Source organism: Giraffa tippelskirchi, chromosome 12 (assembly GCF_054371585.1).
Source record: "Giraffa tippelskirchi isolate mGirTip1 chromosome 12, T2T-mGirTip1v1.2.pri, whole genome shotgun sequence".
Lineage (NCBI taxonomy): Eukaryota > Metazoa > Chordata > Mammalia > Artiodactyla > Giraffidae > Giraffa > Giraffa tippelskirchi.
The window spans coordinates 33,068,906-33,352,925 of NC_137286.1; the positions used below are offsets into that span (position 1 = coordinate 33,068,906).

General features: G+C 50.6%; 5 protein-coding genes and 1 long non-coding RNA gene across 12 annotated transcripts; 4 read left to right on the forward strand and 2 right to left on the reverse strand.

Annotated features, from left to right (window-relative positions):
* The first annotated feature begins 2,667 nt into the window (after positions 1-2,667).
* On the forward strand, positions 2,668-6,975 carry ISLR2 (immunoglobulin superfamily containing leucine rich repeat 2). The gene has a single exon (XM_081548854.1). The coding sequence runs from the start codon at positions 3,282-3,284 to the stop codon at positions 5,529-5,531; it is 2,250 nt and encodes a 749-aa protein (XP_081404980.1). The 5' UTR covers positions 2,668-3,281; the 3' UTR covers positions 5,532-6,975.
* A 2,239-nt stretch (positions 6,976-9,214) lies between these two features.
* Positions 9,215-30,962, forward strand: LOC145529121 (uncharacterized). The gene is made up of 5 exons (XR_014070937.1): positions 9,215-9,651; positions 9,895-10,126; positions 22,084-22,154; positions 29,021-29,154; positions 30,646-30,962. It is a non-coding gene; the product is annotated as an uncharacterized LOC145529121 (long non-coding RNA).
* A 12,833-nt stretch (positions 30,963-43,795) lies between these two features.
* ISLR (immunoglobulin superfamily containing leucine rich repeat) lies at positions 43,796-46,914 on the forward strand. 2 transcript variants are annotated; one of them, XM_081551490.1, is made up of 2 exons: positions 43,796-44,071; positions 44,894-46,914. In XM_081551490.1, exon 2 carries the CDS (start codon positions 44,895-44,897, stop codon positions 46,179-46,181), a length of 1,287 nt encoding a protein of 428 aa, XP_081407616.1. In that variant the 5' UTR covers positions 43,796-44,071; position 44,894; the 3' UTR covers positions 46,182-46,914. The 2 variants fall into 2 exon arrangements, with proteins under 2 accessions (XP_081407616.1, XP_081407617.1); XM_081551491.1 differs by lacking the exon at positions 43,796-44,071 and adding an exon at positions 44,565-44,692.
* A 1,931-nt stretch (positions 46,915-48,845) lies between these two features.
* On the reverse strand, positions 48,846-72,549 carry STRA6 (signaling receptor and transporter of retinol STRA6). Of its 4 annotated transcripts, none has more exons than XM_081551494.1 (19): positions 72,534-72,549; positions 71,728-71,860; positions 66,627-66,693; positions 66,241-66,326; positions 64,898-65,037; positions 64,274-64,297; positions 63,917-64,083; positions 62,456-62,578; positions 60,008-60,075; positions 59,752-59,828; positions 59,419-59,480; positions 58,354-58,516; positions 54,495-54,570; positions 53,113-53,246; positions 51,766-51,883; positions 51,576-51,677; positions 50,757-50,920; positions 50,353-50,502; positions 48,846-49,696 (listed from the first exon to the last, which is right to left on the reverse strand). In XM_081551494.1, exons 2-19 carry the CDS (start codon positions 71,841-71,843, stop codon positions 49,527-49,529), a joined length of 2,007 nt encoding a protein of 668 aa, XP_081407620.1. In that variant the 5' UTR covers positions 71,844-71,860; positions 72,534-72,549; the 3' UTR covers positions 48,846-49,526. The 4 variants fall into 4 exon arrangements, with proteins under 4 accessions (XP_081407620.1, XP_081407618.1, XP_081407621.1 ...); XM_081551492.1 differs by lacking the exon at positions 72,534-72,549 and adding an exon at positions 72,160-72,309; XM_081551495.1 differs by lacking the exon at positions 72,534-72,549 and having other exon boundaries at positions 64,898-65,010; positions 71,728-71,872.
* A 29,583-nt stretch (positions 72,550-102,132) lies between these two features.
* Positions 102,133-209,547, forward strand: CCDC33 (coiled-coil domain containing 33). The gene is given in 23 exon segments (XM_081547261.1): positions 102,133-110,759; positions 117,101-117,259; positions 118,030-118,138; positions 119,544-119,616; positions 127,109-127,233; positions 132,649-132,783; positions 137,170-137,279; positions 138,910-139,198; positions 141,260-141,393; positions 148,260-148,389; positions 149,235-149,364; positions 150,014-150,029; positions 150,586-150,618; positions 150,621-150,657; positions 164,071-164,267; positions 202,331-202,496; positions 202,730-202,818; positions 203,015-203,146; positions 203,242-203,332; positions 204,347-204,513; positions 205,955-206,041; positions 208,058-208,192; positions 209,047-209,547. Coding segments are annotated over 23 exon segments (2,712 nt in total). The 5' UTR covers positions 102,133-110,684; the 3' UTR covers positions 209,140-209,547.
* A 1,270-nt stretch (positions 209,548-210,817) lies between these two features.
* Positions 210,818-225,474, reverse strand: CYP11A1 (cytochrome P450 family 11 subfamily A member 1). 3 transcript variants are annotated; one of them, XM_081549424.1, is made up of 9 exons: positions 225,393-225,474; positions 220,922-221,077; positions 219,024-219,223; positions 217,798-218,001; positions 216,751-216,908; positions 212,706-212,872; positions 212,346-212,424; positions 211,683-211,880; positions 210,818-211,215 (listed from the first exon to the last, which is right to left on the reverse strand). In XM_081549424.1, exons 2-9 carry the CDS (start codon positions 220,936-220,938, stop codon positions 211,084-211,086), a joined length of 1,155 nt encoding a protein of 384 aa, XP_081405550.1. In that variant the 5' UTR covers positions 220,939-221,077; positions 225,393-225,474; the 3' UTR covers positions 210,818-211,083. The 3 variants fall into 3 exon arrangements, with proteins under 3 accessions (XP_081405550.1, XP_081405548.1, XP_081405549.1); XM_081549422.1 differs by lacking the exon at positions 225,393-225,474 and adding an exon at positions 224,403-224,722; XM_081549423.1 differs by lacking the exons at positions 220,922-221,077; positions 225,393-225,474 and adding an exon at positions 224,403-224,722.
* Positions 225,475-284,020: the final 58,546 nt, after the last annotated feature.

Consider the following 284,020-nt stretch of genomic DNA (forward strand, 5'->3'; position numbering starts at 1 on the left):
CGGAAAAACCGAGGAAGGAACGGGGCTCTGCATGTTCACCGGAGCCTGCACCCCCTTTCCGATTCTGGTCAGCAACTCTGTCTCCAGGGCTGTCATGGACACTGTGGGGGTACAGCAGTCGAGTTCTATACAAATGCCTGGACATCCCTGCGCCTCCACTTTCTTGTCGCTAGAAGAAATGTCGGAGTTTCGCCAGAGACAGGAACAGCAAATATTCGAGTCTGCTGAGGCCGACTGTTGTGTGAGGGTGTGAGACAGTAGGGCGGTATCGGGGCTGCGGAGGCTTTCAGGGATAGTGTGTGTGTGGGGGGGTGCTGATGGTGTGTTTGCTGGTTAGACTGTGAAGACGTTGGTGGGGGCGGAGGAGGAGAGAGATGCTCAAGCCTTACATCCCCAACCCACAGTGCTCAAAAGGAGCAGACGTTTTGTAACCGTGCCTCTCCATCCCGCCGTCTGCTGCAGCCTCGGAGCCCCAAGAGCAAGACCTGAGGGCGAGGCGCTTGGGTGCGCTTGGGCGGGCTTCCTGGGAGCGCAGGCTTGTACCCACGCGCCCTGCCCCACTGGGCGATACGCACAGGCCCGTGCGCTGGGCGGTGGGCTTCAAGCGCTGGGTTAGCCACAAAAGACAAGACGTACGCAGTCCGGCTGAGGAGGCTGGGCTGGGGTGGTGGTGGGCTGGGGAGGGGAGCGTTGCTTCTCCGCGCGCCCAGCAGGGCGGTGCGTTCTAGTCTCCGGGTTGGGCTGTTGGGGGTGGGGTGGGGGCGGGGAAGACAGGGGCTTGTAGCTGCCCGGATCCAGGCAAAAATAGCAGGGAGGGTGAGGCGCTCTGCTAACACTATCAATTATGCATCGTGTTGAACGTGGCTTCGGGGAGGAGGCGGCTAGCAGCGAGGGTGCGGGAAGGAAGGGTCCGCGCGAGCCGGGCGGCGCGCAGCTCAGCCAGTCCCGGGCGAGGTCTGTCGGCACCACCGCCTGCCTTTGCAGAAAGAGTTTTAAGGCAAAGACACGCCTCCCCCACTTCAGGCGTGCGCTTTTCCTTCCCCCAATTCCTCAAAGATGGTTTGTCTCACGTGTTGCGGGGCGTAAAAGAGGCTCGCATTCAATTAGCAGCAAAGCTAACGGGCCCTGGCGGGACCCGGGCGTGAGGGTGAGTGCGCATGAATGTGTGTGCGTGCAGGAGGAGGGGAATGGTGAGTGTCACGGGTGTGAACACTCACCGGCGAGTGAAAATGTGTGTGAACATAGCGAGAGCTCAACACATTGGCGCGATTATTACATGATGATGGGTAATTCTAATATTGAAGAGCAACTGTATGGACGGTGTGAGGGTCTGTCTGTGTCTGTGCCAACATGTTTGAGCGGGGGGAAGGGGCTGTATAATTAAGAATAGTGATAATGTCTGCAGATGTGTAGATGTAGGGGGAACCTGGGTTATGGGAGTGTGGTGAACTGGAAAGAGCGAAGTCTAGGGCGGTGGGCGTGGGGGCGCCTCTTTGTGACCAGGGGAAGAATCTCTACGGCTTTAACAAATGTAGATGATGCGGGAGGTGGGAGAGACTGCGCAAAGCCCCGCAGCCTGCGAGGACTCTTCAATCTGCAGCCGGTGAGAGGTAGGGGGAGACAGATGAGAAAGAGAAAACTGAAGTGGGACCTCAGGGCCAGGGGAATCCACAACGTACCTGTCCCTTTCTCTGCCTCTCTACCATCTTCCCCCACAGTCGCAGCAACAGATGTGGGAAGCGCCTTTGGGCTGTCGTCCTGGCTCCGCGACATCAAGCCTGGAGAGGGGGTTGCAACCCGAGGGCAGCGCACGGAGAGTTGGAGAGCAGCCGGTAAGCCTCGGAGACCACTGCACAACCCTGACCCAGGAAGGGGTAGATTCCGTCCAGGGTGCCAGACCCTGCTGGCTCTCGCAAGCGGAGACGGGGGAGCAGAGGGGAGGGGCCTTCCCTTGGGAACAAGAGGGAGTGGGGATGCCGGTTCTAAAGACCCGAGTGTGGGAGGGGCTCTGCCAACCTGTCTGGAGCCCTAAGTGGGAGCCGGGATTCTGTTTGTAGGTCCGTTTGTTGTGACTGGGGATAAGAATCTTTTTTTTGGGGGGGGGGCATCGTCAGGCATCTGGGCTGCAGAAGAGAGGCCAAATCTTGAACCTTCTACTTGATTAGCTAGTGACAGCTGCCTTGACCCCATTGGCCAGGGACACCCCCTCCCACCATGGGAGGTCCCGAGGGGGGAGTGAGAATCTTTAGTGACGTCCCTCCATTGCTCTTGGTCCCAGCTTGGAGAAGGAAGGTTGACCAAGCAGCCCTGATGGTTTTCCCTTCCCTGGAGTTGCAGCCCCCGGGGAAGGCAGCTTTGATTGCAGCGAGAGAGGGGCCTGGCGAGTCTGCTTCCCGGTCCCCGTCCCAGTCTTCTTGCCACCTGCAGCAAGTTCACACCTTTTGCTGAGCCTGGGATTTTAGTCTCAGAGGGCTGTGTACAGGCGCACGTGCCCGCCTGTGTCCCGGTATGTGGGTTGGGCCATGTGAGGACTTGTGCCCTGATGTCTGTCAGTTCCAACAATGAACAGGAAAGCGCCTTGCCCAGTGCTGGAGAACGCTGTACAAATGCTGTGTTCAGTTGAGAGAACAATGAGGTCTCCAGAGTATACGGTGCCTGTGTTTGGGTGTCTTTGTGTTTGTCTGTCTATGAAATGTGTTGGGACCCCCGAAACCCCTAAACAGAAGTCCCGGTTTGATGGCAGGTGCCTGGAATTGTGTTGTATTGTCCAGCATCTGTATGGGCGTGTGTGGGCGAGTTCTGTGTGGTGGGACAAAGAGTTCAAAGGAGGACAGACGGTCACGGACAAAAATAGCCTATGTATCCCTTTCACTGAGTTAAACCCAGAAGGGTCAAGGATCAATGCAAAGCTCAGGGCAGACCTGGTAGCGGCCCAGCCTGTGGGGAGAGGTAGAGAGAAAAGGGTGAGGTAGGAGGCTGCTAGAAAAGGAAGTCCTGAGAGGGAGCACGCATTGAATCCCGAGACTTCCTGAGCTCCAACTCGTACCTAACAGAGACTCTGGGCCCAGAGCAGAAAGTTACCAGAGCCCTGGGATCTGCCCTAGACAGGTTTACAGGAGGCAGAGCTTGGCAGGGGAGGGAAGCTGGAGCTCGGTGAGTCACATTCTCCCCCTACCCCTCCCCGTCCTACGCCTCCTCCCTCCCTCTCCCATACCTACCCTTCTCCCCCCACCCCACGCCTACCACCCCCTCACCCCCAATTTCCACCTGCAGGAGCAGCGATGGTGCCCTTGAGGGCCCTGTGTCTGGCTTGGGCTCTGCTAGGAGCGGCCGCAGCGTGCCCAGAGCCGTGCGCCTGCGTGGACAAGTACGCGCACCAGTTCGCAGACTGCGCCTACAAGGAGCTGCGCGAGGTGCCAGAAGGACTGCCGGCCAACGTGACCACGCTCAGTCTGTCGGCGAACAAGATCACCGTACTGCGGCGCGGAGCTTTTGCCGACGTCACGCAGGTTACCTCGCTGTGGCTGGCGCACAATGAGGTGCGCACGGTGGAACCCGGCTCGCTGGCCGTGCTGAGCCAGCTCAAGAACCTCGACCTGAGCCACAACCTCATATCCAGCTTCCCATGGAGCGACCTGCGTAACCTGAGCGCGCTACAGCTGCTCAAGATGAACCACAACCGCCTGGGCTCGTTGCCCCGGGACGCACTCGGTGCGCTGCCTGACCTGCGCTCCCTGCGCATCAACAACAACCGGCTTCGCACACTGGCTCCTGGCACCTTCGACGCGCTAAGCGCGCTGTCGCATCTGCAACTCTACCACAACCCCTTCCACTGCAGTTGCAGTCTTGTGTGGCTGCAGGCCTGGGCCGCGAGCACCCGGGTCTCCTTACCGGAGCCCGACTCCATCGCGTGCGCCTCGCCTCCTGCGCTGCAGGGCGTGCCGGTGCACCGCCTGCCCGCCCTGTCCTGTGTACCTCCCAGTGTGCATCTGAGTATCGAGCCGCCGCCCGAGGCGCCGGGCAGCTCCCTGCCCTCAGGCCTGACGCTCATGGTACACTGCGTCGCCGAAGGACACCCCACGCCCCGCCTGCAATGGCAACTTCAGATCCCGGGTGGCACCGTAGTGCTAGCCCCGCTGGTCCTGAGCGGCGAGGACGGCGGAGACGGGGCGGAAGACCGGGAGGAGGAAGGAGATGGGGACGGGCCCACGCAGACAGAGGCCCCAACCCCGACTCCAGCACACGCCTGGCCGGCTCCCCCAGCCACCCCGCGCTTCCTGGCCCTCACCAATGGCTCCTTGTTGGTGCCCTTCCTGAGTGCCAAGGAAGCAGGCGTCTACACCTGCCGTGCCCACAACGAGCTGGGTGCCAACTCCACTTCGGTACGCGTGGCAGTGGCAGCTGCCGGCCCCCCAAAGCACGCTCCTGGCGCAGGGGGAGACCCTGATGGGCAGGCTCCAACCTCTGAGCGTAAGTCCACAGCCAAAACCCGGGGCAACAGCGTCCTAACGTCCAAGCCCGAAGGCAAAATCAAAGGCCAAGGTGTGGGCGGGGTTAGCGTCCTCAGGGATTCAGAGATGGGGCCGGAGCAGGAGGAGGTGGAGGAGGAGGCAGGTGAGGGTGAAGAGGCGGAAGACCAGGTCCCCGCTGACCCGATGGAGGAGCAGCGCTGTGGCCACGGGGACCCTTCGCGGTACGTGTCCAACCACGCCTTCAACCAGAGCGCCGAGCTCAAGCCTCACGTTTTCGAGCTGGGCGTCATCGCGCTGGACGTGGCGGAGCGGGAGGCGAGGGTGCAGCTGACGCCCTTGGCTGCTCGCTGGGGCCCGGGGCCCGGGGGCTCTGCGGGAGGGCGACCCGGGCGGCGGCCACTGCGCCTGCTCTATCTGTGCCCGGCGGGGGGCGGCGCAGCAGTGCAGTGGTCGCGTGTCGAGGAGGGCGTCAACGCCTACTGGTTCCGTGGCCTGCGGCCCGGCACCAACTACTCCGTGTGCCTGGCGCTGGCAGGCGAGGCCTGCCACGTGCAAGTGGTGTTCGCCACCAAGAAAGAGCTGCCCTCGCTGCTGGTGATCGTGGCGGTGAGCGTGTTCCTCCTGGTGCTGGCTACCGTGCCCCTGCTGGGCGCCGCCTGCTGCCATCTGCTGGCCAAACACCCGGGCAAGCCCTACCGCCTTATCCTGAGGCCGCAGGCCCCCGACCCCATGGAGAAGCGCATCGCCGCCGACTTCGACCCGCGCGCCTCCTACCTCGAGTCCGAGAAAAGCTACCCGGCGGGTGGCGAGGCGGGCGGCGAGGACCCAGAAGAGGCCCCCGGGGAGGGCCTCGACGAAGACGCGGAACAGGGGGACCCCAGTGGGGACCTGCAGAGAGAGGAGAGCCTGGCGGCTTGCTCGCTGGTGGAATCCCAGTCCAAGGCCAACCAAGAGGAGTTCGAGGCGGGCTCCGAGTACAGTGACCGGCTGCCCCTGGGAGCCGAAGCGGTCGACATCGCTCAGGAGATTAACGGCAACTACAGGCAGACAGCGGGCTGACCCCGCAGCCTACCTGGCAGCCCATCCCCGTCCCCGACCTCGGGTATCTGGGAGCAGAGGCGTAGGGCTGTTAGGATTTATACCCCAACCCCACCTTCACTTACCCCACCCTCTTACCCTGACTACTGGGGGCGTCCAGTGGGGAGTGGGACGATTTCACCAGTCCCACCCACGACGGTCGTTGTCCCTGTGGGCTGAATTCCCCTCCATGCAAGCACAGTTCCCCGGCTCCCCCCTCCCTGTTTGAGACACTATCCGCTGACCGTGAGGCGAACTCCAAGCCTCTCCATTCCCACTCCAATTATCTGCGCAATCCCGCCCCGGAGCCCACGCCACTGTGGGCTCGGAAGCCGAAGGAAATGGAAGAAGACATTGGAAATATCTGGTGGTCATGCTGTGGCTCGCGGTCAGCCAGGGACCCCCAGCAGACGCCCTTGGCGTGGAGCGCTATGGCGTCCCGCCTCAATCCCCTACTCTGCCCTTTCCCGGGCTGCGCATCCCAGAAGCCAGGATTCGGCGGCAATCCCCAGTTTCTAGTTTCAAAGCCCCCTCCTGACTGGGAACCAAACGCTTCTGTACTTTCATCGCTTCTCCGCTTCGGACCGGCTGGAGCCCAGCCGGGTGCCTGGGGCGCATTTCAGCGCTGCACTCCGATTTTCGTATTTTCGTTGTGTTCCAAGACAGCGACTCTCCGGGTCTGGTGCTAACACTCCCTTTTTTGCCTCTGAGGAAAACTGGGTGTGTGTATGTGTGTGTCTTGGGGTGGGGGAAATCCGTCTACTTTCGCCCTCTCGCCTAACTTAAAGTGCCGGAGAACCAGGCACCCCTTTTCCGCGGAGGGTGCGGCCTTGGTCCCGGGCCAATTTCGTTGTGGGGGACTTGGGGTTTCCGGAGACTCGACAGCTCCCCTTCCGCTGCTACTCGCGGCCTGGACCTCAGCTTGAGAAGGGCCGGGGGCCCAGGAAGCCTGCTCTGGCCTCCTGGATCAGGTCTCCTGTGAGGGGCTAGTGCTCCGGTTCGCACAAAGCCTGCGCGTGACTGTGCCGCGGGGTCCGGATGGAGAAAAGCCACGGGCGCTCGCGCCTCCCCGCCCCGCCCCTCCTTCTGCGAGAATAGGTTTGCCCCGCTGTAGTCCTAGACGAGCGTGCTCTGTAGGAGAAAAGTCTGTGTCCCGTAAAAGTGTGTCAAGTGTAGTGTTGGGAGGAGGGAGGGAGGGAGGGCGGGGAGAGGGGACGCGGCGCGGCGACTCGGGCGGTGGTCTTTTTTCGTTCTTCTTGCAGAAAAGCCTAGGGGTTGGGGTGGGGGGTTGGGGGCATCGGGGACCAGACCTGTCGGTGAAGCGCAGCACAAGTGCGGCCTCGGGGCGGAATAGCCCCCTGGAGCCCGCGCCCTTTTCTAAAGGCGTCTGTATGATGTAAACAGTCAATAAAACAATCGATTTGGACTGGGCTTGGTGACTCTTTGTCGGAGCGGGGACAGAGAGGGGGGATGCAAGAGGAAACTGCAGAAGGAAGGAACCCCTGAGATCCTCCCTTTGGGATCCTTTGTTGAGATTTTTTGCTTGACTGCTTTGTCATTTTTTCCAGGTGTTTATATCGCGGTGCCTGCTCTGGGCGCCTCCAACTCCGGGATGGAGCAGGGAGACCAAGTGGGATGGGGGAGGCTGCAAGTGAGTGGGGAAGGTTAGCAGGGAGGGAGGGGTGGTTTTCTGCAGACTGAACTCTTGGGGAGCTCCGGAGTGTGTGTGTGAGTGTGAGAGCATGCACAGTCCTCCCTGGTTTGACCCTGTCGCTATAATGGGCTGTGGCTCTGTGTGTGAGGACTGCCTAGTTTCTGTGTCCCAGCACCAGCCTGGGTTCCATGAGGAGGTAGAGGGGCAAGACTTGTGCACAAAACATGGCACAAGTCACACAAAGGACAGAGCAGGCAAATGATGGAGAGCAGCAAAGGGGGAAAACTGCAAAGAACAAGCTAGAACCTTTACCCCAGGAGCTGTGTGTGTGTGTGTGTGTGTGTGTGTTGGTGGTGGCAGTGATGATGCTCAGTGAAGTGATGCATGGACACATCTCATGGTAGGGCATGTGATGCTGGTGTGGGCTGAGGTACCTACCCTCAGGATTGGAAGCACACTGATTTTAGTCCTAGAAATGGGGCTTCTTGGGTGGGAAACAGGGAGAGAAGAGGGATGAAAAGTGATGCTCCTGTCCAGCTTACAGTGCTGGGATTGGGCTGGTGTTTCAGCTGAATCTCCTCCCACCTCCCCAGGCATTGGGGGTGGGGGTCACAGGGTTAGGAAGTGGGGTGGAAGAAGAAAGGAACAGAAAAGAGTGGGGCAAGTGAAGAGTCCATCCCTATGTTCCCTACTTCTAGCTTCCAGTCTGTTTCATCCCTCACCCTCTCTGTGGGTATCAGGTCTTCCTAACTGGATCAGGCCGGTCTGGAGAACAGGCCCAGGTCCAGACATCCAGCATCCTGTCCCAGCTGGGACCCTACCGGGGCCAGAGCCCAGTTTCCCTTCCCAAGCCAGCAAAGCTGTCTCTAAGAAAGATTCCCCTCTAGGGGCCACAGCCCCAAGCCCCGCCACTGTAGCCCACACCACTGTCAGGGACATAGCTCAGAAGTATAATCTTTTAGGAAGAGGGCTGCTTTGTTCTACCTGCAAATGCTTTGGGGCAGGGGGCAGGGACTAGCACGATTTCTATGATTGGTTCATGAATCCAACCACACGGTTACATTTGGACACAGGCCCGGCTGGTGAATGCTTATCGATGTCAGTCCCACACAATCCTCTCATCGTGGGTGGGCAGGGTCAGAGGGCGAAGGGCTCCTTCTTGCCCCTCTGTTCTAAGGACTGAGAACACTCCTGGAGACCTCCTAAGATCCTGTGTGCCCCTAAGAGATTGTGCAGAGTTGCTGAGAGTTCTGCCCTTCTTTGTCCCCAGCCAAGCTTCCTGATGAACACACACTACTCAGGTGGGCCTCATGCCCCCTGGGTGAGGCCAGGCCCAAAGGCTTGGGCCACAGGACAGGAATGGGTGGGTGCTGTGACACTCTGTCCACCACCCATTGAGACACCAGCCTCTCAGGAACTCCGCACTTTCTGTCCGAGTGTTTGGCTCATGCATAGAAGGGTCCCCAGCCTCCAGCCTTCCTTCCTGTCTCCTTTTATGTTTTGTTCTTTCATTTTCTTCCCCTTTCTCCTCTGTTTTTGTTTTGTTTTGTTTCTTTCCTGCCTCTCCCCTTTTTCTTCCACAAGGAATGTCATAAAATCCCAGGATGGGAAGGGATCCTGAAGACTTATTAATTTAACTACCCCCTCTGAGATTCGATTCTTTTCTACACTGTCTCTATCAGGTAGCTGTGCAACCTCAGTCTATATGGGAACTCACTGTTCACTCCCTCTCGCTGAGGAACCGGCTGTTGAGCAGTTTAAAATGTCTGTCCTCTGCACTTCCAGCCCCCAGGCCTGACACTGCTGGAGCACGTGTTCTGTGAGAACCTACAGAGGTGTGAAGGTGACAGCCTGCCTCCATCCCTCGCTTCAGGGCTTCACATCTTCTCATGCAAAGCACATTTGTGAGCCTCTACTGTATGCTTTGGGTGCCGTGCTAGCTAGCTAGCTCCAGTGCATTTTGTCATAAAGCTTGTTTGGGTGGGAGTGGTGTGTAATGGGTTGAAGAGACAGACAGAGACAGAGAGTCTAAGTGTGTATGAGGGGACCTGGAAAATGGTCAGAGAATGCAGGATGACAGCAGTAGCCTTGGAACTCGGAGCAATTTATCAGGAGCAGTAATTCTTTGAGCTACAGAAACCAGATGCCCAGGATGTGGCCTTGAATCAGATCGGAAAACTGTCTGCAGAAAGGTGATTTGAAAGGAGTGCTCCCCTCCCCACCACCAGCGTCTCCTAAAGATCAGCTGGAATGAGAACCATCTTGAAGATCATTAGAGAAAGTCCATTAATACAAAAGGACAAAAGGAGACAGGGCTTCTTTGAGGAAGCAGCAGCTGGTACAGGGTCCTTGGCTTCCTGATCTCCTGTCTGGAATGCAACCCCCACCACCCCCATGACACCTGAATAACATCCACAACTAAAGCTAACATCTCTGAAGATTACCTGAGTTAGTAAATGTTTCAATTGCTATTCCCTGGTGGTGATGCTAACTTTGGATTTCCTCCTGGGGTATCAGGGTGATGCATTTTGGTACATAAAGGAAAGGGGATGGATGGCATCTTGCTATGGCTGCCTTGCCCCAGATTTTTTTTTTTTTTTTAAACATAAGTTCTCTAAACTCTACTTTCTTTTTTGAGGATTTCTCTGAACGAGTATTTTTTTTCTTATTGTTTTTTTATTTAACTGTCAGGTCTTAGTCATGGCGAAGGGCTTAGTTGCTCCGTGGCACATGGGATCTTAGTTCCTGCCCAGGAATCAAACCCACATGCCCTGCACTGCACTTCACAGGGAAAGAGGGGCCTTCTGTCTGCACAAAAGAAGGCATCATCTACAAAGAAAGAACCATGACTGCAAGAGCATGAGCAAAAGAAACTGGGGGACCATGTCCTACTAGGGATTATATGCGTTTCTCTGCTGAAAAGGTAAGCTCAGATACTGGGATATAAGAAAGGCCCCAGGTAGAGGCCATAAATTGCCAAGTTTGACCTAACAAATACCTTTACCTTGTAAATCTCCAACATAAAGATAATGACAAGAGCAATTCTGGAAAATTGAGGATGGAGCAACCAGACCCACTTCAGTTGTAATGTGTCAATTAATTGATTGCATTTGCAACACACCCACCCACGCATATGTGCTCAATGACAAGCTTTTGCCTTAGGACTCAACAGAGAATAACATTACATTGAAAATGAAAGATCTGCTGTGACTGGCATACAAAAGAGATTGAATTATAAAATGTCTTACAATATTAGCATTTATTTCAAAATATGGCCAGTGTTCCTAATGAGACTTGATATGAATTAAAAAAAAAAAAAAGCCATCCAAAGACCCCATGATGGGTAGACTTGTTGGTTTAAATTAGTTGGAAAGATTTTGTATCATCTGTTGGTTGAATAAGCAATTTAGGTAATTTGAAGATGTTATGATTTTTTAAATTGTGCTAATTGCATGTGCTTTGTCTGGACATGTGAATGTAAGTTCAATAATTAAGTTCAAGTCCACATGGAATAAGGAGAATAAAAGTGTTTATATTTTTATCAACTGTTTTCCGCTTAAACGTTTCCCCTTGTGTATTAGGAGTTAATTTGGTTTTGGCAAATTAGACGCATTTTCTCTTAGCAACACTCTAGCAAACTGGTCCTTAAATTGAGTCTAAAAGCCATTCAAGGCATCCAACCATTTGTGAGAAAAACTGCCACAATCATAGAGATCAGAGAGAAACTTCATAAGAATTGATCAGTGCTGAAATGGAGAAAAGAATGGGAATGGAGAAATGCTTTGTAATAAAAGTGGACTATCATGTATTAAAACTGGCTGAAAACACTACTGGTCACCAAACATTAATAAAAATATTAATAATACCAATACTAGCTAAGATTTATTGAACTACCATATTTAAGGCACATGTTATAGAACTTGTAAGGATTATTTTATTAATCCTTACAATAACCCTGTGAGATGATATTATTTCCATTTATAGGCAGAGACCAAAGCGCAGAGAGGGTTAGTCATTTGCTGAAGGTCACACAGCTGTTACAATTATAAAGATAAGCATGATTTAATACATATGGTTATAGCCACTTTGGAACAAATCTTTGACAGTATTCTAAAGGTAAAGATACAAAGACCTTATGATACAGCAATTTCACTCTCAGGAAAACACCCAATAGAAATGAATGCTTATGTCCATCAAAAGACAAACGAGTCTTTTGGTAGACATAAGCACAAGGATGTTCATACTGGCTTTATTTGTAATATCCCCAAATTAGAAATAACCCAAATGTTCACCAATGGAGAATGGGGGAGTGCTGGGACTGTGGTATATTCATACAATGGAACGCCACACAACCACGAAAAAGAACAAAGCTACAATTACACACAACAGCATGGACGTCATAAGGTTGAGTGAAAGAAGAATACGTAATGTGTGATTTAATTTACCTGAAGTTCAAACATGGGTCAAACTAATTTTTGGTGAAAGAAGTCAGAATAGTGTTGAAAGGCACTGACTAGGATTGGGAGCGATCAAACGAGTATTCTGAATTGTGAGAAAGTGTTTCCTATCTGGATCCGGGTGGTGGTTTTCTTTTTCTTTATTTTGGCCGCTCCATGAGGCTTGTGGGATCTTAGTTCCCTGACCAGGGATCAAACCTGGGCCCTCAGCAGTGAGAGCCTGGAGTCCTAATCACTGGACTGTTCGGGAGTTCCCCTGGGGTGGTTTCATATCTGGAGATAGGCGGTAGTTTCATGGGTCTGTGCATATGTCAAAATCCATCAAGCTATCAACTCGAAATTTGTGCACTTTATTGTATTTGTTATATTCTGATTTTTAAAAATGGAAAAATAACCCTTGGAAACAAAGCAACAAAATAATATGTACTCATTATATTAGGACTGCCCTGACCAATGCAGCAGCCACTAGCCACATGTGGTTATTTAGATTTAATTCTAATTAATTAAAATGAAATGAAAAATTCAGTCCTCCATCGAATTTCAGAGTTCCTAACCACATTTCAAGTGCCCAATAGCCGCACATGGCTAGTGATTTCTGTATATCAGGTAGCAGAGAGAAAGAACATTTCCATCCTCATGGAAAGTTCTGTTGGTAGTGTTTCAACAGAAAATTGAAAAATGCTGAAATATATAGAAACTTCCCTGGTGATCCAGTGGTTAAGAATCAGCCTTGCAATTCAGGGGACGCAGGTTTGATCCCTAGTCAGAGAACTAAGATCCCACACACCGCAGGGCAGCTAAGCCCCTGCGCCACAACTATTGAGCCCATACACCTCACCAAAGGGAAAGATCCCATGTGCTGCAATGGAGACCTGAGACAGCCAAATAAATAAATATTTTTTAAAAGTATATAGAAAAATAATAGTATTCATAGTACCGCATCCAACAAAAACCATAGTTAACATTTTATATTCCTTCCAGGCTTGCTCTAAAAGAAGTTTTTATGAAACTTACATGAAACTTTTTGAAATTACATGAGTGATGTATGAATGCATTCTCATCCTAAAATAAATGCTGATTAACTGAAACTTCCCTTCACCACTAGCTGCAATCCCAGAGTTCTTTCCAGTGATAACCACTCTTATTGGGGTAGCGTGTAGCTTTTCACACCCTTTTTGCATGCTCTTGTAAACATGTATATATCTGTATGGGCGCTAGTGTTAAAGAACCCGCCTGCCAATGCAGGAGGCATGAGACTCAAGTTCCATCTCTGGGTTAGGAAGATCCCCTGGAGGAAGGCACGGCAACCCACTCCAGTATACTGGCCTGAAGAACCCCATGGACAGAGGAGCCTTGTGGGCTATAGTCCACGGGGTCGCAAAGAGTCAGACACAACTGAAGCAGCCTAGCAGGCACACATGCTTGTATCTGTATGGAAATATAAGCAGTGTCATTAACACCACCACAGCTCAAGGAGCTTCCATCTGGTTCACTTCAGTCTCTCCCAGTGCATGTAAAGGGTGTTATCTCCACCATCCACACCCCACCAGGGGTCAAGGGCTCCACTCCCCTTCATCTTGAGCTACTGTGATCCTGAGGTTTCGTAAGAACAAATGTCGTGAGGGCAAGTCAGACAGGGGCCCAAGCACAGTCTCAGCCCAGAGGTGCTTCTCCTATTGCATGCTCCCAGGACAAAGAGCTGACAATAAATCAGGCAGAGTGTTACTCCATGCTGACTAGCCTGTGGCCCAGGGCCAGCCTGATTAATGGTAGTGCTTGCTAGGGTAAAGCCTGGGAGGTCTGCAGGCAGGACTCTGCTCCCACTGGGGGGCCTCACACAAAGGTCTTTTGCTACTCTCACACCACGATGGAGCATGGAACTCTTTTGTGAGGCTGCCCAGGACTGCATTAGTATCAACATAATAATTTTCTCTCCGAGCAGCACTGCAAGGAATGTGGCACAGGCTCCCTCTGACTCAGACCAATGCAACTCTCGGTGTTTACCTTTTGGGTTCTGTTCTAAATTCATTAAATTTTCTTGATTTTAATATATGCATCTATAGCTATTAATGTCCCCCTAAGTGACACTTTAACATCTCCCAAGTTTTGATAGAGAGTGTTTGCATTATCACTTAGTTTTAAATGTTTTATTTCCATGAGATTTGTTCTTTGACTAGTGAATTATTTAGACATATACTTTTAAATTTCCAAATGTATGCATTTTCCCCTGCCACTTTTGTGTTTAATACTAATAGTTGTATTCAAAGAATAAGGACTGTACAATGTTGGTTATTTGATTATTAAAACTTGCTCTGAGGAATAGTATGTAATAAATTCAGGTAAATGTTTATATATATTTAAAAGAATATTTGTTATTGAATTGTTGGGTTCATGTTTATATGATATGTTCATTAGATCAGTTTGTCAATTATTTACATCTTCTATTTCCTCACCAATTTTTTGGTCGGCTTGTTCTATTAATTTCTGAGAAAGATGTATTAAAATCTCCTATGATTGTGGATTTATCCATTTTTCCTTGTATTTTGCCTATTTTGTATTGTGTATTTTTGAGGCAATGTCATAAGATTCATTCTTTTTCAGTTAGATTTTTATCAAAGTATAACATACATACAGAAAAATATTTTCACAAACAGAAATCATGTATACCATCATTCACATCAACAAAAAGAAAATTATCAGCATCCACAGCCTCCCCGTACTGTCTTCCAGTCACTCCCCTGCCCCCACTATCCTAACTTGTAACATCATAGACTAGTTTTGCCTCTATGTACAGTATGTCTCTGAGAGTGATTCATCCATGTCGTTGCATATAGTTTATTCATTCTCACAGTTGTATAGTGTTCCAGCATGTAAATATACCACAATTCATTTATTCATACTACTGCTGATGGATTTTTATGCTGTTTCCAGCATGGGACTATTAGAAATAATCCTGTTTTATACATTCCTGTATATGTCTTTGGGGAATTGATACATTTTTGTAAGAGCAGAATTGCAAGACAATACAGTATGCATACACAGCATTGGTAGATACCTCCAAACAGGTTTTCAATATGTACCAATTCACACTTGCACCAGCAATGAGTCTTCATCAGCACTCAGCACTGTCTGCTTTGGTTTTAGACATTCTGTTAGGTATGTAGCAGCATTGCACTGTGGTTATAATTGGCATTTCGCTCATAAGACGAACGTTGTTCTTTACTGTCCGTTTGGATATATATATGTACTTGGCTTCACTGAGTTAGTTGCAGCACATGAACTCTTAGTTGCAGCGTATAGGATCTGATAATACCCTGACCATGGATAGAAGTGGAGTCCCCTGCATTGGGAGCATGGAGTCTTAGACACTGAACCACTGGGGAAGTCCTGGATATCCTCTTAAGTAAAATGTCTTTTACTTATTCTTCTATTGGGTTGTCCAGCCTTTTCTTTCTGATTCCTAGAGTTTTTAATATATTCTGGGTAGGACGCCTCTATATTTAAAATGTCCTCTCCCTGTTTATGGCTTCTATTTCCATTCTTTGTATGTGGGGAGGGGGTAGATGGGTGGGTGGTGGGGTGGATGGGTGGGTCTGTGTTTTAATGAAAAGTTGTTGTTAATTTTTGTTGTTCCTATTTAGTTGCTAAGTCGTGTCTGACTCTATTGCAACCCCATGTACTGTAGCCTGTCAGGCTCCTCTGTCCATGGGATTTCCCAGGCAAGAATACTGGAGTGGGTTGCCATTTTACCATTTCTTTCTCCAGGCGATCTTCCCAACCCAGGGACTGAACCCACATTTCGCCTGCTTGGCAGGCGAATTCTTTACCAATTCTTAATTTTCATGTATTCCAGTTTATTGGTTTTTTTCTATATGGTTAGAACTTTTTTGGACCATGTTTAAGAAATCTTCGCCTATCCCAAGGTAAAATATTCTTTTATGTTTTCTTCTAAAAGCATTTTTTTTTTTTTTGCCTTTTATATTTAGATTTACAAGCCATCTGGAAGTTATTTTTGTGTATGGAGTAAGGTGAGGTCAAGATTCTTGTTTTTCTAGGTGGATAACCAGGTGATCGCACATCTTTTATTGAAAAGATGTTCTTCCCCCCACCCCAGCCCCCAGCTTAAGGCTTTGGCACCTTTATTATTGGTTAGGAGACCATATATGTGTGCATTCTTTTTTCTCTGGACTCTCTGATCCTACTTTGGTCATCATATCTCTTTTTGTGTCTCTTCTATGACCTTCTTCTACTTTTAAGGATCTTTGTGATCATGTTGAGTCCACTCAGATAATCCAGGATAATCTCCTCATTTTAAATCAGCTGATTAACTATTTTAATTCCATGTGCAACCTTAATTCCCCTTGCCACCAAACCTGAAATACTCAGAGGCTGTAGGGATTAGGGTATGTACATCTTTGTTGTTGTTCAGTCGCTAAGTCATGTCCAACTCTTTGCAACCCCATGAACTGCGGCATGCCAAGCTTCCCTATCCCTCACCATCTCCCAGAGTTTGCTCAAACTCATGTCTTTTCCAGCTTCAGGGTCTTTTCCAATGGGTCAGCTCTTTGCATCAGGTGGCCAAAGCATTGGAGCTTCTGCTTCAGCAACTGTCCTTCCAATGAGTATATCTTTGGAGGTCCATTATTCTTCCTGCTGGAATGAGTGATTCAGTTTTTCTGCATCTTCACAAACATTTGGTGTTTTCACTATTTTTTATTTTAGTCATTCTGGTATGTGTGTGGTGATACCTCATTGTGTGGTTTTAATTTGTAGTTCCCTAGTGGGGAATGATGTTGAATATGTTTTCATGTGTTTACACATCCTTCTCAGCGAAATGTCTGTTTGTCTTTTGCCGATTTCCTAATTAGATTGTTTGGAATTTTTTGCTATGGAATTTTGAAAGTTCTTTGTATATTCCAGATACTAGTCCTCTGTTGGATATGTGGTTTGCAAGTATTTTCTCCCACACTGTAGTTTTTCTTATTGCTCTCTTAAGAGTTTTTCATATAGCAAATATTTTTTTTAATTCAGATGAGGTCAAATTTAGCAATCTTTCCTTTTATGAATTGTAATTTTACTGTCAAGTTGAAGAACTCTGCCAAACCCTAGATCCTGAAGGTTTTCTTGTATATTTTTCCCCAAAGTTTACAGTTATAGGTTTTATATTTATATCTATGATCTGTTTTAAGTTAATTTTTGTATAAAGTGTAAGGTTTGTTCCATTGATCTATATTTCTATCTTTGTGCCAGTACCATACTGTCTTGATGACTGTGGCTTTGTAGTAGAGCCTGAAGTCAGGCAGGTTGATTCCTCCAGTTCCATTCTTCTTCCTCAAGATTGCTTTGGCTATTCGAGGTTTCTTATATTTCCATACAAATTGTGAGATGATTTGTTCTAGTTCTGTGAAAAATACCATTGGTAGCTTGATAGGGATTGCATTGAATCTATAGATTGCTTTGGGTAGCATACTCATTTTCACTATATTAATTCTTCCAATCCATGAACACGGTATATTTCTCCATCTGTTTGTGTCCTCTTTGATTTCTTTCATCAGTGTTTTATAGTTTTCTATATATAAGTCTTTTGTTTCTTTAGGTAGATATATTCCTAAGTATTTTATTCTTTTTGTTGCAATGGTGAATGGTATTGTTTCCTTAATTTCTCTTTCTGTTTTCTCATTATTGGAGTATAGGAATGCAAGGGATTTCTGTGTGTTAATTTTATATCCTGCAACTTTACTATATTCATTGATTAACTCTAGTAATTTTCTAGTAGAGTCTTTAGGGTTTTCTATGTAGAGGATCATGTCATCTGCAAACAGTGAGAGTTTTACTTCTTCTTTTCCTATCTGTATTCCTTTTATTTCTTTTTCAGCTCTGATTGCTGTGGCCAAAACTTCCAAAACTATGTTGAATAGTAGTGGTGAAAGTGGGCATCCTTGCCTTGTTCCTGACTTTAGGGGAAATGCTTTCAATTCTTCACCATTGAGGATAATGTTTGCTGTGGGTTTGTCATATATAGCTTTTATTATGTTGAGGTATGTTCCTTCTATTCCTGCTTTCTGGAGGGTTTTTATCATAAATGGATGCTGAATTTTGTCAAAGGCTTTTTCTGCATCTATTGAGATAACCATATGGTTTTTTTCTTTCAATTTGTTAATGTGATGTATTACATTGATTGATTTGCGGATGTTAAAAAAACCTTGCATTCCTGGGATAAAGCCCACTTGGTCATGATGTATGATCTTTTTAATATGATGTTGGATTCTGTTTGCTAGAATTTTATTAAGGATTTTTGCATCTGTGTTCATCAGTGATATTGGCCTGTAGTTTTCCTTTTTTGTGACATCTTTGTCTGGTTTTGGAATTAGGGTGGTGGTGGCCTCATAGAATGAGTTTGGGAGTTTACCATCTTCTGCAATTTTCTGGAAGAGTTTGAGTAGGATAGGTGTTAGCTCTTCTCTAAATTTTTGGTAGAATTCTGCTGTGAAGCCGTCTGGTCCTGGGCTTTTGTTTGCTGGAAGATTTCTGATTACAGTTTCGATTTCCGTGCTTGTGATGGGTCTGTTAAGATCTTCTATTTCTTCCTGGTTCAGTTTTGGAAAGTTATACTTTTCTAAGAATTTGTCCATTTCTTCCAAGTTGTCCATTTTATTGGCATATAGCTGTTGGTAGTAGTCTCTTATGATCCTCTTTAACTTGAGAGTTTTCCTAAGTGCACTTTAAATTTCTCAATTTTTGTTTTGTGGTTGTTGTTGCTGTTGTTTTTTTTGGCTATTTTTTTTTAAACCCTAATTTTATTATATGTGGTTTGTGAAGGTATCATGTATGCTTTACTATTTGAACTTGATTGATTTCTTTTGTGGCCTAAGAAAGTTTAGTTTAGGAAGAACACTTACTGTGTTCTTGAAGAAAATATGTACTTTCCAATTATTCGGTAAAATATTTTAGGAAATTTTTCCATCTAGCTACTTAATTATTATCAAACCATCGATATCCTTACTTATTTGCTATCTGTTCTCATCTGTTGAAAGATGTGTTAAAAATCTCCCACTTTGATTGTAGATTTTTCTCATTATACTTCTGTCAAAGCTGTGTTAGTAGATGCATACATGTTTATGCCCATTGTATCTTCCTGATGGACTATACCATCTATTAATATGAAATAGTCTCCCTTTTTTAATGTGGGTTGCTTTGAATTTTATTTTTTTCTGATGTTAATATTGCAACTCCTACTTTACAAAAAAGTGTACACCTAGGACTTCTCTGGTGGTCCAGTGGTTAAGAATCCTTCTGCAAATGGGGACACGGGTTTAATCTCTGGTCTGAGAAGATTCCTCATGCCTCAGGGCAACTACAGCTTGCAGGCCACAACTACTGAGCCCAAGTGCTGTAACTACCGAAGCCTGAACGCCTAGAGCCTGTGCTCTACAGCAAGAGAAGCCACTGCGATGAGACGCCTGCCCACCGCAACTAGAGAATAGTTCCCACTGCCACAGCTGAGAGAGCCCGCATGCAGCCATGAAGATCCAATGCAGCCAAAAATAAATAAATAAGTAATTGTAATAAAAAATAATCCAAATGTATGCACCTAATGTATGTTTTTCTATTATTAAAATTAATTTTCAATGAAATAATTCTCTAAGGCTTATGATGAAAAATAGTCTTGATTTCAATTCTCTAAGGCAAACACTTTCAATTTTTTCAGCTACTTCTTCCAATGTTTCCCACTGTATTAAAAAAATACTTTTGTGTTATTTCTTTCAATTTTGTGTATTACCTATTGACTTTCTATGGAAGTTGAAGAATTAGCTCTCTCACATACCCTCTCTCAACCTCCTCTCTCTTCCGATATGATTAAATTATCATTTTTGCTAAAATCAACATTCAGTGTTTACATTATGGTAATTACCCAGACGTTATTCACAGCTGTTACCTGTAACTAATTATGCTTCTATTTCTTTTCTTGTAGAACCTTTTGTTCTCTCTGGAACTGATAATTACCTTGGTTGTTTGGGTTTTTTTATTTGTTTTGTCTGTTTCCATTACTTTGCCAACGCAGGAGACACAGAAGAACTCCGGTTTTATCCCTCGGTCAGGAAGATCCCCTGGAGGAGGATATAGCACTCCAATATTCTTGCCTGGAAGATTCCATGGACAGAGGAGCCTGGCAGACTACAGTCCAAGGGGTAGCATAGTCAGACATGTCTTAGCAACTGAGGACATCCTAAAACTTACTGCAGAAATATACATTTTCTCTCAGTATGTCCTTAAAAGTGAGTTACTTGGTCAGTTTCTTCTGTTTCCTTGGAGATGTTCCCCTGAAGCCCTCCTTCCTTCTGCTCCCATCCAGGCCAGGCTGCTTGCTCACTAGGCCTGCTGCACAGTTGCCATCCAGCGACTTCCCTGTGCCATCATCCTCAAGTTTGCCCTGTCTGATGTTGGACTGCCCCTTTCCTGGGTCTTTTTCTTCTTGGTATATTCCCTCTTTTTGATGGAGCACCTTCTCTAGAGAAGTAGGAGAGGATCTTGGTTTCATGGGGCCTAAGATATATAATTATACAAGATTAAATATGACAGAAAATACTTAGTGTGAGAAAAGAAACCACAACAATTTGCATTTTTTGAAAATGGTAACAAATACCACAAACAACACAAAATCCAGGAAATTAGTCCAACATTAAACTGTATGATATACTTCTGTAACAGTTTTCCTCCTGATATTTTGGTTGTGCCTCTGAAGCCTTCTGTATTAGTTGAGGCTCAATCAGAAACCAATCTCACTAGAAGGAAAAATTTCTATCTATCCATCTATCATCTATTCATCTATCCATCTATGTATCTTTTAACTATCTATCCATACACCTATCATTTATCTATCCATGTATGTGTCTTATCTCTATCTATCTATAGATCTGTTAGAGGGCTTTGGCTTTGCATATCATGGGAGCTGGTTAAGCAGACTGTATAAGGCTGTTGCCTTTGCATCTTCAGCTGGAGCCTGATGTCTGCAGGGCAGGGAGGGTGAAAAGGAAGCTGGATGTAAACTTCCATCGGTTTATGGGAGATAGCATGGACAAGCTGGCATCCCAGAGCATAAACTGGGACCCGCAAGGACTGACTGGAACTGTCTCCAACCTTGATGGTGTGGATGTCCTAGGGGAAAAGCTGGTAACCTAAAAACACAGCTAAAAACAGAGCTGACCCAGGAGTTGGAGAAGCTGAAGAGGCTCTAGGGGAAGGGGGTGCAGTTGCCTGCCCGGCTGCTGCCGCAGACCAAGGAGGTGAGCCAACTGGAAAGAAGCAGTATGTGTGAGCTACAAAGTAGCAGCTGCTTCTCTCCAGCTCTCTAAGCATCCCTCCAAAGTGTCCCTTGTGGCCACCCCAAATGGAGGCATACAAGAAAGGGAGTTCTGGGAAACAGTTCAGCCCAGCCAAGTCAACTCCAAAGGCACCAGTGCTTCTTAGTGGTAATGATTTTGTAACATTTTATATTCTCCACTGAAAAAATAAAAAGGTAATACAGACTTAATCATATAGTCAAAGCTATGGTTTTTCCAGTAGCCATGTATGGGCCATAAAGAAGGCTGAGCGCCAAAGAATTGATGCTTTCGGATTGTGGTGCTGGAGAAGATTCTTGAGAGTCCCTTGGACTGCAAGTAGACCAAATCAGTCAATCCTAAAGGAAATCAACCCTGAATATTCATTAGAAGGGCTTTTGCTGAAGCTGAAGCTCCAATACTTTGGCCACCTAATGTGAAAAGCCAATTCATTGGAAAAGACCCTGATGCTGGGAAAGATTGAGGACAAGAGGAGAAGGGGACAGCAGAGGATGAGGTGGTTGGATGGCATCACTGTCTCAATAGACATGAATTTCAGCAAACTCTGGGAGACAGTGGAGAACAGAGGAGCCTGGTGTGCTGCAATCCATAAGGTCACAGAGTCGGACAGTGACTTAGCAACTGAACAATAACAACAGTCTTAACTGTAGCATGTTCAATCAAAATTTATTTCTAGTATTTCTAGCTGAGATTCATAAAACATGCGACCTCACACAGTTGGACCTGAGATTTATAACATGATTATAGTTCTATGTCCCACAGACATGGACTGAAAAATTCCATTTCGTGTGGTTCTCACTCAAAAAGAAAAAAAAATGTACCCTTATATTTAATCAATAATTTGGCTGGGTATGGAATTATAAGTTTGAGATTATTTTCCCTTAGTATTTGGAAGTTATTGGTCTATTTTGCAATACTGGATATATTCCTGATAGGATTCACCATTGGCATTGACCAAACTTCAGTGAGAACTGAGCTCTTTCCTTGTAATTTTGTACATCTGATGATGGGAGAAATTTCCTACAGACTAACTTTTGGTTCCATGCATCTCAAACCTTGTTTTTTCTCTTCTGCCCACCTAGGTAATTGCCAGATGCCACAGAATATATTATGATTCAATATTTGGCCTTGCACCTTCCAGTCAGAGTGCCAGGTAAGTCAGTGCCAGATATGTCAGTGGGTGATGGAAGTATTCCCAAACATGATTTTTCTTTATTAATTTTTATTGGAGTACAATTGCTTTACAATGTTGTATTAGTTTCTGCTGCATAGCAAAATGAATCAGCTATACATATACATATACCCCCTCTTTTTTGGATTTCCTTCCCATTTAGGTCACCACAGAGCACTGAGTAAAGTTCTCTGTACTATACAGTAGATTATCTATTTTATACATAGTGTCAATAATATATACATGTCAATATCAATCTCCCAGTTCTTCCCACCACCAAACACCATTTTTACAATTAGATGTGAGTAATCACAACTGCTTAAGAAAGTGACTGAAAACCACATAAAAATATATAGGTCACTGTGAAAGGTTGCTGCTGCAAGCTGTGTGTTATGCCGGGATTCGTGACGTCCAGAGGAGAGGATTTCAATTTGGGATTAGAGACCAGGCTTGATTACTCGGAGATTTTTGTGTAGCAAAGTTTTATTAATGTATAATGGAGATAGGGAAAGCTTCTGACATAGACATCAGAAGGGGACAGAAAGAGTGCCCCCTTGCTAGTTTTTAGCAAGGTGTTTTATGTCTGTTGCTGCTGCTGCTGCTAAGTCGCTTTAGTCGTGTCCAACTCTATGCGACCACATAGACGGCAGCTCACCAGGCTCCGCCGTCCCTAGGATTCTCCAGGCAAGAATACTGGAGTGGGTTGTCATTTCCTTCTCCAGTGCATGTTATGTCTGTTAGAAAGCTATTAATCAGATAAGAGAGACACCTCAAGATTGAGGGAATTTCACCAGGTCCCTCTCCCACAATATGCACTTTTGAGATAGGATGGCGTGAGGTGTGTCATACCCGGCCATAAAACAACTGACAGGAATCCTGGTTTGTTGAGCCATTATCAGACCAAGGTTTGGGAAAAGAAAAAAAATGAGTCTTAGGTGGAACCGTTTTGAAGAAAGGCAGATTCCGAAGCAAATACATAGTTTCATTAATATAGCTGAAGAAAAACATTTCCGTAAGAAAAACGCATTGTTTAGCTCAAGGCAGAACCAAGTGTCCTCAACACAGAATTAAAGAAGCCTCTTTTAATTTTGTGTAGAGAAGGAAGAAAACACCTGCCACTTGCAGTTTATTTCCTCCTGCTGCTTGGGGACCTCTGGCCTTCCAGCCTGTTACCCTGTCAACTGAACCCAAACTAAATGTACCCCCAGCTCAATACATTCTTAATCTGATCCCAGATATCCCTGCAGTCACCGCTAACACTGGCCAGCAGCATGTTCTGGACTTGTGACCACTTTGATGGATAGAATGTGGCAGAAGTAACTATGGTTTCTGAGATTGAGTCTTCAGAAGCCATGAAGCTCCCTCTTTTGCTCCTTTGGAACCACCCAGTCATCATGCTGTGACAAAGTCCCAGCCAATCTCCTGCAGGATGAGAGGCCGCATAGAAGAGAGTCCAGGAACCCCGCCAAAGCCATTACCAACGACCACGCACGGACTGCGGACATCCCGGTTTCTTCAGCCTTAGTCAAGCTGTCCAGTGACATCAGCCACATCAGTGATCCCAGGCCAAGACCAGCAGAACTGCCCAGATGGCCAACCCACAAGATTGTGAGAAACATTCTTGTCATTAACCACTGTTTTGGAGCGGTTTGTCATGGAGCAGTAGATAGCCTAATACATGTTAATCACACAATCACATATAACTAGATTTTTAAAAACCCAGTTTGAATGCCTTTCTTTTCATTGATAATTGCTCATAATTTATTGTACTTAGTGATATGTTCAGGTATGCATGCGTGCTAAGTCGCTTCAGTTGTGTCCAACTCTTTGTGACCCTATGGACTATAGACCACCAGGCACCTCTGTCCATGGGATTCTCCATGCAATAATAATGGAGTGGATTGCTGTACCCTCCTCCAGGGGATCTTACTGACCCAGGGATCGAATCTGTGTCTCTTATGTCTCCTGCTTTGGCAGGCGGGTTCTTTACCACTAGGGCCACCTGGGAAGCCCAATATGTTCATATCTGTTCCTAGCCCCTTACTTTGAGTTTTCTCCCTACCATGCTTTTCTTTTTTTTTTTTTTTTTTGCTTTTCCCCCCCTTCCCATGTCTTGCCTTTTGTTAGTTTGGTCACGTTTTATTTATTGTATTTTTCTTCTCACGATTTAAAAGTTACAAATTCTATTTCCATTCTTCTGGCTTTTGTATCCACGAGACAGAAGAATATATGTGAACCTGTTTCTTCATTTTTCTGTGGCTGGAGGGTGTGCTTTGGGGGTAATTAGGTTTAATTTTACCCATTGGAAGGGAAGCTACTGCTTGTGGTCTAGAAAAATATAAAATATAAAGCAATCAAAATCACAACAGGATAGGAGCCCTATGAGCCTCTGTGTGTGTGGGGGTGTGAGTGGATGGTTATTGGAAAATGGCAGGAGTGCAGCTCGTCAGCTCTGGTCTTGCACTTATCAGCCGCCTACCTGGCACTTATTGAAAGTGTCTGCAGATGGACCAAGCATCCACAGTGGCCCCTTGCTAGCCCTCTGCTTTACCTTGACCACATTTTAGGCAGGCTTCTCTTTGCATTCCAGGCCCCTGATCCCTGCTTTCCCCCAAGCCTGTGCAAGCACAGAAACATTGTGATATGCTCCCCTCCCCCATTCGCCTCTCCTGGGAATTGCCAGACCACAGCGGAACACTTTTCCTGCCAAACCTCACTGGTATTTCCCCTTGCATTTCAGCTTTCCCTCCAAAGATTCTGCTTATCGCTTCTTGGCTCTCCTCTACCCTATAAACCAAAATCCCTTTTCTGTTTGATTTTAAGATGTTTGCAGCTTTCTGAGATGAATGTTCTCCCTATTGCAATAGTTTTTCTAATTAGAGTCTCTAAGTCTCTTACCTAAGTCTAGATTTGTGTTTACATGGAAAGACATAATTATCATTTGCTGAACTAAAAACCTGGATAACATCAGAAACCTGGAAGGTAAACTCTCTACAGGGAGTGGGACTAGCCCCTTATTTTTCTTTCCATGAACTTAGACTTCTCTTGAAACATTATCAGCATTGAGTAGGTGTTTCCTGAATGAATGAATGAACAAATGAACAGTTGCTGAACTCAGGAGATGGAGGAAGAGATTGGGACACCTGGCACCTTGTCCCTCTTTGCCCTAGAAGTTAAGTTCTCCTTGTTCAAATCTATAGCTACTAGAGATTCTGGAAATACATCTTCTACCTCAGAAATATGTGTAATCAAAGTGAGAAATTTTGAGTTACTTAAAAAAACTACATTGTTTAGAAGCAGATCTCCTTACTCCTGCAGGAGGCAGTGACTGGGTGACAATGGTGGAGTCACATGGTTAATGAGGACAGTCTCACATGAAGCAAAAACAATAGCTGGAGATGCAAACATTCTTGCCACTTACTGAGTTCTCTGTCTCCTTTGCCTTGCTTTCTCCACTTTTACCTTCTCTAACTTCTTGCAGCTAGATACATATGTTAACAGCAGCAGCTCAGCCCTCCCTAGAGACTGAGGCAGGAAATTGGTCTGTTAGTCTCAGCGGCTCTTGACAAAGCCCAGTCGGCTAAAATCTGTCAACCCTTCCCCCAAAGCTGTTGCTAAGGCGAGTCCCCACCCCCTGGCGGCTTTGTCAGGCCTTGTTTATCTTTTCATCACTCTTGACCGGCTCTGGACTATTTCTGGATCCCATATCTGGGATCTCCCAGACAAATCCCACATCTCTGCCAGCTCCCTGGTGTCTGAGATTCTGAGAGGTGTGGAAAAACATTGTCTAACTGAACCAGCATTCCACTGTGGCAAAAAAGTAGATTTGTCCAAAGCAATTCGAGCACACATGAATGTCCTTAGTCACCAAACATCCCCAATCACTGGTTTTCCCCACGGTGAGCTTTTGCCAACACATACCCATCTCTATGCATTTTTATGCCCTGATATTAATTTCGATGGACTTTTCTCTCCCCTTTACTTAAAAAAGTCACTTAAATCCATTTTTAGTTGATTATTCCTTCTCTGAGCTGTTTCTAGAACAGCTGGAAACAACATAATTATTAATGACAAGCGATACTCCCCCTCACCTGGTGTGGGGTCCCTGTGATTGCAGGCTGGGGGTTACCTTTCTCCTCTCATTGGCCTCACTTGCAGCTAACCTATAGTCTGGTGGCCCAGCCTCTTTCCAACCAGCTGACCTCTGCCTGGTCCACCTGATCTGACAGAGCATCTTCCTATTCCCCATGGGAGGATGGGAGAGGAGCAACTGAATGGAGCAGAAAGAGGCCTGCCCACGGGTAACTGATGACAAAGGTGTAACTGGGGACTTCCTTGGTGGTCCAGTGGTTAAAACTCTGCATTTCTACTGCAGGGGTCATTGGTTTGATCCCTAGTTGGGGAACTAAGATCCCACATGCTACACCGAGCGGCCAAAAAATAAGTAAATAAATAAATCTTTTTTTAGAAGGTGCAACTGATCTATGCACCAAACATGTTCCCTCTTCCACAATGTGGGCTGCATCCCTGTAGCTGCATCTGCTCACTCTCCCTACTCACCTCCCCAGTGCAGAGCACTGAGGATACTGTGTTAGTGAAACCCTCCCCTTGCTCACATTGTATTGGTAGAACACTCCTCCACATCGCTCAGTCACGTATAAGGCCCAGAAGCAGTTACACCAATTAGAGCATCACCTCCTACCTTTCCCGCTACACAGTTGACTAGCTGTGCATCAATCTGGAAAAGTCATCCTGAAACCTCACTCTAGTGTGGGGAGGTGACACATTCTTGCTTTGTTCCAAGAGATGCTCTTTTGAGGTCTCTGTAATGGAGGGGAGTACCTCCCTGGCCAAGCACAGCAGCCTGGCTGGGGAAGGGAAGGATCTGTTCACAAGTCTGGGATGCGACGGTTACTTCTAAATCAATCAAGAGTTTTCATCTCCCCAAAGATACCAGTGCTCAAATGAACGTGGCAGCTGCTGAATTAGACTGGGTACATCACTTATGATAGTGCTGTTTTCTCGATTGTCTTGTGAAACTAAGTTACATTTCCTGATTCAGAGGTTGTGACGAAAATGTTCTTTGGGGAAACAAAAGGGGGAAATTTTGTTTAACAGATGTGTTGGCGCTTTGCGGGGCAGAGCAGATTCTGTGGGCTGTTTCAACATGCACACGTTCAGTAACACATCAAGCAATGTGCTGAACATGGTAACCCAAACAGGTTCTCCTGAGGTCTGGGGTATTTTGAGTTGAAAGATGGAGTTTTAAATTGTTTTCCTGATTTCTTTGGAGATCTTAGTGAAATCACAGATTATATGAAACAAAAGATTGTTATCTTGTCTAAATGCTAACTTCGCTCGTCTGTCAGCATATTGGCAAACAGTGCAGAAGTAAATGTTGAAAAATTCCATTTAGTCTATGAACTTCTCACCAAAGAGAAATTTTTAAATCTTACCAGGCTAAATGTCCTGTACACCTTTTACATAACACTGCTAAAAAGAGGTTTGATTTGCTTACCTAGGATATTGAGATTTTCATAATGAAAGTTTAGGTCACTTTTCCATTTCCTGAAAGCATGAAGAAGCACTCAATGAGATTTTTAATCTATAGAAGCAGAAGATAGCCTCCTTAGGCATACGCTTACAAGACGTCTTATGGAATAGACGTTAAAATATTGACCTACTATAAAATAACACTTTCCAAGTGTGGAACCAGAAGAGTGTCCTTCTCTAACTTAGAAATACACCGAGAGGGAATTCCTGGTGGCTTAGTGGTTAGGATTCTAGACTTCCACTGCCGTGGACCAGGTTCAGTCCCTGGTCATGGAACTGAGATCCTGAAAGCTGTGCAGCATGCCCTTGACCACCACCCCTCCTCAAATATACTGAGGATGAGAGTGGAGAAAGGGGTTACTGTGAAATGGAAACCTATATGCCATTTCTCCAAAATTGTCTGATGATCTTTGAAGATGTTGCAGAAAAGGATGAACGGAGTGCCCCTGACTAGTTCCATTCAGGTGCAGATTGGACAGAAACTCATCCAATGAAAAAAACAACTCATTTCTTGGAAGTGAGACTGCTCTGGAATTCAAAAAATTATCATCAGTAAAGGACAGCCAAGTTGAACAGGACTTTCAAAGAATTCTTTTGCCGTCACTCATTTGAAATCCAAATTCAGTTTCACAAGTTCAAATGACCTTTGTGCTTTAGAACCACTTTTCCTGAGAAAAGAGGTTTAACTTGTGATGAAATTCGATATGCTTCAAGATGTTTTAAAATGATGGACATTTAAGGTTTCCTTGGTGGTCCAGTGGTTAAGAATCCACCTTCCAATGCAGGGGATGTGGGTTCAATCTCTGGCAGGGGAACTAAGATCCCACATGCTATATGGTAACTAGAGAAAAGCCCACATGCCACAACCAAAAACCCCTCATGCTGCACCTAAGACCAGACACAGATAAACAAATCAGATTAGTAAGTATCTAAATAAAATAAAATAAAGTGATGGATGTTTTAGACATGGAGAACATATGGGATGAATTTATAGACACAAAGGACTGACAAACAGCTGGTCTCCCAAAATGAGCTTGTAGGTACAAAGAGAAAGGGCATTTCTGAGAGGTGGAAATTAATTTCTACAAGTTCAAATTTCTGCTGATGCAAATAAGTAAAATCCTAAGTATTCCAGGCTCACATACTTTTCTTGAGAGGCTACCTAGCACAGTGCTGTCACACTGAGCCGACACTAGGACTCTGTAGTGCAGGCTTGAGAAGAGCAGAACTGCAGGTCAAAGCATTTAACTTTTTAAACTCTATTTGTCTCTATTCCATTTCACCACTACATAAAGGAAAAGAAGGCTGTCATAAAGGCTGCAGGCAATTCAGAGAGGTGTCATTGGTAAAAGAAGCTGAAAGAGTAAAAATATGCTACCATATCATGGGACAAAGGAAAAACATCTTTGTTACTTTTTATTAAATACAGGTAATATCTATTTTTCTCAACTGATACTATTATATTTATAGAGTATTCCTTTTAGAAGTCTTACATGTATGTATCTTAAGAATATATAATTAACCTATAAAATTTAAATATCCAATAGAGTTTAAAAAGATAAACTGCTATGTCAGAGGATAGAAAGAGTACAAAAATATTTTTATAGTTTTTCTCACATTTACTACATGCCTAGTTCTACTATTAATGACCACCATTGCTACTATTGTTTAAATGATAGCTTTTGTGTAACAGAAAGTAAACAATATAGAATAATACATAATTTCAAATAAACATCTATTTTTATATTTGTATAGCAAAATTTAAAAAGTAATAGCTCATATGTGTATAATTATTTATTACATAGGATATTATTATAAACTTATTTTTTGGTCTGGTATGGCACAGCTGTCTTGGACTGTCTTTCTGAAAAGTTGGTCATCCTGTTTGTCATTCAGCATAATGGTTCTGAGATTCATCCATGTCATGTGTATCAGTTATTCAATGTTTTTTATTGCTAGGAAGTATTCCATATTATGGATATATGCCTGTTGTTTCTTTTAATTCACTCACTAGCTGATATTGTTTCAGTATTGGGTGACTATAAATAGTGCTATTTTAAACATATGCATGCAGGTTTTCATATGAACGTGTACTTTTTATTTTTATCGAGTACCTCCCTAAGAGTAGAATTGACAGGTTGTACACTAAATATCTCTTGTATTGTTTCCCAAAGTGGCTGTGCCATTTTGCATTCCCCAGCCATGTACAAGCTGCTCCGCATCCCAGCAAGCACCTGATTATTTTAGCGTTCTTTAAAAAACATTCCTTTTCAGCCGTTCTAATAGGTGAATAGTGCTGTTTCACTGCTTTAACATTTCACAGCAGTCATTCTGATGGACGTGCACAACTGCCTTGAATGGAACTGAGACAAAAAGAAAACATAAAGAAAAGAAGTCCCTCAGTGAAATTGGAGAATGGGACAGGTGTGGGGAGGACCCTGGGGAATGTACGTGACTTTGGGTAAAGAATCAGCTTGTGGTGGGGGAGGAACAGGAAGGGGGATCAGCTAGACTCTCCTCTCCCCTAGAAGCTCACACCGGCAACCCTAAAAGTTCTCAAAAGGAAAGAAGGAATGAGGGAGAGGGCAAGAACTCTTGCTCAGAGAGTTCACTCTCAGGGGACTTTCATAAACTTTATGAAGGCAGCCTGCTGTCCATCTCATCCCATGCCCTCTGTCCCCAGAAACTGCCCATCACAGGAGCCCAGGGGATGCTGCGGAGTGGATGAATGAGGGTCTCTAGGCCACTGAAGCTGCTCCCTCCACCATACTTTGGGAGCCTCGCTCAGAAGCAGTGACTGCTCTCTCTGCCAGCCCAGGGAAAGCCCCTTTGCTCACCCTGTCAGCAGAAACACACTGACTGAAACCACCCACCCTGGCCAAGCACCATAGTAACCATTTGTGTGAGTTATTTTACACAGGAGGTCCTGGTAAGGAACATGGAACTAACAAGCCACCACCAACTGGCAGAGTTTGGGAAAGGTCAAAGGGAGACACCACGCATCCTACCACCTCCCAGAATCCTTCTCACTGGAATCCATCTTGGCTGAGCAATGTGTGTGCCACCAGGAAGAATCCTGAGTCAGGATGACTGGCCAAAGACAACCCAGAAACTAATCCTATCACCATAAAACCTGAGACTGAGAGCCATGAGGCAGAGCACTTCTCTGGGGTTCCCCTACCCTTCTGTTCTCTGCCCGGGCGCCCCTCCCCAATAAAGTCTCTTGCTTTGTCAACACATGTGTCTCTGCAGACAATTCATTTCCGAGTGTTAGACAAGAACCCACTCTCGGGCCTTGGAAGGGGTCCCCCTTCCTGCAACAACCCCAGGCCCAGGCCCAACTTGTTTCCATCTGGTCATTTCCTCGCTGCTCTCACCCCTGCCCACTCCACTGCTCCCCTCTTCCTACTGCTTCTCCTCTGGGTGACTGACACAACCTCCTGACAACTCTCCCTGCACCCCAGCCCCCTTCTCTCACGCCTTGCTAATCTATCTCCTCTCCACTAGATGCCGAATTCACAAATCCCAGCTCTTGTCCTGTAGTTCTCACATCCAAGCATCTTCACCGGCTCCTAGGTGTCCACATGAGAAAAGTCAATGGGCTGTTGGGGCCTGGCTCCCTTCCTCACACTGGCCCTCTGGTGGCTGGGATTTTGGTCAAATTCCACCTTCACGTCTCTTATCCTCCTCTTTCCTGATGAAGCCACAATTGATCCAGAATGTCAGGCCCCTTGAGAACCGGAGAGAGTTTGCACTCTGGTTCCCTTATTTCCTAAGCAAGGGGACATTGATGAATTTCTTAACCTGAGCCTCAGTGTTCCCTTCTCTGTGTTTAGTCACTCAGTTGTGTCCAACTCTTCGTGACCCCATGGACTGTAGCTCACCAGTCTCCTCTATCCATGGAGATTCTCCAGGCAAGAATACTGGAGTGGGTTGCCATGCCCTCCTCCAGGAGATCTTCCTATCCCATAGATCAAACCCAGGTCTCCTGCATTGCTGGTGGATTCTTTACCATCTGAGCCACCAGGAAAGCCTAAGAATACGAGAGTGGGTAGTCTATCCCTTCTCTAGGGAATCTTCCTGACCCAGGAATTGAACCGTGGTCTCCTGCATTGCAGGCAGATTCTTTACCAGCTGAGCTACCAAGGAAGACCTCCCTTCTCTAGAATGGGTAATAAAAATGCCTATGTTTTGTGTGGTTTTAAGGAGATAGTTTGTATGAAAGGTCTGGCACATGGTATTTAAAGAATGGTAGGTACAATTTTTGGTAATTCCTGCCTCAAGTAAGAAAGAAAAAAAGGCTAAAAATGTAACAGGAGGGAAAAGGACAGGGCACATCTTTTGAAAGAATAACATATCCCAAGACAACATAAATTGATTAGAATCAAATGGGACCAAGATGGCAGACAAGACTAGACCTTGATCCTCAGTCAGCAAGCTAAATGACACACCCAGAGGCGCCATGACATTTCCAAGGCACTATCAAAAGACCAAGGAGTGGGCAGTGGCCCAATTCCTGAAAACCTTCACCCATTCTCCAAAATAGACGGAATAATGCATATGAAATTACCAGGCCTATAAAAACTAACCACACCACATTTGGCGGCCGCACTCACTCTCTGCTATGGCCCACACTTTGTCTGTGCTCCTCTCTAAATCTGAATAAATCCACTTCTTACCTATCACTTTGTCTCTCACGAATTCTTTCTGCAATGAGACATCAAGAACCTGAGCTGCATTAAGTCCTAAAACCAGCTACCATGGGATTCGGCTGGGTTCAAGTCCCAACCTGAGGTAAACGGTTTCAAAAACAGGGGTATAATTAATTTTTTCAAATCCCCTTCCAGCCCCAAACTGGAAGATTCTTCTCTAAAATTCATCAGAGGAACCTCCTGGAAGAGACAGGGTTTCAAGGGTGGGTGCTGCTGTTGATGCTGAGCAGGGCCCTGTGTGCTCCTGGGCATGGAGGCTTTTTTGTTGTTTTTCTCCATTTCTTATGGGTAAGACTCCAGCTTCCAAGAACTTCTCTCAGTTCCAAAGGTTAGAACAGCTGCCAGTCAAAGGAGGAACAGCAAAGAAACCACCTGAGGCAGCATTAAAGGACCAGAGACTCATCAAGATGAGGAGACTGGCTAGACCACCTAAGATCCCAAACACACCCTGCCCTTGTCAGCATTCCCACCCCTTTGAAACTTTGTGAAAGACGGTTACTGCCTTGATTCTTACTGCATACTCCTGCCTGACTATATGCTGCTGCTGCTGCTAAGTCGCTTCAGTCGTGTCCGACTCGGTGCGACCCCATAGACGACAGCACCCCAGGCTCCGCCGTCCCTGGGATTCTCCAGGCAAGAACGCTGGAGTGGGTTGCCATTTCCTTCTCCAGTGCATGAAAGGGAAAGTGAAGTCACTCAGTCGTGTCCGACTCTTCGCAACCCCATGTACTGCAGCCTACCAGGCTCCTCCATCCATGGGATTTTCCAGGCAAGAGTACTGGAGTGGGGTGCCGTTGCCTTCTCCGGCCTGACTATATAACTTCTCTCTACTCTCTGGGGACATGGGGTATAGTTCTTCTGGCATTGGCCTACTGTGTTCCCCCTTTGCCTGGCAAAGTAAAAAAGCCACTCTTTCCTTCTCCTCCATAACTCTGTCTCCTTATTTCTGTTTGGCATTGGTTCACAAAGAGCCAAGATTTTGGCAGCACTGCCTCTGAGTTCAGTGTCCCCACCCTGGCCTTTGGGGTATCCCCTAGTGGTTCATACACCCTAAAGAGGAGTAGGTCAGTCAATGTGCCCTCCCAACCCCTCTCTGCCCTCTTCCCACCAACAACCAGCCCTCCTTCTTGGGACAGAGGTCTCAAGTGTCCAATAGGAAGCGGTAAGGAGAAGAGCCAGAGAAGATCTCTCATTCTTTGGGATGGGCTGTTGGGTTTTTCCTCATGTGGGAGCCTCATGTAGCGGCAAGATAAACCAACAGACTGGAAGCTTCCTGAGGGCAGTCACTGAACTGGGGCTGGGCACAGGGCTCCAGAAACCACTAATAGTGTTTGGAGTTCTTCTAAGAAGGATACCCTCAAAATTCTCCAAAGTGATGGGCCTCTTTGGAGTAAAAAGTTCCCCAGAATTGATGGTGTTATAGAGGGAACATTATGATGGAGTATCAGGGAGGAGCTTGGGGCTTCTAAAGGGGTCTTTTGATTAGATGCCCTCTCAGTTCAGTTCAGTTGCTCAGTCATGTCCGACTTTTGCGACCCCATGGACTGCAGCACTCTAGGCTTCCCTGTCCATTACCAACTCCCAGAGCTTGCTCAAACTCATGTCCATCAAGTCAGTGGTGCCCTCTCAAGCCTGGCCTCATTCTGGGCTCTATAACTGAACAAGGCATCAGGGTTTCAAAGGGCTTCCAGCTGCTTGAAAAGCAAAAATAAATAGAAGCAGCTCGTATGTCAATAAAGCAAGTCATTAAAGAAAGTAGGGGCTTTTAATACGAGGCAATGTCAGCACAAGGAGACTATACAAAGCGGGGTCATTTTTAGCATTTGGTGAAGGCACATTATTCTTTTGACAATAGGAATAAAGAAAGCAATTAGAAAATCCATGAAAATCAAAAGCTGTACAAGAAAATGCCATCACCCAAATATAAAGCAAATGAAAATGTGGCAAGCCTTTGAGTACTTGATAGAGCCTAAGAAAACTGAATACATGTGACCTTGAGACATTCTTAGCCACCCTTTAAATGCCCTGGGCATCACGACCTCAGATCAGAAGGGAAGGAAATCATCCTTGGGTACATATTCCTTCGCTCAGCAGTGAACTATACTCCTAGTAATATTGGTTTATTGATTTTTCTTAACTTTTGAAGCCGATCTAAGGACAAAATGCAACTGTCATAATTATGACTTCATCACAGCATTTAAATATCATCATTCTTTTAAAATGATAGACTGTTACAGACAGATTGAGAGGTAGATGAGTGTAGGGGAGGGGAAGAGGAGAGAAAGGAGTGGTAAATTTCTCATTTTGTATAGTGGGAAGGCATTAGATGGTGTCTTCTTCCCTGGTGGCTCAGATGGTAAAGAATCTGCCTGCAATGCAGGAGACCTGGTTTCAGTCCCTGGGTTGGGAAGATCCCCTGCAGGAGGGCATGGCAAACCACTCTAGTATTCCCTCCTGGAGAATCCCCGTGGACAGAGGTGCCTAGTGGGCTAGTCCATCAGGTCGCAGAGCCGGACATAACTGAGTGACAAAGCATAGCACACAGTACCACTCTATGGAGTAGGAAGGAAGGGGTACTATTTAGAGCACAAATGCAACCAACAGAAGAACCAGGACTATTTTAACTAGCCCTGCACTTTTGAAGGCTCTGCTCTGACTCTAGCCTAGAGTTGCCATGGTTAGTAGAATTTCAGATAACAAATATGGTTGTTGCTCTGTTTTTTTTTCAATATAAGTATGGCCCACACTTATATATGCCCCATGTAGTATTAGGGCCATACTTACGCTAAAAAATTATTGTTGTTTATTGGACATCCTGTATTTTATCTAGCAATCTCATCTTACTCATGCCTCTCAAGGGGGGACTTTTCCACCTAGAGCCTGCACCCCACTTCTAGACCTGGGACCCTGGAATTCACTGCCCAAATGAACAGCCTGAAACCTACTTCCAGGGCCTCTGTAAGTCTTCTCACCCTAAACACTTCTCCTGAGGGAAAGCTACACCAGGTTGTGTGTCCCCTGAGGCCTGCCTGAGTCAGTTTGAGGGAGGCAGGGGATGTGGACAGAGCTTGGGCGTGGGGACTGGGGCGTTCACTTCTCTTTGCATAGAGCCCCTCGTGGTACAGGATGGAGCCTGGGGTGGGAAGAGAAACAGGACAGCTGTCAGCTGGGGTCTGTGGGAGACGGTGGGTGGGCCCTGCCTGCCTGTCTAGTTCTAGGACTCCAAAGAGTACAAGAATTCTAAATTTGAACTTGGGCTTCAAGTGTTTATGAAAGTACATTTTTCAAGGTAGGAGAATAGAACATATTATGTAGTTTGCAGGATTTACAACTTCCAAATATTTAGACATACAGTATGTGCGCCCCCAGTGTACCCTTGTCCCAGGCTCTGCAAACGTTCTGGGCAGGCCTGATGTGTGTAACCACAGCAGAACTAAAAACAGAAACCATCCCAACTTGTTGCCTCTGGGGAGGGCGGGGGAGGGAAGGATGGGAGGCAGAGAATTGTAATATTTTATATTAACCCTCCCTGTCCATTTGATTTTCTGTTGTATGATTTGCATTCTTTGTTATGAAAAATCATTCAAGTTCCAAGCTCCTCTCTCAAATCTTCCTGACCCCCAGCTCACCCCTCTCCTCCTAACCCCTACACCCCTACGTGGTACAGCGTTCTGTCCTGCCTGGCTCTCTCCCAGAGTTCTCTGCAGCCAAGGCCATCTCCCCAGCTTGGCCAGCCACCTGTCTCCTTTTCTTGTCTTCCCCTGAGAGGCGGCCTTATGCTGAGGTCAGCACAGCCCTGTGGCCCTGCTTCCCCGTGGTCAGTGGCTTCAACAGGGGCTCCTGTCCTCCCTCCATCTCCAGGTGATGCTCCCACTGGTACCCTCCAGGAAGCCTCTCAAGGTTGGGAGAAGCCTGCTGCCCTGCCTGAAACCTCTTCCTGCAGGTTTGTGTGGAGCAGGATTACATGGAAATGGTGCTGCAGCCTGGCCTTTTAATGGGAAGTAGGTGTCCGGAGGGCTTTCTGCTGCTGGCAAGATACTCCACGCTCCTCCTGGCTGTCACCACCTTTCCCACCCTGTTCTCTCATGGCTCCGGCTCTGCCTGCTCCCTCCTCTCTTCTTTCTCTCTCTGCCCTTGTCTCCCTGTTTCTCCTTTGGTCTGTTTACATTACTCTGTAGTCTTCTGCCTACTGCCGAGGATTCCGCTTTCCAATAGCACAGGGATCGTTGCTACTCTCCCATTCTGGATCCCAGACCCTGCTTCAGACCTGGTTTTAAAATACTCCTGTCCCACCTTCTAAATCTGCACCTTCATCCAAAGCTAGCCTTTCAAGCTGACCCCTAACAAATAGCCTTTGGCCTGTTTTAGCACCCTAGAGCTACTTAGGGACAGGTATCCTGACCCTATAACTCTGGTCCCAGTCTGGAACATTAATTCAAAGCCTCATTCATTCACAGCACTCCCCAATCCCACCTCTAGCCTTGGAGAAGGGCTGGGGCTGAAAACTGGACATCTGCTATGTGCCCTGGGTGTGTGACCAAGGTCTGAATTTCTGGAAATTGTGGGATTGGCCTGCAGAAGAACAAAAATAAATCCAATGAAATATGTCCCAGTTGGCTCTGCTGCTGAAAATGGTCCCTGTGAACTAAGGGAAAGGTCAGGAGAGGGTAGTGAGGATGGTGCTAGGAGGTAGGGACCAGAAAGGCCAGATAGAGAGTGTCCAGTGACAGAGAGGGCAGTGCCACACAGAAGGGAGGGGCTGGTGAGACCCTGGGCAGACAGAGGGCTGGGGGCAGAGGCTTCCTGGGAGGAGCCTAGAGATCTTTCTTCATTAATTCATTCAACACTATTTATTGAGCACCTACTAAGTGACTGGCCTTTTGGCAGTTGCTGGGGGTATTGCAATAAACAGAACCAAGTACCCTCTCACGTGGAGCTCATATCCAGACTGCGGAGATGGACAAGAATTACACTGAGATATGTCAAAGGTGTTAGGAAGAGGGACAGAGAATTCCCTTGTGGTCCAGTGGTTTAGGATTTTCACTATCGTGGCCTGGGTTCAATCTGTGGTCAGGGAGCTAAAATCCTGTAAATCTCACAGGCTTGCGGCAAAAAGAAAAAAAAGAAGAAGGAGAGGGACGAATAAGGCAGGGTGAGGGGGCAGATTCAGACTTAAACTGAAGAAAGTAGGGAAAACTGCTAGACCATTCAGGTATGACCGAAATCAAACCCCGTATGATTATACAGTGGAAGTGAGAAATACAATTAAGGGACTAGATATGATAGAGTGCCTGATGAACTCATAGTTTGATGAACTATGGACAGAGGTTCATGACCATATACAGGAGACGGGGATCAAGACAATCCCTAAGAAAAAGAAATGCATAAAAGCAAAATGGCTATCTGAGGAGGCCTTACAGATAGCTGTGAAAAGAAGAGAAGTGGAAAGCAAAGGAGAAAAGGAAACATATGCCCATTTGAATGCAGAGTTTCAAAAAATAGCAAGGAGAGATAAGAAAGCCTTCCTCAGTGATCAGTGCAAAGAAATAGAGGAAAACAATGGAATGGGAAAGACTAGAGATTTCTTCAAGAAAATTAGAGATACCAAGGGAACATTTTATGCAAAGGTGGGCTCAATAAAGTACAGAAATGGTATGAACCTAACAGAAGCAGAAGATATTAAGAAGAGGTGGTGAGAATAGACAGAAGAACTGTACAAAAAAGATCTTCACAACCCAGATAATCACGATGGTGTGATCACTCACCTAGAGCCAGACTTCCTGGAATGTGAAGTCAAGTGGGCCTTAGGAAGCATCACTACGAACAAAGCTAGTGGAGGTGATGGAATTCCAGTTGAGCTATTTCAAATCCTCAGAGATGATGCTGTGAAAGTGCTGCACTCAATATGCCAGCAAATTTGGAAAACTCAGCAGTGGCCACAGGACTGGAAAAGGTCCATTTTCATTCCAATCCCAAAGAAAGGCAATGCCAAAGAATGCTCAAACTACTGCACAATTGCACTCATCTCACACGCTAGTAAAGTAATGCTCAAAATTCTTCAGGCCAGGCTTCAACAATGCGTGAACCATGAATTTTCAGATGTTCAAGCTGGTTCTAGAAAAGGCAGAGGAACCAGAGATCAAATTGCCAACATCCGCTGGATCATCAAAAAAGCAACAGAGTTCCAGAAAAACATCTATTCCTGCTTCCTTGACTATGCCAAAGCCTTTGACTGTGTGGATCACCATAAACTGTGGAAAATTCTGAAAGAGATGGGAATACCAGACCACCTGACCTGCCTCTTGAGAAACCTGTATGTAGGTCAGGAAGCAACACTTAGAACTGGACATGGAACAACAAACTGGTTCCAAATAGGAAAAGGAGTACATTAAGGCTGTATATGTCACCCTGCTTATTTAACTTATATGCAGAGTACATCATGAGAAATGCTGGGCTGGATGAAGCACAAGCTGGAATCAAGATTGCTGGGAGAAATATCAATAACCTCAGATATGCAGATGACACCATTCTTATGGCAGAAAGAGAAGAAGAACTAACGGGCCTCTTGATGAAAGTCAAAGAGGAGAGTGAAAAAGTTGGCTTAAAGCTCAACATTCGGAAAACGAAGGTCATGGCATCTGGTGCCATCACTTCATGGCAAATAGGTGGGGAAACAGTGGAAACAGTGGCAGACTTTATTTTTGGGGGCTCCAAAATCACTGCAGATGGTGATTGCAGCCATGAAATTAAAAGACACTTACTCCGTGGAAGGAAAGTTATGACCAACCTAGACAGCATATTAAAAGGGAGAGACATTACTTTGCCAACAAAGGTCCGTCTAGTCAAGGCTATGGTTTTTCCAGTAGTCATGTATGGAAGTGAGAGTTGGACTACAAAGAAATCTGAGTGCCAAAGAATTGATGCTTTTGAACTGTGGTGTTGGAGAAGACTCTTGAGAGTCCCTTGGACTGCAAGGAGACCCAACCAGTCCATCCAAAAGGAGATCAGTCCTGGGTGTTCATTGGAAGGACTGATGTTGAAGGTGAAACTCCAATACTTTGGCCACCTGATGCAAACTGACTCATTTGAAAAGACCCTGATGCTGGTAAAGATTGAAGGCGGGAGGAGAAGGGGACGACAGAGGATGAGATGGTTGGATGGCATCACCAACTCGTTGGACATGAGTTTGAGTAAACTCCAGGAGTTGGTGATGGACCGGGAGGCCTGGTGTGATGCAGTCCATGGGGTCTGCAAAGAGTCAGACACGACTGAGCGCCTGAACTGACTGAACTGAACTGAGGGGACAGAGTGACAATATGGTGGCTGGGGAAGATCTGGGGAGTTGGTATTTGAAAGTCTCCAGAGATAGAGGAAGTGAGCCCTACAGAGTCCAGTTTGAGAAAAGAGCAATAGCAGGGCCCCAAGGTGGGAGCAGGTGATACGAGAAGCTGAGCAGTGTCGGGGGTGGGGCAGATCATGGAGACACTTTCTGGTTTTCATGGTCTGAGGAAGTGAAACCAAAGAAGAGAAGGGAGAGACCCTCATACCTGAGCAATGGGGAGGGTGTATGGAGAGGAAGGTGGAGGGTGGGAAAGGGAACAGGAGTAGAGTCAGCCAGGGGCCAGGCATGCTGTCTGGGCGGGGGCCTCTGGGCGGAGGCGAGAAGATGGGGCCTGGCCTATGCCCCCAGTTACAGCCTCAGGAGCCCCCACAAGGAGCTGACGCTCAAGCTATCTACCCCTCATACCTGCAGGGTGCACGTCCCAACAAGCCCACATGGAAAACCAGCACAGTGCATGTAAATAGAAATGATTGTGGACTAACACACGCATGCACACAAACTCCTCACGTGAGGAGGAATTCATGAGAAATTCTAGAACATCGGGGCTGAAGGACATCAGATAGTCTCATCTGACTCCCACATGAAATAGAGAAACTGTATTCTCAATGGCCCAGGACAGACTGTCCTTCCGGGGAGACCCACAGGCTTACCCAAGTCCCTCCAGGAGCAGCTGAGCTCCCTCCCAATTATTCCCACAAGCTGGGTGGAGAGACAGTGAGGTTGGGATCAAGACCCACCCACCCTCTTGGCAGGAGGGCAAAGCCCTACCACCGTGGCTGCCCACGCATCTGAGCGCCCTCTGTCTCCTTCCTCTCAAAGCTGATTTCGAGGCCCACCAGACCCTCTCTCTCCACCTCTTTTTCTGTCTTCCTTTCTCTGCCTTCAGCTCTAATCCTGGCTCTTGGTGATTCTGCGCTTTCTTTCACCCCTCCCCCGTCTCTGTCTCTCTTTCCTTGGTCTCTCAGCTTCTCTCTGGTTCCCTCTCTGCTGGGCTCTATCCCTCTCACTCTATTTTCTTTCTCTCTCTCTCCAAGATCTTTCTTTGCCTTCCAGGAAAAGCTGACGTGGCTCTGGTCACTCAGGGGGAGTGAGGCCTCTTTGGGGTGGGGGCTTCAGGCGGGCTCAGCCGCTGCATCTGGGGAGAGATTGGCCACCCAGTGGGAAGGAGAGGCTGGAGGGATGGGAGGAAAGAGGGCTGGGCTTCCGAGGAGGGCTGGAGAAGGGGGAACCGGAAGAAAAACTCTGGCAAGAGGCGAGCACCACCTCCCCTGTTAAGATGATCAGCTGTTCCAGCTGGCCTGAGACTGTCTGGATTTTAACACCGAAAGCCCCACATCCCAGGACTGCTGGGCACTCTACCCTGAGGCCCACAGGAGCCAGGCTGGGGCAGGCAGGAAGGGCTTGCAGGCTTGACTCCTTCCCACCCACTCCCCACCTCCCAATTCTCCCTTCCACTGTTGAAGGGCTGCCGGGTACCCAGGGATGGTGCGGAGGTTTGGGGTTTGAGAGATGCTCTCTAGTCCTGGGCCTTTGTGCCCGCATCTGTGATCTGGGGACAGTCAGGGTGTCTGCACACTCACCAAGGACCCCCATCTCCAGGCCTCCAAGGAGCCCCTGGCCTGGGAAGAGAAAGGGGAGCTGACTCCCGGCTGTGTCCTTACCTGCTCACATCATCTCCTGTGTGACAGGATTTGCAGGAAGAACTTGATAAGATGATGGCACCTGGAGAGAGTCGAGGGGCTGCCTAGGAGGTGATAAGTCCCGCCCTTGGAGGCGGGCCACCACTTCTCAGGCTCTTTGATGGGTGGCTCCTTGTGGCCCACTGTGAAGCGCCTTGGAGGACACGAGATGCTTCTTGGTAGAGGCCCACTGGGTCCTGGTGGCCCTTGACCTATTGTCCTTCCTGGGAGAGGTGGGTCATGCTGCCCGCTTTTTACCCTCAGGAGGTGATGGGATCTGGGCAGATGGGGAAGGGTTGTCAGTGACTGATAGATGCAGACTCGGTTCTGCCTGGGTGGGCAGGTTACTCTTGCTTCTCCTGCCATAGCTCCTGTCCCCGCACACACCCCCCTCAGCTATTCTGCATGGGATTCTGAGGGTGGCCTGGTGCTGGGTTACCATCAAGGTCTTTGACAATGTGCAATGAGGTTCAAGGACCCCCAGGAAGGCTGGTAACATGCTCACACACCCAACAGAGTGTGGACCCCCTACTCATGCTCATGCGTTCAGTTGTGTGTCCGACTCTGTGTGACCCTGTGGACTGTAGCCTGCCAGGCTCCTCTACCCATGGGATTCTCCAGGTAAGAGTACTACAATGGGTGGTCACTCCCTCCCAACCCAGGGATAGAACTCACACATCTTATGTCTCCTGCACTGGCAGGCGGGTTCTTTACCACTAGCGCCACATGGGAAGTGGGTCCCCTACATTGTCTGAGATAGCCTTAAAACGTCCTGTCCTAAGGAACCCGGTCTGGACCCAGAGTCCCTGTCTGTAAAAGAGGGCGTGAAGAAGGGAACCTCCAAAGTGCTTTCATTTCTGGCATCTGATGCTCACCCAGCTCACTCACTCATTAAGTCAAGGGATATTTATTGAGCATCTTCTCTGGGCTAGGGGTTAACAGCAACTGGGAGAACAAGTTGTCTGCCTTCAACAGGCTTCTTCCCTAGTAGAGGGGTCTCCCTTTCAACACATGGAAGTAAATTTATGTTGAGTGAATTAACTGAGAAAACCTCTAAAAGGAAAGATAGTTCTAAACAAGTAAACTAACAGGAAAAAAAAAAGGCAACTTGAAGAAACAGACAATGCAGATAGAAGGACACTTTTTTAAAAAGGCTATTATTAATTTCAGAGAAATAAAAAATATACATACATGAAACAAGACCTGGGTGTGAGTCTCCTCCCCCAGAGGCAGTTGGAGTTGGAACAGTGGGGTTCAGAGAGTGATGCTGCCTCTCCAGACAAGCAGTGCCAACAGTGGGGTTTCAGGCACTTTGGGAGACCCCAGAGAGAATATTACAGAAGGAGTGAGGTCCTCAACCTCACCTGGCTGCCAGGTGGGCAGTCCTGGGTGATAGAACCATCTCCGTGAGCCTCAGTGCCTCAGAATCCCCATCAGAAAGCTGAAGCCTGGCCGATTCCTGTCCAGAGCTTCCTTTTACCCGACTGGAGTGCGGTCACACCCCTGCCTGCCTCCCCGCCCTCCTCTCCCGGCTCTAGGCTCCTCGGGAGACCTCCTGGGACTTCAAGTGTTTAGGGCAGCCCAGCCTTGGAGCCAGCAGGCAGGCGTGACTTGGGGCAGCGGGCTGGTGAGGAGGATGTGTTTTCTTACAAAAACAGGTCTGAAGTTTTGGCTTCTCCCTGAGACTCTGGATCACGGTGGGTGTTTTATACGCTTTGGCCTCAGCTTTTCACTGGAACACACCCACCACCCACACAGACACATGGTCACAGAGATGCACATTCATGTCTACACATAAACACACACACACATATGCCCAAATATACGAATTAGACTCACGCACAATCCACACAAACACACGAAGACTTAGCCTCACAACCTGCACAAATAGACACACTCAAACATTCCCACACAAATTTACACATACATGATCTCACACCCACATCCACACACACACACACATATACAAACTCATCCACACACAGAGATGTCACACCCACACTCAGACATGCACACACAGTCCCTCACATGCACAACTTGGAGAATGCCCTCTCCTTTTTCTCTTGTTCTATGCCACAAAACAAAAAGCACGGTTTTACCACGTGAGGTTTAAAGTCCCCCACCTTCCATGGGATTCAATTTCTCACCCCTCCCTCCCATAAAATCCTTCTGGCCCCATCTTTTCTTGGGTCCTGTCCAGCTAGTGCTGTGTCTTTAAGGAAGTTGAAGCTGCTAAAAGTGAGTGAGAGAGAGAGAAAAAAAAACAACAAAAAATTTGGCATCTTTTCCCCCTCAAGTTTCTGGTGTCACTTATGAAACACGGGTCCTTGTTGCTGCAGAGAGGCAGTCGTTTTGCTGGAAGGAGGGAGTATATGAACTGCCTGGGTTCCCTTCCTGCAGCTTCGTCTCAACAGATGCTCTCAGGCACCCTGTCTAGATAAGGGCAGGCCCAGGTGTGCAGACTGAAGGTGGGACAGGGACCAGGCTGCCCCTCCCTCCAGCATCGTCATCTTCCCTTGGCTCTGCAGACTGTCCAGGACTGACTCTTTCTTTGTTTCTTGTTGGTTCCATCTTAGAAGAAGCTCTGCTTGACTAAGAAAGGGTAGTTTGAAGGTAAGTCAGTGGCAAAAGGGCTCCAAGGGCCAGTGGGAGGAGAAAGCAGTCTACTGGGCATGGGGACTGGGCAATTTCCTGTTGGTTTGGGGTACTCAGACAATTCCTTGCTTGGATCTGTCCAGAGGCCACGGATCCCTCTAACAACTGCGGCTCTGGAAACCCCAGCAGTATTTGGGTTGAGCCACTAGCCTCATCCAAGCCAGCTGAGAGGTCCTGGCAGGGGGTTATTTAGGCAGCTGCCTGGTGTAGTTTGAACCAAAAAGGCCAAGGGTGTGAGTCTGTAGAAAGGGTCTGGTGTGTGCTGTGGTCACGGCTGGTAGGAGCGGAAGAGCGGTGGGTGGGGCGGATGGGGGTGGTGTGCACTGCACAAGGGGCCTTGTCTAGGCCAGGGGGCAGAGCATACCTTTGGGGGGCTCCAGGGGGAGGGGCTGTGGCCAGGATGTGGGAGGGCAGGAGAGAGGCTCTGCCAAATGCTGGGGGAGGAGGCGGCTGGAAAACAGATTTCAAGTCACAAAGTCAGCTAGGAGCCGGCGGAGGCAGGGAGAGCTCTCGGCTCAGAAAAGGAGCTGGGGTCCTCTTCCGTCCTGTCTTCACCCCCTCCTGACTGCGTGACCTCGGGCAAGTCCTGGACCTTCTGTGGGCCTCAGTTTCCCCTTCTGTAGAATGGGGGTGGTGGGCTAGATGGTGTGGGGGGTGTCTTATCTGGATTATGTGGGCAGGGCATCTGATGGGGAAGAGCTCTGTGTCGGGTTGCTGAGAGGGACAAGTGCCTTCTGTGGGTCTTTGGGGGTCACCTTGGAGGCATGTCCTTCTCTGCAGGATGCAGGAGCTGCGTCTGCTGTGCCTGGTGGTCCTCGTGGGCCTGGCACAGGCCTGTCCAGAGCCCTGTGAATGCGGGGAGAAGTACGGCTTCCACATTGCCGACTGTGCCTACCGTGACCTGCAGGCCGTGCCATCCGGCTTCCCGGCCAACGTGACCACGCTGAGCCTGTCGGCCAACCAGCTGCCGAGCCTGCCGGGGGGCGCCTTCAGGGAGGTGCCCCGGCTGCAGTCACTGTGGCTGGCCCACAACGAGATCCGCAGCGTGGCCGCGGGTGCCCTGGCCTCTCTGAGCCAACTCAAGAGCCTGGATCTCAGCCACAATCTCATCTCCGACTTTGCCTGGAGCGACCTGCACAGCCTCAGCGCCCTTCAGTTGCTCAAGATGGACAGCAACGAGCTGACCTTCATCCCCCGCGACGCCTTCCGCAGCCTTCGCGCCCTGCGCTCGCTGCAGCTCAACCATAACCGCCTGCACACGCTGGCTGAGGGCACTTTTGCCCCGCTCACTGCACTGTCTCACCTGCAGATCAACGATAACCCCTTCGACTGTACCTGCGGCATCGTGTGGTTCAAGACGTGGGCCCTGACCACGGCCGTGTCCATCCCAGAGCAGGACAACATCACCTGCACTTCGCCCCACGTGCTCAAGGGCACGCGGCTGAACCGCCTGCTGCCGCTGCCCTGTTCCGCACCCTCGGTGCAGCTTACCTACCAGCCCAGCCAGGATGGGGCCGAGCTGCGTCCAGGCTTCGTGCTGGCACTGCACTGTGACGTGGATGGGCAGCCGGCTCCTCAGCTCCACTGGCACATCCAGACACCCGGTGGCACCGTGGAGATCGCTAGCCCCAACGTGGGTGCCGATGGGCGTGCCCTGCCTGGTGTCCTGGCAGCCAGCAGCCGCCCGCGCTTTCAAGCCTTTGCCAATGGCAGCCTGCTCATCCCTGACTTTGGCAAGCTGGAGGAGGGCACCTACAGCTGCCTGGCCACCAATGAGCTGGGCAGTGCGGAGAGCTCGGTAAATGTGGCCCTGGCCACACCAGGTGAGGGTGGCGAGGATGCTCTGGGGCGCAGGTTCCAGGGCAAAGCGGCCGAGGGGAAGGTCTGCTACACGGTCGACAATGAGGTGCAGCCATCGGGTCCAGAGGACAACGTGGTCATCATCTACCTCAGCCGCGCCAGGGGCCCCGAGGCTGCAGCAGCAGCAGAAGGGGTCTCTGGGAAGCAGCCCCCTGGCCTGCTTCTGCTGGGCCAGAGCCTCCTCCTCCTCTTCCTTGCTTCCTTCTAGCCCCACCCCTACCTGAGGGCTTGCTGACTCCTGCCCTGACTGCTGGCTGTCCCTCACAAGTGATGCAGGGGCCTGGGGGTAGCAATTCTTGGAGCCTGCATCAGGGACTTCCCTCCTTCCTACCTCCCCTTCTCATCCCTTCTGGGACATTCAGCACCCCAACTTCTAGACTTGCTCAAAGCTAGTGACTAGGACAGAATTGGATCCCCTAACTCACCGTCTACGGTGCTAATTGCTGCTAACCACATTGCACATGCTCCTCTGTCTCAGGGGCAGCATGCTGACCAGGTGATGCTCTAACCACCTAGGGGGAGCCTCACTGATGGAACTCCAGGCACTGGGACTGACAACCTGTCAAAGGCTATGGTTGGGGCCTGGTGCTTGGGGCTGGGCGGGAAAGTAGCCTGAAGCAGACAGGCACAGGAGATGTAGAATTAGGACACAGAGAAAGTGGCTGGCGTGGCTTTGAGGCTCCCTGACCTGCTTGAGCTCCTGCTGACCTTCGGTGTTCTCTAATGACTTGAGGGCTTGGGAGTCTCTGTCCTCAGACAGGACTAGAAGACCCAGGATGGTGCTCATCTCCAACTCTTCCTCCCTTGGTGTGCCCCTCCGTCCTGGATTCCTGCCTTGCCTTCCTCTCCAGGTACACATCTACAGCCTGCCTTCCCCCCAACCTCGGGAGAGGCTAGCCAGCCTGGGGGCAGCAGAGAAATAAATAGCATTTCTGATGCTCCCCTGTGTCTGCCTGGAGTTTTGTCTGGACCTAGGAACCCTGCTGCCTCCAACCCCACCCCTTTCCAGATCAAAGGGTGCTATGCTTAGGGACAAGAGCCTGTGAGAGAAGCTCCGAGGTCTCTGACCAGAGCCCCCAGAACTGCTGAGACCAGCAAAGTGGAGACAGGGAGGCCCAGGAACGTAAGATAGCAGCTGTGAGACTTGGAGTCTGGCCAGCCCCCCTTCCCCCTCCTTCTGCACACAATATCTCCCCATCCCCCTTGTCAGCTTGAAGCTCCTGCTGCGCTGCTGTCACCAGAGCACATGTCGAGGATGACTGCACCTCTGATGGAAAACAGCAGGATGGAGCCAAGTCCCCTGTGCAATGTTACCTTGGGTGAGTCACTGCCCATCTCTGGACTTTGGTTTCCTCAGAAAACAAAGGATGGAGTAGGACATGGTAATGTCAAGGGTTCCATTGACTCTGAGCATCTAAGGCTTTATAATCCTAAGCCAATGTGGACCCCTTGACATCTCTGGCTGTGTTCACAGCTGAGCAGGCTTGGCTTCTTGCAGTAGGATGTAGGCCTGAGACCTGAGTCGGGGGCAGCTGGGGAACATTTGTGCCCTGAATGAACTAGCTACTCACTTGTTTTAAAGTCACCTGTGGCCCCTGTGCTCTCAGGGTGAAGCCCGAGTCTCTGGTCAGACATTCCTGGACCCTCTGACTGGCTCTCTGAAGTCACCTCTCCCCACCCCTCTGGGAACGGCTAATTAATTGTTCCTTGAATGCTCTGAGATGTGTCATCCTCTGTATATTTACTTATGCTATTCCATCTCTCTGGACATCTTCCTGCTTATCATTTGACCAAGTCAGCTTTTGAGACTCGGCTTAGGTACCACCTCCTCCAGAAATCTTTCCTGGATGCTTTTCCCTCACCCCCTCAAATTGGACTAGGCCCCCTCCTCTGGCTCACATAGCCCTGAGTGTCCCAGTCTGATCACACTCTCTTATGACTGTTTCCATATTAAGGACAGGCCCTGTCAATCACTGACACAGGGCTAGGAATACATTTTTCAATGGGCTTCAGAGGGATCATCCCTGCCTGCCTTGTCCTATTCCTGGGCACCCTTGAAGGTGAGTTGGAGTTCCCTGGCCTCACCTGGCTTCCTGCCAATTTGAGGCTGTAGTTTGGGTTCGGGATTGTGGTGAAGGTTGGTCTTCACTAACTGTACAGACATCCTTGAGGCCCCACTGATCCAGGTGTGTGGGGTGGCCACTTTTGCCCCACCCTCGGTAGCCCTAGCCGCACAGTAGTCCCTACCTCAGCCAACCCCCTGCAGGCCAGTCTCCTTCCACGTGTGTGTGTGTGTGTGTGTGTGTGTGTGTGTGTGTGTTAGTCACTCAGTCTTGTCCAGCTCTTTGTTACCCCAGCCACCAGCCTCCTCTGCCCATGGAATTCCCCAGGCACCAGCCTCCTCTGCCCATGGAATTCCCCAGGCAAGAATACTAGAGTAGGTTGCCATTTTCTCCTCCAGGGGATCTTCCTGACCCAGGGGTTGAACCCTGGTCTTCTGCATTGAAGGCAGATTCTTTACTCTCTGAGCCACTAGGGGAGCCCCCCCACTCCAACCTCCATACTCTTATTCATATTGCTTTCTCCTGAAATCTCTCCTGCTCCCCAAATCCTGCCCATTCTTGAAGACCTAGAATCAGTCCTACTTCCAAAGCCCACACTCACACATCTCAGGGGTGACACCCTGGGTCCCCAGTGTCTCCACCACCCAAAGAGATGTGGCCACGGGTTCCCCTCTGCCCTGTCCACCCAAGCCCAGTACGTGACCAGAATAGCCCAACCCCACTCAAGCCCCACAAACACAGTGTTGATTCACTGAGAGTCCGGGTGGTTTTCCCACATATCCCCCGCCCTCCCACCTCAGGAGGACTGCTTCTCAAGCACAAGTTTATTACAGAGAGCACACTAACCTCTTTCATAATCTCTAAGGGCATACCAACTAAAAAAATATCAGGCTCTCAAGTGTGGCCAGCTTGGTGTGGGGCCTGGTTGAGCCATGACTTTGCTGTGGGGTAGGAGCCCATGGCTTCCTCCTGGGCTGCCTTGCAAGCCATGAGGGCCCCCCAATGGAGAGGGGGAAAGCTGCAGGAGACAGGATGCACTGCGTCTCGTCACGGTGGTGAGATCCGTCTGAAGCTGAGAGGGCCAAGCTGGAAGGCTAGGCTGTCCTGGCCTGAATCGCCAACCCCGGTCAGGAGAAGGCTTCAGGGAAGCCTGGATGCTGGCGGCAGGGCCAGGCGTTGGGAGGGGCCTGGACCTGCTTCCACTGCTTCCTGGACCAAGAGGCAAAACCACCGTTCGCCTTCTCCAGAGCCCTCATGGCTTCCTAAGGTCAAGAGGGGCAGACCAGAGCCTTCCCGAGGCTTGAGGCTCATAGTGCTGGCAGACTTCCATCCAACCAGAGCAATCCCTGGCTGGTCCCGCTAAATCCCCGGGACCTGCAGGCAGAGCTGGGGCCAAGCAGAGGGCTGCCATGGCCATGGTGATGATGCTGGGAGAGCCGGGGAGGGACGGGCTGGGAGGCGAGGACACGGCGGTGTGGCCTTCCCCCGCCTCAGGGCTGGGCACCGTTGGCCCGGGCACCCAGCAGGGCTGTCTTCCGGAAGGCCTGCAGAGCTGGGTTGTGCAGCAGTGTGTACGCCAGACCCCAGCGAGCCCTGCCTTGACGGGCCCTGGGCCCCACTCCCTTGGCCACCAGGTCCTTGGTCTGTAGCAGCTGAATCCCTGAGAAAAGGCCTTCTGTGAGTCACTCAACAAACACCCAGCCAAACCCCGCCCCCCACCCCCCACCCCAGCACCAAGATGGGGGCAGAATCTGAAAATCCCAGGTGCAGAGTGGGGGAGGTTGATGAGACAGGGGCTCCAGGTGCTATTTCACAGAGTGGGCAGCCGGGAGACGTGTGGGGCTGCAAAAGGGTTTTGTTCAAGCTCAGGTGGTCCTCCTCTGGGTGGCCGGTAGGAGAGGGAGAGGAGGAGCTCTGTGGAGGGGACTGGAGCCAGTTCAGTGTCCCCCTCCCTACTACACCCAGGCAGTAGGGCAGGGGGAAGACAGACTGCTTAGAAGGAGAGTAGGGGGTGGCCTGGGCGGTAGGGGCGACAGAGCCCCATAGCAAGACAGCGGTCTCATTCCCCAAGTGAGAACTAAGTGTGTGTACACACATGTGACATACAGTGTGTATACGTTAGTATCAAGGAGAAAGTTACCCTGAGACAGACCAGGAAAATTCTCACTTCTTCTCTCCCACAGGCAGCCCAGAGAGGAAGTAAGCATTTTCCTGGCCCTCTCTTCCTTGCATGGGTTGGAGAGGGGGGCGTGCCTTCCTCCTGGAAGAAGCCAGGTGGGTTCAACTTCCCCCCCAATCCCCAGTGGAAAGGCGCACCTTCCTCTTCCTCTCCCAGTCTGAGGCCATCCTGGGGGATCACGCAGGGCTGGGGCCTCCGAGTTCGCAGGAGCAGGGCACAGAAGGCCGTCACGGCTGGGTGTGACTGGCTGACCTCCATCTTCAAGAAGTTGCAGTATGTGTGGTAGCCTGGGTGGGTGGAGGAGGCAGTGCTAGTCGGGGAGGGCCCAGGCGGCCCGTAACACAGACATGGGGAGTGTCCTGCATGCCCTGCATGCGAGCACGTGGACACCTGAGCACATGCACTGCAAGTGGCCCCCTGCACATACCCACGGCTCAGGGTTACGGACATCCTCCAAGGAGACTAGGTCAGGGCAGACCCCCCCTCCCTGCTTGGCCAGCCTGAGCTTCCCCTACCCTCGGCTCCTGCCCGGTGACCTTACCGGGGTCAAGAGTGGCGGCTCTAGGTGGCAGCAGGCTGAGGTCCATCCGGCCAAGGTGGACGGCGTTGTAGAGGGCGGAGAGGAGCACTCTCCAGGCGGCCACCATGGTGCCCACCAGCACGTTGACGGGGAAGAGGAGGAAGGTGGCTGCATAGAGTGCTCGCCTACGGTCAGGAGAGGAGGGCTGAGGCAGGTCCCCACACAGAGGCCCTTCCTCAGGGTCAGTGTCAGATTGAGATGACCACAGCTGCCGTGTATTTACTGAGTACACCTCTGTGCACCCGGCTTGTGCCTTATGTCCGCTCTCTTAACCCAGCTCACTTATCCCTCCAATCTAGGAGGCCCAGGGAGATGGGGTGACTTAGCTAAGGCTGCCTAGCTGGTCAGTGACAGATTTGGGGTTTCACTCCAGGTCCACCTGGATCTTTCTATGATCCTGGTGTCTCCCACCTCCCTTCTCTGGGTCCCTTGTCCACAACTCTAAGCCTCTCCTGGGGCCAGGATCCTCCCACAGCCTAGCAGAGAAATGACATGGCTGTTAACCTCCCTCCTGCAAAGGGTAGAGCAGGGCTAATCCCCAAGATAAGGAAAGCTCAGCGGGTATTTCTGGCCCTGTGACAGGTAAACAGAGGCATTTTGAACTAAGCTGGGCCAAGCCCACTTTTCTCTGTGGATAAGGCGAGGTCTTTTCACCACCCGCTGGGGCCCCCTGGTAGAGAAAGGGGAAAGACAGCAGTGGAGGGAGAAAGGCACAGAAAGGAAGACAGGGAAGAAGTGGCCGAGGGCCTGAGGGAGCCACAAGCCCAGGAGCCACCTTACCGGTTGGTCAGCCCCGGGTGTCCATGGTGAGTGTCCAGGAAGACCCAGTGGGCTGCCACGTTCTGCAGGGTCACAGCCAGGACCAAGGTCAGCCAGAAGGGCCTGTGGGAGGTGAGGGGATAGGGAGGGTGTCATTGTTCGTGGCCCTTAGGGAAGGGGTCCCAGAACCGTCAGCCCCTTCCTCACTCACCACGAGGACTTCAGGTAATGGAGGAGCAGGAGGTTCCTGCCGTGGAGCATGGGCATGAACACCAGGAAGGCCAGGGTCAAGGTCCCCAGGAAGAAGAGGATCTGCTGCACCAGGAGTCCTGCCAGCATCGGGAGGAGGGGCGCAGACATCAGCCCACCCCCGCCACTCCCAGGCGCTCACAGCTTTGGAATCCGGTAGACCCGGTTTCAGATCCCTGCTCTGCTGCTGTTTAGCTGGGCCACCTTGAGCGAGTTACTTAACCTCTCTGAGCCTTGGTTTCTTCTTCTGTGAAAAGAGGAGAGCGGCCCCTACCCAGGAGGACCGCGCTGAGGAGGCAGTGAGACAAAATCTGTGGCCGCTCTTGGAAAACCACAAAGTGCTTTGCAAATGTTATTTTTTCCCCAATTGCTCCTGCAACCTTAAGGACAAGACAGTATTTGAAATTAATGTTTACATTCCTACTGGCCAGAGCCTGGCCCATGGTAGGCACCTGAAAGCTGTCTATTGAAATGATGGGCTAATTGTTTACATGGGATGTGTACAAAAGGGCTTCAGAGGCTTCAAGTTTACCAATTCGAGGAATTATGACTTTTAGTGCTAATAGTCCCTCTACCCTTTTATCGTCTTTTCCCACCTTACCCAGAGAGGTGAGAACTGAGAGAACCAGCAGGAAGGGAAATCAGGCCCTTGCCGGCTTCAGTCCGCTCACATTTGAGAGGACTTGACTCACTGCAGTGCCCAATGGGAGAATCAGAAACTTGAAGCGTGGAAGGATCCTTGAAGTCCATCTAGTCCAATTCTCTCAGAGTAGGACCCCTTTGCACCCCCCAATAATGGCCACATAACCATGCTATTGGAGGATGGGAAAGCCTGGCATGATACAGTCCACGGGGTTGCAGAGTAGGATGTGACTTAGTGACTGGACAATAATAACAGTCATGCTTGAATACTCCCAGTGACAGGGATCTCATTACCTCCTGAGAGCCCATCATGATATAGCCCTCCCTTACAAAAGCAGGAATGTGCCTCCTTCAACTTTCCAGCCCTGGGTCACCCTCTGTGCCAGCACCTGGTGGCACCCAGGAGCCAACCTAGTGATGGATGTTCTTTCACCAAGGGCTCCTGCACCTAACCCCTCCCTCTCATCCCACCTGTCTAGACTCCCTGAGGGCAGGGGAGGCAAAGCGGTTCCTTCCTTTTGCTTTTACCCCAGCGTCGGCTCCAGCACAGGCAGACCCGCAGGGGCAGCCAGGACCTGCAGTGCATTCCCTCCCCTACTCAGGCCAGCATCTGGGGTCAGATGGAGGTCAGTGCTGAGGTCAGGTAGAGCGGGCCAGGGGGGCTCACCAAGGCAGGTAAAAGCAGTCTGGTAGGCGGTGAAGCTCATCCAACAGAATATGGCCTGACGGGAGGGGCGGGGGCTCTGGGTCAGGGGGCCTATGTCCAGGGCTCCCCCTCGGTGCAGAGCTTGCAGGTTCGTCCTAGGGAGGGAGTGAGGAAGGTAGGGATCTCAGGGAGCACACATGCTTCCTTATTCCCAGCTCTGGGCCGGCCTTTGGCTGAACTCCCAGTCTAACCCACAGCCACAGGCAGGGAAGCCCTGGGCTGTGGGAGCCCAGTGGAGCCTACTAACCCAGCCTGGGAGGTCAGGGAGGGCTTCCCAGAGGAGGTGATGCCTGAGTTGAGTCTTAAAGGATGAATAAGAGTAAGCTGGTAGGGGTTGGGGCAGGGATCAAGGGAGACAAATTAAAACAGAAGACTCAACCTGAGCCAAGTCAGGAAAGTGAGACACAACAGTAGGAATGGAAAGTGACTTGCAGCTAGCTAGCCACCAGGGCAGAAGGCCACAGTCCAGGCAGGCAGAGGCTTGAGAGCCTTAGCCACTTGATGCGAAGAGCCGACTCATTGGAAGACTTGATGCTGGGAAAGATTGAAGGCAGGAAGAGAAGGAGGTGACAGAGGACAAGATCGTTGGAGGCATCATTGACTCAATGGGCATGAGTTTGAGGAAGCTCTGGGAGTTGATGAAGGACAGGAAAGCCTGGTGTGCTGCAGTCCCCGGGGTTGCAAGGAGTCAGACACGACTTAGCAACTGAACAACGACAACAACAATTAGCACCAACCCAGTAAGAAAAGATCCTGGAGCAGGAACCCTGAGGCCTGATCAGTGTAAAGCATGCAGACCAGCTCCCTGCTAAGTCCCTGGCCCTCCCCTTCCCACCCACCCAACTCCCAACCAGAAACTTCTGTCCTTCTCTGCTCACACTTCTTCAGTGCTCCTTACCATTCACCATGAAAGGGCGAGGTAGGCGGCTTGGCATTCAATATCCCACAAGAATCTCTCCGGTGTCCCAGGCGCCAGCCGGCCCACCCCCTCACCCACACTCACTTGCTCTTGCTCACGCAGCTCCTCTCGCCCATGGCACCCTGCCTCCCTCATCTCCCAGTAGGATGCCAGCTCTCCCATGTAACCCCTCCTCAGAGGACAAACTCCACATTTCAGCCCTTCATCAGCCGTGCCCTGCGTTACTTACGGACGTTTCTCCAACCAGACAGGGACACCCCACCTTCTCCACCCACTGCAGGGCAGATGGCCTCAGGAACAGCTCGGTCCTGCAGGCATTCTCCCTCCCTCCAGTCCCAAGATTTTCCCCTCCTGGGTCAGGGGTCCTGCAGGCCTGACCTCTCCCCCACATCTGTATCAGGGGGTGTCAGAGCCTGCCACTAACCTGTGTGTCACCAGCGAGTGGACCAGCATGAGGAAGGTAAGCAAGCAAGACAGGACCAAGGCCGAGATGTAGCAAACTGGAAGGCCGAAAAGGAGCAAAGTGGGAGGTCAGGGCCTGGGGCAGGTCTCCTGGGAACCTCTGAATTGCTGTCGAGGGGGTGTCTGGGTGAGAGTTACCCCCATCCCACACCCCACACTGAGCCTCTTGTCATTTTCCCTGTTCTCAGATCCAGTGTAAGTCAACAACTTCGGTTGGCCCATACTGCCAGGTGACATCTGATGGCCAGGATGGGAGAGGCCAGCTCTGAGGTTGCAGACCTGGCTCTCACCCTGGTCTTGCTGCTTCCACTGCTGTGTGGCCCCAGTGAGGGACTCCATGGGGTCTGCCTGGCATCTGTCTCCAGCTCCACAACCTCCTGGCTGTGAGGCGTCAGGAAATCATCCCATCACCCAGCCTTAGCTTATCCATACCAGGAACACCGCTGGGCTGCCCAGCTCCCAGCATGTTGTGAACCCTAAAATCCCATCAGGGCCAGCATCAGTGGCCTTGGTTCAGAGCAGAGCACAGAAGATTCGAGCACCCATCAGTGTGACCTGAGTCCATCAGAATGAGGGAAGTGACCGCTGCTACCCATCTCCTCCTCAGCTCCCCATCCACCCAAGCCAGGAGTTCCTTGTATCAGCAGCAACTGGGAGAGAATGCATGGTGTGCTGTGAATAAGCCTGGTCTTTAAGCATAGCAGGGCTGCAACCCTTCCACGCTACATCCACAGCCAGCCTCACTCAGTACCCTCAGAACAACCCCACAGGAGAGGCCCAGGGAGACGTGGGACCCACAAAGAAGCTGAGACTCAGAGCTGGTGAGCTTGACCCACCAGCCACACCGCTTGGAAGTTATGGAGCAGGTTGTGCAATCTTTTCCAAGCAGATCTAGGATAAGCCGGGGAGGTCTGGACCCTGATCTCATTACTCATCTGAGAGAATTGTTCCTGGTTCCCATCAGAGACACAGGAGGGGAGCAAACACACACGGGAGAGGCAAGCACTAGGTCCCTGCAGCCACAGGTACTGGAGATGTGGGTCTTATCACTGACAGCATATTAGGATCACCTGGAGCTGTTTCAGTTCCCACGGCCCAGGGACTTCCAGTGGCCCAGTGGTTAAGAATCTGCCTTGCAATGCAGGGGACACGAGTTTGATTCCTGGTCAGGAAACTAGGATCCCACATGCTGCAGGGCAACTAAGCCCATGTGCCACAGCTACTGAGCCTGTGCATCACAAATGGAAAGCTGGAGTGCCACAAGAAAAGATCCTGAATACTGCAACAAAGACCCCACGCAGCTAAAAAAATTAAAAATTAAAAAAATTCCCATAGCCCAAGCCACACCCCAGAGCAATTAAGTCAGAATTTCTGGGCATAGGACCCAGACCTTAGCCTTTGGGAAAGCAACCCCAGTAATTCCAACGTGCACTCAGGGTTGAGAACCACTGAACTGGGGTGTTTTTTTTTTTTCAAAGTCAGAGCCTTAATGATCTCTTTTAGTCAGCAGTTGATTGAAATTCATCAGGCCAACCAGCAGGTGTAGAGTGCCTGCTACAAGTGGGTCTCAAACTCAGTCTTATATTTGAATCATGGAGAAGGCTTGTCCAATCACAGAGGCTGGGCCCCACCCTCCAGCTTTCTGAAGTCTGACTAGAGCCTTGGGATTTCTTAAAAGTTACCAGGTGATTCTTAGGCACAGACAGGAGCGAGGACAACCGCTACAGAAACCTACGGCCACTGGGCCTGCCCATGGTTCAGTCGGGCAAGGAGGCAGAGGGGGGCCCTTTACTGAACATAAGGCTAGAAGAAAGCCCTGGGCATGCGCAGCCCTGCCCTCCTAGAGCCAACATGGTGCCAGCAAAGATACACCCTGGACTGTCTCCGCTAAGAGACAAGGAGTTTGCCTGCTGAGCCTGCCAAGGTGAGCGAATAGGTTAACTGAGGTGAGTTATCGAACTCCTTGACCCCCAGCCTGGCCTTTGGTCTCCAGGTGTCTACCTCTCACTCCTCTCTCCAAATTTGGTTCCCTCCTAATCCTGGTACTCATAAAATCTTCCTGCTCTTCGCTTCCTCTGGAACTCTGCACGTTTCCCCTTCCGGGCCTGGATTTTGTGGATCAGTCTGTCTCCCACATCCAATCAGGAGCCTCGAGGACAAAGATGCCTTTAGAGCTTCAACACCCATCTTTCAGATAGGGAGATCGAGATCCAAAGGAGTAAACGGCTTTCCCAGGACACACAGCTGGTAAGTGATGGAGCTCGAATTCTAATCTAGCTGGCCTGACTCAGAATACGAGCTTTCTGTGAAAGATGCTGGGCTTGTGGTTCAGGTGTCGGGTGGGTAGCCCTAAAACAGGCTCTCAAAGCTCAGAAGACATTAGCTTCCTAGGCTAAGAACAGACCAAAGGGCCTCAGATCTCATTTCAGTTCTACCCCTGGCTTGCTGAGTGCTTAGGGCATATCCCTAAACCTCTTGGGCTTCAGTTTGCCTTGTCTGTGAACTAGAAAGGTAAACACCTATCTACTTAACCCGTTTCCAAGGAGCTTCAGAGTGGGAGCATTTGGGCTTGGAAACTGCAGCACGTGATTATAAGTGTCAGGTATGTTGAGTAGAAACCAAATCCCCTGTCCTAGACATGTCTGCCTCTTGATTTCCTGCTCTGTGAGAGGAGATTAATGATGCTGACCCAACAGGGCTGCTGTGAGCAAGGTCTGAGCTTGGATATGGCCTGATATGGGTCATCTCTGCTCCTGCCTGTGGCACAGATTGCGACCAACTTGGAAAATCTTGGAGATGTCATTTTCAGCCCATCCAGAGCTTGTCACCTGTGGGCTTCAGCCACATTTCCAGGACATACTCTCGTAGGGGAGCAGATGCATTCAGGAAAATGATGGTCAGGGAAGGAAGCAGTCACTGCATACACCTCTGCCCATCCCTACTCCCTCCCTGATGGTCTTGGTAAGGAAGAGCTGCAGGGCAGTCATACCTCCACCTGCAATAAGGCAGCCTAAGCTCCAACCATCATATGTTACTCCTCAAGAGCCAGGGTGCCTGTGCCAGCCAGGGGCTCCCTAGCCAGAAGAGGATGTAGGCCCCATGACATCTGACCACCAGGCCTTGACTCAAAGTGGTGGATAGTCCCAGCCTGGGTGTTAGGAGACTTTGTTCTTCTCTTGGCTTTACTTGTATCAAGCGACAATGTGTCTCAGTCTCCTGCATAGGGCTGTGGAGGTGAGTCAGGTGGGTAACAGGGCTAAGGGCTAGAGGAGACATCAGACCACAGAAGTTGGGGGGGGCGGGTGGTGTGGCTGGTATAGTTTCGGATCCCAGGAGCTCATTGTCATGGGAAGGAAGGAAAAAGGAGGTGCCTTGAGGACAGGGGTTGGGAAGAGAAAGCATTCATCCTTCCTGACCCCACCTACCTGCCATAGGATTAGCTCAGACACCTGGCCCGCCATCCCACCACACTGCCTCCTTTCCTGCTTCCCTCAAAGCCCATGGCTGTCCCCTCAGCTCACACACACCATGCCCTCCTCCTCCTCCACACCTACAGAGCGGGGCAAAGTCGCTGGGGGTAGCGGGGGTGGTGGGGGTGAGAGATCCCACACAAGCTGACAGGGGGCCCGTGAGATGACCCCTTCAGGTCTCAGAGACTTGAAACTGGAAGCTCCAGCTGTCCCAATTTGTAGATGAGACAGCTGAGACTCAGAGAGGGGACGCCCAAGGCACCCCACGTGTCCGTGGCTCCTGGGACAGAGCTCAGGAATCCCAGCTTGGCTCCCCACTGCGGCGCCTCGGGGGCTCCTGGGAGGCCTCACCTTCTAGAGCCCACAGGTGGTGCTTCACCAGCTCCACCACCTCCTGCCTGTCCTCTGAGAGCACGATCCCAAAGCCGGCCAGCAGGTAGGAGACATCCGTGGTGATCCCCGCCCTCACCTTCTGGATGGTGGGTACCACGCCCACTAGCAGCAGCAGGGCCACCTGGAAGAACCCCAAAATAAGGGCGGCAGGGCCTGGCTGTGCTCACACCAGGCACTCCCATCCCAGAAGTGTTTTTTGAGACTTCAGGAGATAAACTCCATCAGCCCATGGGCTGCAGCTACATGCCCATCACTCATCACAGTGCTCTTATCTGTCTCTTGGAGCAGCATCCTCGCGCCTCTAATCAGCATGTTACAGATATGACATTAGCCTCATTGACCCCAGACATGCTTTCAAGCAACACAAGTGTATGTGTGCATCTCTGAATCATCTATCTAAATTTAGTATGAGATTTCCAGTTTTTCCATGAGAAAGCAGTGTCCCATAAATGAGCACAGGCATTGAAGCTAGCCAGACCTGGATTCGAATTTTGGCTACCCTGAGGTATTGGCTGTAGGAACTTGGCCAAGTCAAATTCATCTCTCAGCCTCAATTTCCTCCATCTGTGAAAGGGAGGAGACTCATACCTACCTCCCAGGATTTTCAACTTTTTGTCTTTTTTTGGGGGGGGGGGCGTTTATCAAATATACATTATCTCACTAAGTCTTCCCTACTGAAAGGAAGTAATTCTATTTTCTCCATTTCACAGACGAGCTAGTGGGTTCAGGGATGTTGAATAACTTGTCCAACATCACTCAGGAGGTAAATAAAGGAGTGAGGATTTAAATCTACGTTTACATGACTCCAAAACTCATGCTCTGACCCTGTGTGAGTCCAACAAGGGCTCCCCTTAGCATCCCCTCCCTTCTGGGTAGGCCAGCATTCCCAAGATGGCCAGAGCAACAGGATAGGATTGTGGGTGGGGCTCTTGGAGATCTGAACGGGGGAGCCTGAGTCATCTCAGGGTTGGGGGTTGGGAGCAGGGGTCCAGAGGCAAATGGCATGACAGAGGCAGGACATACCTGGTAGATGGCCGTCCCTGTCAGGGTGACTGAAAGCACCAGCTTCAGGGGGAGTCGGAATCCTGCAGTCCCCAAAAGGAGTGGCATGGTGAACCCCAGCACCACCCAGGCCTGGGAGCCCCCTCCCGCCCGAAGGACCCAGGAATAGGGCCAGGGCTCACAGGACCCTGGACCACCAAGGCCAGTCAGGGGCTTTCCCTTGTCCCAAGCTAGGGTTGTTGCTCCTGATGACAGTGGTACCAAAGGTAGGAGCTGGCTTTCTACAGCAGCTGTTCTGTGCAAAGGAGGGGTGAGGTCACCTGTCACTCTTGGCCTTAGCTCCCCACTCCATACCTCGCTGTGGAATGTAGATGGAGTGTCTGAAGTAGATCCAGGCCTGGGACGTGAAGCCATGCTTGCAGGTGGGGGAGCTGAGGAAAGACCCAGGCAGGAGGGAGCTCTCAGGAGAAGCTCCTGCCCCAAGCCTGGGCCCCAGGGTTCTAGTTGATCCTTCATCTCTGCCCCACCATGTGGCCCAGTGCCAACCTCCCAAACAAACCTGCCTGCCCAGGCCTGTCCCCCAGCCCAAAGGATGTGCCTGGAACCTCACCTGCTTTTCAGCTTCTTCTGGCAAAGGAGGGTCCTCAGATATTCTTCAGAGTAGCTGCTCTGCAGCCCCTGTGGGGACAGAAGGACAAGAAGACGGGACCTGTCTTGAGCCATCCCTGGGGCCCTGGCTCAAGGTACCATGGTGGGCACCCAGTAGGTGCTCCATACAAACCTCTTGGCTGTGGTAGAGTACAGAGAAGGGGCACCTTGTGGGGATAAGGGCCATGCCCCCCAAAGCTGCCCTCCCCTCCTCCTTAAATAAAAGACTAATCCGTCTCCTAGCTAAGAACTCTCAGTGCTGGCAGGTTTTTCCTAAGGGCTATTTCCAACCCTCCCCTGCTTTACTCAGTCTCTTCACATCACTGCTTTCCTCCTGGCCCTCTGGCCTTTGCTAGCTGAGATGAGGGCTAAAGGGAGACTATGTCCCACGAGTTTATCCCTGACCAGGACACAGGCTGGGCTGTTTTGGGTCAGATGCCCCAGGCCTCTCCTACTCCAGGGAGATCACAAGGGTGACCTGATTTGTCTAAGCCACATTCCAGGCCTTAAGCTGCCTGCCAAGTGGCAGAGGCCCACAGTAAGATGCGGTGAGCCCCTGGCCCCTGATCATTTGGAAAATATAGGCCAAGTCACCCATTGCCATGGGAACCCTGGGATCCAGGGCAGGTGTGGATCAGCTCAAAGAATGACTGTGTCCTTTGAGGATTAAAACTCTTTGACCAAGGGCCAAAGAGGATTTTATTTCTCCTAAGACTTCCCAAGAGGAAAGGCATGCAATGGAGGGAGAGGCTGAGAAGATCCCCAGGAGAGGAGGGAAGGGCCTGAGCAAGGCAGAGACGTGCCTGGTGTATCCTGGGGAGCTGCTCCCCTTCTCTGAGCATCTGGAGGGCAGTAGTGGCGAGTACCGAGGACCCTACTGCTACCCTGTGAGCGTGAAACCTGCAGTCAAGTGGGCCAGTGGGGGATCAAGGGCCACCCTGGAGACGCTGAGCCCATTTGCCTCCTCTCCCCTCCGTGGGGACCTCACTCCTTCTCTGGTTTCAGTCCCAGCCCCTCTGTTGAGCTCCAGGCCCAGGGTCCAGCTGCCCACCAGACCCCTCGGCACCACACATGCACAGCTGTACATCGTCCCCCGCACACCTGCTCTCATCCAGAGCTCTGTATGTCGCCAGGAACTGGTGCCACCACCCACTCGCTGTCTGTCCTGGATGCCACCCTTCAAGACTTTCCTTCAACCTTCCCATCTGCAGAGCAACCAGCCTTTTGCATCTCTGTGGGGTAGTTTCCCTCCTCCCCCTCTCTCACCAGGAAAAGACTTGACCCCTCCTCCACCCATGCTCTGGGATTGCAATTCTCATACTGCACTGTAAATATATGTCTCTGTATCCATCGCCCCCAGCACACTGGGAGCCCTGGAAGTCCAACACAGGTCACTCGGCTGAGTCCAGAGCCCCAGCCCAGGACCCGGCATAGGATAGGTGCTTGGAGAATGGAGAATATGATTGCCGTATCTTGTAAGAATTCTCCCTTGCCATGACATATTCATCCACACGCTCACCTACCCAAAACTTCAGAAATATTTGCTGAGTGTCTACCATGTCTACCGTCTCTACCATGATGCTGGGAAAGTTTGAAGGCAGAAGGAGAAGCAGGTGACAGAGGATGAGATGGTTGGATGGCATCACTGTGTCAATGGACATGAATTTGAGCAAACTCTGGAAAATAGTGAAGGACAGGGAAGCCTGGAGAGCTGCAGCCCATGGGGTCACAAAGAGTCGGACACGACTGAACGACTGAACAGTAGCTCATGTGCTAAGACCTGCTTGATGCTGCAAATCATGCAAGAATGAAACAGATGCAGCCCATCTCTGCAACTCACACTCTGCTATGCCTGCATTGCCTTTCTTTTTCTCTCCCTACTCCAGATCCTCCCTGTCCTTCAGCCCCTGCAACGTCTACTTCCTCCAGGAAGCCCTCCAAGCATGACTTAGTTCTTCCAGTCCTCCCCTTTATCCAACGTTATCCAACCTAGGGTTTATTCATAATGCAATTCTGCCCCCAGTGCTCCCTGAATCATGTCAGCATTTGCAGAGTTTCAATTAGACACAAGGCCCTGGCCTGTCTCATTTCTCCAGCTGGATCCTCCATGTTCCAGAAATAGAGCTATGAGTTCTCTGTCTTCCAGCCCACTTCTCCTTTGTTGAGTCTGCACTCTGCAAACAGCTCAGTGCCCCAGGCATCCTAGGTGTCAGCTGAGGGCCTGGCTTGGCCTTTGCTTGAGGAGGCAGGACTCACTAGTCCCTCAGCGACTCAGCAAATGTTTTCCAAGCACCTGTTATGTTCTAGGCCCTACACCAAGCATGACCACATGTATGAGAACAAAAGACCTGGGCAAGTCCAAAATGTCTTGAGTGCTGAGTACAAGCCCACCCCAGCCCTGCACCTTTACCTTGGAACCCATGGCTGCCCCATGACTGAAGCTTCTCACCAGCTGCACCGGGTACCAAAGGCTCAGGAATCCGAGGCCCAGAAGGAGAGGCAGTGAGGCCAACAGGGAGTAATACCTGTAGATCTGGAGGGACGGACAAACACCAAGATACATCTACCTTCTGCCTCCTTTCCCCAGTCAAAGACTGAGATTCATATCCCTTCCCAGCTCACAGGGGCCCCTGAAGGTGATCGAGGGTGAGTGGGAAGGCTTCTGGTTCTATCACTATCCTACAACCTAGGCCACTTGGCACCGACTCCTACTTCTCCTTCTCTGACCCCACAGAGGTGCTTGCCTCTCCCCCAGGCTCCTAGATTCCCAGGCCCCTTTCAGGAGCCTCCTATCCACCCCAGGGGACTGCCATGGGACCTGAAACAGGAGACAGCCACCTTCTACCTCCCTATGTTCCTGGTGCCTTGACACTGGCTGGTTTTTTTTTTTTTCTATTACAGTTTGCAACCTGACCAACTGCGAAGAACATGCCCTGCCTCGCGGGGCTGAGGCCCTCCTAGGGTTGAACATGGATTCATTTATTTGTTAATTCCATATGTTTTTACTGAGAGCTTAGGATGTACCAGGTCCTGGCCAGTGAAAAAGACCAACCAAGTCCTTACTCTCACGGAAACCACCTAAGCTTCAACTCTACCCTGAGGGATTTGTGTTATCAGCTCCATTGATGGGAGCGGGGTGGGGTGGGTGGGGGAACCTGACACTCAGAAAGGTGATAAGGTGTTCTCAAAGAACCTGGCACCACCTGGCATCATTGCATATATTTGCTTGTTTCACTGTGTGTCCCCTTCCAGAAAAGGCAGCTCTTGGGATGCCAGGGACTTCATCGGTCTTAGTCAGAGCTCTACTCGGTGCCTAGAAATGCCCCTGGTACAGAGAATATGCTCAAATATGTTTGTGGAATGAACTAAGGAAGGAAGGGATAAAGCTGGATTCAAACTCAGGTTGTCTGACCTTGTAGGCTATACCCACACCCTTTGGGCTCTGGACCAGGCAGCTTCACACTGCAACCAGGCCCAGTGAACCAGGTTCTGAGGTTCTGGAATTCTCTTTTTAGCCCTCTGAGACCATCCCCCAACTCAGCGCTTGCATTCTGCAGCTCTCTTCACTCCCTCTCCAGCCTGGCCAAGGGAAGTCTGGGCAATTAAAAATGGGGAGATTTCAGGGTTCCCCTCCCTCCTTCTCTGCCCCTTCCCTCCCTTTCCCCTCCTAGACTGGAAGCTCCTGAGGGCAGGCCAGGCTGTCTCTCCCACAGAAGGGCCAAGCCTGGAACAAGCACTTGGGTAAAGGCGTGAATCCCGTGCCCAGTGGAAGGCAGCAGGGAAGCGTGTAGACAGAGATGAAAGGAGCCTCGCCGGCTGATGCAGCTCCCCCATGTCTCGCTGTCCGGGGCTAAGCCGAGTCCGTGGTTACCTTGGGTGACTCAGGACACTCTGCCCTCTGCCAGACCTGGACCCCCAGATGAGCCCAGGACAGCACGCTGCCGAGCAGGTGGGCGGCTCCATGCCTGACAGTGGCACAGGCAGCCAGCGGATAGTAGAGGGCAGGGTAATAGAGCAGAGCCAGTATCTTCCATGGCCCTGGAAGGCAAGACAGGCAGAGAGACACACGATGGAGGGGCAGAGGTGGGGCCAGGGTCCCATCCAGGGTCCCGCCCATCCCCACTTCTGTCTCTATCTTCCCAGCCCCTTGGCTGATTCAACAGGCAAGAGCCCTGCATTCAAGCCAGGCTCTTGATTAGTATCAGCTCCGTGATCTTGGGCAAGTTACCTCTTGAAGTCTCAGCTTCCCCGTCTGTAAAATGGAAATAACACACTATATTAGCAAAGATCAAAGGAGAAGGTATATGTAGGGTGCCTAGCACCATGCCTGAGTTAGTACTAAATAAATTCAGCTACTATTTTATTACTGTTCCCATCTCTGACCCTCGGCCTCCACCACTGTAGGATGGAGCTAACATCCGCAATTCATGGCGTCGCTGTGAGGATCAGATGACCGAAGGAGGCCACGTGGGAGGGCGGCAGCTCCTCTAGATGGTGGCTGTGCTTTCTGCCACCACCTCCCTAAGCCCAGCTCAACTCTCCAGGACCGCTCCCTATTCCCCTCCCCATGCTCCTTCATGTTCACACGGGACTAGGCTGTCTGGGGTCTGGGGGGACTCAGCCTGTGCCCCCTCACCCAGGGCGGTGGAGTTTGTACAGGAGCAGAGAGGGCAGCATTGACCCAAGGACGGAGCAACAAGATTTCAGGCACTGTGGTGGGACAGTTGGCAAGGGTGATGGGACTGCGTCTTCTGGGCGATGGCTCACGACTGGGATCAGGAGCCCCAGTGCTCTGGATTCCCACCCGCCCCCTGCCGTCCATCCAGCCCAGGGCCTTAGCCATGCTGGGTACCTCGGCCGGGTGGTGAGGTGAGGCTCAAGAAAGGCAGCGGGTCCTCGGTGGGGAGCAGCAGACACAAGGAGCTGAAGAGAACCATGAAGACAGCGGCAGGCACGGTCCGGGGCCTGTCCCCAGCCAAGAAATCCACAGGGCTGGTGCAGAGCAGGAGCAGGACAAGAGGGAGTCACTCAGGCCCTGCATGCCTGTTACCACCCCGTGTTCCAAACACTGGGGAGGTGGAATCCTTCAGTTTCCCCATCTGGAAAGGGAAACTGAGGCCCCTTCATGTATTCATTCCACAAATATCTATGGAGTCCTCCTACGGATCCAGACCCAGGCCCTATGGTAAAGTGACTCAGGAACACGCCCCCCTCCCCCCAACACACAGACGCAGAAGGAACAAGCCTGAGCACTGCTCCCCCCGCCCACTCTGGAAGCTTCAGGAAACGGCCGCCTCCACACTAATCGGTCTGTCTGGGCTGGCAGACCTTCAGAGAGCTGGAGAGTCACAACATCCTTATGCAACGGCCGCCGCCCTGGCCTGGGAGTGGCCCCAGGGCAGAGGGCAGACAGCGGACATGGCTATCCCAGGCATTGCCCCTCTGAGCTCAGGGCAAGCCTCTGAGACCCTCTGCTTCGGTGCTCCAGCTTGCCTCCATGCCCAGAGGGCTCCATCCTGCTTCGTTCTCCCCTGGGCCCTCCCCCAGGCAGGGCAAGCTCTTCTTCCTGGCCAGCCAGTGCAGCAGAAACCCCTGGCTCATTCCCGTCAAAACCAGCATGGCAGGCCCCACCCTGGTGTGCAGTCGGATTGCAAGGCTGTCTACACTGGGGCTCCACCTACCACCTCCCCCGATTCTTCAGTCTCTCCCACACACGCCTGCCCAGTCCCCACTCCTCAGGGTCATCCCCATCCCAGGCTCTGAGGTTGCAAGGCTGAAGGAGGCAGGGGGAGAAATTTCAGCCAGAAGCGCTGGAGGTCAGTCCCTCAAAAACCTGTGTCAGGCCTAGGAAACACCCTCAGGGAAAAGGGTGAAGATGGCGCGGAGTGATCATGGCCTGCCCAGACCATGGGTTGCCTGAGGGGTGTGTCCTGGAGCTGGGCCTTCTTGGGCTCAGTCTCCTTGGGGTCTGGAACAGGAGTGGGTGCCCCTGAGCGGGTCCCTCCCCTTCTCTCTGGGGGTCTCAAGCAAACCTAGAGATCTCAGTGAAGGGCGGGGGGAAGGGGATAGGACAGCCCCAGACTGAGAAAGTTGTGGGTGTCACTGAGGCCCAGGGACCTAACGACTCACTACCCTTCCAGAGTGGCCCTGTCAGCTGGGCCCCCCAGAGAGGGGAGCCCAGGCCAAGGCACCAACCTGGGCAGCCCAGGCCTGCCATGCCCACAGCGGGGCCAGAGCTGGCGGCGCCTCACCAGCATGGCCAGCAGCAGCAACACGAGGATCTGAAAGAAGAACACAGAGGCGGGGCTGGGGTGCCCAGGCCTTCCCCCAGGGGCTGAGTCAGAGCCCTCAGCCCTGGGAGCCCCCTAACCCCCATGCACACTCGGGCAGCATGTTGAGGACTGGCATGGAGGTGACAGAAGTGTGAGAGGTTAGACTCAGTCTGCATCCTGGTTTGGGTCCCTACCCTGGGAGAACTCCCAATACCACCCCTCCACCATGTTTAGGCTCCCAACATCTCCCTTCACCACCCCAGCCGACATCCCCCTGTTCAGGCTGGCAGTAGGCCAGTTTGGACTCACCGACAGCACAGCCAGGCAGGCGTGGTAGAGGCCGGGTGGCACACTGGGCTGGCAGGAGGGGACTAGCCTGCAGAGGAAGTGAAGGCTGGTCAGGCCGAGGTAGGGAAACCCCAGGTGTGCGGCCAGGTCTGGGGTTCCAGGCTCCCTATGCTGGGTCTCTACTCATCACCTCCCTTGACCCCTCTGACCACTCACACAGAGTTTCACCTTCTCAGGGCTGTTCTGGGCCCCATGACCCTACAGGGTTCCAGTCCCATACCGAGGCTTAGGGTTACAGGGCTGAAGGAGACAGGGGGCTCCCAGGGGAAGACATGGGAGAAACAGAATGGGTCAACTCAGCCTTTCTCTCCAGCAAGGCTCGCTTCATTCCTCCCTCCTCCAGGAAGCCTCCCGGACTGCTCCAGGTGTCCAAGACCTCTTCTCCGAACTGCGGCTGAGCATACCACCTGGATCCAGCAATCAAGCACATGGTTCTGTGATCTGCCTTTCATTCACTGGTATCTGAGTTTGGTCTGTCTGTGACTGGAATGGGCTGAGTCATGTGTCAGAGAAAGCTATCAGGTGGAAGCCCTGAGCTCAGGATTGGACCTGAACCTAGAAGAGCAGATAGGATTGGATTCCCGAGGGAGGGCTAGACCTCTGGGTTTGCCCAGCTGGGGCCTGGTAGTACCAGAGGGAAGCCATCAAGTTCTGGTGGACGAGGCATCGGAGGAAGCCCCTGCTGCAGCCGGGCCTGCCCTGCCCAGGGGTGGGGGTAGGGGGCTCACCCACCCTGATGGGCTCCTTCTCCTGTGTGGTGAGCCCAAGGACTCTGTGCTTGAACAGCTCAGGCTTCCTGAGCTTGGAAATCCCAGAGAGTGAGGAGCAGCAAAGAACCCAGTCCTGTGGGCTTGTCCTTCGGGTGGCAGGGTACAGAATGAGGCTTTTTTGGGCAACTTCTTGGCCCAGGCAGCTACAGCCTCTTTCCAAAGCAGAATAGTGCTCGTGGTAGAGTAGAGTGGGTGCCACGGGGGAGCAGGTTCCTTCTGTCTGCACTCAAGTCTCACACACCCCACTTACAACTCTGAGGCACCTTACTGGAGTATGTGGGGTGGGGTTTGGGTGAGGCAGCCTCCCTGACCATCCCTAGGAGTCCAGAGCCACCACTCCTGGCCACCTCTGCTGGCATCTCATCACTTGACAAAGTCCTACTCAATCCTGCCCCTACCCTCAGGCCCAGCCAGAGCAGGGGCTCAGCAAACTGTCCCTGGGCAGCCTGACCCTTTCCCATTCATCCTAGACCAGAGGCACCCTGGGCCCCCTCCAGGGCCCTGTCTGGGGGAATCACTGGCCTTTCTGTACCACTTGGCACCCGCCTCCATCTACCCTTTATTTAGCTCCGTTTGGCTGAGACTCATGGACCCTCAAATGTTTGCATTCTGAGCAACAGAAATTTGCCTGAGCAAATGTTTGGCTGATGGCTTGTGGACCCATGTTTTATGCCGTGGGGCAGGAAAGATGGCACAGATACAAAGAACACCATGGCAGGGAGGGTGGGAGCTTGATCCTTGAGGGAGCACAAGCAGATGTTGAAGGATAAAGAGGATGAGACATTTGGGGCAAGGCCTCAGAGCGGGTGGTATTTGAGTTTGGAAGATGGTTAGCATCTCTTCAGGCAAATAAGGACCAAGGGAGCTCCATGTAGAGGGAAGAGCAGGAGAAAGTGCAGTGACAGGCAGCAGAGAGTGGGACTGGGGCCATACAAGGTTTTCAGCTTGATTGGAGCCCAGAGGGCAGGCTGAGAGCTGGTTATAGCAGGCATGGGAGGCACTGAGGGTATTTAAGCAGGACAGTGTTTCAGATTTTAGGAGATCTCTGTGGCTAGATTTGAATAAATACAACAGCAAGGACTTCCCTGGTGGTTCAGTGGTTAGGAGTCCACCTCCCAACGCAGGGGACATGGGTTCAATCCCTGGTCAGGGAACTAAGATTCCACATGCTGTGGGGCAACTAAGCCCACACACTGCAACAACTGAGCCCGAGCGCTCTGGGGCCTGTGTGCAGCAACTAAGACCCAACGCAGCCAAATCAATAAACATTAACAAAAAAAAACCTAGTACTTACTTAGCAATGAATAAGTGCCATGTACTGCTTGTTCCATATACTAACTCAGTTATTACCTAAGAGGTGGATGCTATTAGTATCCTCCTTATGTAAACAAGGAAAACAAGGCTCAGAGAGGCTAGGTGTTTTGCCCAAATCACACAGCTAGTACAGCACCAGAGCCAGGATTCGAACAGAGGTAGTCAGACTCCAGCAGCCACAGGTGAACAGGATGTGAAAGATAAGGAGTATGTGGAAGCTATTAAGTTGAACCATATGAAACTGCCATTTCTTTACATCAAAGACAGTTGAATATCAGCATTTTCAAATGGCTCAGCGTAAACAGTCTCAGAGGTATTTAGGAGGAAGAACTGACGTGACTTAATGTGGAGGAGCAGAGGGAAGGGGCATTTCTGGGATGGCTGTAGTGTCCTGGGCCTTATTCCAAGATGAAGAGTGAGGACCAGAGTCAAATGGAGTCCACGGAAGCAGAGGCCTGGTCTTGGGCAATTCAGAGGTGGTGATGGGCAGTCGGAGACAGAGGCCAGACTGCCATGTGGTGAGAACAGTGGGACAAAGGAGAAGCTATAAAACTGTTTCTAGAGTTTGAGCGAGAAGCTGCAGAGGGCACCACCCAGAGCAGAGGGTAGAGCACAGCTCTGGGGGTGAGAGAGAGAGGCTGACTGTCTGGGGCAGGGGTCTGCAGGCCTGGGGTCCAGGGAGGCCTGGAGCCCCGCTGCCTGGCCCTGTCCCCCTCCCACAGCAGAGTGACCTGCACATCACCCTGGCGTTGGCCTCACTTGGTAGGAGGGCAGCCCATGGAGGAAGCCTCCCAGTTCCGCCTTCCAGGCAGCCCTTTGAAGTGGTGGGGAGGTGACTGACATCCTGGACAGCTGCCACAGATGTGTTTGTGTCCCCAGGCTCTGGCTGGGGAGCTCGATATTGATGACGGGTGAATGACACATGAGCACATGGCAAGAAGCACCCATAACCTGGCTGGAGGAGCCTCTGGGGGGAGGAAGGAGCCAGCCTGGCTTCAGTAGATCAGTCCTGTGTCCAGAGAAGACCCCAGCCAGTGCATCCCAGCCCCATCAGACTCACCCCCACCCCCCAACCTCTCCAGCCAGTCCCTGGCGCCAAGGGGGGACTTGGGTAAGTGTGACCAGGAGGTTGAGTCCATCTCGGACACCGTCACCAGTGCCTACAACCCCGACTCCAGCCCGGTGAGGCACAGAGGGAACCCCTGTCCAGAGCTCCTCCAAGTTTTGGGGCAGCACCTCACTGGGGTGTCTGACTCGCACAGGAAGAAGTGAGTCCAAATTCGCCTCCTTGGGATTCCCCTGGGCTCCCAGCTTCCCACTTCCACCTCCAGCAGGAAGCTCGACTTGGTTGGGCCAAGTAAATAGAGTCAAACAAAGCTCTTCATTCTCACCTGCAGTGGGAGAAGAGCTACAAATGCGAGATGTCACCTACTGCAGAGGTAGTGCTGCTCATCACCCAGTCCCTGCCACGCATCCAATTTTATTCTAAGGCCATGTCTAAATACCGGAGCCACGGAGCTGGCTGCAGGCACCCGGCCCCACCCAATGCCTGGGCCCTGAGGTGGCTAAGGACACAGCTTCCAACTAAGGCTTTAACTCAGGTGGAAGTCTGTGTCCTCCTGGGGCTCCTGGGCCCCTCTCCACTCTTCTGCTTCTCTCAACTCACACACACACACACATACACACACACACACACACACACTCAGCAGGAACCTGGGGAGCCCTGGGCTTTCAAGGCCAGCCAGGCAAGGGAGGCGGGTACACTGTGCTGACAGCAGGACTACTTCCCAGGTGGTCAGAACCCCAAGTCCTCCAAACAACACTCCTTCCCCCAGGCCAGGGTGGGGCCTCCCTCCCTGCCGGGTGACCCAGGCCTGGCCAGGCCGTAGCCCGGCCCCTGGGAAGGCACCAGAGCATTTTCCCTTCTCCAGTTTTGGTTGCTGATAAAGAACAGATGTGCACACATCTGGTTCGACCCCGCCCACCCCCACACCCCCGGTCCACCTCACCTTTCCAGTTCCCCAAACCCTCAGACAGAGCAAGGAGGTGGGGGATGGGGCTCTGTCTGCGAGGCCAGGAAAACAAGGGGAGAACTGGGCTCCGAGGCCACGCAGGCCACGTGTCCTTGGGAGCATGGGGGCACAGGGAGGCCCAGCTCCTCTGCCAGGGTGCCCAGACTAAACAAAGATAGAGGGATCTGGGCAGAGGCGGCTGTGGGCCAGGTCCTCAGGCCACACAGCCTTGGGCGGAGGCCGCCTCCCTCCCCTGACCTGGCCCAAGCACTCCTGCTGAAGAGAACTGGATTTCTATCTTCACGGAGCCTCAGACCAGCCTGCACCAACAGGGCAGCCTGTTCCCCTAGGCCTCCCCCTGACCCAGGCCTGCTCGGAGAAACTGACGCTCATTAACAGCGCACCCAAGATGGTCACCACAGAGACCAGTAACCCCTTGAAGGCAGGCCCGACTTCCCTCAGCCACTCACCCAGCACTCTCTGTCTTGGCTACAGGCCAGAGTCACCCAGCCCAGTCGGATCTGAGTTTGCAAGAGGGGCCCCAGGAATCTGTTTTTGAAACACACCACAGGGAGTTCCCTGGTGATCCCATGGTTAAGACTCAGCGCTTTCATTGCCGGAGCCCAGATTCAATCCCTAGCCAGGGAACTAATATCCTGCAAGCCATGAAGCACAGCACCACCATCCCCCCCAAAAAACAGTCAAAAAGTAAACACACCACACAGGTGATAGTTAGGTGCCTAGCCTGGCCAAGGTCCCCCACCTCAAGTATCTTAACACCAGCTCGAGGGCTGTTCTCACAGAACAGGGGAGGAGTTGAAGCCCAGAGAGGCTGTGACTTGCTGGGGGTCCACACAGCGAGAGCGACCCTTGCTCAGGGTCTTCCCCACCCACCCTCCAATATCAGTAACCTCTGCCACACCCCACATGCTGGCTAAGAAGAGCCAGAGAGAGAGTCCAACTCACCCCTCGGGCTGCAGCTCCTGGCCACCCTGGGGCTCGTCGATGTACCAGCTGTCATAGGAATCCTCGGCGTCGGTGGCCCTGGAGGAGGTCTGGTTCCCTGCTGCCTGCGTGGACATCCTCCGACCCTTCTCCTCTGACCCCGAACAAGAAGGAAAAAGCCACTACAGATGTGAAAAGAGGCTTGGGGGGGAGGGGGAAGAGGAAAGAAAGAAAACCCAAACAAAGAAACGTTTCTCTTTAATCCTAAAGGTTACTTTCTTGCTTTTAGCTCTCTGGGAAAAGCCTGTTTGGGAGTGAGGGCCGGCAGGAGGAGGGAAGGGCTTCTCCTGTCCCCTTCTGTCCCTTCCCTCCCAGTCTCGTGCGGTCCTGCAGGAGGCTATTATCTCTCGGGGTTGGTGCCCCCTCGGGGTCCCTGGGCTCTTGCTAGAGCACCTGTCTGTCTCTCTGTGTGACTGGCCACGGGTAGGCTTTGCCTCAAAGCACCATTTTCAAGGAAGTTTTATCCAATCCAAGCTGCCCACAGAGACCTCCCCCTTTCCTTCCCCTCCTCCCACCCACCCAGATGGACCCACAGACACACACTCAAGGAAGGACCAGGGAGGAAGAAGCTGCGGAGATGAAAGGGTGGGCGGGCAGCGGGCGGGCTCAGCACACCCGGTTAGACTCTCCCAGCTGGGCTCCTTTCCCCTCCTGCTCTCAGGGGTCCAGCCCAATCCCCTCCTCTTTGTTCAGGTTCCCTGGAGACCATCCCCCAGCATCAGCCTGCCCCTCACTGGCCCCTGTGGGCACCAGTGATGGGAACATACCCGGGGTCCTCGCAAGCCCCCCTCCCAGAAGTGGAGGCCTGGCTCCACCGGCGGCCCGAGCCTGGGAGGAGTGTGGCATGGAGGGCCGGCGCCTGACTGCACCCATATACCTGCCTTCCACGCCTGCCCCAAATCGCTCACACCTTTGCCCAGCACATCTACTGGGCCCCTACTTACAAGTCAGGCATTCCGGCAACCCAGGGAGACTGCTGGGGCTGGGCCAGGGGTGGAGGCAGGGGAGGGAGCCCGTCTGTCCGTTCCCTCTCCTGGAGGAACATGTGTCCCTCGCGGGTAAAACCTTTTTGTTTCTCCAACTTGATTTCACAAGGAGATAACTCACCCCCACAATGCAGAAATTAGTCCTTTAAACTCGAACCAGACCCACGGGTAGACAAGAGCCCTGCCTGCCTGCTGTTCCTCCTGGAGTGTGGGGTGCAGGTGAGGAAGGCAGGAGTGGGGATTCCTCTCCCCTTCCTGGTCCCCAACCGGGGGTGGGAGTACAGCAAGATGCAGATGAGGCAGAGAGTGGTTCTCAGGACCCTACTCCTGGGTGGGAGCCAGACCCCCTCCCTGAACTTTTGAGGGTCCCTGTCCTTTCAATACCCCACAGGTGCCTGGGCCACTGCCTTACCCAGCTAAGGCATTCATTCAACAAACTTCGGAAAAGGACATTTATCTATTTATTGTTTTAACACAAATTCACTGAACACCTACTAAGTCCCAGCACTGTTCGGGGCCCTGTGACAGGAGGGTCTACAGTTTAGGAGGACGCAGCAGTTTAGGAGGAGGTGGTAAATAAGCTCAAATCTGAAGGTTACAAAGGGAATGCAGATTGCCCTGACATACACCACAAGAAACTGAATTTGGTCTGAAAGGACAGGTCGGGTGGGCTGGAGGGAAGCATGTTCCTGACAGAGGGAACAGCCTGAGTGATGCTCAGAATGGTCAGAGCTTGAGATCTTAAAAGCTCTCCTTCCAAATTCTGTAGCCAGGCCCACCAAACCTTCCAGAATTAGGACATAATTTTGCTCTGTTGGCCTTGGCTCCTCCCTCTCCTTCCCAATGGCCCCTCTTCCAGGAAGAGGGCTCTGGCCACCCCTCCCCTCCCCCACAGAGACATCAGTATCTTGCTGACTCAGAGCTGAACCTGAACTTTGATGCAACGCAGGAGCCCACACTGCCCATCTGATTCCAGGCATTTGGGGGTGAATCCTGCCTCTCAGGCCCCGCTACAATCTCCTAAGGACAGAGCTGGGTCTCTGCTCTCCTCTGCCCTCCTTCCCCTGATGCAGAGTTCACTGGGGCCACACAGACTATCTAAGCTGGGTTTGGCTCGCTGCCTGTTCTGGTGACCATGACTCCTCCATGGGCCTGTCTCAGGCAGGCTTCTGTTTCTCCAGGCAGGTTTCCAGAGCCCTCTGCTCCAGCACCTGAGCCCACCTTCCCTTCACTGCTCAGGAGTCTTAGACCCATAGCTTGCATGCATGCCCGCTAGGTTGCTTCAGTAGCATCCGACTCTTTGCGACCCTCTGGACTGTAGCCCACTGTCTATGGGATTCTCTAGGTAAGAATACTGGTCTGGGTTGCTATGCTCTCCTCCAGGGGATCTTTTAGGGAACAACTAACTCTGATGTGAAATCCCCCTCCTGACTCCTCCAACAACTGGAATCCAGTCTGTGCTGGGGAGCTCACTTGCTTTACCAGGAAGAGAAGTTTGGAGCTGGATAAATGCCCATCAGAAACTGCTTCCTACCCTGCAGGGAACCTGAATCTGCCTTCCTAGTCTGGTTTGTTCATTCCCTCCATTCAACAGCTCTGACTGCAGGCCGATTATGTGCCAGCCAAGGTTTTCCACACTGAGAATAGAGCAGCAAGCAAGACAGGGAAAGTCCTGCATCCCAGGGACCCTCATGTGTAGTGGGGGCAGGGAGAGAGAACATGTGTCACGTGGGCTGAAAGGCAAAATAAAGTGAGAGGAGAGAGGAGAGACAGACAGACAGAAGCAGGCTATTTTTGGCAGGATGCTAAGGACAGGCCCAGGTGAGAAGGTGATGTTTGAGCAGACACCTGAAGGAAGGTGGGTACCCAGATGGGCACCCAGATGCCTGGAGGGGCCTCCATCAGCCTCAGGGGCTACAGCCAGGCCGGCAGGGAGGGGCCCAAGCTACAAGGTCCAGGTTTAGCCCCTTCCCCATAGCACCTTTCCCTGACCCAAAGCCTGCTCTGCTTCCAAAGAGACCTCAAGTGGAGACGGTGCCTCCTCCCAGGGCTAGCCCGATGCCCATGCAGAGAATGCGGAGACCACTTTCAGGAAGGCCCTAAGCAGAGGTGAGAAAATGATGAGCTTCGCCTCTCTCCCCAGGTCCGGGCACAGTAGAGTGAGGGCAGCCTTCTGCCCAGTTCCCCTAGTCAGGGCCAGGCTGAAAATGGTAGGAAGCAGGTCCAGAAGAAAAGGGCTGGGTTTCCATATGGCAGGGAGAAGTGCCCTGATTGGGCAGGCAACCTACCTGGATTTGAGCCCTGGGATGGGCTATGTGACCGTGAGTGATTCCCTTGGCTTCTCTGAGTCTCAGCCCTGCCTCTCTCCCAGGATGGGGTAGGTTATCCAGCCAGGAGATTCTTTGATTGTGGGCTCTCTCCTCTCTCCAAGGCCCCCACTCCCTGCCCTCAATGACTTCATGGCCCAGGAATGTGGAGCCAGCACACCAGGCACTGGTTGTAGTAAGAAGGTCAAAGCCACAGAGAGCGTCTGCGATTGCCCAGGGTCCCCCATTGTCTTCCACCCACCCACCCACCCTCTTGGCCCCCCAGTGGCGTGGCCTCCACTCTGGTGGGGGCAGGGAAGCAGGCTGGGTTGAAGATCCATGGCTACCGGGTGGTGGCGGAGCTCAGGCTGGGAAGGGGACCCCACTTCTTGAGCCCAAAGCACCACCCCCAGCTTGAAGGTAGGAGAGCGCATGTCTGTGAAATGGAAGGTTATCACTGAGGTGTTAGGAAGGACGCCCCTCAGTCAGACTGCGAGCTGGTGAGGAAAAGTCTTGAGAAGAGAAAGATGGCAATGACAGGCTCCTGAATTCCCCCAAAGGCCTGGAGGCAGAGGACAGAGCAGGCCCTCTGGGGTTGGCTGTATAGGGGGACTCTATCCAGAAGAGTCAGAGACCAGCACCTGCCCTCAGGAGAGGAAGGGATATTGAGTGGAGGTACTTGGAGGGATGTTGAGTGGAGGTACTTGGAAGACAGACAGTGAAATCTTGGAGAAGGGAGAAGAGGGGAGGAGGAATAAAGAGATGGTTTGAGCAGTCTTGGAGGCTTCCTAGAGGAGGGGGCCTGAAGCAAAGCCCAGAGGCCTAGAGGCCCAGACTGTAAAGAATCAGCCTGCAATGCAGGAGACCTGGGTTCAACCCCTGGGTCAGGAAGATCCCCTGGAGGAGGAAATGGCAACCCACTCCAGTATTCTTGCCTGGAGAATCCCATGGACAAAGAAGCCTAGCAGGCTGCAGTCCACAGGGTCGCAAAGAGTCAGACACGATTGAGCAGCTAACACTTGAGCATTCTTGGAGGCTTCCTGGAGGAGGGGGCCTGGAGTGAGGCCTTGAGGTCAGACAGGGTCAGCAATGGCAGCAAAGATGAGGTGTGTCATAGGAGAGTTGAGAAGGGGAATTTGAGAGGCAAGGAGAGCACAGAGCAGGGGTCAGAGATGCCTGGCTCACTCAGATGAGGCCAATGCCCATACCAACAGCCCAGGCCAACAGGGCTCCCAGCTGAATATAGATCTGGGGGTGTTCATGCTGAGAGGGGGTCACCAAAAGCTTCTAGGCTTGAGCAGACAAGAGTCATCTGCCATCTGGGCTTGGCACTGAGATGCCCGGCCCTGCCCCTTGGGCTGGAGTTGGCCCATGCAGGCCTCAGGACAGGGCTTCCTTCCTCTCCGTGTTTTTGTTCAAGTTGATTAAATCTGAGGAATTTTTGCGTCCAGGAACAGAGGCCCACGTGTGTGCCTTCAGCAGCCCATGGTTATCAAAATCCTTAAAGGGCAAAGTGCTAAGCTTAAAAGGAGCTGACAGTGGGCCGGAAGGCATGAGGAAGAACCTCAGACACACCCCCAAGGACCTGCAGTTCCTCCAGAGCCCCCCACTCAGCATCTTAGCAATATCCCCAGAACTTTAGTAACACCACAAGAACTCCCAGAACCCAGTGTCAACCCTCTATGAGCCCCCAGAACATCTAAAACATGCAAGAACCCCAGCCACTTTCCGAGGACCCTCAAACTCTGGCAAATCAGGCATGGGTGGGGCAAGATGGTCAAAACCATGGTGGGTAGGTTCAAAAGGCCCAGAGACCCCCTCACTGATCCCCATACTCCCATCCCAGCTTTTGCCTTCGAAGTCCAACCACACCCCCAAAATTTCTGCGGCACCCAAACCTCAGTAACACCCCAGAGCCTCAGCAACACCCCATCTCCGGCAGCACAGCAGACAATGGCCAAGAAGTGCTTCAGTCCAGGAGTAGGGGGCCAGCCCATGTCCCTGCCTGTGCGGCCCAGCCCCCCACGACCCTGTGGATAAGCAGCCAAGGCAGGTTCAACCCCATGGAGACCAGTGAGCTCTGGGTCTGTCCCCATCTACACAGTGCACTCACACACACACGCACGCACACACGCACACATATTGAACTGCCCCCAGCACACACAGGTGCCTTATCCTGGCTCCAGACCCAGCCTGACCCCATTCAGTGGTTGGAAGGCAGTGTTACTGGCTGCTCAGCTCATGATGGGAAAGTGTGGATAGCTCTCTACTCCTACCTCCCTTGCCACATGGGAGCATCATTAGCATCATCTGATATGCCCTTCTTGGAATTCTCCTGCCCCCTCACCAATAGCATCACCACAGCATGAGGGATTGAAGCCAGAGTGCTCTGGCATGAGTGTGGGAACTGGTGGGAAGGAGGGCAGCCAGTTCTTTCAGGGGAGCAGTTGTTCTTCCCCTCCCAGAGTGCTAGGCTAGAACTGGTTCAGAGGAGGGAAGGCAGGCAGGCAGATTTCAGCTCAAGACAAAGGTAGGTTTCTTAATCTCACAGAGTAGTGAGCCTGCCACAAGAGGAGGCAATCAAGAATCAGCTAGTAACATCAAGATGCTACAGAGGGTTTTCTGCCTTCAGAGGAGGACTGGTCAAAAGGCCATGAGGATTCCCCCAGCTTTAGAGGCCTGGATTCTCCCTTCCTAGCACATCTTCCCTAGGATGGTACCACCGTGGTCTGGTCTTGAGATGTGGGCTTTGTGCTACCCTCCTTCCTCACTGAGGACACCGACTACTGGGCAGATCCCGAGTTCTCCTTCCTTGTTCCCTGCTGACTACAAGACAGGACTCTCCATCAATCTCTTACCCACTTGCAAATCCTATGTGCTCAGTTGCTTTAGTCGTGTCCGAGTCTTTGTGATCCCATGGACTATAGCCCACCAGGCTTCTCTGTCCACAAAATTCTCCAGGCATGAACACTAGAGTAGGTTGCCATGCCCTCCTCCAGGGATCCCAACCCAAGGATCAAACCTGCGTCTCTGGTGTCTCCTGCATTACATGCGGATTCTTTATCCACTGAGCTACCTCGGAAGCCAACGAAGACCTTATGCAGACACAACTGTTCTGATGTCCCTCTGCCTTTTGGAGCGTGCACTAGCTCCCCAGGGCACCCCAAGTCCAGCCATCTCCAGGCCTCCAACCTCACCCCCCAGAATTGCTCAACCCTACCATCCCTGCCTCCTTCCCGCCCCACGCCTTCATTTGTGCTCTGCTCACCAACCTGTCGCAATCCTACCTGGTCCGCAGGCTTGGCTCCAGCCCCACTGCCGCAGCGTTCTCTTGACCTCTCCCTTCTGTATCTCTTCCTTCTCCTTAGTGATCACCCTGGGGAGTCCTGTGCCTCCGGGCAGACAGAGTGCTCCCCACCACCTGGGACCTCCTCCTCTGAGCACCAGCCCCAGCTCTGGCTGGGATCCCGGAGGGATGACTGGCTGTACCGCCGTCTCAGCACTTGGCCCTGAGCAGAGTCCCCAGCACCTGCTTTAAAAGGTGTTTTATCTCCTCCCTCCCTCCGGGAAAGGCAGCTCCCTCCTTCCCACCAGTCCAGGCTCTGCCCCTCCTCCAGCCCCCTAGGCCTCCCCCACCCCCCAGGCCTCCTGCCTGTGATTCCGGGGATCAGAGAAGCCCACCCCACCCCCATCTCTCCAGCTCAGGCCCACACCCGGCTGGGGCCCCACACAACACACAGGGCGGCTTGTTTTTGGCAGAGACTCTCCAACCCCCAAACCATTTGCCCGAAACTTGATCTCCTTGGCCCTCAGTCACCTCGGTGGAGAAGCCTGCACGCAGCTTTCTTTGATGGCTGAGTTTCCCCAGCTGTGGCCCTGGGTGGGTTCAGAAACCCCCTACCTACCTCCGTTTGTCACCATCCATCACTCCCGGGGGGCCATTGCCTGATGAATTGCACCAGGCCAGAGGGGAACAACCAGCTAATCTTTTAATAACCCGATCAGCGTCCTGCTGCTGCCCAGCTGGGCTGAGGGCCCTGACCCTGGGAAGAGGGGAATCTGCCACACTTTCATGGGGCCTTGGGGCTCAAATTTCAGGTAGGATCCATTCTAGGGGGAGAGCCTAAAGCATCTCTCAAAGAGCTTTCTCTCTATTCTAGAAGAAGACTGGGGTTCTGGGGGCTGCTATTCACCCCAAGCACAATGCCCAAGGTTGCAGGGACAGTCGCCCCATCCCTGTCCCTGAGTTGGGAAGGGGAGATGTGCGGATCAGATTTTCCCATCCTCTCCCCTCCCCCTCCCCCTATCAGGGGAGACCTGGAAGGGTGTGAACCAGATAGGGAAGGAAAACAGGGCTCAGAAGATGCAAATATATGGTGCTATGGTAGTCAGGGAGGGAAGGAATGAAGGTGGGGACCAGAAGCAGGGCCCTCAGTTCCCAAGAGAAGGATACCAGGGAAGCTGTCTTCCTCCTCAACCTGGGAAGGGGATCCAGTCAATGAAAGGGTGGGGCAGCCTAGGCAACAATTCGGATATGAGATTGGCTTCTGGTGATGGCACAGATCCCGGAACAGGACTTCCCTGGTGGTCCAATGCAGGGAATGCGAGTTTGATCCCGGGCGAGGGACGATCCCACATGCCACAGAGCAACTAAGCCTGTCACCACAGCTACTGAAGCCCACGTGCTGAGCCTGTGCTCTGCAACAAGAGAGTAGCCCCCACTCGCCGCAACTAGAGAAAGGCCATGCACAGCAACGAAGACCCAGCACGGCCAAAAAAAAAAAAGACCCCAGAACAGCAGGCACAGAGATGAGGATGGTGCCAGGGCTGTGCCTGCCAAATGGGAGGGAGGGAAGGAAGGCAGGAGGGAGAGGGAGCTGTCCAAGCCAGGGTGGAAGGGGTCTCTGACCTGACTGTTATCTTCCCCATGGAGAAGGATTTTCACAGAAAGGGTTAAACCCCCAACACTAGGAGAGAATTCAACTTTGGCCCATTTTTAGAAATCAATCCTCAAGGACCACTTGTATATATATATGCAGAGAAGATGTCCAAGACTATTAGTAATGTAAAAATTTGTCATCAAGCCCAATATCCATCAATAAATTTTGATAAGTCTGTATGGTAAGGTACTGTTAACTGTCACAAAGAATGAGGTACCTCCTTGTGAACCAACAAGGTAGACCCTCCAAGACAGAATGCCATGTAATAACCAAAAAGGCAAGTTGTAGAACGATATATACGTATGTTCCTTTAAACTAGGTACACAGTTTGTGTGTGTGTGTGTGTTATGCGTGTCTGTAAACACATAAAAAATGGAATGGACCGACACATAGCAAACTGTCCACAGTGATCACACTCAGGGGAAGGATGAGTTTGGGAAAATGAAGGATGATTTTCACTAATAAAAATTATTATCTGTCTTTAGTAAACAAAGGAAAACATTGTCAAGCTGTGTTGAAGCGGCTGTGAGGAGCTATGACACCATCACTGAAGTGTGTGAAATGGATTCTGTCCCCAACCTAGTACTGCACACTTCACAGTATTCCTTGAAGTCAGATGCAACCCTGTGTTCTAAGTATTAGCCAATAAGATGGAAAAAGAAATGTTGAGCGTGACTTCCAAAGAGGTGTTCTTTTAAAGAGAGGTGGTTTCTTCAGCCCTTCCTACTTCCAATTGGTTGAAATGTGCTTGTGATGGCTGGCCCCCAAGCAGCCATCTTGGACTATAAGGTAAAGGTCATGAGTTAAGTAGGAAAGAGCAGTAAGTCAGCGGCGAAAACAGAGTCTGAGATAAGACCACATCCTGGGGCTGGAGGAGACCTCAGAGACCCCTGCCTGGACCCACACCCAGAGGAAACTGAGGACCGGAGTGAGCACATGATGTGTCAGGGGCAGCAACTGAGCTGGCAGAAGCTTTGCCAGAGATCCCCCACCCCCATCCCACCCACACATATACACAGAGTTCATGGTTCTTTCCCCAGAAACCTCCCTCCCCAGAGCTTTAATGCTGCTCCCTTCTGTGACTAGGAGATTCGCTCTGGGGCCCAGTCTTAGGGTTGAGTGAAGGCCCCCACGTTGCTTAAGTGACCAGCCTGGGACACACCTCTCAGGACTCTGACTCTGGTGGAACAGAGCAGAACCTCTGCCCACCGGGGGGGTCTGTCTGTCAGTATCTCCTGTTTGGTTTCTCTCTCTCTCTCTCTCTGTCCTTCTGTCTTCTTGTCTGTCCCCATCCCTTAGCGCCTCTTTTCGTCCCAGTTATTGTCTCTCTCTGGCCTACCCGCTCTCTGTCCACCTCAGTCTGCTCTCTGCTCTCCGTCTGTCTCTGCCTCATTCTCTCTTGTCGATCTCCGTCTCTCTCTAGTCTTCCTGTCTTTCCCTTTCTGTTTCTCTCCTACTCCTGTATTGTTTCTCTTTCCATCTCACTCTCTCTGAGCCTGTCTGTGAAGCATACCTCTCTCCTCAACATTTCGGGCAGCATCTTTTCTTCGGTCATGCTGTGTGCTGACTCGGTGCTGCCCCTGCCAGCTCCTGCCTCCTCTCTCCCTATCGACCTGGTCTGTCTGCCTTTGGCCCCCAAGCAGGCTGGACACCCTCTCGGGGGTTTGAGTCCCTGAAGCCAGCGGGGCAGCGGGGCAACTGGGCACACAGAAAGCAAAGATCAGTGCTGCGGATGCTGGTGGAGAGGCTAGCAACTGCTCCCTCCTGTGACCCCAGAACTTTCTCCCTTCTGACCAAGGCTGGCAGAGGGGGCTGTTGGGGTGAGCCCAGGGACCATGGGACCAGACTGTAGCTCAGGCTTGGCTGAAGGCCAGAGCCAGAGGGCTTCAGGAATGACCTAAGTCCCTCCATTGTTCCATGCTGGAGCCTGGAACAAAAAGCCACCAGGGGAAGGGTATGTAAACTGATGGGTTCAGAGGCTTGGGGACTGGATCTGTCACCATTCAGAGAGCAGAGTTTCAAGGTAGCCATGCCCCAATCCTGACCACCACAATCAATGGAGGGAAGAAACCAGGCTTCTAATTTTGCCTTTATCACTCACTAATTGAGGGACCACAAATAAGGCCCTTTCCAGCCCTGGGCCTCAGTTTTCCCATCTGTGCAATGGAGAGGAACAGGCTGCTGTGTTTCACTTTGTTGGTCTGGGTCTGTGATTCTATCACCCCCATGAACCTCCGGCACTGTGGATTTGAAGGGAGTAGGGTGTGGGGCTCAGAAGGTTTTGCTGTTGAGGAGGGAAGGCTAACTGGAGAGGGGCTGGGAGCTGAAATCCCAGTGTGAAGCAGTGATGATCACGTGATCCCACTGGCCTGGGAATCAGGAAGTCTGAGGTCCGGATCTATCCCTTCACTCATCCACCTGGTCTCTCTGTATCTCTGTTTTCCCTTCTGTAGAAGGGGATAATAGTCCCAGCCCTCAGGCTCGGGAAGACCCAGTGAACTCCTCCTGGTCCCTGCCAGGAGGACTCAGCTCAGAGTGCGGAGGTGAGGGGTGAGGAAGGGGGGAGTTGGAGGTGGGCCTTGGGAGGTGGGGGTCTGCGGGCCCACGGGAGCCATGGGGGCTGTCGGCAGGGGAGCTATTGTGGGAAGCAGGAAGGGGCTCTCTGGAGTGGGCTAATCAGAGGCCGCAGCTCTTCCAGACAAAGCCAGCAGCCTCTGAATGGCCACTCTTCTGGAGGAGAAAGAACATTTGAGGGCCCCATTAAGGCCTTGCACGCTGGGACTGTGGAAAGCAGCCTGGAAGTCAGCCCCGTTGCCTCCTCTCCTCAACCCACACCCCCTGCCCCTTCTTGGCTCCTTCTGTGGGAGTCAGGCTTCTGCTTAGAGTTTAAACCTTTTGAAAAACCACAGGAGGCTGAATCAGGGAGGCAGCTGGGAATAGAGAAAATACTAGGAAGGGAGTCAAGATCTGGTCCTGCTCTACTGTCCTGGGCTCAGTTTTTCCATCTGTAAAATGGGGGTACTATCCTGTCCTGACCTTCTAAAATTCATGAGGTGTCTAGACCTTCTTGGTGGAAGAGAGGCTAGGCTCAGAGAAGCCTGAGAATTAGGAACAGGCCTGCTGCCCTGCCACTTGCTGCCCTCGCTCCTGGCACCAGCCTGTACCCTGAGACACCAGGATGCATCTCTGAGTCCAAGCGGGGGTCAAAAGCCCAAAATGGTCTTCATTATCACAGATGGGTTCCAGACGAAATGGCCAAAAGAACTATTTCCTGTTCTTTCATGCACCCATGGGCTTCCCAGGTGGCTCAGTGGTAAAGAATCCCCTTGCCAAAGTAAGAGACACAGATTCAATTCCTGGATTGGAAAGATCCCCTGGAATAGGAAATGGCAACCCACTCCAGTATTCTTGCCTGGCAAATTCCATGGACAGAGAAGCCTGGCAGGCTACAGTCCATGGGGTCGTAAAGAGTCACACATGACTGAGCACACACACATCCTTGTGTGCACGAGCAAAAGCTGGGTTGGGTCTGTCCTTCAATTCTTCCTTCTTTCCTCCCTCTCTCCCTTTCCCCCTCCCACTCTCCCTTCCTACCTTCCTTCCTTTCTTTCTACAAAGCTTTAAGTTCCCCCAGTCACCTATCCTTTGCCCAGCCCTGACCTGGGCACACAGACAGGATTCCTGAAAAACCTTCAGTTGAGCATGGGCAAGACATCATTTGAGACAGGAGAGGAATATGCAGTGTGTGGCAATCGGGTGGAGTCAACAACCTGATTCCAGAGGAGGAGGCTATTAGCCAGACTGGAGGGTGAGTAGGGTGACATCAGGGGAACCTGGGCAGTTTGGGCAGAGAAAACAGCACCAGCAAAGACAGGAAGGGGAGACAGGGTAGGCCTGGCCTGGGGCAAGGGTGAGCCTTCCCCAGGACACTACAATGAATGATAGAAGTCAGCCACCAAAGGACAAGTACCTTGTGATTCCACTTACCTAAGGTGCCTAGAGTAATCTCATTCATAAAGACAAAAAGTAGCCTGGTGTTTGCCAGAGGCTAGGGGAAGGGAAGTGGAAAGATGTTGTGTAATGGTGTAGAGTTTCAGTTTTACAAGATGAAGAAAGCTCTGGAGCTTGGTTGCACAACAATGTAAATATCCTTAACACTACTGAACTTGCACACTTAAAAATGGTCAAGATGATCAGTTTTAACTTACGTATGTGTGTGGGCGTGCGTGCTAAGTCACTTCAGTCATGTCCGACTCCTTGCGACTCTATGGACTGTAGCCAACCAGGCTCCTCTGTCCATGGGATTCTCCAGGCAAAAATACTGCAGTGGGTTGCCATGTCCTTCTGCAGAGGATCTTCCCGACCCAGGGATCGACCCAGGTCTCCTGCATTGCAGGCAGATTCTTTACTGTCTGAGCTACCAGGAAAGCCCTTATATTACATATATTTTATCACAAGTTAAAAATAAAAACAAAAAACAGCCATACATATACACCAAAACATGAGTTTTACCCAGAGACTAAGGAGGGGAGGGGAGGCTAGAAGTGGGAGGGGGGGTGTCAGATGCAGAGGGCCCTCAAACCACACTATCGCTGACATAGTCATCTCAGATCCTCTGTGGAAAGTTGGAGGGAGGGAAAGAAGAGAGGAAAGGGAAAAAGGGAAGCATTGAGGAAGGGACTCAGGATAAACCAAAGGACAGTGGTGTGCATGGAGCCGGCCTGCAGGAGCAAGGGTCTGGGTGCAGTGCACAGAGGTTTGTCCAAGGGCAGAAGAGACTGGGTCCCATCTTGTAACAGCTCTGAGGGTCACTTCGAACATACAAGAGAAGAGGATCACTGAACCTCCAAGACTTCAGACCTAGAAGAGGCATACCATGGCTTCTGGACCCAGGCTGGTTGGTCAGGCCCAGTTGTGGAGCCAAAGGTTTCTAGGTAACCTCTGCCAGCCAAAATGGCCAGACTGTGGCCTTTCCCAATATGACTTACAGAGTTTTAGACCACCAGAATTCATCTGGGAAGACTTATCTATCTGACTCCTACCCATTATACAGCTTGGTCCACTGATACCCAGAGAGGGAAAGGAATCTGCGCAAGATCACCTGCAAGTCAGGTGACTACAACTCTGGTCTTATGAACCCTCTCTGTCTCAGTTTCTCCTTGGAGGAACTGAAGAAACTGAATTTTAATCACTGCGGAGGAAGCCTACCACATACATCAGGGCCCTTAGCTGGACTGGCCAAACCATCTTTAGACTGTGTGTGTTAGTCATGTCGGACTCTTTGTGACCCCATGGACTGTAGTCCACCAGGCTTCTCTGTCCATGGAATTCTTCAGGCAAGAATATTGGAGTGGGTTGCCGTTCCCTTCTCCAGGGGAATCTTCCCAACTAGTGATCAAACCCAGGTCTCCTGCATTGCAGGCAGATTCCCTACCATCTGAGCCACCAGGGAAGCCCACCTGTAGACGGGTTCTCTTATTTTTTGAGGATGGTGCCTTCCAGTCAAGATGACTTCAAATGAATGCTTTTGGATGAAATCTATGCTGTCCATATATCCACTCTTTAGTCTCAGAACTTTACTTCTAGAGTTTTAAGGTACAGAAGTCCTGAATAGTATGATTGAAATCCACGAGCCAGTCCCAGGACATGTTTAGTAGAGGGAAATGTAGATAGATTTAGAATCTCTAGGTTCAGATCTCAACCCTGCTTCTTACTTTATCTGAGATTATCTTAGATTATCTTACATTATCTGAGATTCTTTCAGCCTCAGATTCTTCATCTCCAGATGAGGATAATTATGTCTATCTCACAGAGCCATATAGTGTCTGGTACCCAGTAGCTGCTCAATGAAGAGTATCAGAAATGGTGATGATATTGGCTAAGGATGAGAATGATGATAGTGGTGGTGATGATGGTTGTATTGGTGGTGATGGTAGAGATGGTTCTTACTGAGGAGTGTTCAGAATCCCCCCTCTTCCAGTGGGTATCAGCAAGACCCAGGGTGAGGAAGGACGGGTTCCAGCTTGACAATTCTTTGGTCAAGAATTGTGGCAAGTTCTGGGCACTCTGTAAAGAGAAACTGTGCCCCATATTCTATGTTTTGATTCAGAAGGTTAACAAACTGGTTCTAGAAACAGGTGTTAAGGGTATGTTCCCAGGGAACAGACAGTTCCCTAACTCAAGATCTCCAGGGAATGAATAGGCATGTGGAAATAGGCTTTCCTGGAAACGGGAAGTCCTGATTACCCCATACCCACATGTTCCCCACACAGGGATAAGTACTCCTTAACCCTGACCCTGTTTGAATTTTTCCATAGAACTTATCATCATCTAGCAAACATCACAATTTACTTACTTTCTATATTTAGTGTTTACTTGTATCCGCCCCACCTCCCTCCCCCACTAGAAGATAAGCTTCAGGAGGGCAGGAATCTTTGTCTGGCTCACTGCTATACTCTTGATGCTGAAAATAGTGCCTGGCACATAGGATATGCTCAATAAATATTTGATGAATGAACAAAAGCTAAATGGGAGGAATCCACTGTTCCCTTTGCTCCCTGGGACAGGCCCAGCTTCCTAACTTGTTACCTGGGTTCTCCACAAACAAAAAGAGAAAGGTGGGGTGTGGCCCTGAGCACCCAGCGTGTAGGTTTTTAGACTGGGCCCAGGTAGGGACTGTGGGCTGTGTTGAGCCCAGGGGTCAGTCCTCGACACAGGCAAGGCCTTCAGGGGGCCTGAATCCCAGGTCCCTAAATCCCTGCTGAGTCAGAGGCTGAAGACTGAGGAAAAGACACTGGACCTGGAGTTCGAGGTCTTGAGTGTGGGGTTTAACGAGGAGGGCAGGTATGCCCTGTGACTGTCAACTGACAACCCCCTGCAGGCCTGCTCTGGGGCTGGGGTGCAGCTGCAGGTGATTGATGGGGACCCCCTCCCCACCTACTCTGCTGTCACTGATGTCATTGAGCAGAAAGACCCTGAGCAGAGCCTCACCCTCACCAGAAGCAAATTAGTCTTTACTTTTCCTAAAGGTATGAAGTAAAGGTGGTGGCCGGGGGGAGACAGAGACCCTGCAAATCCTGCCTGGCCCCTGTCAGGGACTCCAGGGAGCCTCAAGGGAAACAGGAGGGGCAGGGGCAGAGCTCTAGACTGAACCCACGGCTCTGCCGGTGTGACTGATGGCAAAGCTGAGCCTCTGTGAGCCCTTGCCTCCTTCAGGGTCAGATGAGGAGGGAATGAAAGGACAGATGAGGAATGGCTTTGTCAAACTGTAAGAGCTGAGCACACAGTGGGTCTGGGGCCAGTCCTGCTGGGCATTACACTGAGTAGCCACTGGACTGTGGGCAAGCAGGGTAGACAGAGAGATGGAGACCTGGGCCCCACCTTCTGGAAGATTCCAGCAATCAGGTAGAAAGGCAGAAATTCCAAATAAAGAATAGTTAAGTGATCTAGAAAGAGGAGAAAATCCATGCCTAGCTTGTGAGGCCATCCAAAGAGGCTTCCTGGAGGAGGAGGTAGTGAGGGAATGGGGAAACTAAGTCCCAGGCTTTCACGTGATTGGAGATCAGGGTCAGGATGAACTCCTCCCTGGGTGACAGGACCCAGGATCACCTCACAGGCTAGAAGCCCTTGGCTCCCCCCATTAGTAAAGGGAAGAGGCCATGGGTGGGGCCTGACAAAGGGTCATCCTCAAGAAATTCTTAGCCAAGCCTGGCTTCAGTTCGAAGGCCAAGCCGCCCAGGTTTCCCAGGGGCTCTGCCTGTCATCCTCATCTCCTGGGGGAGGCAGAGAGACGAATTCCAGAGTCCATCTCTGGAACCCACATTCCCTACCCAAGTTTCTGTAAGAATGACGACACATAACTGCATGTGGAGGCGCTGAGCCTGGGCAGGGCCTCGGGAAGGGCGGCCCAGTGGGTGGACATGGCCATCTTCCCCATCTACCCGCACCCAGACCAGCCCCGTATGAATCGCTCCGCACGGGACAAGAACATGAGGACTTGTACCGCTACTGCAGCAACCTGGCTCTGTTCCAAGCCAGTGCAGACCCCACGGCCCACCACTAAGGGGACCTGGCTTAGAGGGTTGCCTTCCACGTGCAGCCGGCCCCTCAGCCTCCTGCCACAAACTGCCATCCTGGTGCCAGCCAGCCGGAACCAATGTCACTGCACCCAGAGCCGCAGCTGCCCAGGCTGCAGGAAGGTGTTCCCTGGGTGCCCATCAGGTTCTAGCATCACTGCTCCCCTAGTTAGAAAAGCCTGTGTCTCTGATGAGCCTGGCTGCCCCACAGTCCTTCACTGAGCAGAACAGCAGAACTTCCCAAGGTTGCCTCATTGGGTTCCGAAGAACAAGCAGTCTGAGGGTGGAACGGGGAGTTCCAGTTTGAAGTGGGAGACAGAATGGAGCAAACAAAGGCCACCCAGATCAAGGACACCACTGGGTGGGGTTTCTTTGCCCAGTGGGTGAACGTCCCCAGAGACACTTCGGTCCTCAAACTCACTCTCACGTGTTTTTACCGGGTTTTAAGGGAGGCCTGGAGTGACCAGGAGACAGAAGTCTCTCTTTCCCCTCCCTCAACCCCATCTAGTTTCCACCACAACCAGGAGGGACTCAGCCCTGAACTGGGACCCTGGCAGCCTCAGGCCCAAGTGACAGGATCTAGCTCCTGTCCAAGCTAAGGAGGATTCATTCCCCAATGAGGTAGTGTTCTGCAACCAGACAGTGTATCTGGTGGGCCTCACAGCCAGTATAGGTAGAAGCTAGCAGAGCAAGCAGCCCATTTCACAGGTGGAGAAACTGAAGCTCACTCCCCAAGGATGCTTGATTCCATCTAATACCAGCCACATTTCTGGGGACCTTAGTGCACAGTAGTGCACGGGATCCAAAGCTGGGTCAAACCCTGGGTTCAAGGTGCCACCTGGCTTGAAGACAGCCTGGCACAATGTGGGCATCCTATGGGCCCAGAAGTTAAGTGCTGGGAAGTGAGCTCTGACGAGGGAGTGTGTAGGTCTGAATTTGAAGCCTAGGAAAGGCTTTTCAAATGAGATGTCATTTGAGGTCAATCATTCATTCATTCAGGCTTCCCTGATAGTTCAGTTGGTAAAGAATCCTCCTGCAATGCAGGAGACCCCAGTTTGATTCCTGGGTCGGGAATATCCGCTGGAGAAGGGAAAGGCTATCCACTCCAGTATTCTTGGGCTTCCCTTGTGGCTCAGCTGGTAAAGTATCCACCTGCAATGCCGGAGACCTGGGTTCAATCCCTGGGTTGGGAAGATCCCTGGGTTGGGAAAGGCTACCCACTCCAGTATTCTGGCCTGGAGAATTCCATGGACTGTACAGTCCATGGGGTCACAAAGAGTCGGACACGACTGAGCTATTTTCACTTTCACTTTCATTCATTCATTCCCTCATTGATCCATTCATTCATCCATCAAACATTTGCTAAGTACTGACTCTCTCAGATTCCATGCTAGGTGAGTAAGATTTAGGAATGGTAACTGTGGGCTTTGAGGAGTATATTCCAAGGAGGAGTGACCAGAATAAGCTGACTGAGAAGGAAAGGGTTTGGCTGGCAGAAGAAATGAGCTGAGGTTGAAACCAAAGTTTACAACCAAAGGTGCCTGGCTCTCCTGCAGTGCCTCCATCCCATGAAGCATTGGTCTAGGCTGAAGTGGAGCCCAGGGTGGTGGGCTCAGTTGGTCTGGGAGATGGCCGATGGATGGGAGAAAGTGGAAGGAACAGTGACAAAAGAACTAGATGGATATTCAGGTCAGGAGGCAATGGGGAGTCACCAGAGGGGTTTGTGCAGAAGAAAGACAGAGTGGTTTAGACAGAGTAATCTGAAAGAATGTGCCGGGACAACTGGAAGAATGGACCAGGGACCAGGGACCAACTTCTCTTGCCCAGGTCTCAGTTTGTTACCTGGACTGCTTTGACCTCTGTTTATTCGTTAGTCAGTCAATCAGCAAATACTGTTGACCACCTACTGTATGCTCAGCTCGGAGCTGGGTGCTGAGGGTACAGTGGTCAGCTTGTGAATAAAATAGATAAGGCCTGGATTCCTACATGTTCTAGAGTTTGTCACAGGATGAGGTAACGCAAGAAGCTCAGAGCTCAGGGAGAAGCAGTCCCGTGCTGTCTAGGTCCCTGCATGCCCTGGCCACCTGATCCAGGGGCCACGTGGACAGTTTTTGTGCAGGCTGCTCCTCTGAAAGCTTCTGAGGGAGGGTGGGACTCCTGCAGGGAAGGGGGGCTGGGAGATGGCTGAGCCAGCCACTGCAGCTCTAATTTCTGTTATTTAATGCCATCATCTCCCTGCCGTTCTCCCTCTTAAAGTGTCAGATGTCTGCTTCTACTAAGACAAGAAAATGGCTTTCAAGGGAGAGGAAAATCACTTCCCTCCTAGGGGAGGGGTCAGCCATCACAATCCTGACAACAGGGCCAGAAAGCCAGTGGGGGAACAGACAACGGAGAGGCGTCCTCCAGAGGATAGAAGGGCTCTCTCAGCTCAGACAAACTCACCCAGCAGTTCAGCCTGAGGAAAGGGGGTGCCTTTCTGGCATCTTTGGGGGCTCAGAGACACAACTGGCGGGACAGAGCATGACCAGGCGCTCAGGGAGGGGTGGGCTTGCAGGCGGGTCCTCTGGACCTGTGGGCAGCTCCTTGGGGAAGTGGATGTGGCCTAGAACCACAGGGAGGGAAACCATCCTCTCTCCCCTCCTTGCAGGTAGGGAAAATGAAGCCCGGGAGGGAAGGATTTAACCCAGCTCTCTTTGATTCTCAGATGAAGAGGAGGAGAAAGCAATCTAGAGGGGTTGAGGGTGGCGAGAAGAAAAGACAGTGAGCAGGGGGAAAGGAGAGGAGAGGAGGAAATTGCATTCTCAAATTCAGCCCAACATCAGCAATATTCAGTTCAAGGCCAGGAATGGATTTCTAGGCTCCAGATGCTCATGGATAGACCCAAGGCCACCTCCTTCAGGAAGCCTTCCTTGCATTAATTTTGTTCCTTCCAAACTAGCCTCCGTCCTGTCTGCATCAGTTACTTCAGTCATTCAATCTATTCAATTGTGAACTTTATTGTAAACTCACAAATTGTTTTCTAACTTGTGTGTCAGGTTTTTTTTTAAGCCAAAACTGATGATGGTCATGGATTGAGAGATGAGGTAAGGGTGGAGCAGGGGGCAGAGGGCAGGGGATTAGGAATGCCATGATCAAGAAAGAGTAAGGGGCAGGAGGCAGGGCTCAGTGTGAAGCTGCAGTGACTGACTTTGAATCACTTTGCTTCTCAGCCATGGTCCACAGGTTACATAGCCCTAAATGGCCATGCCGGTGCTAGTCACAGGTTGCCAGAAATCCTGGAGACTCTGCTGGGACAATCAATTCCCCTAAACTAACATCTTCTCTTCAGTCCTCAAGTTACCTCCTCTGTGTGTGGGGAGCTGGGAGAGGGGTGGGGGTGGGGGGGTGGGGGTTGGTGGTAGGGAGGGCTTACCCCCTGAGTATTTCCAGTGTGTACGGCCAGGCCACAGACCCTAGAGCAGACCCCAGACCCTCAGGGCCTGACCCACGAATTGGGGGACCAATTCGTGCAGGCTGCAGAGGGAAGATTACCGTGCACAGGAGGGAACCAGCTCCAGGCTTCCTGCCAGATGCAAGGGGTGCTCAGGCGGTTTCCTTTCCAGGCAGAGCTCCACCAGACTCATCCTGTCCCTGACGCTGCCTCCTTCACCTCTTGGCTGGTTTGAGACCACAAGGCTAAACCACCCCAGTACCCCCAAGGTCCTTTCTCCACCGGGCAAGAGAGAGTTGATCTGAGCAGAATGAGGGTGGCCTGTCCAGGGCAGGGCAGAGTAAGGTACCCAAGGATGAGGGAAGCAGCAAGTGTTAAGTCGCTCAGTCGGTATCTGACTCTTTGCAACTCCATGGACTGTAGGCCGCCAGGCTCCTCTGTCCATAGAATTCTCCAGGCAAGAATACTGGAGTGGGCAGCCATTCCCTTCTCCAGGGGATCTTCCGAACCCAGGGATTGAACCTGGATCTCCCGCATTGCGTCTGAGCCACCAGAGCAGGACAGAAGGAGGAGCAAGGTGCAAGCCGAATCTTAGCTGCTGAGCCCTTGGTGGGGCTCCTGCTCAACTCCTTTAAGGGGATATGAGGCCTCTTGGGAAATAAGGGGTGTGGGGAACGGGCTGGGGGGATTGGGGTGGGGGGAATTGGGTGGGGGGAACGGGGTGGGGAGGAGGCCACTGCAGCTTTGGGCCGGAGCTGCAGGGCCCTCAGGGGCCACAGCCTCTCCTCCCACCTCACTCACCTCTCTAAGAGATCCTGAAGGTGTAAGGACAACCTCCTGCGAGCCAGGCGGAGCTATTTAAGAGGGAAACTGTGGCCTGGAAATTCCCAGTGATGAAATTTCTGGAAACATGAACTTGAAAATTCCTTGCTGCGGCTCTGTGAGCCATCCTGGGGGCTCCTGCACGCTAGGCCCTGGAGCTTCCTCCCACGCAGGGGTGGGAGCAAGAATGGGAGCGGGAGGCTGGGGAGGTGGGTTCCCTCCCCTTACATTTACCTCTTGCAAACAATCGCAGTTTTGTTTCAAGAAAATGATTCTGTTCCCTAGGAGCCTTTTAAATGATGCTTTCAAGGGTCTTTTTTTTTTTTTTAATTCTTTCCATTTAAAACATTTTTTTTTTTTGCCCTGGAGGGGAAAAAAAAAAAGAGAGGAGGAAAAAGCTAATAAAGCAATCACCAAATGCTGAGCACCTGGCTCTAAGCCTGAGGATTCTGGTTGTGGCTTTGGCACCAACAGGCTGGGGGACTTTCATTAAAAAGAAGTGGAGGGGATCGAGCAGTCAGTGGCTGGACCCGCATCCCTACCGCCGGCTGTCCATCTGGGTGTCTGTCTCCCTTTGTTCCCGCCTTCCTCCCCTCCCCCACCCCCTCTCGGATTCTCTCCATCCTCTTCGGATCGCAGTTCGGCTGGGGCTGGCTCTCCAGCCCCGAACACTCCCAGCCCCAGGCATCCTTCTGCCTTCGGGCCAGCGCACTCCAGGCCTTCACTCTCTTTCCCTTTCTGCTCCGCTTTTCAATTTATTCTGCCTTTTATTGCTCACTATTGCATAGACTATTGCCCTGGAGACAGGAATGGTTCTAGTAGGGAAAGGCACACATGGTGGATTTCATTAACATTCCTGCCCGGTTCATCTGGGGTGGGGGCGGGGAGCTGGCCCGGCAGGGCAGCTGGGTGCCTCTTTGCTCCCACCCCTACACCTCAGTGCCAGACCTTAAGGGTCAGGATCGGCTGCCCAACTGTAGCCAGTCTTGTGGTGGAAGGGGAGGGCCCATAGCCCAGGGGAGGGCCCATAGCCCATTTCACAGGTGGGGAAACTGAGGCTTGGACTGCTACTAACAAGATGGGAAGGGTGAGAACAGTTTAGGTCAGGACTGCCAGCCCCCTCCCCAGCTAATGCCCCAGTTCCTCCATATTGGGGGCCCCGTGTCACCCTCCTCTCTCCCTTCCTGTGCTCCATCACGTGACAGAGGCTGTGAGCAGGTCAGCTCCTCCTTGCAAATGAGGCAGTTTTATGGGCTTCAGAAAAACACTCCAATTGTTCCCTCAATTACCCTGAGCGGATTGAATATATTAATCTCTCTCTTAACTGGAGTGAGAGACTCGGCTGCTGCCCCTCCCCCAGCCACCAGCCTCCCTTCCCGGGCACGTGCCGGGGAGTGACTCCCAGTCCCTGCTCCCCTGGCCTGGGCCCCTGAGTAGGTCAGCCTGGGTCCAGGCAGCATACTTCTGCTGTGCCTAACATACACACACACATGTGCACATGTGCACACTCACACACACACTCATACACAGACACATGTGGCTGCTTTACATTTCTCTCAATTCATATTGATTTTCTCCTTTGCCGCTATTTGGAAGAATCTTTTCCTTGTGTAAAGTTGATCAAGGGGCCGAGGAGTGCGGAAGGGGAATGTGGGAAGCTCCCCCTTCTGCTCCTGTGACAACTGCCTCCAGCTTAAACACACTCTGCCCCAGGCAGCGAGCTCCGTTAAAAGCTACCTGAGGTTTCCCTTTGTAGCTCGATTTTCTTTTATTTCTGGGGAACAAAGACTCTGTCAAGGCGTTCCCAGAGAGCGCTGTCACCCATGCAGGGAAGGGTGTAGACCCATCACCAGTCACCCAGGTGGAAAGGACAGGCTGGTAGGAGAGGCGGGGCTGGCCCACACTGGCCCCAGGGAGGGCGGGGGTGAGGGACATGGCCAGTCCCCCCTCAGGAAGAGAAAGGCTCTTGGCTGTTTGTACCGCGATGACCCTGCCAGCTGCCTTCTGTCCCCTCGTGCTCCTGGGTGGCACTGAAAGATTTTCTGCCCATGGGGGTCTCTGAAGGGCCTCAAAAGTCCCTGAGTAAGACCTAAAAATATGTTATTTGGGGGGGCAGTTCCCATATTTAGGTCCTTACCCAAGCTGGTCTCTTCACTCCCCTGGCCAATTTCCAGGTCTCTGTATATGCCTCTGGAGTCAGTGCCTGAAGCTCAGAGGAGTGGGATATAGGAGAGGTTTGGGGTCCAGCCACCTTGCAGTCAGAGGCAGGCATAGTGGGGTCAGGTGGATCTGGGTTCAGGTCAGTCTCTGGCATTTATGTAGTAGCTGTGTAACCTTGTGCAGATTGTATTCCCTCAGCCTCCATTTTCACATTTGTAAAATGGGGTAGGGCCATTCCTATGCCCTCTATTGCTGGGGAAATTAAATGACCTAGTATATGGTTAGCTCTGCCCTGCAGGCAGGGTTTACTAAATGCTGTCCTAATCACCAGTTGGGATGTCTGGGCAAAGCACATAGGTCTGAAATGGCCTCAGTTTCTGCATCTAGGAAAGAGGGTAGCTCCTTCATGCCTAGCTGGCCTCCCGAGGGGAGGGCATTGGGATCTTGCAAACCCCACTGTCTCTGGGACCTGGGTACCAGGTTTTTGGGTGGAGGAGGCTGGATTAGCCTGGGGTGCTGGTCTGGGAAGAAACTCCATTAGCAGATTGTTGTATCCGAGCACACCAGATGGCCCTGCTGCCCAGCCCCCATCGTTGCCTTCCCTCACCCCAGCCAGGGGCTGTCACTGACTCACACCTCCTAGAGGCTCTGTGTGTGTCTGTGTGTGTGTGTGTGTGTGAATGTGTGATATATGTGGGGTGAGGGGGAGATGGAGGGGAAGGGGGTACCCGGCTCTGAAGTCCTCCCAGCCAGCCCAGGCCCGGCTGCTGATGGGTTCCAGGGTGGGAGTGAGGGGGGCTGTGATTGCCTTCTCATCTCCAGAAATTACCTCCATGGGAAAGGAGGGAGGAGGGGCAGGAGGGCGCAGTTGTCATGACCTTTTAAGGTCATCTTCCTCTTTTCTCCCTTACTCGCACCCTTGGAAAGTGGAGGCTCCCCCAACAGACACTCTGGAACACAGCCACTCTCACAGACTTGCAGACACACAAGGACATACACATGTTGAATATACACAGACCCACCACATCCTGGACATGCAGAGACCCCCACCCCCACCCCAACATCACAATGATAGACTCATACCAGCTCACTGATGGACGTACTTGGGGCACACCCCCTCCCACACAAACACAGGCCCACACCTCCCTGGGGACCTTCTGGCTTTATCTCTGTAGGAATTCTCCAAGTACAGCCTCTACCAGACGAGAAAAAGGCTTTGGGGACACAACATGTGTGATGTAAGAGGTGAAATTAAAACCCTGTATGAAACAATCTTTAATAACTGGTCTTTAATGAAACAGCGGGTTGAGGAGGGCAGGAGAGAAAGAAAGCTGACAGTGCCCAGTTGGCCTGCCCTGGCCCTGGTGAGGGCTTGGCCCATCAGGAGTCAGCCAAGACACCCCAACCTGGATTCCGAGCTGGTACTGCAGAGTCCCTGGGCTAGGAGAAGCTGAGGCCAGCAGGATGGATGGAGGATGAGTTGAGGACATCCTTTCTCCCATATGGATCTGACAGCTTGTCCTTGGATCCAATGGTCCAACCTCCTTTAGCCCACAGTGGTCCTCTGTTATCCAGCCAGCCAGCCATCCACTCCCCCAGCAGTAAGCAAGGTAGTTGATCTCTTAGCCCTTAGGGAGCTGCCAGGCTAGGTGGGGAGAAGAGATAGGCGAAGTTGGAAGATCATGACCTAACAAGCACACTCTGAGGGCTGCTGGAGCTTGGGGAGGAAGGGATGGGCTTGAGTTGGGTGGTCATCAAGGACTCAGTCTGCTGTAGGAAAGCCAGTTCTGACTGGGAATCAAAAGCCCTTGGTTTAGGATTCCATTTTGAGGTTGTTTATGAGCTGTATTGCTATTCTATTGCTAAGTCGTGTCTGACTCTTTGCAACCCCATGGACTGCAAGCATGTCAGGCTTCCCTGTCCTTCACTATCTCCTGGAGCTTGCTCAGACTCATGTCCATTGAGTCAGTGATGCCATCCAACCATTTCATCCTTTGTCACCCCTTCTTTTCCTGCCCTCAATCTTTACCAGCATCAGGGTCTTTTCCAATGAGTCAGCTTTTCACATCAGGTGGCCAAAGTATTGGAGCTTCAGCTTCAGCATCACTCCTTCCAGTGAATAGTCACAGTTGATTTCCTTTAGGATTGACTGGTTTGATCTCCTTGCTGTCCAACGGACTCTCAAGAGTCTTCTCCAACACCACAGTTCGAATGCATTAATTCTTCATCACTCAGCCTTCTTTATGGTCCAACTCTCATATCTCTACATGACTACTGGAAAACCATATCTATAAGAGCTGTATGACTTCAAGCAAATCACTTACTTCCCTGGGCCTCAAGTTCTTCATCTGTACAATGGGCAGAGCAGTGTCCACTGACAGGGAGGTTGTGAGGCTTAGATGAGGAAGAGGGTGGGAAATTTCTTGGTTCATTATAATCCACCTCACAAATGTCAGGGGGTGGGGCATCTAATCCCTGCCTCAAAGAATGGGTGTGATTCCGGTAGGGATTGAGGAAAGTGGAGAAGACAGGGTGAGCAAAGGCGTGGGAGGCAGAACATGGAGGTGTGTGAAGGAACAGCAAGCAGCGAGAAAAGATGGAGTGGAGTGAACATGCTTGTGGGAATGGGGAGTTACAGGGAACGCCGAGGCAAGGGAGGGTCGGTGCCAACTCCAGGCCTCTGAGCCCTCTGCTGTCACATTTGCCCAGGCTGCGCAGAGCCAGGCTGCAAATGTGAAGGCCTCAAAGTCCCTTAGAACATTGCATAGATCTTGGGAGGTGGGCAGAGTAGCCTTGATAATGTTCATTTCCTGGAGCAAGAAACTGAGTCCTTAGGAAATAAACTACTTACCCAAGGCTTCCTACTGACTCAGTAGCAAAGTCAGGCTGGAATCCCAGTCTCCACGATATATTTTGTTTTTTCTGATACAGTAATCAGCGCAGAGGTGGGAATGACTTGCTGTGTTCTTTCCCAGAGAGACTCATTCTTCTGTGGGCTTTCTAGGCAATGTGATGGGATCATGGGCAAGCATTCGGAGGAAGAGATTTCTTCCCTGTGGCCCCATATCCTACCACATCCAGCCAAGACAGATTACTCAGGGTTATGCTGACCCTAACAGCAAGCTCTCATTGTGCCGGATGGTTTGGGAGCAGGACTGGGGAGGAGGTTGGGGCGGTCAGTGACTCAGAGTCCCCAGACAAACTCCCTAGACCACTGGAGTTGGCTGAGGACACTTAGAAAAAAGTGTTGCATAAATAGCCCCAGCGCAGAATTAAGCCCTTACCCACCCTATCTGAGGAGTGAGAGTGAGTCACAGCCAAGAAGATGCTGTGGATAAACATCAACTTTGGATTCCCATATGAATTCAGATCCCTGCTCTGCCTTGTATTATGTGTTCCTGATGAAGTCACTTCACTTCTCTGACTCTCGGTTTTCTCCTCTGTAATATGGGGATAATAATGTCTACTTTGCAGTGTGACTCTGAAGATTAAATAGTATGTTAGCCTGACTGCAGTCCAGGAGTCCTCCCTGGAGGAGCAGGGATTCCAAATAGATTCCACTTCCAACACAGATAAACTGGAATACACCACTGGAAGGATACAGCCTCGGAGGCAGGAGTGGGCCACACATCAGCACCCCTACTGTCCCTGCAGGGAGGTGCATCAACTCTCATGCAAGAATTATCTGTGTAAACCCTGATTCTGCTCTAGGCCTGGCCTCTCAGAGCTCTCAGGGAGATGAGACCCCACAGAGACCACAGCAGTCATGGGGATGGGAGGGGAAGCTGCTGGGCCTACCCTGGGTGTGGGGTGAATGTTGTTTAATCCCTGTACTGCAACTTTCCAGCTATGGGAAGCTGCCCCCTCTTTCTACATCTATAAAATGGGAATAATGACGATAGTCTCCGGACAGAATCATTGAATTGAATATGTAGTAAATTTAATTGGGAGATCAGGTTTAACATAAATACACTACCATGTGTAAACTAGTTAGTGGGAAGCTGCTGTATAGCATGGGGAGCTCAGCTCAGTGTTCTGTGATGACTTAAAGGGGTGAGATGGGGGGATGGGAGGTCCAAGAGGGAGGGGATATATGTATACATCTATGTATGTGTATAGCTGATTCGCTTCATTGTACGGCAGAAACTAACACAACATTGTAACACAATTATACTCCAATTTAAAAAGTTATGGACAAAAAAATAAATATACTAAATGCTTAGAAAACTTCAGTGATGATTATTATGCCGAGTGAATGGCAGCTTGCCAGATAAGCAGGGGTTGGAGGGCTACATTCTAGGCAGAGGGAGTAGCCTCGGCAAAGGCCCAGAGGCTTGAGAGGGCGTGGTTTCTTTGGGGATCTCAGGGAGGTCAGTGGTGGATGGGGACAGGTAAGGGACTAGGCCTTGGGAGCACGCATAGGAGGGAGCGAACTGAGTCTGCCCCATCCTGCACCCCAGCAGCAAGCCTGCCCTTGTCACTGTTGGCAGGTGGTGGAGGCTGGGTAGAGCTGAGACCCTCGGGTGGGGCTAGGGGGTGGATATTATTTTAATCTTCCTCTCAAAGCGTAATTGCTTTTTGTTGGTGGGTGTTCTGGGAGGCGCCTCCCCACGAGATTGCTTTCCAGGCTCCTCTCCTCCAGGAGACAGGCAGGGCTGGGCCAGCTCTGCGCTACTTTAATATGCTGCAAATGCGATTTCATGGCCGAAAATGAGATTAGGGCCAGAGGCTCTGCTCTCTGGTAGAGACGGTGGGTGGGCAGTGTGGGCCAGGGGCTGATGCTGAGCTCCGAATGAGGTGGAGGGAACCAAGGGATCCCAGCAGTTGAGGCCTGAATAAGCAGTTTCTTGTAACTGAAGCTCCCCAGATCTGCTGGCTCATTCCAGCTGCAGAGCAGGCTCTGAGGCCCTGTCCTGGGAGTGGGGTGCTCTGGGCTGTCTCCCCCACCCCCAAACTCCCCACAAGCGCCTCATTAAGGTAGAGGGCTGTGATGACAAATGCAGGTTCTACAGCCATATGGCTTGGGTCTAAGCTTGGCTCTTCAGCACCTGCTACTGCCTCTGTTTTTTCATCTGTAAAAGGGGTTTACAGTTGTACTGACCTCACACGCAGCTGTGAGCACTAAGTGAACATATATAAAATGCATAGACAAGAGCCTGGCACACACACCTTATGAGGTGTGTGCCAAGTCGCTTCAGTTGTGTTTGACTCGTTGCGACCCAATGGGCTGTAGCCCACCAGGCTCCTCTGTCCATGGATTTCTCCAGGCAAGAATACTGGAGTGGATTATCATTTCCTCCTCCAGGGGATCTTCCCAACCCAGGGATTGATATTATATCTCCTGGAGGTGGGTTCTTTACCACTAGTGCCACCTGGGAAGCCGGCTTATGAGGTTCACACTCCAAATATTGATGCTTTAGTAGGGGAAAAAGGCCCCTGAGGGCTTGTTCTCTGGAAGAGGGAGGGGTATTTTGGAAGCAGGCATCACTATCCCAGCTGAAGTGGGGACATCTGGGGAGCTGGCAGGGAGGAAGAAAGCATCAAATCTTAACATCTTCCCTCACTTGTTCGATGAGTACCCATCTGGCACCCATCCTGTACCAGGCAACAGCCTGGGCCTTGGGGACAAGGCATCACCAGGCACAGTCTCTGCCCTCAGAGACAGAAAAGTCAATAGTGGGTTGCGAGCCAGGCCAGAGGGAGGCCCAGGGACTGTGGGTCTGACGCCTCTGGGTGGAGGTAGGGGCAGTGGGAGGAGGGTGTCGGGGAAGATTTGCTGGAGGCTATTGCATTTGTGTCTTGAAGAAATATCATGAGTTATTCAAGCTGGTAGAGGAAGGACAGTCCAGCCAGAGCTTAGGTGAAAGGCAGAAGGCTGGAGAGACCAGTGCCCATTCAGGGGACCTCAGGCATGTAGCGTGGCAGGAGCGTGGGTGTGAGGCAGGGATTGGCTGCAGTGAAGCTGGAGGGACTGGGGCGAGCAGACCGGGAGACTCCTGAGTCAGTATCTCTCCTGAGAGCAACCGGGAAGTGTTTGTCAAAGCAGAGGAGGGACATGATCAGATTTGTGGGTGGGAAGAGTAGGGGTGAGGGAACTGGTTGAGCCTACTGCCACCTCTGCCCACTGCTCTGTCCTGAGTGGACCCCTTGGCAGGGTCCCTCTTCCACCCCCTTCTGACAGAAGGGAATGGAAGGTGGCCTTTCCTCTTTACCCCTTTATTTAGTCCTTTGTTAACAAGTTATTGATTTTTCCCAAGAAAAATGCCCAAAAGCCACATTGCATCTTTAACAAAGTGATTCACAGCGTGATGATGGGACCGGGGCTGCCCCAAATGAGAGCTCTGGTTACCAAATGCTGAGAGGACTCCTTCAATGTGGCGATCAATAAACGTGCCCGCTGAGCTCAGGGACACGGTATCGGTGTCAGTCGACAAGGAGAACAGCACACCCATAACAATCACTGCAAGTCTCCCATACAGAGTTGCGGCTGCAGGGGCTCCAGATTGGCATAGATTGGCATAAACATGAGGGAAGCCTGTTTCTGGGCTGTCTGCCATGTGCCAGGTGTCCATTCTTTCACCTGATCCTCACCACACCCCTACAAGGTAGATTATCCTTGCTCTTTCGCAGATGAGGAATGGAGGCCCACGGGAGTCAGAAGTGAAGTGAAGTGTTAGTCATTCAGTTGTGTCCAACTCTCTGCAACCCCATGAACTACACCCCACCAGGCTCCTCCATCCATGGGATTTCCCAGGCAAGAATACTGGATCAGGTAGCCATTCCCTTCTCCAAGGGATCTTCCTGATCCGGGGATTGAAGCCGGGTCTCCTGCATTGCAGGCAGATTCTTTACCATCTGAGCCACCAGGGAAGCCTGATAAGGCAGGCAGAGGACTTGCCCAAGTGCTTGCCGCGGGGCCTGGAGGAGGCAGGGTTAAAACCTCACCTGGCAGATTTCAAGCCCATTGGTAGTGTTCTTTGCCGCCCAGTGTGGTGGTGCTGGGCCAGTCTGGTCAGGCCTGAAGGATGGAAACGGGGTGCAGGACAGGATTGAGATTGTCGAGTACTCCGTGACAAAATGTAGAGGCACATGCGTTAAGCCCAGCAGCCACTGACTAAGCAGATCCAGGTCACCTCTGCACAGTTGAGCACCAGAGGAAGGTCAGAAGGGGAGCCCCCAGTGCTCCCAGGATCCGCCACCCAGTCAGCAGAGGGGCTACATTGAAGGGGCATGGCTGGAGCTGGGAGCAAGCTTCCATCAGTGATCCCAGGCATAGCCTCTGGGCACTGGGACCCTGTCAAACAGCCCTGCCACCCATTTGTGCTGGATAGAATGGGCTCCTCTGGCTTCTGCCCTGGCTTACAGGGGCCTGGCCCACCTTGCCCAGCTAAGCCTCCAGGGTGCTCCACCTCTCTCTCCTTTGACTCTGGTGTCTGCAGATGGCACACGGTCACAGAGCATCTCTCTGGACCCGTTCAAACAGTCAGGTGTTTCCATCTCTGGACTTTACCTTTTTCTTTTCCTAATTTATTTTTTACTGAAGTATAATTGAATTACAATGTTGTGTTAATTACTTCTGTATAGGAAAGCGAATCAGTTATCATATATATACATATATATATACACACACATTCTTTTCCATATTCTTTTTTGTTATGGCTTATCACAGGATATTGAATATAATCCCTTGTACTATACTATATTCTTGCCTGGGAAATCCAGAGGAGCCTAGCAGGCTACAGGCCATGGGGTCACAAAAGAGTAGGACACAACAGCAACTCAACAACAACTATACAGTAGGACCTTGTTGTTTATCCATTTTATATATACCAGTTTGCATCTGCAGTCCCACACTCCCAATCCAACTCTCTCCCACCCTTCTCCCGCTTGGCAACTACCAGTCTGTTCTCTATGTCCCTGATTCTGTTTCAGAGATATTACAGGTTCACTTTTGTTGTATATTAGATTCCACATATAAGTGATATCATATGGAATTTGTCTTCCTCGTTCTGACTTACTTAGTATGATCATCTCTAGTTGCATCCATGTTGCTGCAAATGGCATTATTCCATTCTTTTTTATGGCTGAGCAATATTCCATTATATACATATACCCCATCTTCTTTATTCATTCACCTGTCAATGGACATTTAGGTTGTTTCCTTGTGAATTTGACCTTCTTCATGTTGTCCAAGTTTTAGGAGTGAGGGATGGAGTAAAGGAAAAAGCAATTAGCTTTGGTGGTTATGACCACAGGCTTTGGAGCCAGCAGGTCTGCATTCGAATCCCAACTCTGCTGCTTTGAAGTTTGGACAAGTCCCTTAATTTCGCAGAGCATCTGTTTCCTTATCTTAAAGTGGAGTAGCAGCAATAATCCCTGGAGACTGTGTGTGTGTGAGGATGGAATGAGTCAGTGACTAAGTGCTGGGCACTGCACCTGGCACATAGTAAGAGCTCTCTCATTAGCAGGGAGTGAAGGGTGTGAAGGTAGCTGGGTGCGAAGATGCGGAGGTGACGAGGATGGCAACAATACCAGGGTATCATATGGGTGCTCGGGCCCACAGAGAGGGGCTCACACAGCAGGTGCCTCAGTCAGGGGCTTTGTGGGAAAAAGAAGGCATTCAAATTCAGTCATTTGAGGGGAATTGATCAGAGGGGTTGTTTGCAAAGTTGAGGGTGATGTTTAGGAAAAATAAAAGGGACAGTGTAGTCCCCTGGGGGCTAGTAAGTCAGAGGACCCCTTACTGCCCCTTAGCCCTAACAGGCAAGAGAGGGAATGATGACCTGGAGGGGCAGCTATAGGAGAGTGCTGCCTGTCAGTCTGGGTGGCCCTGGGGAGGGGGCCGGCCAACCTAGAGAACCAGCCAGGAGGATCTTCCTAGCTCCCTGATGACCCTCCCATATACCCAGCCCAACCAGACCCCAGTGAAGTAGTGACGTAGATAGCCTCCTGGGCACAGGGCCGGGTGGAGACGCGGGAGAATGGGAGACACCCAGCACAGCAGGTGACAGGAGAGGAGACTCAGCTGCATCCTCCAGCCACGCTCACCAGCTCTCCAGTTGGGACTCTCTCAGAAGTAGCCTGCGGCCCAGTCCTTGGGCTACTTCTTTGGTGTGGGAGGGGCTGAGGGCAGGAACAGTGACAGGCTGGAGGGAACCACAGACTGAGGGGTTCCAGGTGCCCCCAGCAGATTTCTGGCTGCAGTGACTGAAGCTAACTCTGCCCAGCACCTTAAGGGGTAGGATGTGAACCGGCCCCCAGGCGCCCCAGTAGGAGTTGTAATTGAAGCACAAGGCAGAGCCAGTCTCCCCTACTCACCCCCAAATCTCTCTAAAAACTTCCAGGTTGAGCCTCAGCTGATGTGAGGTCAGAGCAGCTGTGGATTCACCACTGTACTTAGAGGAGGGGGCCCTCCTGGAGTCTGCCAGCCTTCAGTCAACAAGTGAGCACCTGCTGTACACGCCACTGGGGCTCAGGGAAAGTGGCATTTGGAGCGCAGAGACCCTCTTAGGGAACTGCCTTGGCTGACAATTGTCAGTAACTCAGGGAGGGGCAGGGACTTGACCTCAGGTTTATTTCCTGTCAGGAGTGAACTCAGCAGCGCAGGTGCAGGCAGGTGTTACCATCAACAGAGGACTGTTCAGAGCAGGAGAGAAGGGGGTCAGGAAGGGCTCCTGGATGACATGTCTTGAGCTGGACCCTAAGGATTTAGGTGGGAGGGGAAGAGAGCTTTCTGGCGAGGGGGCTGCCTTGAGAATGGTGGCTGTGGAAATGGGCTTGGAAGCCAGGAAAAGAGTGAGTCTGGGGAAGAGAGTAGGTGGGGGGCTGGAATATCTGGGGTGGGTAAAGATGTGCAGACTGTGCCCTAAAGACATTTTTTTACTTCTCTGGCTCATTTCTTCTGGGATAGAACCTGCCAAGGCAAAGCTGTTTAGCAAGGAGAAGAGCAAGCATTTTGGGAACACTTAATTGGATCAGCACTAAGGGCTTTGCCTGCATTGTCTCTTTCAGTCCTCATAGCTGCCTGATTTCCCCACTGTACAAATAAGAGAGCCAAAGCTCCGAGAGGGTTAGTATTCGAACCTGGTCACACAGTTATCAGTTGCTATTCGCTACAAAACCCACTAAATTTCCCACTTCATCTATCCCCTCCCTGTCCCAAAAGCCCAGTTCAGCTGCTCAGAAGAAATGGAGATAAAATGTTGGGATGGGGGATGGGGAGTAGTGGTGGTGAAAGAATGGGGGAGATGGACGGATAGACTCTTCCTGCTGCCCAGCAAGCCCAGCGCCGATCTAAGGGAGGAAGCAGGACCCCTCCTTCCCCAAGAGCTGGCCTCAGATCCGGAGCAGTGGCTGTGGGCTCCCTAATGGCTGTGTTTAACCCCTGGCCCCATCGAAAGAGACTGCTCCAAGTGTTCTCTCCTAGGGGGAGGAGGTGGGTAGGGTTACCTATTAGCTGTGAGATCAATCATTACCTGCTTTCCCTCACAATGGAATCTCCCTGAGTCATCAAAGCTTGGGGCTGGTCCCCCGGGGCAGGGGAGCAGAAGGTCTTTGGGGCATTTGGGAAGGAGGTTTGTGTCCTTGGCAGGGGGAGGCCAAGTTCCCTTTACTGGGAAAGGGGAATGAGGCAGGTAGAACAGCTGGGGGTGAGGGGAGGTGGAGTAGCTGGGGAAGGGGGTTCATAGTGTTGTGACGTAGGAAAGCCACGCCCAGTCCCCTGGCTGGTGGCCGTCTCCCTGGTGAGGAGCAAGCACTTCTGGGGGGCAGCAAGCACTTCTGGGGGGCAAGGTTAGTGAAATCTAGGAGTGAGTGTCCCCGGGGCCCTTGGTCCAGGGAGCCAGGCAGCCAGTGAGGCAGTGGGAAGGCCTTCTTTCCGGCATTGCTGAGTGTGCAGGGATCACTAGCACTCTGGAGCCAGACCGCCTGGAACCAGCCCTCAATTGCATTATCTTCTTCCCAGGCAGGAAGGTCACCGGATTGGGTGCTGCAGAGACAGATAGTTCAGAGGCTAGAAGGGCAGCCGGGTGAGAGCCCAGAGCCCAGGGGTCACCAGGAGGAGCTGTGGGGCGGGGCAGGGGCCACAGCAGGGCAGGCAAGGCAATTAGGGTGCAGAATTTACGGAGGTACAGTGGCAGGAATACTCACATAGCCCTGAGAGCCAGTGCCTCTTAAATGTTTGCTCCCTGAGAGCCCTGCTGCAGGGCCCTGGACTGAGCCACGAACGGCCACTGGAGTAGCACTGGTCCCCTCCCCCCACCACAACTTGCTGCCAAAAGCTTTGGGACTGATAGAAGGGGGAGACACTCTAGGGAGACTGGGGAACCATCCCCTGAGGCCTTCTCCATGCATATTATATCGTGACAGTCGGCCCAGGCCTGGGAAGGGAGAAAACTGGGAGTGGGACTCACAACTTCCATCCCCAACCCTCTTAGCTGGTGACCTTTCAGTCCTGATTAAAGGTGAGTTCTCAGCTTTTCTGCTCTGAACTAGGGAGAAGCACATCCTCTCTTCATGGATCTCAGACTTGTTGTGGCGAAGGGGATTGTGTAAGTCAATGAAGCTATGAGCCATGCTGTTTAGGGCCACCCAAGACGGACAGGTCATAGTGGAGAGCTCTGACAAAACATGGTCCACTGGAGGAGGGAATGGCAAAACACCCCATAAACTTGCCAGGAGAACCCCATGAGCAATATGAAAAGGCAAAAAGATATGACACCAGGAGATGAACCCCCCAGGTCGGAAGGCATCCAGTATGCTACTGGGGAGGAGTGGATGGCAATCCCTAATAGCTCCAGAAAGAATGAAGCAGCCGAAGCGGGGAAAACGCTCAGTTCTGGATGTGTCTGGTGATGAAAGTAAAATCCAATGCTGTAAAGAACAATATTGCATAGGAACATGAAATGTTAGTTTCATGAATCAAGGTGAATTGGACATGGTCAAGCAGGAGATGGCAAGATTGAATGCCAACATCTTAGGAATTGATATCTTAGGAAATGGACAGAGATGGGTGAATTTAATTCAGATAACCATTATATCTACTACTATGGGCAAGAATCCCTTAGAAGAAATGGAGTAGCCCTCATAGTCAACAGAAGAGTCTGAAATGCACTACTTGAGTGCAACCTCAAAAATGACAGAAGGGTCTTGATTTGTTTCCAAGACAAACCATTCAACTTCTAAGTCTGTGCCCCAACCACTAATGCTGAATAAGCTGAAGTTGACCGATTCTATGAAGACCTATAATACCTTCTGGAACTAACACACACACACACACGCAAATGTCCTTTTCATCATAGGGGATTGGAATGCAACAGTAAGAAGTCAAGAGATACTTGGAATAACACGCAATTTTGGCCTTGGAGTACAAAATTAAGCAGGGCAAAGGCTAACAGAGTTTTGTTAAGAGAACACACTAGTCACAGCAAACACCCTTTTCTAACAACACAAAGAGCTGACTCTACACATGGACATCACCAGATGATCTATACTGAAATCAGCTTGGTTATATTCTTTGCAGCCAAAGATGGAGAAGCTCTGTACTATCAGCAAAAACAAGACTGGGAGCTGACTGTGGCTCAGATCAAATGCTCCTTATTGCAGAATTCAGGTTTAAATTGAATAAAGTAGAGAAAACCACTAAGCCACTCAGGTATGACCTAAATCAAATCCTTTATGATTACACAGTGGAGGTGACGAATAGATTAAGGGATTAGATCTGGTAGACAGAGTGCCTGAAGAACTATGGATGGAGATTCATAACACTGTACAGGAGGAGGTGTTCAAAACCATCCCAAAGAAAAAGGAAGGCAAAGTGACTGTCTGAGGAGAGCTTACGAATAACCGAGGAGAGAAGAGAAGTGAAAGGCAAGGGAGGAAAGGAAAGATACACCCAACTGAATGCGGAGTTCTAGAGAATAGCAAGGAGAGATAAGAATGCCTTCTTAAATGAACAATGCAAAGAAATAGAGGAAAACGATAGAATGGTAAAGATTGGAGAGCTTTTCAAGAAAATTGGAGATATCAAGAGAACATTTCATGCAAGGATGAACACAGTAAAGGGCAGAAATTGTAAGGACCTAACAGAAGCAGAAGAGATTAAGAAGAGGTGGCAAGAATACACAGAAGAACTATACAAAAAAGGTCTTAATGACCCGGATAACCATGATGGGTGGTCACTCACCTTGAGCTGGACATCCTGGAGAATGAAGTTGAGATGGCCTTAGGAAGCACTACTATGAACAAAGCTAGAGTTGGTGGAGGTGACTGAATTCCAGCTGAGCTATTTAAAATCCTAAAAGATGATAATGTTAAAATGCTGCAGTCAATATATCAGCAAATTTGGAAAACTCAGCCGTGGCCACAGGACTAGAAAAGCTCAGTTTTCATTCCAATCTCAAAGAAGAACAATGGCAAAGAATGTTCAAACTACTGTACAATTGCCCTCATTTCACATGCTAGCAAGGTGATGCTCAAAATCCTTCAAGCTAAGTAGGCTTCAGCAGTATGTGAACCGAGAACTTCCAGATGTACAAGCTGGTTTAGAAAAAGCGGAGGAACCAGAGATCAAATTGCCAACATTAATTGGGTCATGAAGAAAGCAAGGGAGTCCCAGAAAAACATCTACTTCTGCTTCATTGACTATGTGAAAGCTTTTGACTCTGTGGATCACAACCAACTGTGGAAAATTCTTAGAGAATTGGGAATGCCTGACCAATTTACCTGTCTCCTGAGAAACCTGTATGCAGGTCAAGAAGCAACAGATCCTGGACATGGAACAACTGACTAGTTCAAAATTGGGAAAAGAGTACAACAAGGGTGCTTACTATCACCCTGCTTGTTTAACTTACATGCAGAGTACATCACGTGAAATGCTGGGCTGGATGAAGCACAAGCTGGAATCAAGATTGCTGGGAGAAATATCAACAACCTCAGATATGGAGATGATACCACTCTAATGGCAGAAAGTGAAGAGGAACTAAAGAGCCTCTTGATGAGGGTGAAAGAGGAGAGTGAAAAAGTTCGCTTGAAACTCAACATGAAAAAAACTAAGATCACAGCACTGGGTTCCATCACTTTATGGCAAAGAGAAAGGGAAAAAGTGAAAGCAGTGACAGATTTTATTTTCTTGGGCTCCAAAAATCACTGCAGATGCTGACTGCAGTCACGAAATTAAAAGATGCTTGCTCCTTGGAAGGAAAGTTGTGACAAACCAAGAAAGCATATTAAAAAGCAGAGACACCACCAACAATTGTCCATATAGTCAAAGCTATGGTTTTTCCAGTAGTCATGTACGGTGTGAGAGTTGGACCACAAAGAAGTTTAAGCGCCAAGAACTGATGCTTTCGAACTGTGATGCTAGAGAAGACTCTTGAGAGTCCCTTGGACTAGGAGATGAACCCAGTTAATCCTAAGGGAAACCAACCCTGAATATCCATTGGAAGGACTGTTGCCGAAGCTGAAACACCAGTACTTTGGCCACCTGATGAGAAGAGCTGACTCATTGGAAAAGACTCTAATCCTGGGAAGGGGCTTCCCTTGTAGCTCAGTTGGTAAAGAATCTGCCTGCAGTGCAGGAGACCCGGGTTCGATCCTTGGGTTGGGATGATCCCCTGGAGAAGGAAATGGCGACCCACTCCAGTATCCTTGCCTGGAAAATCTCATGGACAGAGGAGCCTGATGGGCTGCAGTCCATGGGGTCGCAAAGAGTTGGGCACGACTGAGCTACAAACACTAATCCTGGGAAAGGCTGAAGGCAAAAGGAGAAGGGGGCAGCAGAGGATGAGATGGTTAGGCAATAACATCATTGATTCAGTGGACATGAATTTATGCAAACTCCAGGGGATAATAGAGGACAGAGGAGCCTGGCTTACTGCAGACCTTGGGGTCGCAAAGAGCCGGACACAACTTAGCAACTGAACAACACCAACATCCTCCCAGCCCCTCTCTCTCTCTCTCACTCTGGAGTAAGGAGTGGGAGGTAGGCTAGGAGGCCTCCGTAAGACAATAGGCTCCTGCCTCTTGATGCTAGGGTGGGCCTGCTTTTGGTCCTCAAACCAAGGAAAATGGGAAGAACCCTCCATACAGTGTCTAAAGCAGCTGGCAGAAGAATGAGGCAGGCCACAGGAGTCTTCCAGACATCACTCAACCCCACCCTGTGCCTGTATCTCACCTTTGCTAGCCCAGGATTCCTGGTCATCCTTTGAGGCCAGTTCAGACCCTGCCTCCCCATGGAGCAGACCCCACCTCAGGCCAAGGGCCAGTCATTCTTCGTTCTGCCATCTCATGATGGCAGAACCATGCCTGACATGTGGTAAGTGCTCGATAAAAAGGGTTATTATTTTTGTAACCATTTCTTGTGGAGCTCAGAGTTGGGCTAGTCATAACCTTTGGTTCATACTCTAGAACCATTGTTGACCTGTACATGCCCTCTTTAGTCATTTGTTTTCAAGAATATAATGAACACTCATGAACTGGCCACCCATTCTAAGAGACAAGGTTACAATAACACATCCACCTATTTCCCATTCTCTCCCCCATCTTCCCACCCATCCTCCAAGAGGAAACCATTCTCCTGAACTTTGTGTTTATTATTATTAAACAAACAAAAGACCATAGGCATCCACAGAAGCAGGATGGCTGCAGATTCACTAACAGAAATAGCTGTTTTTCCAATTGAGTTGCAACTTCCTTGCCGGCAGCGGCGGGGTTTCCTCCTTTCCTGCAGAGCGGTCAGCGTGTGGCTGGGTACACAGGACCATCAGTGAATCTTGGTTGGTGGGCTGTTTGGGGTCCCCAGAGCAGGAAGGATGAGGACTGAATGCCGGAGAGCAACTCCAGGAATAGGGGGAAGGGCTTCTGATTGCCCTGCACTGCTCCTGCCAGGTGTCTGTGTGACTTCTGCCTGCCCTGTGAGGTCATAGTGTTACCCAGGTGACCCAGCTGGGTGGGAAAGCCCACTGCTTTTCCAGGTCTGAGCAAAGAGAGGGCCACTCCTGTCTTTACCTTCTGGGGGTGCCAAGAGCCAGTCGCCCAGCTGCTGACCCTGCCCAGCTGGCCATGACCCAGAGCCCCCACAGCACCTCTGCTTACAGAATGTCCCCCTGCTGAGAAAGCCCCAGACCCCTGCCCTCCCCCTTCCCCTGCCCAGGTCCCAGAGCCCGTGTCTGGCACCCCTGAGACCACCTTGATGTTCCATAATGTTCGCCAACCCCAAAGGCTCCAAGGCGCGCAGGCCAGCTGTCTGGGCAGGATTGATCACCCAACGATACCAGGTACTGGTCCCCAAGATTGTTAAACAAGGCCAAACACTCCTGTCCCAAGCGGATGGTATGGAAAAAGAGAAAGGTGAGACCTGAGGGTATGGGCTGTGAACCGGCATGAACTCATCTCTTCTACAGAGTCCTTTGTTTCGTTTGCTCCTGAGTCACAACAGAAGCTTCCTTTCTCTGGACCTCGGTTTTCATAAATGTGAAATGGGGATGGAAGTGGGTTGGGTAACTTTTCCACGTGAGGTTCCTAGACTCTTCGAACATGTGGGATCTGAAACGAGGGGTACTTGCAGGTGTTATCAACTCAATCTGGTGATTTTTGCCTGTCTCCCTGTTACCCAGAGAGAAACACAGCTTGAAATGAGTATATCACCTCCCCTCCACACACACACACAATCTAAAAAGGAGTTTCTGCTTTCTTGTTGCTGGGGGTCACAGAGGCTCAGAGAGCCAGCTGCGATGGTTCATCATCATCCTCCAGGAGATTCCCAGGCTGCTGCCCTGGCAGTGCACATGCCCCACTGCTCCACAGTCTCCCAGCCGTGACCCTGCCCAAATGCTCCAATGACTGGAGAGAAAGGATTTTTGTCTGTTCCTGTCACTGCAGAACAGTGACTGATACATAGTAGGTGCCTAGTAACTCTGACAGAGCAGCACAATCCTTACCTTGTGCTCACTGGCAAGCCCGTACCCTTCACTGTGTCACTTGCCAAAGGCATACAGGTACTTGCTAACTCGGGAGCACTCTTTTTGTAGTTACACTCAGGTCAAATAAACCAGACGGCTAAGGGTACCCAGATCCCAGTGTGGTTTCTACTTTATTACCCTTGACTTTGGTGTCTCTGGTTCTTGGTGTTCTCTACCCCCAGCTGGTTCTTCCTCTTGGCTCCACCCTCCCCCTTTAAGCCTCCTCCTAGAATGTCACCACAACTTGGGGCCAGGCACCCAGCTAGACTGACCTGGGAGTCCGGAACTGCCAGCTGGTTCCAGAAGCTGATTCTCACCTGCTCACCCAGCTGGATTTGGGGATCTCAGGAGCCCTGAGAAGGAGCCAGATGTGTTTTTTTTGGTTCATAGCTTTGGGAAACATTTTTGATAGTTGGCTAGAACCCCCTATAAGGAGGTCTATAATATACGTAATCACATGTCACATATTAATAATACATATTAGTACTTCTTTGTGAATCTTCCATGTTTTTTCTGATATGGTAATGTTTATAGGTTTCAGTGTTCTTTGTGCTTTAGGGATATCATCCTTTTATATATACTGCAGATATTACCTCCAGTTTGTCTTTTTTCTTTTTTTTTGTATTGTGGTGAATTTTGTACCATTATAGAAGTTGGTATAGATTTTTAAAATTTATTTTATTTTTTGGCTGCACTGGGTCTTCGCTGCTGAGCACGGCTTTCTCCAGGTTCAGGGAGCAGGGGCTCCTCTCTAGTTGGGGTGAGCCAGCTTCTCACTGTGGTGGCTTCTCTTGTTGTGGAGCAAGGGCTCTAGGACCATGGGTTTCAGTAGTTGTAGAACATGGGCTTAGTTGCTCTGAGGCATGTGTGATCTTCTGGGACCAGGGATCGAACCTGTGTCCCCTGCATTGACAGGCAGATTCTTAACCACTGGACAACCAGGGAAGTCCCCTGGTATGGATTTTTAATGTAATAAATCTATCAGTCCTATTTTTTTGTGATTGTTGGCATCTGTGTCCTTTTGAAAAGCCTCTCCTGCTCCAAATGCCACAACTCCTTCTGTTAGTACTGTTTGCCGGTACTGGCTACTCGGGTTATGAGCCTGCATGAATATATATATTGTGGTTCAGAGAAAGCACGTCACCTCCAAGGAACGACTGGTGAGAGCAGAGTAGAGACAGAGGATGTGGAGGTGGATGGATCCTGGTTCCATTTCCAGCTCTGTGCCTATGAGCTAAGCTGTGCGCTTTGGTGAAAGGCCTTTTGTGTCTCTGAGCCTGCTTCCTCACCTATTAAAAGGGCCTCACCATGACCGTCACAACTCCCAGGCAAGTTTAGATGCTGAAACGAGAAGGAACACAAGGGACATTTTTAACTTCAAGCCCGTTATGCAGCTGGAGAAACAGGGGTCCCCGGAGTGAATCAGCCCAAATGACTGATCGGGGGCATTCCTCCCATCCCTCCCAGCCCAGCACCCCCTCCTCTTGCCCCAGTCAGAGCCTCTCCAGTGGTATGGCTTTCAGATTCAGGGATATTCTGGAGGGTGGAACTTGCCTTCCTTGCTTCCTACGGCCTCCCAGATTGCTGGGGCAGAGGAGTAGCCAGGGAGGTTGGAAATCTGTCTCTTTCCACCTCTCTCCCGACCAGAACCAATTTCAGTCCCTGCCACATAGACCATTAACTGCTTCACCGCTAGTGCAATCTTCCTACCCCCACCTTGTCCCCTCCCTCCACCACACACATCCCCAAATGCCCTGAGTGATGGGCAGTCACAGGTCCTTCAGGACATCTGCTGGCTAATCCTGGCTGGAGGGTGAGACACTGGAATTAGCAACTTCTGAGCCTGTCTACACGCCGGAGCCCAGTGGTGGAGCAGAGAGAGCTGTGCTTTGGCATCAGGCAGGTTTGGGTTTTCATAACCCAGCCCTGCCAGTATAGGCTGAGCGGCCTTGGATGCTAGTGGTAAAGAACCCACCTGCCAATGCAGGAGGCATAAGAGATGGAGGTTCGATCCCTGGGTCAGGAAGATCCCCTGGAGGAGGGCATGGCAACTCACTCCAGTATTTTTGCCTAGAGAATCCCATGGACAGAGGAGCTTGGCATGCTATAGTTCATAGGGTCGCAAAGAGTCACACACTCTGAAGTGATTTAGCATGCATGCAAACCAGCCAAACCTCTGCCTAGAAATCCTGCCTACTGATTTCTGCACCCTGGCAGTGTTGGGTGAGTTAACAGGGAGCAAGCCAATGGTGAGTGTGTATCCAGCTCTGCCCCCTGGCCTATAGGAAGTGTCTTCAGGGGACATGAATTCCCTCCCCAGGGCTCAGCTCATCCCCACAGATGGGTTTGTAGGACCTGAGACTTATTTTCATCATCAGTTCACTTCCCCACATGGAACCCAGCATGTGGACATTTCCTATTCCCTGATAAAGTCTCCAGTGTAGGCCTGGGAAGGGCTGGAGGTGGGGAAGGCCTTGATCCTGATACAGGCACACATCTGACGGAAGAGAGAAAGGTAGAAAGGTTGGCCCACTGTGCCCCCTCCAGGTCCTGCTTGACTCCAGGCCTCCCTGGCCTTGGGCCAGCTCCCCCAGTGGGCACATGCCCAAAAGTGAAGCATAAGCAGTTCTTGCCAATCCCCCTGCAAGCTTTATTTCCCGGATGGCTGTCCAGAGGAGAGACACTGAGGATGCAGAGAACATAGAGAGGCATCACACCCGGCCTGGTCTGCAAAATGCCTGGCCAGACTTGGGGGTGCCGGAAAGTCAGTGAGAGCCTCTGGGCTACTGCCATGCTGCTGGGCGCTCACTTCCGGGGACCTCGGGAGCTCATGACAGCGACAAGGGCGCTGAAGCTACCATCCTAGGCAGTTCCTGGGAATATGGGAGTGAGAGGGAAGTTAGTCACCTCTCCTGACCTTACCGCAAGACCTTAGGCCAAATCACTGGGAGAACTGAATTACCAACGGTTCCGAACATCCCCATTGACCAGGTGGGAAAATTAAGGCTCAGCGGGGTTTCCCAAAGAGCTGGGGACATGGATGGGTTGAAACCTAGGTCTCTCAATCCCTGGGCTGCTTGTCTTGCTCCTGGATCACCACACCAGGTCAAACCTGCTGGGGAGTGAGTGGGTTATGGAGCATGCAACCAGGGTGGAACACTGATCTATGAGGGTGGGAGTGGCTCTGCAACTGTTTCTCCTTCTTTCCCCCTCCACCTGGCAGGAGTTCCTTCTGGGTACAACCTCCATCCTCCTCCTCCCGCTCTGGTCTGGCAGAGGAATAGGGGAGGAAGGGGTTACCTCTGCCAAAGGTGATGGCTCCTGCTGGGTCCTGGGTTGAGGGGAGGGGCTCCTCAGAGGAAAGCAAGGAGAGTCTCTGTAGGGATGCCCTCACCTCCCAGTTAGTCATCTTGTTAGGCAAGGATCACAGCCTGTTCCAGGAAGGCCTCTCTGATAGAGAGTCAGATGCACAGGAAGTGAGGGAACAAGCCACAGAAATGGATTTGTAGGGAAGAGCAGTCCAGACAAAAGGGACAGCCAGGGCCAAGCCTGGGAGGCAAAAGCCAGCTTGGTGGGTGTGAGAGATCGCTAGAAGGCCAGAATGGCTGGAGCGAGTAGGCAAGGGGCTCGGAGATGAGACAAGGTCATTTTCCTGGACCAGAGTGTGCAGTCCTTCAAGGCCACGGTGAGGCTGCATGGGAAACAAGGAGCTACTGCAGGAGTTTGAGCAGAGAAGTGGTGTCTGGTTGAAATTGGCAGAGGATCACTCTGGCTGTTCGTGAGAGGCGGCAGGGTGGAGGGAGGGCCAGAAGGAACAAGAAAGCGATGAGGAGGTGAGTGCAGGAACCCCATGTCTCGGACCCAAGTGGAGATGGTGTGAAGGGATCCAATTCTAGACGTGGTTTGAACGTAGAGCTGGCAGGACATGCTGATGGATTGGAGTGGCACTAGGAGCTGCGTGAAATCACAGCCATAAAAGCCCTTCCCTTTCTCTCTGCCTGGAGACTTCCCACAACCAGGAGCAAATGTGCCCAAGACCCCAAGCTCAAAGGGGGACCAGTGTCTGGGGAACCTGGACCCTCACAGAGGAAGCAGGTCAGTGTCAGACAGGCTGGTCTAAGCACTCACTGTCGCATTGGGGAAACCGATTCTCAGAGCACATGTGGCTTTGTTTCCCGCCGTGATGAGAGACAGAGTTGGTTTAAACCCAGACCTTCCAGCACTCAGCGCTCCTCAGGACAGAGGGAGCCAGGGGACCCAGCCTGCCTAGGCTGCCATCAGCACAAAGCCTGACTAGGACAGGTCCTTGCTTTTCTGTGAGTCAGTGTCTCACATCATTCCTGATGGTCTCTGTGGACATTTCCCCCTGAGGACTCCTCCTCCCCTGCCATGGCCTGCCCTGGAATGCAGATCTGAGAGTTGAAGTTTCCCATATAAGACCGTCAGCCCCCAGTTCCCTCCGTATCACCCCAGGGCCCCATCTCCAACCTGAGGAGGTCCACTGCCTCTCCCCCAGGACCAGGAGGGCCTCTCACATCAGCTGGTGCTTATGAATTAGCGGGAGGGACATAATGTGGGGGCATCTCTCGCCAGATGAGGTTTAATTTGGGTCAACTGTGTCAACCCCAGGCCCTGGGAAAGAGGGCCAGGCTGTCAGCACCAAGGAACTGACAAGGACTGGATACGCCAACTACAGCAGCCCGAAGGATGAACATCCGAACCACAGCAACCTCATGTCTGTACCCTGACACTGCCACCCTCCGTGGATTCCCCACTGCCTCCAGAGTCAAGCTGAGCCTGCCCTGGGCCTCCGGAAGCTCCCTCCCCTTCCCACTTTGCCCTCTTTGTCCTCGGCTCAGGGTTCTGCTTTCTGCTTGTGAATCCACAAAATGCTGAGCTGTTGAGCCCCTGCACGTGTGAGCCCCTGCTTGGGGCAACCAGCCTAGAGACTCCATGTGCGGGCAGGCACCTCTCCTCCTCCCGGGTCCATGGGGTTTTCTGGGTAGAAGATGGATGAGGCATCTGGGAAAGGCACATTCGTTCATCTCCATTTAGTGCTTCAGGTGACTTCATGGATGTGGATAAGCCTTTGTAACCTAGAAAGTGCTGGACCTCCCTGGTGGTCCAGTGGTTGAGACTCTGAGCTCCCAATGCAGGGGGCACAGGTTCGATCCTGGTCAGGGAACTAGATCTCGCATGCTGCAACTGAGACCCGGCATAGCCAAATAAATAGTCTAAAAAAATATAAAGCGCTATGCACAGGTGGGACCTGGGGTGACAGGATGGACTAGGGTGAGGTTACAGGAGAGAGCAAAGAGGGCCAATCACCAGAACCTCAAAAGCAGGCAGGATTTTGAAATTACAGACAAGGGTACCAGTAAAAGCAAAGGCTTAGAGGTGGGACTGGCTGGACTTGAAAGGTGAAGTGGCTTGTCTCATTCTATAGGAAGTGATGGATCAGGACTGGGGATGGGAAGAGGGAGGTAGAGATGTGGAGAATGGGACAGAGGTATAGAGAAAAAGGGGTCAAAGTTGACTGCCCCTGTAGTTGCAGACTGGGTATGGGGATGACAGAGGGAAGCGGCTGCTCAGACAAGAGGCAGTAAAGGGAGGTGACCACCCTGGAAGAGGCCACTCAGCCCCAGCTTTCTCCACAGGTCACTGTGGGCCCAGAAGACCCCATGAATACCTCCCAGAAGGTGGACTCTGTCATCAGCCACCTGGCTCCCCCTCGTAAGGAGGCCATCTCAGTCACTCTCCATGGGGCCACCAACCTTCCTGCCTGCAAGGATGGCTCTGTACCATGGCCCTATGTGGTAGTATAAATAGCTGGTTGAGAGCAGAGGCAGGGATGGTGTGCAGGCTAGAGCAGAAACCAGCGTGTGGATATTTGGGATATGAGCACCCAAAGGTTCAGGGCTGGGACTTTGACACCCAGAGGGGAAAGAAGGCCAAGTGTGAATTACCCAGGGGCTGTGGGCTCTGCAGAGGTGAGGTCTCACATCTTCCCTGCTATGTGGGAAGCTGCTCACCAGGGCTGGGGAGGAGGGGAGAGCCACTCCTTGATCTCACAACCACCAGGGTTTGGCCACAAACCCCGCCAGGGTTTCGACCTCAGCAAGGCAGGGTTCCCAGATGCAGAGACCTGGGCTGGACTCAGTGGGAGGTGATGGTCAAAGAAAGGAGAAAGCCTAAGGCCTACCTCTCCCAGCCTCTAAGTGCTCCGTCTTACCATGCGCAATCCTGGGGTAGGGGCCCATGACCATCCTCCTCCTTGGTCCCCATCACTTCTTTGCATACATGTGTGGTGCTCAGTCATGTCTGCCTCTTTGCAACCTCTCGAACCCATGGACTATAGCCCGCCAGGTTCCTCTGTCCATGGGATTCTCCAGGCAAGAATACTGGAGTGGGTTGCCATTTCCTTCTCCAGAGGATCTTCCTGATTCAGGGATTGAACCTGTGTCTCTTGTGATTTCTGAATTGGCAGGCAGATTCTTTACCACCGGCACCACCTTCTTTGGTCATTTCTATTATGGGGCTTCCCTAGTTCCTTCTGATCCCTTAATCCATGCTCCCCTCCAACCAGCTGGAGTCAGGAAGCACACTTCTCGCAGCCTGGTATCTGAGCGAGACCTGCCATGCCATGTCCACTGCCTGCTTCCTGGGCCTCACTTCTGCTGGAAGGGCATCAAGGGGTAAGAGTCTCCATCCAACCAAACTTCTATGTGGATGGAGGGTGGGGCGGGAAGCATCTGCTCTGTCTTGATTATAAAGCATGTGCAGCAACCCCTCCATGAGCTTGCTATCCCTTAGCCCCTCTGTAGACAATGGGAGCCCTAGGCCTCCCCACCAGGCTACCTACCCCTCCCCTCCTCTATCAGTACCTGCCTACAGGCTTTGCCCACATTTCCTTTGGGGGAGTGCCTACCCCAGCTGAAATCCACCTTCAGAGCCTGGTTTGTGCGCCTGCCGCTCGGGGCACCCACCCCAGCTGAGCTGTCCCTGCTTTGGGACCCACAGCAGTGGCAACACTGGTCTGACATACTTTATATAAATAAAATTAGGTGCTGCTCCTCTGTCCCCCACACTGGGGTTTCCAAGGACAGATCCCCTCTCCCCCTCTCCATTTCCCTAACAATATGCCCAGTAGAGGCCTGAACAGATTTAGGGGTCAAGGAATACTGAGGTAAACATTCTAGGTTACTATGACAATAAGCCGGCCACAGGCACCCGCACTGCGAGTGGGACAGAGAATGAGCTGGAGCCCAACAGGTGAAGCACTTGCTTGTCTCAAAAGTCCCGTTTCCACTGCCCAGCTCCTCGGCCCTCCTCTCCCTCCCCCTCCATTTCCTTGGTGAGGAAGGACAGGTGGCTGAGAGCAGGCTTGGCGGGGAGCTCCCTTTTCCCCTCCGCTATTTCCATAAACCAATTATCGCTGATCATCTCGGGAGATTGAGGCCCTGCCTATCACCAATCCAGCTTGGGCGGCGGGGCAGGGAGCTGGGCGGCCCAGGGCTCCTCGACCTGTGCCGGCACCCGGTTGCCATGGGAACGCGCAGTGGGAGCCAAGGGGCGGAGCCCGGGTGAAGGGTGTGGAGGGGTGTGAGGGAGTAGCGGGGAGCGCATGGCTGCACCCATCTCCACCCAGAGAGGGGGCAGGGAGCAGGGCCTGGGCGAGCCTGCAGCCTGCGTTCCAGGGCTCCAGGCTGGCGGAGCTGCCACCAGCCTCGGAGGTGCTAATGAGATGCAAATACAAGCAGAAGGGGGGCCTTCTGAGAAAGAAGGCCCAGCTGTCAAAACCTGAAAGGGGCTTTCAGTGCGAGCCCCCAGCACCAAGCAGGAACCCCAGGGAGAGGACTGAGACCCTCAGAAGCCCTACACCCTGGAAAGAACACTGTATCTGCCATTACCCCTCCACGCCTGATTTCTAATACACAGCTACAAAGCATAAGGACGTCCACCAAAGCTTTCATTTTTCTCACAATGAATATTTCAATGCTTGAAATATATATTGTATGTTTAATATATATTAAATCATATTATATAATATTGAATATATATAAAATTCTATGTTCTTTCAAAATATTTTTTTTCCCTCAGCTTTTTGTTGCCTGTGTTTTGGTGCCCTCTCCTCAGTTTCCTACTTTCTGCCATCCCATTGGTCCCACCTCAGGTAGGGAATATGGTCCTTGGGGTTCCTACCTCTGTCTGGTTCCCTCCTCCTTTCTGAGTGGTTGCAATCCCAGCAGGCAGGCCCATTTTGGGGCTGGAGAGGTGGGGGAGGGATGAGGGGTGAGAGCACCCCAAAGCCATTCACTCACTCAACTCATTAGTGAGGAGCAGAATAGGTGGGGTTCAAGTCCAAAGATGGGTCCTGGCTAGTCTGGGGTGTAGCCACTTCCCTCCATCATGAAGGCTCTAGCCTTGAGCCGATCTAGTAATAGAGTATGTCCCCCAGTGGTGACTATGCCAGACCAACAGGTCCACGTGGCTCATCTTGTGGTTGGTTCTGCCTCTTTCCAGCTGAGCCATTGACCTGCTTCCAATCTGACCCCTCTTCTTCACTGAAATGTTGTTCAGTCACCAAGTTGTGTCTGACTCTTCGCAACCCCATGGATTGTAGCACACCGGGCCTTCCTGTCCCTCACCTCCTCCTGGAGTTTGCCCAAGTTCATGTCCATTGAATCAGTGATGCTATCCAACCATAGCTTTGTTTAAAATCACCAGTAATCACCATGCCTAGCTCTCCATGCAACGGGTCTCATCGTCTGTGATCTCTCAGTGGCATTAGCTCCTCATGACCACTCATTCTGTTGGAAATCCTTCCTTGTCTTGGCTTCCAGGATGCCCTACTCTTATTTTCTTTGAAGTATAACTCTTTATCTCGTCTACCTGGAATTAAATGTTGGCCTGTTCCAGGTATCAACCCAAGGTCTCTCTCTTATTTCTCTATACTCTCTCTTCATGTGAACTCCTCCCCATCTTGGCATCAGTAATCACATTCTTTTTCCCCCATTCAATCCACTGCCAAGTCGTGTCAATTCTCCTGTGATCTTGATTTTGGCCGCTCCTCTCCACCAGCTCCACCACCTCAGGTTACTGCACTGTTCACCTATTAGTACATCTAATATGACCCTTTTTCAAACCCCCTTCAAAGGCAGGTTATCATTTGATACGGTGGTGCCATAGTACCAGTGGAACTCTCTGATGCTTTCACATTGCTCCCAGAGTAAAGAGAGTTCTAGGCCCAACATGGTTAGGTCTTTGTCAGTCCCTCCAGCTCCCTAGCAGCATGATACCCCCACCTCCTTCTGTCTGCTCCAGCCATACCTGATGGACAAACAGCTCTCAATTCTCTGAGCAGTCCCTCTTCCCTCTCACATCAGGCCTTTGCACTCTCCCTTCCCCAGAACATTCTATCCCCCATCTTTGGACCTCAACTAAGTCATCGCCTCCTCAAGGAAGCCCTCCCCACTTCCCAGCCCAGGCCAGATCCTCCTCTAATACATGCTTCCATGGGACTATGTACTTCTCCAGTGTTGCCACTGCAGTTTCACGTGTTTTATGTGCTTTGATGTGATTATTGACTTATTCTTCATCAGTGCCTCCTCCCATTGTGCCCCACTAGTTCCATGAGCAACCCCCAGGTCTGTTTCCCTCACCATCTTATCCCTACTTTCAACATAGCCTCTGGAGCTTAGGAAGCTCTCAATTAATAATTGTTGAATGAATGAATAAACAAATGAATGAATGAATCTGGCTGTATTTTGAGCATGCTCCATGATGTTGGGAAAGTTACTTTACCTCTTGAAGCTGAATAACTCACCTGGGATCCTGCCCCAAAGGGCTGAAGAAATGGGGGAGCCAGACCACCATCTGGGAGATGCTGGCAGATACAAAGCCTTACACAGGGTGAGGGGATATCCTTAGTAGGGGTCACGGTGGGCACCTGAGACCTAGCAGAAGAAGCCACAGAGCAGTGGAGAGAAGGCAAAATGGAATCAGGAAAACCCATGGTCTAGCCCATGGCCTCTGAATCCCTGTGTGATCCCAGGCTGGTCCCTGCCCCTCTCTGAGTCCTGGTTTTCCCATGGCCAGGATATAAGACTTGGCACCCATGCTAGTTCCAGGCTTGCTGGGCTGGTTTGTGCTCTGGCCTGGCAAACAGTCTCAGTTCCTTAGAGGCAACAAGAGCTCCAGTTGTACCACCCAACGGATTGCACCCTGAGGTCTGCTGGGCCAGTGACCAGGCCCAGGGGCTCTCCTGAGCCTGGTTCAAGGCTCTGGGGTCTGAGCAGGGACCAGCACCTGCCTCTCAGCTTGGCACAGAAAGACCTGTCTGACAGAGCACAGCAGGGACCAGGAAGGCAGTCGCCCTGGCAGGTGGGGAGTATCCCAGCATGCAGAGTGTGGGGAGGGGACCAGCCAGGAGATGGCCTGCAGGATTCTGACCCTTGGCCAAGGGCTGGATGGCTGGGCTGCCCGTTGGCAGCTGCTTCTGTGACTGCCTGCTTCCCAGAGCTAAAGAGCAGGGACAAAGCCGGTACTGGGAGGGGGAGGGCTGCTTCCTCTGTGCACATGGAACCGGCTTGGTCCAGGCCAGTGTAAGAGAGACAGGGCACAGATCAGCCCAGTTAGTCATACTCATAGGATCTTTGGGGTTTTTTGGACAAGCCTGAGAGCTATGACCCTGGCCCCAGATTGAGCCTGACCCTGGTGACTAATTGAAGAAGCTATTAAAAGTAGGGCACTTTTGTCTAAGATCCTAGCAAAAAAGGCAAGTTGAAGATGGTTATATTTTTCAAGTGTCTACCATACACCTGGGGCTTCCCTCATAGATCAGTTGGTAAAGAATCTGCCTGCAATGCAGGAGACCTGGGTTCGATTCCTGGGTTGAGAAGATCCTCTGGAGAAGGAAATGGCAACCCACTCCTGTATTCTCACCTGGAGAATCCCCTTGACAGAGGCACCTGGCAGGCTACAGTCCATGGGATCACAAGAGTCAGACAAGACTTAGCAACTAAACCACCACCACCATATACCTGTCAAATGGGCTAGGATTGTGTGTGTGTTTGTGTGTATGTGTGTGTGATATTTAATCATCACTTGGTGTTGTTAAGTAGGTAATATTGTCCTTAGGTTACTAAGGCTCAGAGCATTTTCATGACTTCCCAATGTCACAGAACTAGTGGGCATCCAAGCCAGGATTCCAAAATCCAAAACCTTTTTCCACTTCACTCTCTGCCTTGATCTTCATGTAGCTGCTGCCCTTGGAAGGTGATGTTGGCATCAGGGTCCCAGAATTGCAGAGAAGATCCAGTGACTAGTCTGAAGACCCTCCTGGGACTTGACTGCTCACACCTGCCCGTGTCCAGTTGTGGGCTTTGGCCAAGGGCCCCAGAGGGCAGAAATTTGGGTGAAGTGGGTGGAGGCCCAATATGACCCATAGGTGCCCTGGGAGCTTGTCTCAGCAGCCAGAGCATTGGACTTACAAAAATAACACTATAATAACAAAAATAATACAGTGACAGTGGTCGTGTGAAGTAAAAAAGCAGTCTGCATTTGCTGATAAAGTCCCACACTGAGCTCACTCAGCACTTGTTTCTCCACGCACTCTGGCTCTAATATAGCAACCCAGGGAGGCTGGTCACATTGGCCCAATTTAATAGGCAAGGAGGCCAAGACTTTGGGCAGTGAAGGGACTTGACTTAGATCGCATGACTGGCCAGTGGGAGTGGAGTGGATGAAGAGCACTGTCCCCATCTGGCCACCGGCCATTTGCTCTGGCAGAGACCAAGCCTCCTTCCTTCCCAGCAGGATGCCCATGGGAGAAGGCGTGTGATGGAGGATAAGGCCCTGGAATTCTGAATTTTATCTTCCCTGCAGGGCCTCCTGCCTATGCCAGAGCCTGACCTATCTGCACCTGCTCCAAGTGATGTCAGTCCCTTGAGGCTCAGAGCCTCAGAATTTTTGTTCATTGAGAACATCCCTGTAGCCCAGAGCTATAAACACAGCTGGCGTCAGTGTTTAAAAGGAGGTTGGCCGGAGACCCCACCAGCCAGACTGAAGCCACAGGGTTCTTTCCCAATGTTCCCCCATCACTGCTGCCAAGGCCTCCTGAGGTCTTCTCACACTTGAAACTTTTATTCAAACCCCCACAGCCTGAGCTCTCTCCCAAGGGTGCTGGAATCCTGGAGGGGCAGCCCAAAAGGACAGAGCTTACCAACAGAAGCAAGTATTAGTGGAGCGATTTCAGGCGATGAGGCAGGCCAGGGGGGCCTTCCTGGTGTCCTCATTGCATTAGACACAGGCTGTCTGGTCTGCTTATTTCTGAGCATGACCAAAACTGCTGACAGGGCTCCTCCTTCCTCCCAGGACACCATGAGAAGCCCGGAGGTTTGGTGCCCCATCCAGGCTTGGTCGGGCTTCGCTCTGCCCTTGCCTGGCCCCACGGGTTTCAGGGTCACACACCCTGTAGTCTAGCATCTATTGAAGAGGATGGGAGGCCACTGGGCAGGGAGCCAGGACTGGGTTCCAATTCAGATCCTTCTGCCCTTGTGCTTGCCCGTATCTGTCCTCTCCCATTCCTGCACACACAGTGAGATTCTACCAGAAGGAATGGCACCAGGGATGGCACGGTCACAGCCCCCTCAAGGCCCATGCCAGTTAATAGATGCAGAAGGCAGCCAGGTGTACGACATCTCCCTCACCCCAGGCTACCCACCTCCACCCCAATTCTGGAGTGGTTAGAGCTCTCAACTTTTCAAGAGAAGCTGGGAATTCAGATTATTATGTAAAATCGGCCAGTTTTTACAGGCAGAACGAACACCTCTGCTCAGTTGGATCTGAGTCTCCCCTCCTTGTCTTCCCTTCCTGAACCCTCAGCCCACTTAGACTCAACCTCTGCATTCAGCATCACTGACCACCCTGCTCTCCCAGGGGCCACAGACTTCCCCATGACTGCTCATCCTTTGAACAAGTCTGAGAGGCATCCCCCCTTCTTGTTAAAAAAATATTTATTTATCTGGCTGTGCGGGGTCTTGGTTACAGCATGTGGGATCTAGCTCCCTGACTAGGGATTGAACCTGGGATCCCTGCATTGGGAGTGTGGAGTCTTAGCCACTGGACCACCAGGGAAGCCCCAATCCCCACTTCCTGAAACCCCTTCTTTCTTTGCTCCCAGGACACCCAGTGTCCTGATTCCCCTTTCTCTCTCTGCCCACTCCTCTGTGGGGTCCTTTCTCCCTGTACCCTGTGAATGCCCATGCTCCCTGCTCAGTCCTAGACCCTCCCCTGCATCTCTACACTCCTGAGATATCTCCCCCACCGCAGACTACCCACCTCCACCCCAATTCTGGAGGCTCTAGAATGTATGGGTCCAGTTCAGACCTTTCCAGCCCCTGGACCCACCAGTTAGTGTATATTCTACAGCAGACTCAGTCTTCCCCAAATTGGCCTTCTCATCCCCTCTTCCTCTGGGGTTCACTGTCCATCCAGAAACCTGTGAGTTACAGAGACGTTGTGAGTTACATTGTTGAGAGGAGCTGAGCTCAGAGATGGTTCAAGGATGAGCCCGCACAATCAGTAGCCAGTCGTGCGTGCGTGCACGTGTGCTAAGTCACTTCAGTTGTGCCTGACTATTTGTGACCCTATGGACTGTAGCCCGCCAGGCTCCTCTGTCCATGGAATTCTCCAAGCAAGAATACTGGAGTGGATTGCCACATCCTCCTCCAAGGGATCTTCCCGACCCAAGGATCAAAACTGCATTTCTTGTGTCTCCTGCATTGGCAGATGCGTTCTTTACCACCAGTGCCACCTGGGAAGCCCCAGTAGGCAGTGAGGCCAGAACTCATGAGACCCACAACCTATGAGACTGAGCACTAACCCAGTCTGTCTGGCCTGGGAATGCTCAGAAGGCTGAGGGGTTTTGTCTCTGGGGAGGTGGGCTGTGGCCTCCCTCTTTCCTGCTCCTACAAAGTTAGAGACAGAGGTGTGGCTGGCCCTGAGTGAGGGGAAGGACTCATGGTCCTGACCCTCTCCTGCCCCATCTCTCATCTGCTGACTTCTCAATCAGTTCCAGGGCCTGTGGGGAGTGCCATGTGCATGCCAAGATGTCCTGTGGGTGTTGGAAAAGCTGGACCTGGGGAGCCAGACCATGGCTACAGTAGGGGGTGATCAGGATGGTCAGTGTGGCCAGGAGAACCAGGATCCAGAATCCAGCCCCAGGGCGCCAAGTTGGGACAGAGAGACCAAGGTCCAAGCTGTACCAAGGATCTCAAAGACCCAAGGCCCCACAGCTGGGTTCTGCTTGCCTCCTTGTGAGGACACTCTTCTGGGTTAGAACTTGGGGTCTGAACTCTCCTCCTAGGCTAGAACTGCTTCCAGGGTGGTCCTGATGAGCTTCTCTGGGTTAAAGCAGGGTCCCAGCATTCCAGGCTGAGGGCTGGCATAGCAGAGCTGCAGAGGAGGGGCTGCCTCTGTCTCCATGTGCTTTTCCAAGGGTCCAGCACCCCTTTCTTCATGCCACAAACACTTGTCGGGACCCACTGTGCCCAGACTGGGAGCTGGGAACAACTACAACACTGACAAGGCAGATCCCTGTCCTCCAGGAGCTCACAGTCTAGCGGGGGGAGATGGAGTAGTGAGTAACAGATATCCCTCACTTGCCCTATGCCCACAGTCTCCCAAGGCAGAAGGCAGCTGAGCAGGCTCCAGGACCCAGCACATGGGAACCAGAACTCCTGAGGGAGGCTGTCTCTTAAGGGGGCAGGAGGCAGACTCTGTGTCTCAAGTCATTTTTCTGAAGCTGGGAAGTTCACTTAAATATCTGTCCACATACTTCCTGCTCTAAAATGGCATCTGTGAGAAAGGGAATACTCAGAGGGGGTGTTCAGAGAGACCCACTGAGAAGGATTCCAAGTCATGGTGGATCTTCCAGGGTTGCCTCTCCCAAGGCTGTACTTTCCCAAGGAGACTGTCATTACATCCTCTAGGACATGGTGTTGACAGACAGCTGGGCCCTCTCTCCTCTGCCTGAGAAATGGGTCCCTCACCAAGCTAGGACACAGGATTGGCCACAGTTGGAGATTCCAAAGGGCTTCTCTGGTGGCTCAGATGCTAAAGAATCTGCCTGCAATGAGGGAGACCTGGGTTTGATCCCTGGGTCAGGAAGATTCCCTGGAAAAGGAAATGGCAATTCACTCCAGTATTCTTGCCTGGAGATTTCCATGGACAGAGGAGCTTGGCGGACTACAGTCCATAGGGTCACCAGGAGTCAAATGTGACTGAGCAACTTTCACTTCAGACGTTCCAAAGGCAGCAGATGGCACAGGCAGAGGCCCTTCTTTTCCTCCTACCATCCTCTGCCTCAACAGAGACCAAAGGGGTATCTGGAAAACAAGGTAATTCTCCCCAGGAGAGGGTGAAGGATGTGACAGTGCCTGGTAGACTGGGGCTTGAGTCTGGCTTTGGATCAGCCCCAAAACTCTGTGGGCTCTGGTTTTCCCATGGGCCATATGGAAAGACTATCCCTGCCTGGCTGCCTCCCTGAGCTGCCGGGGGAGGGGTGCCTGTTGACCATAAGGGGCTCCCCTGAGAACAGCAGGGCTATTTCAGATGAAGTGTGGGTGGGGGTGTGGGGATCAGCATTCTTGTTTTACAGAAAGATTTCTTTCTTTGCCAGAGAGCTCATCTCAGAGTTTCTTGGAGTGTGCCATTTCTGATTTCCAGAGCAGTCCCCGCTGCCCACAGGAGAGTGCAGAAAAGGAACCACGCCCGTGTGGATGCCGAGGTGACTGGCCTCCAGTTTACACCTTCGATTCTCTAAATCGAGGGCCCCCCTGTAGTGGTGTAGCACCATCAACAATTAGTGATGGTTCATTAGCATCCAATTAAGAAATGAAACCCAGGATGAGAGCCCATCACTTCGCTGAGAATAACAGCCCGGCTCATGCCTTAAGTGGCAGCCTTCCAGGAGCTCAGAACCCACAATGATCAGATGCACTAGGGCTGGTGGGGTGGGGGAAGGCAAGCATGAAGTGGGGGGGGGGGCACACATCATGGATGGGCTGTTATCTGGTGACGTGGGAGAGGCAAGAGAAGGAGCTTTGGACCAGACACTCCCTGACCCAGATCTCAGCTCCTCCTTCATGGAGCCTCTGGAAGCATCTTCTTGCCCAGCTATCCCTTGGCCAAGACCAGAGGTATGAGGAACAGGGCTTTTCCCTCCTACCTGTCTGGCCTCAGAGGATGACACATCTGGGTATGGAGAGAAGAAGGCTGGAGAGGGAATGAGGTCAGGGAAGACCACAAGCCTCATTTTCCTCTCTGACTACTCCAACTCATGCTCCCAATCCATCGACCTTAGAGAGGCCAGCCAGCCCCTCCCCAGACCTGCTCATGAGCTCATGGCCCCTGTGAGCCTCAGGCTCTATCCTCCAATTGGGAAGGTCCTCCTTTCCACCTGTTCAAGCCATGCCTCCTCCAGGAAACATTCCTTCCCTGGGCCAGCTCAAACAGGGTCAGAAACACAGAAATCCAGCCTCTGACCAGCCTGATAAGATGGCCATCTCTGCAGAGGCCAGCCCTTCCATCCTGTCCACATTGTGTAAGGCTGGGCCTCTGAGGCAGGAAGTGGTCATGGGGTTTGTCTGTGCCTTCCAGGGATGGGGGGTAGCCCTGTGACCTGGGAATCTGGCTGCCTCTTGGGCTTCTGGAGGATGGGGGAAGCTGGCCTTCCTGGCTCAGAGGCCAGCATGGAGGGTCCAGGTAGAAGAGAGTTGCTTTGTCTTCTCAGAACAGAATGAGGCCCAGTCATGGCACGCCAGCATCTGGCCTGCAGCAGTCTTAACCTGAACTTGTTTCCTCACCTCCCTCTAAGGTTCCCTGTGAGAGAGCAGCAGGGCCGTGGAGGACAGGTCAAAAGGTCACAAGACCTCCTCTGCCACCCACACACCCACAGTTCTGCCCTCCACCACATCCTTCTCTATCTACCCAAGCACCTCCCTCCCCAGGGCTTCTGGGAATATCCCTCTGGTCTTTCAGGATTCGGGAGCCTGCCCAGCCAGGACCCCAGCAGCCAGAACAGACCCATACTGGGGTGCTCCCCTTTCCCCTGATCCCCCAAGGGCTGCCCAGGGATTGGCACTCAGGTCAAGTCAGGTGGCCGACATCTTTCCAAAACCCCGCCTAGGAGGAGGCCAGACCTTGGCGGTTGGGTTGTTCGTTTTGAGGAATGTGGAAGACTGAGAGGACAGCCAGGGCAGGAGGTGGGCTGAGACATGGAGGCACCTTGAGGGCTAGCAGACTGGAGGCTGGGTATGAAGATCAGGTACAGCATGTCTCACAAACCTCTGGGGCAGCCTGTACGTGTGGGTGTGTGTACGCATGCGCGCTTGCATACACACACCCCCCCACACACACCCCCACACACACCCACACATGCGCACATGCGCTTGTAATGGGAGAGGGGAAATAGAGGAGTCCGGGAAGGCTTCCTGGGGACAGGGACGGTGGCACACAGGTTTCCCCCTGAGGTATGTGCCCTGGAGGGCATTTGGCGGACAGTGGAGGCTGGGGAGGACCTCAGAAGCTTGCCTCTTTCTCCATCAGCGCCCTCTGCCTTCTCAGAGCTCACCTCCATTCAGAGCTGAGGCCCCTGGAACCAGACAACACGCTCCCCTTAGTTCCAGGCTCACGAAGCAAAGCAGAGTCCTTCGCCCCACCCCCCACACCCCCGCTCTCTCAGCTGGCTGGACTTTGTCAAACACACATGCACCCTCTCCTGCGCCCTGAGGGATAGGCCGGATGGAGGCGGGTTTACGTTTCCTGCAGTTTGGGACCCAGGACTACTGCACTGGGCCTCTGAACCGAACCGCGGTTCCATCCTGGGGTGGCTGCTCTGCTCCCATGGCTGGATGAAGTCTGAGCCCCGGGACAGTGGGCAGCAGCTGGCAGCTCCTCACGGGCCTCTGCTAGAGCCAGGCCAGGGCTTTAGGGACAGGGAGGGAGGGTCTCAAGCTTGCCTGTGTGGAGGCATGTCCCTGAGAGGTCCCCTGGGTGCTGAGACTGCACTGGGAGACCTGAACCCCATCAGAGGCCTGGGGGATACTAGAACTCAGCTTCTCTTGTGCCAGCTGGGGGCCCAGAATGGGGACTGAAAGCCAGGAGTGAAATGGTTTCCTTCTGCAACTGTGTGAAGGATCAGAGGCCCCTCTAGCTCTCGTTTCTAGAATAGCATCAAGACCAGGAGGAGTCAGTTATGCCAGGAAAAGCCATTACCCTGACAGCCTCCCTCCACCTGCTAAAAGCCTGCATCCTTCCCCTGGGGCCTCACCCCTCCAGAGCTATTTCTTCTCAGCTCACCTAGCTCTGCCCAACCTCAGTGCTCCCATTGAGGGAGGTGCTTGCTTAACCCTTTCTATGCCTGAGCAGAGTCAGCACCAGCAGGCTCCCTTGGCCTTTTCCATTGCCCTTCCCTGTGTCTTTCCATCTGGAATTCCTCCTCCCAGATGCCCAGGAGCTTATGTAGAGGAGGAGAGGGGACAAGAGGCTGAAGACGTCAGAAGGGTGGAAGACAGGCTGGCAAGTTGGGGTCATGGGTTAAAACCTTCATTGTGTCACTGCACTGCTGCAACTTAAGTTCATCACCCACCCCGTGGTTCTGTCCTCTCTTTGCTCAGGGAAGCCCCTAGGGATGCAATACCACGTGCCCTGCAGAAACAGGCTTACTGTTTGTGTGTAGAAGGTCTGACTTCCTCCTGACACATGTCCTTACATCACTCCTTGCTCAGTGCTTCTGCCTTTCTGCTTCGCTCTGCCTTCTGTCCTCCGTGGAGCCCGGTTCCTGGTTCCCAGAGGAAGGGAGGTTCGGGGAACAGACTGATGGGCGGAGTGGGAGCTGGTGGGAGGCTGCTGAGAGCTCTGAGGCCTCCAACCTTGGGGGTGGCTGTCAGAGGGAGGACCAGAGCAGAGCGGCGGGAGGAGAGGTCCGGGTGTCACCCCTCAGTTAGCAGAGGTCACAGAGCTGGGAGGAAGGGACTGAGGAGCATGGCAGGCTGGGCTCTACCACCCCACCAGCCTTTCTGCCTTCTCCTCTCCAGCCTGGCAGCCTCTCACATGCATATTCCTGGACCTGAAGGAACTGCTTTTCAGGCATGGGGAGGTGATGGCTGTATGTGGGTGGGCACTGAGTCTGGGGGGGGTGCTCCAGGGTCTGGCTCTATGGGCACCCCTTCATACTTCATTGCAGGGGCAGGGGGATCGGTGCCAAAGCTTATTATACTTTTTCTCCCGTCCTTATAACCATCCTTGGAGGGAGTTGCTGCTTAGAGAAGAGGAAACTGTGGTTCAGAGAGGGGAGATGCTCAGCCAGGAGAGAACTGTGGGCTTGAAACCACTTCGGCATGGCTCCAGAGCCACGTGGCTCTTTGCATCCCTTGGTCATATCAGACAGGGACCTCCTGTTGCAGACCCAGAGTTGGGAGTCAAGATGGAGAGACACCAGGCCAGGAGCAGCTAAAATTATTATAATTATTGCTACTATCATTATTAACACTCTCATGGTATTTAACAATGTCAGATACTTTACATGTATGAATTTACGTCCACAACAACCTTGCATTACCACCCCCACTTCACAGATGAAGGAAGTAAAGCCCAGCAAGGTCATGAACCTTGCTCAAGGTCACACAGCTACTTAAGGGCAGAGTGTTCAGTCATGTTGGACTCTTCGTGACCCCATGGACGGTAGCCCATCAGACTCCTCTGTCCGTGGAATTCTCCAGGCAAGAATACTGGAGCAGGTTTCCATTTTCTCCTCCAGGGGATCTTCCCGACCCAGGGAGCAAACCTGTGTTTCCTGTGTCTCCTTCATTGACAGGCAGATTCTTTACCACTGAGCCACCTGGGAAGCCCCATACTTAAGGGTTAGTGCTGGGATTTGGAGCTCAAGTGGTATGATTCCAGAGACCCTGTTGTCATCATTACCATGCCATACTACCTCCAGTTGAAGCAGAAGGAGGAGTCCTCAGTGGACCCCTGGAGCTTGGATACAGGACTCCCATACGAATGGGTGTCCATAGTAATAGAGCTGTAACCATTAGAAGGAAAGTTCCAGGCCACTATGTCACTCAAGTTGAGAGGACAGAGGGAGCAGTGAGGGCCAGGGCATCCCAGGGGGCTTCCTGGAGGAGAGGAGCATGCTGGGCTGGGAAGGATCTCGGGCTGTGGCTGCTAACACAGCGGACACATTGGCTCTGAGTTTCTGAGCTGACTCGCCTGCCACACACTCCTTGTGGGGGCCTCTGCAGGTGGGGACCAAGGGTTGGTGAGGATGCCATCTCTGCTCCCCACCCTGAGATGCCATTCAATGCTTCTCCCTCCTGAGTGCGGGTCCCCCTGCCAAGGCTCGCTTAGCTGGTTCCTCACCCGTGATTGCCGCAGTTAATGTAGCAGCACCTGTTCCAGCCCTGATGTAATAACCTCCTCAACAGAAGCAGTATTAACTCCCTCACTGAACTGTTTGATGGCTCAGGATCTCAGGGCCGCTTATCCCAGATACCTGTGGGGTGCTCTGGGATGCAGAAGGCCCACACTCCCGCCTCACCTCAGACAGCCTGGCCTTGCAGGACCTTGAGGGCTCACGGGCCTGAGACCCCTCATCACCCCCTGCCCTGCCCCATGCCCAGCTCTAAGTGCTCAGCCCTGGGGCCCTGCACACAGTGGCTGCTGCAGAAGGCAGTGGTGTGTGTGTGTGTCGCATTGAAGAGGTTCAGAGCCAGGGGAGCTGTGAGGATGAGGGTTAAAGGAGAGACCAGCAGGCGGAGGGCCAGTGCACAGGTGCCCTGCCCAAAGCCCCCCTCCCACCAGAACCTCAGAAGAGGGTCGGGAGATGGAAGTCTATGCACTCAGCTGCCTGCTGGGCCGCCCTGACCTGGCAGGGGGCAGGAAGTCAGACAGACAAAGTGTTTCCTTCCACTTCTACCCCACCCTCAGCCTTTGGTGCCTTGGTCACCCAGGTAGGCAGGGCAGCCAAAGAGCAAGGCCTGGTCCCCTGGGCCTGGGATGACATGAGTGTCTCTGCTTGGGAGGGAGTGCTTCATGCTCCGTCCATTCTTTGCTCAGATTTATGGACAGTGGAGTCCCAGAGGGGGAACAACAGGCAGGGGCCCCTCCTTCTGACTCACCCTGCTCCTCCTCTCCCCAGGAAAACCACATCTGAGGGGGGCAAAGGACCAGAGTTCCAAGGCAGCCTCGTCTGTGCCCTAAGAGCCCACCAAAGCCCCCATCTGGGGGGACATGGTCAAAGTGGAGATCCAAGCGGAGGATGTGGGGCATGAAGGTGAGGCAGGGCAGGTGGGGCTGGCATGCTGGGGAGGAGTGCAAGGCAGAATCAGGCTCCCTCTCAACACAGCTGGAAGCCACCTGAACATCTCCTTGGGTTCAGTTAAAAGCACTTTAGAGGAAAAAAGTCATAATGCTGTCATGCCTCATCTCCCCAGCCTGCTCGAAAAATGAGTTGTTCCACATAAATGAATTTTCCAGACAATGAAAGCTTATCTTTTTTACGACCGTTATTATTTTCATGGTTGTTATTACCACCATCTCCCACTGAAATGGCACATTACTGCTTCCTGGCATGTCCCCGCGCATTGCTCATTGGCTCACCCCTCCCCAGAGGAGAAGTGCTGCTCCCGTTGCTGAGATGAGAACACTGAGGTTCGGGGAACTTATGTCACAGACTCAAGCTCAAGTGGTTGGTAAGGTGGGAACCTCGGCCCAGGATTCCATGCCCTCAGTTTAGCTCCTGAGGTCCCCTGCTTCTCTGGAATGGCTATGTTGTCCTGCCTCATCCTCCCCAGGCACTGCCCACTGTCAGACAGCAGAATGTCTGTCCCTCCAAGGTTGGGGGTCGTGTTCATAGAAACCGCCTAATAGTTCTCACTCCTTCACCCCAGAAGCCTTTCTAGGCCCTGTGTTTTGGCAAATTCTAACACTACAGGCAATTTAAGGTACCGACGTACACACATATGGGTAAAGAACCCACCTGTTAATGCAGGAGACAGAAGAGACATGGGTTCAATCCCTGGGTCAGGAAGATCCTCTGGAGAAGAGCATGGCAACCCACTCCAGTATTCTTGCTTGGAGAATCCCATGGACAGGAGCCTGGGGGGCTACAGTCCATAGGGTCCCAAAGAGTCGGACATGACTGAAGCAACTTAGCATGCACGCTGTACACACATATGTGTGCACACTTGTGTTTTCCATACTGGGGACGCATCTGATTTCCATTCTCAGGTGAGAGCTTAAGCTGGGCACGCAGGAATATTGACTGGCTGATGCCAGGACAACTGTGGGCACCGGCATCAGGCTCTGTTAGCGCAGACTTGCAGGTGCCTGTCTTATCTGGTCAGTCTCAGGTTTCCATCTTGCAGGTGACCTACCTCACATGACAGGCTTTACTCCTCCCCTTGAAAACCTTGCCAGGGACTTAGACAGAGCTTCTTGTCTACCTCACAAAGATGGGCCCCCAGCTGCCAAAGATGGTGGAAAGGGAGAGAGGGAAGGGGTAAAGAGGAACATCTGTAACAGGAGAAAGAAGCTGGTTCTAGGTCAAGCCCCAGGATTTTTTTTTCTGCCTATAACGGGATAAGTGGAGCTGCTGAGAAAATGTGGAAAAGGAGGAGAAATTGACCAAGGATCTCATGCAAGTGCACATGTATGCCTGCGTATGAACACCTACATGCTGGTTCATGTGCATGTGTGAATACGTGCTTGTGCCTATTTGGCACAAGCATACACATCTGTGTGTCTTGTATGTGTGTGCATTCACATGTCTGGCTGCAACAGTGTGTTATGTGTGCAGCTAGATTTATCTGGGAGCTGGTGTATGCCTGTTGGTACATAATGTGTATAGTTTGTGTGTGTGTGTATACAACTGTGTGGCTGATAGGCTGACAGGTTGGGATGAGTAGACCTGGGTTGTGATCCTGCCCTGGGCTCTCCACATCTGGGGGAATTACAGGAAAAGGCATGATGAATCAGTGACCTTGGGGCCCATCTGTGTAGCAGAGAGGGAAGCAAGACTCAGTGCAGGAGGGACAAGAGGGTGGGGAGACCTTGTGGGCAGGCAGAGAGTATTCACAGGAGCCTCTTTGCAGACTGAAGGAGCTGGATGTTTGTTGGAACCCGGTTGGAACCGGTTGCTGTGGTGATATCTGCAGTGGGGGGTGGGGGAGATGGGGGCCAGGCCAAGAGGTGGGGGAAGGGTGGGAGGTAGCTCAAGGATGTGTTAATGAAAAGCAAAGGGGAGTTGCAGACCCCGTGTCAGGGCCAGAGCAGGCTGGTGGCAGAAATGGCTTGTCGGCCACACAAAGGGAGCTGTAGGAGGCCGGAGGGGCACAATGCCCAGAAAAGAAGCTGATGAGGCGTGTTTGTAGCAAGGAGACAGGAACAGGGAGGATGGCTGTCCATTTCCCCCAATTACAGCTCATCTGCTGGCTGCCCACACAGAGCTCCAGAGACTGGGGGTGGGGTGGGGTGAGAAATGCAGGCACTCACCCCTTGTTTGGCCTCAGCAAATTCCAACTGGATTTGAGAACTCAGGGCCCACGGGTAGTGGCCATGAGGGGCTTCAGGCTTCACAGCTACTCTTGTAACTTTGACTGGGAGCATTGGAATCCCCCCACTGAGTGTTTTGAGTCTGCTCAGGTCTGGGTGAGCATATGGAGCATTACAGATGGTTAATGAGCAAGAAAAGGGTGACTGCTACAAGGAACATTTATTTGCTAAGAATTTTATAGGTTGAAAAACATATAGCCCCTCCCTACAGCAGTTATTAGGAAAAGGACAGAGTTTTTCTTCTTTAAAGTATTAACATTTTGCAGAGCAGGAACATGAAGCTCAGAGAGGCTGTGACTGGCTACAGGTCACAAAACAAGTCAGTATGTTGGTACTAGAAACCAGGTCTACTGACTTCATCCCTTGCCTTACTCTTTCTTTTCTTTAATAAATCACTTAAAAAGTGAAAATATTCCTTGCTCAGTCGTGTCTGACTCTGTGACTCCATGGTCAGTAGCCCACCAGGCTCTTCTGTCCATGGAATTCTCCAGGGAAGAATACTGGAGTGGGTGGCCATTCCCTTCTCCCGGGGATCTTCCTGACCCAGAGATTGAACCTTGTTCTCCTGGATTGCAGCTGGATTCTTTATTGTCTGGGCCACCAACAAAGCCCTATACTTCTGTTTTATTACATTATTATTTTTTGGCTGCACAGCATATGGAATCTTAGTTCTCCAACAAAAGATGGAACCTGCACCCCCTGAAGTGGAAGTGCAGAGTTTTACCCACTGTACCACCAGAGAAGTCCCTTACTCTCCTTTCTTCGAGGCAGCTTCAAGTCCTTTCAGTGCCTATTTCCCCCCTTTCCTTTGAGCATGAATCCCATATGGCCGGCTCTTGAGGGACTTTGGCAAGTGTCTTCCTTTTTATGCACATCCATGGTAGCTGTGGGGAGGAGGAAATAAGGAAGAGTAATCAGCAAACCTCTCAGCTCCTCCTCCACCCCCTCATCCAAATGACCCACTCAGCTCAAGTGACCCAGCAGCGCTGGGCTCCCAGTGAGCCTGCAGGGCCGGCAGCTGTCCCTGGTGCTGAAATGTCCTTGTCTCAAGAAGAGAGGCAGAGGGCAAGGGGCTATCCAGAAATCTCCCTCAGGTACATCCATCCACCTCGATTCTCCCTTTCCCATTCTCCTCTAGATCTCTCTTTTATCTCCCTCCCTCCATCTACTTCTTTATTTCCTCCTTCCCCCTTCCTCTTCTTCCTCAAATCATAGGTTTCCGGAGTGGGAAGATGACTCCAGGGTCACCAAATCCAGCCTCTCGCATCAGCTATTTACCAGCTGTGTGATGTTGATCAAGTTATATCACCTCTCTGTGCTCCAGTGTCTGCATTTAAAAAACAGAAATGGTGATTCCTCCTTGAAGGTCTGTGGTGGAAATTTGTTGGAATAATGACTCAGGAGTGCCCATCCCCCTGCCTGGCAATCAGTAGGTGTTCACTAAGTGGGATCACCATGATTATTTCCAGGTCAGTGGTGTTCTCCTCAGAGTTCATCCCAAAGTTCATGCATTTGATGACAAAACGTAGTCTCTTTGGAAGGAGCTTCCTAAATGGTGCATCATTCTTAATGTTTAGACCAGTTTTCATTTATTTGGAATAGACTTTTATTGATATTTTCATTGAAAGATTTCTTGATTAGAACATTTTCTTACTGAGCCTCATTTCCCCCCTCTACAAAGTATGGGAGATAAGCCCTCCCCCTCTTGCCTAAGGAGCTAGTGAGAATGTCCTTGACCACAGGAAGAGGTCTTATTCCTGTGAAGGGGTACTATCCCTATTTACATGTGTGCCTCTGTGTCTGTGCGTTTGTCTGTCTCTAAGGGGACTGGGCTCAGTTCTGTGTGTTCATCTCTGGGCTTGGAATTTCTGGAGCAGGAGAGAATTGCATCTTTTGTTCCCAACAGCACCTAGCATGGATCCTTACCCTGTGCCGGGACTCAGTAGTGCTTGTGAAGTTCTGTGCATCTATGTGTTCCACACATGTGCATGAATGTTGATTCTTCAGTGTGGGCCCTTGCTCACTTCTCACTGTCTCATCTCACTCGGAGGGACAGTGATGAGCTGAGCCTTGCCATGAGCCTGTGCTCATTTTTCTTTCTCTCCAGCAGTGATCCTCAAGGTGGTGGACAATAAAAAGAAAGAGGAGCTGTTGTCCTTCCAAATCCCCATCAGGTATTTGCATGTCTTCCACCCCTACCACTTTGAGTTGGTGAAAGTGAGGCAGAGCCCTGGGCTCTGGGCTCATGTGAGCCTGGGACAAGTAGAGAGAGGGCAAGTGGGCACCACCTAGATGGCCCCAGCTATTCCTTCAGAGCAACTCTGGGCATCTCAGGCCTACCCAGAAGTATGACAACTCTTGAGCCATGTGGGACTCAAGAAACATAGCTCCCAGCAGATAGACAGGAATGATTTCCATAAGAATTTGGAATTCTTTGAGTTCATCTCCATAAAACAAGCCCAATGAGCACAGAACATCTACCACATTAAATGAATACACCAATTAAAGATGTATTCTCATTTCACACATGTTTAAAGACAGGGAAGTTACCTAAAAATCAAAGAAATGCAATATTTACAGAGCACCTACTATATTCCAGGTCCTGGGCTAGACACCACACACACCATCTCTAATTCTCAAGGTGAATCATACTTTGCATCATAGAACTGAGACCCAGAGAGTAGAATCCTCTCATCCTGGGTGACAGAGTAAGTGAGCAGCAGAGTCAAGGGTGCGCCTAGGACACGCTGTCTCCCAAGCTAGTTCATTCTGTGCTGTCTCCATGCTGCCTTGGCAGGAGGAAGGCTCAGGAGAATTGGGGTATGTGGGAGACAAAGTGTTCCTTGGAATGCACCCCTCTAGTGGACAACACCCCTCTAGTGGACACTAGAATGCACCCCTCTAGTGGACAACAGGGCAAGAGCCTAGAGAGGTGCATTCCAAGGCACTAGCCCCTCAGTTCATGACCCAAACCTCCCTGCCCAGCACTTCCTGCCCAACCCTTCTCCCCATTGCTGACTGATAGAAAGGCAAATTCTTTCCTTAGTCAAGTACTTTATTAAGCACCTACTGTGTGCCAAGCACTGGCAAGAGATGGACAGAAGCATCACTTTTCCCTCTCAGTATGCATCACAGACCCCTATGATTGTTTAAAGAACAATGTGAAGTTAGCCTGGGTTCCTAACCCAAGTTTGCTGCTTAACAACAATATATCCATAACCCCCTAGGTCTCCATTCCTCCTCAGCAAAACTTAGATACCTTCCCTCCTAGTGTGGACATTAGGAAGGTCAAGTGCCATGATGGGCATAAAGCACATAGCAAGGGACCTGGCACATAGTAGGTGCTCAGTTCAGATTAGTTCTCCTCCTCCCTCCCTCAGGCCCTGGCACTGACTTCTTTCCAGCAACTCCTCAACCACGGCCCCAGGAGTCCATACCTTCCCTGGGTTCTGAGGAGAACCCCATGCCCAGGGCCTCAGTAGGAGGAAGCAAAGACCCAGAGAGATTAGTGACTCACCTGGGAGACTCAGCACTTCAGCCATAATTCTGGGAACATCACCCAGACCTCCTGGCTCTCTGTCCACTTACAACCCTTGTTATCACATCTTTACAAAGAGAGCAGGCAGGCAGTGGTCCTTGTGAGGGCGATGAAATATTCAAATGGAACAGGGAAGATTTATTATATTGATCTCCTTGGAAGGGCTCACAGGGACCATGAGCTTTAATTATCAGCTGGGAGCCCCAGTGGAGCAATGCCAAGTGATTGTGGAGGGCTGGATTTATGGCCAAGGTCGGCCCCTTAGTCACGCTTCTTCCTGTGTGTCTTCTTCCAACACCCTGTCCCCAGCCCACTGAGTCTGGGAAAGCTGATGAAGCCACTGGCAAGACCCAACTATATGCAACAGTCATTCAGAAGGGCAGCTTCATCCCCTGCTACATCGACCACAACCACACAGCTCTGGAGGTGTTGGCACCGGGACCCTCAGGCATGGGGTGGGGTGGGAAGGGGCCAAACTTTAAGCAGGCCCCAGACTCTGCCCTTGGCCACTCTGGCTGGCCTGATGGTGTGAGGCAGGGGCGTCTGGAGAAGAAATTGAGAAAGAAAAAAGCAACTGGGCCTTTCAAAAATAGCCGAAGTAGTTTGTATAGAACCTGCCCTGGGATGGCAGGGATGATGGGAATAATGATGATGATGATCCTTGATCTTTTCCAGCACTTTCCAGGCATGTGACCCTGCCCTAACCTTGCTCTGCTCCTCACACATCATGCAGGCATGCTGTAGGGAGGACAGGAGTTTCCGAAAGTCTATGACTCCTTGACCGCCATGGGGTGAGGCAGAGCGCCCCTACCTTGGCCCACATTCTCTGATGTTCTCTCCCTTTTTCTGTCCCTTCAAGAGCAGTGACCCCTGAAGTAGGGCTTACATACCCTAAGGGAAAATTTTAGGGACCTCCTTACCCTTCCTTGTTTCTGAAGAAGTTTGGTTGGTCTTCCACTTAAGTCATCATTAATTCATTCAACGACTATTTTTGGAGCCTCTTCCATTAGCCAGGTCAGGGCCAGGCCCAGCTTGGGCCTAGCTTCCATACATGCTCCTCTCCCCCCATTACCTTCTATCTCCAGACCTTTCAGTAGCCCCAGGAGGACTGGCAATGCTCCAAGAAGATGTGGTCTTGGGACCTAGCCCTTCTCCCTTGCCCTCAGCCTTCAAACAGCCCAGGATGACAGATTCAACTCCAGTCATGGCCAGAGTATGATCAGGGTGGGAGATAGGTGGCCTAAGCTTTAGGCTTCCCCTGCCCCAACAGGGCTGGTCTGATCTACCCCATAGCACTGTAAGCCTGGTAAGGCAAGAAGTGTTCTTCAGCCCCATTTCAAAGCTGGGAACACTGAGACCCAAGGGGAGTCTAGTATGGGGGCTCCTAACCTACATCTCTGCTTCCCCTTGAATGCTAAGGGTGTCAGACCTGCAGAAATCCTCTGCTCCCATCTACCCCTCTCCCCCTTTGATTATGTTTTTCCTGAAGGCAGCCAGCAGCTCACACACACACACAAGGCAGAGTGACAACAGTTTGGCCTTGCTGTCCCCAGATCACACCCCACAGTGAGGGGGCTACACCTGTAATACCCAGGCTGAACCTTGGCCTGCAACGTGCTCCCCACTGTGGATCTGTCCCACCCCCACCCCAGCCCTCTGACTTGTCCTGTAGAGTCCGGCCCCTTTGCCATCCAGCACCCTTCCCACTCCCCTGCCCCAGCACAGATAGTCCTTCCTGTCTGCTCCTGATTGCAGAGCAGAGAGCACAGTGGAAGAAATGGCTTCAGGTTGGCATGAGCAGGTAGGTGCTCATTCACACTCGACCATTCAGTACGAACAGTTGGAAATTAACAGCTCCCTCGCCATGCACACACACTTCTCAGACCCCTGTCTCAGTCCTTATACCTGTTGGAGTCCCTGTGAGTAAAAGTCTAACAGGTTCCAGTGAAGTCCCTCAGGCCATGACCCCACTTCCATCCAGAGTTTAAACTGCCACCACCAGAGATTCAGTCCTTTGATTTTAGTAAAGGGATTCTGTCTCTTGTGAGAGCTGAAAGGTCCTCATCACTATTTTAAGCCCTTGTCAACTCATACCTGTGTAGAGTGAGCGGGCAACCAGCTGAGGGGAGTCCTGGCAAGGGGGCCTTAGGAGAAGGTGCTGGAGAGACAAAGGGAGGAGAGAAAAGAGAGAGAGATCCAGAACAAGCCCCTACTCCCAGGCACTCTCCTCCCACTGAAAGCAACGCTAGAAGGGCCAGAGAGAGTGTGGGCCAACCTGGCAGGGGCCTCTTCCCGTCCCCTTCCTCATCTTCCTGGCCGTCTCCTTGGCCCCATCCCTGGCCCATCCTCCTCCTCCCCAGGCCTCCGTTTGGGTTTGGTGGGTTCCCAGTCCTCAGGAGGGGACTCAGTGAGGCTGCCGTGAGTCCTGGGGAGGGGAACCTAGGCACTGCAGCCCATATCCAGAGCAAGGCTTTCTCAAGGCTAGGACCAGCGATCTGAAGGATCAGGGTCTGTCACCTGTCGGGGTCCAGACCTGAACGACATGGGCTGCCTCACTCTTTTCCTCTCACATCAATCCAGAGCCCATGTGGGAGTCCTCGGCCACCAGGTTGGGCACAGAGCCAGCAGTGCTGGACACCCATCGCACTCCTGTACTGAGGAGGGTCTCTTTGCCTCTCCAGGGACAGTCAGGTAAACCAGGACCCGGCCTCCGTGGGGCTTCCCATCACCCCACTCTCCTTCCCCATGCCGTCCGTGATGAACTTTGAGGTTCCTCAGGTTGGGTGCCCTCAAGTATGGTGCTTTCCCTCATTCGCCCTATCTCTGGCTCATATCTCTAGTAGCTCACCCACTCATGTATTCCTTCACTCACTCAGTCAGCTGTTCACTTGACTGTTATGTAAGAGTTCACTGAATCCTGGCCTGTACCCCAAGCCAGGCCTGTCTGTGCAGTGGAGAAGCTGCCCTCAGGGAGTTTTTGGGTTGGTGGAGACAGAAGTCACACATGTGAAAAGGTTAAATATAAAAGATAATGTATAATAGCAACAAACCAGGAGTGACTGGCAGAGCTCTAAAAATCAGCGAGGAGATAAATATTATATGATTCCACTTGCATGCTGTGCCTAGAGTAGGCAAATCACAGAAGCAGACAGTAGAATGGTGGTTGCCAGGAACTGGGAGAGGAGAGAATGGGGAGTTATTATTATTTAATGGGTACAGAGTTTCTGTTTTGGATAATGAGAAAGTTCTGGAAATCAGTGGTGGTGATGATTATGCAACATTGTGAATGTACTTAATGCCACTGAACTATACACTTAAAATGATTGAAATGATAAATTTTATGTTATGCCTGTTTTACTACAATAAATAAAAATTTTTAACCAAAGGTGAGAGGATGTGAAGGCTGGACAGGTGTCCAGACATTGGACTGTTGAGCTTTTAATAGGGAAGGGTTGGTGCAGAATGGTTGAAAACAAGAGCACAGGTGTGAAGATGAGAATGCACAGGACATGATATACATCTGGGCTGGAGAGGAGGGTGGTGGGTTGGAGTACACCGGGGAGGGGTGTGCGGATTGTGGCCGGGTCCAGGGCAACGGCCTCATTGATCTCCTCCCATAGTCTTCCCTTTGTCCCACACCATGGTCCCAACTTTCCTGGGGTCTTAAAGAAGATAGGAGTGCTTGGGAAGTCCTTCCTGTTGTCTGCCAACCAGAGTTCGTGTCTGGCATGGCGAATATAGAATGAGGTACCCCTTTGGAGCCCCAGTCTCCATGTAAAGGCAAAGACACTGGAAGAAGGCTTAGACACGAACAAGAGTGATGGTGGTAAGGAGGGGTGGGACAGAGGGGGACTCTGGGGACAGAGGCTTCAAACCCAAACCAATCCTCGGCCTGATTTCCCCAGAGTCATCTCACTCATGGCCCTGCATTTACCCAGAAAATTATGAACCAATCAGCAGGCAATCCTGAGGGACAGAAAGCGCTGACTGCTTTAATGAGTGAGCCCCCTCCCCACCCCGGGGGGCTCTGGCTGCCTTGGCTGCCTTGGCTGCCTTGGCTGCCTAAGTAGTCTGGGTGGGGGCATTGTTCCCAGTGCCTCCTGCATGTGTGGGACTGGGGGCCAGAGGCCCAGCGATGGTGGGACACTTGCTGAAGGTCACCTGGGATGGCAGTTGGGCCAGATTGGGAACTCACTGGCAGCTGGCACAGAGATGCCCAGGTCCCAGCAGTGAGAGGACACGGGCAGGCTTCTGTGGTACAGGTAGGGAGGTGAGGGGGTGAGCAGAGCCCTACCTGGAAGGGGCACCAGTCAGCAGCTCACACAGATCCCTGTCCTGTCCTCTCTCGGAGTATCAGTCCCTTCATCTTAGTTCAGGGGTGGGGGTTGGACTACGTCATTTCTGGGACCGGCCTCTCGGACACCTTGGGGTGTAGTGATGTCCCACCAGCACGTACCATGACACAGCACTGTGGGTGGGGACTCGAGGATCTAGAAGACCTGGGTTTGACCCTTCTTCTGTGACTTGCTGGCTGCGTGAACTTTGGCGAGCTTCATTTTTTTTTAATCTGTTGGGCTGTACTGAGTCTTGGTTGTGGCACATGGGGTCTTCTGTCTTCGTTGTGACAAGCAGGATTTTTTTTTTTCAGTTGCAGCATGCAGGCTCTAGTTCCCCGACCGGGGATTGAACCCGGGCCCCCTGCATTGGGGATAGGGAGTCTTAGCCTCTGGCCCACCAGGGAAGTCCACTTGGCAAGCTTGTTGATTTCTCCAATTCCTAATTTCTACCTTACTAGGCTGTTAGGAAAACTTACTGGGTTAACCTGTGCAAAATATCCACATCCTGGGTGGAAGTGAAATGAATTAGGACCCTTTCAGAGCTGCCCTTCCCCTAGTGCAGTGTCCCCTCTGAGGCCAGCCTTGCCATTGCTCTTGTTACATTTGGCTACAAGTAGCGTGAACCCTCATTCCCATCGACTTAAACTCTTGTGGCACCTTGGGATGGATCCCTATGAAGATGCTGCCAGAATTGGTTGATGCGTGGGCTCAGCAGCATCCTCAAGGACTCAGGATCTTTTCAACAGCCCTGGATTGCCATCTTCAGCTGGTTAACAGCTCATGGATACAGAATGTTCTGGCACCCCATCCAGAGGAAGAGGTGCCAAGACCAGGAGGACAAGAGAGCCTCTCCTTCCCACAAGTGTTTTTTTTTTTTTAATTTATTGAAGTATAGTTGATTCTCTGCTAAACAGCAAAGACTCAGTTTTACAAATACAGACATACTTTTTATATATATTCTTTTCCATTATGGTTTATCACAGGATATTAAATATAAACCCCTGTGCCATACAGTGGGACCTTATTGTTTACCCATCGTCCTACATATAATAGTTTATATTTGCTAATCCCAAACTCCCCTTCCCTCCCTATTCCATCCCCCTCCCCCTTGGCAGCCACAAGTCTGCTCTCTGTGTCTGAGTCTCTATTTTGTAGATAGGTTCATTTGTGTCATATTTTAGATTCTACATACAAGTGATGTCATGCGGCATTTGTCTTTCTCTTTCTGACTTACTGCACTTAGTAGGCCAATCTCTAGTTGTCTCCACATTGTTGTAAGTGGCATTATTTCGTTCTTTTTTACGGCTGAGTCGTGTTCCATTGTGTATATGTACCACATTTTCTTTATCCATTCATCTGTCGATGGACATTTAGGTTGCTTCCTTGACTTGGCTATTGTGAATAGTGCCGCTGTGAACATAGAAGTGCCTGTATCTCTTTGAATCATAGTTTTGTCTGGGTATATACCCAGGAGTGGGATTGTTGGATGATACGGCAGCTCTTTTTTTTTAGCTTCCTGAGGAACCTCCATACTATTTTCCATAGTGGCTGCACCAACTTACATTCCTGCCAACACCCACAAGTGGTTTTTATGAGGACTTGGCAACCTCCTCCAGCTGCCCTTCAGAACACTCCCCCCTCTCATCTTTTTGGCCGGAACTGGATCACATGCACTTCTCTCAGCCAATCATGGAGGAAAGGCATGGCATATCACCCTGCCAGTAGCAAGTGCTGACACGTGTAGAGAAGGGGCACCTGGACCAAAGCCGGTTCTCGGCTAGGAGGAAAGAAGGGGAATGGCTGATGGGTAGGCAGCCCTCAGTGTCTGCTTCACCCCTCTCAGAGCCTGTTGATGACAGCAAAGCCTGAACTCTGATGAGTTGACCTGGCACAGCCTGTGGGACCCAACATAGGGTGGAACTTAGGAGTCACTCCTACCCTGACTTCCTACAGAGCTGATAGAGCTCCTGGCTGATGAAATGCAAGCAGTGGAGTCTGGGCCCACTTGTATCTCTTCCCTGCTCAGCTCCCACAGCCAGTCTGCACCCAAGCTCTCATGAGGCCCCTTTCCCTTGCTGGTGTCTCCTCCTGGCTGGACCATTGCAGCAGTCTCCAGCAGGGCCCCTCCCATCCATCCTGTGACAAGTGGCCACAATGGCTCCCTGCCCAGGGTTAGGCCCTCCCCCTGGACTCCTTGTCCCTACCATGGACAGGGCAAAGCCCTCACTGTCAGCCAGATACACAACGCCTTGTCCCCTCCAGCCTCCTGGGTCTCTGTCCCTGTTCACCCAGGCATTCTCCAGCTATACTGGTTGACTGGCTGTTCATACCCATGCTGTCCTCTGTCACCTCCCAGTCTTGGCCTCTGCTGTACTCTCAGCCCGGAATGGTCTTCCACCTTCTTATACCTACCTCTGCATGATCCCTAAGGATCTCCCTTCTCCAGGCTGGAAGTCATAGCTTTTCTCTCTCAGACATTTGGTTTCCATGACCCACAATTTGCTTAGGACTCTGCATGGATCATAAGTGTGTGTGTGTGTGTGTGTGTGTGTGTGCGCGCGCACGCATGCACCCTATTCCCCTGGCAAGCGATGAGCTCCAGAGGGGAGCATGGTCAGGCTCTTGTTCTCCCATAGGCCCTACTGCACCCCAGTATCCATGAGCATGGAGAAACCACCAATTAGGATTTGCTGAGTTCAACTGAACTGAGCTTTCACCTTCACAGCAAAACATCTGCTGTCTCCTTCAGCCTTCACAGCGGCCTGTCAAAATGTGGCACCCAAGATGTTTTCTCATTGGACAATGAAAACCAGGTCCTAGAGAGGGGAAGGGACCTCCTGAAGGTCACACGCAAAGTTGAGGCAGACCTGGGCCCAGAGTCTAGGTGTCCCAGCCACCCAGCATCAGCTGCCCCCGCAGCTGCTCTTGCCCTGCTGGCCACCACTGCATCTGGGCAGAGCAGGCAGCAGCAGGTGTGAGTGTGGTTGTGGTAGGCCCTGGGGAAATGGGAGGAGGGACCATAGGCCCATGTAATGAAGGCTCTGTCCCAGGGGAAGGCAGGTCTGCCTCAGTGGCTGGGGGTTAATGGCTTTGCTGAAGATCACAGCTGAAGGTTAATCACATTCCTTATTCCACAGCCTGCCAGAGCCTTTGCCATTAGCATCTGTGGGGAATGGCTTCCCCACTTATGGTGCTCCCACCCCATGCCACCAGCGTCTTCACCAGGTCCCTGGCATCAGCCTCTGGAGGTAGTTTAACCTTGATTCCTTGCCCCCACACCATACATACAGGAGAGATGCTGACCCTTCCTCCCCAGTTCTAGGTCTGAAAGGATCTTTCCTGGGGGACTCATCTGGGAAACCATTCAGGGAGGGAGCTGTCCTTCCTGGCCAGGCAGACACTGTTTCTTGCTGTGTAGACTCCATTTAGACACATTAATAGCCCCTAGAGAGGACAGCCAGCATCCATTAAACACCCCTCTTCCTGGGTGGGGCAGAGGGGGCTGTCACAGGTCCTCCTTGAGTGCCTTGGTATCTGGCAGATGGTCCAGGCTGTGTGGATGCCCCTCTGGGATTCGGGAGAATGGTCGCTCTGGGATGGGCATGGTTTGGGGATAAATCCTGAAATACCATTCCCGGGCACCACAGAACCCAGAGCAGCTTCTCTGACTTGACCTGGTGGCCAAGTCACTGTCCCTGAGCTGCCACCAGCGCCTGCTCTCAGGAACACTCTCATCACCCATGTATTCAGGCCCCAAAGTAACTGCAGCTCATCTCTCCAGGGGCAGAGGCAGACACAGCTGAGCCTCCAGCCGGGCCTGGGAGGATGGGAGAGACACTTTAGTGTGACAGGCATCAGGGCCCTGCCACAGCGGGGGAGGGGACCCACACTGATATTTCGCAATCCTGCTGTCAATAACTCCTGGAGCCAGCAGTGCATTTGTGTTGACCTTTTCGAGTGATGACTGATACCCGCAGGGGAGCCAGAGGTGGGAGCGGCTGCCACTGTTGCTAAAAGCCCTGGGCTGGGAGCAGAGGCATGGCAGCTACTTGGAAAGTCTGCGCCAATGACCCCCAAGCTCCTCCCTGGGTTGGGACAATGCAGGGCTGCCTGCTGGGTGTTACAGGCTGACGCCACCCACCCCAAACACACACACACCCAATCCCATCACTCACTCATCACCTTCTGATCTTTGCACATTCTCTCCTTGGAGTCCCTCCTCATTCTAGGGGGTCCACATATGCCAGACTAGATGCCACCTCCACACTTTTGCTCAGGAGGTTTTCCCAACCAGAATAACATCCTCCCTCCCTTCAGCCTGCCAGACCTTTCTCTCAGAGGCTTCCTCTAGTCCTGCTTCCTTCAAGCAGGTTTTTCTGATCACCCGTGGGAGTGTCTCAGATAGTCCCTTGTTTGGGGGCTGTTGTTAATGCTGTCTCATTTTGTTGTTTAAATACTAGCCACATGTGTGCCCCAGATGCTGGCTTAGTCCCGCAAATGCTCTATTGAAGACCTGCTGTGGCTGCTGCGAGGGGCTGGGATACCCATGCAGGGCAGAGAGGGGCTGGTGACAAGGACAGAAGTCACATCTAACTTGGCATCTAGAACACCACCAGCCATGGGTGGGAACACTGGTAGAACTGTTGAGGAAGAGTTTCCCCATGATGAATCAAGTGCCTTAAAATATGCATGTCCTTTAATTCAACCATTCTATTTTGGGTACTTGTTCTAAGGAAATAATTTAAGATACAGAGCTATGTATCAAAGATTATTCAGTGCAGTTTATTGGACAAATGGGAAGGGAGAAGCCAGGATGCTTGGACATGACAGAATGCCCTGCAGCTACTACAGATGGGTAACTAATATTACTTAGAACTCTGGATATGCTCAGGTTTTAATGGTAAATGTAAAAGGCAAGATGTTAGGATGATAATTATACGGCGATTATACACAAAATAGGCATAGGGGAAAAAAAACCTCTCAATAGAAAGAGGGAATTCCCTGGCGTCAGTGGTTAGGACTGCAGGTGGCATGAGTTTGATCCCTGTTTGGGGAACCAAGATCCTGCAAGATTCACAGTGCAGCCATAAAAAACAAAAACTCGAGAAAGGAACATGCAGTATTATGAACGTTGTCTCTAATGTAGGAATTCAGGCTTTATTTCATCTTTCTGCTTTTCTGTATTTTTCCAAAATTGTGTGTTGCTTTCATAATCCTGACAAATCTCTGTGATGTATACAGACATGCTCACACCTGGTCTGAACATTCCTTGATTTGGGAGAAGCTGTGACCCCACCATCTACTCCCACCTTCTCCTTGCAGCTGTCCAAGCCTGGGGGACCCCCAGAGCTGCCCCTGTGGCATTGGTCTTTCCTCTTCCAAAACCAAGATGGAGCCACCAGCTTCTCAGAGGACACAGCCCGGGTGCTGGAGTAATGCTCCTCGTCTTCAAGTGAGTGACCTCCATTGTCACGTCAGGGAAGCCACACACCGGGACATGTGTCTGAAAGGGTGTTCAGACCATCCTGCCTCTGCCTCCTGTGGGGATGGGTGAAGGGATCCCAAGAGAGCCTCTAGTGTATGCAGACAGATTGGAGGGCACACTGGGGCCTGGGCCAGGACACACGGGCCCTATTCCCATACTAGAACCATGTGTTTATTGCACCACTACCTGCCTCCAGTTGTGTCTATCAGTGACGAGAGAGGAGAGGAACCCTTAGAGCTCACAGCCTTGGAGGCAGGGAGACAGGATTCAGAGACCAGCTGATCCACAGTAAGTTCCATACCATCAGACTGAAGCCCCCAAAGTGCAGAGCCAAAGGAGAGCTGTGTAAACACCCAGAGACATGGAATATGCTTAGAGTTGGCCTTGAACTCAGGAAGCCCTGAAGGGCAGAGGAGATTTGTGCAGGTAAAGGTCAGGAGGCAGGAAACAGGTGGGTAGTGAGGGATGGGAGAATTAGATGTCAGGTACCAAAGGAGGCTTCCCTGGTGGCTCAGTGGTAAAGAATCTACCTGCAGTGCAGGAGACACAGGTGGCTCAGGTTGGATCCCTGGGTCAGGAAGATCCCCTGGAGAAGCAAATGATAACCCACTCCTGTATTCTTGCCTGGAGAATCTCATGGAAGCAAGCTGGGCAGGCTACAGTCCATAGGATCACAAAGAGTCGGACACGACTGAAGCAACTTATCACACAGTGCTGACCATAAGAGGGGCCCCAGTGGGACCTCAGATGCTGGGATCCAAGAAGCCTGAGCTGAGGGCTTTGTTGGGAGCCCAGCTGATCTTCCCCCACAGTGAAAAGCAGTGAACCCTGGACCCTTAACATGTCCCTGGGCATCTCTGTGTTGCCGCTAAAGAGCCGTTTTTACCACAAGATGCTGTTAGGGAAAGGCCTAAATGGACTGCAAGCTCCCCATCACTGTGAGTAGCCTCCTGGCTCGTCCCCTGGACACAGTCCATGGCTGGTCCCCCTGGCCCTACCCCTCCCAACCTGCTCCACCTCGCCCCACCAACAAAGCGAATCTGGCTTCTCCAGCAACTTCTAGCAGGGCCTCCACCAGGGCATCTGACCACCTCAGATGTGAGGAGTACCTCCAACACCAAAACTCAGTCTTGCCCCTGGGCTAGTGATGAAATTGCCCCTGAGCAACTTGGGAGAAGCACAGGGAGGCCCTGGGGGATAGCAGACTTTTAACCAGCCAGACCTGAGTTCAAATCTTGACTTGCCCTCGTCCTCACAGTAGAATCTGGGACAATTTACTTAACCTCTCTGAACCTATAGAGCACCCATCTCTGAAACGGAAACAACATGCTGGATATGATTTCTCTGTATATCATGACAGTCTAGAGCCAGACTGTCTGGTTCTTGCATTTATCAGCTTACAAGACCATGGAAAAATTACTTGGTCTCAGTGCCTTAGTTTCCCTGTCTATAAAATAGGTTCATAATAATAGTACTTTTCTCATATGGTTGCTGTGAGTTTTGTTTTGTTTTTGAGGAAACACCTGTATAACACTTATCATCATCACTGTCCATTTCTATGCCACATTTTTCCCCAAAAGACTATGGTCAGGGGACTTCCCTTGTTAGTCCAGTGGTTAAGACTCTGAGCTTCCAATGCAGAGGGCCTGGGTTCGATCCCTGGTCAGAAAACTAAAATCCCACATGTGGCATGGCCAAAAAATTAAACTCATAAAAAACAAAGAAGCACAATTTGGCAACCAAAAGTAATTTTAAAAAGATATCTTGGCCATCCTGACATAATAGATAGTGTTAGGTGTTCAGTCATGTCTGACTCTGCAACCCCATGGATTGTAGCCCACCAGGCTCCCTGTCCATGGACTTCTCCAGGCAAGAATACTGGAGTGGGTAGTCATTAATAGACCTCAACAAACTGGAGCTTCCCCACTCCACCAGGAGGCAAGTCTGAAGGAGCCAGTCAGGTCTCCTGTGGGCTTGGGCTCAGGCGGGTACAGAAGCAGTTAGGGTGAGCAGAGGTGGGAGACCTGCTCCCGTTTCCTTTCCACCCTCTGGGCACAGCCTCCACCAGGCACCATCCTAGGGAACCTGGGACAGTGGGCAGAGCAGTGGCAGCAGCTGCCTGCCCTGGCCAGTGTGGCCAACGGTTCCCTTTACCTCCCCCAGGACACCAAGCTGAAAACCATAAATAGTGAGGCCCCCCCACGGTGGATCTCTCCTTCCAGCTGCTTTCCTCCAATGTAAGACCATGGTCCGGGAAAGCTCAGGGCCCGGCAGCCCACATGCCAGCTCGTGTAGCCTCTCAGTGGGTTGCAACCTCCTTCTCAATCGCTGACCTTGTTCAGGAGCTTTTGGAAGGAGGGGGCTGCTGTTCTGAGGGTGAATTAAGGCTTGAAAAAAACAGATTAGGAAGAAAGAGTTGAGAACAGAGGGCCACTCAGACCTGGGAGTCAGCCTCTAACTCCTCCCATGCCAAGCCTGACTCCTTGGGATCAAGATGCTATAAGAGTGAATGAACTAGGATATTCGCTTCTGTCGCTGTGTAACAAACTACCACAAACTTAGTGGCTTAAAGCAACACTCATGTATGAGCTCACACTTCTGTGGGTAGGCAGTCCAATACAGCAAGACTGAAATCAGGATACAGGATACAGGCAGAGTCCTGTTCCCGTCCAGAGGCTCTGAGGAAGAAAGCACTTGCAGGCTCACTGAGGTTGTCATCAGAATCCAGTTCCCTGCAGCTGCAGGACTAAGGTCCTTGTTCCCTTGCTGGCTGGGCTGTCAGCCGGGGGCTTCTTTCAGCTCCTGAAGGCCACCCACATTCATTCTCACAATGCCTGCTCCGTCTTTATGCCAGTCCGAATGTCAAACCCCCCTCCCACAGCAAAGCACTCTGACTTTCTCCTCTGTCAGCAGCCAGAGAAAATACTCTGCTTGTATAGGGGCTCCTGTGATTCGATCAGGCTCCTGCTGATGTCCCATATTGAGGTCCGCGGTGCCACGTGACATAATTTTAGGAGTGACAGCTCACCGTATTCACGGGTTTCAGGGCTTAGGGTGTGGAATCTTGGAGGCTTGTTTTTGGAATCCTGCCCGCTGCAGCTGAGTTGGCCTGAGTAGAAAAACCCCATGGGCTGAGCCCTGTCTGATAGATGGGTTCTCTTCCTCCAGCAGCTGTACCTGAGCTCTGAGTCCAGCTTGAACCTGGGTCACTTGGCTCCAGGGCACATGACAGGCTGGACTCTTTCCACTTTTCCCTCTGAGGTGCTGAGGGAAGCAGGAGGTTGGGATGTGGGCTGTTTAGGACCATGAACCCTGGAAATGCTTGCAGGGGGCTGATGGCTGGATCGGCCCACTCCTGCTGTCTTCCCGGGCCAGGAGAAATAGCCACCTGCTCTAGGGTAATACTTGGCCCTGTGACTTTACCTGTGAAGAACCCAGGCACTTCCTTGTGGGAGCGTCTGAGGGGGTATCTGGGAAGGTACCAACCCCAAAGTGTCTCCCCGCAAGCCCTCTGGTGAGTGCTGGAAACCTCCCATGTTCCTCATCGCCCTCTCGAGACCCCTCTGGTTCTGGGTCACAGAGGGTCTGTTAGATACCACCTGACGTCCCCCTCCCCCCCACCAACACCATCAATCACCACCAAACCAGGGACAGATGGAAAAGTTACCGAGAGGGGAGGACACAGAAGCAACAAAAGACCCCAAGGAAGGGGAACCAGAGTCCCTGGAGAAAAATGTCCCAGACTGGAGCTCAGCCCTCCACGGCTCTTCTCAGGGTCTGGAGTCAGTCAGTCCAGGCCACAGCCAGCCCCTTCCTCACCCCCCCGCCCCACCTTCTACCCATTTACTGGAGCACATGTGTCCTGAGGACCGAGAGGAGCATCATGTGCTGCTGGTCAGGGCACTAGGGGACCAGGCAGGCAACAGGCAGGTGGGCAGGATGTTTCCTCCATCGCCCAGGGGCCGGGCACAAAGGTCTCAGTGATGAATTATTCACTGGAGCTGTGCTAAGTGCAGAATTAATCCCTTTCCTTCCAGCTGGCGGCCTCACTAAATTATCCCTCCAAGTCATGCGGGAAAATGCTGCCGAATTCATTTAGCTGCTGAGTGTTTTGATCTGGGCCTTGTGATTTTAGCTTCCCCTTCTCCCAGCCCCCTCCCCCTGGAGGCGGGTTAAAAAAAAAACAACAAAAAAACCCTTTCAGTAATGGATTTCCAAGAAGAAAGGAAAAGAAAGGGGATCAAGATTGGGTGTGGACCAGGAAAACAGTACTGAAGGAAATTCAGATTCTGCAGCCAAGTGTTCATACACACACAGTTCTACACATGTTCTCACACCATCGCATTTGAAAACCCACACACAGACAACCACATATGCAGAGACACGCACACACAAACTTACACACCTCTCTGCAAGGGTGTACACATTTAATGCATACAGATATATGTCCCCCCGCACACATGCAAACTGACACACAGATGTTTTCACACCGGCACTGGCGCACACAGAAGCGCAATCTTTTTGTGGTTAAACTGTTTCTTGGCAAAACTGTCTAAGAATTGGCCAATAACTGACTCGCTTTGGTTCTAGAATCTTGTAGTCCAATGTGGGGGCCTGAATATGAAGAGCTAACATGGATGGCTTTGGCATAAGTTTCCTGCAGGCTTGGTAACCCGATCATTCATTCTTTTATCCCACATATATTTGACGAGGACTAGAATTTCAGAGGCCCTTGTGGACTGCAATGAGGAGAGGGAGGAGCCGGCAGACATGGAGCCCACCTGCCTTGAATTCACCTTCCTCAGGCATGGACATGTCTCTTTGCTAGTGTCTGAGCCCTTTGGCATCCTCCTCCTTAATGGTGGTGGGAGAGTGTTGATGAAGAGATTAGAGGGTATAGAGGGTACACCTAAAGGATGCGTCCTTGGCTCCACTCTTCACCGTTGTCTTTACTGTAACACCACTACCACTTTCCATGCAACTGCAAGTCTTTGCTGAGCACCTGCTGTGTAACTGATACTGTCCTGGGTTTATGGGCCTTACACTGAAAAAGATGAGAAAAGGCCCTGTCTTCACAACACTTGTATTCTTAGAGAACAGGGAGTGTGGACTAGACAATGAGCAAATCAATTCATGAGCAGATATCAGCTCAGGATAAGAGGCCAGATGAACCTCAAATGAGGTGACATGATAGGGAATGTTTCGACAGGCTCTTTGGATCTGATGGGCTCTCTAAGTAAGGTTACCAGCCAAGCTGCTATATCAGAGAAGACTGGGTTCCTTCCATCTTATTGGTCCACCTAAGGTGCTGTCCACCAATTTGTGGTGGGAGTCACGCAGCCTTCATCTCTGCATTCCAGCCTCTTTCCTGAGAACCTACATGTCCTGCAGGTTTGGGCACAGGCCATCCTGGTTACTTGACCTTCTGGTAAACACAGTTTCCTCACAGCCACAGCTTTCATATCATCCATTCTCAGAGCTCCAGGAACAAGAACACTGTGGAACTTCGAAATAGGCAGAGACCACAGAAGTGTCTCTCAACAGCTCACCTGGATAGGAATCTCTGTGATGCTAACCAGCACGGTTCTCATCCCAGCCTCTCCTCTTGCTCTGCCAAGTCTGGGAGCTCACTACCTCCAGAAGCAGCCAGTCCCATGGTTCAGTGGCTACAGCTGATAGAAGTGCTCACTCCACATTGAGCCCACCCTGCCTCCAGGGGCTTTCCCTCCGCCCCAGGCTGCTGACTCTGCCCTCTGGAGCCACAGGGCAACCCCAGCAAGCCTCCTTCTGAGCCCTCCACACGCTGGCGGGCAGACTAGCCAACAAAGCCTGCCATCACAGTCAATGGCAAGAGGGAGCAGTTGCCTGGTTTGGGGTACTGTGCTTGAAGCTGGTTCTGCTGGTGACAGGTTAAGCTTTTTCCCTCTGATGGAACTTCTCAATGGACACCTGCTGCTTAGAGTCATCTGCCTTAAGCTGGAGTTGTGTGTGTGTGTGTATGTGTGTGTGTAGATGAGTACATTCATGTATAACTACACATAGATACAAAAAACTAGGAAGAAAACATGGACACCTGCATATACTTGGAAAACTTCTCTTCATAACCTATTCAGTGGGAGTTCACCTTAGAGGTCTATTCGACTCTGAGAACCCAGGAGCCAATGGCCACTCCACATATACATACATGAATAAACCCATAGCCTCCTCCATTCCCTCTCTGATCTTGGCCTCTTCTCTTTGAAGAGTGAGATCTGGTCCCCCAGGAGTCTGGGCTTCTCCAGGCTAAGCAGTCTGCCTCTTTTAATGAACTGGTTTCTAGATCCCACAGCATCCTGGGTGCCCTCCAGCTTGCAGACAGCCTCTTTGAAGTGAGATCACTGACTGGGTTTTCTAGGCTGACTATGTGGGTGGGAGCCTGGCTTGCACACAGTAGGTGCTTATTGTGTCAGCTCCTGGAAATATGCCTCCCCACGAGGTGGGACAAGTCCTTGCTGTCATCTGGGTGTTCTCTTGGGGCTGGGATTTGGGACCTAGAGTCTTGCCCAAGCAGGGTGCCAGGTCACCAGGCAAGTTAGGGCCTCTCAGGTGGGTAGCCACCCCTCTTTAGCCCATAGCCCTGAGAGTCCCTGGAGGATTCAAAACCCACTGCTTCCTTGGGTTTGTCACAGACGGGGTGCATTGAAGGAAAGGAGGAGGTGGCCCCTGCTAGCCCCACTGAGGGTGGCTCCCACAGTCCCATCTGATCTGACCTTCCCCCTCCTTGTTCTCCTCAAGGTGGGGGGCAGGGCTTTGATCCCACGCAAAAGGCTGCCCTGGTGCTTTTATTCAACCTACTTACAAAGCTCTCTCTGGAGACCAGCCAAGAGTAGGGACAAGTGGCTGTTTCGCAAATGTGGAGTGGAGGGCAGGCGACAGGCAGAGCCATGTGGACTTCTGATGAATTTTTATGGATTTTTGGAAACCACACATGACAGTCTTGGGGCTGGTCCTCAGAGAAGCCCCAACACAAGCTCGTCTCCATTTCCTCACCAAGCCCAGCTGCCCAGAAGACCCAGTGTCCAGGGTAGCACAGCAGCCTCCTCAGCCGCTTCTATCCTCCAAGAGCTTCAGTTCCACCCCCAAGACTTCAGCTCTGAAAATGCTACTGTAAGGACAATGGCGAATCCAGAGAAAAAAATACCCTTTCCCCTCTCTCAACGTCACAACATCACTGACTGTCTTCCCTGCTGTATCCCCGGCCCCAACCTCACCCTGAGCCCCTTCCGTCCCTGTCCTCTCATACTCCCACACCACATGGCAGGAGACAGAGAAATAGTCTATCTGTCTCCAGTTCCCAGGTACCCTTTTCCCGCTTGCCCAGACTCTAGGCCCAATTCAGAGATCTTCCCATACAACCAAAGGCAACTGGGGACAGATATGTGAGAGGGGAGAGCCTGTGCTTTTCCAGGGCCCGCCTGGCCCTTGGCTCACAGGTGCTCAGCGTTGGGGCAGGGCTCCCCATCCCACCATAAGAGACTCTTGGCTGCTTTTCACAGTGCCTGAACCCCTCCCAGCAGTGCTCCATGCTCCCTGCACAGTCTCTTGGTTATGACTCAACCTTCCCACCCTGCTCCCTGCCTCAGAGAGGACATGATACACTCCCTCCAACACACAAGGTTTGACAGACTCTATTTGCTCACTTCCCATGACAGGGAGCTCATTATCTCTCAGGAAGCCCTCTCCAGTCTCCATCAGTTCCCTTATAGACCTCTTCCTCCCTATGTCTCTCCAGTTGCCTCTCCCAGTCCTCCCTTTTCCCTTCTGAGATTGGCTCCAGAGAAGTCAGCTCCCGTGCCCATGTCAGCCCGGTTGTTGTTTGCAAACTTGTGTCATCTCCAGCCTGACCGACTCTCCTTCCTCTGACTTCCCTTTGTCACCCTGAGTGTTTTGCTTCGCATCCTCCTGGTCACCTCACCTTGCCAACACTCCTCTTAAAGTGTCCCCCGCAAACTGTGGAATTGGATCCGTACTGGTGGGTAGAATAGGACCAGCACCCTTTTTCTGCAAACACTTTCTCCCCTTTGGTGCAGCCGAAGTCTATCATTTGCTTTATTTGATTACTAACCAAGGCCGTGGGAGTCCATTTAGAGCCGGGAAGTCCAGTTTGGTATGTGAGCCATTGTCAGGCAGCACATCTTCACCTTGACCCTCCGCTGCTCCATTTTGAACCTAGGCAGGGCTTCTCTTCCCTGTGGTATTTCACCTTCTTTGTCCCGGCATATTGTCTGGACTTGAGATCATTCTAGATTCTGATTTCATCATGGGTCACACACTCACAGCCCCACCTCCATGCTACCCCAAGCTCCAGGTCATCTATCGACATGGTTAGGACACTTCGCTGCAATGTGCAGTAAAAAAAGATGCATCCTTGGAACTGGGTTTGAGTTCTGAATCTTCCACTCGATCTTAGCCATCTTGAGCTTTACTTTTCTCATCTATAGAAAGGGGCTGTGATCCCTCCCAGCCAGGAATGTGGTGAGCATTGGATGAGGGAGCGTGTGTAAGTGCCCAGCACAGGGTCTGCAGACTCTCAGTAAAGCAAGTACTTCCTATTGTTCACCCAAGTCGCTAACAAACACGCTGAACTCATCAGAGATGAGGACAGGCCTCCTGGGGGAGGGGAACGACAGAGCCCTGCTAATCCATCACTCGGCGCCCGCCCCTCATGACAGCTGCTCCACCAGATTCCCATCCATAAGGACATCAGGAGGCCTTGTCGAGTGCTGAAGATAAACGTCACCAGCACCACATTTGGTCTCACAGCAATTTTTCAGGGAATGAAGAAACGCAGAACAGACAATCACGTCTCCGGAGGCCAGAGCCCTGAGCTGGGGGCTGGAGAGAAGATAGAGAAAATGAAGATCTGTGAGCTCGCAGGTCAGGGAAGCCAGGGCTGAACCCAGAGCCACACTGCAGGCTCATCCTGAATGCCTCCCTGATCACCCTGTGCTGCCTTGAGTGTGAGCCTAAGACTCCCAGCCACAGATGGAATGGATTGAGTCAGGATACAGACTTGGGGACTGGACATTTGGGCCTTCCCCTGGCCTGCTCTGCTCTTGCCATGAGCCCAATGCATAGCTGATGGATTGAAGAAGGGGAGGTGGGGAAGTAAGACTGGGCAGAAACCTTCAGACCAAACTTCTTAGAAAGTGGAGGCTGCTCTTGGGTTTTTCCCTATCTCAAAGCCAGACTACCACAGCCTAGACCTCCTTTCAGCCAAACCATGTGCACCCTGGGTCCAGCCAAGGTCATTCAGGCATGAATTCATCAACCGTTTATTAGATCCCTAACCTGCACCAAGCAGTAAAGCACTCTAAAAGATCATCAGTATCCATCTTGCTAAGGGTTCTAGTTAAGGTAGATGCATTGAGCACAGGGGAGAGTCATAGAGAAGCATGGTTTACACTGTGCCTCAAGGAGTGGCTTGGAAAAGGGCAAGACAGGGGAACCACAAGTGCAAAGCCCCAGAAGCATGTCTGGAGTGCATGGGACATGAGGAAACTGTTGTGGGCAGCAAGACTGGAGAGTTAGATGAGGCCTAGATTGTGGCGTGTCTGGATGCCAGGATATAAGGTTTAGACTTTGTCATAGAGTAATAGGAAGCTGGACTTCCCTGGTGGCTCAGACAGTAGAGAATCTGCCTGTAATACTGGAGACCCAGGTTTGATACCTGGTTCAGGAAGATCCCCTGGAAAAAGGAATGACAACCCACTCCAATATTCTTGACTGGATAATTCCATGGGCAGAGGAGCCTGGCTGGCTACAGTCCACAGTAGCAAAGAGTTGGATATGACTGAGTGACTAACACACATACACACACAATAGGAAGCTGAGGAAGATGTTTGATCAGCAGCAAGATGTGATTTGATCTGTACATTGGAAGGAGCTCTCTAGGTACGAATAGAGGAAACCCAAGGGGAAAGATTCAGTGCAGAAAGACAAGGTTTCAGGCTAACAAGAGAAAGCCCACAGCTTATCCACTGAGCCACAGGCAGGGCTCTATTTAATAATAAAATCCCTGCCAGAATTTTTAAAAAATCTTTATCACTGGCTCCCCTCCTCTGACCCTACAACTTGCTCTTAGATTAACCCTTTGACACTATTTTCTGGAGAATGAATCATGGCCCCAATGAGGATTAACACTTGGGCCCTTCTTGGCTGGCAGACAGGCTCAGAACTTCAAACCCCACTGCAGCTGCCAGACCACATGGTTTGTCATAAATGAGGCTTTCGATATTCAAGGGAGGTGGTAAGCCCTCTTGGAAGGACCGGTTGCCTGAGCCTCGCCTTCAGCTGAAGAGATAAGAACCTACAACTGCAGCCACAGGAAATGACAAAGCAGCGACTGATGGGGGATCCACTGCACAGGGCTCATTACAGAGCTTGCCAGCGGGCGAGACACCCTTATCAGGGAGAAAATTGCATCAGGCCTCCTGAATTACTAGCGATTGGAAGCAGATTTCTTGGGACGCACTTTGTTAGATACCTAATGAGCAGGATACAGGCGGGCAGAGCCCAAAGCCAGTAGGGCGGGGGACAAATGTCTTTGTTAAACAGAATTTGTCAGTTTCCGCTTCAGGCTCCCCGGGGAGGGTTCAGGGCCAGCTAATTGAATTAAGAGCCTGTGCGCTCCAGCAAGAAGGTTCTGGGCGGGGCGAGAGGCAGGCAGGCCCCAAGACGGGCACTTTCAGAACCGAGGACAGCAGCTGCAACCCAGCTAGTCTGTAATTGCCAGGGCAGGTTGGAACTGTTGCATTTTGCATGATCAGGGATCTAGGGGATGAACTGAGTAGGAGGGAGGTAGAAGATGCTAGGGGAGGGGGGAGGGAACAAGTGACCCAAGAAGCCTTGAGCCTGTTAATGCTATTGGCCTGGTCTGTCTCAACAGACCCTCCTCTGCAGGCAACAGTGAGGGCTGAGAAGGATAAAGAAGGGGTGTCTTCTCCCCGCCATGCCTCATGTGGTGTGGGGCAGCTGCAGCAAGACAAGGAGCAGTGGGCTGGGCGCTGAGGCTGAGCCAGTGCACGGCTGTGCATCACTTTGAGCTTTCAAAGTAAGTCTCCCAATTACAGCCCTAATGAAGCAGGACATGCTGTAACCATGGAGCCACAGAGCCAGGGGCCACTTGTCAGCCCCAAGCTTCCTCTGCAGGCAGGGCCAAGCTTACCAATAGAAAAGCAAATAAGCAGGTTTGTGGGGTGAAGCAGCAGCCTCCTCCCCCACCTGGAAGAAGGGGGGAGAGCAAGGCAAGGCTGGACCTGAATATGGGAGAACTAGTCCCCAAAGCCCCACCCTCTTTCCATCCCCATTTTAGCACTGCTCCACCCTGACTCACTGTACCTGCAGCCTGACTTCTACCTGTAGTCTCAGACAAGTTCCATCCCATGAGGAGCAAGGAGAGGAGGGCACGACCCCCTCCCCAAAATGTGGACAGGCAGTGTTGGCCCTAAAGAAAGGGGATGACTGGGGAGAATTTAAGCACTATGTGAGGCACTGTGGTGGTCCTGGGGCCCCTTACATCAACATGACTAGAACAACTGCCTCTGACCTTCCCTTTGGAGCCTGTGTTATGTGGAAGTGAAAAAGATTTTTCTAGAAAAGTCTCCCACCCGCCTTGCCCCAACCCCCAGGATGGGAGGAATCTTGGCAAATCTGGTGGGGGCAAGGATTGGAAATGTGGGCAGTAGACCTGCAGCAGTGGGGGCTGAGGAGGTACTGGCATAAAGCAGCTGTGGAAACAGGTTGAGGCCAGGGCCAGCCACAGAGAGGACAGAGCAGGAACCAAGTCTGGCAGACGCTATAGAAAGAGCCGCTGGGAGTCCACAGGGGGTATGATGGGCAGGATAGACTGAAGTCCGTAAATACTCCGCCTTTCCATTCCTCCTCCTTGGAACAATCCCTCTGCCCACCAGCAGCTGATAGGGTGGTTTGGACTGAGGAGTCTGTCGCGTGTTTATTTTATCTTTGTGATGAAATTAAATGAATTATACATAATACGTTTCAGAATCCACATGAAAGTAGTACCTGGTGAGTACCCAGCCCTGATCAGGGGTCCAGTAAGTGTTGGCTCTGGGTCACCAAATTGACACACCTGGTACTGGGACCACACAGGGTGGATATCAGGCAGACAGGCTGTGGGGGGAAGGGACTCTCTCAGCAATGTGTCCCTGCTTTCAGAACTGATGGGGGCACGTCTGGAGACCTCGCCCTTGATTTCATTACTTCTACTTCCTCCCCTAACTGGATTAGATGGCAGTCTATGAAATCCAGGGCATCCAGATTGGCTTTCTGCCTGGAAATGAGGAGAAATGTCATTATAGGTCCTGAATCAGCATCTCACCCCAGTCCCAGGGGCCACTTGGTCAATGGGGAGTTGCTCTTTGCTCTGGCTAGCTATTCTTTCCTTCCCTCTCTCCTGCATCCATCCACCCATCCATCCAACCAGTGCACATCCTGCCGCTTTTCTGCTGCAGCCAGTCTGGTGTTCAGCTGTTCCGAAAAGGAGACAGACGTGGTGCTTTCTCCTATCTAAAACACACAGACAACCAGAAAACCCCAAAGCATCTGACTCAGATGCTATACAGAGGGCATGTTCAGGGGGGAGTCTCTGAATGAATGAAAGTTACTGAGAGGAGCCAATGAGAGAGACAGCCTGGCCTCATATCCAGGGACAAAACAGCCCCGGAAGTCTTGGTTATGAAGTGCAGTCAGTGCCAAAGTCAGCCTCAAGGTCACCCAGTGCTTCACTCTTCCCATCCCCAGAGTCTTCACACAGCAGCTTTCTCCTTGTACCCATTTGATGGTAGAGGGAGGGGAGGGTAAGGCCCAGACTGAACAGGATACCTCTGTACTTGTATGAATGTCCCTTAATCTACTGATGCAAGCCTGAAAATGCTTATTGTTAATGAAGTTCTGCACACCAAATTTATTTTATTTTATTTTTTAAAAACATTTACTTGTTTATGTATTTATTTGGCTGCATTGTGTCTTAGTTGCAGGGTACCGGATCTTTGTTGTGGTGCACAGGCTTCTCTCTAGTTGTGACTCATGGATTCCATAGTGTAGGGACTCAGTAGTTGTGATGCTTGGGCTTACTCACCCCTCAGTATGTGGGATCTTAGTTTCCCGACCAGGGATCGAACTCTTGTCCCTTGTATTGGAAGGTGGTCCTTTACCACTGGACCACCAGGGAAATCCCCACCAAATTTATTTTTAAAAGTAATGGGCTTCTCTGGTCGCTCAGTGGTAAAAGAATTTGCCTGCCAGTGCAGGAGACGCGGTTCTATCCCTGGATGGAGAAGATCCCCTGGAGAATGACATGGCAATACACTCCAGTATTCTTGCCTGGGAAATCCCATGGACAGAGGAGCCTGGCAGGCTACATAGTCCATGGGGTCACAGAGTCAGAACCAACTTAGGGACTGAGCATGCATGCATGCATGCACAAGTAATGGGGAGGGTCATAGCCTTAATTCATCTGGTTCATATGTGTGGATTTTCATATAGAGCATCCACTTAAAGAGGTCCTGCATTTGTTCTGTTTTGTTCAGGATCAGACAATCCTGAGCACATTAGTCCTGGTTGGCACTGTGCCTGTTGTTCAATCTGCTTCTAGCACAACACTCTAGCCAGTGGAATAATTTGTCCAGTCTGTGGCCAAGACAGGATTCCAACGGCTGAAGTAGGGTGGAAGCGGGTCACTGTTGAGGTCCCTACAAACTTCAGACTGACTACATGATTCTTTGAACAGTGGGCACATTTTGGAGGCTAACATGGATTTCCAACAGAGCTTTCAAGTAATCTCTCCCCAAAGGGAGTAAGAGACATATCCCTAAGCCCGAGCAACTTAAAGTTTCGCCAGAAAAACAAAAGTGGCAAATGAACCTAGAATTGGAGGAAACTGTGAAAACAGAAAGCTTCCCAGGTGGTGCCAGTGGTAAAGAACTGGCCTGCCAATGCAGGAGATGTAAGAGATGAGGGTTCAATCCCTGAGTTGGGAAGATCCCCTGGAGGAGGGCATGGCAACCCACTCCAGTATTCTTGCCCAGAGAATCCCATGGAGTGAGGAGCTTTGTGGGCTACATTCCATAGCGTCACAAAGAGTTGGACACAACTGAAGCGACTTAACACACACACTTGTGAGAGCAGAAAAAGACAGCTGCTGGGCTGGGAGAACCCAGAAAAGCTTCAAGCAAGTGTGGGTGGAGGCCATCAAGGGTTGTTGCTGGTCATTTGTGTTGTTCAGTCGCTAAGTCGTGTTCAACTCTTTTCGACCTCATGGACTACAGCATGCCAGGCTTCCCTGTCCTTCACTGTCTCCCTGAGTTTGCTCATACTCATGTCCATTGAGTCATTGATGCCATCGAACCATCTCATTCTCTGTTGCTCCCTTCTCCTCCCGCCCTCAATCTTTCCCAGCATCAGGGTCTTTTCCAATGAATCAGCTCTTGGCTTCAGGTGGACAAAGTATTGGAGCTTCAGTTTCAGCACTTCTGATGAATATTCAGGGTTGATTTCCTTTAGGATTGACTACTTTGATCTCCTTGCTGTCCAGGGGACTCTCAAGGCTTCCTGGAGGGGCTGGTATTTGAGTGGGGTTAAATTCTGGATAAGCAGAGATGGGAGTAGTAGTCATGCCAAGGGAGGAAGAAGAGAATTAGGAAAACCAACATGGATGGAGAAAGAGGCCCATCAGAGTAGAGAAGATGAGAAGATGAGATGAGAAGATGGAAAGGAAAGTGAGTCTACACAGCACAGGGTGTCAAAGGAGCAGAGAGATCTTCAAATCTGTTGTTATTGCACCAAGGGTTGGAGCCATAGATGGCACAATTTATTTATTCTTTCAACAAATATTTCTTAGACTTCCCTGGTGGTCCAGTGACTAAGATTCTGTGCTCCCAATGCAGGGGGCTGGGTGTGATTCCTAGTCAGAGAACTAGATCCCACATGCCACAGTAAAAGATCCCACACCCTGCAGCAAAGATTGAAGATCCCATGTGCTACAATTAAGACCCAGCACAGCCAAATAATAAAATAAATATTAAAAAACCACAAATATTTCTTGAGCACCTACAATGAGGCAGACACTAGGGATAAATGGGATCCCTGTTCACTGGTAACTTTCATTCTAGTGTGGGGAGTGGAGGAGGGAGGCAGACAGTCAACAAGTAAACACGTTTTTGAAAATGAATTTTCTGGTAAATACTGTGAAGACAGTAAAACGGGATAGTGTGAATAGAATGTATTGGAGGAAGGATTACTTTAGGTGGGATGGGCCTCTATCTCCAAGGCAGGGCCTCTCTGAGAAGATCTCATCTGTGCTGAGACCTGAATGATGAGAGGTGGATAGCCATGTAAAGACCTAAGGGACTCTCCAGGTAGAGAGAACAGCAGATGCAAAGGCCCTGAAACAGGAAAGAGCTTGACTTGTTGGAGGAAAGGCAAGGACAGTGTGGTTAGGGCGCAGTGAGCAGGAGGCAGGTGGTAGGAGGTAGAAGGGGGCCAGGCGTGCGGGCCTCCTGAGCCGTGAAGAGGAGTGGCTTGGGGGTGTGGAATGGCACACTTATGGTAGAAAAGTCACAGAGCCATGTCTCTGCACCTTCTCTCCACATAGGCTGGAAAACTTCCTGACACCAAACTGCAGCAAAGGCCTGCCCATCCTGGACCCCAAGGTCTTAGATAAGAAGCTGGGTGCCATCTGTGAGTTCTGGTCCAAAGCCATGGTGAGCTCCATGATTGGGTCCATCACATCCACTTGTCAGTAAATGGAGGCCGAGTCTCAGGTGCCCAAGGTGTCCCGAGAAACAGTGACCATCTCCCCTTCCCGCCAGGGCTAGGAGGGCCCCAGTGGGGATAGGGCCTGGGGAAGGGGCTTGCCTGCCACCTGTGGGCTGTTCACTCCTCAGGTGGCCAGTGGACCTTCCCTTTAGGCTCCTTCTGTATGTAAGTCACCCTAAATGGGCGAATTCTTCATTTTACCTAGTCTCTTTCCCTTTTGAATGGAACTCCCATTTGCGCTTCCCAGATGGCGGAGTGGTAAAGAATCTGCCTGCAATGCAGGAGACCTGTGTTTGATCCCTGGGTCAGAGAGATTCCCCTGGAGGAGGAAATGGCAATCCACTCCAGTATTCTTGCCTGGAAAATTCCATGGACAGAGGAGCCTGACGGGCTATAGTCCATGGGCTTGCAAAGAGTCAGACATGACTGAGCACACACACACCAGAGATTTCTTTCCAAACAAACCCCTGCCACACTTGTAAAACAGGGTTCCTTCCTCTGACTCAAGTTGCCGTCAACTCAGAACTTCCTTGGGAGCTCACCCTCTGGGTAATAGGAAGCCCCCGAGAGATCAGTTTGAACTTTAGAAAGAGGAAATTGGGGCTCAGAGAAAAGGAGACTCGGTCTTGGGTCACAGAGTCTCTGCCCTTAATCCCAGGAGTTGGTCTGTCTTCCTGTTGACCAGACGCTGGGAGAGGGATGGTGCAGGTGGCTGAAAGGAGAAGGGAAGGTGCCTTTCTTGGATGAGGGCTCATGGCCCAGTCCCAGCCCCTTGAGGCAGAAACCTCCAGACTGGCTGCTGGAAAGACAGCACAGTCCAGGGCCCCCATTGAAGTCCTGCCCCAGCCACCATGGGTGAATTCATACGTGGCTTCTTCCCTTCTCCCACAGCGGATCCCATGGGGAACGCTGCTCCGGAAGACACTGAGAAAAGCCCTGAGCCAAGGCCACTGGCCCCTAGGGGAGCCCTGAGCCTCCTCTTCCCAGGACTCACCCCTCTCCACTAACAGCCTCCTCATCTTCCCCTGGCACTTCTGCACCTTCCTGGAACACGGACCAATAGGAAGGGAGCCATCCGCTGGGTGTGCCAGGATGCCCCCACATGGAGCGCCCCTGCCCCCAACGGTGCCCTCCCTGGAGACCCAGAGCACTCAGGTCACCTTCTACACTCACTCTTCTTACCTCTGCTCCTTGGGAAAGCGACTCTCAGGCCTGACCTGCCAGCCCACCTCTCAGTTGGGTTGAAAATAAAGATTCGGGCCTGACTTTGGAGACTTTGAGTAGTGTGAATAATCCAATGCCTGCTGCCCCCACAGCCTGGCCTCATGACACCCTTCTTGTGCCTCTGAGCAGAGGATGTGCAGGGGAGAAATGAGGAGGGGAAACAAACAGGGAAGAAAGGAAAAGGGAAGGTGCCGTGGGAGGGGAAATGCAGACCAGGAGGGAGGAGAAAGGCAAAGGCATTCCCAACCTGGTCACAACCCTGCAGAGACCTCACCTCTTCAAGGCACTCTCCTCCCCTCACTCCTCCAGCTCCGGAGGTCTCCCATGGGATGCTGAGCCAGCCAAGCCTCAGTCATCATGCAGTGAGGCCCCATTTACTGCTGGATGCAGACCTCACACTGTCCCCGGGAGCAGAACTGGGTGCTGGGCCAGTGGGACCAAGGAGGGAGCCGTATGGGCCCCACTCTGGGTACCGTGCATGGCAGCCCTCTCTGATTTGGAGTCTGGTCAACATTTGTGCTTGGCAGAGGATCCTAGGTCTGAGTTGAAGTCAGTGGCCCTGGATTATTTGAAAGAAATTAGATAGAGACGGGGGTTTCCCAGGTGGTGCTAGTGGTAAAAAACTAGCGATGCAGGAGACTTAAGAGACACAGATTCGATCCCCAGATCAGGAAGATCCCCTGGTGGAAGAAATGGCAACCCACTCCCATATTCTTGCCTGGGAAATCCCATGGACAGAGGAGCCTGGTGGTCTACGGTTCATAGGCTCGCAAAGAGTTGGACACGACTGAAGCAACTTGGCACATGTGCACAAAGATAGAGATGACTTAGTATGGTCTTTGTGTTTGGTAGGGGAGGGTATGACTTATTAATAGAAAGGGTTGGAATGGGCTGAGCTGGACTTTTCATATTACATATAAAATGCATTGGTGTTAATGGCACTGATGAGGGTAAGGAGAAAAAAAATCAGAGCTGAGGGGAAAGGGCCTTTACATATAGGATGGATCCAATAGGTGGGCAAATTTAAACATTTTATATATATATATATATATATATTTAATATCCTTTAATACTGAAAGGATAATAACTTGGGTAGTGGGCCAGCTAGTCTTGATCTCCTCTAAAGGATTAAGCCGTGGAGATGAGACCTGATTGCACTTGAGAAGTCAAAGTTAGCCACCAGGAGGAACCCTTTATGAGCGAGGGGTTGAATAAATATCATGAGTGACAGAGAGTAGGAGGAGAAATAAGTGGCCCAAGGGCACTAAGGCAGGATGTGAGGAGGCTCTGAGTACGAACAAGGGGGCTCAGGGCTGCCCTGTACCCTGTCAGAGGTGTTGTGAGCTGGGTCTATATGGAGAACTAATTCAAGCGTGCCCTCTCTGGGTATCACTGCAGCACCCTCATTGGTGGACTGGGTCCTCTACCCTCCTCCTTGCTGAGTACTCAGCAAGGTCTTGAGCACTGGCTGCTCTTCCTAGCTTCCTGTTGAATTAGGTACCCTCAGCCACCACCTTCCAGGACTTGAACTAAGAGCACTTTGGCTTCCTCATCTCTGAGCTCCAGGGCAGGCCTGGTCCTACACAGATTTAGGTAAATGCTTTGGGGACCATGTGAGAGAATTCCTAGCTGGACAAGGGCATCAGAAAGAACCTTAGAGAGAGTATCCAGGACAATCTCCTAATTTTGCAAAGGATGTCAGTGAGGGAGCCCAGCTGTGGGACAACCCTTGCCCAAGGCTTTCTGACTCCACTACCCCAGGGTGTCTTGCACACAGCCGAGTGAACACCAGATGGCTGCAGAGGCCCACACATCCAGCCCTGGGCCCTTTGGCCACCCTGACACACTGGATCCCTCAGACACTCACAGAGTATTCAGGCCACAGGCCTGCCTATCTCCCTTTCCCATTCATCCTGTCCCAGGCTCAGCTTCCGGCCTATTCTCTGCTGACTTTTGGCTCCATTCCCTTTACCCTCTATCCCAGCCTCAGTCCTCCAGTGCATCGTTCTGTCTCTCTCTGTCTCTTATCAGCACAGATTTACCATGTTGTTGAGTCCGAGACTCAGACCCCAGTTCCAGTTCCAAGCCTCGAGCTAGAGCCTCAAAGGACCAGTGCAGGAGCCAGACAAGCATTCATGCAGCCAGTAGAGCCCAGGAACAAGCATTAGATCGTGAGTGGGTAGCAACCACACACAGCTCCATGACAGGGAGCATGTAGCAATGGGTCACTGTTCCATAGCAACCAAACAAAATTGCCTAGCAATCAGTGAGCTCACATAACTGAGAGACACAATGACAAGCTATAGGACACAGCCAGGGGGCCGTGGAGTGTCGTTGCATAGCAATAGACCCAAGCCATCCAATGATATCACACAGCCCGCTGTTACAGGAAGACATAGACGCAGAACACGGCAGTGGGCAAGGACTAGAGTAGACACTGTAGACGGAGCCACGGAAGGTGGAGCGACACCAGACTGCACTAGAACACGTCTGGGTGTCGGTGGCACTGCCAGGCGTGTGATTCCCGGAGGAGCCGTCAGGGAGCGGTCAGCAGCAGTGGAGGCTGGGGGGCAGCAGTGGGCCCCTGTGATGTGACAGTGAGCACCCGATTGACTGTGTCCCTCGGCTCTCAGCCGCTATATCTGGACCGTGAGCCTCTCAGCACCACCTGATTCCAGGCGTCGTTAATCTGTGTCTGGTCTTAAGCACACTCCCCAGAGCCCAGAAACGATTCTGCCGTTGATTTCCTCCAGAGCCTAACAGGAAATTGAACATTTTCTAGAGAAAGGATCACCTTGGGAACAGAGAAGGGAGTGGAAAAGACCAGGGTCTGTGCCCCCTCTTCCGGGAGGATACCACTGATGCTCCCTGCTGCCCTGGGCCTGCCTGTCCCAAGCCCATACCCCCCACCCTCTTCCCTTACTGGCCGCCCTTACCCTAGTGTGCCCTTGGATCTGCCTTCAGGGCAGTCAGTTCTTCCTCCCTTCATCTGAGACACCTGATTTTGACACAGGCTCAGGCTCTTCAAGGTCCATTCTGTCCAAGGGGTGCAAAGCTCCAGTCCTGAGTAGACCCACCCGGGTCAGGGCCATGTGGCTGTGACCTTGGGTCCAGAGTTAGTCCTGGGCAGAGCTAAAGAAAGCCTTCACCTCCCTCTGAGCAGCCTAGGGAGTCTTCTTTGGAAGAGGTGGGCTTTTGAGTTAGGGTAAAGAATGAGATATTAAGAGTCATCCCAGGGGACTTCCCTGCTGGTCCAGTGGCTAAGACTGAGCTCTCAATACAGGGGGCCCGGGTTCAATCCCTGGTCAGGGAACTAGATCCCACATGCTGCAACTAAGACCCGGCACAGCCCAATAAATACATAATTTTTTTTAAATCCATCCCAAACACGCTAACTCTCCAAACTCCAAACAACTTGTAAGCATTCCCTGCTCACTCCCTAGATACCCTGAGCCCACCTGCTGCTGAGCCAGGCAATAGATGAGGGGCCCCAGACAGCCTCCAGACAGATCAGCTCCACTCACTGGGGCTTGTAAAACCCTTGCCATTGCCCAGACTTCTGTTCCCCAGCAGCTCCATCAGCAATTTCTCCAACCAGCCAGGAAAAAAGGACTCGCCCCAGCACCAGGTGCCCAGCTGTGTGCCCAACTGTACATGGACCTGGAAGGTGGTGGCAGGAGGTGGGGTGGGAAGAGGCCCAGGCACCCAGCTCTGGGAGTTCCCAGCAGGTAGGTGGGGCAGAGTAGGTGCACAGTAGCTGGTAAATATTTGCCCTTTTCTCTGTCCCTCTCCTCCAGCGCCACCCCCTCATGTCCCCTCTGTTTCCTTCCCTCCCTCCTTTCCTCCACTGCTCGGAGGAGATTTGTGGCAGACCAGAGGGCCCTCATACCAGCAGATGAATAATTGACGAGGGTTGTTTAAAGATTCAGTGGAGTTTTTCCAACCTCTTCACACTGGAATAACTCATTTCTTTCATTCTCTGTTTGAAAGCCTAACCCCCTCCCTTCATTTTTCCCCTTCCTGGTCCCCACATGCCTGCCCTGCTCTGAGCATCACGCTTCCGTTTCTCTTCCTCTCTGGAGTCTGCTGAACCCCCAATGATCCCTTGATCTCCGCCTACCCTGTTTCCTTTGTGTCCCCTTCGCCAGCTGTCCCCACCCCCATTTAACCTGGTAGGTTGACTTCAGCTCCTCTGAACGTCATTTCCCCAAGACAAAGGGCCCCATTTCAAAGATGAGGTAAGGAAGGAAGGTGGCAGGAGCTGTGGCGCCTCCCAGGTCACACAGCTGTGGAGGTGGGGGCTCGGGAGACCCAAGGGCAGACCTCCCAGCCCAGGGAAGGCTTCCTTCCCAGCCAGGCAGAGAGGGGTTGGCTCTGCTGTGCCTTCCCAGGGTGACTTGGAGCCCTTTGTGTCCCTGGGCCTTGATTTCTCCATCTGTAATTGAAGAGAACCACTTACCTGCCTTACCTGCCTTACCTGCCTCTTGGGGTCAAATGGAACTGGTGATGGGCCTTCAGAAAGGGCTGGCATGTAGCAGAGACACCTGTGAGCCCAGGCCTGCGAGTCTGACTGGCATGGCCTTTATGGTGTCCAACCATCCCTGTTTTCCCAAGACTGAGGGATCCCGGGACATAGGACTTGCAGTGCTAAACCTGAGTCCCAGGCAAATCAGGATGGGGTCATGGCGTGGACCCTCCCCTGCCCCTGCCCCAGCCCTGCTCCTTTCAAGTAGTAGCCCCCTCAGCCCCCCACAGCCATAGGACATATACCCTCCACCTGTCAGCCCAGCACCACACTGTGCCCCACACACTCACAGCACTCTCACCTCCTCCTTGAAGTGACCTTGAACTTCCTTCCCTTCTCTGGGCCGCAGTCCCTTCCTCTGTCTGCAGAGGAGGTTGGAGCAGATGTTCCCAAGCCCCCTGGGGCCCCTGGGCTGTGACTGGAGCCTTGGTCCTGCCCCCAGGCTCTGGCCCGGGAAGAGGACTGCAGACTGATGAGGTGAGGTTCAGGACCAACCTTGGTTCCCCAAGCAACACGTGGTAGCAGGTGATGGATCCTGGATAGGAGGCAGCTGCCGACAGTGGTCCCCGAGTATGGACGCCATGCACATCAGTGGCAGCTAGTAGCAGGAATATCAGCTCAGGGTGTGAGCATCACAAGGGCAAGAGCCTGGGGTCAGCCCCCAGAAACCAGAGTGACACGAAGCCCACCCTGGGAGGCAGATTGCCCGGTCCTGAGAGTCTGAGCCCCACCCAGATCTTTGGTCCACAAGAGGGAGGAAAGATACAAGAGAGATAGATGGAGACAAAGCACAGCCCTCTGGTGCCCCCCTCAACAGCCTCCAGTCAGATGGCCCTGACTCGGTGCTCCCTATGGGCCACCAGTGTTCCAGAAACATCACTGTCACCCCACCCCTCCTGCTCCAACACCCCAGTCTCCGTAGTCCCGACTCCACTGCCTGGGGCCCGTGGTCCCATTTGCCAGGTCAGGTTCTGTCCCTGTCACTCTACAAGCATCCCTGTTCTGTCCACCTGGCTTAAGGCTCATTTAAGGATACGTGTTGATCGCTCACAGGCGCCAGATCCACTCCCATCCTGAGCCCAGCTCCTGCAGGTAGAAGGTCTTCTCGGGACTCCAGCCCGCCTCAGCTCCTCCCCTGCACTCCTGCAGCCCAAGTGGTAAGCCCTGCATGCTGGCACTCGGGGGCTGTCTAAAAATAAATCTTGTGAGGGTGCAGCAGTCACAGCTCCCGGGCTTGGCTGAAAGCCGTCACCAGCTCCACTCCGCTTCTTCTCTGTCCTTCTCTTCCTCTTCCAGTCCCTACAGAGCGAGAGAGAGAGAAAAAGGTGCTTACCAAGCATTTGAGAGTTTGAGAGGAACAAGGATCTCATCCTACCCGCCTCTGTTATCTCCCTCTGCAGACCCCTCCTCCCCCGCTCCTCTCAGCCGTGCAGCTCTAGCCGGTCTGAGCTTGTCTCCACCTCTCAAGAGCTGTGTGACCTTGGATAAATCACTCCACCTCTCCGGGCCTGTCTCCTTGTTGTTAAGTGCAAGAAATCCACCCCCTCCCCACCCATACACAACCTCTTGAGGCTGTAGGGAGGATTAACCAGACAGAGAGTGGATGACAGTACAGTGCATTAGAAACTGTAAGGGACTGTCCACTTTGCAGGAGGCTTATATAGTCACTGTGTTGGTGGGGCTTTTGGCGACAGAGAACGAAAGGGGGAAGCATGCATCCCCCAGGCCTCCCCATCCTGACCCCTTCTGCGGAAGGGCTGTTCCCAGACCCCTGACCCACTTCTGCCTCCTTCCCCTCATCCCCGGCATCTCCCCGGTGGGCCATTCTCCTCCTCCATCCATCACCTGGAACTAAAGAGATTAATAAACGAGACTCATAACTCAGCTGCTGGGATACAGCAGATATTTACAGCTTCGTTTCAATTTGCAGAGAGATTAAGTGTTTGTCGATTTATTGTCTTGGGGGGGGTGTGTGTGGCTGAACGAGGCCCCCTGCAGGCTGGCTCCACCTCCCCCGCTCCACACACTCTCTCACTTGGGCTCACTCCCTCCCACACCATCCCACACCCCTGCCAGGTCCCTGGAGCTGGTGGGGAGCCCAGGGTCAACCAGCAACCAGTCCAGGGAAAGCCACTGGCCGCTGGAGTGGGTTTGTTTTCCTAACCAACTTGACCAGAGTGGCAAGTGGCTTGGCCACAGGAAAGGTCCCCAGGGCCCATGGAACCAGGGTATTAAACAGGACGAGAGAGGGATACCATCCTTAGATGATTTAGAAGGGTCCCTTCTGGGCTTCTTCCAGCCTTGTCTTTCCCCACAGAGCAAGGGGTCCACAGGGCCAGGTAAATGTACTCTGGAGCACAAGCCCCACAATCTAGACCAGTCTTTCAGTATCGGAGGCCCCAGAATTCCCTGCCCAAATGGACCTGAGCCTGCTTCTGAGAGCTGTGCAGGCCTCTTGCCAAAGTCTGTCTTCCCAAGATCCAACACTTCTGGGGCTGCACCCATAAGCCCAGGAGATGGCTGTTTATCAGGAAGTACGGGCACCTGCTGGTAGCCTCAATTTATGCCCTTATCCTGGGCCTCGCAGATATCAGGGGCAGACCTAGAGATGGGGAGGCATGATTCCATGGAGAAGGCCCTCAGCCTAGCTGGGAGGAGCCTGCAGAGGCCAAGGGAAGTGAGCCAGCCTGGGGAGGTGAGTGAGAAAGCAGTGCCTCCCCAGGGACTGTGAAGGGGAGAGAGTTCTCCCCTGAGTCTGAGTGGGGCTTGAGGAGCCAAGACAAGGGCATGTGGGCACAGGGAACAAAAATCTCAAGCACTCCCCCACCCCCACACACCCTGAGCCACTTCCCTTCCCAGTGGACTATGCAGTCAGGCATATGAACTCACTTGTTCATTCATTCACTCGTTCATTCACTCAACCAGGTTTTTGAGCATCTACTCTGTGCCAAGCCTGTTATCTCCCCCTGCAGACTCATCTACTCATCTGCGCAGCTATAACAGGTCTGAGTCCTGTCTCCACCACTCAGGAGCTGTGTGACCTTGGAAAAGTCACTCCACCTCTCTGGGTCACCTCATCCGTTAAAAGGAGGGAATCCTCCCCCCCTACCCAACTGCTGAGACTTTTGAGAGGATTTATAAGAGAGTGGATGACAGTATACCGGAAACTGTAAAGGTCTCTCCACTTTGCGGGATCCTTATTAATAGTCACTGTATTCATGGGGTCCTTCCAGATGGAGAGAGAAAGAAGAAGGCAGCACAAGTCACCCAGACCCTCCCTTTTGATCCCTTTCCAGAAGCTTGTCCCCAGGCTCAGTGACAGTAACATGACGATAACCCCCTACAAAGGTCCCTGTCCTCAGGAAGCCCAATTCATCAGAAGAGTCATTGTTCAATTGCTTGCTCAATCATGTCTGACTCTTTGCGATCCCATGGACTGCAGCATGCCAGGCTTCCCTGTCTTTCACCACCTCCCTGAATTTGCTCAAACTCATGTCCATTGAGTCGGTGATGCCATCCAACCATCTCGTCCTCTGTCGTCCCCTTCTCCTCCCAGCACCAGGGTCTTTTCTAATGAGTTGGTATTTTCTGATAAGACAGAAGAGACACATCAGAATTCACAGGAGGAGAGTATGTCCAGGGCTGGGGAACAGTCGGCTCAGGGGATTGCAGGAGCACAGAGGGGACTATATCTAACCCTAACCCCCACTGCCAGGCAGGCACACTTCAAAGAGAATGCCAGGTAGGGTCCACAGACAGCACTGCTGTCAGCAGTTGTTGGTATGAAAACCATGGTAGATCATTGATTTGCCAGTAGAAAAGAGGTGTAGGTGAGTGAACTTGTTCCTGCAAAAGCAGTCTGTTGAGTGGAGACTACGTGTGTGTGTGTGCATGTGCGTGTGCGTGTGCGTGTGCGTGCGTGTGTGTGTCCATATCCCCCAAGTGGGACTCTGGCCTAGTATCTCACCAAGAGGTACTGTGGAGCCTTTGGGCTAGTCTCTCCCTTCTCTGGACTTCAATTTCTTTATCTAGAAAATGGAAATTGGCCAAATCAGGGCCTAGCCCCAAGTACCCAAAGACTGGGCTCAGAGGGGGAGAGGATGAGGGCGCCACCAGGAAGAGAGGAAATTAACAACTGGGAGAGCGCTGGACGGGAAAGGCATCTGAAGGCCTGGGACCCAGTTTCCGTTCTGCCACTGACTTGAGGAGACACCCTGGCTGACTCCCTCCTTCTCTGGGCCTCCACCACCCTTCTCTGTGGAGTGAGAAGCCTGGTCTTCATGATGTCCTCCTTCATCCCGGCAAACAAGGCAGGCGGAGGGCAGGATGGCCTTCTGGCTCGCTCCTTAGTGAGATGGTCTTGCTGCCCTGTATCACTGTCCATCTCAGTTCCTTGATTAAACAGTGGGTGGGTGGGGCAGGAGTGAGCTCTCTCTGTAAATAAAGCCAAGATGATGAGGCCATAAATTGCTGAGCGTTCCAATCATCGATTGTGGAAGGTAGGAGGGGACTACAGAACCAGGGGCGACTGGGAGAGATTTGCTAAGCTGGGAAATGGGACCCATCCCTTTCCACAAACAGCCAGCTTAGCCCTCCTTTTAATACTACTAATTATTCCATCAATCTTTTACTGAGTCCTTACTCTGTTCCCAGATCTGCATCATAATCTTTTATCATCTTTGCACCAATCTGATCAAGGATGTACAATGATCATCCCCATTTTCCAGTTGGGAAAACTGCTGGAAGCCCAATAACCGTCTGAGGGCCACAGGGTAAGACTGAGGGAGAGCATTCATTGGTCCAGTGCAGGTCTGGGTTCTCGGCCCAGGGCCTGCTCCTGCAGCTGCCTTGGCCAAGCCTCGTGACTCAGAGGTCAAGGGCCTAACTCATCATCTTCCCAGCCTGTCTGGGTGGGAGGACTGCCTTGGTCTCTATTAAACTCCGAAACAGAGCTCTGTGGCTGCAGGTCCCCTCCCCAAGCCCACCCCAAACCCTTGAGAATACATGTGGAGATCTATACATCACATTACCTACGCCCCAAATAATAAAAAGTTATAAATCAAGCCGGACCCCGCTAACTCTTATATACATTCTATTCTTCTATCTTGACAAATATATATAATATATACATGTTTATTTATATATATATCTTATATATGTTAATAATATATGTCTTATATATGCATATCTTAGAAACAACCTCAGAGGATTCTCCGATTCCACATTGGACCCTGGTGACATGGGGAGCACAGCTCCTGGCCCCCACCCCTAGCGCCCCCACATCACACAGGAGGCACCCCCTTTCCTTCTCATCGGGCTCAGTTTCAGCCCCACACCCTACTGACCCAGTGACCATGGGAGACCTTTCACCTGTGTAAGGGTGCACCGTCCCCTTTAGGAGGACAGGCACTACAAGCAGGAGGGGACTCCAGGGTCCCCTGTACCAGGGTGTGGTCTAGAGCGGTACTCAGACCCTACATGGACACAGCCCCTCAGCCCCACCAATTCCTCCCACCCCACGGGGAGGGCGCGGCCCTAGGAGAGCTGAAATAGGACTCCATATAAGACACAGGGCCCAGGGCAGGGCCGCTTTTTGTCCAGGGCCAAGGGCAGAACTGTCGCTCCCCCAGCTCAGCGACTCTATTAGGGTGGGCTCCTGAGCTCAGATTAAATGCTTTTCAGTACAATCCAATTTCCTCCCGACGTGGACTAGAAAAGCCCAGTTCATGTATGTGCGTGCGCACACACACACACAGACACACATACACTACACTTGGTGTTAAATATCCAATCAGGTCCAAAGATAATAGAGAAGGGCCAGTTCACTCCCAGTTTGATCAGATAAAATGCCCATTCATCGCTCCTCCAGCCGCAGCCCTCCCCTCCTCAGCGCTGTAGCCAGGACCAAGCAGACAGGGTGGGAGGGGCGCAAGGGGAGGGCTGAGAGGCCGGTGGGAACTGTGGGAGAGGAAGAGGGGTTGAGTAGGTGGGCTGTGCCTTTAAATCTTCAAGGAGGGGGGGCAGCGTTGCCCACAGGGGACTAATTATCCTTCAGCCTTCAGCCGGCTCTTACTCAGACAAAAGGGGGCTCGAAGCCCTGGTGGCGCTAAGCTTCTGAGGCAGAATGTTTTTTTTTTCACCCTCAGATATGCAAATCTGCCTTGATGTGGTGGACACGGGATGGCCAGATAGCGGCTCAGGGATTTTGAACGTCCAGCCAGGGCACAGGCCTGGCGGCTGGACCGCCTCAGAGGACTGGTGTGGGCAATTGTGGCATCTCAGGGTCCCTGAGTCCTGCTCAGCGCTGGGGGAGAGTCTCCTGGAGGCCGACATGAAGGCCCCTCCCTCTCGCCTTCTCCTTTTAGAGGTGGGGGCTCCTGTGGAGTGCCGGAGGGGCTCCCTCGGGAAGCCAGCTCCAGGTCCAGGAGCCGACAGTCCAGATGGAACTCTCCTGTACACTTGACCCCCTCTGCCCTGGCACAGAGCCACCAGGTGTGTTGCTCCCAGCTCTAAAATCTTCCACAGTTCCCTCACCTGCTGCATGAGCCCCTCAGCCTGATGACCCCTGTGACCTCTGAGGCCTGTGCCCCAACCCAGAATATTCTACCCACACCCAACCTTACTCATACTTTCTCACAGCTCAAGGCCTTTGCTCCTCTGCCCTCTCTGCCCACATTCTGGGGAGCCTGGATATGTGCTCCATAAATGGGTCCACGGATGCATAAAATGTCCCTCCTAAGCAACCATGTGACCTGGGGAGAAAACAGGTCTGGATCAGAGATAGAAAGTTTGCTTCCCACTCAGCACCCAGCCAGCACCTATAGGAACCTCAGTCTTTTCACCTGTGAAATGGGAATAATGATAATGCTTACCCTAATGCTACAGACTGGCTTTAAAAATCCCATGGTGCCTGGAAAGGGTTCTGTGAGCTGTGAAGGGGCCCGAGTGCCTTGACATTCACAGCAGGAGGTGAGGAGGACAGTATGGGAGAGTTTGGGGAATGGGGGGAGAGACCAGATTTCCTCTCTCTCAGCCCCTCCAAGACCCTCATAGCCACTCCCTTGGGGGATCCAGTCCCCCATTGTGTATGGATCTCTGCCTTATCCAACCCAGACCTTCCCAAATCCTCTGGAGTATGTGATCTTACTGCTGTCTCAGCAAGAGGGACTTGGGACCTGACATTAGAAGTGGGAGGGGAGCTGGCCCTGAGGCAGAACTTGTGCTTGGAGCAAGTCTGACTAGTTAGGATTTGAACCTGGGCCTTAGCTGGCCAGGGGCATGGGCACCCCGAGAGACTGGGTAGAGAGGGAACCCTGAGCACCACCACTACCACCACCCCCCTCCGCCGCCCCATGAAGCCCATCCCCTCATTGCTGCCTAAGTCTGTGAGGACCAGGGCCTGGTGGAGGGTAGAGGGGATTCCCAGGATGCGGAGGGGGCGAGTCATGAGGACAAAGTACCTAAAAGAGGCTGGGTCACCAGTCAGGTGAGAAGGAGCTTTGAAGGGACCCACTGCCTTGTGGCTCAAGCTTCCGAAGGCAAAGCGTAACATAGTTACCGAGAAACACCGCCCAGGAGGCTGAAAGCAGAAACACTCTGTGAAGCTAGGGGATGAACCTGGAGCCTAACAGAAATGGAGCCCAGTGTCTAGCACTTCTGGCCTGGGTTGCCGGAGGGACAACCAGCCAGAAAGGGTCCAGACAGTGAGGGTGTGGGGCAGACGACATAAAGGTTTTTCTTAAAAAGAAACTCGATGGGGCTAGAGAGGCAGAGACAAGGTCGGTGAGCTCCCAGGGGTGAGGAATTACACCTGCCCATCCCCAAGTACCCTGGGGCATTGCCCAGGCATGCCAGCCTCCCCCAGAAAGACCTGGGAGTCTGGCCCTTGGGCACATCAGGTCCAGGCATTTGGAGTAGAGGACCTGGCTTTCCAGAGGCTAAGGTGAGCCCAGGAAGGAAGGAAGAGAGACCCCACCTCCAACTCCTCTGTCACCCCAGCCCCTCCCCATTCATTGTCTCTCTCAGCTCCAGATTGTCTCGGCCCCCTTGAATCATGCAAGAGGTCCAGACGTCCAGCCTGGGGCTCCTTCCTCCACACCAGAGACCTGGCAGGTAGCCTGAGGACCTCTCTCCACTGCAGTCTGCTCCAGGGCATCTTTGCTCCTGGCCTAGGGAGGAGACACTGAATGAGAAGCAGTGGAAGAAATTCATCACAGAAATGATGAATTGTGGAGGGGAGGGATGCTGAAAATGAAAGTCTAGAGTTCAGGCGTGGCGCATTCTAATGGAAGCAAATGATGTTCTACTAATCTCAACTCCTCTAGCCAAAGACGACCGAAAAGGTGGATGGAGACCTCAGGAAAATATGCTGGGAAAGGACAGGAAGGACTCAGGCTCCCGTTGAGTGATTCAGGGGAGACTTCAAGGACAGAGGGCTTTTCTCCAGTCAGATGCTCTCAGGAGGGGGGATAGTTCTATAAGCGAGCATTTTAGTGATTCTCATCCAGAAGGTGAGGGAACAACGAGACTACAACTGTTCTTGGTAAAGAAGCAGCAGGCACTTGTATTAGCCGGGGAAGGCTGCTGTCTTGTGACCCTTGTGGTTTGGGCAATGTTCACGTTTCAGCTGTGTTCAGACACGATTACGGAGTGTCTTGCTGGTCAGAGAGCAGCCTTGTATGATGCTGTGAAATTATGTTCAATAGGAGAACACCAAGGTCCAGCTGGGTGTGCCAGGCCAGCTCCTGGCATGCAAGGGGCTGCTGCCTGCTTTCTCGGTGACTTCAAGCAGAGTGACCAAGAGGAGAGGGAAGGGCTGTGTTGCACATGCACCAGTGCCAGGCACAGTGCTTAACTGTTACAGACACTGCCCACTTAGTCTTCACCCCAGCCCTGTTCCCATTGTACAGATGAGGAAACTGAGGCTCAGAGTGGCCAAGTGCCTGGCAGAGCCAAGAGTAACTGGCAAAACTGGAAGGTGAACCTTGAGCTCCCTGGCCTCAAAGTCTCTTCCACCCCGCTGCCTTTGGTCTGGAGGCTGAACCTCTGCCCACTCTTTGGGGCCTGGGACCCTAAGTTGTGTCCCCCTAGGCATCCCAGTTGCACATCTCTTGTTGCAGCGGCTCAACCCACTGTCACAGGCCAGCCACAGTGTCAGCAGCCACCACAGCTCAAGCTGGTCCCCTGTGCCTAGAGGTGTGAGGGGTAATGAGGCCCCGTAATTAAGGTTTCTGGAGACACGGCTGGGAGATTTATAGACAGGCTTTGTCAATAACCGCGCTAGCGACTGTAGACCCAGGGAGACATCGATAAGTGCTCGTTACAGCTTCTCACCCGTCCTCCACCCCCCTCCATCCCTCCCAGGCCTGTCAGCCTGCCTGTTCACTGCACCTATGTACACAGGCTTCGCTCAATTAATTTGCACTTGTTGGCACCATCTGTTCTTTTCATGTGTCCTTATCGGGAGTGTGTGGGTCCTGCCTCCCTGCCAGACGTGCTCCCGAGCAGGGCCATGGCTCCCTCCTCAGACTGGGGCTCCACAAGCAGGGGCACTGTCCCCTCCCTCAGTCTAGAACCACACCCCTGAAGGTGGGGCCAAGTCTTCCTCTTCCTTCATCTCCTTCCCCACCTCTAGCCCCTCACCCTGGTGAGCCAATGAGCCGGGCCTGACCTAAGGTCCTTGCAGACCCCCTCTGAGCCCTCCCCCACCAAGCAGGGCCTTGGTCCTCCCCTTCCGATCAAACTGTCCTCCAGAAGGCTGGCTGCCCCAAGGGGAGCTGAGAGGCACAACCTGAGGTTTTCAGGTTCCTGCTCTAAGGACATCACGGAGCCACAGGGTGGGAGGGGGCTGAGAAGTCACGGCCAAGTCTGCTTCCTGTGAGGTGAGGTCAGGCTGGCCTGGTGGCTCCAAGATGTCAGGATAGGTGGCCCACCCAGAGAAGGGGCAGCACCCTAAGTTTGCCTGCTGGAGGCTGGCTCCCCATCATCCCCAGGTTCTCAGAGGCCAACGTCCTGGCCCTACCTCTTCAGGGCCACTCTCCTCCAGAAGGTCTTGGTCCTTCCGACTCTGATAGACTGTGTTTTCCAGCCCCCCTGCCCAACCCCCGCATGGATCCTGAGGCAGCCTGGCTTTCCCAACCCTGATGAGCTGTGAACGCCAAGCTGGCTCTGCCACTGAGGTCTGTGGGAGGCAGGGCAACTCCCTGCCCTCTCTGGGCTCTGGTGCCCTCTGCAGCTCGCTGGGCATGGTTACAAGGCAACCAGGTCTTATCCTGGGAAAAGTGTGAAAGTGTTAGTCGCTCAGTCACATCCAACTTTTTGCAACCCTATGTACTGTAGCCCACCAGGCTCCTCTGTCCGTAAGATTCTCTAGGCAAGAATACTGGAGTGGGTAGCCGCCCTTTTCCAGGGGATCTTCCTGACCCAGGGATCAAACTGGGGTCTCCTGCATTGCAGATTCTTTACTATCTGAGCCACCAGGGTAGCACCTGAAGGTCTTGGGAAATTCATCGTCAGGCTTGGTGCCAACATCTAGCACCACCCTAGCCCACCTCTCTTGACTATGATAGGCTTAGACTCCAGCCTGGCATTAAAGTCCCCATGACTGGGCCCTGCAGCCACACCAGCCTCATCTCTCACCACTCCTCCTCAGCACACATCCGGACTGTCTGCCCTTCACCCAGTATGCCAGGCTGCTTCTCGCCTCCCCTCCTTTGCTCCTGTGGCTCCCTCTGCAGGAACCCACACTTCCTCACTCCTTTCTCACCTGATACACTCCTACTCACCCTTCAAAACTCGTTTCAGCTCCGGAATACTCTCCCTTTACTCTTCTGCCTGCATGCATCCTGGGGTGAGGAAGGGCTGGCTGAGAAGCTCCCCCACTTACACGCTGACCATTCTGTGTATCATATCATACTCTGCTTGTTGCCATATCCACTACAGGCTCCCCGGGGACAGTACAAGCCCCAAGCCTTGGTCACATCTGTGTCCATGGTGCGCAGTACAGGCCTGGTCAAATGGGGCTGCTGGGTGGTGTGTGTTGACTAAATGGACCTAGTGTCTTTATCGCAGGTTGGAGAAGAGAAGTACTCAACCCTCCCCCACAGATGGGGGGCTATGCCCCGCCTTCTCCCTGGGCTGCCTGCTAATAGAACCCTGGAGGTCTCAGAGGGGGCTGTAGATTCATTAAGGCCCAGTGTAGTGCACCACCAGGGAGGCACCCAAGGAGGGGGCTCTACCCAGCTCCCCACCCTCCTCCCCCACCCCGACCCAGCTTCAGGCCCAGCACAAGAACCCCACGTAGATGTTGGTGTTAGAATCATAGTGAGTCCCCTGTCAAAGCTCCAAGCTTATCCTGCCTGGGAACCTGGAGCCGGGATTTGCCTGGCTGGCAGAAGGGGAGGGACGTGTGATTCATGGCTTCTATATGTATTTCAGACCCACTGGTGGCATTTCTGCCAGGAGAGGCTTTTAGAAATGGAGACCCACACTCCCTGGCATATGCCAGGCCTCCAGTGCTGGTGTCTGAGGCCCCATACAGCCCATGTGCCCAGGTTGCCCACAAGCCCCCTCCCAGGCTGAAGCAGAGGCCTATAGCTTGGCAGGGCCCAAAGAAATATGGCAACACGCCAGAAGCAACAGGACAAACCACTTCAGTCCCAGTCTCCTCCTCTCCCGTGGGTTGATGTGCTTATTGCAGGGAAGGGCAGCGTTCAGGACAGCCTCAGAATGTTGGAGCCAGACTTGGAGCCTGGAGAATGGGGGAGTAGGTCAGGGTGGGTATTATAAGACCTTCAGGCCCTGCTCTGAGTTCCCCTGAGCTGGGAGCAGGGGAGCCCTAGGCCCTGCAGTGGCAAGATCCCAGCCCTAGTCCGTGAGGAAGTAGGGAGCATAAGCCCTGCCTCGGGGGACCAGAAGGCCAATTGAGGACAGGAGAGCCAGCCCCAGAGTCTGGGTAGGTGGTTAAAAGAGTGGACTCTGGAGCCATCTCCTCCACTGGGACAGGTTCCTTGACTGCTTCCTGCTGCAATGCCCCTTTCGGTAGAATAGATGTAGTGGGAGCTGCCTCACTGGGTTCCTAGAGGGATGAAATCAAATTCATCTCTACAAAGTATTTAGAACAGAGCCTGCCCATGGTGAGTGCTTCGGGTCTGTTTCAAGCTCTAGAAAGTCAGCAAAGGAAGCTGCCATCCCTTCTCGCCAAGGAGAGTAGAAAGGCTTTGTCAGGAGGGAGACTCTTTAAGAAGGGATCTGCAGAGATAGGGTGAAGGCGCCTCCATCTTGCCAGTGGAAGAACTGCAAAGGCTCAGAAGAGAATGGAACAGAGCCTCTGTTCTCCCCCCAGCCTTGGTTCTGAGGCCACAGAAGCGCTCATGGAAACGGAGTTGGGCTTTGAGGCTGGAGGGGGCAGGGCCGGGACCACATTGGACCTTGACCACAGACTTGGGTGAATAACCCCTGCCTTAGTGCCGTCAGGCTTCTCTCTTCTCCCCTCAACAGCCTCTCCACCCCAGCCTGGTGCTTACCCTGCTTTCTTGGAACCCACAGAGGAAGGACATCCCCCAGCCACACAAAGAACCCTAGAATTTACCTAGCAACTCTCTGCCATGCCTCACCATGCTTTAAGGAGTAGGGGGCTCCTCAGCATCCATTCTACAGATGAAGTGACTGAGACGAGGCTTCAAGGGGGCAGGCTCAAGTCTTCGAGTCCGGCCTCTTCCCACCTCCCAGCATCCCACATTTACTGGGTCCAGTGATGGACCCCCGAGGGCTCCACTCCTGCAAGAAGACAGCCGTGTCTGGGGCCTGGCTGAGCTCAGCAATGCCTCTGCATGGTGCATTATTGATGGGGCTTCTAATTGTGCGTTTCCCAAAGTCTACAGGCCTTTGATGAAAAATTCATGGCACGCCTGAGGATGGGAGCAGATTCAATCGATAGGCAGCACAGCAGGCATGGGAGCCCAGGGCCCCTCTCAGTGAGGGGGCAGGCGGCTTAAGGCCTGGCTGGGAGGGGGTGTTACTCTGGCTTTGCCTGTATCCCAGGCTTCTGCCCCGGGATCTCGGGATGGAGGTGGGTGGAGATGGGAGACACAGCAGAAGGCAGCAGCCTGTTTCCCCTGCAGGGAGGCTGAGGGGCAGGATCTGGAAGGTCTAGGCCCATATCTGGGATGCCATCTGAGAGGCTGGTGCCGCCCAGAGAGGGTGGCCAAATCCCTCACAAGCCTCATTTCCTTAGAGAAGGGTTAGAACCCCCAGGGGTCCCACAGAGGAGATGATAACATTTCCAGAGCTGCTCACATGCCGGGCACTCTGCTTAGAGCTCTACCTGCCCCCCTGCCCCAGCCTCAGTATCCCTGCCCCCCCAGCAGCTCTGGGAGGTGGGTGTGGTCACACTCTCCATCTCACAGAGGAGGAAACTGAGGCCCAGGGTGGGACTCGAACACAGTGCTGAGCGAACACAAAGCCTACTGCCTTCCCACGGCTCCCAGCCAGCTCAGGTATGAGCCCCAGAGCTGTGTGGGGTTTATCCCGTTCCCCACGCCTGCCCCTATGATATCATATCCCTATAACAGAGAAGAAGAAACTCCATGGAGAACAAGTGAATTCTACAGGGTCTCAAAATAAATTCAATGAGAAATAAGTCCTGCCAAGGAAAAGAGTAAGAGCCCACGTACAGTAATGACAGGGGCCCCCACCCATGCAGAACCCTGGGCTAGCACCCAGCAGTCGGGGGTGGGGGTGCCTTAGACAGGCTGGAGCTTTGGAAACAGGTCAAGCTGTCTGTCTTGAACTGTCTTCTTGAACCACCACTGAAACCCCTGACATTTCTCAATCCATTCATTAAACAGGTGAACAAATATATATGGACCCCCAGCTTCATGTAGGCATCTTGCTAGGGGCAGATGGAGGGGTGGGGCTATCAGAGAAGGCTTTGGGACCACGCTTGCCTGGGATAGACAGGCTGGACCCAGCTCAGCTGGGGCAAAGCCAGGCAGACAACTCCAAGCCCTAGGAGGGTGTCTCTGCAGTCCCAAGCCAAGGGCAGTTGTAGCAGATGGCTTGCCTTCGAGACCAAGGCCGTTTCTAGGTGGTGGGCTGCCTTGTTTGGGTTTGTTTTCCATTTGCTTCCCAGGGAGTTCCTTTTAAAGACATCCACCCATGTTGTCTCCGCTGAACTAACAGGAAAGGAATTTGTCCAGACTATCAGGACAGCAGAGATGGGAAGGCCTGGTGGGCAGGCTTGGGGCCCTAGGCCTTGCTGTGCAGCTGCAGGAGAAAAGTGAGCCTGGCCTGGACCACTGCAGAAGGACTGCTGAGGGTTCAAGGGCCAGAGAGAAGGGAGACTGAGGGATAGAAATAGGAGGAGGCTAAAGGGAAGAGGAGAGGGGAGCCTGAGGGTACCGGGTAACCAGTGGGGATGAGAGGGCGAGACTAACAGGGGACTGAGGTCTACATAGAGGGCAGGTCAGGGGAGGGTGTTGAGACTGGGGTTGGGGAGACAGAAGGCCGAAGCCCTTCAGAGTCTTGCCCATTTCCTGGTCTCCTGGCCCCACAGCCCTTCCAGGTCCTGCCATCTCCTTGCAGTTCCCTGGCTAAGGAATGAGCCTAGCCTGATTCCAGCCACCCCACCCAGATGCCCTCATCCTGGAACAAAGCGGGAGTGGCTCCCTGGGCCTGCCTGCTTCCAGCTCAGGGCAGGGCTCAGTCACCAGGCAGGCACTTGTTGTAGCAACGGTCCCTGGGGACCCATCCTGGGGAACAGAACTGCTAGCAGGAAAGATGGGGGAGCCAGAGTCTCCATCCCCTCCAGCCCCCCGGGCTGCCCCAGGCCTCCTGGACAGTCTCTCTGTAAGTCTGCCCCCATACCACTGGTTCTGGGAGGATGGGTTGGCTCACCTAGCAGCCAGGTGTGTTGGGGTGTGTTGCTTGACAACCACCAATAAAGGTATTCCCAGAGCAAGGTAGAGGGAGGACTAGAAGATCAGGTCCGCAGCCACTGGCCACTGGGATGCCCGTGGTCACTGGAACCTCTGTGGGGCTCCCAGGCCCAGCCCAGGCTATCTGAGCCCACACCTGGGAACCCAGAAAGGGAAGAGAGAAGGACTTCTGGAAACACCCCTTAAAGTGACCACTGTGTCCTGCTAACTCAGGGCTTGGCTCTGGTCTCTTGGAGGTCCAGCCCTATATCCTAGAAAGTGGCTGGGGCTGGGCTAGCCTGGGGCAGTCAGGCCAGAAGGTCTTGTTGATAGGACCAGAGCTCATGAGGGCCAGTGAGGGTGAAGAGCAAGGCAGATTGTTCAGTCATTAAGTCACGTCAGACTCTTTGCAACCCTATGGACTGCAGCACGCCAGGCTCCCCGTCCTTCACTATCTCCTGGAATTTGCTCAAATTCATGCCCATTGAGTCAGTGATGCCATCCAACCTTCTCGTCCTCTGCTTCCCCCTTCTCCTTTTGCCTTCCATCTTACCCAGCATCAGAGGCAGATGGGGTCATCCAAAAAGAGGGGAATCAGCCTTAGGCCAAGGGGCCTGCCTTGCCTGGGATAGGGACACCTTTCTCCTTCAGACCCCAGGAGACAAAGCTTTTGTTATTTCTTCATGGCAAGAACCCAGAGCAGGCCCATGAGGGAGCATATCTCCAGCCCACAGATAGGAGACCTGGAGTAGGTCAGGGTCTTGCTTAGGGTCACACAGCTGATTTGGGCAGAGGCTAGATTTAAACCCAAGATTCTGGACTCCAACAAGGGCTCTCCTCACACCCCACATGGAGCACTCAGGGACAGCAAAGCTCTAACCAGGGAGGAGGCTGGCAGGAGGTGAGCACAGGGGAAGGCGTCCTTTATGGGAGAGTAACCAGAGCCTGTAAAGCCAGGACAGGGATCTGTCTGCTCATCAATGCCATGAGTGCCTGGCTCTCAACTTCCCTGGGCTGAGGTCAAAGGCCAACCCCAAGCTGAGTCTAGGAGAGGCAGGTCTCTGATCTCCAAACCTAAGGAGGTGTGATGGAGGTGGCCCAGGAGATCTTCCTGGAGAAAGAGGGTCCAGAGTGGAAACTTGAAGGTCCACAGGGAGGCCTGGGAAGGGAAATGGAAATGGGAGAGAGCAGCCCCCAGAAAGCCCCTCCCCCAAGCCAGCCCCACCCCCCTCCATTGTCCAGGCTCTGCTCAGTTAGCCAGCCTGGCTCAGGCAGGGGCCACTTAGGCAGAGCCTGGGGTCAGCAGCCAAAACCTTGCCACCACCCCTCCAAGCAGTGTGATGAACACAAAAGCTTCCCAGGCGCCATCTCTGCTGCAGCTGGAAGGAAAAGAAAGAACAGAAGAAAAGGAAATTTCACTCCTTTTGTTTCATTGCTGTAACCTTGGGCTGAACAAAGAGGCAACTGCTTCCCCCTCAGGAAACCCGTTTTAAACTGCAATTTGCACAGATTTGCTTGTGTTTGTGGAGAAGGCAATGGCACCCCACTCCAGTACTCTTGCCTGGAAAATCCCATGGGTGGAGGAGCCTGGTAGGCTGCAGACCCATGGGGTCGCTAGGAGTCGGACACGACTGAGCGACTTCACTTTCACTTTTCCCTTTCATGCATTGGAGAAGGAAATGGCAACCCACTCTAGTATTCTTGCCTGGAGAATCCTAGGGACGGCGGAGCCTGGTGAGCTGCCGTCTATGGGGTCGCACAGAGTCGGACACGACTGAAGCGACTTAGCAGCAGCAGCAGCAGCAGCTTGTGTTTGGGAGGCTCAGCTGACATCTGAGGTGTGGAGGTGTCGGGTGGAGGCACCAACTGGAAAAAAAAATTGCACAACCTGAGACCTGTGAGTTCAGTTTTGTTTGGGGTCTTAGGACGATAGCTCAGGAGACAGCCTCTCTTGTAGCTCTGATGGATCTCCTTCAGAGAGGTAGTGGGGGAGATCAGTAAGCACATATGTGACTGTGGAGAAAGGCGTCCATGCCATCAAGCACACATCTCGGTAGAAGGCTGCTCTTAGTTACGAGGAACAGATATCTCAGTTAACGTTTTTAGTGCTTTTCTAAGTAGGGGAAGATGCAAGATTGTGGATTCATACCATTTTCTCCTGGAAATATACCTAACTATCTGAAGGCTTGCTGCTGCTGCTGCTAAGTCGCTTCAGTCGTCTCCGACTCTGTGCGACCCCAGAGATGGCAGCCCACCAGGCTCCGCCGTCCCTGGGATTCTCCAGGCAAGAATACTGGAGTGGGTTGCCATTTCCTTCTCCAGTGCATTAAAGGGAAAAGTGAAAGTGAAGTCGCTCAGTCGTCGGACTCTTAGCGACCCCATGGACTGTAGCCTACCAGGCTCCTCCGTCCATGGGATTTTCCAGGCAAGAGTACTGGAGTGGGGTGCCATTGCCTTCTCCGCCATCTTAAGGCTTATTCTTCTGTTTTTCCCAGAGCACAGAGTGCCTCATTCCTGATCTTCACCCTGAATTTCTTTCAGGGTGTACTATACGCGGAACTGGATGAGGGAAAACATTCTTTATTTTACACTTTGCCACTTGGGTCATAAATTCGACCAAATTTGGGAGGCGTTGCATGACCAATTTTAGTAGAAATGCTCGTTGCTGAGTCGGGCAGGGATTCCATTGCTGGGTCCCTCAATGAACTATTACTGGACTAGGCCCTGTTAACCGCAGCAAAAAGTCTCTGGACATGTCTAACTAATCTGTTATGGTCCAGGAGAAGATTCCCTCTTGTTGTTTCTTCCCATATCTGCAATTACACTATTGCAATCATTGATCTTATGTAGAACTATTTATCCAGTCGGTCATTTCAAGTCACCCAGTCATCATATTTATCAGTAGCTGTCACACATTGGAGAATACAAGAAATAATAATCTTGTAAAATAGGCAGAATATAATAATATGTGAGTGAGTGTTAGTTGCTCAGTGTGTCTGACTCTGTGACCTCATGGACTATATCCCACCAGGCTCCTCTGTCCGTGGAATTCTTCCGGCAAGAATACTTGAGTAGGTTGCCATTTCCTCCTCCAATATAACTAGTAGGCTTTATAAGGTGGTAAGTAAGAAATTAAGCCAAGAACTTCCATTAGATGCTTCCCAGTACATCCCTGGTCAGCTGACTCAATCTGTTTAGTATCCTTCGTTATCTTTAAGGGCAATGATGTATTGGCCTTGTTCGTAAGGCACCCAGCCCCAATTTCCTAGTGTTATTAGGCTGATTATCCTTAGTATGATTTAATTGTCCCTGACATAACGGAAGGGGGGTCCCTTCAATTTAAGCCATAATGGCCTGATGTAAGCTGTATAAATCCATCCCATAACTGAGGGAGGGTCCCTCCTAATAATCGAGAAGTTGTATTCTTTGATTGAAATTTAGGTCATTTCTCTGATTAAGCCTGAGTAAATTTAAAGATCTTGCTTAGAGTCAGTATGATTGATTGGCCAAGTGGGTTCCATCTAGTAAGATCAATAATGATTCAGACAGAACTACAACTTCTTTCTTCTAGAATAAATTTCCTAAGAGCTATCCAGTTAGAGCCTCAGAGAGGAGAAATCCACCAAGAAGTACTGGTCATATGTAATTGACCATAAACCCAACAATTGGATTAATTTTGAAGTTCTGCATAGAACTTCTGCATGGTAGAAAAAGCTTTTGATTCATATGCAAAAGTTCAAGACCACAAAAACACTATAAGTAATCACACAGGTCAGGTCCAGCATCTCGGCATTGCTGTTGACTGCTGTGGTCAGGCACAACCTCTGTCCTCTCCCACGCCTCCCTGAGACAGCTCCCCTGAACTGAGCTCTTGCTCAGACTTCTGATCTCAGGAACTACAGAAACCACACCAATTTGTGCAAATTGAGTGTTACCATTTTAAAGAAATGTGGTTAATTTCCCCTTAAAGCTACAGATTAACCAAGAGTAACCTCCCAGACATCCTGAGGGGACCTATAGGAGCTCTGCCCATCAATGACAAATCTGGCAGGGTCCTTGGCCCCGAGTCCAGGGTGGTGGTGGGGTCTTCCTGACCCTACTTCCCCAGAATGGCAACAGAGGTTGTGGAAAGGAGGAGAGGTCCTTCCATAAGTCAAGATCTTCCATGAGCTAAGAGCTTCCTTGGTAGCTCACACTGTAAAGAATCTGCCTGCAGTGCAGGAGACCCAGGTTCGATCCCTGGGTTGGGAAGATCCCCTGGAAAAGGGAATGGCAACCCACTCCAGAACATTGCCTGGGAAATCCCATGGACAGACCGTGGGGTCACAAAGAGTTGGACACAACCAAACAACTAACACTTTCCAGGAGCTAAGCGGAGACTGGTGGGATAAGGAGTGCCAAGCTAGAGTGGGGGTGGAGGTCAAGGATGGCTTCTAGACAGAAGCAGTAAGATTTCAGAGATAGGGAGGAGCCCAGGAAGGCTGGCCGGTGAGCTTAGTGGCCAGGTGATATAGTTGTGCTGTGACAGATGGCCTTGAAATTGAGTTGGACGCTTATTATGCAGGCACGTGGAGCCATTGGAGGGCTCCAGAGGCCAGGGAGAAGGTTCCAGTTACCTGTTGCTGCATAATAAGCATCCCAAATTTAAAGCAGTAATGTCTTCTTTTTTTCATTCTCAGTTTTGCGGATCAGGAGCTAGACCGAGGCACAACAGGGAGGCCTGGTTTCAATCTATGTTACGTGGGTTCCCAGCCGCCATGACTTCCCAGCCCGGGGAGGCTGGGGCCAGACAGACATCTCTCTCCCACACACTTTGTTTGGGCTTCCTCACAGCATGGTCACCTCAGGGTAGTGGACGTTCTTCTCTGGGGGAACAGCAAGGCTTCCAGGAGGAAGGGTGGAAGCTCTGAAGATTCTGATGACCTGGCCTGAGAAGTTCCAGAACCTTGCAATGTGCCATTCTACAAAGTTTCTGAGGCTCACCCAATTATACGGGGAGGGAGATTAGATTCAATAAGAAGAGGAGCATGGCCTTGTTAGCCCTCTTTCATGGATCAGAGAGGTAGGCTGTGTATTGAGGCAGCACAAAGAAAACCCAAACATAATAGAAGCGGAGAACCATGAGGCCTGCCTGCAGAAGTCTCCAGAGATCAGACCAGTCAGCCAGGAGCAGTGGAGGAGGCTGCCCCGTCCTTGTGCCCTTCGGGGAAGAGGGAATCCCTGAGGGGAAGGTGGATATACCTACATTCTTAGCTGGTTTCTCAGGGGCTGGGGGCTTCCCAAGTGGCCCTAATGGTGAAAAATCCGCCTGCCAATACAAGAGATGCAAGAGACGTGGGTTTGATCCCTGGCTTGGGAAGGTTTGCTGGAGGAGGAAATGGCAACCCACTCCAGTATTCTGGCGTGGAGAATCCCACGGGCAGCGGAGCCTGGCAAGCTACAGTCCACAGGGTTGTGAAGAGTCAGACATGACTTAACACACACACACACACACACACACACACACACACACACACACACAAAGGCAGGGGGGTTATGAGGGAATAGAAATGAGCCCTCCTTGCTTGTGTAGGAGTCCAGGAACACCAAGGCCTGGCCAGACCAGGATAAGGGGGTATGTGGGCAGGAATCTTTCTGTCTCTGACTCAAAAAAGCAGCTTCTAAGGGTTCCGAAAGCACCTTGTTTGAAGGGAATGTACACACACCTACCCCCAGGCAGACACGTTGCTTAGGAGATACTCCTAGTCCTTGGAGAATGGAGAAGGTCAAGGGCAGGGTGGCATCTCATCCTGTCCCCTTGGAGACGGCAGCTCAGTAACCCTACCCCAGGCTTGGCTTCCTGGGCTCCACAGCAGCCTCTCTCAACAATGCCCAGAGCGCCCCAGGTAGAATTGCAGCTCTGCCTCTGTGAGTGGGGCAACCTTGAACACATCACTCAGCTTCTCCCACCCTGGGCCTCAGTTTCCTCCTCAGCAAATTGGGTCTGAAAATGCCTCCCTTGTGGACTCATCGCTCAGGTCAGAGAAAAAGTATATAAAGGGCCTGGCCAGTGACAGATGTTCAACAAAGGGGAACTGCTGTCATGAGGCTCCGTGACCCTTACAGATCAACCTGGGCTTTGTGTATCTTCCTGGGTGGATAGAGGACTTGTAAAGATTTAGGCTTTGGGGTGTATGCGTGAGGGGGTGGCATACTCTTTTTAAACTGCATCCAAGTCCCTCTCAACTCTTCCTTTGGCGCAATGGTCAGCTGTGTATGTGTTACTTCCGTCAGGGCCACTTCAGTGCTTTGAAATGGCTCTTGTCACAAGTCCCATCTCTTCCTACTCAACTCCATCATTTTCTCTGGGGCTGCCTCAGGACAGAAGTCCCAGCTGAGGATCAGGATTTGCTGTGTGACCTCGGGTAAATTACTGCACCTCTCTGGCCTCCATGGGTAGTTCTCAGCAGAATCTCCTAGATAAGAGCTCTGGGGCAGGAGGTGTGAGATGGCAGGCTGGACTACTTGGAGGAAGAACATGTGTGCCTGGGGCTGGACAGCAAGACAGCACCCCTAGACATGCTCCTCAAGAGCATGGGGCCCACTCAGGCCATCCTTGTTCCCACTGCAGGCTGAAGCCAGAGCATCTGTGGAAGGCGAGTGCCCTCTGCCGGCTTCAAAGGCAAACCACACTGCAGGTAGCCTGCCAGTCAGCCAGGCAGGGATCCCTGAGGCCTGGGGACCCAGATGTTGGGTGGTTCCCCAGGGAAGGGCAAAGTTGAAAGGGTGCATTCCCAGCCCTGCAAACCCACCCACCCTGGGCCTCCCCACCCACCCTCTGCACCCTCTCCACCCCCTGCAGAGCCCTATCACCCATGCCACCTTTGATTCAGACACCCCAGAATTCTTCCTTCCCCTTGGAGCATGAAGCCCCCACCAATCCCTTCAATCCCTCTGCTCCAATCCATGACCCCTAAACTCCTCTCCCTGCATGTCTCCTCATCCTCCAGAAAACCCCCTCTCCATCCCCAGGTCTCTCTTCCACTCTATATCCCCAGCTACCTCTGTCCTTTCTCATCCTCTGTCCTCCTCCTGCACACCCTCCTCCTGGCACTCAGAGTGCTGGCCAAGGTCACCAGGGGCCATTTCCTTGAGGTCACGCCTAGAGGCTCCCTCTGCAGATTGGGAAGCTAGTGAACCTCACCTTTTATCAAAACCCTTTCAAATTGTGAAATACAACCCCGATGGAGACAATTGTGCTGAACAGAAAAATTAAACACAATCAAATTATCTTAAAGTAAACATCCATGAAACCACCACTCAGGTCTAGAAATGGAACATCACCAGCATCCCAAGCCCCTGGTGCTGCTCATCTGCTAGACGTGACCCCTGGACCTGCTCATGTCTTATACTCTACTTCTTCTTCTTTTTCTTCTTCTTTTAATATTTATTTGGCTGCGCTGGGTCTTAGTTGTGGTATGTGGCATCCTTAGCTGAGGATACAGGGTGGAAAAGAGACCTAGGGATGGAGAGGGGGTTTTCTGGAGGATGAGGATTTTTAGTTGGCCGCACATGGAATCTAGTTCCCTGACCAGGGATCAAACCCAAGCCCCTGCACTGAGAGCTAAGTCAGCCACGGGACCACCAGAGAAGTCCCATTTACTTTATTTCTTTATACTATCAACACCTCTGTACACCTCCCTAATCACTATGGCCTAACAGTCCTGGTTTTTAACATTCTATAAAGAGCATCATGCCATGTATGTTTGAGTTTGTGTATGGCTCATTTGCTCAGCTTTATGTGTGAGAGTCGTCTGTATGGTTGCTGGGTGCTGTGGGTCCTCTTTTACATTGCTGTATAGTATTCTACTGTATGGGTTCCTCCACGCCACCCCTACCTCCTCTCTTACCTATGTCCATTAATTCCTTACTGTCACACCAGTCCTTTATATGTTTAAGAAGGTGATTTCTACTTTGTATCCAGCTTTGTAGGTTATCTACAGGGAAAGTTGGTCTATATTACTGCATGTGCCATTATCCAAAGCAGAAGGCCATCTCCTCTCCTTTCTTAAGCTCTGTGGCCTTAGCCAAGCCAGCCTCCACCCACCCCTTTTCCTCCCACCCCTCTGGCAATTTCCCTGAACCTGAAGGCTCCAATCCCACCACCACCCTTTTCCTTTGGCCTTGAACGCCTCTCCCTACCCTACACTTCCTCTGATTCTAGAAAATCTCCTCCCTTCAAGGTTTCCATCACACCTGGGAGGCTGTTTTCCCACCCCTTTATCTCCAGCTGAGATTCTTTAGAAGCTTACCCCCATCAGCTGCTTGTGACCACCTTCACCTGGAGGCCACACAGGTACCTCCCACCCAGCCTGTGCGCACCTCAGGCCAACTCCTCAGCCTCCTTACTCCATGCATGTACCTCCTCCCCTGAAGACCCACTGCCTCCCCCTGATACAGGTCCCAACGAGTTCCCCTGGCTCGCTCCTGTTAGCCCTCATTCTCCTGATTTGTCTTCTGGGCTGAGCATACTGAGAGGTCTTGTCACAGGCACCCCTGCCCCACAGCTTAGGCCCTTCCGTGGCCTTCAGAACGGAGTCCTAGGCCCTGAGACTGGCCTTCAATGCTGTCTTCTGTCTGCCCGGCTACCTCTCCAGCTGAACCCCTATCTCTCCTCCCCACACCCTGCTCTCATCTGCTTTGTTCCTAATCTCACTCTCTCTCACCTCCTTGTCTTTGCCACAGCGTCTCCTCTGCCCAGGGGCTCCCCAGGTGGCTCAATGGTAAAGAATCCACCTGCCAATGCAAGAGATGCAGGAGACTCTGCATCTCCAGGGCCAGGAAGATCCCCTGGAGGAGGAAAGGGCAACCACTCCAGTATTCTTGCCTGGAGAATCCCATGGACAGAGAAGCCTGGCAGGCTACAGTCCATGGGGTTCCAAAGAGTCAGCCATGACTGACCAACTGAGCGGTATATACTCCTTTGTCCGGAGAGCCCTCTCTCCACCTCCAGAGAGCTCATTCCCAAGAGTCAACTCAGATGATCACTTCCTCCAGGGAGCCTCCCTGTCCTACCCTGCCCCGAGGCTGGGTTAAGAGCCTCCTCTGAGTTTCCCTCTATCACAGGCACTTCTTGCCACCTCCTCAGTACAGAGGGGAGCCCACCACAGCCTGGAACAGTCTGGGCTCCTCTGGGCTCCGAAGCCCCAGCATAGTTCACACGTGGCACTCAGCGAGTGCTGGTTTACTGGGTGTTTACTGAGCTGCTCCCAGTCAAGACTTTATAACTAAGTTTCTGTGACCTTGGGCACACTGCCGCCTTCTAGCCTCCGTTTCCCCATCTGAACAATGAAGGTATAAGGCGTACCTGGGCTTCCCTGATAGTTCAGTTGGTAAAGAATCTGCCTGTAATGTAGGAGACCCCAATTTGATTCCTGGGTCAGGAAGACTTGCTGGACAAGGGATAGGCTACCCACTCCAGTATTCTTGGGCTTCTCTTGTGGCTCAGCTGGTAAAAAATCCACCTACAATGCAAGAGACCTGGGTTCAATCCCTGGGTTGGGAAGATCCCCTGGAGAAGGGAAAGGCTACCCACTCCAGTATTCTGGCCTGGAGAATTCCATGGACTGTATAGTCCATGGGGTCACAAAGAGTCAGACACTACTGAGTGACTTTCACTTTGGTCAACATAGTTGGCTGTGGCCACAGGGATATTTGAACATCCCCAAGTGGCTGAAGTGCCTCTGATTCCACCATAAGAAACTTCTTTGTGGGGGAGAGGGGCAAGCATTGCCCTCTTCAGGCTTTTGCGAAAGATCACCACCGCCCCTCCTCCTTTATTAAAGGTGAGAGAGGGTGAGGTGGATGCTGGGCCTCAGCTTCTATAAAATGGGAGCAGTCAGATAATCATACCTTCTGGACTTGGTACTCAGAGCTATCACACAGATACTTTTTTTTAATCTATGTCCAATAATTCCTCATTGTCTCACCCATTCTTTATATGTGTAAGGTGATTTCTACTTTGTATCCAGTTTGTATGTTATCAAAAGTGGTACCAAGATGGGAGGCAGAGGGAATTCCCTAGTGGCCTAGTGGTTAGGATCCCAGGCTTTCACTGCTGTGGCCCAGGTTCAATCCCTGGTCAGGGAACTGAGACCCCTCAAGCCAAGATGTGGCCAAAAAACAAAAATGGGATGTGGCGTCTTCAGGCAGCCTGCATACCAGAGCCAGGCGGGCCCTCATCACACTTCCTGACTCCACAGCCACCGCTTGAGATGGGACTATTTTCCCATTCCACAGATGAGGACACTGAGGCTCAGAGCACACTTACTACACTTCCAGAGCCAGAGAGGAGGTGTTCGTGCAGCAAAGGCCACCAGCACCCTGTACAGGGGAGTTATGTGAACCCAGGGCCACCTGGCGCTCCTCACCTCAGCTGCTCAGAGAGCTGGGGTCCCAGTGGGGTTATCAGCGGGTGAGGGGGGTACAGCGGGCACACAGGGTCAGGCACAGGTAGAGTCCTTGTCCCTAGAGGATGTGCAGGCCCAGAGAGATAGGAGTGAGGCTGATGTCCTGCCCACAACCCCCACACCAGAGCAGCCTGGGAGCTGGAGGGGGTGGGGGCAAGTGGAGGGGCAGCGCACTGCAAGAATCTGGGTCGTGGTGTCCTGGGTTTTCTCAAGGCTGTGCTGTGACGCAGAACGTGGCCCTGAGCCGGGAGCCCAGCCCAGTCTGTGGGGAGAGGTCAGGGCTGCCGCCTAGAAGCACGGCTCAGCTGTGGGGCTGAGTGGAGTTGGAGAGAAAAGGAGGTTGCCTCCCCTCTGGGTCCCCTGGGACAGAGGGAGCCGGCAAGAGTAGAGCCTGAGGGCGGGTGATCCAGGGCCAGGTCCCTCTCCACCCCTCCAGGGGAGACTTGGCTAGGGGTGGTGGCGGGGCCCGTGGAAGCTCAGTAGGGCTAACCTCCAAGGGATGGAGCCCCCAAGAACCCATCGGCCATGTGGCTGATGTAAGGGCCCCCCCCCCCACTTCAGCAGGAGCCACACTGTCCTTCTCCATTTCTTTTTTCCCTTCCTCTGGACCTCATCTTTCTTTCTTTGTCAAGGAGGAGGGTGTTAAGAATGGAGCTTTGTTTACCCCCAGGACTCCTGAGTGAGAAGTAATAGGGTATTAGAAAGGGTGAGAAGAGGAATAAGAAGAGGAGATAGCTGATTAGACCCGTGGGGTAGGCCAAGGCCACAGCCCCTTCCCCAGGACTCCCTCCACGCACACGTGCACAGGTGCACACACGTGCACACTCAAGAGAACACACACTACCAGTCCTCATGCAATTACAAATCACTGTTGTTGTTGTTCATTCACTCAGTCATGTCCAACTCTTTTCGACCCCATGGACTGCAGCACGCCAGGCTTCCCTGTCCTTCACCATCTCCCGGACTTGCTCAAACCCATGTCCATCGAATCAGTGATGCCATCTAACCATCTCCTTCTCTGTCGTCCCCTTCTCCTGCTGTCAATCTTTCCCAGCATCAGAGTCTTTTCCAATGAGTCAGTTCTTCGCATCAGGTGGCCAAAGTATCAGAGCTTCAGCTTCAGCATCAGTCCTTCCAATGAATATTCAGGATTGATTTTCTTTAGGACTGACTGGTTTGATCTCCTTACAGTCCCTTAGACTACAAATTACTGAGTGGACTATAAAAGATCAAAGATTAGGTAGTGAAAATGGGGGAGAGGTTCTCTGTAGATATTAATAGTTCAGCCTGAGTAGAGATCTGAAGGGGGAGATAAGAGTGCTGGAGGGGAAGGGCGGGGTTGATGGGCATAAGGGGGTGGCTCGTAAGAGGCCTTGAATGCCAAGCCTTAGACTTTGCCTCTAAGCTGAAGCCGAGTGGGAAGAAAGCTGCTCCAAACCTCAGGAGCTCATTCTGAACCACAACCATGATGATCTCAGCCCTCCCCACCCGCACACACATAAACTAAGGGGCCCAGACCCCAGCCTCCAGGATGGTTCTTCCCTTCCAAGACCTCTCTCCCTCCACCCCTACCTTGGGCAGGACCCACTGAAGGAGAAGCTGGTGAAGCAGCAATTGGGATCAGCCCAGCAGTTTTCTCACTGTGCTAGGCAGGCTGCACGCCCACCTGTCCCAACACAGGGAAACCTGCGCAGTTCTGGCTCCCTGAGGAGCAGGCTGGGGATGCCCATCTTCCATCTCCACCCCAGGCAACCTTGGCATCAGGGACAGAGGGTACCCTGGGACCTTGGGACATCATATGGACACTGGTGCCTGTGCTGGCCACCTCCCCCATCAGTGCCCCTCAATTTCTGTAGACATATTCAGCTACTGTCAAGGCAAGATCTCAATCTTCTTCCCTCTGGGTGAAGCCCCAACATTCCTCAACCCAGTAGGTGCAAAGAACACAGGTTTTAGCAGGGTCTGGGTGCAAAGGCTCACTTCACATTTTCAGGCAATGGGAGACCTGAATTAATCTGAGTCTCATAGGATGTTCTGAGGCATCCTTTAGGCCCTCAACAAAGGTCAGTGTGTAGCCTGCTTGCTCTCAGAGGGCCCTGCCAGGGAGGTAGAGAAGATCTGGCCATTTCTCCCGGACAGGACTGGGTAAGCCTCACAGTGTGGAGAGGCTGTGATCAGGGCCCAGAACCAGGGCCCACAGGGAGCATCCAAAACTCAGGGCTGGAAAGGAACCCACTATTGCTGAGAACCAGGATGATCTCCAAAGGGGTGGCAATGTGGAGGCTTCCTGTACTTAACCAAAGTTGGACCAGGATTTCATTTCTTTTTTAATTCATTAAACGTTTTTAACTTTTTAATGTGAAGTACAACACCCATTCAAACAAACACGCAAAACATATATGTATTCAAAGGATGAATCATCGCAAGGTGAACACACACATGTAACCCCCTACAGGTCCTACAAGTCAAAAAGAACACTGCTGGCACCCCAGAAGCTCCCTCATGCCCTCGTCATCTCTCTACCTTCCCAAGGGGATCTAATACCCAGATTTCTAACTCGTTAAAGTTTACTTGCTTTTAGAGAAAATCTATATGGAATTGTAGAGTAGGTATTTTGTGTCTGACTTCTTTTGCTCACAATTAGTTTGAGAGCTTCCTCCATGTGGTTTTCCGTGACCATCATTCATTCATTTGTATTGCTGTGTAGCATCTTATCTATGACTCTCCCACCATTCTACTGCGATGGGTACTTGTGTTATTTCCAGTTTAAGATTATTACACATAATACTGCTAGTAATGTTCTTACACCAGCTTCTTGATGCATTCGCATGTGCATTTTGGGGGGGTATATGCTCAGGAGTATAATTGCCAGATCATAGGCTATGCAGGCGTTCAACTTGAATAGGATCCAGTTTCCGAACAGATCTGTGAAAGGATGGTGGCACTTCACGTTCCCCCAGCAGGGACTGAGAGTTCTACTTGTTCTACATCATCACCAACATTTGATACGGTCAGGGTTGTTTTGTTTTTGTTTTAGTCAATGTGGCGGTATATAGCAGAATCTTTTTGGTTTTAAAGGACTAATGAGGGTGGCCACCGATTCAGATGCTTATTGGCTTATTTTGTTGCGGGTCAGTTCAAATCTCTTGTCCATTATTCTACTGCATAGCCTGTCTTTTTCTTATTGATTTGTGGGAGTTGTTTTTTTATAATTTTATTTATTTATGTTTTATGTATTCATTGGCTATGCTGGGTCCTCGTGGCTGTGCAGAGTTTTCTCTAGTTGCTTTGAGGAGGGACGACGCTCTAGTTGTGGTTCGCGGGTTTCTCACTGCGGTGGTTTCTCTTGTGGAGCGTGAGCTCTAGGGCGCTTGGGTTTCAGTAGTTGTGGTTCCCAGGATCTAGGGCACAGGCACAATAGTTGAGCCCTTGGGCTTAGTTGCTCTGCAGCATGTGGGATCTTTCTGAACCAGGGATCAAATCTGTGTCTCTTGCATTGGCAGGTGGATTCTTTACCACCGAACCACCAGGGAAGCCTGGGAGTTGTTTTTATATCTTAATATGAGTTCATCTTTGGTTGTGTTTGTTGCAAGTATCTTCTTCCACTTTTCTTGCCCATTTCACCCTGTTAATGATCTATTTACATGAATAAAATTTCTTAATTTAAATGTACCAATTTATCAGTCTTTTCCATCCTGATTTGTGCTTTTTTGGCATATTTTGGTTTGGGATTTTTTTGTTTTTGCCACACTGTGTGACTTGTAGGATCTTAGTTCCCTGACCAGGGATTGAACCTGGGTCCATAGTGGTGAAGGCCCGCATCTCAACCACTGGACCACCAGGGAAGTCTCCCCTTTTTTTGAGATGTCCTGTTTTGAAAAACCTTTCCCTACCCCAAGTTCGTAAAGATATTCTTATCCTTGTCTCCTGGAGGCTTTACTGTTTTACCTTTTACAATTAGATCTACAGTCCATCAGGATTTATTTTTAATTATGGTGTATAATAGGAGTCAATTTTCCCTTTTCTCCAGATAGATATCAAATGGATGCAGCACCTTTTATTAAAATTACTATCCTTTCCCTACCACCCTGTAACACCATCATATGTTAAGAGTCCATACATCTGTTGATCTGTATTAGGGCTCTCTCATCCTTTGGCCTGCTTACCAAACTTTGCGGTTATATTACCCTGTCTTAATTACTGTAGCTTTATCATAAATCTTGACAGCTGATAGAGCAAGTCTTCCCACCTGTTTCTCTTCAAAAGTATTTTGGACATACTTGTTCTTTTTATTTCTCATAGAACCACTTCATCTATTTCTCCACATATACAAGAGTGTTATGATCTTAATTGAAAATACATTGACTCTATGAATCAGTTTAAGGAAGAATAACTCTTTAAACATTTCATCTTTCAATCTGTGAACATGGTATAGCTCTCAATGTATTTCGATTTAAATTATTTTTAATTAGATGAATAACATGGATAAATTCTTAGAAAAATGCAGAGATTAAGCAAGTGTTCCTTTTCCTTCCCAAACTGAGCAGTTACTACTGTTACTATACCTCTGTATGCATGCACTCATGCACATATGTGCACACGTGCATTCACACATACACATACCAGTTGGGATGTGATCATATTAATCTGCCACATTGTTACTTTTTTTTTTTACTTAAAAATACAGTGTGGACATCTCTGCCTCAGAACAATTGAATCTAGGTCATTCCTTGTAAGTACTGCCTATATCCAGAGACTGAGCATTTCCTAGAATAAAATCACAAATTGCAGTGTGTGAGGCATCCTTGAATTTGTTTTCTTGGACGAGTTGTGTTGTCTTTAAAAGATAATTCTAAATCAAGGAAACCCACTTGCATACTGCTGTAATTGTTCAGAGAAGACATGAGAAGAGCCTGAACTAGGCTAGGGAGGGAAAGGAGAGATGAATTTCCTTTTCCAAAAATATGTGATTCCTCTTGACTGTCTAGTGAGCCTCCCAAACCCCTGTCCATCGAGGGGCTGCTATACATTAACGATGTAGAGCACAGCAGAGGAGGGAGCAAGGGCGCCAGGCTGAGGGCAGCAAGGACGAAGAGGAAGGAGTCTGACCTGTAACCAAAAGCTGGTACTAGAACAGAGATGGGGTGGGATGGGAACTTCTGCCTCCAAGGCCTGCCTGCCTGAGGCAGGGCCCCTGAACTCTTAGCTTGCAAGAGCTCCATGCTCCTCCTGCCAGAGGAATCTGAGACTCAGCAAGATGAGGGGGCTTGTCCAAGCTCACTCAGTGAGTCAGTAGCCAAGCTAGGCTTCTGCCTGGGGCCAGGCCATAAAGCCCTGTGAGGGTGCAGTCTCTGGGCTGAGTGTCCTAGTTAACACAACTGTCTGAGGGCACCAGATGGGCAGATCTACAGGAGCCAAGACCTGAAACTTGATTGGGGCAGGTGCTGGGGAGATGGGTCCAGCGCTGGCACCATTCAGAGGCAGTCTAGCCAGAAGGCTAGACAGCAGCAGGTGACAAGTGGTGTCTGATGAGCCCCTGCTGTCTGGAAACCCTTCCCTGGGAAGCCAGCGGCCCACCATGCAACAGGTTGGAGGCAGTGACTGGGAGCCAGGCCACATCCCAAGTCAGCATGGAGCCCAGGTGGGAGTTGGGGACCGAGCTCTGCTTCCCGAGGCCTTGGGAGCCCCTTCCTGGCTGGAGCCTCCACCCCCCGCCTGCAAGGCCTGCACAATCTCAGGAAGGCCACAGGCCACCAGGGCTTAGCAAGCTCCCCCTGGCCTCGCTTCCCTCCTCCTGCTCCACCCCCAACCTAGCTCCTACCTCCTCCCTCTCCGTGGACCTTTCTGGCTTCACGTTTTGAGTCTCTCTTTTCTATTTTGTTGTGCTGTTTATATTTAAGAAACTACCTTCACAAAAGTGTTTGTAAATAACAGTAGGGAATTTCTGATTATAAAACAAATACTGTAAATATAACCTATGAATTCTCCTATGTACACACAAGGGCAAACATGAATTTTTTTCCCCAAGGTGAGATCATAATTCTTTGTAGTAACCTGTTTTCATCACTTCTCAACATATTGTGAAGTTTCCCTGTATGGGGGCATTGTGACAGGATTGCACAGTGTTTAAGGACAAGGATTCAAGGGCCAGCAGGCCTGGATTTCAGACCCTGACCCTGCCACTCATTAGTTTTGTGACTGAGCAGGCTGCTCACCTCTCTGGGCCTTGCCTTCATCGTCAGTAAGATGAGGATGATAATAGAATCCATTCTCACAGGCTAAATGAAGGAGGTGGGCCTGATCTAGAACATGGTAAGTGCTCAATGGACACCAGATATTAGTATTGCTGTTACTCCTAACCTAATGACAGAGCCTGGCATCCTGGCCCCACCTCATACCCTGGATGCTATAGCTGGATCCCAGCGCTGACCCTGAGTCCTTATCTAGGTCTCCCAGGCTTACCCCATGTCCCTTCATGACCTCTGGGCTGGTTGGAAGGCTGGTGCCCAGGGGCAGCTCCCAAGGGGCAATCAGGGAGATTTCAGACAGATTCTTCCCTGGGTTCTCAGTGACACGAGGAAGAAGAGGGATTAGAGAAGGAAGAAAGGAGAAGGGAGAAGGTGAGAATGGCCCTGATTTAGCCAGGCCCTGGAGAGCTGGCCCGGAGCTTTTCAAATCTCCATTGCTCAGGGGCTTCCTCACTGGTGTCTGAAGCCTGGGTCCCCCCTAGAAGGCATCTCAGGAAAAGATGTAAGCCCCCAGAAGAGCACATTTACACAGCTCTTCTCACTGATCAGGAGGGGTGAAGAGCCTGTCATGACCACCCCTCCAAAGAGTTGCTAAGACTTGAGGGCACAGCTTGCGATTCTCTCTGTTCTTTGGCCTCGGGAGTGACTCACTGACCTCCAAGTGTGAATGTCGATGTTGGGTGGCAGCTGCAGTGGGGCTGGGGGTTCAGCTCTGAGCTCTGGGGTCTGCAGGAGATGAATAACTACCGGCGGGCCATGCAGAAGATGGCAGAGGACATCCTGTCACTGCAGAAACAGGCAAGCGTCCTGGAGGCAGAGAATCGCATGCTGAGGAGCCAGCTGGCCCAGAAGGAGGTAGAAGAGGAGTCAGCCAGCCCCAACGAGGCCCAGAACTTGGGTGAGGGGCGTGCAGGCCACCGAGGGAACAGGGAGGTGGGGGCCTCTCCTAGGTGTGCGTTCTGTGGGACACAGGCTAATCAATAGGAGCCTGGGGTCTCTCCAGGGTGGGAAATTGAGAGTCCAGTCCTGTCTCAAACCCCAGGACTGAGAGACACCTGCCCCCCCACCCAAGTATTCGAATTTGAATTGGGAGGTGCCTCCTCCCTGAGCCAGCTCCTCCACCACCACCAGAGTCCATGAAGCAGAAACTGTGGCTGAGTGAGCTGGACATGAAGAAGCTGAAGGACAAGGTGCAGCGTTTGCAGAGTGAACTGATTCGAGTAAGCCAGGGCTCGGAGGGCAGAGGGGAAGGGCGCTGGGGAGGGAGTGTCTGAAAGTAGAAGGGAGAGGGACATAGGGGCCAGGGGGCCAGGGCAGTGGAGGACTGAGCAGAGGGGGCTGGGATGGACCCTCAGGGCCAAGGGCACCCCTGTCCCCCCTCTTCTCCCTTCTCTCCCCCACCACCACCACCATCAGAAGAATGATCGAGAAAAGGAGCTGCTCCTCCTACACCAGGCTCAGCAGCCACAGGCTGCGCTGCTGAAGCGCTACCAGGACAAGCTGCAGAAGATGAAGGCGCTGGAGGAGACCGTGAGGCACCAGGAGAAGGCAGGTGGCAGAAGGGCCAGGCTGCCCGGACCCAGCCACTGAGGGGAAGGTGTGGTGTCCCCAGGCCAGCCCAGCCTCTGTGCTCCGCCCTCCAGGTGATCGAGAAGATGGAGCGAGTGCTGGAGGACAAGCTGTGCGAGAGGAGCAAGCCCCTGCAGGACAAGCCGCAGGGAAAGCCCGGCATGTGTGAGTCTGCTTCCCGGCTGCCGTCCCGCCCCTGGAGGCCCTGCCTTCTTGGAGCCTCTCAGTGTCAGCAGCACCTTCAAACTGCCCAGAGGGTGCTAGTTCCCCATTCATCCAGACACTCAGCATTTCCAGAAGTCCCCTGAACTCCCTTCTCCTGCCAGGGAGCCCCTCAGAACACAAGGGAGGGGACACAGTGTGTGAACCACACTAGAAAGAGGCTCTGACCTTCCAGAAGCAGCTCTGAGACTCAAGTGAACAGAGATGGGCTACCTGCAAAGTGGGGCTTTCCCAGGCAGCAGTTCCCAACTTCTTAACTTCAGGACCCTACAAATTATATACTCATCTCCCTATATCTTCAAAGAATCTGCTTCTACAAAATAAACAGAAAAAAAGTATTTTGGTTAAGTCCATGATTTGCTTTCTCCATCGATGTTAACCAAAGCCATCTAGAACTGCCTATCCAAGGCAGCTCTGATGAGCAGAAAAGAACCAGGTCACACGGGATCAGGTCAGCTCAAGCAAAGGATTTCTGTGCCACCTCACCGGGGACCCCTGTAAGCCCAGCCCTGTGACAGCCTCCACTGCATGGGGGTGTCAGTGGGGGGGCATTTTTGAAGGCCTTTAACAAACAATGAAAGTTGGGCCCGCCTTTCAGGAACCCTGCGGTTGAGTGAGAGATGAGAAGGCAACCTTGGGAGAGGAAACAGCCAGGCCCTGGCCCAGGGAGTAAGGATGCCAGAAGCAGAGAAAGGAGGAAAGGTAGAGATGAGGAGCTGAAACAGACCCAGGACAAAGGGTGGGGCAGTGATTAGGGAGATCACCCGGGTCAGATTCTAAAGAGCCTAGAACGATGGCCTCAGGAGGCATGTGGACCTGATCTCACTGGCAGTAGGGAGTCATAGCAGGCTGGGGAGCAGAGGACGAGCAGAAAGAAGGAACACACTGAGGCAGATTGGACCAGGCACATGGAGGCAGGAAAGCCTATCTCATGAACATCTATGGCCACATTCACAGCCCTCCCCGTGCTCTCTGCCTCTGGCCTTCCCCCGGGTTCTATGAGCGAGAATCTGCCTGTTGAGGTCTACTCAGTGCTGCTCATGGAAAACTTGAGGCTGCGGGCAGAGCTGGACAAGAACCGTCACCAGTCAGCACCCATCATTCTGCAGCCGCAGGCCCTGTCGGTAAGAGCCACCAGCACAAGCCTGGTCCTGGGCCTGCCTACGCAGGTCACCAGGTACCAGAAACCACTCACCACACAATCCGAGGTGAAGCCCCAGACCAGGAGCTAGGTTTCCCAGGGAACGGGAATCTGGAATCTCTGTGTGCCTGGAATCTCTGGAGAGTCTCTAGTTCTCGGGCCTTGGCTCTTTTCCCCTGGGGAACACTCACAAGTCTGAAAGCTTCACCCTTACCCTCATCTAGTATCCTGGGAGAGCAAGCAAGCCCCTAGCTGACCCCTGACCCCATTTGCCACCTGGCTGGCCTGCAGTGGAGCTCCACACAGGGCTCTCAGAACTCCATCCTGGAGCATTTCCTGGGATTGGTACAGCCTTGGAGAGCCCTTTCCCTGATCCCAGGTGGACCCTGGGGAGTTGGGAGCAAGAGGAGACCTGGCAGAGAGGCTGCAACAGGCAGAAGCCCCGGGCCACTCCAGGGGCACCCTGCCTGCACAGATGGGCGTCCCTGGGCCCTCTCTCCTTCTGAGGCTGTCACAGGTGTTCCTGCTTTATGCAAACCCAGAGACCGAACATTTGGAATTACAAAAGCCAGGTGGGCTGGGCACAGCAGAGTTTTTCTCTTCATCCCAGGATTCGCAGGAGGTGAGTTCTGTTTGAAAGCACCCTCGATGTGTGGACATCCAGGTAAAGTGCGGAAGACAGGGAACCCTCACTTTACAAGCAGATCCTTTACTTTACAGAAAGACCCCTCAGCTCAAGATTCCCTTCTGTGCACTAACCTCGTGCTCCCTAGTATGAATACATTTTTCTTAAAAAAGGTTTATTCATTTATTTACGGCTGTGCTGGGTCTTCATTGCTGTGTGTGGGCTTTCTCCAGCTGCAGTGAGCAGGGGCTACTCTTCATTGTGGTGCATGGGCTTCTCATTGCAGTGGTTTCTCTTGTTGCAGAGCACAGGCTCTAGGCATGTGGGCTCAGTAGTTGTGGCTCCCAGGCTCTAGAGCACAGGCTCAATAGTTGTGGCACATGGGCCTACTTGCTTCCGCAGCAGGTGGGATCTTTCCAGATCAGGGGTCAAATTTGTGTACCTTGCACTGGCAGGTGGGTTCTTCACCCTTGAGCCACCAGAGAAGTCCTTCCTAGTATATTTTAAAATTTTTAATTGATGTACAAAAATTTCATACACTCAAAATATGTGGGAAGAGCAGCTGTGAAAAAGGCACATGTCAAGTGTGAAACCCTGGGCAGGGGCTTTGGCCCTGAGTCTGAGGTTCTGCAGAGTCAGACATGACTGAGCGACTGAACAACAACTGAGGCTCTGCACTGGGAGCTGAACTTGGAGCCTGGACTTGGCTGCTTTCTCCCTCAGCGTCACCTGGCCTCCCAAGCTCACACAGCTACAGCCCCCGGCGGGGACCACGTGTGAATTTCTGCTTTGCCCACAGGATCTCCTTGCCGATAATTCAGACAAGTTTAACCTCCTGGCCAAGCTGGAACGAGCTCAGAGCCGGATCTTGTCCCTGGAAAGCCAGGTAGGTGAGGTAAAGGGGTCACACAGGCCAGGGAGTCTCCACTCAGTCAGAGACCTGGCTCTGCCCCCATATTTCAGGAGGGTTGGGGGCTCTGTGTATGAGGAGGGTCAAGGCTCCAAGTTTGAGGAGGGTTTGGGTCCATTTGTGACCAGACCGGGGCTCTGTGTTTGAAAAGGATCAGGGCTGTATGTGTGAGGAGGGTCAGGATTCAATTCATGACCAGGATTGGGACTCCCTGTATTTGGAGTATCAGGGCTCCCTGTTTAACCACATTTGGGCTCAGTGCATATGTGTAGGGTCAGGACTCAGTCTGCATCCAGGGTCAGGGGTCCATTTGTGACCAGGATTGAGGGCTCCATTTTGTGACCAGGGCCTGGTGTGTGACTAAGGTCGGGGCTCCCTGTGTGATCAGGGCTGGGGTCCAGTGTGTGTCGAGGGTTGGTGATGGGTGGTTTTATTTTTAATGTTTGTTTATTATTCGGCTGCATCGGGTCTTAGTTGCAGCACCTGGGGTCCTCGTTGTGTCATGCGGGATCTTTCCTTGCAGGGCACAGACTCTTGCTGTGGAGAGCTCAGTCTCAGTAGTTGTGGCACACGAGCTTAGTTGCCCCAAGGCATGTGGGATCTTAGCTCTCCTGCGTCCCCTGCATTGCAAAGCAGATTTTCAGCTGCTGGGGACAGGGACATCTCTGTAATCAGTTTTGGTCTAGGGTTTGGACCTCCTGTGTGAGGAGCATCAGAGCTCAGTGTGTGAAGAAAGTCAGGGTTCCCTTTGTGACCAGGGTCAAGGCTGCATGTTAGGGTAGGGTTGGGCTCAGGTAAATCTCCATATGTGAGCAGGATGGGAATTCCCTGTGTGACCAGGGTCAGAGCTCTGTGTGTGTCTGGCACTGGTGATCAGTGTTTGCTGGGGTCGGGACTCCCTGTATGAGGAGGTTGGGACTCCAAGTGTGAAGAGGGTCAAGGCTTGCTTTGTGACCACGATCAGGAATTTGTTTCAGGATGGTTAGGGCTCTGTGAGAAGAATCAGGGCTCCACTGGTGACCAGGGTCAGGTCTGCATGTTAGAAGAGGGTTGGGGCTCAGGGCGTGAGGAGGGTTGAGGCTCAGTGTGTAAAGCCTCGAGAGTGGGGGCTCTGTGTGTTTGGAGGGTCAGGTCTCTGTATATGACCAGTGTCGGGGCTCCATATGTGACCGGGATCTGTGCTCAGTGTTTGTCCAGGGACGGAGCTCCCTGTTTGACCATGTCTGGGCTCAGTGAGGAGGGTCAGGGTTCAGTCTGCATCCAGGGTCAGAGCTCCATTTGTGACCTGGGTTGGGGTTCCTTGTATGAAGGGTCAGGTCTCCATGTGTTTGGAGGGTTGGGGCTCAGTGTGTGAGGAGGGTCTGGGATCTGTGTGTCAGGAGAGTTGGGGCTCCATTTGTGATCAAGGGGGCTTCCTTGGTGGTGAGACCTGGGTTCAATCCCTGGGTCGGGAAGATCCCCTGGAGAAGGGAACAACTACCCACTCCAGTATTCTTGCCTGGAGAATTCCATGGACAGAGGAGCCTAGTGAGCTACAGTCCATGAAGTTGCAAAGAGTTGGACACGACTGAGTGACTTTCACTTTCACTTTGTGATCAGGATCAGGGCTCCCTGTGTGACCAAGTTTGGGGCTCAGTGCATGAGGAGTTTGAGGGCTCAACTCGTGACAAGGGTCGAGGTGAGACAGGGCTTCCTGTACGTATAAGGAGGGCTGGAGCCCCGTGGTGGAGGATTGGTTGGACTCATTGTAATAGTGTCTGGGCTCAGTATGCTGGTGGAACTCAGAGAAGATCCATCGATCATAGTCAAGCTGTCACTTAGTCCCTCTACACCCACTCTTGTCACCCTGAGGTCTCTTGGGAAGGTAGCTAGCCCACATGAACCAGGGTTTTTGCTTTTTTCCCAAAGAGCAGGCTCAGGTAGGCGGTCCTAGCTCTCAGGGAGGGGGCCTGCTGCCTAGTGGTTCTCCATCTATGCCTCTTCTGTCTATAGTTAGAGGATTCAGCTCGGCGCTGGGGACGAGAGAAGCAGGACTTGGCCATGCGGCTGCAGGAACAAGAATATGGCTTGCGGTATTCTTCCAACATGGTCGCCACAGACGTGCCCGTAAGCGATCCCCATGGAGGAGCTCCCTGGGGCTCGGGTGGTGGGTCTGGCAGCCACCCCACCTCCAGAGTCACCGGTCCTTGAGAAAAACTGTCCAGGGGGTCCTGCTTCCTGGCTGGTAGTCAGAAGATCCAGGCTCAGCTTCTGCTCAGTTACCAGCCAAAGTTCTTGCTCCATCTCAATGCCCCCTGGTCTAAGGGGAATAGTGAATCCTGCCAAGATATGTCCTCCCCTTCGGGTAGTGATGAGTATCACAAACAATATGGCTGTGGTTGACAGGTTGCCCACGAGGGCATTTCTCGAATGCCCTAGCACTGGCTGTACTTTAGGACTGGATTTGCTTATGGGCAGAGTAGCTGTGGCCCCCATCCCACCCCACCCCACAGTGCCTAAGATTCTCCCATGAACATGCCCTTCTCGGGCAAGTGCAGTGCTGCACACCTGCCAGAGATGGAATCATGCTGCCAGAGAGAAAGTTTGCCAGCTTCCCAAGAACAAACAGGCCCCTCAAGCTCAGCCCTGGGCCACCCAGCCCCACAAAGCAAACCCCCTGATTGCTCCTGCTCTTGAATCATCAGTATTCCGCTTCTTTCCTGGCTACTCGGCAAACCTGAAATGGATGGGGAGACTAGGGGTGGGAGGAATACCAGGCTACCATAGTAGACTCACCCACTGAGCCCTGGAGACTCTGGAAGAAATTAGGTATGACCTACTGTGGTTAAATGGGTTTGGAAATCTTTGAGAAGTCATGACCCACTGTATTTAGGATTGTCTGAGGCATGACTTGCCAGGAAAGATGCATTTTTATTGGATCACCCTTCTGGGGGCAGGGGCATACTCACTTCATCGCTTTGCCACCACAGAACCCCTCCAAGGACCAAACGCGACCCTCCAAGCTGGACCCCTTGATGCCCAGCTCAGAGACTAAGCTCAACAAGCTCTCAAAATCTCAACAGACTGACTCCTAGCAGGCCTGAGTCCTAGAGCAGGCCTCCCCCTCTGCGTGCTGCAGTCTCAGCCCTACCCCTTAAAATGACTTTATTAAATGCTGTATGTCAGTGAGCATTCACCCCTTTCCCAGAGCAGGGCAGCCTGGGGTACCTAAGCTTCCTCCTTCCAGACCCCACTCTGGGTCTTGGCCCTCTGCTGTAGCCCTATAGCCTCCTGCCTATCTCAGGAGCTACCCTCTTTAGAGAGTCAAATGCCATAGTGGACCCAGGACAGGGGTGGGCAGGGAGAGGGAAGAGGCCCTTCAAAGCAGGAACCAGGAAGACAAGCCCCATTCAGACCTCCAGAAGAACTGAGACCACCAGAGGTCAGCTGGTAAGAGAGGCTGGGATTTTCTACCTGCCCCTCAACATGTATCATATCTGAAATCCTTTGTTTCAAGTTTGGTTTATCTGTTTCTTGGGAAAGAAAAGACTTGAAGCCTGCCTGTAACAATCAGTTACATGTTAGTATGAAATACTCCACTCATGAGGGGTAGGCTAAGCTGGGAGTGTTGTGTCTAAACACATCCAGGGACAGAAAAGCAGATGGGGCTAGAAGGAGGAGCCCTCCACTGAAAGTTAGGAGACCTGGCTTCTAGCTACAAGCATGCTGTTTGACCTTGAGTGACTCAAGCAACCTCTCTGGGCTAACATCTGTGACCATAAGGCCCTCCAACTCAAACATTTCCAAGCAAAAGTGACTCAAGCCTGGAGAAAGGAAAGGAAGCAGGAAGGAGAGAGAAAGACAGCAAGGAAGAGGATAGTGATGAGGAAAAGCAGAAAGACTCTAAGAGTGAATTCAGAACCTGCATATCCTGGTAGAAGAGGCCAAGCCATCTGGGATGCTATCCTGAGCAGCACTAGCCCCCCATGGCTGCCTGACTTGGACTTGGGTAGCCAAGGGCCAGGGAGGATCAGGTACCTGGTCAAGTCAGGAGTCACAGAACTCAGAGGGGGATAAGGGGGTTAAAATTGAGACCATTGTCGGGCAATCCAAATAATGCACCAGAGACTCTGCCCCAGTCTCCCTGCCTAATGCCCAGAGCTTGGATCTGTGGGTCCATCCCACTGGTGCAGGAAGTTAAGGCCTGGAGAAGCCCAGAGAAGGGTGGTCAGGTGGGGTAGAGAAGCATGCTGGCCTCTTCTTCCCAGAGTCAGTCACCTCATACCAGCCCCTCACCCACAGCCTCTTTACCACATCATCCCGGGACATCATGTTCGAGACTCTCATTGGCCCTTGGCAGGAAGTCCTCATGGCCCCACAAGGAATTCCCACCCAAGGCTCAGCCAAGCAGAGCACTGTAGGAGCCTCACCCCTGATATGGGGGGGCCTGCCCCGGGAGCCAGGGTTGGCCCACACCTCTCAGGCTGCCCTGTTCTCTCAGCAGAACTCTGCCAAGTTCTTTGTCCCTCTGCCAGCTGCTCCAGTGGTGCAATGGCAATAGCCATCCATCTGCTCTGCCTCACAGGCAACGGGACAACAGGGAGGTGGAGCCTGTTGGCTCCTGAGCTACTATAGGTGGGTGGGTCCCAGCAGAAATGGCTTCAAGGGCAGCAGTTCTCCATTCATGCTCAGATCTATCTGCTGACCTGTGTCAGAGAGCATCTCTCCAGGAGTGATGACTACCTTAGGGGGTCAGATGGAAAATAAAAGCACTTTGCAGCATTCACCCATTTATTGACTTCCTGGGGTGGGCGAAGAGGGGGAAGAGGTAGGGTAAGACAGGGGTGCCTCAGCTGAGCTCAAGCAGCTGACCCCTGAGTGCCAGCTCCATCTGGTCAGAGCTGGTCAGAAAGGTGCAAGTGGTGTGGACTGAGTGAGCAACGAAGGTGCGGGTACCTCCATGGCCCCACCCCCTCGGGCCGTCCTCCCACACCCCGGCTAGCTGGATTGGTGGAAAGGGCAGTACCCGCCCTCTCCGGTCATGCCTGGGGCTGGTCCTGGTTGAAGGGCCGGAAGACAAGGAAGATGGGCTTGTCTGGCATCAGGATGAGGTTGAATATGGTGTCCACATCACCGATATGCTGCATTTCAACCTTGAAGTTCTCCAGAATCTGAGAAAGAGGGGTAGTGGGCTTAGGGAAGAGGCGGGGTGGGTCTGTGTCCCCCAGCCCAGGCTCATTCACCTGGGAATAGTTGCATGTGATGTGAGATGCTCCAAGGGGGTCTACCTCCAGCTCCTACTGAACCCTGTGCAGAGCCTGAGAATAACTAGCACTCTGGGAAGTGGACCACCAGGGAAGTCCTGACATTTGCCTTCTGAATTGTTTTTTGCTTTATGTGGATAGTGGTCTTGGCCACAACTCTGGCCTAGCACTCTGTCCCCCTGGTTCAGGCTTTCACTTTGGTTTCTATGAAAACTTTTCCACCCCCACCCCACTCCCATCACCACTCTGGGGGAACCTGTAGCCAGGGAGCCCCCATGGATGGTGAGTGGATTTGCCCCAAAAGGAGACTGCAGGGGCTTGTGGGGGAGGAGAGAGCAAGTCCCGGGAGACAGATGTCCCCAGGTCAGACTCACGTGGATGAGGAAGAGGGTCATCTCCAGCTCGGCGATCCGCCGGCCCACACACTGCCGTACTCCCCAGCCGAAGCCCAGGTTCCGGAAGTGGATGAGGTCCTTGTCTTTACCCAGCCACCTGGTTGGGTCAAACTTTTCCGGATTGGAGAAGAAGACAGGGTCTCGGCCCATGGCATAGATGGCCACTTGTACCAGTGTCTGAGGACAAGGTGAGCCGGGGTCTGAGTAGGCCTTACCTCCTCACAGCCCAGAGCAGTACCAGCACAGCACACTACCCACTGTGTGATCTTGAATAAGGCCCCACCGCTCCCTGAGCCTCGTCCATCCAATGGGCACCAGCAAAGACATTAGGCAGGGGCCGGCCCAAGGGATTGTCCTGCTCCTTTCCTCAGCCCCAGAGGACCCTCAGAAACTCAGGCAGCCCATGCAATCTCCCTCCTAACCCAGGAGTACAGCAACATCCCAAACACCACCATCCACTGTGACCATACCCTCTGCCCTTCATTCATACTTGGACCACTGCTGCCAAGGACCCCACCAGCCAGCCCCAGGAAGAAAGGCAGGACAGAAGCCCCCCCCTTGCCACTATCTTATGCAATTGCAGTCTGCCCCTGACCTCCCCTGTCTGACTGACAGAGCCTGCAGCCTTCTTGCCACACCTACCTTGGCAGGAATCAGGTAATCTTGAAGAACCAAATCACTTTCAGGGTATCTCTGCAGGGTCACGGAGATGGGGTGGAGTCTACCAGTGAAAAGCATTCAGAAGCTGATGCCCCAAGGCCTAGACAAAGGCCCGGCCCCCAGCATGACAGCTCAGCTCCAACTGCAGCACCCTGTGTGGGGGTGGTCTGGAGGCAGGACCCCTCCTCCCCATTCCCAGCTGTCTTCCCCAGACTCCTCACTTCCTGCTACCCATCTTCTCCACCAGCCCATCCTTGTAACCCTTTGCCCAGGCAGTGCCCTGTCCCTGCCCAGGGATTTGAGGGAGTGGGTTGGGGCAGGCATAGGTGGGAGTGGGCTTGCCTCAATGTCTCCTTGATGCTAGCTTTGAGGAGTGGGACCATTTGCAGCATCTTGCTTATGTCTCCCTCTGCCTGGCGTCGGGCATTCAGAACCTCCTCCCGCAGCATCTCCTGCACATTCAGGCTTCGTGCCATCTCGTACAAGTGCCATTGCAACGTCATGGATGTCTGGTGAAGAGTGTGGGGGTGCAGAAAACCCAGAGGGCTGGTTACTCATGGGGCATCTGCCCCATGCTAAATTTTCATTGCCAAACACTTCCCCTCACCCTCGTCCAGGGATCCAGAAACCACTATCCACATAAAGCAAAACACAATTCAGAAGGCAAATGTCAGGACTTCCCTGGTGGTCCAGTGGCTAAGACTCTGCATTCTCAATGCAGGGGTGGCCCAGATTCAATCCCTAGTCAGGGAACTAGATCCTGCATGCTGAAACAAAGACCTGGTGCAGCCAAATAAATAATTTTTTTAATTATTTTTTTTTAAAACAGGCAAATGTCCAAGAAGCTTTTCTTGTGGTCCAAGCAGGAATGTTTGGGGCAGCACTTATCCCTGCCCTCCCCACTCACGTCACCAGAGCCCTCCCATCTTCCCAGCCAGTAGAGGGTCATCTATATAACTAATGCCTTCTTCCAAAGGACTCCAGAGGCCTTAAGAGGTCAAATCCTACTTCTGTAATGGTTGTACTCCTGATGACTGCCATTCCTCTTGAAATGCCTGTTAAATGAGCAGCCCTCTCCCCAGTAGAACTTCCCCCTAAATGTAGCATCTGCCTATAGTAGTATAGCATAAAGTGAGGCTCAAAAATGCTGAAACCAGAACAACCAGACCAGTTTTATATGAGAGTTGCAATTAGCATGTGGTCTATACTGAGAGTGACCAGCTAATCTCAGTGCTAATGTAGTGAGTGTTAACTTTCACTGGAGGTATGAGTGATCCTCCTCAGGCCCCACAGGTCAGATTCCTCAGTGATGGAACTGGAACATATCCTAGGGCTAGACACACGGCGTTGGCATATTAACTTGCCAAGGATCATATTTTGGTCCAAGAGGTTTGGACATGCTTCTTCTTCCTCCCAGTGGAAGCAATTGCGAAAAAAATGCCATCCAGCCACTTCCCAGCTTGAAATCCTTGCCTGGATCCCTGGAGTCCCCAGATCAAGTCCGGAGGCTGTGACCAGACCCATGGACCCCCTCCAACACCTGCCGGTTGCTCCCAGCCCACTGCCACCTCTCTCCAGCATGCTCCAGCCACCCTGAGCTACACGAAGCTCTTGAAGCCCAGAAATCTTCCTCATGCTGTTCCCTTTTCCTACAGTTCCCTTCCCCAGCCTAGGAAGCAGGTGTGTACTCCTCCTTCAAGGCTCAGATCAAATGCATGTAATTGTCTCACTCCTTCCAGGGCCTGACACAGCATGGGTACTCAGGAGATACTTGTTTAATAAGTAATAGGGCTGGATGACAAGGCATCAGGTACTGACAACGCTGAGAAAAGAGGAGAGACCAACATGGCTTTTGCAGGACAAGGAGAGAGATTACTGGCTGTATTCAACTAAGTTAGGGCTTCCCTGGTGGCTCAGATGGTAAAAGAATCTGCCTGCAATGCCTGAGACCTGGGTTTGATCCCTGGAGAGGGAAACAGCTACCCACTCCAGTATTATTGCCTGGAGAATTCCATGGACAGAGGAACCTGGTGAGCTATAGTCCATGGGGTGGGAAAGAGTCAGACACGACTGAGTGACTAACACTTTCACTTTTCACTTTCAACTGAATTACTGGTTGTGTGACCTTAATGAAGTTCCTTAACCTCTCTGTGCCCCAGTTTCCTCATCTCAACAAAGGGGAGGAGTAACATACCACCAAGTGTTATTTGTGAATACTAAACAAGTTAAAAGAGTTAATGTGAAAAGCTTAGGATCCTGCTTGCTGTATGCTGCTGCTGCTAAGTCGCTTCAGTCGTGTCCGACTCTGTGTGACACCATAGACGGCAGCCCACCAGGCTCTGCCATCCTTGGTGTATAGTGCTTGCTTAATAAAGGTTACCCAAGAATAACAGCTGCTGTGTTGCAGGTGAGCTTTTAGAGGGGAATCCCTTTTACAAGACTGACAATGAACTATATTCAAAATATGCTCAAAGTCTCCATCTGCAGCCCAGGGATGGAAACTCCTGCATTAGAGTTTAGAGTACAACGTAAATAGAATATCTAGGAAATCAAGTTATTCACCTAGGGGCTTTGACACCTGCTTCTCCCCAGTCCTGAAATGCTATTTCCTCTCTCTCCTCCTGGTACAAGAGGGAAGACAAGTTGACTTTACTCTGTGGAGTGCTCTCCCTGTCCTGCAAGGCCACGTTGGTCTCTCCCCTCTTCTCAGCATTGTCAGGACCCGATACCTCGTCATCCAGCCCTATAATGTGATGAGGTGGTCATCTGGGCCCATCCTGCCTTCTTGACATGGGCTGAATTGTGTCCCTCCCAAATTCATATGTTGAAGTCATAACCCCAGCACCTCACAGTGTGACTGTATTTGGAGATAGGGCCTTTAATAAGGTAATTAAGGTAAAACGAGAGCTTCCCTGGTAGCTCAGCAGTATAGAATCTGCCTGCCAATGCAGGAGACATGGTTTGATCCCTGAGTCAGGAAGATCCCCTGGAGGAGGAAATGGCAACCCACTCCAGTATTCTTGCCTGGGAAATCCCATGGACAGAGGAGCCTGGCAGGCTGCAGTCCATGGGGTTGCAAAAGAGATGGACACAATTTAGCTACTAAACAAGGTAAAATGAGGTCATATGGGGGTGGGGGCCCTAATCAAATAGGACTGGTGTCCACGTAAGAAGAAAAGGGAGTATTAGTTGTGGCACAGGAACTCTTAGTTGAGCTGTATGGGATCTTGTTTCCCAACCAAGGATTGAATCCAGCCCCCTACATTGAGAGCGTGGAATCAGAGTCCAAATGCTGCAACTAAAGATCCTACATGCTGCCACTAAGACCTGGCTCAACCAAATAAATAAATATTTTTTTGAAAAGAAAAAGAAGGAAGTAAGGAAAATCATGTGAAGATGTAGGAGGAAGACAGCCATCAACAAGCCAGGCAGAGGGGCTTCAGAAGAAAGCAACCTTGTTAATACCTTGATCCAGAACTATGAGACACCACATTTCTGTGGTTTAAGTCACCTAGTCTGTACTACTTTGTCATGGCACCTCTCACAAACTTATACATGCTTCCTGTCTGAGCCATTTAGGATATTTGAGGTCTGCTGTATTCATCTTTATAGTCTTGGGGCCTGAATCATAACTAGCAATCAAGAAACACTAATGAATTAACCCTCACCATCACATTCGCTTGAGGAAGTTTAAGGTTTAGAAAAAGGAAAGGCACACAGGACAGAGAAATTTTGACATTCAAGAACAGAAGCTTCTGGGCTTCCCTGAAGGTCTAATGGTTAAGACTCCAAGTTCCCAGTGCAGAGGGTCCAGGTTCAATCCCTGGTCAGGGAACTAGATCCTACAGGCCACAACTAAAGATCCCACGTGTCACAACTAAGTCCTGACACAGCCAAATTAATACAATAAGATAAATACTAAAAAAGAAGTTTCTTGGATATTATTCTGCCTGTGGACCTCTGAGAAACACCATGCATGATGCCTTCAGACATTGGGGGCATCAAGGGGGACTGAAGTCTGGAAGAGGGGGCATGGAAGGCAACCAAAAGATTTGGAGGGCATGACCAGGGCAAATTCCACTGGTTGGCTCCCAGCTTCTCTGAGATCCCGCCTGTCTTTCTGATACCGAGTAAGCTGTGTCACCCACCTATACCTAGTCACCCCCTCTTTATTGGCAAAGAAAAAATGGTGGATCAGCCTCAAGGCACGCTCAGTGGATGACTGACTTGACCTCGCCCTCCTGGAAGACTAGCATCTAGGAAATGGGATCAGGAGAGGGAGATGGAGCCCTCGTGGACAGGGGTTTCAGACAATGAGGAAGGCTGTGGGGAAGGGGCACAGGAAGGGACAGGATGTACCCCTACGGCCACCTCACTGTGTCCTCACCGTGTCCACGCCCCCTGCCAGCAACTCCGTGATATTGGCCTTGACATCCTCCAAGAGCATCTTTTCACTTTTCAGGAGGCTGTAGAGGATGCCTGGGTAATTCCTAAACTCTGTTTTCCGTCTCAGGTCCTGGTAGAAGATCTCCGTGTATTTTTCAGCTGTGGGGCAGGAAGAAAGAAAACAGAGTGAGGCCAGGAATTACCCTGGCTGTCCAGCGTTTAAAAATCCATGCTTCTACTGCAGGGGGGCACAGATTCAATCCCTGGTCAGGGAAATAAGATCCCACATGTTTCCAGGTAGCCAAAAAAAAAAAAAGAAAAGAAAAAGCAGCGAGGCTCTCTGCAGAGGGGCGAGAAGGAGCACAAGGGCTTGAGGATTCTGGAACCCTGCACTTTCTTGGCTGCTGTTTCTCTGAGGAGCACGCTCTATAAAGTTCCTCACACCTGGGTTTTTATTTTAATTATTAATTATTTAGGGTAAGTGCTAGCATCCCCATTTTACAGATAAGGAAACAGAAGTCCATCTAAGATAATAACTTGCCCAGGGTCACAAGGGTGTCAAGGGCAGAGGCAGGATTTAACTCCAGACCTGGCATCATCACCACATCCCAGTCAGCCTTCTTCACCCTTTACAAATCCCTGTCACCAAAGCCTTGTTCTGTCACCAAGCACAGCCGTGTCTCAAATGCTGGTCTTTAACCCATGTTGGGAATCCTGGGCTCCTTGGAAGAATATGACAGACCTCTTGAATCCTCTTTCTCCAGAAAAATCTGATCATCCTCAGGAGCCAGCTTTCTGCCTCCCATATTCAGGGGTTCCTGGGCCTTCCTGATGGCCATCCATGGATTTTCTACACAGCAAGTCATAACTTGGGACAAAGCGACAGGCCAAGGTCTGAGGCTCCCTACTAACTTTCTCTCTCCCTTTGTGTCTTTCTTCCCACTTCCCCAACCCTCAACCCTCCAACCCAGGCCTAGATTTCCCATCTCCAGAGGCAGACAGGGCTCTCCTGGCTCCCACCTATGACTGCCCAGGGTACAGCCCTCACCTTTATTGAAAATTGTGTCCCATGAGGCTACATGGTCCCTCCAAGTCTTGGTTCTGAACAGACGGTACAGTTCTGGAGGGAGGTTGAGCAGAGGGACACTGGTATGGAACATCCGGTAGACAGCATCAATGAACTTCTGGGCCTCGGGGTTCACTGTCTCCTCCAGCATCCCCAGGCGCTCTCCAAATATGACATTGGTGATGGCTGCGGTAGAGGCAAAGTTGAAGAATCTCATCCAACCTGACCATCTGAGAGCCTCAGCTCCCAGGAAACCATCGTCCCCTCCCCAACACATGGGAGCCCTTGCATCCAACCTCAGCCTCCTTCAGTAAAGAAACTGAGAGCTGAGTCCCAAAGGGCTGAAATTGCAGGAGTAAGGAAAACTGCCTTTGTGGCAGCCAGTCAGGCCCTTCAGAGGGTCATGGGACAGACCCTAAAAAAGGATCCCTCGAGTGGGAGGCAGAGCCTCCAGCACAGCTGAGAAAAGTCTCAGGCTGGGAGGAAACTGCTCTGTCCCCCTTCCACCAACAACCCCCAGCAGCCTCTCAGCTTTCCTCCTGGGAAGAGAGACTTCTCATCTATAATTGACCAGAATGGCTAAATACTTCCTGGAACAGGTCAGATGGGTGCCTGGGGAGACATCAATCCCCAGTAACTGGCCATCCAGGGCCTACTCTGGCTGGTCATAAGAAGTCACAACAACCCCCAAGGGTTTCCCGCCTCCTGGGTCAGGAATTTTATGCCAAACCCTTGGTACTCCAAATCTCCTGCAGTGACCACATGATCCCCATCAAGCCACAGGGCCTTTGCATGTGCTGTTCCCTCTGCCTACACTGTCCAACCTCTTTATTCCATCTGGAAAATTCCTACACATCCTCCAATACCCTGTTTCAATTACACACTCAACCCTCCTCTCCCTTCCCAGACTTCGAAGGGAAAGTCTCTGTCCCGAGAGAGAGATTTGCTGAATGAAAGGCCAAGTCAAACCCTGGCTTTTGGAGGAAAGGGGCAATAGGGACCCAAATTTTAGAAATTCTTGCCCCCATATCATGAATCAGGTGGGAGCGTGCAGCTCCCCCCCAGGTAGCTGATGACAGAGAATGTGTTCAGCGGCTCCTCCCAGAAACCAATCCTGACACTTCTTCAGAGTCTATGCTGGGTCTTAAGGTGAGATGCTGGGTTCTCCCATCCCCAGGACTGTGGCCAGGTAGGTTCAAGTTCCTTACACTCAAAGGCAAAGTGAAATAGGTCTTCCTTGATGTCCCCTACAAACTTTCCGGAGCCCTGCTGCTTGATGCGCTTGTGCAGGAGACTGACGAAGTCCTGAGACACTGGATTCAGCAGGGGGATGAAGTTCTTTATTGCCTCTGGAGTCATCACCTCCGTGTTCAGGACCACCCGGTCTTTCTTCCAGGTTCCTGACTTCCTGAGAAAACATGGGCCCTCGGGCCCTCATGGTCACAAACCCCAGGCCTGGCAAACACAGAGGGGGCTGACTAGGCTTTCCCAGGAGGCTGAGCCACAGCTCAAAGTCCAGTGCTCACATCCGCAGCCCTCCTTGCCCTCTCGTCCTCCCAGCTTCTGCCTGGCCTGGGCGGGACAGAGGGGAAGGAACGGGGAGGCTTGTGTGACAGAAAAAAAAAGGCTGAAGATCAAACCCTCAGCTGTGCTCTACTCCCTCTGCTGCTGCTGCTTTAAACAAGATGGAAATCCTATTCTTAGAGCCTTGAAGTAACTGTCAAGCTCTCTAGTCTTGGCCTCTGCTACAGGCCTGCTCTCCCCACCACTTCCGCTTCCTCCTGGCCAATCTCACCACCTACCATTCAAGGGTCCCTCTACATCACCTTTTCTGGCCCCTGTAAGGACACAACTGACCAACCTCTGCACCCCCAACACATCCCATTACTTTCATTGGTGGGGAATCTCAGGTGCCCAGAATTGGGTTAATACCCATTTCTATTCTCAACTTACAGCCCATTCTTGAAAATAGATCCGTGCAAAGCCCTCTTTGTTATTTGGGGGCTTTTTTTTTGTTGTTTACAAGAATGTCATTATAAACTCACAATCCAACATGAATACTAGGAACTTGATGATAACTTTCAGATGCCTACCCAGTCTTCCCACATCCTGTCTCCCTGCCTCCCAATATGAATCTCTTGTTTGCTTTTGTAACTGGTTTTATCTGATCAACATATATTTCTAAAACATGCTTTTTAAAAATGCATGCTTGTTTTCAACTTCTTATAAAAGATGTCATGATTTGGTTTTTTCACTCAGTTTATATCTCTAAGTATCATCTGTATTGTCGTGAGACACTGAGTCTGTTCTGTTGACTGGGGTCTGCCACTGTCACTCTTTTCATGCTCCTGTTGGGCATTTAGGTGGTTTCCCAGTTTTTGCTATTATGAACAACTGCATTGCAAACATTTTAGTACATACCCGTCTCGGTGGGTGGGGTGGGGGTATTCTTTGGAGTATATTCCTGAGAGCAGAATGACTGCATTATAAGTATGGGTTTATAATGGCTGCATTATAAACATTCAACTGCAGGAAGTAATGTCCAACCATTTTCCAAAGTGGTGGCATCGGCTTTCAGTCCCACTAGGGAGCTAAGAGCACTCTAGTTGCTCCATATCCTCATCAACACTTGTTATGGTCACATTTTCATTTTTTGATGAGCAATTTGGTGGAAAATGGTATCTATTGCATTTAGATACACTGATTTTTTCATGCTTCTTACCGCTCCTTTAGACTATAAGGGACTCTCCTAGGGGCAGGGCCCTGTCCTACTTGTCACTCTGAGTCCAGCACCAGGACTGGCACATAGGAGGCACTCAATAAAATGGGACTTACTGGTTGAACCAGTAAATGAGAACTTTTCAAGGTCTTTAATTACTCAGTAAGATCTTCTTCCTGACCATGTTCCTGAAGGTTGGCAGGGCAGTTCACCCTTCCCATCATCCATTTGATGGAGGCAGGAAGATGACAGGGGTTTGTCTAGAGGCCCAGCTGTTAACAGAAAGGGCAGGGCAAGCACAGCCCCAGCATCTCACCCCCAGCCTCTGCCCTTGCCCCAGCCACCCAGCATCTCCCTCCAGCCCCTGAGAGAGGGCTCAGGACTCACTTAAACAGGACTCCCATGGGTTTCTGATAATACTGGTGATAGGCCACCCAGGGAGGGATGTCGTATCTCTCTGGGTAGGATCCCTCGAACTTAAAGAGACAGGCCACGTCTTCAGGGTGAATGATATAAACTGACTCCAAATTGCCAAGCTTCTCCCTGGAGGGACAGAAGAGGGGTGCTGTGAGGTAAGGATCTAAGGAGAGTCCTGCACACCCTGAGCAATCAGGGCTCAGGGCTCGGCTCCTCTGTAACCACTTTGCGGCTGACAGCACAGAGCAGACAAGCCTGGGAGTGGATCCTGGCCCATAGTTTCCTCACTGTATGGCCTTAGTCTCACCCTCTGAGTCTCAGTTTCTCCAGCGGAGATAAATACAATACGTGCCTGACAGGATTGCTGAAGGATAAGATGATATGAAATCTATGAGTGTGATTCCTATTGTGTGTGTCTGTGCTCAGTTGTGTCTGATTCTTTGTGACCTTATGGACTGTAACCCACCAGGCTCCTCTGTCCATGGAATTCTCCAGGGAAGAATACTGGAGTGGGTTGCCATGCCCTCCTCCAAGGGATCTTCCTGACCCAGGGATGGAACCCTCGTCTCCTGCATCTCCTGCATTGGCAGGCAGATTCTTTACCACTGTGCCACCTGGGAAGACATTCTCTAAGGAACCGCTTCGTGCTCATCTTATCATCACAGTGGCTCCTACACATCCTCAGGATCAAGTCCACCCCTACCCAGGGCTTCCCCTGGATCATCAGGTCCTCCAATGTTCATTCTTCCTGTGTGTCTACACTCTCAGCACCCTCCACCCTCTCACCTATGCAGAGCTCAGAAACATGGCACTTTCATGGCAGCTGGGAGTAACCCTGGACTAGAGTGACTCCATGTAGCTTGCTAGGCAGGTCACACACCAGGCCAGGCAGTCCCTTCTAAGCTCTAGGATTGAAGTTCTGGGACTGGTCACCCTCCCCCAGGAGTTAGATGCCCAACAAAGTACTCTGTCACTATTAAAGTAAAACTGAGGTAAAACATCAAGCCCCAGGTATAAATATACCTTAAGGCACTTTGCATAGTATTAACGTACAACTGTCATGAAACAACAGAAAATTCTGCTTCTCACTTGCATCTGCCTTTTGCATAAGAAAGTTAATTCAAGATATACTTCATGATAAAATATAAAAGCATACAAATATAAGCCAAATTCTCATTCTCTCCCTCTCTCTACCTTCCTTCCCCTCTCTTCCTCCCTCTCCCTTGAGAATGGAGAGCAAGGGGGAGGGGAGAAGGAGAGGATGGGGAGAGGGAGAGAGCATGGCTTTAGCCACTAACCCACAGAGCCCAGGCCTATCTTCCCCAAGTCTCCTTGGCCAATGATGGCCTCCCAGAAAATCCCCTCAGTGTTTTTCCAGCTGCCACACATCCTCAAACCACTGGCTCCATTAAAAACAGCTAAGCAAAGTCCTTGAACTGCTATTGTTATTATCAATTCTACCTCTGGGAATCTAGCCCAAGGCAGCTATCTGACATCAGTGATGCCTGATGGATGAAAATGTTCATAGAAAAAAAATAATGGATAAGGATATCTAATAGTTAAAAAAAAGAAAAAAAACCTAGAGTGGCCTAAATATCCACTTTAAAAAGCTAGTTTAAAAAAAATATGCCTTATCCATACTATGGGTTACTATGCTGCCTTTTAAAATTGTATTAAAGAGAGAAAAGAGAAAAGAAGTGCTTGGTACATTGTTATAGGACAACACAAAATAGTGTATAAATACATTCACATTCTGAATGGTACATAAATATTATCAAAACTGAGATTATATTTGATATCAACTTTTCTAAACTATTGAATGAAGAACAGGAATAGCCTTGTACTCAGGGAAAGTCCATGAAACGTGTAAATTCCTCATGTTCATTTAGAAGTTTATTATTTCAAGGCTATAGTGAGAACACTGACACCCTGAATAATATAATAATGTGCATGCTCACTCATATCCGACTCTTTTGGACCCCATGGACTCTAGCCCACCAGACTCCTCTGTCCATGGGATTTCCAGGCAAGAATACTGGAATGGGTTGCCATGTCCTCCTCCAGGGGATTTTCCTGACCCAGGGATCAAACCCACATCTCTTGCATCTCCGGCATTGGCAGGTGGATTCTTTACCACTAGCGCCCCCTGGGAAACCTGACACCCTGAACTGGAAGCTAAACAATCAGGGTTCCAGCCCTGGCTTTGCCCTGATGAACTGTGTGACCTTGGCAAGACCCTTCTCTCTGGGTCTCAGTTATCCCATCTGTGAATTGGGAATAATGCCAAATTTAAGGACAGGTTGCAAGACTCAGATGAAAGTGACTCAGAAAATAGGGGCTTTATAAAATAAAAGTTCCTACAAGCAGCTAGGAACAGGAAGGAGGAGGAAGGGAGGAAGCAGGGAATAATGAAAGATCCATGAAGTGAGACTGGGGAGAGAGACTTAGAAGGGAGAGAAAGAGACAGAAAGACAAAGAAGAGAGACTCAGGAGCAAAGTCCTTCCAAACCTAACATTCAGCCTGGGGCTAAGGGGGTGCCCTGTTTCCAACCAGTTCTAAAAAACCACTTATAACTTTAAAAGGGGGAATTCACTGTCAGTCCAGTGGTTACAGCTCAGTTCTCCCACTGCAGGGGACACAGGTTCAATCCCTGGGCAGAGAACTAAGATCCCACATGCCACGCAGTGCATCCCCCCCATCAAAACAAAATAAAGTAAAAGTAAAGCATTATCCTTCCTGGTATCCCCTCCCTGCCCTCAACCGTCACCTTTGCCACCTCTAATCCCCCTCACCTATGCTCTCAGAAAGGAACCCAAATGTCTCTTGAAGCCCACCTACCTTAGAAACTGCTAAACCAGAACAAAGAGGCCTCCCTCCCAAGGGCAGCTCCTAGACCTCACCCCCACCCCAGGGCAAGAAGGTGGGGTACACCGAGGCCAAAAGACCAAAGGCCCTCCCTCCTGGCTGGACGCAAGGCAGATGTTTGGGGAAGAGGGATGGCAGCCAGGCCTAGCGGAAGGGACCAATCAGCCACTCAGAGCCCCACAGGCCCAGGGGTGACAAGGCCAGCACTGCAGCAGGACGGGCTTCTAGCTGAGTGATCGGGGCTGGAGTCTTAACCTCTCTGAACCTCCTTCTCCTCTGATAATGGGGATGACAACCACACCTTGCAAAGTGTCCTGCAGATAATGGAGGTACCGAGGCTTATTCTCTTGGCCTCCCCACCTCCCCAAAGTTTCAAAGGGTGTAGAGCCCAGGGACTGTTGAGGCCTCAGGGCTGGGAAGTGAACCCACTGTCTGGGAAGCATTAACTCTACTCCGGCCACCCCCAGGCAGGAAGAAATAAAGTCAGAGGCAAACCAGAGCCTGGAAGGGGAGGGCAGACCTTTTGGGGAGGGGGCCACCACAGGCTTCCCTATGCCTCCAGCTCCCATCCTCTGCCAGGCTTACCTGTAAATGGGGCCATACTTCTGGAAGTTCTCGATGTGGAGAAAATGGAGTCTCTGTGAGCCCTTCTTCCTCCAGAAATGGTACAGGTTAAGCCAGCCATTGTCACCAAGGGAGGGGATCTCATTGTAGGGGCGAGGGGTCTTAGTGGAGATGCCAGCTCCCCCTCCAGTGCCCACCCTGTGGTGCCCCCAGCTCTCCCTCCCCGTGCTCAGGAGGGGTGGGCAGCCTTTGACCAGGACTGAGCGGAAGGGAAGCCCCCTGGCCAGCATGCTGCCCCCACAGCTGCCGCCGTCCCTGCTCGTACTGCAGCAGGTGACTCTGGCCCTGGGGCCCTGGGACCCAGCTTATAATCACCAGCTCAAGGCTAAGTGAGAAGCTGACAGAGCGGTCAGCCTCCTCCGGCTGACTCCAGCCCACACAGCTCCTCCCAGACTCGGTACTGTAAAGGAAAGAATGTAGCCCATCATTCCAGTTCTACAAACATCAAGTGTTCAGCCGCTGTGGTCACCCACCTGAGGGGACCCCCTCAGTGCACCCTGAGGAGACTTCAGGATGAAGAAGAAGCATTGTACTGGTCCCTAGATAAGATGTATACCTAAGGGAAACTTTCCATGACCCCAGATTCTTGCACACATAACTTCCCTGGAGGCTCAGTCGGTAAAAAATCCACCTGCAGTGCAAGAGACAAGGGTTCAATCCCTGGGTTAGGAAGATCCCAGGGAGAAGGAAATGGCAATCCACTCCAGTATTCTTGCCTAGAAAATCCCATGGACAGAGGAGCCTGGTGAGCTACAGTCTATGGGGTCTCAAAAGAGTCAGACAAGACTTAGTGACTAAACAACAACATATATAGAAAAACACTAAAATCATTCACTTGAGATGTCTGTTGTTTGGGATTAGCAGTAATCTTTTTATGTTTGACTACATATTCATCCCTCCTCTCCCAGCAAAAAAAAAAAAGATTGATATAAACCCTAGCTTTTCCCTTACTTTTCTGGAACAGATCTTCAGAGCTAGCTGAGAGCAGTCTCCTAGGCCAAAGTCCTGTAGGAGAGCAAAATCTGCCATCCCAATATATCTCTTTAGAATGCAGATTATTTAAAAATGAAAACAATCAAGGCCCAAAAGACTTGGGAAAAAACTGACCTTCCCTCTAACGGCCTGAAGAATTTAGATAGAGGGCCTGTTTCAGGAATCACCAGGGACATCTGCAAAGAATATGGGCTTAGAGACAGAGATGAGACAGACCCCTTTGTATCCCATTGTCTCTGCATGGGCCAGCAAACATCTACTTACCAAACATTTGCTATTCCATCACCATGCCCCTTCAAAGCCCTTAAGACCCTACCTCCAACATCTTCTTTTATGGGAAAAACACAGGATACTGGCCCCAGATAGCTGAGATACAAATGAAAAAAATGATTTCAGTGAGCCCAGACTCTTGTAGTTGTTGTTCAGCCACTCAGTTGTGTCCAACTCTTTGCAAGCCCTTTGATTGCGGCATGCCAGGCTTCCCTGTCCTTTACCATCTCCCAGAGTTTGCTCAAACTCATGTCCATTGAGTCAGTGATGCCATCCAACCATCTCATCCTCTGTCGTCCCCTTCTCCTCCTGCCTTCAATCTTTCCCAGCATCAGGGTCTTTTCCGATGAGTCAGCTTTTCGCATCAGGTGGCCAAAGTATTGGAGCTTCAGCTTCAGCATCAGTCCTTCCAATGAATATTCAGGGTTCATTTCCTTCAGAATTGACTTGTTTGATTTCCTTGCAGTCCAAGGGACTCTCAAGAGTCTTTCACAGTTCAAAAGCATGAGTTCTTCATTGCTCAGCCTTCTTATTGTCCAACTCTCACATTCATACGTGACTACCAGAAAAACCATAGCTTTGACTATATGGACCTTTGTCAGCAATGTCTCTCATTTTAATATGCTGTCTAGGTTTGTCATAGCTTTTCTTCCAAGGAGCAAGTGTCTTTTATTTTCATGGCTGCAGTCACCTTCCTCAGTGATTTTGGAGCCCAAGAAAATAAAGTTATTCATTGTTTCCATTATTTCCCCATCCATGTGCCACAAAGTGATGGGACTGGATGCCATGATCTTCATCTTTTGAATGTTGAGTTTTAAGCCAGCTTTTCACTCTCCTCTTTCACCTTCATCAAGGGACTCTTTAGTTCCTCTTCACTTTCTGCCATAAAGGTGCTGTCATTTGCATACATGAGATTATTGATATTTCTCCCGGCAATCTTGATTCCAGCTTGAGCTTCATCCAGCCTGCCATTTCACATGATGTACTCTGCATATAAGTTAAATAAGCAGGGTGACTACATACAGCCTTGACGTACTCCTTTCCCAATTTTGAACCAGTCCATTGTTCCATGTACAGTTCTACCTGTTGCTTCTTGACCTGCATACAGGTTTCTCAGGTTTCTCTGAGGCAGGTAAGGTGGTCTGGTATTCCCATCTCTTTAAGAATTTTCCACAGTTTGTTGTGATTCACACAGTCAAAGGCTTTAGCATAGTCAATGAAGCAGAAGTAGACTCTTACATCTTCTCATGTATAGAAAAGTGCTAAACTCATTAACTTAGGATATCTGGTTTCTTTTAATTACAATATTTTGATGTTCAGACTACGTGCCCTTTGTTATAAAACTTCTATATAACCTGGCTCCTCATCTCACCTCCTCAGAGAAGTTCTCTCAGGGTCACTTGAGATGCTATCTCCCAGGCTTAAAGTCCTAAAAATTCCCACCAAATAAAATATGCTTCTCAACTCTTAGATTGTGGCTATTTTTTAATTAGACAGTACTTAGGTCTAAGTTAGGTGAAAGTTTCAAGTATTTCGGCCTGTTCGTTTTTCTGGATCTCTCCCATTTACGTGTGTTATTAAACTTCGTTTTATTTTCTTCTGATGAGACATCAGTCTCATGTCAATTTCATTCTTAGACCAGCCAGAGGAACCTAGAAGGGCAGAGGAAAATTTCTTCCTCCCCAAGAGCTGGCAACAAGGGTGGGATGCAGCTTTACTGGCTGGACACTACTCATTTCAAAGCTGCTACAGTTAAGAGACCCTAGGATGACTGACAAATTTTAAGAATTCTTACTATGCCTGTCTCCTGAATCTCTATCTTCAGGATCTGTTGGAAACAAGAGTGGTAAGTTTTTTCTTTCCTAAAATAGATTATCTAGAGAAAACAAATATAGGGCTAGCTGGATTTTGGTGACTCTTGGCTTGAAATTTGGCAGAGTACTCTCGATTTGTTGATTCTTTTCCTCTCAGAAATTGTCACTGTTTTTCCTTGTCTGTTTTTTGTGTCCTTTGTCATAAGGAAGAAAATCGGTCATCTGATTAGGTTTTTCGTTCATCTTGTTCTGTGTCTTGAGAGCTTGGCTTGTAAACCAGAGAGAATATTCTCTACTTTCTCTACCATCTGGCAGGTGCACTTTCGTTGTTGTTGTTCAGTCACTAAGTCTAGTCTGTCTCTTTGTGGCCCCATGGGCTGCAGCACGCCGGGCTCCTCTGTCCTCTACTCTCTCCTGGAGTTTGCACAAATTCATGTCTATTGAGTTGGTGATGCCATCCAACCATCTCATCCCCTGTCGCCCCTTCTCTTCCTGCCCTCAATCTTTCCCAGCATCAGGGTCTTTCCCAATGAGTGGACACGTCCCATCAGGTGGTCAAAGTTTGGATCTTCAGCTTTAGCAACAGTCCTTCCAATGAATATTCAGGATTGATTTCCTTTAGGATTGACTGGTTTGATCTCTTTGCTGTCCAAGGGACTCTCAAGAATCCTCTCTAGCACCTCATTTTGAAAGCATCAATTCTTTGGCGCTCAGCCTTCCTTATGGCCCAACTAACACAAGGGGCACCTACCAGTGGGCATTTGGGAGCCAGTTGAATAGACTGGGATTCCTAGCAGTCTCTTTATCCAGTCATGCCAGTTCTTGGGGGAGTTTGTCATATTGGATCTCAGTCCATATGGGGCCTTTGTCATCTCAACCCTCATTGCTTTATTAGTAATGCAACAAAGGTCTTTAATTTCTTAGACTATATTTGAGACTGAACTTTGTGGATCTTGTGAAGGCTGAATTCTTTACACTCTCTTGTGGGGATATCTCTTGCATTTTGTTGTTTTGAGTCACTATTAAGATCTTTATCAATGGCAAGATGATGGATCCTTTAAATTGGAAAAGCTTCTAAAGTGATAAAATATTTTACAGAGCTCTCATCATAAGTACCTGTTTTATTGGTACCTATGAAAAAGAATAAATTAAGAGGGTAGATACAAAGAAATATAGCAACTAACTTTAAGAACTCCCTGATGAGAAAAATAGAAAAAAAAATGGTTTGGAAAGCCTTAAGGAGTTTGGTGTCTCAGTTTTCCCTCATGGGGAACAAGGTGGAAATTTTAAGGGGTTATTTAAACATGAGGTAAATAAAACAAATATTGGGAGTGGTAGAATAAAGAGAACTCAAAAGGGAAGAGTCACTGGACCTTTCAGGCAGAATGAAAATCTTTAAATGTTTATTAACAAATGGGATAAATAAAACAGACATTGATGGGGTTAAAACAAAGGTTTTTTTTTTTTCCTATGGAATGCATCAAAAGTAGTTTTTTGTTTTTTGTTTTTTTTAATAAATTTATTTATTTTAGTTGGGGGCTAATTACTTTATAATATTGTAATAGTTTTTGCCATACATTGACATGAATCAGCCATGGGTTTACATGTGTTCCCCTTCCTGGACCCCCCACCCAAAACAAAGGTTTTAATACAACTTTACCTAACGTTGGATGGGTCAATGAGATCCCCCCTCCACTGGTCTCACCAAACATTCAGTTCAGTTCAGTCGCTTAGTCATGTCCAACTCTTTGCGAACCCATGGACCGCAGCACACCAAGCCTCCCTGTCCATCACTAACTCCCAGAGTTTACCCAAACTCATGTCCATTGAGTCGGTGATGCCATCCAACCATCTCATCCTCTGTCGTCCCCTTCTCCTCCCACCTTCAATCTTCCCCAGCATCAGGGTCTTTTCAAATAAGTCAGTTCTTCGCATCAGGTGGCCAAAGTATTGGAGTTTCACCTTCAACATCAGTCCTTCCAATGAACATCCAGGACTGATCTCCTTTAGGATGGACTGGTTGGATCTCCTTGCAGTCCAAGGGACTCTCAAGAGTCTTCTCCAACACCACAGTTCAAAAGCATCAATTCTTCAGCACTCAGCTTTCTTTGTAGTCCAAATCTCACATCCATACATGACTGCTGGAAAAACCATAGCCTTGACTAGATGGACGTTTGTTGGCAAAGTAATGTCTCTGCTTTTTAATATGCTGTCTAGGTTGGTCATAACCTTCCTTCCAAGGAGTAAGTGTCTTTTAATTTCATGGCTGCAATCACCATCTGCAGTGATTTTGGAGCCCCCCAAAACAAAGTCAGCCACTGTTTCCCCATCTATTTGCCAAGAAGTGATGGGACCAGATGCCATGATCTTAGTTTTCTGAATGTTGAGCTTTAAGCCAACTTTTTCACTCTCCTCTTTCACTTTCATTAAGAGGCTCTTTAGTTCTTCTTCACTTTCTGCGGTAAGGGTGGTGTCATCTGCATATCTGAGGTTATTGATATTTCTCCCGGCAATCTTGATTCCAGCTTGTGTTTCTTCCAGCCCAGCGTTTCTCATGATGTACTCTGCATGTAAGTTATATAAGCAAGGTGACTACATACAGCCTTGACGTACTCCTTTCCCAATTTTGAACCAGTCCATTGTTCCATGTACGGTTCTAACTGTTGCTTCCTGACCTGCATACAGATTTCTCAAGAGGCAGGTCAAGTGGTCTGATATTCCCATCTCTTTCAGAATTTTCCACAGCTTATTGTGATCCACACAGTCAAAGGCTTTGGCATAATCAATGAAGCAGAAATAGATGTTTTTCTGGAACTCTCTTGCTTTTTTGATGATCCAGAGGATGTTGGCTATTTGATCTCTGGTTCCTCTGCCTTTTCTAAAACCAGCTTGAACATCTGGAAGTTCATGGTTCACGTATTGCTGAAGCCTGGCTTGGAGAATTTTGAGCATTACTTTACTAGCGTGTGAGATGAGTGCAATTGTGCAGTAGTTTGAGCGTTCTTTGACATTGCCTTTCTTTGGGATTGGAATTCTGGTCGGATTTTTCAGTGTATTTTTTTTCTTCCAGTTTTTTAATTTTTCTAAAATGGGAGTAAGCAGAGTGGACTTGTTTGAGGGCCAAGTCCACTCTGTTTACTCCCATTTTAGAAAAATTAGAAACTGGAAGAAAAAATATGCAATGAAAAATCTGACCAGAATTACTTAGGGCAACAGTTAGACCAATTAGTCAAGTTAAAGACTGACCAAAGAACGTGAGTCCCTTGGCTCCATCCTTCAGTGAGGACCCAAAGCCTTTTATACTGGAGTAGATAAAATACCAGGGGACATCGAAACTATCACAACATTGTTAGTTGGCTATACTCCAATATAAAAAAAAGTTTTAAAAAAGTAGCCAGAGGATAAAAGGAAAAAGTTTCTGGGACTCCTTGCAAAACTGAGTCCCCCCTAAAACTGAGTTCCCCTGCCAAGTTTGTCATTAACTTCTCTACCAAAAACTCTATTGTCTTTCTTGTCCCATTTCTGTTCCCCTCAGAACTGAGGAATATCAAAGAAAAGGGGGGATTAAAACTGAGCAGGATCCTGTGGGAACTTCCCAGTGACAAGACTCCTCTGTGTCCCCCACTTCTTGTTTGTAGAAAAAGCTTTCATCTCCTAGACCTCCCCTGAGTTCCAAAGAGCAGGTTCAAGAAGTTAGCAATTAGAGAAGTGAGGGAATACAAAATCAAATGAAAAGCTGTCCATCAAGAAAAAGAATGGTAACTTAAACAATAGTTCAGTAATAAAAGAGTCCTGGTTCTTCCTCAAGGGCTCTAGATAACCATCTGATTCAGAGCTTTGAGTTGTTCTGCAGAAACTAAAACCCTCCCCTGGCAAAGGATGGAGACTCACTGACCGCAAGCATGTAGACTCCAGACTGTCTGGAATCAGAAGGCTGATGATAAAGATTCCTGAAATATCAGATGGTAAAGCATCTGCCTACAATGCGGGAGGACCCAGGTTCAATCCCTGGGTCAGGAAGATCCTCTGGAGAAGGAAATGGCAACCTACTCCAGTACTCTTGCCTGGAGAATTCCATGGACAGAGGAGTGCGGTAGGCTACAGTCCATGGGGTCACAAAGAGTCGGACACGACTGAGCAGCTTCACTTCACTCACCTCACAACCAGCCAGTTAGAAGAAAGTCTGCAAGCTGCAGCCATCACCCTAATGTTGCCTTTAAAAACACTTTCCTGAAAGCCCTTGGGGGAGTTCAGGTCTTTTGAGCATAAGCTACCCACTTTCGTTGCCTGGTCCTCTGCAATAAACGCTGTACTTTGTTTCACCATAACCCAATGTCAGTAAATTGACTTTGCTGTGGAGTCGAGCAAAGGAACCCAAATTTGGTTCAGTAACAGCTGTAAGACTAGGACTTGCTGATGGGGTCCTAATGGAGGCTATGGTTAAAAGTGTACGAGTTAACAGAATTGAGATGAACGTTTCTAAGGAAACTGAAATATCTGAATGGGCTTTTTGTAAGGTGGTGGCATCTCTTTTGACTGATTTGAACAGAGGAGCCTGGTGGGCTACAGGCCTTGGGGTCACAAAGAGTGAAACACGACTGAGCAAGTGAACAACAACAACAATCGTGGGGACAGACACTGTGTCTCACTGGGGAATGTTTGCCTCACCTGTAACACAGGGCATAGAAATCCAGCCTTCAGGCAGTGTTAATTCAACATGCTAAAGAAAACTAGTAGGGATGACTGAATCCATACAATATGAGGTAAAAACTGGGGACTCACATTGTGTGGGTTCAGTTGCCCCTACTAACATTAAGGGGCTAAAATGAGCAATAGTGGGAGCTTTTTGCCCCTAGGATGAATTGATCTGGGGTTGACTTGTGTGCTTGGAAAAGGGGTCTTTGTTGAATGCCTTGTGCAAACTTTTGAAGGCATAGTACACTGAACCCTGAAGTTTTAGAACATAAACATCTTTTGATTTCCCATTTAGTTGAAAATCTCACTGATAAAAAGAAGCAAATTGAAAAAAAAAATGTAGTTGGGCAAATCAATCTTTTGATATCATTTAGACAGCAGTCCACTTCTTTGGGGAATTGAAAGTAACTGTCTTTGTCTTGAAAACTCTACAAAATCAGAAATATAAAGACAGCACACAATAGCCTGAGAATGAGCCTAGTTAACTCGATCAGGTAAAACTTGAAACCAAAGAAGAAAAGAGACCTTTTAAAAAATATAAATTGCTGGAGTTCTTCCTTACCCAAAAACTAGTTCACAGAGCTTCCCTGGTGGCTCAGTGGTAAAGAATTCACCTGCCAATGCAGGAGATGTGGATTTGATCCCTGGTCTGGGAATATCCCACTTGCTGGGGAGCAACTAAGCCCATGAGCCACAACTACTGAAGACAGGGCCACCGAAAGCCCCTGCAGCAAGAGAAGACATCGCAACGAAAAGCAGTCACAGCACAACTCGAGAGTAGACACTGATCGCCGCAACTAGAGAAAGGCCCACACGCAGCAACGAAGACCCAGCACAGCCAAGAATAAATAGATAAAATTATTTTTAAAAAACTAGTTCACAGCCCACGTGAGGATTTATTAAGGACAAATACAAATCTTAAAACTCTTTTCCACAAAGAGTAAAAAGCCTTAGCCATCAGAGCAAATAAACTTATTTCAACTTTTATTTATAAACTAATGAGCTTTATACTGTTATGTCGGATTTACAACTAAAATTTTTAAATGAAAGCTATGAGGTCTCTGGTTGTGTCTGTCTTTAAGTCTAAACATGTACGTTATAGATGTAGTAGTTTTCTACCTCTGGGTGTATTGCCAAAATTAATTTGTAAAGATCTCTATTTAATGGGCTTAAAAGTAAACACTTACAAATCAAATATCTCTAAATCTCAAAAGTGTAATAGAAACTAATCCAAACATTTTTCAAGTTCACATGTTCTGGGACTAGTGCATGCATGCGTGCTCAATCGTGTCTACTCCTTGCAGTCCCATGAACTGTGGCTCCTCTGTCCATGAAATTGTCCAGGCAAAAACACTGGAGTGGGTTGCCATTTCCTACTCCAAGGGTTCTAGGACTAATCTTTATTAAATAAAAGCAAATTGCAAATTACTGGTTTAATTAAAATAAGCATGTTTTTTACTGTTATCAGCATTAAATGTAAAACTTTTATTGTACCTAGGCTTACCAAAAGCCAAATAAGTTTATGCTATCCCTGTTACAAAATCTATCAGCAAGAAAAATAGCTTGGGATGATGGGTGATTTTACAGAGAGAAAAAAAGTGTTTCGGCAGAAATTATACCACAGCAGTTGTAGATATTAGATTCTGGTTCTGTTTATCATCTTTGAAGTTTTTGTTTTTCCATCAGTAAACTGGACTGGATCCTGAATTCTTAGGGTTTCCTCAAATATTTGACTATAGCTCTCCACACTCTTCCAATCTTTTTCCTACTTTGACTTGGAATCATTGAGAACTAAAACTGCCCTTTTTCCTGAAGCCCTGCAAACTAAAGCTGGATGATTTGATAGAAACTTCAGAGAAATCACCACAACAGCTCATGTTTAAACACATGTTTAAACAGAAGCTTTCACTTCTGTTGTTGTTGGGGCCACTCAGAAAGTTTACCTAAATAACTGACAGCATCATCACAGACATTTCAAACTTCAACAGGTGCTTCGACCCTCACACCTAGAAACCTTCACTGGTAGCTTTTAGGACTCAAACACTGGGTTTATATTAATAATTTGCTCCAATCATTAACCTTTGTTTTCCTCCATAGATATGTCTCTTATTAAATACCTGATTGCTTGCACCTTATAGACCTAACTTTGAGAATCCCCCTGTATCAGCATCTCCTAAAATGAATTTGATTAGACTGTTGTCTAATCAAATGAGTCCTGTTGTCAGGACTAAGAGAGATGGAACAATCCACCAACTCAGCTTCTGAAATGTGAAACTTCTTAAAAATTTCAAAGCAGGACTGCAAGGAAGCAAAACATGCCACCCCAAAATATCTCTGAAATGCATATTGTTTCAAGATGAAAACAAAAGACTCAGGTAGAAACTTCTCATTTTCTCCCAAATTCCCTGAAGAATTTAGATAGACGATCTGTTTCAGAAACAGACTTATTACCAGAAACATCTACAAAGAATACAGGCTAAGTGCCATGAGATCGCAGAGTTCAACATTACTGGACGACTGAGCGGGCACGCATGTAGGCGCAAGCATGTGCATGGGGGCGAGGGCAGTGCTTGGAGATAGGAGACCACTCTATCCCATTGTCTCTGCATGGCCCAGTAAACATTTATTTGCCGAGCATTTGCTTTTCTATCTCCCTGCCCCTTCAAAGTCTTAAACTCCTTCCTCCAGCATCCTCTTTTGTCTTCAGTTGAAGATGGTATCTATGGTGAAGGATTCAGCCGTTTTGGTGACTTATTCAGTTTTTCTGGGTCTTTCCCATGTATTCATGTTACTAACTTTGTTTTATTTTCTCCTGTTAATCTGTCTCATGTCAATTTCATTCTTAGACCAACCAGAAGAACTTAAAAGGGTAGAGGAAAATTTCTTCCTCCCAACAGTCTTCAGGTAAGTCCTAAAATAAAACTGAAATCCGTTGTTCTCACTGTGTGTGTGTGTGTGTGTGTTTTCAATTGATAGTACAAAGGCTTAATCTGGAATTCCTGCAGTCAGAGAAGCTCCCCAAAGCCCAGGAGACCCCCATGTCTCTAAACTCAGTGCTAGCCCCAGTGGGCCCTTGAAATGATACAGAAATGGTACAGATTTATGCCTGTCCTCTGCTGGGGCCCTTTGCTAACCACCTCTGTTGTGGAACCTATTGTAACTGAATCCCCCTGAAACTGAGTTCCCTTACTGAGTATATGATTAATCTTCTTTTTTTAAACGTACTTGGCTGTGTCAGGTCCTAGCTGTGGCACAGAGGATCTCCGTTGTGGTGCATGGGCTTCTTTCTAGCTGTGTTGTGCAGATTTAGTTGCCCCACAGCATGTGGGATCTTAGTTCCTCCACCAAGGATCAAATCTGAGTCCCATGAATTGAAAGGTGGATTCTTAATCACTGGACCACCAGGGAAGTCCCTGATTAATCTTTATGCCTAAAGCTTTATTCCCTTTCTTTATCCCCTCTGACCTCAATCCTATGCTAATCAGCATTAAATGACTAAAAGTGTTATTGTCGATAATATCATTAATGTACTAAAATTTCTGTTTTAGATATCATCACCAACGTAAAAATTCAAGTTGTTTCTTCAGGACAGGATAAGCTAACAGATCCCCAAGGAATTATAAACCAGAGACATCTTGACTTCGAAAACTACATTTAAGAAATGCCACGTAAATGTCACAAGACCATGCTTCATTCCAGCCTCTTTGCTCTTCCGCATTTAAAAAACCTCTAACTTGGACTTCCCTGGTGGTACAGTGGATATGAATCCACCTGCCAATGCAGGGGACATAGGCTTGATCCCTGGTCCAGGAAGATCCCACATGTCAAGGAGCAGCTAAGCCCAAGCACCACAATACTGAGCCTGCGCACCTGGAGCCCATGCTCTGCAACAAGAGAAGCCACGGCACTGAGAAGCTGGTGCACCACAACTAGAGAAAGCCCATGAACAGCAACAAAGTCCTATCACAACCAAAACTAAAATTAAATAATTAATTAACAAAATAAATAAAAACCTCTAACTCAAAGACAAAGCAGAGTAGCTCTGAGGCTTGTCTCTCACTCCCTTGCTTGGCACCCTGCAATAAACACTGTACTTTTTTTCACCATAACCTGGTGTCAGCAGGCTGGCTTTGCTGTAAGTCAGGCAGGCAGACCCAAATTTGTTTCAGTAATGCTAGCTGCTGCAGGAATCTATAAGGTTGTACAGACAGCCTAGTGTTGGGGTTAATGATGAGGGGCCCAAGAGGAGATTGGAGCCACCTTGAAACTTTGGGACAACATACATCTTAGTTGCCACTTCATTATTTCTATGCATATGATTATAAACTGTTTTTGTACAGTTCTATGATTTTTCAAGTTCCACTTTTTCTGCTCACAAAAAAAACCCCTATACTTTCTGAAAATATTGTAATTGACAGGTATTGCTATTATTTTTAAAGATATTACTATCTGTAAAAAATAAACTGAATTACAGTAAAATTTGCTCACTGTAGAACACTAAGACAAACAAGAAAAATTGAAATCTCCTGAGCCTTTCATGTGGCGTGAAAGAAACCAGACATGAGAGGGTATATACTGTTGCATTCCATTTTGACAAGTTCAAGAATTGGCAAAATGATTTTGTGGCGTTTAGAAGTGGTTCTCTCGTGGGACAGTAACTAGGAGAGGGAATGTAAGAACTTCCTGGGGTCCAGGGATGTTATCTGTCTTAATCTGTGTGTTTACATTTGTAAAAATTCACCTGAGCCATCAACTTGCAACATTTGTATTTTATGAAATATACACAATTAAAATATAAAGAAAAAGAATGGGCCTTTGCAAAGAGGAAACTGCCTCACCGAGTAGGAGTTAAATCCAAATCAAGCAGATCCCGGATCCTTAGGTACAATGGAAAGAAGGAAGTCCCTGGCTGAGGGTGAGCACTGCGGACAGAGCACAGACGACCAGACCGGGGAGGGTACTGGAAGCCCAGGTCCTGAGAAGCTGTGCACAGCACTGTCCTTCTGGTAAGGAAGGGGCAGCAGTTCACCCAGTGGGTTCCAGTAAGGATGACAGCATCGCCCCACCTGAACATCTGTCCTGCTGGCCCAGAAAGTGGCCATCAGACTCACTGTTTATGGGGCCAATGAATCAAAAACTATCTTTTATCCAAAAATGCTGGGGGACTTCCCTGGTGGCCCAGTGACTAAGACTCTGTATTCCCAACGGAGGAGGCCTAGGTTTGATCCCTGGTCAGGGAACTAGATTCCACGTTCGGCAGCTAAGAGCTTACAGGCCACAACTAAAGATCTTGGCAGCAACTAAAAATAAAAAGATCCCACATGCTGCAACAAAGATGGGAGATCCCATTTGCCACAACTAAGACCCAGGACAGCCAAAAAAACAAAATAACTGCTGGGCATCCAGGGCTGTGCTGTCTCAGGGACAAATGCCCACACATTGCTTTCTTTTTAGAGATTCTCCATCTAAGAACTCCACACCCTGTCTGGAGGCAAAAGCCAGAAGCTCACTTTCCCAGCATCCCTTGTACCCGGTGGCAGGCCAATGACGGGCTCCATCAATCAAATGCTCCCTTTGTGAAATGTTAGTTGAGAAGCTAGTGACATGGAGAGGTAGCACCATGTGGAAGGTATCTGGCACCTGTTGTGGCAGAGACCTCCAGGTTGGGCGGCTGCAGCGTGTGAGCCTGGTGGGGGCGGAGGGGGGTGGGTGGCGGGGGGAGGTAGGGCATGGGCAGGGATCAGTGGGTGGCCACCAAGGCAGCCCTGGGACATGATTCAACTGATGTTTCTGACACCATGGCATCCAAGCCTGATTAACTTCCCTCTGAGACACTTTGTGAATGACACAGTAACCCTTAATAAGTTCCTTTCCTGAGAAATACTAGCTGGAGTGAATTCTATTCTTGACAACTAAGCACTCTCAATGAATCAATAGTAAACAAATTTGGCTTAAAGCTCAGCATTCAGAAAACTAAGATCATGGCATCTGGTCCCATCACTTCATGGCAAATAGTTGGAGAAACAGTGGAAACAGTGGCAGATTTTATTTTGGAGGGCTCCAAAATCACTGCAGATGGTGATTGCAGCCATGAAATTAAAAGACGCTTGCTCCTTGGAAGAAAAGCTATGACCAACCTAGACACCATATTAAAAAGCAGAGACATTACTTTGCCAACAAAGGTCCACCTAGTCAAGGCTATGGTTTTTCCAGTAGTCATGTATGGATGTGAGAGTTGGACTATAAAGAAAGCCGAGCGCTGAAGAATTGATGCTTTTGAATTGGTGTTGGAGAAGACTCTTGAGAGTCCCTTGGACTACAAGGAGATCCAACCAGTCCATCCTAAAGGAGATCAGTCCTGGATGTTCATTGGAAGGACTGATGTTGAAGGTGAAACTCCAATACTTTGGCCACCTGATGCGAAGAACTGACTTATTTGAAAAGATCCTGATGCTGGGAAAGATTGAAGGCGGGAGGGGAAGGGGACAACAGAGGATGAGATGGTTGGATGGCATCACCGACTCAATGGACATGAGTTTGGGTAAACTCTGGGAGTTAGTGATGGACAGGGAGGCTTGGTGTGCTGCAGTCCATGGGGTCGCAAAGAGTTGGACATGACTAAGCGACTGAACTAAACTGAACTATATCGCTAAAAGTCCATCACATTCCTACATGTCAATCGTCATTTACACCTAAATTGATAAAGCTAAGTTGGATCATTTTGTATCATCCTACTTTTAATTTATGTCCTATAGATTTGTTATGGGGACATTCCGGAAACCAAAGAGAGAAAGTCTCATAACAGAGTGCTTTTGAGGGACCTCCCTGGTGGCCTAGTGGTTAAGATTCTGCACTTCCAATGCAGGGGACAAAGATCTCACATGTTGTGGGACATTGCCAAAAAAAAAAACCAAGAAGCAAAACAAAGTGACGTTTGATGGAAGCAGGGGGCCATGGGTTTGTCATGGGGACTGCCACTGTAATACCTGTCATTCTATCACATTAACTAAGATAAACATAAACCAAAAAATAAAATAAAATAAAATAAACCAAACGTCAACTGAAGAAAAAAAAATGCACAATATTAGAGTTGTGAGTTTCAGTTTTATTGGGAGACTTGCTGAGGACTATAGCCCAGGACACAGCCTCTCAGACAGCTCGGAAGAGCTGTGCCAAAGAGGTGAGGAGAGAAGTCAGTGTGTACGTGATTTTGGGGGAGCGGTATGTGTAACTAAACACATATTTCGCTAGAAGGCTACTGTTAGTCATGAGGAATGGTATCTCGGTAAATTATTTTAGTTCTTTTGTAAGTATGCAAGATGGAAGAATCTGTGTTCAGACAATTTTCTCCTCAAAATATCTAACCCCTGGAGGCCTCCTCTACTTGTTTTCCCGAGCACAGATTGCCTCATTCTTGATCTTTGCCCTGAATTCCCTTCAGGGTGAACTGTTGGTAGAACTTGATGGTGGGCATACATTTTGATGTGTTTCCTTTAGTCCTTTGTCAAGCCCAGCTCAACAAGCAGGGTTTTCGAAAGCGCGATACGGCGAGAGAATGAGAAACGAGACACGAGAATTTAGAGAAAAGTGAGGATCAGGGGACCAACACCGTTTCAAGGTGAAGATGCTGAAACTGAATCCAAGCCAGCTTTGTTATACTTTCAGCCGTGAATGAAAGAATATGCAGGGAGTTAAATTATAACTCATGTGGCCTTCAGGGCCAAAGAACAAAATGATCATTAACCACTGAGTAATTAGGAAACAGTAATCAATAACAAATCAGTAACTAAGACTAATATTTTTTTCTATAGATTTTCCACCAGATACGTAAGACATGTGACTCTGAGACTCCAGTTGAGAAACAGTCTCGGGTCAGTTTTCCGACCCCAGGATCATAGCTTGTTTTCAAGATTATGAACTGTTCCCTCTGGACTTGTTCCAAGAGTCTCATGCCTTATAGCATCCAGTTTATCAATAATTATAAATTTCTTTTGCGGCCCTTGCCAGGGCCTGCTTTTCTTTTATTCTTCCTGTCTCCTACATCTCCCCCATTTTGATTTGGCACGTGATGAGAAATGGTGAGAAATGCTAGTTGCTGTTGTTGGCTTCGTTGTCTCTTGATCGTTTTTCTCCAGACTATACAGAAACACAAACACATAATTATTCCCATAAACAGAGCAATTCTGTACCCAAATGTCTTGATCTGTTTTAAGGGAGTAAGAGAAGAAAGATTATCAGCAACAGTATCAAGAAAATCTGATGCAGAAATTACATCAAGATGTTTATTAAAAGCCTTTAATATATCTTGTTGTAGATCTTGAATATCTACAGAAATATTACCTCGGTTCAATAGGTGTTGTTTAACTTTATCCCAATTGAATTGTGCCTTATTATATTTGAAAGCTGTTACACAAAAGGAAGTATAGTTCCAATCACATATTAGTCTCACTTGTTTTTGTAAACTGACTAATTGATCTCCTAATAAAATAACAGATTGTTGAAGGTCGGCATCTTGGGAGGCCAACTTTTCATCAATTTTTTGTTGAGTGGTCCAAAGGACACCGGCATCTTTATGCCATTCTTGTACAAAATGAACTGTTTGTACAGATTTATGAAGAGCCATTCCGGCTACTGCTGCCGTAGTGGTAATAGCAATAATGTCTAAGATGGCAGCAATTAGCAATCTCAGAAAACGTTTAACACGTTTAAGATTTTTCAATATTTCTTCAATAACATATAATGTAGGGCTTTCTTGCCAAGGTCATTGTAAATCAACTGGAACCCATATGCCAGTTCTGGTTTTAAGAATGTAAATACTCTGCCAACTTTCATCAAAAGGAATGGTCTTATTTATACATGTATAAAATAAACAGTTAATACATGTTACTAATCCCAAATTGGATCATATTTTGCTGGTCCGATCATAAAAACAAAAGGAATTCTTACACAAGTCTGAATAGTGTGGGTAGACTTTTTTGTAAAATTAAAGGTGGCTTTTGGGTCATTTAAAATATATTCAGTATATCGTCCCTTTCAAGCAATTAGTTCTTTTAATGCCATGGGTATTTTCCATATTTTATCATGAATAGGATAATGATCTAAACGAGGCACAGGGGGAGCTAATCCTACCCCATGCCATATGAGGAGTTGACTACTATAAGTACTAATTGTTTTGTCATTACATACCCATGGGGAAGACACTTTAGATTCTATAAGTTTAGGGGTTCTTCGGGGTCCCCAGTCGATAATGGAGCCTTCTGCAACATTTAATAATAAGTGACCTTCTGATCCTTTACATAATTTCCATCTTAACCAATTTTCAATACCATGGCTAATTTCAGCAACACAATCAGGAAGGTCAGGTGGATTCATCATGCTGGAAGTGTCCTCTTTTTCTAAGAAAGTAAGAGCAATTAACAGAAAGAGGGAAGTCTTATCCTCGTTTGATTCTTTGACAACTGACAGCCACTTTTGATATCCTGTTTTAAGACATATACTTCCAAAACCAATACAAATAGGAGTGGCATCAGAGCCAATAGTATAATTCGTCAATTGACGACCTTCTTCTTCCTCTTTAATAGGAAGATTTTGATCATAAGTTCCGGGGAGCCAGGCCGAATCATTTACGAATATTGGGACTGGCGAGTCTTCCCAAGTCACAGGTCTCAACAGGGGAGGATTAGGTATATAAGTCCAAAAATGATGATTATCTACAGCTTGTGTACTTACCACCATGGTCAACAAAGTGACCATAGCTAAGAACAAGTTGTCTGGTGTTTTTGGAAGTCTTCTTCTAAATACCGTCTTCTCTGCTTCTAGTGATAGCTTATTTATCTGTCCCCAAGTTGGCAAAGGTGCTTCTCGGGTTCTTCCTGATAAAGATGGTCCAGGATTAAGGGTCAGCATCGACGTGGCTCCAATGAGGGGTTCAAACGGTAGGTCCTTTTCTTTCCAGAGCCGGATTTTTCATTTTGGGATCTACCTATGTTCATTTTCTTCTGTTAAAATAAGAGCATAGCCTCGCCCTTGTTTAAGTAAAATTCCTTTTTTCCAATTCTTATTGTCTCTCCATAAGACTTGTTGTTGAGTTTGTTGTAAGGTTTCTTTTTTAGAAAGCAAATCATTAGCAGCTTGATTATTTGTCCAATGTATTATAGCTGCTGGTTCTGTATAGTCTCCTCTAATATCCAAAAACTTTAGAGTAAAAAGAGCTATTGCTAATTTATCTTTTGGCGAATTAGGTCCTATTCCATACCTTTCTCCCCCTTTTTGTTTTTGTAAAGTGTTTTTTAATGTTTGATGGGCTCGTTCAACTATAGCTTGTCCTTGTGGGTTATGTGGAATTTCAGTGATGTGTTTGATAGACCAGTCTTCAAAAATAATTTTAATGTGTGACTTGTATAAGCTGGTCCATTATCAGTTTTTATATGTTTAGGGAGTCCCATGTAAGCAAAAGCTTGTTTGAAGTGGGAAACACAGTGATTTGCAGTTTTTCCTGTGTGATGCGATGCAAATATCACTCCAGAATAAGTGCCAATGGACACATGGACTAGTCCAGCATTGCCAAATGTTGGGATATGTGTTACAGCAGTTTGTCAAATATCATTGGGAAATAGTCTCTGTGGGTTAACACCTTCAGGCAATGTCAGAGCAGAATTAACTTGTTGGCAGGAAGGACATTGAGATACAATATCTTTAGCTTGTTGACGAGTCAATTGGAACTTATATTGTAATCTTTTAACATTTAAGTGTGTAAGTTCATGAAATTGTGTTGAGGAAAGAAATGAAATGAGTTTAGTGTCAATAGTATTGTTTTCTTCTGCTAAAGGTCCTGGAAGTTGTGAATGTGATTGAATATGAGTAATATAAAAAGGACTATTTTTATGAAGAATAGCATTTTGTAATTGATTAAACAGTTGAATAATAGGCAAATTAGAATGAGGTATTATTACAGTCTCAATTAAAGAAGTAACCTTGACAGTATATTGTGAATCAGAAACAATGTTAATAGCCTCTTTAATATCCAATAATACTGTGTAAATTGCTTTTAATTCAGCCTGTTGTACAGAAGAGTATTTAGATTGCCAAATCTTTTCAGTAGGACCAAAGTAACCTGTTTTGAGGTGCTTGTTTGCATCAGTAAAATAGGTGACAGTGTTGTGAATAGGCTCTATTTTTGTTATTTTGGAGAGAATCAAAGCATGTTTTTTAAGAAAGTTGATCAACTTAGAAGAAGGATAATGGCAATCAATGTTGCCAATAAAATCAGAAAGGGCTATTTGCCATTTAATATTTTGAATATACAAATTTTCAATTTGTATTTTAGAAAATGGTACTATTACAGTCTTTGGATTGTAACCGGACAATTGTTGAATATGAGTTCTCATCTTAAATATTAACTTGCTAACCATATCCACATAAGTAGTCAATAACTTAGTTTGTTTATGAGGCAAAAAGACCCGTTCAATTAGAACCCCCATTTGCCAAATTATTTCTGTAGGAGCATATGGGGTGGGCATAATTAAGGCTGTTATGGGCTGATTTAATTCTATCCTAGTCAATTGTTGATTTTGAATTGCTTGAGTAACATGTTGTATTTCTATTTTGGCTTCAGGGGTTAAAGAGTGAGGACTGTTTAATTCATTATCTCCTTGTAATATATTAAATAGATTTTTTAAGCCATAGTTAGGAATCCCTAATGTTGAATGAAGCCAGTTAATATCACCTAATAATTTTTGAAAATCATTTAAAGTTTTTAATTGATCAGTTCAAATCTGTGTTTTTTGTGGAAATATTAAGTTTCTATTTAATATATATCCCATATATTGATAAGGAGATTCAGTTTGAACTTTATCTGCTGCAATAACTAATCCATACAATTCTAAAATCTTTTGGGTTTCTAAGAGTATTTGTTGAACAATTTTCTTATCAAAGTATGCTAATAAAATATCATCCACATAATGAATAATATAGGCTTGTGGATATTTTTCTCTAATTAAACATAAGGGCTGATATACAAAGTGTTGACATAAGGTGGGGCTGTTCATCATTCCTTGTGGCAAGACAGTCCATTGATATTGTTGATTAGGGCCTTTATTATTAATATTGGGAATAGTAAAGGCAAATTTTGGAGCATCTTTAGGATCTAATGGGATAGTGAAAAAACAATCTTTTAAATCAATGATAATAATTTCCTATCCTTTTGGAATCAGCAGAAGGGAGTCCAGGTTGTAATGTTCCCATGGGTTCCATAACAGCATTAATTTTTCTTAAATCTGTAAGCATTCTCTATTTATCTGATTTCTTTTTAATTACAAAGACTGGTGAATTCCAAGGGCTAGTAGTTTCTACTATATGTCCTAGTTTTAATTGTTCTTCTACTAGCATTTGTAAGGCTTCAAATTTTTCTTTTGATAAGGGCCACTGTTCCACCCATATAGGTTTATTTGAAAGCCATTTTATTTTTAATGCTGTCTTTGGAACAGTGGCCCCTAGGCTAAATTTTGAGGAGTACTGGGGTGAGGTTCCATATTAGTCATAATTTGTTTTTTCTGAGACATTATGGGAGGTATTATAAAATAAGTTCCACATTGCATAAGTAAATCACGGCCCCATAAGTTAATAGGAATATCAGCGACCAATGGTTGAAGCATGGCAGTTTGTTGATCAGGCCCCTGGCATCGCATAGGGTGTGCACTCTGAGCTATACTGCTCATTGTTCCTATTCCAGTAATAATTGTAGGAACTTGTTGTAATGGCCAAGATTGAGGCCAGTGCTTAGAGGCAATGATAGAAACATCTGCCCCTGTGTCCACAAGTTCAGGGAATCGCCTTCCCATAATTTCTATTTCTAACTTTGGTCTTTCATCTGTAACAAAAGTTTGCCAAAATACTTGTTTTCCAGTACTTCCAAATCCCCCTATTCTTTTTTTAGGAGAAGAATTTAATTTTAGATAAGGTAATAATAACAATTGAGCTATTTGATCTCTCTTAGATTTTTGATAGGGAACATCAGTTTTTAGCATTATAAGTATTTTTTCTTTAAAATCTTCATTTATTACTTTTATTTGAACTTCGACCCCTTTTAAAGTGAGACTGTGTTTTTCTATTATTAAACCAATAGTATTTTTTGGTAGGGGTCCATAGATGCCAGTTGGTATCTTATATATTTCCACAGAAAGCATTACTAATAAATTTTTTATGGCTGGTATGTCTGATGTTGTGCTCCCTGATGTTGTTGGGAGTAAGTCATGAACTGATTGTTTTCTTGAGGTAGAGCTGGGTACGCATAGGGAACTGCATTCCAAGTGCCTGCATTGTTTTTGGGGGCCCTGGGTTAGGCCCCAGTTTTCATTTTCCGACAAGGGAGCTTCATTTTTATGAAATTTTGACTTACACTGATTTGTTCAGTGATTTTTCTTTTGACATTTTGGGCATAATCTTGGAATTTTGACATCATTTTTTGTCTTTTTCTAATTTCCTCTTTTACAAACCTTTTTAATGTGTCTTAATTTTCTACATTGGTGACATCTCATATCTGTCTTTTTATTAGTCTTAGACAATGTTTGAGCCAGAAGTTGCATTTTATATGGTTCTGACCCAATATCCTGGCAAACTTTAAGATATTTTTTTAGAGGGGCACCCTGTGCTTTGAGAGGCTGAATCACCTTCTTACATTCTGAGTTAGCATTGTCATAAGCAAGAACTTGCATCAGCATATCTCTCAAACCAAGTTGTGAGACTGTTTTATTTAAATTTTGATGTAGTCTGGCAATAAAATCTACATAAGGTTTTCGATTTGATTGTTTAATTTGGTTAAATGAAATCCAGGCTTGTCCGGGTGGATTTATTTTCTCTCAGGCTTTTAAACATATCATTTTCAATTGAGCTAGTAATTGATCATCAAATTGTAACTGAGCTTTAATGTCAAAATGTGTCCCGATACCCATTAATTGATCAAGCATTATATCAACTGGCGGATTGGCTGTCGCATTTCTGTGAGCTTGTTGATTTATCTCATCTTGCCACCAGGTCCTAAATTGTAAAAATTTTGAGGTGGATAGGCAAGTTTTGGCTATCATTTACCAATCGTAAGGAATTAACCGTTCAGCTTGTGAAAGTCCCTGAATTAGTCCCATGGTATAAGGAGAATTAGTTTCATATTGGGTGCATGTCTGTTTTATCTCCTTTGTGGTTTTAAATGGTATGGCATTATAATCATAATGTATTTTTTCTTGTGGGAATTGAGTATCTGGTGGAATTCGAGTTACAGCCACAGGGAGAACTAAAGCGTCTTCACCTCCCTGCAATTGTGCCATACGAACTCCCTTTTGTAAAGGTGTCATTTTATTAGGCACAGTTATCTGTGGTTTAAAAGCAAATGCATCATCTCAAGGGGTTTCAGGATTGAAAGGAAGGGGCTCGACCAAAGGTGCAGTTGGTCGAGCGAGAAAGATCCGTTCTTGACTTTTATCATTCTTTTGGCTCTTATTTTTCATTTTTATTGATTGTTTTTCGTTCTCAGCTTCTATGTTATCATATAAATTCATTTTCTCTATTTGTTTTTGTATTTGTTCTACAGAATCTCCTGAACCCGAGGTTTCCGATTGCAGCAGTCCTAAAGCTGTGCTAATAAGATTTTCTACTGACCAAACAGACAAAGGAATCTTTTCGCCACGTTGGTAGGCACGACACAGGCAACGCATAACATTTTGTCATTTTTCATGTCTCAAAGTCCCTTTATCTGGATCTAGCCAGGAGCAATATTTTTTAATGGCAGAAAACAATTTTTTAAAAGAGGAGCGAGATATCTCAACCCCCAAACTTTTTAACAAAGTTTTTAATACTTGCATATAGTCACTATGCTTAGAAGGATTTTGCCCCATTGTTACCCTGATTGACAAATCTGCAGGGGTGTACTTACCAAGTACTTTTTTCGTCCGCTGAGCTGGCCCGATTTTTCTGTTTTCTGCCGCTAGGAGATAGCCTCACAGGCTGGATTCACTTTCAGTCCCTGTTCTGGGGCCACTTGTCGAGACCAGCTCGACAAGCAGGGTTTTCGAAAGCGCGATACGGCGAGAGAATGAGAAACGAGACACGAGAATTTAGAGAAAAGCGAGGATCAGGGGACCAACACCACTCCAAGGTGAAGGTGCCGAAGCTGAATCCAAGCCAGCTTTGTTATACTTTCAGCCGTGAATGAAAGAATATGAGGGGAGTTAAATTATAACTCATGTGGCCTTCAGGGCCAAAGACCAAAATGATCATTAACCACTGAGTAATTAGGAAACAGTAATCAATAACAAATCAGTAACTAAGACTAATATTCTTATCTATAGATTTTCCACCAGATACGTAAAACATGTGACTCTGAGATGCCAGTTGGGGTCAGTTTTCCAACCCCAGGATCATATCTTGTTTTCAAGATTATGAATTGTTCCCACTGGACTTGTTCCAAGAGTCTCATGCCTTATAGCATCCAGTTTATCAATAATTATAAATTTCTTTTGTGGCCCTTGCTGGGGCCTGCTTTTCTTTTATTATTCCTGTCTCCTACAGTCCTTGTTTCCTAGCCCCCCATCCTGTTTTCAGGACCTTCCCTAGAAGGAGTGCATGGAAGGTCAAATGTTGAGATCTTGCTATTCTGACAATGTCTTTACTCTCAACCTTGATGGCGAGTATAGCTGGATATAGAATCTTGGAACTGTTGTTGAGAAGTCCAAAGCCATTCTGATTCCTAACCTTCACATTTGCCTTCTTTTTCCTCTCCCCTCCAATTGTTCATAGAACCGTCTCTTTATTTTGGTTGCTTCAAATTTCACAATGCATCTTGTCACATTAGTTCTGGGGCTGGATCCTTGGCAAGCCCTTTTGATCTGGAAACTCACATCCTCAAATTCCTGGACATTTTCTTGTATAATTTATTTCATAATTTCTCCCTTTCGATTTCTCTTTTCTTTATTTCTAGATCTCCTAGTTGTTACATGTGAACCTCCTGGATTTATCTCATTTTTTTTTCTTTTCTCTCCCATACTACATTTCTCTGTCTCTTCATTCCATCTAATGTGAGACTCTCTCCTACAACTTCCAGTCTCACAGTGACTGCAGCCATGAAATTAAAAAATGCTTGCTCCTTGGAAGAAAAGCAATGGCAAACCTAGACAGCATATTAAAAAACAGAGACATCACTTTGCTGACAAATGTCGGTCTAGTCAGAGCTATGTTTTTTCCAGTAGTCATGTGCAGATGTGAGTGTTGGACCATAAAGAAGGCTGAGCTTCAAAGAATTGATGCTTTTGAACTGTGGTGCTGGAGAAGACTCTTGAGAGTCCCTTGGACAGCAAGGCAATCAAACCAGTTGATTCTAGAGGAAATCAACCCTGAATATTCTTTGGAAGGACTGATGCTGAAGCTGAAGCTCCTATACTTTGACTACCTGATGTGAAGAGCCAACTCATTGGAAAATATCCTGATGCTGGGAAAGATTGAGGGCAAGAGAAGGGAGCAACAGAGGACAAGATGGTTTAATGGCATGACTGACTCAATGGACATGAGTTTGAGCAAACTCAGGGAGATAGTGACGGTCAGGGAAGCCTGGCATGCTGCAGTTCATGGGGTGGCAAAGACTCAGACATGACTTAGCGACTGAACAACAACAATCCATTGTTTAGCTTCCTCAGGCCCCTTCCTATGTCTGAATGTGGACACAATATGGACATGACAGCTTCTCAAACCTCTGAAGATACTAATCATAGGGTTGTTTTTTAAGGGTTTTTTTTTTCAGTTTTCCTTTGTTCTCTGTATTATCTCTGTTTCCTCTGAGTTCCTTTTTCTATTCGTTTCAGTCTGTACTTTTCATCCCAATAGTTTCCTCAAATGTCTACTGATTTTTGGCAGTTCCCTAGGAGTCCTGCCTGGACTCCAAATTTAACAGTCAGGACCCAAAAGGCTGGGGCTTCCCTGGTGGCCCAGGGTAAGAACCTGCCTACAATGCAGGAGACCTGAGTTTGATCCCTGGGTTGGGACTGGAGAATTCCATGGATTGAGGAGCCTGACAGGCTATAGTCCACGGGGTCAAAAAGAGTCACAGCTGAATGACTGAGCATACACACACACACACACACACACACACACACACACACACACACACAAGGCTGTCCAGTTTGGAGCAGGTGAACAAGGCTTGCCCAGCTGCGGCTTCAGGGCAAGGTCATGAGAAAAGACTCTGACAGATCCTCAGTGTCAGGGGCTATATGACTTTTCACTTAGGCTGATCATTTTCCCTGAGGAAGAATCTTGTACATTTTCAGTACAAGACATCTCACTTGCTTCATTGCAGCTGGTATCCCCAGGCCCAGAGCCTTCTTGGTTCAATGAATCCAAAGAGCAAATTTCAACACATTGACCCAGAAACCCTCCAGGCGTCCTGCGCACCCAGCTTTGATCATTATGTTTATACAATTTTCTGTGCTGCCACATGGTCATCAACATCTTCATAAGCATTTCTCATTTGTTATTAAATGCCCCTGAACTGTCTCTTGGAAAAGTTGCATCACATTCTGTGAATGAGTTTATCTGTGCCTTGTTCTTTTAAGTTCAAATCTCTGAGATTCAGAGGTCTACTTGGGTGATTAGGTGGGGCCAGATTTTACCAGGTCACAACCAAGAGGTGGGGGGTGCGGGTGGTGCTGGTGCTTTTATTTATTTCCCCACCTGCAGCATTTGACATCTCCACTCCAGACACTGGGCCAGGTAATGGTTTGGGGTGGGGGGGTCCAAGGGCCATGCAGGCCCTGACCCCATGGAGGACACAATTGGGGGGGGCGGTGAGAAAGCCTTGAGGCAGGGAAGGACTCCAAGGACTCTGGCCTCCAAAGAGAAGGATGAAGTGGGATTCATGGGCTGAGGCTTGGTGGTCCCCACGGGCTCCCAGACAAGAATCTGCAAAGAGGACAAAGGAGAAGCATGTAGAGGAGGCAGGAGAAAACCAGGAGAAAGCCAAGAGGACCAGGTTTCATGAGGAGGGCAGATAAGGTGGTCAAACCTCCCCAAGGGAGGGGCTGTGGGTCTGGGTCCGGCATTTTTCTTTTTTTCTTGGTTTTTTTTTCAGCCTGTATTTATTTTATTTTTGGCTGTGTTGGATCTTAGGTGCTGCATGCGGTCTCTTCATTGCAGCACTTGGACTTCTCTCTAGTTGTGGCACATGGATTCCAGACCATGGGCTCCCTAGTTGCAGCATGGAAGCTCAGTTGCCCCTCAGCATGTAGGAATCTTAGTTCCTGGACCAGTGATCAAGCCCACATTCCCTGAATCGGAAGGTGCATTCTTCACCACTGGACCACCAGGGAAGTCCCAGTATCGGCATTTTTCATTCCTCGAGTGTCTGTGCATTTGGTTTCCTGACACTGGACTGTCTCATGGAGGGCTAGATCAGCGAGGGGTTTGCCTAAGTGAAGGGCCATCCACCGCCTGCTGATTTCATGCCAATTTCCTCCTCTCCAAGGCAACAGATGAAGGATCAGTTCCAGAGAACAAATGAGAAGGGAATGGGAGAGATGAAACGGGAGAAGTAAGATCACAGCTTGGAATCAAGCTGACCAGGTTGACTATGGCTTTACATCTTACCAGCTGGTAACCCAAGACACACTCACCAGGCTCCTCTGTCCAAAGAATTCTCCGGGCAAGAATACGGGGGTGGGTTGCTATTCCCTTCTCCAGGGAATCTTCCCAACCCATGAATTGAACCCTAGTCTTTCAATTGTGGGCAGATTCTTTACCATCTGAGCCACCAGGGAAGCCTACTCTACATAGGTACTGTATTTGTGTCAATCCCAATCTCCTATCTGTATTGATATGATACAGTGAATGTTTAGTATGTGCAGAGCATATTACATGCATTACTCTACTTAATCATTACACCTCCCTTATGAGGTAGGTTTTAATACTTTCCCTGTTTTACAGATGAGGAAACCAAGGCATAGACAGAATGGATATTTGCTCAAAGACACTGCACTAACCAGAAGCAGAGTTGAGATCCAAACCCAGTTTATCCCTCTCCCAGGCCTGGGCTCTCAGCATGCTGTTGAGAAGTGGGCCTGAGGACACCAATGAGAGCATAATAATGTGACAAAACCCTGCAAACTGTGGAGCGATGACCACATTACTCGAACTAAACTAGGCTGAAAGACCTAGAAAGGCCCTTGGGAGTCATTTCTTTGGTCTCCTGTTATACAGATGGGAAGACTGAGGTCCAGAGAGGGCAGAGCCCTACCCTGTGTTACTAGAGCAAGGCAGGAGCAGAAGCAGGCCTGAAACTAGGCCTTGAGCCCTGTAAAGAGCCTGAAGGGCCCGATCAGGAGTGGCCATTCTGGAAAGGAAGGGCTGGCCCCTCCCCTGAGCCTGCCCTGTGAAAGGCCAGCTGGGTACCCACTGCAGACTTCCAGAGAGTAGGTGTCTGGCTGATGACAGGGGGGAAGGTCAGAGCAAGAAGAAGAGGTGATGAGAAAGTCTTTATTTCCCCAGGCCTTGGAAGAACTTGAACAAAGGAATTTCACCTTGAAGTCCAATCTGTGTCATCCCTCCGCAGTTGGCCCTGATCTGGGGCTGTGATTCAGAATGGCTGACTCAGATGGAGCCCTGGATCCCTTGAGCCGAGGTCTGCGGTCAGGCCACTTTGAACTCACTCCAAAATCTTGGCAAATCAGGTCACCACTGAAGCCAGGATGTCAACTCCTGTCCACGCACTGGCTCTGTTGCTTTCCTCGTGGATCTGCCTCCACAACCCTCCCCATCACACCACACCCCAGACCCATCCCAGCACCCCCATACACACCCTGTCCCTGCATCCACCACTTTCCCAGACAACAAGGATCAATCATACAACATCAGCCAACAAAACTACAACCCGGGCTTCCCGAGTGGTCCAGTGGTTCAGAATCCACCTTGCAATGCAAGGGACACTGTTTCGATCCCTGGTACTGGAAGATCCCACGTGCCGAGGAGCAACTAAGCCCATGCGTCACAACTCCTGAGCCCATGCGCTGCAACTACTGAAGCCCACGTGCCTAGGGCCCATGCTCGGCAATAAGAGAGGCGACAACAATGAGAAGCCTGTGGACCACAATGAAGAGTAGCCCCTGCTCACCACAACTAGAAAAAGCCAGCATTCAGCAACAAAGACCCAGCACGGCCAAAATAATTAAAAATAAAAATAAATAAAGCTTTTTTTTAGAAAAATTACAGCCCACTTGATAAACACATATTTGTTAGGAAGCACACACACCGCAGGGATCAAGACCATCGCAAAGAAAAGAAATGCAAAAAAGCAAAGCGGCCACTGAGGGGGCCTGACAGACAGCTGGGAGAGAAGAGAAGCGAAAGCAAAGGAGAAAAGGAAACATATTCCCATCTGAATGCAGAGTTCCAAACTATAGCAAGGAGAGATAAGAAAGCCTTCCTCGGCGATCAATGCAAAGAAATAGAGGAAAACAACAGAATGGGAAAGACTAGAGGTCTCTTCAAGAAAATTAGAGAAAGCAAGGGAACATTTCATGCAAAGATGGGCTCAATAAAGGACAGAAATGGTATGGACCTAACAGAAGCAGAAGATATTAAGAAGGGGTGGCAAGAATACACAGAAGAACTGTACAAAAAAGATCTTCATGATCCAGATAATCACGATGGAGTGATCACTCACCTAGAGCCAGACATCCTGGAATGTGAAGTCAAGGGGGACTTAGAAAACATCACTACAAACAAAGCTAGTGGAGGTGATGGAATTCCAGTTGAGCTATTTCAAATCCTGAAAGATGATGCTGTGAAAGTGTTGCACTCGATATGCCAGCAGATGTTCAAGCTGGCTTTAGAAAAAGCAGAGGAACCAGAGATCAAATTGCCAACATCTGCTGGATCATTGAAAAAGCAAGAGAGTTCCAGAAAAACATCTATTTCTGCTTTATTGACTATGCCAAAGCCTTTGACTGTGTGGGATCACAATAAACTGTGGAAAATTCTTAAAGAGATGGGAATACCAGACCATCTGATCTGTCTCTTGAGAAACCTGTATGCAGGTCAGGAAGCAACAGTTAGAACTGGACATGGAACAACAGACTGGTTCCAAATAAGAAAAGGAGTACTCAAGGATGTATATTTAACTGCTTATTTAACTTATATGCAGAGTACATCATGAGAAACGCTGGGCTGGAAGAAGCACAAACTGGAATCAAGATTGCCGGGAGAAATATCAGTAACCTCAGATATGCAGATGACACCACCCTTATGGCAGAAAGCGAAGAAGAGCTAAAGAGCCTCTTGATGAAAGTGAAAGAGTAGAGTGAAAAAGTTGGCTTAAAGCTCAACATTCAGAAAACTAAGATCATGGCATCTGGTCCCATCACTTCATGGGAAATAGATGGGGAAACAGTGGAAACAGTGTCAGACTTTATTTTTTTGGGCTCCAAAATCACTGCAGATGGTGATTGCAGCCATGAAATTAAAAGACGCTTACTCCTTGGAAGGAAAGTTATGACCAACCTAGATAGCATATTTAAAAGCAGAGGCATTACTTTGCCAACAAAGGTCCGTCTAGTCAAGGCTATGGTTTTTTCAGTAGTCATGTATGGATGTGAGAGTTGGACTGTGAAGAAGGCTGAGCGCCGAAGAATTGATTCTTTTGAACTGTAGTGTTGGAGAAGACTCTTGAGAGTCCCTTGGACTGCAAGAAGATCCAACCAGTCTGTCCTAAAGGAGATCAATCCTGGGTGTTCATTGGAAGGACTGATGTTGAAGCTGAAACTCCAATACTTTGGCCACATCATGCGAAGAGTTGACTCATTGGAAAAGACCCTGATGCTGGGAAGGATTGGGGGCAGGAAGGGAAGGGGATGACAGAGAATGAGACGGCTGGATGGCATCACCGATTCGATGGACATGGGTTTGGGTAAACTCCGGGAGTTGGTGATAGACAGGGAAGCCTGGCGTGCTGCAATTCATGGGGTCGCAAAGAGTCGGACATGACTGAGCGGCTGAACTGAACTGACACACACCATGCATTGCACTTGATGACTATAATCTACACTATACCTTATGTTTTACAGTGGACAATATGATATTTCTTCTTTTTTTCCCAAAAATCTTATCTGCTGGCAAAGTATATATTTAAAGCACACATAAAAGAGACTGAAAGAGTGGCAGTTGCTTCCAGCTGAGAGGATGATATCTAAAGGGAATGGAGTTTCTTTGGCAAGTGATGAACAGGAAAATGTTCTAAAATTGATGAATTCAATGGCTGCACAACTCTCTGAACATACAAAAAACCATTGAACTGTACCCTTTAAGTGGGTGAATTGTGTAGTATGTGAGTGACATCTCAACAAAGCTGTTACCACACACACTGACACTCACAAGCTGACATCCTCCAAACTCTTCTGTTGTGTTTATCGGCCCATAGGTCACCTGGGACAGTGAAAGCTGTCCTCGCACAGTCACTTGACCCAGGATTCCAATAGTGTTGGACCACTTCCAACAGATTTGTCACAGCAGGTTTTTTTTTAGAAAAAAATATATTAAAAAAAATATATTTATATTATACTTGTGTATTTTATATTTATATACATTTTCTCTTTGTACTTATCAAGAGTGGTTGTTGTTCTCCTAAGGGGTAACCATTGCCCTATCCAGGCATGACTTTCTGATAAAAAGAGTCTGGAAGGAACCTGTTTTGCCTCACTGATGGCCCTGAGCCTGGAATGACATCAGCCCGGGAAGGCCAAGTCTTATAGGCGGCACTGGAGAAACGAATGCTCACAGAAAAGCAGTCAACTTGTTTCTCTTCATAGACTCTCAGAACCAAAGTGAAATTTATGGATTTCGGCCTTGAAGCCAATCTCTTTGAGTGGCCCCACAGTCCTCTGTGGAAGGAGCATGAACGGCCACTTCTTGGCAACACCCCAGCTTTGGTCAGGCTTCCACCCCTCCCCCTCAGCACATGTTCTTGGGGCACTGACCCCAGGAGTGGCCCAGGCCAGAGGCTATCGGCCTCGGCTGAGCCCCTGGCCAGTCATTGGTTGAAGAATAGGCCTGTGATCAGTCTGGGCCAATAAGACGTGAGGAAGGGTTTGCTGGCGGCTTCTAGGACAAAGGCTTCTTCACTTTCCTGAAAGAATTTCTAGAAGCATATTTTCTCCTTGGGCAAGGATAACTATGTTAGTTATCTATTCCTGTTTAACAAACTATGTCAAAACCTAGTGGCGTTACACAACAGATATTTATTAGTTTCTGAGGGCCAGGAATCCAGGAATAATTCTGCTGGATGGCTCTAGCTCAGAGGTTCTTTTGAGGGGCTGCTGTCACCTGAGGTTTGGCCAGAGCCAAGGATCGGCCTCTAAGCTCACTGGATTAAACTGGCCCTTTCTCAAGACCTCTCAGTGGCTGTTGGCAGGGCAACTCAAGTTTTCCCTGGGTATTGGTCAGAGGTCTCAGTTTTTCACCTCAGGGGCCTCTGCCAGGGTCACTTGAGTGTCTTCACCATATGGGCTGGATTTCCCCAGAGCAACTGATCTTAGTGACAGCAGCACAAAGCTGTGTTCTCTCACCACCTCGTCTCTGAACTTACGTAGTGTCACTTCTGCTTTTTCCTATTTGTTAGATGCAAGTCCCTAAGTCTAGCCCTATTCAAAGAGAAGGGGATTGGCTTTGCACCTTTTAAATTTGTAGACATATTTTAAATCTCACTGAGGAAGCCTGCACCTCCCAAAATTCTGGGCAGCTATCTTCGCAATTTTACAAAGGGGATCCATTTTTTAGAAAGATGTAAAGAAATCAGGCCTTTGATGCCACTGTAGGAATGCTGGATTAAATCAGCTCTAAACCAAGCTGGCATGGAACAACAGACTGGTTCCAAATAGGAAAAGGAGTACGTCAAGGCTGTATATTGTCACCCTGCTTATTTAACTTATATGCAGAGTACATCATGAGAAACGCTGGGCTGAAGAAACACAAGCTGGAATCAAGATTGCCGGGAGAAATATCAATAACCTCAGATATGCGGATGACACCACCCTTATGGCAGAGAGTGAAGAAGAACTAAAGAGCCTCTTGATGAAGGTGAAGGAGGAGAGTGAAAAAGTTGGCTTAAAGCTCAACATTCAGAAAACCAAGATCATGGCATCTGGTCCCATCACTCCATGGGAAATAGATGGGGAAACAGTGGAAACAGTGTCAGACTTTATTTTTTTGGGCTCCAGAATCACTGCGGATGGTGATTGCAGCCATGAAATTAAAAGACGCTTACTCCTTGGAAGGAAGGTTATGGCCAACCTAGATAGCATATTTAAAAGCAGAGACATTACTTTGCCAACAAAAGTCCATCTAGTCAAGGCTATGGTTTTTCCAGTGGTCATGTATGGATGTGAGAGTTGGACGGTGAAGAAAGCTGAGTGCCACAGAATTGATGCTTTTGAACTGTGGTGTTGGAGAAGACTCTTGAGAGTCCCTTGGACTGCAAGGAGATCCAATCAATCCATCCTAAAAGAGATCAATCCTGGGTGTTCATTGGAAGGTCTGATGTTGAAGCTGAAACTCCAATACTTTGGCCACCTCATGCGAAGGGTTGACTCATTGGAAAAGACCCTAATGCTGGGTAGGATTGGGGGTGGGAGGAGAAGGGAATGGCAGAGGATGAGATGGTTGGATGGCATCACCGACTTGATGGACATGGGTTTGGGTAGACTCCGGGAGTTGGTGATGGACAGGGAGGCCTGGCATGCTGCAGTTCATGGGGTCGCAAAGAGTCGGACACGACTGAGCAGCTGAACTGAACTGCAACCAAGTCTACTTGGAGACTTTCCAGTTATATGAGCCGACAAGTCCTCTTTACAGTTTCAGCTAGTTTGGAAACTTTCTATAAAACTATAGTTTCTACTGTCTGAAACTGAATGTTTCCTAATCCAGGCAGTGAGGGCATGGAATTCCCTGGACCACTAGGTAATTCCAAACTTGTGGTATAGTTCAAGGACAATCCCCTGCTGCAGTGCCTGAGTGGGGATTCAGGACACATCCCAACCACTCCCTGGGCTTCCCTGCATACCAGGGTCAGTGAACTCTTTCCTAAGTACCAATCAGCCTAGGAGCGTCCGCCACCTGATGAAAAGATTTGATTAAGTAGAAACTCCAGGACACTCACACATCTGGCATTTTCTCACTTTGTTTCCCGACAGAATGCTCAAATACTAGATTTTTAAGATCAAAAACCAAACCCTGGGAGACCTCTTAGATGAGTCCCAGCAATGAGATCAGTTTCATGCACTCAGGCCTTGATAGGTCCTAGATCCTTCAAGTTCCAGAAGGTCATTCTAGAAATGACTTCAACTACAAGCTCAGTTCAACACCTGCATGAAGTGGGAAATCATAAACAATTTTAAGAACTGACAAGTATGTGGTTGAATTCCCATCCCAATCAGGGATGGGGCCCTGGGCAAATGCTTAGCTGCTTCATCTGTTCACAGAAAAATTAACACCCGGCTCACCAACTACTGCAGGAAATAATGAAATCCTATATAATGTATACATATGGCTATTGTATTATTTTTTCCTCCCTTTCTGTTTCTGCCAGTGCTCAAACTGAAAGTGACAGGAAGTTAAGGTCCACCCTCACCAAGTCCTTCACAAGGGGTATGTGAATTATCTGAGGGGTGCAGTTGGACTCATGGGCAGGCAAGCTCAAATCCCTCTTGGGTCTCTCAGGAGAGCCAGCCAGGGCTCACCAAGCTCTTTTGCTCTCCTTTCCCATCACCTCTGACATTCTGGAACTACCCCGCAGTTCTCAGAGTAGACGTAGTACACATTTAGATCCATCTAAAATTCTGCCTGGGCATCCCAAGTAGCTCAATGGTAAAGAATCCACCTGTCAATGAAGGAGACGTGGGTTCAATCCCTGAGTCGGGAAGACCTCCTGGAGTAGAAAATGGCAACACACTCCAGTATTCTTGCCTGGAAAATTCCATGGACAGAGGAGCCTGGTGACTACACAGTCCATAGGATGGCAAAGAGTCGGACATGACTAAGTAATGACATGCACGCAAAATTCTGCTTATGACAGAGAAGGTGAATATATATACTGGGATCAGATTTGGGTAGATAAACAGAAAATTCAAACCACAGGCTTACACAAAATAGGAGTGGATTTCCTCTCACATATAGGGCGGTCCAGAGCTAGTTCGTCAGTCCTGTGGAAAACCCAAGCTCTGTCTCCATGCATGCCAGCAACGGCTTTGTAGCCTCATGGCCACACGTCATGGTCCAAGATGCCGCCAGAATGCTACTCAAGCTTCTAGCCAGGAAAGGAGGAAGAACTAAAGAAGACAGAAAGAGTCCTTCCCTCCCCACTGAACCAACTCCATCTAAGCAGGATTCCTGGAGGTCCCACACAAGTCCAGCTATGTCTAATTTTCCAGAACTTACCTGCATGATTGCACCTAACTATAAGGAGACTGGGAAATGTAATTTTTATCTTGGTGGTAACATACCAAGTCTTGGCTGCAGTAAATTAGGCCAACTGGGGGAAGAATGGGAAGGAAGCCTGGTTCTTCCATTGAAAAAGAAAGCTGAAAATATGACCCTGTCTAACATCTGGGTCTATTGCTTAATCACTGCAGAACTTGCGCGGGGGTGTGGGGGGCAGGAATGTGTCTGGAAACTCAGAAATCCCCTGCCTCTAGTACAATGCCTGGCACAGACTAGATGACCAGTATTTTCATTTCTCATACCTCAGATATGCAGATGACACCACCCTTACGGCAGAAAGCAAAGAGGAATTAAAGGGCCTCTGATGAAGGTGAAAGAGGAGAGTGAAAAAGCTAGTTTAAAACTCAACATTCAAAAAACGAAGGTCATGGCATCCAGTCCCATCACTTCACAGCACAGAGATGAGGAAACAATAGAAACAGTGACATACTTTATTTTCTTGGGCTCCAAAATTACTGTGGATGGTGACTGCAGCCATGAAATTAAAAGATGCTTGCTCTTTGGAAGAAAAGCAATGACAAATATTTAGACTGCATATTAAAAAGCAGAGACATTACTTTGCTGACAAAGGTCTGTATAGTCAAAGCTATGGTTTTTCCAGTAGTCATGTACGTGTAAGAGCTGGACAATAAAAAGGGCTGAGCACCAAAGAATTGATGCCTTCAAACTATGGTGCTGGAGAAGACTCTTGAGAGTCCCTTGGACTGCAAGGAGATTCAATCAGTCAATCCTAAAGGAAATCAACCCTGAGTATTCATTGAAAGGACTGATTCTGAAGCTGAAGCTCCAATACTTTGGCCACCTGATGCAAAGATATGACTCATTGGAAAAGATCCTGATGCTGGGAAAGACTGAGGGCAGGAGGAAAAGGGGATGGCAGAGGATGAGATGGTTGGATGGCATCCCCGACTCCGTGGACATGAGTTTGAGCAAACTCTGGGAGATGGTGAAGGATAGTGAAGCCTGGTGTGCTGCAGTTCATGGGGTCACAAAGAGATATGACTGAGTGACTGAATAATGATGTTTTCATTTCTGTGGTAGACACTGTATGGTAATTCCCTGTCTCATGAGAACCACTTCTTCTCTGGGAAAGACCCCAAAAACACACAGATGGGTCCCGAGTAACCCTCCCTTCTGGCCACAGAGGACAGTTCTACTTGAGTATCAACTCACCAGACTGAGCCATTCATGGTCTCTTCCAGAACCTTCTGAAGCCCATGTGAGGAAAGAGCAACAATCCTTCCCTGGTGGCCAACCAGTGAGGAGTAAGGGAGGGAGGGAAGAAGTCAGTGAAAAGAATGAAAGAGTCAGAGAAACTCAAAGAACTCTGAACACGCAGGTCATGGCCAATACCTTGTCTCTGTTCCCAGAGCCCAAGAGGCCCAGATACACCTCTTTTCTTCAGGTAAACCCCTGTCTGTGCCACCCAACTCAAGCTGGGTTTCTGTCACTTGCCATCAATAACTCTACCTTTCCCTTTCTAACAGGGAAGAGCTTCCTTATTTCTAACACATTTAATTATAGAATGGTATTTGTTAGAATTCTTTCAGTAACAAGTGGCAGAAATCTAGCTCAAATTGGCTAAAACAAAAATAAGCACATAAATAAATAAAAATTCACTGACATAAATTTGAAAAGTCAGGACAGAAGCTGCTGATCCAATGGTGTTTCAGGGCTCACATGCTCTCTCTGCAGCTCTCTCCCTGACTCTTGATTCTCCTTTCTTCCATGTTGTCTGTGCCCTCCTGTGGCCACCTTCATAGGGCAAGAAGAAGCCAAGGCAACTCCAGACTCCATGATCCTCAGAGCTTGCCCTCCTACAGGTAGAGGGACCCTCCCCCCCCACCCCGCCCTCTTCAACAACCACACATCTTACAGAAGAGGTTTGATTGGCCAACCAGGGTCACATGTCCATCTCTCGGTCAATCATAGCGGACAGGGCCACTATACCTAGCCTGACGGGCAGGCATGTGTCACTACCCAGCTCTGCAGCCAGGGGCCAGCAGCCTCTGTGGCTGACAGGGCCTCAGAATGGGGATCAGACAGTCTCCAATGCAAGGAGGCACTGGGCAGGCACAGTAATACTATTTCACACTGTGAAACAAGCAGAAGTTTTGGAGCCAGATGGACTTGGGTTTAAACTCTAGCTCAACCACTGAGTGAACATGTGGCCTTGGACAAGCTACTTCAGCCTTAATTTTTTCATCTTTAAAATGGGGATAATCAGGAGTTGCCAGGTGGTCCAGTGGTTGGGACTCAGCACTTTCACTGCCTTGGCTCAGGTTTAATCCCTTGTCAGGGAACTAAGATCCCACAAGTCATACAGTGTGGCCAAAAAATAATAAATAAAAACTTTAAATTTCTTCAAAAATAAAAAAAAATGAGGATAATCATTTCTGCTCTTCAGTGTTGTTGCAAGAATTAAATAAGATAATAACACACTTCAAATATCATGGGTTCTCAAAATAGTCCACCTAACTTCTTTGCTTTTGATAGCACCCTACCACCTGCTGTGACTTAGCTTAGGGTGTGGATGTCATTCATGAGAATGATGTGTTTCTTTTCATATGCACAGATCCAGGCTGTGTCAAATTGTCACTAAGTCAATCCGTACCCCACTGCTACCTCATTCCCTCCTCATAGTGATCTGCTTCTATGTTCTAACCCCACCCTGACTCTAATAGTTTAAACAGTCTGGATTAGAAGGTGGGAAGGACCTAGAGATGTTTGGAGAGAAATCAGCCATGGAGATAAGTCTCAAGCCTTTCTAATCTTGAGGAGCAGAAAGTGACTCAAACATTTTTTTATTATTACTAAACTAGCATTAAATTCCTTTCACTCTTCCTCCCTCCCTCCTTTCTCTCCTTCCTTTCTTTCACCTTAGGAGGGGTCACATGGTCTTCTGAAGGTCAGGAGACCTTCCCAGGAAGGAATGACATCTGTCCTCCCCACCCAGGCTGGCCATGAAGGTTGACAAAGACTGAATTTTCATGCCCTGGAGGAAAGGGACCCCACTTGGAAAACTGTTTCTATTAATGGATCTTGGGCTATTCCTTTTGACTGGAGAGAGTGAAATGAAGGAAAATATGGGACAGAATTGACGGAAATTTGGGGGTAAGAGTAAAACAGGGTGGAGGAGGGAAGAAGATGAGACCTGGAAGCCAGGGGCCCAGAGCCCTCAACAGAGGAAGATTTCCAGTTTGGAGATCCCTGCAAAGCGCATCTCTGAGGACTGATTCTCCCCAGCGCCACCCATCACAGCCCTTCTGTGAGAACATACTCCACAAGGACTGAGCACTCGCAGGGACTTCCCATGCAGTGAGTGCAAGCTTGATCCCTACTCTTCCCTCATCTACCCTGTGGGCCCTTTCTGGCACCCCTAAGACTTCCGTAAATAGAGGAGCCCTGTACCCAAACTCCAGAGGTGAATAAGTAGCCCAGGGTACTCCCTGCCAGGTTCCCCGTCACCACCACTGTCCTCCCCCCACCACGCCCCCCCCACCCCCGCGTCCCCAGACCTTCCTGTGCCCCACCCCCGCCCCAGCAGCCTCACTGCCTCCTGCAAGACAAAGCACAGTGTTTGGATCTTTATAAGACCAGGCATTTTTTGTCTTTCATGGCTTCACCCCACATCAGTGCAAACATTAAAATATTAAAAATCCTCTGTAAAATTGTTGAAAGGATATTTATAATTTTGCTCTTGAAACCATTTGGCTAGGAGTTACTGATTTAAATTACAATTGGGGAATTCTTGTAAAATGAGAAAAACCCAACCCACACATTCCTTCAAATGTAATGAAAGTTTCATGAATACTAAATTTAACAATTAATGAGGTTGATATAATGTTACAGTTGGACATTTGATTAAGGATTTATTGATTTCACTTTTGCAGTGTTCTTATTTTAGAGCAGGTAATTTTTTTTCCAGCTGTCAAATATTCAAATGATGTCCCTGTGGAGGCTCTTGTGGGCAATATATGAGCAACCTGGGCCAATATATCTTGCCTATCCTCCACCTGAAGCATACATCCCTTTATACACACACACACACACACACACACACACACATACACACACACACAAAGACAAACATTTCCTTGGTTAGAATGTGAAGTCAGAGTCTAGCTCCCAATGAAGAAGACAATGGGCCAGTTAAGAGCAGAGATGGAAGCAGGGTCACATCATGTCACGTCATACATTATAAAAGAAAGAACTTCCTTACTACAACCAGTGGCTGGACCTGCTAAGGACACAGAGGTTGAGACAAGCCAGCTTTGGAAGTTGGCATAGGTGCTTCCTCCCTCCCAAGGAGGGTGAGTAGAGGGGGCAGAAAGGAGGGGACCACTTGCCCTGGTTTTCACAGCCAGTCACAGATCAGCTGCCTGAACATATTTGGAGACTACGGCTTCCATGTTCCAGAAGATGACATTAGGACTAGTGGTCTGTGAGAGGTTTCTCTCTGACACAAAGGCAATGCCCTACAGGGAGGATGTGGAAAGGTTGACAGACAGAGGGGTGGCGGGGTAGATGCAGAGAGGAGAGGAGAGAGAAGCTGGGGAGAGGAAATCATGGAGAAGGAGCTGAAATGAGGGCAGGAAGAAAGGTGGAAAGAGAGCTGGACTGTGCACCAGTACTCAGGGGAAGGGAAGGAGGATCTCCCAGGATTGGGGGGGCCCTGGGACAGCAGCAGTAGCTAGGTGTCACCCAGGGATGGAGGCGGGGGTGGCAGTGATGTGGCCAGGAAAGGCAGGGGCACTAGTTCTCTGAATGCCCGCGTGGTGTTACCCAAGCCTTCTCCACACAGAGGCAGAGTGGTCTGCAGGGGCATCTGGGGTTGGTAAGAACCTCTCCCAGTACCCCAGCCTCCCCTCGGAACGGGGGGGTGGGGGGTTGGGCTGAGGCAGCCCTCAGCCAGGTCTGCAGCAAGGGCTGAGGCAGAGCAATGTCACTCTGTCCTCCCCCATCTCTGGTACCCGGTGTACCAGCCGCCTCTCTGGCCCCAGAGCGTCAGCACCTCTGAAGTTAAACATTGTGCCACCAGGTGGAGCCAAAGCCCACGGCAACAGCGTGGGGCTGGGACGTTCAGCGGCCAGGGTTTGAGGACTGGGGGCTCGGGAGGCAGAAGACAGAAGAGAGGCTGAGTCTACGCAGAGTCAGAGGGGGCGCAGGACAGCGGATCCCAGCCTATTTGGCTTATGAAGTCTGCTCTAGCAGTAAAGCCTATATGGTCCCCGAGCGGACCCCGGACCCCTTTTATCAGACGAGCCTGAGGCCCGTCAAAGGGATCCAGAAGTCGGTTGAAGCTACAGCCCGCGCCATAGCTCCTTCCCCTGCCATGCCCCTGAAATCTGTGCCCTGCCGGTGGAGAGGGTCCCGCCTCCAGAAAGGGCAATCCCGGGCAGCTCCCGCTGGGCCCCGGGGCCTACGACTGGCACAGGCACAAGGTTGCTGAGCCCTCCACCACCCTAGGGTGGGACGGGGTGGCGCAAGCGAAGGCCCGAGCTTCTGCAAAAGACCGCAGCTGACCCAGCATCAGAACAATCCACACGCCTCAGCTGCAGGTGGAGGCGGTGGGGCGGGGCTTCAGTCGAGAAGCTCCGCATTGGACGTGGGGGGTTGCTGGGGTTCTCGGATTGGCTGGGGGTGAGGGGGTGGGATCAAGGGAGTGGCCGAGAGAGGTGGAAAACCAGGAGAAAAAACGCTTGGGGACAATGCACGGACCTCAGGTGTTGCTCTGAGGCCAGGGCGGGAGGTACAGAGTTGATCCGCACCTGGGGTGAGCATCGGCCACGTTGTCCGCAAGCACAGGTGTGCTGCGGAAGACCAAGCTCCAGACTCCCTCTGGTAGCCTTGTCACTTCCAGAACTCGGGGGCTCCCCCGGGTCTCTTGCCTGCCCTTCTCCTTGATCTCACTGACCTACCACCAGCCGAACCAGATAGGTGTCCAGTCCTTCTCCAACCTGCCCTCCACCTCTCACAGCAGCCATGCCCTCCCTTTACCTTCATCATTCCCTTTTAAAAGAATCTCTCCCCAGGATTCATGGATACATAGCACTTAGCTTCGCACAGCCAGTGCTCAGCGCAGAACCCCTACCCTTCGGTGTTTGTCCTTTCACTTTTCACAGTGTCTGTAGAGAGGGAGGATGGAGCAGGGGGGCAACATGGCCACCTGGTCGCTGTGAGTGCATTACTCATTCCACACACATGTACTGAGCACCGACTATGTTCTACAGCCTGTGGTGGGTGGACACCAGAGATAGAGCTTTGAGCAAAACAGACACTAACTCTACTATTTTACACAGCTTTCACATCAAACTGTAGGACGGGGAGAGAGAGAAAGAATTTAAGGATACTGACAGGTGATCCCCACCACTGGGGGTGTGGGTGGGCAATGTTAGCCTTAGCTGGTGGATAAGGAGGTATGCAGAAATGTGTTGGGGTCAAAGCTTATCACACCTGTAAAAGCAGAAAATGCTCAGTTATCTTAACTATCAAGAAGATATACACTGCCCTCTTGTAGCAGGGTACTGCTTCAAGCAAACTAATATGCAAATACCAATCCACAGATACTCATCTGTGGGAGGAAGGGGAAGAAATTAGTTGTTTGACTCTATCCAATAATCAATCATTAATCAATCAAAAGCAGATTTCCTTTGAAATCCAAAGGACGACATTGTCTTTGTCGACACAGCAAATTAACCGCCTTGCCTTCCTTCAGAACAGTGCAGTCAACAGCCACTAGAGGGCAGCAGAGAGATGGAGATGCCAGAGAGAAGAGCCATCGTTAGTTTGCACCTAAGGCATGAAGAGCCTAATGAAAACAGTACAGTAATAGTTCACATTCATTGAGTGCTTACTCTAGGCCAAGCATCCTTCTAAGTGCTTTGTAAAAAGACTACCTCATTTGATCCTCCCACCAACCCTATGAGACAGATTGTTGTTTAGTCACTAAGTCGTGTCCAACTCTTTGCAACACCATGGACTGTTGCCTGCCAGGCTCCTCTGTCCATGGGATTTCCCAGGTGAGAGTACTGGAATGGGCTGCCATTTCCTTCTCCAATGAGACAGACACAGTTGTGTTAACCCCATTCTACAGGTGAGGAAACAGGTTGGGTAATTGCGTGAGGTCACACAGCCAGTAGGGAATAAATCCCAGATACAAACCCCGGAGTAGAGCTGTGGAGTCTGCATGCCTCACACTGTGCAGTTCTTTCCGTGAAGAGGACGGAGAACGGAGGAGGCAGCTGAGGTCCTTACACATATAACCCCAGTGTGTTTTCCAAGGCCCATTCCGGATGCAAGCCAGACAAGGCTTCTAGCTAATTAAGGACCTTGGGCCACCTGTCAGGTTAAGTCAGAAAATCTGAGCTTCCCTCTACAGGGCCATGGGGAGGCAACACCAGTTCTCATCACCACCTGCAACAAGACCCAGCCCTCCTTTACCCCTGGGTGCCCACCTCCACGGTGTACCCTTACACCGCGTGGCCTCTTTGGTTCAACTATGTGATGTTGGCTTCGACCCACCCTTCTGCTCATCCTCAGACAGTCCCACCTGCCCCACGAACAGCCTGGCTCAGTCCTCCTCACCACAGTCAAGAAGGGGCTGGTCAAGAGTGGTGATGGCTGCTGAGAGGTTGGGGTCCAATGAGAATCAAGAGCACATTGCTGGGGGTCCTGTCCAGGACCACCTAGAGAGGAGTTTCAGGCCAGAGTCCAATGGTTTCTTGGCTTTCTTCCCAATTTAACAACCATTCACTGAGCTGCTGCTGTGTGCTGTTTCTATGCTGACTACATGGGTCATAAGGAGAACTTGCTGGGTGACTTTGAACAAGCTGTTTACCTGAAGAGGCCTCTGACATTATGCCTATGTGTGTCCAGGCACATTTTTCCAGGTCAGGGTTCCTCAGCCTAGGCATGATTGGTATTTTGGCCTGGATCATTCTTTCCTGTGAGGACTTTTCCTGTGCATTGTGGGATATTTAACAACATCCATGGCCTTTACCCACTAGATGCCAGCAACATCACTTTCCCAGTTGTGACAATTAAAAAAATGTTTCCAGATATTGCCAAATGTGCCCTGGGGGAGGGAGGTGGGGCAAGGTTGTCCCTGGTTGAGAATCACTATATTACAGAGCTGCAGGAAATCCCTGGGCTGGATGAACTGCAGATTCATCAGTACCCCCCTCTGTAGACTGTGGGTAGAGCCAGGTTGCCGCGCGTGAGGCAATGGGTAGACAGTGCTCAGCTTCCCCCGCCTTCCTCATCCCTGACCTTGGATTCTCAAGGGTCTGCTCCCCAAAGAGAGGAGTACCTCTTTTTAAAAATATTTATTTATTTCCTTTTTGGCTGCAGTGGGGTCTTCGTGGCTTTTGAGCGGGCTTTCTCTAGTTGTGGCTAGCAGGGGTTTCTCTTGCTGTGGAGCACAGGCTCCAGGTGCACAGGCTTCAGCAGTTGACACACTCGGGCTCCGTAGTTGAAACTCTCATTCTCTAGAGCGCGAACTCAGTGATTGTGGTGCACAGGCTTAGTTGCCCCGCAGCACGTGGGATCTTCCCAGACCAGGGATCAAACCCGTGTCCTCTGCATTGGCAGACAGACTGTTATCCACTGCACCACCAAGCAAGTCCAGGAGTGCCATTTTAAGGAAAGAACTTGAAAGGACCAACTCTTAGCCAAAGTTCTACAGGAGGAGAGACTTCAGACCCCCTCTCTGAAGCCAGCTCACTGCGCAGGCTGGAAGACGTGCAGGAAGGTGGCACACTGCCATGGACTGTTTGGGAGAGGAAATAGCAGGATCTCCTCCGGGCCCAGTTCTCCATGAGCCGTGCCAAGGCCGCCCACACCTGCCGACTCTCTGGGGCCTCTTAGCCTTGTCTTGGGAAATATGGTGCCCCTCTGCCCCAGTTCCCAAAGATGCAGGCCTCAGCCCTAGGCCTTGCCTGTGCCTTCCTCCCTGAGAGCCCTGAGAGGAAAACGGGGCAGCGGCCAGAGTAAGCAATGGTGGCAGGTGTTGGAAGCAGATAATTCTTGCTCTCCTTTCTCTCCTTTTGTTGAGCAGCCCTCCACTGACCCCTGCTGTGTGCCAAGGCAGGAGGTCACAGATGAATTCAATGGGGAGCTGGAAAATGTTTAACAACCAGCTCTCTGAGATGTGTGGAATTTACCCATTTCTGTGGTGTCAAAATTCCTACCATGGCTGGGGTCCAGTCACCAATGTGATGTTGTTGAAGGCTGGGTTGGTTCACACTATAGTAGAGGGTGTCCCCACCACCCTATCACCTTATGAACATAGGAAACAGTAAAATAATTAGAAAGTGATGAGGTTTTATGTGTATTTCCCCTTTTAATGAAATTAATTATAGGTTTATATAATTTAATCACTAACAATGGCTACATTTAACACCCAGTTCACGAAATTCCTGAAAATTTAACCACCAGTTCTCAAAAGCCAGTCCAAGCCATCTCCGGTTCCTTACTGGGAATTGAATGGGATCCACGACCTCAAGACCATCATCTCTAAGGAAGATAGGTCCACAGGGTAGGATTGTCATTGGTGGACAGAGGGAAACACTGGGGCCATGGAGACCTGAGGAGGCACTGACCCTGCCCAGAGGTTCAAGGAAGGCTACCTGGAGGAGGTGTCATCACACAGCAACCTGATGTAGCCCACAGAGAAGGGAGGGAAGTGTGTGAAGCTGAAGTGGGTAGAGGGGAAACACCAGGAGAGGAGAAAGTGCTTGGCATGGACCAAAACCCCCAATGAGAGGCTCAGTCTGCCGGAGGGAAGGCTAGGATCCAGTGAAGGTTCTTCGGTTGATGCCTCTCTCATTTTAGGCAAGTCTCCTCCTTCGTAGCTCAATCAGTAAAGAATCTACCTGCATTGCAGGAGTCCTCCAGCAATGCAGGAGACCCGGGTTCGATTCCTGAGTTGGGAAGATCCTCTGGAGAAGGAAATAGCAACCCACTCCAATATTCTTACCTGGGAAATGCCATGGACAGAGGAGCCTGGCAGATGACAATCCATAGGGTCACTAGAGTTGGACACAACTCAGCAATTAAATTATCACCTTCTCCAGGTTTCTCCCTTCTGTCTAACTGGGCCCTTGAACTACATGGTCTCCAGGCCAGTCAGCTATCTAGAGCCCCCAGGGATCTCTGGAAGAGATCTTGTGAGTGTAGTCAACTGGAGGTGAGGGTCTGGCCCATGGCAGACCCTTCACAAACAAGTCTTCACCTCTCCTGCCCTCTCCCTTTCACCTGGTTCCCCCAGGTGATCCCCGAAACTCTGGTTTGGCTGCAGAAAGTAACTATAATTACAGTCATTTATAGAGCAGTGTGCCGTTTCTCCTAATTACCAAGCAGTGCAATTTCAATTATACATCTAAGGAAACATCTTGGGAGCCCCCTCCCCAGGGCCAGCCTGTCAACTGCAGCCCTCAGGCTGATGGTGGGGGCAGGGGGGCGGGGAATGGGATGAGGGGCTGGCCATGGCTGCTGCTGGATCTCCAAGATAATTCTCTTCATGTGATGCCAGGCAGGAAACCCTGGCTCAGAGGCCTGTCCTGCAGCGGGCATGGGGTGAAAGGAGGCAGGGGAAGCGCCCCAAGAAGAGGACTTGAGACCTGCGGAGGGCCAGGGGCCCCCCATCATACACAAATCAGAGCTTGCAGCCAAGGAAGGGGTCTGTTCACTGTGGAAGAAGCAATGCCCCCCAACCAGATGCAGACTCTCTGGCCTCACCTCGCTCACCACCCACTGCAAAAATCCCCACAGAAACAGTTCCCCTCTACAGAGGGGCCATCAGGCATGCCTCACACACCTCCTCTGACAGGGAGCTCAGGACCCCAAGAAGAAGCCTGTGTTATCTTCAGGGGCTCCATTAATGAGAAAGTTCTTCCTCAAATCAAGAGAACCCACCCTCTGTACAATTCCTGCGCACAAGTCCCATCTCACAACCTGCCCACCGGGGCTGCTGTTTACCCTGTCCTGGGGGCACTAACTGGCCCTGCTGCCCACTGGTTCTCTCCTGGACAGGTGTCTGGCCCCCAGACCTTGTCTGGTTTCTCACTGCATCACCGCCCCCCACCCACCAGTTTCTGGGAGGACCCTGATTTGCGGCTCCCAGGGCTTCTCCCTGTACTTGCTCCTAGGTGCTGGCATCCAGTCTCAGCTCTGGACAGATAATTCTCACGTGGCTCTGCTCCCAAACCCCAGACCCATGCCCCTCCCCCAACCTGTACCCACACCACCCCTAACCTGACCGCCGCCAGCTCTCTTGGCCCGGTCTCCTGCTTTTCCAGTCTTCAAAGCCTCAAATTCCAGCGCTTTCTTCTCTTTCTCCCAAGTATACCCAAATCTCTCTCTCTCTTCCAAAAGCCCTGGCCCTGCCCCACTCAGACCTCCATCCCGTCACCCAGAACGCTGCCAAGCGCCCTCACCGGTTCCTCCCCTGAGACTCCAGGGGCAGTGGCTCCAGGTGGATTCCATGCCCAGTTCCCCCACTGCTAGCTGGGCTCACAGGCCTTGAGCAAGCCACGTGACATCTCTGTTGTTGAGTTGCTAAGTCACGTCTGACTCTTTGAAACCCAGTGGACTGTAGCCCGCCTGGCTCCTCTATCTGTGGGATTTTCCAGGCAAGAATACTGGAGTGGGTAGCCATCTCCTGCTCCAGGGGATCTTTCTGACCCAGAGATTGAACCCATGGCTCCTGCACTGGCAGTCAGATTCTTTACCACTGAGCCACCAGGGAAGCCCAGCATCTCTGCATCCTGTACTTAATATTAGTACCCATCTCCTAGGGTCACCTGTGAACAGCATGGTTCCCAAGGAATTTGGAGTGGCCAGAGTGGTTAGGAGGAAGAGAGATGAGATAAGGCAGAAAGGGCATAGAGACCTGGTCCCTGACACCTTCTATGTTCTACTGAAGCCTGTGGGCTTGTTCCTGAGATGAGTGGGGAAGTTTCAGGGTAAAGTCTCTGATCCATTTGCTATCTTAGATGGTGCCAGGTGATGCCCGGCCTTCTCTCCTGAAGAAGCTGAAACCTGCCCTGCCCAGGGGTACAGGGGGTGTCTGGCTCCAGCCCCCACCAACCGCCTGGACTACTCTAGTACCTGTAAGTAGTCGCGTTCTGCCTGGTTCAGTCCTCCCCTCTCACCAGACTTCAGGCCTCTCTCACCTTGAGAGAGAGGACTGGACAACTCTGCAGGGGTCTGACCTGAATTCCAACCCTCAGAGGGTGGGCTTGTGGCCAGAGAATGCCACTAGCACAGGTACAGCTCTGCAGGCAGGGGGTGGGGAAGCTGGCCTCTCTCACAGGCGCACCACCTACAAAGCTGTTTCGCAAATGTCATTAGCTTGTTTAATCCTCATAACACCTATGGGAGTTGGGTGTTATTATTCCATTTTACTGGGGGCAAACAAAATAATGTTATGGTCCCATTACATACTCATCAGGAACTTGCTCAGAACGCATAGCACCCGGGTGACAAGGAGGAAGCGTTTCAGTCAACCTCACCAACCAGGCCGAAGGCAGATGGAGGATCAAGCATGGAGAGCCTGGGGTGGGGAGAGGGGCCACAGAGAATGGAGGGGAGGTGCGGGAGGGTATGCCCCCAGGGAGGGCTCCTGGAGCTGGGGCCTGCCAGGCACCAAGAAGAGAGGTGGGGAGGAGCCAGGAGAACAGGAATGGGGCTGGGAGTGAAGCTGAGAGAGGACCCTAAAGCTGCGGTCTGGGGAAAACCTCCTGGAGTCACCCTGCTCTTTGTACAGATGGGGAAATTGAGGCCCAGGTAAGAACAGAAACTTACTTCAGGACACTGAGCCTGCCAGATGCCCAGCTGGGACCTGTCTCCTAGGCAGGGGCTCAAACTCCACTCTCAGTGTCCTGAGCTGGCCTGGGTCTCTCAGAGGGCATGCAGCCGGGCCTTGGGGAGAAACAAGAATCAGAGCCTCTGGGGTCCCAGCAGCTCCCTGGGCTCCCTGGGCTTACCATGGGGGACCAGATGAAACTTCCAGGCTCTGGAGCCTCTCCGGGCTGCCCTAGGAGTGAAAACTTCTAGGCTCCCAGCCCCCTCCCCAAGGGTCCTTCCCAAGGTCCAAGGGTAGGTGGGCGGAGGGGTGGAACAGGGTTTCAGGGGTGGGAAGAGCACCCGGGGCTGACCATGAGGACTCGTGGGCCCTGTCCTCATGCCAGTCCTCTCTTCCTTCAGGGTCCAGTTTCTCCACCGGAGAACTGGAGAAAATAAGTTCTTTCCCTCCTACATGCCCACCCGCTGAGAGAACATTCTAGAGATGCAGGACTCCTTCCACCCTCTGCTCTCTAGAGGAGAGAAAGCTTCTGAGACTGCATCTCTGCACAGAGGGAGGCCTCACACTGAGGCTATACCTAAGAAGGAAATGGCCAAGGTCTCCACCCTGAGTGCCCCTGATGGATCCTGGGGCTTGTCCTTGGAGCAAAATCCTCCTCTGGAGGCAAGGAGGATGACGGGACTGGGAGGAGAGAGGGACTGGATGTCTTCCGCCCTCTCAGGCCTCCCGTAGGAGAAGGGAGGGGTTTTTCCCAGGAAGCTGAAGGAAGGGAGTCAGGAGGACGATCCCTCCAAGCCCCTAGCAGAGACCTCAGTATAGGGCAATGACCTCCCTGGGGGAGGGGGCTCCATGTCACCCCCCAGCAGCCCTAAGACCTTTCTCACTGGAGAGGTTTCCTATAACCAGTCTCCTGGAATCTGGTGCCAGCTGGAACCCCTGCTCTGATGGAAAGCTCACTGCCCGTCAAGAAAGTGAAAGTGTTAGTCGCTCAGTGCTGTCCGACTCTTTGCAACCCCATGGACTGTAACTCACCAGGCTCCTCTGTCCATAGGATTCTCCAGGCAAGAAACTGGAGTGGCCATTCCCTTCTCCAGGGGATCTTCCCGGCCCGGGGATTGAACCCAGGTCTCCTGCATTGCAGGAACATTCTTTATCATCTGAACCACCAGGGAAGTCCATCAAGGCCTCCTTTCAAAGTCGCAGAGGTCCACCTTCTAAGGGCAAGAGTCCCAGGGCAGGAGGCAAAGCAGGACCCAGGACATTGAGGATACATGGGGCTGGAAAGACCCCACAACCCTGCCTCTCCCAAGATTTAAAATGCCCAGGAACCTGGAAGGTCCCATCCAGGTGTCTGTACTTTGCTGGGATGAGTCATACCCCTCCCCGACCCTTAGTGTCCAGCCTGGCTGTGCCACATAGAGGGTGATCTCCCAGGGGCCCTTTCAGCATCACCCTTCTCGAGAGCCCATCAGTGTCCCCATCCACTCAAGTCTGGGCACTGTCTACGGGAAAGCCTCCCGTAAGGGCCCATTGTCCCAGTCACAAGCTGACTGGCTCTTCTGCCCAGAGAGAGAGCTGACAGGTGGGCAGGGGGCCAGGGAGCCACAGCGGGCACCACAGAGGGGCAAGGAAAATCAGGGTGGGGACACAAGGGGGCAGAGTCCTGGCAGGTCCTAGGCTGGCTCTCCCTGGAGGGACCAGTGACTCACAGGGCCGGACAGGGGGCATTTCCTCCCGGAGCTGAAACCAGACAAGGAAGCAAGGGAGGGAGAAACCCTCCATCCGGGAGGTAGGCTTTATTCTGAAGGTATACGTCCAGGTCTGCATTGTGAGTCACTCGGACCCCTCCCGCTGCCTCATGCTGACACTGACGTCTGAGTCTGACCCAGGTCCTGATATAATGGATTTTACATTACAAATAGGGTGCCCCACCCACCCCCACCCCCACCCCCTCCTCCTCCACCACCCCTACTCCCATCACCATCACGATAGTTCAACTGCCATCACCTTTAGCAAGGACCACAACAAGAGCTTCGAATCAAAAGTCTCTTCCCCCTTCCGAGAGCTTTCATCACATTGACATTGTCAGTAAAGGCAGGCCTCCTGGAGGCGTCCCTCTCCGCTCTAGCCACCCCAGCTCTTCCTCAGCCTCTTCTCTTCTTCTCACCCATCTTGGTTCCTCTACTCCCTCTGCCTGGAATTCCCCTGCCACCCCCTGCTTTGCCCAGTTATTACAGATTATTAATAATAACTGCTTTGCCCTGTCCTTAGAAGGCAATGGCACCCCACTCCAGTACTCTTGCCTGGAAAATCCCATGGATGGAGGAGCCTGGTAGGCTACAGTCCATGGGGTCGCGAAGAGTCGGACACGACTGTGCGGCTTCACTTTTACTTTTCACTTTCATGCATTGGAGAAGGAAATGGCAACCCACTTCAGTATTCTTGCCTGGAGAATCCCAGGGACGGCGGAGCCTGGTGGGCTGCCGTCTATGGGGTCGCACAGAGTCGGACACGACTGAAGCGACTTAGCAGCAGCAGCAGCCCTGTCATTACCATCTTCAAGTTTCAACCCATGTCACTTCCTCCAGGAAGCCTTCCCTGGCCTCCCAAAGCAAGTAAAATTCTCCATGACATGTGCGCTGGCACCACGCATCCCTCTCTCCAGCCCTTGTCAGAGCTGCATGTATTCTGCTAGGTTTAGTTGTGTGGTAAGTGGTGAGTGCCTGCCTCCCCTGCTAGATCGGAAGTGGGTCTAGGTTGGCCTCCATCATCTCCACAGCCTGTGACACAGCGCTAGGCACATAGTAGACGCTGAATAAACAGGCACTGAATGAATGGATTCCCAGCCATTGGGAGGTCCCATGGTGTGTCTGCAGCCCCTCCCTTCCCACCTACACCCAACCCCACCCCACAAGGACCCACGTCCTCTCTTTCTGACCTTTCTCATCTGCATTCCCAGAAACTTCTATTTTCTTTTTCTTTTTTTTTTTTTTAATGATTTTATTTATTTATTTTTGGCTGTGCTGGGTCTTTGTTCCTCTGCAGGCTTTCTCTAGTTGTGGCGAACAGGGGCTGCTTTCTAGCTGTGGGGCGCGGGCTTCTCATTGTGGTGGCTTCTTTTGTTGCAGAGCACAGGCTCTCGGGTACGCGGGCTTCAGTAGTTGCAGCTCATGGGCTCAGTAGTTGCAGCTCCAGGATCTAGAGGGGCCTTTGGCAAGTGCCTCAACTTGCCTGGGACCATTTCCTCTCCTCAGTCCTGTCCAAGTCTTTGCAACCCCATTGACTGTAGCCCTCCAGGCTCCTCTGTCCATGGGATTTCCCAGGCAAGAATACTGGAGTGGGTTGCCATTTCCTTCTCCCAGAGCCTTCTAATGGTTGGGCTCTGTGGTGGGAACTGGGCATGCAGCCTGCCCCTACGCCCCAAGATCAAGGCCAAACTCAAGACCCCTGTAAATTCCCCAACAGGCACCAGGGACAGCCTCAGTGACACCAATTACCCTGATCCAGTCCCTCAGAGGAGCCCTCCTCCCTGAGTTTGCATCTGATGGCTGGCTCACACTCAGGGCCTATGGCCCTCAGAGACTGTCTAGCCTCCATTTAGAACCAGATATCCAGAGAGGGTCAGGGCCCAGCCCAAGGTCACACAGCAAGGCTGCCACAGAGTCTCACCAAGAATCCAGGGCGCCAGCTCCAGCTTAGGATTCTCCTTGTGTTGTAATAAACGTGGCTATTTTTAGGAAACTAATTAGCAAGTCAAATATGACTCCTGCTAATAATAATGCCACCTTTATGCTTTTCAGTCTCTGCCTCACCTCATTTGCTCCTGCGACGCCAGGTAGGCAGTAAAGTAGGGGATGATCTCATTAGAAAGGCACGGTCCAGAAAGAGGAAGTGACTGGTCCTCCAGCCCATCCCACAAGCCCAGCTCAGTAATGCTCCCAGAAGGACACGGTGTCCCAACATCTCCCGTCCCCTGCTCCTAGCAGCCTCCTCTCTGTGTCACCTGCAACCACAACCCTCGCTTCTTTCAGCCCCCAGGTGGGCTCCAAGCCTGGTATCCACTGGTGTTCTGTCCCCTGCAAATCTCTAACATCTGTCAGGGATAGTTCATGGGCAGTCTCACTGTGCAGCCTGGGCTAGCCCTCAACTTGGAACCCCAGATAGAGAGAAGGACATCTTTGTCCCCCAAAGGGGCTAGGGTTGGGTTCAGTAGCCCCACCTCCTGCCCACTGCCCCCTCTCCTGCTGAAATTCCCGCAACATCTGGTGGCATGAGACAGGGCCGGATAAACGCAGACATGAGGTCAGATCCTCAATTTCTTCCTGAGCCCTTCCCAAAGGAGGGAGGTGCTTCCCACCAGGATGCAGCTGGGTCATGCAGTCTGGGATATGGAGTGGAGGGCAGGGTGTGCCTGTCTCTCAGATGAGCAACTGAGGCATAGGTGAGTGCTGTCAGCATCATGAGCCCGTCACTTCTTGTAAGACCCCACGGGCTGGGCACACGCAGAGAAGGGTGGCAGGATAAGACCAAGAAAGTACGCAGGCCAGTTCCCAGGAACTGGTCATGGGTCCTCCACCCAGACTGGCTGGGGGAACTCTGCAGTCAGGAGCGCCTCGCAGAAAGGGGACACTGTTGAGTTCAAGGGCCACAAGTAGGGGGATGGCACTGAGCTGGGCACAGCAGGTACAAAGGTGTGAAAAGAGGACGGGCTCAGTGATTCTCCTCTCAGACTGATGCCGCTGACCTGCATCCCACCTGATCCAGGGAGGCTGCCTGCAGGGGAGAATGGGGGGTCCCCCACACGTGGTAACTGTCCCAGGCACTGCCCCCATCATGGAGTCCCTTCACTGACCAACAGATCAGGCAACTGGTACCCCTTGTTGAGCCAGCCAGTAGGGGTGGCTCACCAGGAGAGGGACAGGGGCCATCTAGGTGAGGAGGGAGGAGGGGCCTCCAGGGTGGCCCACAGCCCAGGGTTGATGGGTGTATCTCCTTCTCCTCTCTGGTACCTGGCAGGATGAGGTAGGCACCCCACATCCGGTGCCAGACCCTGTCTCCATTGTCCTCACCCCCAGGGAGCTGTGTCAGCTGAGGGCAGCGGCCACACCTGGCAGGGGTAATGTTGTCACAGCAAGAGCAAGGCCACCAGTGAACAAAGGTAGGGGTGAGGGTTTCGTGGGCAGGAGTCGTCCCTGAGGTGGCAGCTGGTACCATGGGCCATGTGGCTGAGGGAGGTGGCTCGAGATCACCTCCCCCTGAGTGTCCGGTCCAGAGTGTTCCTGGTCACATATTTGGGAGCAGGATCGGCACAGGCCCCTCCTGGCCACAGTTCAGGGCATGCATCAGCCTTCCCATAATGTCCCAGGGCCCAGGGCTGGCCTCTCCCCATGGACAAGGTCTCTGAGTTGCCTCTCAACTCTGATGGCAGGGTCTGTCCACCACCCCCTCTAGGGCAGGAGGGGGATCTGTGGGTCCTGCCCAGCCCAAAGGCAGGTGGCACCAATGGGGGAGGGTGGCAGCTTTGTGGCAGATGCCATGCCCCCGTGAGGGAGGCACCTAGGAGCAGGATGGGCAGCAGGACAGGTGCGGGATCCCTGAGGTCGGACCTGTCACACGGCATCAGGGAAGGAGCTACCAGGCCCGATGAGGGTTTGGAGCCTCAGGGAAGCAGTGGCTTTTCAGCTGAGTGAGCAAGAAACATTGGCTAAAGTAGAGTCGGTGTCCCACTTTCCCAGCACAAGCTAGGGAGGGCTGCTCACTGCCTGCAGGGCCCAGCACCAGGAGTACAGAGAACCAGAGTAGGCAGGGGAGGTTCAGGGTCCTGGAGAGGTGGGGGCAGACAGTGACAGACCCTCTTTCCCACTCCCCACTGCATTTTCCCCACCACTGCAAAAGGAAATTGGGGTGTGCAGGGTAGGAAGGGAGGGGCTGGTGCTGGACAGGAGCCCTGGTGTCTGGGGCACAGGGAGGGCCAGCTCCCCGCATCTCCTCACACCACTAGGGCTCTGTGTGTGTGTGTGTTTGTTAGTCACTCAATCGTGTCCAACTCTTAGCGACCCTATGGACTGTAGCCTGCCAGGCTCCTCTGTCCATGGAATTCTCCAGGCAAGAATACTGGATTGGGTTGCCATGCCCTTCTGCAGGGGATCTTCCCGACCCAGGGATTGAACCTGGGTCTCCTGCATTGGAGGCATATTCTTTAACGACTGAACCACTGGGGCTGTGGGATGCCTCAAGTCCTGGGATGTGAGCAGGGTGGAGGCATTCTCTCCAGAGCCAGGCCCTGGGAGTGCCACAGGGGCAGCATCAAACTTAGACCTAGGCCAGAAGGGCCCCTGCCTTGGAGCCCACACTCCAGAAGAACATACTCTGGCCCTCCTCTGGCCTCACTCCCCAAGAGAAGGGGAGAAAGTCCATAAGCCAAGAGGACTCAACTCTGATGGCGGCGTCTTGCTCCTCCTCCCAGTGCAGGACCCAAGAGTTCCCTGCCCCACAGTCAGCATGGACATTTCCCCAAGGACAGCTGTTGCCAGGTGTGTGGATGGACCATAGACCAACGGCCTGGGGAGGTGACTATGAGGCCCAGGTTGGGGCCGGGGGTGGGGCTGGGGTTGGCTCTCCCACTGCTGACACATTCCAGCACTGGACTCCATGAGTCCAAGAATTCTGAATGCAACCTGGCCTTCCAAGTGATGAGCAAGATGTGTTTGCCAGTGTAGGAGGCTGGAGGATATTCTGTTTAGCAGTTTGTCTACCAGACTATGGCTTCTCTGCTGGCTCACCGGTAAAGAATCTGCCTGCAATGCAGAAGTCGCAGGAGATGCGTGTTCGATCCCTGGGTTGAGAAGATTCCCTGGAGGAAGAAATGGCAACCCACTCCAGTATTCTTGCCTGGAAAATTCCATGGACAGAGGAGCCTGGTGGGCTACATCCATAGAGTCACAGAGCCTGGCAGGCTACATCCATGGGGTCACAGAGCATCGGACCTGATTTAGTGACTCAACAATGAACAGCGAAGCTTGATTATAACTTAAATATCTAGACATCTGTTCTCTAGACCTCCATCTGTACTTCTGCCCTGAGTTTCACATATGTCAGGGGTGAGCCTGTCAGGGGCGCTTCAGGCAACACTTCCTCATTCTCGCTCTGAAGCTTATGGCTTCCTTCCTAAGGGAGGCCCCGAAAGGGACATGAACTCTAAAACCCAGGGTGAACTCTCAGCTCCCACGAGCAGGGCCAAGTCCTAAAGCTCCACTCCCCATTTCCTGGCACCTAGCAGCCAACAGTGGGGAGTTGTCCCAGGAAATTGGGGCCCTGGGGGAAAGGAAGCAGGATTTTCTGAGCACCTCCTGTGAGCCAGGCTCTGGAGCTATTTCCCCTAATCCTCACCAACCCTTTGGGGACAGTGTCATCGTGAGCACCCCTCTATTGCAGGTGAGGAAACAAAGGTCCCGAGCACTCACAGTCCTGGCCCAGGGTCACATGGATGGCCTCAAAACTTCATCCCTGAGCCCAGAGCCTGCACTCTGTGCTCAAGCAGGCGAGAGAAGTAGGGAGCATTTCTGACTGGGGCGTTTGTGGGGCCCTAGGCCTAAGCAGAGAGCAGGTTACTGGGAGTCACACCTGGGGTGTCTGGTCCAGCCTCCATGTGTGGACCCCAAGCTCTGGCCATCAGGGGTCAAGGCTGAGTCCCCAGTGGGGTGCCCTGGGAACCCCTGAAGAGTGTCCATGAAGCCGGCCGTTCGCCAAGTACCCCCTCGGAGCCTTTCTCAGGCCCTGAGCACCTTTCACCAGGGTTGGAGGAACTTTCTCATGTCTGTGAGAGCCACAGGAACCCAAGGCATCCGGGAAAGCAGCACCCCAGATAGCTTATGGCTAGATAGCCTAGATAGGAGGGGGAGATAAGAATGTACACTGTCACAAGAGAGCGTGTGGCCGGCCACATGCAGATAATGCAGGATGCATAACCCCCGGCCAGGCCTCTCCACGTCAGTGACCTCACCACTCCCTATGAGGCCAGCTTGGCTCAGTCACTGCCTCCCCATCAACCTCCCCACCTGCTGAGTGGGGAGGACAACGTCCTCTCTGTGGGATCTTCATGAACCGTCTCCGAGTCTGGCACCTGTTCACACACGGGTGGGAAGTGTATATGTGTGTGTGCAGGCGGAGGACTGTTAATATCAACAGGGTTAGTTCCTATTCCCTGAAGTTAAAGGTAGTTCTGATTTTCAGAAAAGAGGAAGTAGATGGATTCCTAAGAAACCCTGGGGCTGAGGGGAAATATCCACCCCCGAGCCAATGGGTAGCTCTGAAGATTAAGTAGGTGGGGTCCAGGTGTGCCCAGAAAGAGAAGAGATGACAAAGCAGCTCTTCCCCTCCCCCCAACCCTAGTCAGCCCTGGCCCTGCCCCCAGAAAGCCACTGCCTCCCTGCACTTTTGGCCTGGGCCCTGGAGAGGGCCCCAGTGTCTCAGTTGGTAAAGAATCCGCCTACAATGCAGGAGACCTGAGTTCAATCCCTGGGTCAGGAAGTTCTGCTGGAGAAGGAAATGGCAACCCATTCCAGGCAGTATTCTTGCCTGGAAAATTCCATGGACAGAGAAGCCTGGTATGCACAGAGGAGCCTGCTGGGCTACAGTCCATGGGGTCGCAAGGGTCGGACATGACGGAGTGACTAAACCACCACTGGAGAGGGCAGTGAGCTCTGGAGGCTCCCCAAGGCCGAGGGCACCAGGTAGACCCAGGGCCAGTGGGAATTTCTGGTTGGGTCACACTCAGCAGAGACTCCTGGGCACCAGGGTCTCGATGCTCTCTCCTGGTCGGCTGGCCTCGGCAGTCAGGCCTCAGCCTCTCTCCCCGGCAGTGCCTCTGGCCCCGCTTCCCAGATGTCACAGGCTCCCCTGCCTCCAGCTCTTGGTTAAGGCTGCCCTCCCACCCCATCCACCCTGCTTCCGTCTCTGGTTCTGTAGGCTTGCTCCCACTGGAAGCCCTTCTGTTGGGGGACCCTCTGAGGTTCACCAGCTTTAGGTGTGAGGTCAGGGCCAGGCTGGGAGCAGGACTTGAACCTGCATGTTCAGGAAATCTTTTCAAAAGGCACCCCCACGCCTGCTTTTACGAGGTTTCCTTTATGTTCTTACCACACTGGAAACAGCCATCACATATTCTGTAAAGGATGTCAACACGTCCCTCTGCTCCTGCCTTTGTTCCTCGCTAGGCTCTGTCCATGTTCCCCTCCCATACCGCCTCAGGTCACGTTCCTCTCCTGCCTCCTCAGGATGGGAACCAGAAGGAAGCAGGAGCGGGGCACCTCAGACCTGCCCCAGAGAGGCTCCGGGAACTTGTCGGCCTCTGCCTTGTCTCGCCTGCATCTCAGCCTCCCCCACCTCCTGCTGCTGCCTCTTGGCATCAGACCCACTGCTTGATTCTTTCCCATCCTACCGGAACCCTGTCTCAATAGCTCCCTCACCACGACCTCCAGCCTCTGCCTGGCAGCTCTTAAAAGCAAAGTCTCCGCTTACCCCCTCCATTGCCAACCACCTCCCACCTGTTAACCCGAGACGTGACTCCTATTCAACACTCCACCAAGGTCACTGGCAGCGTCCCGATTGTTATCCTGTGCCCCATCTCTGCCCACATCTGACTGTGCTCCTCAGCATTGTTCCGTGTTTCTGATCACTCCTGTCTCTCTTGAAACATGGGCCCTCTTGACTCCTGAGACACATGCCCAGACCTCCTCTTGCCTTTCTGACCGCTGCTCCTACCAGCCCTTTCTTGGTGCTCCCCCGCTCTTCTCCCAATGCCACCTTTAAATGAGTCCCCACCAGGGGCTCTGTCCTGGGCCTTTTCCTCTCTCTGCCCCCTATGCCCACCGCGAGGAGAGAGGCCTCTTTCACCCTCAGCTTTCCCTCTGCATCCTTAACACACTGCCCCTCCAGCCCCTCTCAGGAGCTCCAGACCAGATAATGTAAGTGCTTGGTGGGACCCTGCCTCCCAGATGCCCCTCAGGCACTCACAGATGGTCTTCTTCCCCAGACTTTCCCTTTCCTCTTTCTCCATTGTGGTTGGCCCAGATGCTGAAACCAACAACCACCTTTCACTTTCTCCCTCCTGATCTCCTCCTATCTCAAGACATCACATGCCAGGTATGCTGTTGACATCCAGACACCCAGATGCGCGTCCCACCATCCCCCGTCCAGATCTCTCCCTGGTTGTCCACTCTAAGCCCCGCTGGAGTCTAACAAACATTTCAGGGGTTCCCACTCCTGCGCCTCTGCTGGAATGCCCCTCCCCCACGTCTCTGCAAGGCTCATTCCCTCACCCTCTTTCTGTCTTCATTCAAATGTTACCTTCCTGATAAGGCTCACCCTGACCACCCCATTTAAACCTTCAGAAGTGTTCTTGACCAGGACTGCCAATCACTCTTAGCATTATTTAATTTTTTCCACAGTTCTACCAGACTCTGTAATTAACATAGCTATTATGTGTATTGTCTGTCTCCACCTTAAGCTAAAAAGAAAGCACTTTAAGAGCCGAGATTTTTGTCTGTGTTGGTGGCTGAGACAAGCCCAGTTCTTGGACCAGTGCCTGGCACCCACGGGGCACTTGATCTTACTAAGGTGAGTGAATGAATGAATGGATCTTGGACTCCTCCCCCTCCACAGTAGCCACACCCCACTCACCATCCCCGTAAAAGCTTTTAAATCTACACCTGAGTCCCCATCCTCAAAGCTACTACTTTCCCCCCAGGCCCTCTCTGCCTCTTGTCTGGGTTGTTATAACAGCCTCCTGACTCTTCAGGGTACCCCGCTCCAGGCCACCATTCTGAGAGCCAGGATAGCAGAGTAGTTCAGGTGTGGGCTCAGGAGGCAGACTGCTTGGGTTATTTCTCTGGCTCTGTTGTATGAGTTTGGGCTAGTCCCCTAAACTCTATGAGTTCCATCCCTTCATTTGTAAAATAAGGATGACCACAGCACTTCCTTCATGGGGCTTGGAGTTGTTGTGAGGTTTAAAGAAGACAATGTGTACAAAGCCCATTATCAGTGGGAGTTACTGCTTTACAATTACCAGATCTTATTACCAGAAAGTGTTGATCAGCACCTGTTGAAAACTGTCCCTTGGCTCCTGGCAGTTTTCCGTTTCTTCTCTGAGCCTAGGGGCCCTCCCACTCTGGTCTCTATCTCACTCACCAGAAATTGCCCCTTCATTCCAGGCACACTGAACTCTCTTCATGAGCATGAACACATCATACTTCTTTTGGCCCCTTGGCCTGGGCATGATCTCTTTTCTCTGCACTTCAGTGACTTGTAATTTGCTTTCTGACTTGACAAAAATCCCAGAGCTTTTTTCACATTCATACATAGAAAGCATCCACATTCTTTTTCACATCTGCATGGTATTCCGTCATGAGGACATACGCTCGTCTGAGCAAGTCTCACGTTGATGGGTAAAGAGGGTGTTTCCGATCTTTAGCTCTCACAACCATTGTGAATGATCTTGTGCATACGCCATATGTCTACAGGTGTCTCTGTGGGACAAAGTCCCAGAGGTGGGATGGCGGGGTCAAAGGTCACTAGCCAGGTTACCTTTGTGTTACTGCTGCTTTCTCACTATCTCACCACCTGGTGTTCACAGCCTGGATGTGGACCCAGGACTGGGTGATTCCAAATTCATGCCCTCCCCTCTGTTGTAACCTGCCTGCCCCCAGGAGTAGGACCCGAGCTCATGAAGGGATCGGAGGAGCCAGCCCAGAGGAGCCAGCCTTGGGCCACTCCACAGCTCAGGTGGCTCATGTGGGCAAGCAGCCTCCCACTGGCCCTCAGAGAGGCAGAGCTGAGTCAGCTGCCATCTGCCATGCCAGCTTCATGCAGGGCCCTCCCTGCACAGCTGTGCAAGGAGTCCAGGAGGGTCCCAGCTCTTCCCCGACACTGCTGGCTTCAGGGAAGTTTCCAGTTCCTTGCCTGAGCCCTTGGGGTCCTTTCTGTGCTGTTCTGCTCACCCTCTGCCCTCCAGTGTCCACACAACCACTCCACTCCCATCAGTCATATGGAAACACTTGCAGTTCCCCCAATAGGTCATTCTGCTCGATACTTCTGTGCCTTTGACCATGCAGTTTCCCTCTGCTCCTTCTTTTTCTGGCTGACTCCACTTGTCCACAAAGGCAGAATCCAAGAACCACTTTGACCAGCCCAAGGTAGTACCTCATTGGTTTCCATTCTTTTTTATTAATTTTTATTGGAGTACAGCTACCTTACGATGTTGCTTTAGTTCCTACTGCACAGCAAAATCAATCAGCTATACACCTCATTGGTTTTAAATGCCCCCCACCTGGGTTCACTGCTGTCAGGGCTCTAGCCCCCACTGGAGGGCTCACCCCCAAGGCACAATGCCATCCTGATCTCTGTCCTCACAGGGTCACAGGCCTGGCTGTGGCAGCCCCAAGGGCTAAGCTTGGGCAGCTAAGCTGGCCTGGGGGAAGTTTCCG

Coding starts and splice junctions, on each gene's coding strand:
- ISLR2 (XM_081548854.1), top strand. CDS start 3,282: ATGGTGCCCTTGAGGGCCCTGTGTCTGGCTTGGGCTCTGCTAGGAGCG.
- ISLR (XM_081551490.1), top strand. CDS start 44,895: ATGCAGGAGCTGCGTCTGCTGTGCCTGGTGGTCCTCGTGGGCCTGGCA.
- STRA6 (XM_081551494.1), bottom strand. CDS start 71,843: ATGTCCACGCAGGCAGCAGGGAACCAGACCTCCTCCAGGGCCACCGAC. Junction 65,038..66,240: donor GGCAGGCCTGGGCTGCCCAG/GTTGGTGCCTTG, acceptor GCTCTGCACCAG/CCCTGTGGATTTCTTGGCTG. Junction 59,481..59,751: donor CATCTACATTCCACAGCGAG/GTATGGAGTGGG, acceptor TGGGGACTGCAG/GATTCCGACTCCCCCTGAAG.
- CYP11A1 (XM_081549422.1), bottom strand. CDS start 224,671: ATGCTGGCCAGGGGGCTTCCCTTCCGCTCAGTCCTGGTCAAAGGCTGC. Junction 211,881..212,345: donor ATTACCTGATTCCTGCCAAG/GTAGGTGTGGCA, acceptor CCTTGTCCTCAG/ACACTGGTACAAGTGGCCAT. Junction 211,216..211,682: donor TGACCCTCTTCCTCATCCAC/GTGAGTCTGACC, acceptor CCTCTTTCTCAG/ATTCTGGAGAACTTCAAGGT.